This window comes from Cinclus cinclus, chromosome 11 (genome assembly GCF_963662255.1).
Source record: "Cinclus cinclus chromosome 11, bCinCin1.1, whole genome shotgun sequence".
Taxonomy (NCBI): domain Eukaryota; kingdom Metazoa; phylum Chordata; class Aves; order Passeriformes; family Cinclidae; genus Cinclus; species Cinclus cinclus.
In genome coordinates this window covers 8,635,098-8,864,904 of record NC_085056.1, presented here as the reverse complement: position 1 = coordinate 8,864,904, position 229,807 = coordinate 8,635,098, and the positions used below count along the sequence as shown (strand labels likewise).

Sequence of the window (229,807 nt, the reverse complement as noted above, 5' to 3'; positions counted from 1 at the left end):
TTCCTTAAAGAAGAGATGAGGCCAACAGGTTAACAATTTCATAAAATCTGGAAAGGTTTCTCTGAATTAAGATAATTTTCTAAATGAGCGATTTATTCCTTGAAGTTGAAAAGACGGACCACACAAATGTACCAATCCTGAATGTAAAGGAGGTAATAAAAATGCTCGCAGAAGCAAAATTAAGTCTTGTTTTTATTCTATAGAGCAATAAATAATAATTTAAATAGCCAAAAATTTTTACTCAACTCCAACCATAGTGCAAGGAAGACCAAATAATGGTTTTACCACCTGAACTATTCCTGAAACTATTTATTTTTATTTAAAATTGACTCAAGTAATAATATAAGCATTTTTAAAACTCCTGCAAACTGGTTACTTAGACAAAAATTGAAGCTAATCATCAGCTCCTATTTTGGATTTGCAAAATCTAATAAAATTGGAGATTTTTAAAAATTGAAACTGAAATTGCTTCAATTTTTATTGTTACAAACCATGTCATGACATGCTAAGCACCCTTCTTGCTGTGTCTGAGTTTCTACACCTTTGTATTGGAAGGTACCAAGATATTCTTTCAATAATTCTGCTCTTTTGAATGCTCTTTTCTCCCATGTCCTTTAAAAATCTCATTATCAGCCCCCAAAATCAATGTTCCAGAGGTGACCTATGCAAGGAAACAGTTTGCATTATATTTTAGTAAGACACTAAAAGTCTTGGATTACTTTGCCATCCTTGCCCAGCTGTGCAGGCAGAGGCATGAAGACTGCTATAAAGCCATTTATTTCAAGTTTCTAATTATAAGATAATTTTAAGAAATTAATTAATAGCGAAGATGTTTCCTTGCTATGAGAGAAACTGCATTAATATACAGATGTCTCAGGGAAAGAAACTGGAAATAAAAATCAACTTACCTCTGGAGACAGAAACATAAAACTGAGGAATGATGGAGTGAAACTGCTGTGATACCAAGTGTGAGTCGGCTTTGAACCGCATTCAAACGCAGCTGTAGATTTCCTGCCGGTCAGTGACTCAGCCTGGTTGTTGATCTCTTCTTTTATTGGCTGCCTGCAAACATTTAACATTTCCTGGCCAGATACACAAACTGTAACTCTTTACTGACCGCAGTTGGGAGGGATTGCAGAAGGAGAGCTTGGACAGCTGCTTCTTCCACATCAAGGAGTACCAAGAGCGAAAGCGTACATATAGGTGTATAAATACAACAGTGTCAAATACTGCACTGGATACAGCCCAGGTACAGAACTGTGTGGAGCTGTGCTCACACTGCACAGCTGATACTGACCTCTGCACTGGCTCAAGCTGACAGCACAAGTTAAAAACGGCAAAAAAAGTTTTAAGCCAAGCTGATCTTAAAACAGGAAATAAATGCCGGGTTTCTGGTAGGAGGGTGGGCAGGTGTAGGGTAAGGAGAAGTCAGGTTCAATGGCCTGTCAAACAGCCCTCCTGAAGAGGATGTGGGGGTTAGGGTGAAAGTCAAGCTGGTTGTGAGCCAGGAGTGTTCCCTCATCGAAAGAGGAGAAAATGACATGCTGGGCTCCTTAGAAATGCAGTCAGGAAAGTGAGATAAGTGATGGTGCTCAGCACCCAGAAATGGTGAGGCTGCTGCTGAAGTACTGGTATCAGCTTTAGGGCCCTCAGTTCAAAGAGAACATTGACAAACTGGAGAGGACACAGTACCCAGCTGCCAGGATGGGGCCCGGGGACACATACCTTACCACAGAGGCTCAGTGGCCAGTCTTGCTTCAGCAGCTGCAGCAGCTGAGGAGATACCAGCTGGAATCCTACAGCTGTCTGAAGTTAGTTATGAAGATAGAGACAAATTCTTCTCCACAGTGGCATAGGCAGGTGTCTCAACTTCAGAGGTTCAGACCAGATGCTAGAAAAGAAATTCGCCAGGTGAGTAATGCGGTTCTTTATGGGCCACTCAGGTTTCAGAGCCTCTATCCTTTAAAGGTCCTCTAGACTGCACTGCCAGCAGTTCTGCCTTTAGCAGGAGGCTGGGCCAGAAAATGACAGAAGTTCTGAATACCTTTAATTTTGTGAAAACCTTACAGGGCGTAATTGTGTTCCTGCTAGCACCTAGCATACACATTCCCACTGAAGGCTGATGGGACTGCTGGATGCAAGGTGGAAACTTAAAGAGAGAGCAGTTGTTTCAGTTGATCACATTTTATGCAAATTTCTCTATTTATAGAGTCTGACTTAAAACCAGTGACAGTCAATGAGATTCTGTCCACGGACTTCTGTGGGTTTTGGATCCAGTCCTAACCCCCCCCTCTCCCAGGGAGGGAAGGAGCAGTGAGCTAATCCTCCTGTGATCACAGGAAAGTCCCTTATATCATAAAATCATGTGGCCAGGGTGTGTGGCCTGAGAGGAAGCACAGTACAAGTGGGAAGTTCACAGTGTGCTTTTGCTGACAGCTGTAACTCTCTGACCAGCACCAGCTTTCTCTGCCAGCACACCCCTCCTAAAGGGAAATTTAGTCTAAAAGAGCAGAAGCAGCAAAGGTGAGAAAAGTGGGCTGAGCAATCCTAGAGAAGTCTGGGAGCATGTCAGGTTCTGTTGCTGGCACCACAGGATCCTCGTCCCCTTGGCTTTGATTTATCAACACTGCATTAATTTTTGTCCATACTCTATACTTCTGTAGAAAGTACATTAAAAATGTTTTCCTCTTTGTAAGATGTTGGTCTGTCTGGTTCAGTGCAGGAGAATCACAAACTCTGCAAAATCTATACTAAAAAGCTAATTAAAGAAAGTTCTTCAGAGGAACTTTGTAGATAAATTTGAGGGACTTAATTTTACAGAAATTCTTTGACACTTAAAGTAGTTGTAGATATTTCTGTATTTTTAGAATATCATGTGATGGGGAAACAGAGTACTAGAACAATCCCACATTTGTTTACTCCTTTTGGCTATTATTTTCAGCTTAAAAAACCCCTTAGTATAAAACAAGAAAGCTTAATTTTAATCCATATGTGAAGAAAGCAGAAATTTACAGGCCAATTTGCAGTGCAGGTCTGAGCTAATTAAACATCATTATTAACTGAACATGTTAATTAAAATAAAAAAATGGCATTTTGCCTGAATATAATTGATCCAGAGAAATTTAAAGCTTCTCACATAATATGAATGCTTACAAATAAAGAGCAAGGAAATCCTCTATAGGCTCCCAAAAGGCCTGTCTTGTGCAGAAATCAAACAATTAAGAAAACAAAAGTTTAGTTTGACTGCAAATTTTTGAGTTTGTTTGGATTTTTGTTTTGCTTGTAATAATGTAAAATACTTGGAACAAGGCCTTACAGAAAAGAATAATGGGTAGGACAGACATTGAATAATATTCATCTCCTGTGGATAACATTCATTCATTGCCATACAGGCAGCTAAAGACACAGATGCTGGAGAAGGATGGACACTCCTGCCAGAAACAGCAGCTGCTCGATGCCCAGAGGCTGCGTGCTGTTCTCTAGGACAGGGAGAGGCTGAGTTCCATCAGAAATACCACTGAGTGCACTTCCAGCCACATGGAAGGGAAAACAACAATGAACAGAAAGGTAATCTGAAGAGCAGCACTTAAAATGATCATTATGTGGGTGCCTTCAGGATTCCTTTTAGTGAGTGAATCCAGCCATCACAGAAAGTTTGGCAGAGAGCATCTGACTATAACTGCAGAAAGAATTCTGAGACAGTAAGTTATTTCTCATATGTAGATTCATACTAAATGACAGCACAAGTCTTTCATCAGAGTCATGGATCTAAAAAATCCCAGAGACCAATTTTTATTCCATTCAGAAGACAAAAAAATCTCTCCCTCATATTGTCAGAGAACAAGCAGTTAAAACCATCATAAGTATTTGTTTAATTTTAAAAGTATCCAAGTAAAGTCTTTTAAAGCCTAACCATATCAATGCAAGAAGAACTAGAATTTTTTGCTTTTTAAATCCAAACTTACTTTTGTGACTCACTCACAAGCTGAGACAATTCATAGGGAGCATAAATGTGTTCTTAACAACACCTTAGCATCCTGGAAGCAGGAATAATAATGATACCTAAAGAACAACAGTTTAACACACAAGTGGTTTATAAGTCTTCCCCTCGTAACAGTCACAAAGAGTGGACCCAGTTACAACCAAATTTAGAGAAAAATGAGGGTTTTACAAGTAGCAGCATCAAAGGGCCATGACATAAGACAGAGCATGAATAGAGCAAGTGTGTAGAGTGAAAGAATGACACCAGACCAGAAGATTGAAGCATTGAGATGACCCAAATACCAAAGCCTCTGATGCATATCCAGTAAACACTACACCTGGATATTTCAGAAGAGTTCCCAGCATCATTTCTCAATCTGACTATTCCAGTTGAGCATCTGGGCATAACTTTTGGCAAAGATGTAGGTTCTAATGTGCCATTTTCTTTGGCATATTGTCTGTTTCAGGAGGGCTTATGAGAAGATAATGTTAAAATGCTGTAGGTTTTAGATTTGCAGGATTCAAATGCTATGTAGTTCAGCTTTATAAAGCTGGGCTGTGGTGCATGAGTGCAGCCAGTGATTTCATCATCTTGCTCAGGAAGACAGGACTCCAAGCAGGCACAATACTCACTCACTGTAATGTGATATTTTATGATACAAAAAATTTTGGTATCCCTTTTCCATTTCATGGATTTGCAGTTGAACTAAACCTTCCTTTTCTCTTTTTGTTTGTTTGGTTTTTTTTTTTCTTTTTTTTTTTTTTTTTTTGTGAAAAAAATTTGTTTCTTCAAATGCCCATACCATGGTATTTTGTGAAATAATCACAACATGCATTTTGCCACTAATGAGATGACTAAACAAAGATTTTCACCGTTTCTGGCCTTAGGCAATTTCCATAAAGCGGGTAGTGTCAAGCACCTCTGCTAATTAAATTCTACCAAAGAAATTTATTGATTCTTTACCCAATTATTTATACAGTGAAATCTTAAATAGGCATGACACAATAATTCATGTAAATTGGAACAAGATTAAGACCTCTCATATTGCAGGGAGCTTAGGGGATCATACTTGTTACAAGTGCCCTAGTCCTCATCCCAAGCAGCTGTGATCTGTTTTGGAAAATAATGTCCTAAACAGCATTAAGACAGGGTGGAGGAACGTTAAACCTCCAGGTCTGTCAATTATGTACCTGCAGATAAGTAGTTCTAGTAAGCTAATGGTGAAATGTCAGAGGCCTGCGTTGTGTGACCTTGCTGTGAATGTGTGGCAGAGGTGAGACTTTATAAGCAGCTTTCAAAGCCTTCACACATAACAAGCAAAACCCAAGCTCTTCTAGGCAAAGACATAGTGAACACTCCCTGCTTGCTCCCCTAAGGATGCCTGTCCCAGGGTGAGGAATAGGGCAGCCATATTCACCAATCACCAAAAGAAGTCTTTTCTCTAGGACAGCATATATTTTCCAATGAATATATTTTCCAATGCCATGCCTGTCTCCTGGATTTTTCCACCAGGAAGTTTTAATTGGCTTGATTCTAAGTGTTGCCTTTTCTCTACCTGGCAATTCTGGAGTGTGAAAATATGCATCTGGGCACAAATTGTCAACAACGATTTTCTAAAAAGTCTAATCTTGACTGCTGTTTTTCACTTGCAGGGCTGATTTGGGTTCATTTGGAGATGTTTTTGTTTGGTTGGGTTTTTTTAAAGTTGCAACAAGAAGTAGACTAAAAGCATCTGAAACATACAGATTGCTACTGATTTCCCATAAGTGTTGGCAGAGTCAAGCCTGCTTGGAGGCCACTTGGATGAAGTGCCATGGAAGAAAGACTTCTGGATTGCTGCAGTAAATGTCAGTGGGCTTTCAGTCATCTAGCAAAGTACTCTGCTTATGGTGAAATATATTCTTTGAATTTGGTCATTAGCATACTGAACTGGAATTAAATCCAACACTGCCAGAGATGAGAACTTCCTTCTCTTCTATGGAAAGCAGTCAACTAACACAGAGGGAGAATTTAAAAAGTGGAGAATTACCTTGGTTTCCCAACACTTTTCCCATACCAGTCATATAACCCTTTGCAGACCAGAAGAGCCTTTTGCAACCTTATAAATTTTAGCTGGTCTGGGATCCAGCATGAGTGATGTGAAGAGACAGCACCTAGAAAAATGAAAGGTATTTTTATGAAAAAAAATAAATTCTGCTCATGGAACTTCAATCTAGTTAAAAAATTATTGATCAAGTAGTTTTAACAGATCTTGCAGTAGTCAAGGGACTAAGTTTCAGCTTTCATTTGGAGGTTGCCAAGTCAAAATCATCTGAAACTCTATTCATTACAGACCCAAAACCTTGGAAGACAATGAAAAGAACACAAGACATTGTTTATTACACATAGTCTCATCAAATGCATATTAGTTTGAATGGCTGAGTTTTTGAATGTTTGGGTTGGTAACATTGCAAACAAGCTCTTCAGAGGAGGGTGAACATTGCAGTTCTTTGACTTCTGCTTGGCACTTGCTTCCAGTAATTTTTTTCATTTTAAAGCTGAAAATAGCAGTGTGGCATGAGCGACAACAACCTCTACTGGGTGGACTTTGTTCTATTCTTTCCAGGAAGTGGCGACAAAAATAAATGACCCGTTGCAAATTCTCCGATTGTACTGCAAGAAACAAAAAAACCCCCGAGGCTTATCCATGTCCTCAAGTGACATATACTCCCCTTTCCTCTCAGCTTCAGTGGTACAGGAAAGCAGGTATCAAACCAGACAGCTTTATGGCAGACTTTGAAAAGGAAACATTTAGAATTTGTGCAAAAGCTGATAACCCCTAGCACTGGCAAGCCTGGGGAAAAGCCGTGGTTTTCCCAGTTTACGCAAATGCCAGCTCTAGGCTCAGGTCCATGATTGTGAGAAGCAGCTGGCATTAAGTGTATTTGCACATCTCCAGGACATGTTTTCCTCTTAAAGCAAAACATAGCAGCAGACATTTGACAGTGTGTACACCAAACTCAGAGACTCTGGATTAATGGTCAGTGGCTGTGCTGCCCCTCAGAAGCAGCTCAAGAGGACAAAGGGGGGCACAAACAGGAGTCACATGAAGGTCAGAGGGAAATGTCCAGTGCCACAGCCCAGAGGGTGTGGGAATAACCCCAGGCACCAGCACATGCTGGCAACAGCCAGGTGGAAGGCAGCTCTGCAGGAGAGATCTTTGGGGTCCTTAGTAGGAAAGCAGCTGAATGTGAGCAGCAAGGAGCCTTTGTGGCAGATGATGACAAGCATCCTGGGCTGTGTCTGGAAAAACGCTGCCAGTAAGTCAAGAGAGATCTGGTGAGAGCACATCTGGAGTGGCATCTCCTGCTCTGGCCTTGCCTGTGCATGACAGGCATAGAGTATGTCTTGCAAAGGGTCAGGAAATTCATCAGATAATTGGATTATCTATCATGGGAGGAGAGGCTGAGAGAATCAAGATTGCTTTATGATAAAGCTCAGAAGGGTCTTTTTGACATACATAAACACCTGGGAGGAAGCAAAGATGGAGCAAGACTAGATGTTGCCCAGTGAACGCATAAAAAACAGTGAGAAGAAATTGAAGTACAGGAAACTCTTTAAACATAGGAAAACACCATAAAGGTGACTGCACAGTTAAACTGGTTGTCCAGAGAGGTGGAATTCTCCATCTTTAGAGGTGTTTAAAACCCAGCTGGACATGATCCTACAAGCAGATTGATGGAATTCTTTGGATTTTTTAAAAAAAAAAAAATTCTGCAAAATAACTGTGAAATGTTGCTCTAAGAAATGATGTGACATCAAGGACTTTCAATTGTTCAACGTTGTTTTTAGCATTGAACAATTAGGAAAAACCTCCACTGGACCTGTTAACCCCATTTGACTTGAGTTCTTACGTATGGCTCAATTAGATAACCAAAATAAGCTTATCCAACAGTTTAAAAATATTGTTTCCCTGCCCCATGACATTATGAGGAAACTGGGGTCAGAGGCTCATGGGTTTCATCACAACTTTTTCTTGCTTGCCTGCAGAAAACAATTGCTTCATTTTCCTCCTATATCTCTAATAGGGTCAAAAATGGTTTGACTTGTGCAATACCTGGTCTCACTTAGCAATGGAGCTGGTGACTTTGCTATGATACTGTAACTGTAGAAACTCAGTTCCTGACATTTTCAACATGTGCAGTAGATTCTCTCTGCAATGAAATAAAAGGGAATAAAGCTATCAGAAGTGGTGACGATAAAAATATTAAGTCCTGACACACCAAAAAAGCAGCTTAGAGAAGAAACATAGCTGAGGCCTTGAGCTTAAATGCAGTTCCTGAGCCAGTGGGCAGAGCACATGGGTGAAGGTCCCAGATGAGGCTGATGAGGACAGTGGGGGCTTCTTGATGCTCTCAGGGCCCTGACAGAAGATAAATCCCAGTAGTCACAGCTTATCTTCCCTTAAAGGTAGGCTCTTTGAAAGTACTGTGTTTGTCTGTAAGGTATAATGTATATTAACTAGGCTGTAAAGAATTTTTAATCTGTAGTTGTTCAGTAGGCTTTGGTAGGATCTGTTTCTGAATGTCTAACACTAATCTTGAAAAGAATAATTTTAATAGCATTGTAAACCATAATGCTGCTTTCTTGCAATTCTCATTAGATGTCGGCCAATGCTACAGAATTGAATACTGTTATCTCTTCTGAAAAAGCCTCTGATTTTAGTGCCCTGTCTTCTCCCTTCTCTTTATGCCTAAAAATGCATATTTTGACACACCAATGAATAAGTTTTGTTCATTTTAGCACAGGGAGTGCTTCACAGACTTTGGAAGTTTCATGTCTCTGATTTCCTTCTAGACAAAACAGTTATGATTTATTTAGAGGAACTTCATCAGCTGGTAGAAAGCCATGAGGAAAGTCTCAGACAAAACAAGTTTCTCTGAATAGTTTCTAATAGGCTTTGTATGAACTAGCTTCTCCCCAGAGGGGGAGTTAAGTCTCCTGGAGATCAGGAGATGAAGTTTTTGTTCTTGTGCATGACAGTAGGTCTGGTCAGTGTATAAAATCACAAAAGCCACAACAAGAAGCAGGTTTGGCATGAGAATGGTGTCTAGAAAACTCTCCCTGAGACTGTTTACCAAAGGTGCCTTCAGACTTCAGTGCTGCTTGGCAGATGGAGAAGGATTGAAGGATTCCCCTGTTCAAGAGCCTTTCTGTGCAGGCTCACAGTGGATTCCCCTGTTCAAGAGCCTTTCTGTGCAGGCTCACAGTGGCCACTCACTAGAGCCTCCTGGCCACCACTGACCTGTGGTGCTAGAAGTTAAATACTCCCTGCACAGGATGAGTATAATGAAATGGAAATAAATACTATAAGGTGAATAAAGATCCTAAAAAATAAAGCAACCTTGTCATATGAATATATTATATTGAGGTTAAGACACATTCTATCCCATTTGCTGTTCTCTTTTGTCTTTGAGAAAATACTGTACATACTTTGAAAAAACAGTGTAGATGCTGGGTCTCAAAGACAACAGTGCTTTAGTCTCATGAGGTCACATGTGTCAGCATGAGAATTAAAAGACTTTGCTTATTCTTAAAGCCACTGAGTTCACAATGCTGTATTCCACAAGAATAAAAGGTGTTAAATGAAATTGATTTTACCTCCTTACAACTTGATATAATTTGTCCAGTTGCCACATTACTACTGCTTCTCTCTCATTCTTTGACTACTGGGGAAAATGTGATTGTGCTTCTTTTCTGCTATTTCATAAGTCGGGATTTTTGGGTGATTTTTTTGTAGCCTAACTTGCAAAACATCCACTTTCAAATCTGAGCATGAGGGAGCTAATTTTAGTTTCGCTTTCGAGGGAAAGCTCTCCCTTTCAGCACAGGGGAACACAATTGCTTTTCCTTTTTGCCAGTTTCACTTACAAGTTGAATCTCAAGATACTTGGCAGTGTTGCACATGTAAAGTGGAAAATAAGGACTCTTGCAGTTTAAAAGAACAGGTTGGAAAACTGTGGGTTTGTTTTAGGGCCTGGAGCAGTTCACGTGTTGGGAACAGTGTCTCCCTTTCTCGGCTGTATTGTATAGCTGCTGTTTTCTCTTGCTTTCCACAAATTTGCTTTCTCTTCCCTGGTTTTACCTCATTGCTTGGGAAGATTATGAACTGTAGCTGAAGCAAGGCTGATCTGCATTTACAGTGGTTAGCACAGAAAGGTTCTGATCAGAGATTGGAGAGTCACTGTAGCAGTGCTGAACAAGCAGGCTAAAAATGAAATGACAGAGATTCACAAAGTGGAAGGCACTACCAATAATGGTGACAACAGTGAGATTTGAGGGGAGTGGGAGTGACATGGTAAACAAGAATATGGTCTTTTATGACATTATCTAAGGAGATATTTAAGCAGGAAGGAACATGTGAACTGGATTTTGAGCTCACAGCAGAGTTGGTTGGTAAGGAAAGGACCAGAAATCATCACTTCTAAGGTCACTTTTTTAAAGGCTGTATGAGGCAGAAGGGTTAGAGGGTTCCAGCAGGCATCTGAGAGCGTGCTGGGTGTGGGCAAAGGACTGCACAACAGCAGGAGGCTTAAGGGACTGCAAACTGCAAGATCAGCAGAGGCACGAAGGATTGTGAAGAGAATGTGTCCCTCCCTCGTCTGGATGCTAGAGCAGGCTCCCAGTGTCTCTCCAGGTTTGTCAGACACAGCCCCTGCCCGTGTGCTACACACAGCTCACAAGTGAAGTGACTTCCCAGGGTAGGGATGGAAATTATCCCCTGTGCCCACAACAAGAGTCCAGCCCTGAGGACTCTGCTGTGCCTCGAACTGAAAGCACTGCCTTCAGTCCTGCCTTCAGTCCTGCCTTCAGTCCTGCCTTCAGTCCTGCCTTCAGGATGCTTAAAATCCTCTCCATGTGCTGGAGGGTTGGATGGGACTGCTGGAGGGGCAGCTTCAACCTCAGAGGATGAAAAGGGTGCATTATTTTGTGTGATCCAGTGTAAAACTAAAAAAATTATTAGGAGGAAAAGAGCAAGCCTGTCTCATTTTAGTCATGGCAATGGCTTGTGTGATAAAATTATTTGTAAATCAGAAATCAGTTCTAAAACGTCTGTACAAATGAAGTATTGTGTATTGATGGTAAAAGCAGGAATCTGATTGCCTGTATAAGCTGAGGATAAAAAACCACATTAATCCTGAAGTAACCATATAGAGACTATTAAACAGCATCAGCTGTCAGTAACATTTTTCATTTGACTATGAATCCTTAGCAACCAAAAGTTCTCAAAAATGCTGCTGAGGAGAACTTTAATCTCCAGATACTTCATTTTGCCAAATCTTAGAGTACTGATGATAATGCATTTGTTGACTAGGAAAGATTTAGTATTTTTTTTGTTGCTGCTTCAAAAAGTCAAGCAGCTATTTACTGAGTTCCCAGATGAAAGATATGAGCTGAAAAGCCACCAATTTACCTATTACTCCTGGAAGAGGGATGGTACCACAATTGCTGCTATGAACACTGACACCAGGCATGAAGGAGACAATTCCATGGATCTAGCAAGCTTAGCAGGAACATTTGAAACTCATTTAGAGGACAGCATTCAGTAATGGTAGGTGGATATACTTACTGGTACAGAGTATATGCTTGGTATTCTTAAAATAATATATTTATCCCAGATTTCTGGGTTATTTTTACACTTGGCCCCAGGGAATGTTACAAATGCAGTGCCAGTATGGCAGAAGTACAAAGCATTCTGAACGTATAAATCCAGATTATTATTTGGCTCAACTGTGAAATATATTGCAAGCATGAAATGTTTTGTAAAACTTCCAGAATTTTGTGAAATCAGAGTATTAGTGCCAAGATTTACAAAAGGTGAATCCTGACTGCCAGGATTCAAAGAGAAAATGTGATTACATAGGAGTTTGGTTGATGTAAGTTTTGAAAAAAATCATGGGAAGGTAAAGAAAGGATTCAGCTGAGAAACAATCAGAATATATATTCACAGAGTAGCTGCATAGATAAACATTGTTAAAACTTTTACTATGCTATGAGATTTCAAATAAAAGGTTTTACAAAAGTAAATTGGCCCTTTACAAACATTAAGCAGACATGGAGGTGTTGGGGAAAACTGCCATTTATTGGATTTGTCACTAGTAGGTTTTCATAGTGGTTTCTAGAAGACTTAATATCCCTCTCCTCTAATCTGAGAGTGAATGTGAAAACTGATAAAATTCTGTGACTGATGCAAAAAAGTGGTGAAATGTTAAAAAGGAATGCAGAAGTGAACTAGGTTATTTGCTTGCTGGGCTCATTCTGGCAAAAAGCATTTGTTGTAAATGTAGGGCTGAAGCTGCACCATCATGTAACCAAAAAACAAACAAACAAACAAACAAACAAAAAAATAGAGCTTGCCTCCAAAACTGAAATTAAGGCAAGGGAGGTAGAAACAGGGTGATGATGTTTGTGTAGAGAGCACCAGCAAGGTGGAAGTCCACACACAGCTCCAGCACATCTCTGAAAAGAATGTCAAAAATAACTGAGTAAAGCAAAGAATGGTTGACCAGAAATGTTAGGTTTGTTAGGTTCAGCAAAAACACTTCACAACAAGGCACTGGAAAAGGTTATGTTTCATTTATCAAAAAGAGAACAAGAAATAGCTTGTTAAGGGGGTTTAAACAAGAAAGGAAAATGGGACTTTTACAGAAAAAGTATGAACATAGTAATGAACAAATGCCGGAGACACAAACACATTGTGAAATAGAGACACCATTTTAACAGTGTGATTGATTATAGGAATCTGCTTCATTTTGCTCCTTGTGGCTGGAGGGTTTGAGTGAAAGTTGGCTGCTTGCTGCAGCCTGGTTTCACCACACAGGGTCAGTGTGAGATCACACAGCCTTGCTCTGTGCCAGCTCTGAGTTTTTGAACTGAGGACAGTAATGCTGGGCCAGTGCAGGGGCCAGACTCAAATTCCTCATCATGATATTTACGGTGTCTTGGAGGACTGAGTGGAAAGAGAAGATTTAGTCATGGGAGGGAAGGAGAAGGAGCATTTGCCGTGTTGTCTCTGCTGACTGAGCAGAATTTGTGGCTGCTCAGGACTTCATGAAGATGCTTTAGGACATTTGTATTCTTACATGATCAAGTAGAGACACCAGCTGAAAACAAGCATCCCAGTTTTCCAGTTTGTATTGCTTTTCCTTGCCACATGGATGGTGTGGAGCACAACGTACAGGCATTCTGCTTTATACAGTTGGTTGATATACTTCTGACATGACACAAGAAAAGGGAAAGTGTCATCCTGTGCTTAAAGAATGGGGCTTGAGATCATTATGTCCTCCAAAACTGATACCTCTGCCATAGACTCTGGGTGTAACAACCGAATGGTTTGTGCCTCAATCTCCTTCCCAGTAAAATTAACAGGAATGTTTTTATGAGGGTAGTTCAGGGTTCATTTAATGCTAATACTGACCTCGATAGCCAATGAAATAATTCAAAATAAGTTGTGGTATCTTCATGCTAGTAACGTCAAAAATATTCTTCTGGGGTTTGAAGCCCTCCTCTTTATTAGGAGAAAGAAGAATGTTCTTAACTTGAGGCAAATATGCTTGTTTTTGAAAAAAATACAGTTTTAACTTACCTGAAAGTACTTACAGCAGGTATAATTTAGCTATGAAATAGCACCAGCTGTGCAGCAGAGGTCACTGCTGCATTACTTGAGTAAATTCTACCATGTGCCTGATAGGCCTGATAAAAAGCATTTCTGGTTTGCAAGAAATATTTGGATTTCAATGAAATTAATATTTCCCTGAAATTTTTATTTGAGACAGAGAATAAGTGCCAGGTGAGCTATATACACAGAACTTGTACTCCCAGGATTCTGCAGCTATTTGAAAATCCCTGGAGAGTTCACAGACATATAAGGAATTCTCCCAGACAGATACAACACAGGCAGGTATTTTCACATCATGTCTTTCACTGTTAACACACAGAGAATTGACATGAATCAGCTTTAGAGAAGTCACACCAGGTTTGTGTCTGTGTCTGCTCTGGAGACTGTAAGTTGGAGCACATTTAGGAGTTACTGCAGAGGTGAGCAGCTGGGAAGGAGAAGAATGGAAAAGAGACAGATGAATGATATTCTTCTGAGCAATTAAAAAAAAAGCCAAGCCAAACAACCAGAAAACTATCTTCACAATATTTACCCTTTCAAATAAAAAAAAATTCTGATTGTGAGAAATGCTATGAATGTTATTATAAATAATGTGAAAGGAACCCATCCCTGGAAGTGTTCAAGGCTGGGTTGGATGGGGCTCTGAGCAACCTGGTCTAGTGGAAAAAGAGATTGGAACTAGAGGGTCTTTAAAGTTCCTTCCAACCCAAACCATTCTGTGATCTTTTTCTCATTGTGCACACTGTCAAATAGCATATTAATAAAAAACACCTCATGTGCCAAAAATTTGCAGTTCATTTACTCTTTACTTCATTTACACCTTAATAATAGTTATTTAGGTATACTTATTCACTGATCATATAGATCCCTGCAACACTTCAGCAGCATTCTGAATTGAGGTAGGATAGAACAGTCTTAAGTTGTGATGTCAGCTCTGATGTTAACTCAATAGTTACATTTTTTTCAGGATGCTTGCCTTGATGAGAATTAATTCCACTCAATATTTTACCCTGGACAGACTAAAGAAAGATAAGATAGAAGAAAGATAAGGAACGTGGTATTATGCCAGTACTTTAATTTTCCTCGTTTAAGCAGAAAGAATTATTTGTAACTTTAAATTCAAGTATGTAAATAAACATTTTTAGGCAATTGTAAAAACAGTGAGCCTGTTGCACTTTAATTATTTTTTTACTGTTATCAGGGCTTATTTATCAGTTTAATAATGGATTTAGAGGGTGTTTGGGAATGTGATGAACTTCCTCAACAGAGAAAATGAATGAATGACCTTTTTCCATTAAAAGGAACCATAATTAAGCACAGCACCAAATCTCTCTGTTCCCAAACATAATCCTATAAGAACACAGCACAGGTAGGAGGGAAAAGAATTTTGTTAACCTCCTTTGTTCCCAGAGAGCAATGCAAAAAATATTTACCTCCAGAATTTGGGTTGTGGCAAACCTAAGAGACAAAGCCTCACTGAATGGGGTTGTGTAGATTGAAGGGTTTCACCTCTGACCAAGAGCTGGCAGCACCAGTGCCCAAACCATTTCTGAGCAGTAATTGCACAGAGATCATTTCCAATCACTGCTGAACCAGGTTAGTATTAAAGTAAATCTCTGGGTTTCGTTACACAGGTCTGTACATTCTGGCTCCAATCTGAGAGGTTGTTTAGGTGTGTCAATCTCCCTGGGGAGGATTGTGGAATTCAGGAGGTGCATTGTGAGATCAAGACTTGAGCTCTCAAGAGAGGCAAGACCAAATCTACTGTCGGCCTTTCTGCATCCAATGCTCAGTTCTCCAAGCAAGACTTTCTTCATGTGACTGATTCTGTTTACCTACTGGTTAATAGAATCACATCTTTGAGATGTATTTTTCAGCAGAAAGTTCTGGATTATTGGATCCTTAGCTCTTCAATAGGAGTCACAACCTTTCTCTCTCTTTAACAGTTTACAGCTCTGTTTGGTACTGTGAATCCTCAGGCTCCTTGAAAAGCCAGTCCAAGCTATCAGCACAGAGAAAAGTATAAACATGAACCTCTAACAGATGTGGATCTGCCCTAACCACTGGTAGTTCTGCAATGGATACAGAGGAGAGACCTCCAGTTATTAAGGATCTTGCTGGATTCAGTTCTAGTTGAACATTGTTAAAGTAGGATTGAATATGGATTCCATCATCAGTTTATACATGGAGCTTGTACAATTCTTTCCTGGAACTTTACCAGATTTTAGACAGTAGATTTTTGCATACTATGATCACACTTAAGTGTTGGCGTGAGATAAAAATTCCTACAGTTAATAAATAAACTCAAAGTGTCCCAGGAAGTCATAACATAAGCATTGTTCCAGAATGATTTTGGCACTTGTCCCTAGCCTTAAAAGTCCTTTATACTGTTCCATTATCTTCTGTTCTGTTCCTAATTATTAAAGAAATGAAACACCTTGGATAAATTCCCACCTGTTGCTATTGGGCAAGGGCTAAAGGGCTATGGAGACCTTTACATAACTGTGCTTCAGCTGTGAAAGACAGCAAAGATTAGCAGCAGGGGCTGGAGAGCAGAGTAAGAGTTTTAATCAAGAATGGGAATAAGTACAAAAATGTGTTGGTGATTCAAGTGAGTTGCACTAGAGATGTGCTGCAATCATGTTCCAGTTAGCCAGGAATGTCTGGGGCAGATGAAGTGTTCAGCTGTCTGCAGCACTGACACTGCAACGCAACAGAGATGAGCTTTTCTAGAAGCATCCAAGGGACTCATGTGCTCGCTGAAACCTTCCCCAGAAACTTCTATGTATAGGGAACACTTGAGCTATAAAAGATGATTAGTGATATAAAAACAAACAAACCAAAACATTGCTTTAATATTTCAGTTAGCTCTTAAGTAAAGCAAAAAATGTGAGATATTTCCTGAGTCAACAGTTGCTCTTGCCAAAGGCTACAATCAGCACTCAGTCTGGAGTGGTACTTCATCCTCACGATCCCTGACCATGCTGAAAGTTTTGAAACCTCCTGCTCCCTTGCCTGTGGTGTTTTCCTGTTTGTTCACCTTCCTTCTGATCATTCCCCTTGGTGTATCTTTAGTAGTTCTTCTAAATCCTTTCTCCAGTTTTCTGTATGTGGGAGGCCCAAATGCTTTTCTACTTTATATTTTGCTATGTATACAAAATTATCCACTATCACCTGTTGAGGACTAAAGAAACTACCTTTTAATTCCTGTCTTCTATCCAGAAGACAGCCTTAGCTAAAAGTTATTCTTGTGAATAATTTAACCATGTGTGAAATTCAGCATGCCTGACCAGAATAGCTGAGGTTGAAAGTGCCCTCTGGAGACCATCTATTCCAACTCCCTGCTTAAAGCATGCTCAGCTACAACAGGTTACACAGGGCCATGAGCAGTTAGTCTTTAAATATAGGCTAGAAGAGTCTACAAAACCTGTTCCAGTGTTCAGCCACCTTTACCATAAAAGCAGGGCTCCACTTTCTCCCACCTTCTGCAAGTAATTTGATTCAGGTCCCTGTGGAGGTCATTGTCCTGCATGTCAAAGACTCACTTTGGGTTTAGACTTGTTCTCTAGGTTCTCACTCATTCTTGCTGCAGGCCAAATAGAATAGCTAAGTCTTCACCGAGACTCATTCTCCAACTGATATCTTAGGCAGATATTTCCATCCTTTTCCCTGACAAAAATAGGCAATCCAGAAAGGTTTATGGAAATGTATTTCTTTTATTAAAGTCTTCCCAGCCTGCTACACTGGCTTAGTCTTACTCTTTTCTGTCAGTTCCCAACCTATGTCTGCTTCAGTTAAAGTGCAAAGTGCAGAACAAAGAGCCTAATCAAGAAATTATGATTTTACAGCATTGTCTTATTTGGTCTCCACAGAGCTCTGCAACAGCCTTTAATGTTTTAACACTAACTATCCTGCCTCAGCCCCTTCCTCTCTGGAATGAGCAATCCTAATTTTTTCAGTCATTGCCAATGTTACACTATTCTCAGTTTCCCTCTCCATGGAATATGGAAAATGTACTTTATTTTCTATATAACTATTATGTATAAACAGCATCTGACTTGATTCTTGAAAGAATAAATCACTGATTTGCCTCATGTTTTCTGGGTAGACTGGACAGGATCTGAAGGCAACTTTAAGAAACTGTAAGAAATTATAGGATGGAAGTTCTTAGGGTGAAGTTTGGGATGTAATTTCATTATTCTTTGTTCTGCACTAAGACCACCAACTATTCCAGATTATCTAGATTATATCTAGAGCAGAGCTGACCTTTTCATTCCTGCTGGAAGTTTGTGGTGTTTTACTTTGAAACTGGCATATACTTAAGTCTTTGTGGTATCCCGTGTATATCATATTGGATGGAAAAAGCTTGCACTGGCATGTGAGTGAGATCATTTGTGTATTTAAATGCCAAATTGATGTCATGAGTTATAAGCACTATTAACAAAATACATCCATGGGCAGATTTCTTTAAGTTTCTCTGGACAGGTTTAATGTTGGTTTGCCTGTTGTCTACAAAGTGTTACATACTTTAAGTGACTAAAAGGACTTTTTAAACCCAAGTAGTGAATCTATGGCACCTAGAATACATATCCCTAATCTATTTCTGGGCCAAAGTCCCAAGCAGAAAGATGGAGAGAGCAGGGCAGGAGCAGTAAGGACTAGGCTGTGCACAGCTCAGGCAAGAGCTGACAGCAAGGTCTGGAGTTTAAATGCAGTTCCTGGGTCAGTGGACAGAGAGCAACTGGATGGACTCCCCAGATGATGTTGATGAGGGAAATTAGGACCTATTGGTGCTCTCAGGCTCCTGACCCATTCCAGCAGGTCGAAAAAAAATTGCACAAAAAAGAGATTTTACTTTTGTAAATGGAAGTTATGTGTTTAGCAATCAATGCCTGTGAGACTTCCCTGGATCTCCAGGCTATGGAAGTTGCTGTCCACAGAGAGATTCCCTTGGCACCTGGGCACTGCTGCTGCTGCTATCCCTAATTTTTGCCCTCTATGTATAACAGCTGGAAGAAAGGAAATTATTGGAGGTGCCAGTGAAGGAGTCTCAGGAATTCATAGTGCCAGAAGAGGTTTAGAGGGTCAGATAAGGTGATAGGGAACAGCTCATCCTCACATGAGGCTTGAGGCATTTTCTGTCTCTTGAAAATAATTGAGGTCTTCTCAGTGTTTGGTAGCTTTGTCATGTGCTGTCTGCTTTGCCCAGAGGACATGTCAGTGGAAAACCCGTGGGAACTGAACTCTACATGTTTTATTACAGGAAGCTATACAGCCAAATTCAGTCTCCTCTTGCCCAGAGAATGACAACATGTTCTGCTGTGCCAAGCAGGCCAGTTTTCTGTTTCTCTGTTGTCTGCTTTAGAAGAGTGATGTGATGAGGCAATGAATGCTAACCTGCTCCTGCAATACAGGGACCTGTCTTACCTGTCCCAGAATCTGGACTTCAGAACTTCAGTGTCAAGTTTATGTTTAAAGGTTTTTAAACCCAAAATTACAGTTATTACATAGTTCAGAGCACTGGCAGCACAGCAGAAAGTACTGACTAGAGATCTTATTTCACACAGAAGAAAATTGACTTTATGTTTAGAACTGTTCTGGAGACAGTTAAATCTATCTTAGCTGAAAGAAATATTAAAAATCCCAAGTTGTACCTGAATCCACCTCCAGCGTGCTCTAGTTTCTGCCACAATTATTCCTTTAACAGCTTCTGTTGCTCCTGAAAGCCATGTTGCCCATGCTGGTTTAAAGGGACAGCAATCAATATTCAATTCCACATAGCTAAACCTCAATTTTTATTTATTTATCTTGTGCTAAGAAATTTTTAGGGATTGTTACTCAAGAAAATCTAATACAACATATCTTCGCTTTCTTTTGTTCTTCCTTTTACCTTCATTTAGAGTTCTGAAGGATGATTCAGACTGAAGTGAATAAATGAATTTTTGCTGATTTTATTCATTTAGGGCCTGAGAGTTAGATGCCAGTCTTCCCAAAACACACACACACACACACACACACACACACACACACACACATATATATATAGGTGTGGGTGCATTTATAAAACCAAAAGTTTTAGGTGTACATTAATAACCATGGAGATGGAACTCATCTGTTTATCTATACAACGCACAGCAAAATGAGGAAAAGTTGGCCACATTCTCCTGAATGTCCTTATTTTTGGTATGGAAGAATGAGTTTTAGAGTATTAGGATGATCTTACTAAAGTGATTAATTTCTTTTCCTTCCTGGACAGACTGATAGGAGTCTTGATGGGGCTTACTTTTATAACTGTGAGAATCTGAGGGTAGGCTTTAACAGCCTGGGCAGCCTCACCTGGGATCTCCATGGGCCCAAGAGCCCATTTAAGCTCATTCCTGGCCCTCTGGTGGATGTGCTATTTTCTGTGCCTGCCACTGGTGCTTGCTGCTCCTGACCTGAGGTGTCAATGTTTTTCATCCTGACCTTGTCACCGTGGTCCTGTCTGTCAATGACTGCCCTGCACCTGACCTTGGTTATCCTCACTAGAGCCAAGCTGCACACTGAATTCAGGGTTTGACCTGACTCACCTCGTTACCATGAGCCTTTCTCATGATCTGGGCTCTCAGATGGCCCTGGCTGTCCTCCCTTGACCTGCTCAGAGGTGCCTTCAGGCAAATTTCAGGACCATTTTTACAACTAACTAGTGATTTTCATGAACACCCTTGATATTTTTCTGTTCTCACTCAGGCTGGAGTCAATGAAGTATTAATCATGAGATATAAAACTATGATGACTACTATTGTCACTGGAGCCACAGAACAAAGTTATTTCCTGTTCACTGCCTTAGAGAAGATGCAGACAAGGTTTTCTCTCTAAAAAGGTGTTTGCTTCTGATTCTGATTGACTATCACAAGAAACAGAGTGTTGATACAGCTGAAGGCAGACAGTGGGTTGGATGTGAAAACACCGACAGGAAAGGTGAACAAATAGAACATCTTAGCTTTTTCTTTTGGTCATGGTTTGCATTATTAAATCATGTTCTGACAATCCTTTCCTTAATTTCAGCATTTGGGAGTAACAGTGGAACACAGCTTATAGAAATTATTTCTGTGTTGAAGTTTTAGGGTTGTTCACAGTGGGTATGGATATGTACAATGAGATTAAATTCACTGCAGGAGCACAAGGAAGTTGTTGCTTCCTCTCAGTGCCAAGACTTCTTCATTTTAACTGCAATGTTGACTTGATTTTATATATAAACATTAATTAAAAGCAAATTGTTTTAATGGAGCTTTTTCTAGCATTATAATACAAGATCAAATATAATTCAAATAAATATGGGTCAAACAGCTCTTGAAACTTGTCTGGAATCGCATAGGAGTAACATAATCTGTGACAGCATAATTGGATCTGAATCTTCTGCTGAGTGATCTTCTCTATAAATAAGTTTTTATTCCAGGTCACAGGAGCTGCATTAGAGTTGCAGTAACATCCAGCTGTCAGTTGCACTAAGTGTAGTACTACTAACATAGGTGAGACAAACCCTTCTTTTCTATGTGAACACTCCAGTTAATCTTTAAAGCAATGTTAGGCAGCTGTTGTTAACAAAGTTTTGATTTCTAATTGTATCACTCTGCCAAAAACCTGGAAGTGTGAAGTGCTAGCAGCTTGAAACTCTTGCCTGCATTTTGACTGGGAATGCCTTATGACAGCACTCAAGTTTCCTTTCGGACTATTTTTAAAAATATTTTTTTCAGTGATTCTCAAAGTAATGATTATATTGGAATCCATAACATCTGTCAATGTGTAATCTCTCAAGCTAGCTGAGGATTTTCCCAATTAAAATCACATCTTTAGTAATGTCTTTAGGCACTTAGTAATGACAAAAAGCAAAGGATTTCTGATAGTTGAGAAGTGGAATGTGAGATAATACAAAGATGCTGTGGTGTCAAACATGCTGATCTTTCTAGTATTGCCTCATGTCTGAGGTAAACTAGTTAGTTATCTTTGGAGTAGTGTGTGTATATTTATGTTTGGGAATCATAACAACATTACTGCTGTGCATGAGCAACAGTGATATCACCTAGAAATGAACAACCTGATATTGGACTGGAATATTACAAAGTCCTATAGTACAGATATTCAGACGTGGTAAAATTTTTCTTTTGTGGAACATTACTGTTATCTCTGTATATTTTTAAAATCGTAAATTTAATTGGTTTTCTTGGTGTACTTATGCTGTATGGACTGGAGCTGAGTGTATTATTCATGCTGTAGTTATGGAGCCAGGTCCTGCAGTGGTGCTTTCTTGGGAATGCTGTGGTGTAGTGTGGGCACAGGATTTGTTCTGCCTGCTGTAGCTGGTGCATATTATTTATATTATTTCAAATGCAAATTCTCCTACGTAGTACCTGTCATCCAGAAAGTAACCCATAGCAGTCTAGAACTCTCTTGTCACACCATCTACTTTTTCCAGGGGGCAGGGGGGTGGTGTTAGCTCTTTTGGCTGCAGTGGAATGGTTTCTGATTCAGCTGGGCTCAGTAAACTATATTCACAATATTTATGTATCTGCAATGCAAACCACACTGTTGGGAGAGCCAACAGCTTGTTGAATGTTGCTGTATTTTGCTAATTCCTCAGGCTGTAATGATACATGAATTGGACCATGATATTATATCTGAGTTTCTCTTGTAACTGGATCTTTTGGTTGCCAATGTCTCCCAGTAGCTCAGACTGACCTTCCACAAGATGACCTTCCACTTCAAGTATCCTCATGGAATCCCTTCACTACTTAAAACCAGATGCATTATACAGCTCAATTTGTAATGTGCCGCCTTTGATATTTTGGTGTCTTAAAGTCTGTCATCAGGATGGACATCTGCATCCCCAGGTACCAACCCTCTGGGATGCAGTCACACTGTGTAATCTCATCCTGCTCAGCTTTTGTGCTTGTGATACTCTTTTTCTTGGAAATTGCATCTAGATAAGGCTTGGTCAGTCCTGTTGTGGAGCTGTATGAGATGAAAGCTTCAGGAGGTATGGCTGCAGGCCACTCAGCACACATGTCAGTCTTCTGAGTGTGTCAGCTGGAGTTCACAAGGACCATGCTGGGTTCAGAGGAATGACGATGAAATACCACTGGAACAGAGGCATTATTTTTATGGAGGGTAATGTATCTTATTGATGTAATACCAATGTAACTGTATATAACTTTAAAGCCCTCAATAAACCATGAATATATAATTCTGGAATATGCTCAGTTCCTTTTGTGGTGTTAATATGCCAAGTGCTGAGATCTTCAGATTGCTCATCCAGAGGCATGAGTAATTTTTGAAAAACGCCTCTAATTACGTGGTAAAAAAATCAGATGTTCTTCATTATATATCTGTAGAAATGATCTGTTTGAACTGTTTGTGCTAGCTCTTGAAGCTGTAAAAGTGATTGTGATCTCGTTTTTCTCAGTGCTGTACAAAAACACTTGGAAAAATATTCCCTCCCTATGCAATCAGAGGACAGGAAATTCAGAGAATTCAAGTGACTTATAAAATGTCATTCAAGTCTGGAAATAACCATCTAGGTAGTTTTTATCTATCAGGTAATGCTTTTCTTAACTAATAATGCAAACTCTTCCTTTCACATAGATTCAATAGTCTTCTGTTACTTCTCTGCATCTTTCCACTGGTAGAAAGAGATCAGGAAGTAACTCTTTTATAGAGTGATTTTGTCAAGGCATAGGACTTCTGAATCTTTCTGCCCATTCCTTTTAAAATCACATTCAGAGTTTAAATTAACATTTTTAATATCTAGGTATAGCTGAAAAGTGCTCTGGTGGGCGGGAAGACAGAAGCAAAGCTCCTTCTGCTTCTCTAAGGTGACTGTGGTAGTGTTTGAGTGCTGGACAATGAGTAGAAAATACTCAGGGAGTTATAACAAGCTGTTTAACTGAGCTAACCCCTGATAAAGACAAAACCCTTTTCATCCCTCTCATTACTTAGTGTTGATCTCACTGAGGATGCACAGGTCCTTAAGAGACCTGGGCAGAGCAGGTGCTCATGTTTCTGCTCCAACACTGTTCACTGTCTTGGAAAGCTGGATGCCTTTGCAAAATGACAGATCCGTTCCATTCTTGAATTCTTGGATAGGAGTTTTTCATGTTTGTTTATGTAGTGATAGTGAACTTGGAAATGGGGGGAATGTGACTGTAAAACTGTGGATACTGTTTGGATGCTGTTGTCTTTATTGAGTTCATCACTACTTGCAGCTCAGCTTCTTACCTGAGTTGCCTTACATAAGTTTTCTTCCAGATCTTTCTGTACCCCCTTTTTTTTTTTTTTTTTAGCTAATTCAACACCCTGTATGGGGCAATTAGAATGAGAGTAAAAGTAAATGGAGCTTGCTGGCAGACATTTAATGAGTCAGGGAGGAGGAAGCCAGACAGAACACAACTGTTCAGTATGGTCCTATCAGCATGGGTGAGGGCAGCATCCCAAGTTTATCAGCATGACTAGAACCCTGGAGCTGAAAGGTTAAAAATGTACCTGCCAGGCTCAAACTGGCATGTCAGAAGTTGTCTGCCCTTCTTTTGTAATGGACTAAAGATGTGCAGATGCTTGGGTGGAGAAATTAGAGTCCATCTGTGGGGCTCTCAGCAGCAGTTAGGGAATTTAAAGAGGAGCTGAAGATGTTTCGAAAGCAAGAACGGGATCTCTGAATGTGTGTTTGTACATAAATGGACACAGCATGTGGTGGACTGAAGCAGGCTGTTCAGATCAACTCTGAATTATTTGTGCAGGCGGCTGCTGTCAGCCAGAGGAAGAAAAGACTTGCAGCTATAACTCAAAGAAGTTGCTACCATAAATACAGCTACAAGCACATGAAGGTTTTTCTATAATCTATTCGATTTTATTTACTAACTCAATGTTTTGCACAAGCATTTAATACTCTTGCATCATGTGGGGCTGTGTGTTTACTGTGTGAGCAGTTGTGCACCTTGTTTTAGTTCTCTTGGTTTCTGAGAAGAGTCTGAAGAGATAATTTCAGGACAGGCTAGAAGTACATCCATAAGAAATGGAGAGAGACTGGCAGTCCACAGATGTGTAGGTTGTAGGTTTTTAACTGGTAAATGTTACTGTGTTTTACCTCTGTACATGGGGTTATAAAATTTCTGGGCATTCCTTTGATAGATGTAGGATGGAGAGAAGCTAGCCTAGCTTTAAGCTCTAGAAAAGGCTTATGCCCATTTTTAATTTTTTTTTTCATGCTTACAAACTCAATAGGTTATTAGGAAAATATAAAGTTCTACTATAAAAGCAGCAATCTGATCCTAGTTTGATTAATCTTCACTTTACCAGGTTTCTTCCTAAAACTATGATTACTGCCTTGGTGCATGGAAAAACATTGTACCTTTTCCTATGTTACAAAAACATAATGACATACCAATTCTACAGGAAGACTAATCCAAATGCCCTTGAAGCTAGTTGGAATGTTTACCTTTGCTTCGACAGGCCTTTCTGTTTAGTGTGGCGTGATTTGGCTCAGACCCCTTCTCAGAGCAAAAACCACAAGACGTTCCAAAAGTAAGGTTTTGGTGATGTTGACAGAGACCTTACCCACCAACTGCCTCCTTCATGTTAGTGTTTCAGATGAGGAGATTGAAGTGAGTAATTAACATGTATGAGCTGTTTTAAAAGCTGAAGAACTTCATTGTTTTATCCCTTAAAGGCGGACTGCCTTGCTCAACAGTGAATGAAACCTGTAAGAAAATGATCCTAGTTCTTGTGACAAATGTAAGGAGCTAACTGTGTATGGCTGTATGTAGTTCTGGCAACTATCTTATGGTAGCTCAGCTAACAAATTCCCTTTCATCCATCACTGATACTCAGCCAGAATGAGCTCCATTGCGAGACCTGATACTAGATTGTTATAATGAAACTCTGTAAAGTCGAAATTCAGGCTTGTTTTCATGTATTGCTCAGACACTTCTTGTATGTTTTGGAGTTCTTTCAAAACAGCCTCATGTTTGAAAGGTTACATAAAGGTTTTGTACAAGTTAGAGGGAGGTGGGACATGCTGGTCTCCCAGCAGGTGATTTCCTCAGTAGACAGGAAGGCATCTCTGAAGGTGTGGGGTGGTGTCATTCAAACACAAGACATCATGATCTGTATTTCCCAGTTTTAGAGAGACTCTGTGGTGGGCAGAGTCCTGTGGAACAGGATGTGCTGTGTGGCACCTCTGTCTGCTGGTGGAAGCTGGTTGCTGCTGAAACCAGCAAGTTTCCTCCAAGGAATTATTGCACCTATTCAGCTGGAGAGATGGGGTTTTTTTCCCCTCAGACTCTTTTTCTCCCTCTGCCAGTCCTGCCTAGTGAAACTGCCTTCCTGTGCAGGCACATTCTCGTGATGCACCAAACGCTCCTTCAGCAAATTGCTGAAATATCCACTCTGCACCAGTTAATATGCCAGTATTATTCCCAAAGAGGTATTGGGCAATTGATTTCTAAAGACTTTGGCAGAATCTATAGAAAACTGGAGCTGATATCAGGCAGGAAAGGTTTGACATGGGGTTTTGCCTGACTCAGTTGTTTCATTTCCCAGCAGAGTCCCAAATGCAAGCTCTCTGCTTCATGCCATGTTACTTTTGATGAGTTTATACCTGTACCATGGCATGAAGCCATCTTTTGCAAGTTTTAGAAAAGAATGTTGCCTCTTGGATGAAGAAATAAGGAACAAAAAAAAAAATTTGGCAAGTTTCAGTGAGGAATTTTTGTAGGGAAAAACCCTTGGAGGCAGCATTGTTGCCTTATATGAGTCATCTGAAACACATAACATGAATTGGGTAGTAAAGTAGTCATCCCCATCTCAGAAAATTAAGTTAATTATTATTTCTAGATGATTAGAAAGAGTAGGGGAGAATGGATAGATGTTTAACAAGTTGACCTTCCAAAGTTCATGGAAGTAATTTCTCAGTACAAGCTGAAGATAAGATCAGGAGCTGTGAGACAAGCATGCTTCCAGAATAAATGCATACCAAGAGTTTTAAACACTAAGTCCAACAAATATACTGAAACAAACTACTTGTTTTAGCTATTCACATATATACTAGGAAATAAATGCTTGTGTATTGGAAAATATGCACATTTTCTGTAGAAACTGCAATTCTGTGGGAAATTGCAACATCTTGGAGAGATGTGAAACTGAGAAACGATGTAGATGTAAAGATGCAGGAATATCTGTATCACAGGCTGTGCACAGGGGGTGTTGGGGGTTTTGGCAAGAACGACTGAGTGCTCTGAGGTGCACTCTAGCCTAGTGATGCTGGAGGGTTTAGCCAGTGCAGCAGAAGAGCTGCCCTTCTACAGAACATGCCTGGGCACAGCTTGGGTGTGTTCCAGGCTGCCGCATGGCTGAGGGGACTGACAGATGTCTCTGCCCAAAACGAACCCACTGAGAGCCTGCAAATGTGAATTAGTTCCTGGGGGATCATGTGCTATAACTAAAAATGAATCTGCATTGTAAATAATGACTACAAATCACTTAGTCTATTGACTTAGAAAGATTAGCTCCTTTTGAGGGGGTCAGTACTTGTGATCAGGTGACACAGGTTGGTTGCCTGTAGCACAGAAAGAAATCTGGATAATTTTTGCTGTGGTTGAAGCACAGGCCAGGAGATATGGGTTCATTTCTTGCCTCTATTATGGCAATGAATAAGCAGACATTTAATCTCTGAACTGTTTCTGTATCTTTAAATGATTAAAAGTATTTGTTGGATAACCAGTCACACCTAGATGTGAGTCAGATGGGACAGATTGACACTCTGTTAAGATTAGAGCTGTTCCTTATATTATTTAATTCTCTTATTGTTTTGTAAGAGGATTTCTGCTATTACACGTTCATTTGTGTGCCACTTGGTTATTTGATTGGATGTTTTTCTTTTTTGCTACACTTTTGTGTATTTGAAGTGAGTGGTGCAAGCTGAGTGCACTCTCAGGATGCAGCTCAGTAACGACACTCCAGCTTTTACTGTGTTCCAAGATTAACAGCAGTATGGTGACAGCTGGGCAAGTTTGTTTATGCTTTCCCAAATGTCAGAACAAGGAGAAAGCCATCAAGGCTTTGTACTGAATGCACGTCATTTGCAAAATATGAAAGCACTCAAAACTGAGTGGGACTCAAGGTCCTCTAGCAAGGCTTTATGGGAAGCAAAATAAAATTTTAAAAAAGGCATTTTCTAAAATTGTGTTCCATTGTAATAGTTTGTATTAATGACACATTCAAAGGTGTAAAATTTCAGAAAAAAATGGAGGTATGCATGACAAGCTTGCATAATTCTATAAATAAGTGCAACTAAAGTTATTTTGTATAGTTACTTTTTTCTCATTCTGTCTCAAGACCAATGACTAGCATAATAATTGACCTCATGGTTGATATTTTTATTCACAGGCTGAGCTGATGAGTTGAACGAAGTGTCAGATGTACTCAGGTACACAATGGTAGAGCATCAAGAGGGTTATTAGCACTGCTGTGTGGGTAGGTGACAGAGAAGCTTTGCTCTCCCAGGCCCAAGTCTTGTCTGTGTTTCCCAGGTACAATAAGCATGGGGAGTGTTCTAGAAGTCCTGGGCATCACCTTTGTGCTGCTTTATATCCATTGTGTCCATTCCAAGTGAGGGAAGGATTCATTACACACAGGCACTGTGTTCTCTCTTTCAGATGTGTGTGAATAACCTCCACTCCTGAGGCAAACCTCGGAGAGGCTTTGCATAAGCACCTCATGAATGCTTTATTCGGGTGAGAGAACAAGAGCAGATCAAGATCAGGCCAGGGGATGGAGGGCAATAAGACCTCTTTGAGCTTCTCTACTGTGTTTACCTAAGGCCACCTTCCTCCTGAGGTCCCAGGTAAGAACTTGCTTTTTCCCACATGCATGCCCTTCAGTTATTTTGTTGAGGTTTCTTTGTGAACAAGGAGTATCCAGAAAGTCTCCAAGGTTTGCCACTTTGCTTTTTATCAGGCATGTGGCTGACTGCATTGGTTTGAAGAAAAATGTGTGCAATGCTTCTGTACTGTCCTATTACTTCACACTTTTGCACAATTCCTATGTGTTTTCTCATGTTCTGGCACAGGTCCAGGCAAGGAAGCTCAGTCAGAGTAGGGACAAGCCTGAACTTGAATCTAAGGTCAAGAAAAACAGTCTTGTGGAACTGTCAGCTCTGTGCTAACTGGTGGTGAAGCATATTAAGTGCTAGGAAAGGATGGAGGCCAAACCAGATGGCTGATGCACAAACCTATGGTTCATCTGTGCTTAGATTGCTGGCTTATGTGCTGTTTTTCTCATCTCATTATATGAGGTGAAGGTAAAGAGAGAAGGTAAAACAGGTTGATATAGGGTGTGGAACAATTTATGTATTGGGAGTAAGTCAGAAGACGGAGAAATATAGAAATGCATAAATATGATGCTGTGGAGAGGCATTGGTTGTGTAATCTCCCTTTAGTACAAGTACTAGAGGCTGCATGTGAAATTACTGGGAACAAGATGAAAATAGATGGAAGGAACCAGCAAGAGAACAAACCTCATCAGACTTCAGCCAGTTGGCTCAGCTGCAAATACCTGGAGGCAGGGGAAACAAAAGACAAGCATCACATACTTGTCCTGCTCTCTCCTGCGGGTGAGTGCTCCTGGCCACTGCTGAGGGTGGGACACGAGGCTGGAGGGACCTTTTGGGTCCTTCTGGCCTGACCTGTGCATGTGCCAAGAGGCAGAGCAGGCACAGTGAGCTCTGGTTACCAGCCCAGGCAGGCGTTCAGTGATCTGCAGCAGCGGAGACGAGGTCACAAGTTTCTGTGACACGGCAGAGTAGCTCTGATCTTCAGTTGTTGCTGACAGCCCTGAGTGCTACCCTCCAAGGTGGCAGGAGTGAAAAGAAGGGCTTGAGATAATGCCCCGGTCAGAGCTCCCAGGGACAGATACCAAAGATAGCCCACGCTTCGGTCACCTTGGTGCCACATCATTATGCCCAGCTGAGCACATTTCAGTCTGGGCTGATAAGCAGAGCCAGTCAGGTACTTCTGTGTGCAGCACTGCTGCGTGGCTTCAGCCTTGAGGTAAGGGGTCACTTCATATTCCAATCCCCAGGCTCTTCGGCAGAGATGATTCAAACTTAACGTTTTCACAATCAAGATAAATATTGACCAGGCAATGAGAAACACCTCCTCCTTTTCATCTGTGCTTGGGATGACTCCTCTGTGGAAAAAATAAAAACTGCAGCTGGCCTGACAGCTGCCAAAAATGTGAGTGGATTAAAAAAAAATTCTCTTGATATTTGTTTTGATAAAATATTTCTTATAAAATATTCTTTCTCTTGATAGAATAATTATTGACAAGGATGTAAGACTAATCTTGAGTCTCTCATCTCTACTCTAGAAATAGCTGTTTGATAGACCAAATAAAAAGCACACTGAAAAAAACAACAAAAAGCCACCACAAAAAAAATCCAAACCAACCAGAAACCCAGCAAAACAGTAACAACAGAACATGAACTAAAGTAAGTCAAGCAAAAATACACCCGAAACAGAAATCGTAAGTTTTTTTAGAGTAACTAGGGATGAGAAAAAAGGAAGATATTTCTAGTGACATTTCTCCAAAAGCAGAAGTACAACTTGAACATGATCTTGGGGAAATTGGATTTTTAATCTGGTACAAGCTGAGTATGTATATTGACAGATAATTCAGTACTACACACTTGTTTCACTGACTTATGTTCAGCTTTAAGCTCTGACATGCAAAAATGAGTGTCTGTCAGTTAAATGTGGAATTACACAAATTGCAATGTATTTCTAAAGCAAATGCTTTGGGGAATTAGTTACTGAATGGCTTTATTCTTCTGCAGAAATCCTGCCTCTTTCTTATCTGTAAATCCACTGTGCAAAATCTTTTCAAACCTCACAATGAATATTTTTTATGTTCCTAAGACACAGAAATTACCCCAGAATATATGTATGTGTTTCAAAATAGGACGTGCTGTTTTGCAGGAAGTAGCAGTTCATTTCATTTTCCAGACACCTTAAGCTAACCTAGAAACACTGTCAATTACTGGTGAGAAACCTTGACCTTTGAAATAATTTTGTTACACTTCAATGCATTATTATATTGTTATTGTTATTGTTATTATTGCTGTTAATGTTATATTGTGACTAAGTGATAAGACTGACTTTGTAAGAGATACTGGTTCACCCAGTTTTATTCAGAATAGTCCCAGGGGACTTTAAATTTCACTCCTGGAAGTCAATGTTGGAGCTACTGTGAAGGGAAATTGGGGTCTAAGGAAATGTCACTTCAATTGACCTTTTAGCGTGCATGAAAGGACTTGCGTGCAAAAAGCATTTAGAACTTAGACTCTTAAAGTTATGGCAGAAGGGAAATGTTGCAAGTCGGGAATATCAGATTGGCTAACCTGGATCTAAGCAGCTGTTACCTCTGATACAATCAGGTGCTTAAGAGGAAGATGAAAATAAACCCCGATGGTAGGAAGCTGCAGGATAACTCTAGTCCAGTCCTTTTCTAAACCTTCACAGCTAAAAACTATTGTGCTGTGCTGCAGAAAATCTTATTTTCTTTGACAAAATTGGATATGCTGGCTGGGTAGCTCTGGGTGCCCTTAGCTGTACATGTTTCAAAGCCTTTCTGGAATGCTACAAAATCCTTTATCTTGATTAAGTGATTCCTGGTAGAGAAAACTGAAGTTGGGTTAAAGAGCAGCTGAATGGCTTAATCTGCAGCACAAAAATGAATCCAAGAAACTCCAAAGGCTTGCTGCAACCCTGCTTATGAAAGTTTGTGTTACTGAGTTAAACGAGCTCATAGCATCACATGCTCCTTTTCCAACTTTGAATTACTCACTTGTAAACTGCAGTTTTGCCCTTAGGGAAAGTATGTACAGAGAAGATGCTCAGAGCTCACAGTTCAGCTGTACCTACTACTCCCAGCTTTCTTCTCTGTTAGTTATTCCACTCAAGAAGCAATGAACATTAACTTTTGTTGGATATTTTGTTCTTTGGGACATATGCACACACCATAGTACTCTACAGCAGTTTATTAAATTAATCAGTTGCTAAATGCCCATGTAGACAAAAAGAACTTAACTAAAGAATGACTGTAAGAGTGTGGAAGCTAAAGGCTGTATTTTCAATTGATGCAGCTCTTCAGAAGTCATGTAAATATTTTGAATATATTGACATTTAGATAAAAGGAAAATTCCCAACCAGTTTCATGTGTAGTTTAATCTTTTACTAGGTCATGGCTGCTGTTTGTTTGACATGAAAGTGCATGTGTTTACTTTTTCCCCAAAACATCGATGTTGAGCTCATGGTGGAGGTCTGGGGGCAGAGCTCATGAGCTGAGCTTTCCTCTGCCTGTGACATTTGGGGAAGGAAGACTCTGCAAAGATCCAGTTCTGGGAAACATGCATGGCTGTAGTCCCTGGAGCCTAAGTACTGCACCTCTTTGCATCCTACTAGTTTTTGAAGGGAAGCATGTGTGCTGGGAAGTAGAAAGCACCCTAGATTTGGCTATCATCCAGCCATCTGAGGAGGGAAATGGTGATCCTGGCCCGTTTTCTTAGGAAATGCCTGCACAGCCACTTGGCACTCTACTACTTCTCTACACAGATACTTCACATGTAAACTATTCTTGCAAAATATTCATTGTTGCCTCCCTGTATTGTACTGGGAATGTTTATTTCAGGGTGTGCTTATAGGGACTCTCTTGACCACTGCCAACACACTCCACTATTGCTCCCTAAGCCTGGACAGACGGGAGGTGTGGAATGTTCCAGTAAGGCACTGGCACTGGGCACTGGAGCGCACACTGGGTGCTGTGCACAGGTCCTTGCTGCAGAGCAGCCAAGGGTGTGACTGTGAATGCACACACTAGAGCTTCATGGCCCTCCTGGGTAGTGTGACTGATTGTCACCTCCCCAAGTTTATTTTTTAACAGCTGTTTTTAAGACAAGGTTGTGGAATGGCTGATGCCCCTGGCCACTGAAGAGTGAAAATCTTTGGTTTCATCTCATTGCTGTAGGAAGACAGCCCTCTTCAAACAGACGGGGAATGATTTCAAGGTAACTAATTGAAAGCAGGGAAAAACAAAAATCACCATCTTAAAATAGTTCCAGCATATTGTAAGGTTTTGCTTTTTACTTTTCCCAAACAAATTTGCAAGTTACTAAGACAAAACCGTTTCAATCATTTATGTGGCTGGGAGGTCAGTGTTCCTGTGAATAACAAAAGGGTGCAGTGAACCTTTACTTCTCTTCCCTTGGATCCAGCTGCCTAAACAGTGCAAAAAGGGGTATGAACACTTAACAGATATGGCCTTGGCAGCGACATGGGAAAGTTAGGACATGTGGTCTGGTCCAAATCTTTCTTTAGAGGAAGCCATGTGAAAGCACAAACACATGTAGGAAGTCACAAGTTTAACTGAGAGCAGAACTGGGTCTCATACTTGCAGAGTTGCCTAAGCTGCTTTTTCTGTCAGACCTAGCAACAGTCTGGGATTTCCCAGACTCACCTCTGTCATTTTGCAGAGCAAGTCACATATCTCAGACATCCAACTGCTCTCAGAGGTGGTAAGGCCACAACTTGCTGCTTCTCATTGGGGGATGCCACAGCACTTAGAAGGAGCATCTTGCTGACACGGTCTGTGTTGTGGTGTTGGTGACAAATGTAGGTTTTCTTAGTCAAAGCAAAAAAGAAACCAGGTAAACTGTCACAGTATTGATGCCAAACCATTTATTATCACTACATATGGGGGGCCCTAGTTTTGGTGCATAAGCTAACATATAGCTCTAAGTGTAAGCTTTCCTGGGTGATAAAGGTGGAGATGCTGTAGGCAACAACAAAGTGAAGCTGTGTTTAAGGTTCTGCACAGAGACCATATGGAACCAAAATACTTGATCAGATTTTCCAACACTTGATTTTGTATTCTGTCTCAGATTAAATGATGTACATTCTGTGTGTGAGTGAGTGAATGGAACACTTAATATTCTCTTAGGCAGAAAACATGCAGAATTTTAGATTTCTTCTTTACCATAATTGAGAGAAACACCAAAGCATCAAAGCACTACTGTGGCCCATGGAGGATCACACTGGGAGTGTTCCTCTCATTATGAAAAACCAACAGAACATGAAGTTCTAATGAGTGAAACAATGTAGTTTGTCAGGATAATTTAGCACAGAGTCTGGTACACCTTAAGGCTGGCTAGAGGGAAGGGTGGACCCTTGAGAGGTGCTGTAGGAAAGCAATGAATTCTGACACCAGAGCTTAAGCTCCTCGAAATCAGGAGGCAGCAGAATCAGGGCAATCTGACAGGTTTCATGAATAGAAGATAGACAGGTAGAACTTACATAACCTAATAAGTAACAAGGAAATTTCTTTTTAAGGAAATAGGGGTTAGTTCAGGCTCAAAGTATTTCCCAGTACAGTGTTATGGCTTTGTCCATAAATGTGTGCATCAACAAAATGGCTTTGTCAGTTCAAGAAAAAAATAGAATTGAATTGCATAAGTTTGTAGGTCAAGGGCTGGCTTCAAGGCCAACTACAGATTGCTCAATTACTTCTTCTAGAAAGTTCATCCAAAGTCTTGGGCGGAATCATTTGTTTGCAGTCAAAGTACACAAGGAGAAAACAGTTACTTTGATATGTGACTATTCCGTGTGATGTGTTTCTTGGGATATCAATAAAAAAGGAAGTCCCCAAATTGCTATGTTCAGTGGTCTTATTGTACAAGCAAATAAAGGACAGTGGGTTATTTTACATGAACATTTTCCTGTAAAGAATTGTACTGTGCACAAAACTACGATAGAGCTTGTGGTTTTGAAAAGACATCCTGGTTTTATTTGCAAAGGTAATAGAGATTCTAGTTTTATAAGTTCTAGTAGGAAATGGAGAGGTTCTCCTATTTTTTACAGAGAGGGCAACTTTATTTCTGCAAATTTGCACACATAGGAAGTATTCCTTATTTGCCTTATTACAAAGCCAGCCAAATCATCATATATGGTTTTGTCTTGTATTTATGGTTCCAAGCAAGTATGGACTTGAACATCTTTGTTCTGCAATGTTTGACACACAACACTGCAATATATTGAAGACAGATTTGAAAAACCTAGTAACAGGGCAGTCTTAAATCACCTAAGCAAACAAATGCCTTATTTTCTCTGAAAGCTTATCTTTTCCATGGCTGACATGGACACATTGGTTACATGCCAATAAATATCTGAATAATGCATATAAAAGCCTTTGCTGTCAAAAAATAGGTATGAGTTATTTAAGAGCTCTGTGCAAATGGTTGGATAAAGGCCCAGGAAACTTGAGAGTCCTTACCCCTCTCTCCACCCCTCCTTTCAGTCTGACAGCATTTACTGAGTCAGATTTTTCAAAGGATTGACTGCTAACTAAACTTTGAGTGAAACAGTGGCTTCACATTCATTAAAACAACTTATTCTGGAGGAACTAAAATAGAGAATTATATTAAGTATTCTGCTCTGGTGGGGTCGTGAGAGTAGAGAAATCTTTCTCATGAACTGCTTTTATCTTTTAGATCACATGAATGAAAGTATGCATCTTAACTGTGTATCAGCAGTCCTGATTTCCTGGAAATTGTGGTTTCCAAACAGATGGCCTCAGAGATAAACATGTGCTGCATTTACTACTTGAACTGAACACTTTGGCATAAATCTATTTCATTTGTAAAGGGCACTTTAAATTTAGCAAGCCAGATCGATTATTCCCTGAATTGAGTAAGATACCTTGGATGAAACCCCCGATGGATTCTAAATTTTATGGAAGCAGTTAGACTCATTTTACTACAACTGTGCAAAAGGCTTATAACACTTTATCTCACTGAAGGAAAAGAAATACCAACTGAAATCAATATTTTCAGACCCACTATATATCTGTTATGTCCTGAGGGTTAAAAATGGAAATACTTGTTCAGTGCAGGACTTCTGACAGGCATGGGTCCTGTAAGCCTGCTTTTGCTGTAGTCCCATAGTCAGCTGAACATTACTAAGGAAGTTTCTCTACATCATTCATTCAGGAGCTGGGAAGGGAAATAATATTCCTGCTGACTCACACTTATTGGTATTTTCCTTGCTCCACCTCCAGTCATTTTGGCTCCTCCTCTCCTCTCTTGCTGCTGGCTGCCTACTATATTTAAACAGCTGTCTTAGAGCACAGAGAGGGTTCCAGGCTTGTAGTTTTGTTTGCTGTCTTGACTGTACAATCACTTCCATAAAGATCCCACCTCTCATCAGACCTGCTGCTAAAGGTAAGAGGCTCCAAATCAGTACAGAGAGCTCTGTCTGGTTTACCCCTAACATCAGTTTCTGAGTATCACAGGGGAGTTTGTAGAAAGGTGTTATTACGTACCACAGAGTTGAATTTTTTCCACATAGTTTAATTGTGTCTGGGGGGTAACTGGCCTGACATGTAAGAGTGATGATACAAGGAGAGAACAACTCCTGAAACTTGTAGGGAAGTACAAAATGTAAAAACTGTCAAGATCTCTGCTTTTTTTAAAAAAGTACTAATTAATTAAATATTAAACTGGTGAAATAAGTGAGTTGATGAGGAAATTAAGCTGAAGAGCTTAATTCTCTTAATTCTCTCATTCTGTGTGAGAATTGATCTTTAAAACTGAAAGAAAGTTGTGGTACTTCATTTAATCTTCCCCAGGGTTTATGCCCCAGCTGCATTGCTCTCTTGAACTCTCCCATGTGCTGTTCAGGGCACACTTGGTGATTCTTACTTCAGCAATATCTCATGGCTATCTGCATACAGCTGATGTAAGCTGTTTTTTTATTTCTCCAGGGATCACAGAGTGTCCATGTCTTACTAAGTGTATCTTTGCTTTTTCATTTGCTCATTTAAAACCTGTTTGAGGTTTGCAGCCTGGAACTAGTAAGAGCCACACTGAGTTTGTGAGTTATAGTCCCTCTAGACATGAGGCTGTGTCAGGAAGGTATGCAGAGCTTGGCCCAGAATGAGCTGGGTGCTTTTCAGCCAGAAATAATTATGTAACATCACGCAGACACTGGAATGCTTTGGAAGCAGCAAGAAGCCAAGTTGTGAAACTTGCTGTATTCTCCCACATGAAGTGAAGGAAAGGGACCTCCTTTTAAAGTAGGAAGCTCAAAGCAGGAGCCAAACTCAGTGTCACTTAAGCTGACTAAGTGTGAGTGCCCAGCAGCCTACACTACATAAAAGGAGGGTGAGAAGGACAGTCTTAAGTTTCTTGCTTTCGCTTTTCTCAGGATTTTCCCTGGAGCTAATTAGTTCAGTGTAGATTTGCAATGAACTTCAGTGTTCTGTTGCTTTCCAATAGCCTCTGCAAGAACAGGCTTTCCTCTGCTACACTGTATTAGCTGCCCAGGTTTTGAGGTATAGGAGTCTAAGCCTGCAAAAAAAAAAAAAAAATATAGATATATAAATTAAAATAATCCACCTTAACAACTAATGGCAGGAAGGTGAATGTTTGGCCTGAAACTAAAATGCCTGAGTTACTCTGACTCAGTTTTACCCCCAGAAGTCAAGCCTACAGGATGGGAAAAGGTTCTGCACTTGATTCATTTTCTTCTTAAAAAAAAAAATAACAATGAATTATAGAGATGGCAGCTATAGGATGTGAAAGGGGCTTCTTCCATCTGTAGAGAGATGCTAGGATGGTTAATCTTGTGTTGATAGAATTGTCAGTGTCAAATCTTCAGGAAACAAAGTGTGTAGCACTAAATTGTCATTAGGGGTTTTGTGAACCCAGGTACTGAATAAATCCATGGTTAAAAATGGTCACATATGTGCACAGATCCAGTTTCATCAGAATAACATTGTGCTCCTCTAGCTATTAAAGTTTGGTTTAATTCCAGAAATGCTCCTCTTTCATGTGTCAGAAGGCACAGAATGGAGGGTGGGTGAGAGGAGTTAGCAGTGAGCTCGCTGCTGCTGCCTCTGTGCTTTATCAGGGTGGAGAAGGGTGGCAGTGTGCAATGGCCAGGAGCCAAGGCACCCTCCCTCTCAAGTAAACAGGACTGCCAGGCTGTCTTCTCCCGGCTTGTGCCTTTTTTGTCCCCTTCAGGCTGCCCCCAAGAAGTGCTGGCGTACAGTGGCATGACTTGGTGCTCATGCCTGACAGATGCTTGCAGGCTCCTCATGTGTGTGCTGGCTCAGCTGCTGCCCTGGAACTGCTGCCATGTGCTCTCTTGGGTTGGCTCAGCACTCCTTGCTTCCAGCAAAAGTCCCACGGATGTGCATGCAGTTTTTGCATGCATGCTGCTGCAGGGAGCTATGGAGCAGAAACATGGAAGATTGCTTCCAGAGATCTTGCTTTCCTCTTGCAGGCTCCCAGTAGTTTCACAGAAATGTGTTTTCCTCTGTGTTAGGAAAAATTGATAAGAACTTCTCTTCTTGTGTAATACAGTCACAGAGAGGGGGTTATTTGTTATCATGGAGAAGAAACTTCTGCTAAGCTGCAGCTGGATACTGTAGTTTACTGGTTTGAGGGGAATACCTGACCAGTCACACCAGTGTCCTGCAACTTTGGCAGTCCCAGGTGCTAGTGCTGAATTCTACCAATTGCAGCCCTGGAGCTTTGTGGGAAGGAATTATTTGAGGGTAAACTTACACCACAGTCTGCTGAAGGTGGTGCAGGTTTTGGTTAATGTGGCAGAACCTACCCAAAAGGCTGGGGAGATCCTAGGGTGGTTGGCCTGTGCTCCCACAGCTGCCAGGGCTGTGGGGATGCCTTAAGGGGAGTTCATCTTCTGCAGTGAATGCAGCTACCTTTCAGTCTCAGTTAAGCTGGGAACATAAGCTTCATTTAGACCCAACTCTCTTCAAAGCTAAATGCTTCAAATTACTTACGTTAGAAAGCACAACTCTAATATATTTTAAGTGGTTCATGCCATGTCAGGCAAAATACATGAAAGTCTTAGACTAATGCTTAGTTAAGTGGTAACGGGCACCCAGAAAATGTTACTAAACTGTGATCCAAAAAATTTGGACAAGGCTGCTAGTTTTGAATTCTTCTTGTAAGCTTTATGTGATGAACCCAGTCCCTTGGAATAGATCTCTTGAGCCCAGCCATGGCTGTACATTGGTGTGTGTGAGAACTGTTACATCCTCGCAAGCAAATGCACTCAGAGCACTCCTGCTCAAGCCTGGAATTTGCAAACTGTAAACTCACTGTTGGTTTCCTGGCTGCCCATTCAGTCACCAGGGTCCTGTGCTTTGTTGGAGTTGCTGTGACGTGAATGTCAGGCTTAAAGAGGGGCATTACACTTGTAGGAAGACATCTGCTGCAATGCCTGTGTCACAGGCAGTGATGTGCCAGGCCTTATGGAAGTGTGTAGTGCACTTGCCAAAAACCTTTCTGCACTTGGAAAGGGTGTGGAGAGCATGCCCTACTGGACAAAGTTGTTCCGTTCAGTGGATTTTTGCTTAGCTTTCCAAAATGAGAATAAGGTTTTTATAAAAGAGTGTATTTTCTTTAGAATAACTTAAAAGCTTACGCTGAATTTCAGAAATCTCATGTTTATTGTAGGTTAGTGACAGTAGAGTTGAATTCCATGGAAAGCTAAAGAAGTTATTGTTTGACATGGTAGGATTCCTGCAGGAATGGCAAAAGCATTCACTGTTCTTTGGATGTCTAAGTAATAATTAGATTAGTTTTGTAGATCCCACTCTAATGACACCTTATCTCCAAGATAAATATGATGCATATTTTGTTCAAAGACTTGTTACTTGTTCAGACCTGGAACTCTCCATTTTTTGGAAAATTAAGAAGAAATGTTCCAGAACTAAACTAGCACTTCTCTAAAATCTATAGTGATAGAATGATACTTATTTGAAAATGCAGCCAGAAGATTTCCAGCCTTTGGGCAGAAGTCTTGAGTCAGGTTTACTTTACTTATCAGTAAATGTACAAGTTATTTTACAAAGTGTTTGTGATAATAAGTTTTTAACAGAGTATGGCCAGAAGTGAAGCTGTTATTAACAGGTTTCAACACTTCATTTAATGTAGTCAGAAGGTTACTGAAATTGCCAACTGTCCTGGAGTAACTGGAATTCATGTCTGAAAAAGAAAGATAACTGTTCTCTCCCCCTTTTGTGGTGTATAATCAGAGAATCATCCTTTGATTTTGGGGTCAGGAGGAAAAAAAGATAAGGAGGTCTGTCCTGAGTGTGGAAGTGTGATGCAATGGTCTGCAGTGCAAGTGTACTACTTTAGATTAGCCTGAGTTTGTGGTCTGGATAAAATATTGTGGGGTTTTTCTGGTTTGTTTGCTTATGGTGTTTTTTGGGTTTCTTTTTTTGTCGTTGTTGTTGTTTGTCTTTTGTTGGTTTTTTTGTTTGTTTTGGTTTGTTTTTTTGTTAAAAAATGCAAATAATTCAAACTTATTTGTTTCAGCAGGTGGATTCCAGAGCACCAATGCTTCCAGATGGGAAGATGTATCCATTAATGACCAGACCCTCAAATAAGAGTGGGCTCAAGACACTGCCTGTTGTGATCATAGGTAAGCCTTCTCCTGCCAGCATTGCTGTGTTCTCTCGTGCTGTTGTTGCTTTAGACTTGCTATCTTAAACTTCTGTTCCAGTTCCACATGTTCTCACTCAAACCAGAAATGCCTGACTACTGTTTCTGCATCCTTTCCCAGACAGCCAAACTTCCTGTAATACTGAGAGAGAGACCTCTAGTAGTTGTGAGCAGTAAGGAACAAGATACTTGACAAATTAAAACACATACCTATTTTTAATGGTAAAATTGGTAACCTTTTGAGCATCAATTCATCTGAGCCTGCTTTTCCTCTCTTGGATATTTAGAAATATTTGAAACCTTTTCAGTACCGATAGTTAATCAGCTTGCTGTGATCATCTGTAGTGCTTGAATTGAAGGTGGGTTTGTGTGAGTTTTCTCACCATTATATCTGTTTAGAAAGTACTCTGGATGCTGTTGAGATTTCTTGAATATTTTCACCAATTTCTTTTAAAACATGAGTGAGCTACACTGGGTTTGTACATATTTAGTGGACACATAAAATGCAGTTTTCTACCAGTTAAAGAAACCAGGTTATAGTAACTGTCTTGCCTCCCTTGCAAGGGGGAGCTTTGGAGTGGGAGGTGATTCTTGGAGCAAAGTAATGTCAGTGCCTTCCCCTCTGAGCAGCCCTGAGCTGTGCAGGTGTTGGACCTTGTTCACCTGAGCATGTTCATGCCTGGCAGAGCTGGGTTCCCTCCTTATCTGGCATTGAATTCAAATCACCTGAGGGAGCTGCTCCAAAGTTAGAGCACTGCATAAATCACCCCTAATCCTTGCTAACAGAAAGTTTGACAAGGATACTACTACCAGCAAGTTCTTGTCTGAGAAAGGCTTTGTGCTGCTCAGCTGTACAAGTCTCTAGGTGGGAAGGGGGATGTTTTGGTACCTCCCTAGTGCACCTGTGCAGGGACCCAGGGTGGAGATGGCACTAAAGCCTCAGCAGAAGCAGTGTGAAGACATGCACTCTGAGGAAGCTGTGGGACTGAAGCAGCCCAGTTGTTTTACTGCAGCTGGAACAACACTGCATGAAGGTTCCAGCTACTCCCCCAGGCCCTGCTCCAGGAAGGCTGTGTGCTCCCTCAGCTGTGCTGGCAGCCTCATGGAAGCAGTTGCATTGTGTAAAATAGCTTGAGCCCCAGATGTTCTTGTGGCCATCCATATCAAACTTAGACATGGTTCAGAATAAATCCTCCGTGTAGTTAGTGAGTGTTGGGCACTCAGGAGGTCAAGTTTGGCTTAGGTACCTCCTCGTACTTCCTAAAGCAAAGTAGTAACCTGGAATTTGTTATATTTTACTGTAGCTGCAGTTTAGTTTCTTTTAGTGTCTGTTGCTGTTGGTTTTGGCTAACTTTCCTGCAAGTGGAATATTCCAAACACTGACCTGCAGCTGCTCAGTACAGCAGCCTTTGTCCCCAGCTGTGACATGTACTGCCCTTCACATAACTCACTGTTGGCTTTACAGCACTGACCTCCCTCTTTCTGAGATCCTCAAGGATCACCCTTTGCTCCAGTCACCCTTGCAGCACTGGCACTGTGTCAACAGGCTGCTGTCACTTGGGTTCTCCTCCCCTCTTCGTCACTGCACTGTCATGGTTGTTGGCCACACAGCAGCAAAGCTTGGGCAGCCAGACAGGCTGACAATGATAAATATATACACTGTAAAATATTAAACGTTCTGGAGAACAGCTGTGTGCAAACTTTCCACGGGCTACTCTCACTGGGCTTTGGAGTCACATATATCTAGTTTTTCCACAGTCTTTTGGGTGGTCAGCAAAGGAGTTCAGCCTGCATCAACCTGTTCAAAGTGCTGAGTTCTGAGGGCTTGTCTTGGCGTGGCAGAGAGACCTTTTCCTTAACACCCTACAGTACCACAGAAGGGCTGGTTCCCATTTGAAAGTGTCCTCAAGACCCATTAGTCAAAGCTGCTATTCCCAAATATCCCTTAAAAGATGGAATTTCTTGTGGAGAAGAACTGGTTCCCTTTCACTTCAATAGTCACTCTCTTTTTCTGGATCTTGTATCCTGTGCACAGTGAACTGCTCTGCACTGGTGTGAAATCAGTACGTGATCAGCTTCTAAACCTCTAATTTTAGACAAATAACTCCATTCATCACCATGCTAGAGACCTCAAGCTTCAGGTGAGGGCATCCCCTGACTCAACCCTGTGTCTTTTCAGCAAGTTCTAAGAACCTTGCAATGCAAATAGGAGCAAGTGAGGTGAAGGGTAAAATGACTTCCCCAACTCCATCCAATAGTCCATGCTGGAAGAAGGAAATCCCCTGTATCCATAGCAGTGTCATATCTTTTGAATAGGTCTGCATATTAAAACCACTTTGCAAAGAACTGCTCTATCTCCAGAAGTATAAATTATTTTCCGTTGTTTTTTTTCAGGGAATGGACCTTCAGGAATCTCTCTCTCATATTTGCTCTCAGGTTACACCCCTTACTTCAAAAGACACTCTCTTCATCCTCATCCTATTCTTCAGAGAAAACTGGAAGAGGCACCAGGAGTCTCTGTTTTGGATCAGGTTTGTATAAACAGTATGATGTCCCAGTAAAGTATCCTAGGGGTGTATCAGAAGTGATTACCTTGTTTGGATTTTCAAAGTACACAGACAGAATGAGCCTTAAGCAAATTTTGCTTTGTAATCCAGATCTCCCTTGTATGAAATGCCAGCAGTACTGGTGAGATCCTCGAGGCAGCCCTTGGGCAAGAATAGGTCTGTGTGCTTGTAAATGAGCTTCCCAAGCACACCAAACCCACTGATCAGAGATGCTGGAGTTAACAAGCAGTCTGCTGCCAGGCAGTACATGCACTTTGAGCATCTGGTCTTTCTCTCTCTAGGATTTGGAGTATCTGTCTGAAGGCTTGGAGGGGCGATCCCACAGCCCTGTGGCTCTTCTGTTTGATACTCTGCAGCGTCCAGACACAGACTTTGGTGGGACAGAGGAATCTGTGCTCACTTGGTGGCATGAGCCTGACAGAGCCATCCCCCACCTGGTCCTTGGTAGAAACGCTCCTGGAGGTGCCTGGCATGTAAGTGAATTGGAGCCAGCTGGGGTCTGGGTGTTGTGCAATAACCAAATGTGTTGGCTGGAGAGAGAAAAGCTGCTCTAAAATGCCAGTCAGCCATGTCACATTTTATATGTATAGTCTAGTGAAAGTTTAAAAGGAAAGCAAGCACGAGAGGCCTTTATATCCCCCATCTTTTGTTCTTCTTGGAGAACATGAGTGGTTTCATCCGTGACAGCAGCTCAGAGGAAATTACCAATTTCATCATCTTTGCCATACTGAGACATGTAAAAGTTGTCTTTCACTTTTCACATTTAAAAAGTCATTTTTCTCTGCTTCTTGTTCCAGTCTATAGAGGGCTCTATGATTACCCTGAGCAGAGGGGAATGGATGGGACTCCCAGATCTCCCTTTCAAAGAATGGTTAAAGCAAAAGAGAAGGTGAGACATTCATGTGTGATCATTTGTAAGCATCTGGAGATTTTTAGAGAACCTGGAATGGACTTTTTGACTGTAGCTACCCATGCGTCATGGATTATTTTAGTGAGAGAAAGGACACCCTCCTACACCCCCAAACCAGTCCATTCTACATTGGGTGATTCAGATAAAGATGCAGTGCTACTTGGAATGTGTCATTCTCCACACCCACTGGGGAGATGAATCTGTGACCATGAATTCTGAGTAAAGCTTGAAAGTGTGGTCACCTGGCTTCTACTGCTGCTGCCCCTGATGACAAGGATAATCAGTTCAGAATGCTGCTGTGCATTCTCTGAGGTGCTGCTTCTCTTGACATGTGCCACAATTAATCCCAAGAAGTCCAGTAGTTAAAAATTGAATGGAAGCAAGATATTGGAGGAAGGCTTTAATAATCAACCATGTTCTTGGGGTTGGGATTAATGCTAGAGAAAGCTGCCTCTGTCCAACAGCTTCTGGACCTGACTGTTAGCTCTATATGTCAGGAATAATTTTGCTGAAGTTGGGGAAACTAGATCAGTCTTCTCTGGTAGTGCCAGGATAGATGTCTCTGGGATACATTCAGTGCAAGAGGGGACAAATTCCAGTCTCTTACTTAACTGCTGCTTGACCTTTGTTTGTGCTTTATTACAGAGGCCTCAGAAACAATAGAGCCACAGCAGAGGACATTGCTCAATATTACCAACACTATGTTGTGAAGAAAGGACTGCAGAAGAATTTCAAATGTGGCAGTGTTGTGACCTCTGTGAGGAAAGTGAGTGCAGAGAGCATCTCCAACCACACCCAGAAAGATCTACAGGGGGATAGTGGCTCACTCTGGAGCTCTAATGAAAAAAGTACTGAGGTCTTTCAGGTGGATGGATTTTTCAAAACTGTGGAAGGTAATAAGGAACCCTTCTCCATCTATGCAGAGAATGTGGTTTTGGCTACGGGAACGTATGACAATCCTACCTGGCTCGGGGTCAAGGGAGAAAATCTTTCCTATGTCCACCACCAGCTGTCTGCCCTAGAAGAAGCAGTGAAGAACAACAGTGTTGGCATCATGTCAGATCCAGTCTTGATTGTAGGTGCTGGTCTGACAGCTGCTGATGCAATTCTCTTTGCTCACCATTGCAATATTCCAGTAATCCACGTTTTTCGGAGACGAGTCACTGATCCGGGCCTCATTTTTAACCAGCTCCCCAAAATGCTGTACCCTGAATACCACAAAGTCCATCAGATGATGAAAGAACAGACAGCTGCCTGTGCTGGTCCCTACGAGCACTACGTCAGCCTGCCTGAACATCACGTGCTCTCCTTTGGCAAGGACAAGAAATGCATCTTTCAAGACAAGAATGGCTGTCAGAAAGCTTATAAAATTTCCATGGCTCTTGTTCTAACTGGCTCAAACCCCAACCTCTCCTTTCTGCCAAATGATGGCATTGACTTGGCAATGGACAGTGAGCAGCCAGTCAACCCAAAGAGGAATCCCATAGATGTTGATCCATTCACCTATGAATGCACTCAGGAGAAAGGGCTCTATGCTCTGGGACCTCTAGCAGGAGATAATTTTGTACGTTTTGTGCAGGGAGGGGCTCTGGCTGTTGCCAGCTCTCTGTTAAAGAAAGCCAACAAAAATCCCCCCTAACAAAAACCCCCATCCCTGTACTACCTGTACCTGGATGGATTAGTGATCTTTCCATGAAGCAGCAAATCATCTGATTTGTATATCCTCAAATCTAAAGGCCATTCCTGGTATTCCTCAAGGTTATATGGAGAGTTAGTAAGTTCTTGCTGAGTTATTTGAGAAGATTAATACAGGGTGAGTCCCACACACAGCAGTATCTTCAATTCCTGAGAATTCAGCTCCTTTTCTGCACAGCTGTGCACAGTTACTAGGAATGAAGCTTGTGTCTGGGAAAGCAAGGGGAGAGATAGGAATTGCTCTTCTATCTGAAACCCTTCAGGTGACCAAAAATTGGATTGAGGAATCAATTATTTTCACATAGCAGGCCCACAGCACTATGTCTGTCGGTGTCTTACAGTGTTTGGTCATGAAACAAAGTAAACTGACCTGGTTTTATTCACTCCTGTGGTTTGGCTGTATGTTCTTGTTAGGCCAGAAATCACTGCCAGGTGCTGCAGGTACCTCTTTGACATATGGAGGGGTACTCTGCAAGTAAAAACTGACATACAGATATTCAAAACTGCATTGTCTCACTGACACCAGCAACAAGTAATATATATTTAAAAAAAAAAAAAATCAAGAGATTCCTGTAATGGGTTCTTCTACTTCCCGAGAAGAATTGGTACTGATTTGCAAATACCTGGTTTGCTGTATCTTCCTGCTTTCTAAATCCTAAACCTGTGACAGCCAAACTCTTGGCAGCTGCTATAGAGTCAAGCAGAACTAAAGGGGAGCTGCAGGTCTGTCTTGGACCTGCATGGGGCTTCTGCTGCATAGAGTATTATGGAAAGGTGCAATATGTTATATACTGGGTGAACTACTAATGTATAATGTTTTTTTAAAAAAAATAATATTTGTACAAGAGAAAAAATGGCACAGTCACTTTTTGGTAGCTTTATGCTATGTCTATATACATCAAGTTTTTATACTGTTTTTCTAAAATATTTTTATTGGCAGAGTATTTTGTGAGTCTTTCAGTCTGTTCTGAATGAGCTGGGGTGGATGCCAATGATGCCTTACGTTGTAAGCAACATTCTCAACAGATCTACAGGGGCTTTCAAACCTCTCACAGGAAAATTGCAGTCATAGCTAATTTAATTTGGTGTAAAGACAGACTCTTCTCCCTGTGCTGCACTGAAACTCAGTGACATCACAAGTCTCTGAAAAACTGACTGGGATGAGACATCTGTAAATGACTTGGCCTCAAGTTGTGATGTGGGAGGGGCTTGTCTGTTATGTAACTGTATCACACTTGAATAATTTTTCTGACTGATTATTCTTGTATGAAACTTTCCAATAAAGTAATTTCTGACTTACCTTGTGTTTGTTTTAACTCTGAATCCCTGACTCAGAGCAGACCTAATGAACTGTTCATCATCATCATCATCTTCCTGGTGAGTACCAGGGCATGGTTTGTGCCTGCTAAATCCTTCACCCCTCTGTTCCTTAGGAGGACCCCACTGTGAATTTTCTCTCTATGTATCTTTGGCTCTCCAGTAGGATGAAGAACCTTGTAAAGTGCCATGCCTGTCTCTTGTGATGCTCAGACAAAGCCAAACCAGGCTCTTTGCCAAGCTTGTTCTTGCCTGGTGGATGTTACATCTCTTTCCCGTTCACCTGCTCTCTCCTCCTGTCAGCAATATAACCCCAGATTTCAGCCTAGACCAGAAAGTTAGTTAGGACAGTTTAGATCAGAATGGACATTTGAAGGTCTCTGGTCCAACCACACTAAAATTAGAAGTTGCTCAGTTGGACCTCATTGCTCAATGCCTTGCTGGGGAAAGCTTTGAATATTTCCAGGTTAGAGATTGCACTATTGACATTTGATTGCCCTGTTCAACACTTTCCCATCTTTGTTGTTGAGAATTGTAGGGTGTTTTCTGCAGAGTTGAATTGTCCCTATTGCAGTTTATCTACTGCCTCTAGGTTTGGTGGGTTTGGCTTTTTCCACTGCACAGCTCTGAGAGGAATGTGTCAAAATATCAGTACTCACTCTTCTCTGCAGGCTGAAACTGAGATGCCCTCAGTATTTTGTGAACACAGAAGAGTGCAGGGAATGAGTTTGCTTGTCTGTCGTTGCTCACTGGCCAGAGGGGTGGCAGTGCCCCAGGGCTCTCTTTGGCAGCATTAGTCTGTCTACATGAGCTGGTACTTTCCTCTGATTCTGTTATCCTGGCAATGTGGGCAATCCAAAGAAGGGATAATGGGATTCTGTGATCTTCTGCAGCTACCTTTGCTAGAAAAAAAATCAGTAATCAATGCTTACCTCTCTGAAAATGCTGGTTTTGGTTACATCTTCCTGTCTCAAAAGTAAACGAGGAGAAGAACAAAAGCCAAAAGTATTTAAAAAACAAGGGGCATTGGAATGTGCTGGGAATAAGGTCATAAAATTGGTGCCAAGAGAAATGCTGCCCTTCCCATCACCAAGATCAAAGTCACAGTGTTCATGCTGATCATTCCTGCATCCCATATTGCATTATGCTGAACTAATTGCCCTGCACAGGAGAGCTCCTAACTAGGTCAGCAGCCTGAGCCTCCGTGGGGGGAGCTCGTGTGTCTGTTTTAAATAACCTCCTTTCCTGCCCAAGAGGGATGAGCTAATTGCCTACCCTATGCAGGACCGGAAAGGGAAGTGTTTTCCCACAATTGATGCTTAGAAAATATCCTACATTCTGCCCCCAAGGGATGTCAAAGTAGAGGAGCTCAAAAGCAGAATTGGTGGTTTAGTCATCAACTACAGGTCCTCAGGGCAAGGCCATGCACTTCTAATCCAAGTTGTCATTCAGTTCTCTGTATCCAGGGAGGCAACTTGAATTATTGCTCCAAAACAATCAGCTGTGAGAGTCAACAGATACCGGCTTTGTTATGAGTGGAATTCACCCAAGCATTATAACCTCGACCTGCAGCATGTGACAGGACCAGGAATAAAACCAGTCTGCTCCTGGCCCAGGAATAAAACCAGTCTGCTCCTGGCCCAGGAATAAAACCAGTCTGCTCCTGGCCCTCTGCACAGCCAGAGCTGTTGCAGTGGTGACACAGCTCCATCAGGTGACACTTTAAATGCTTCACCCTATCTCCACTGCTGCTGCCCAGGCCAGCCCCGAGCTCACCCTGGTGAGCCAGCTGGGTATTTAACATCAGAGACCACTTTGCCTCTCTTCTGTCCCCTGCAAGTCGTTTGGTGCCTTCTCCATGCTGCCTGCAGGGAAACCTCCCCAGCCACAGTGACCAGAGCAAGTCCATCAGGGAAGCCTCAAGCAACTCCCTGCTCAGCTCGGTTTGGATAGAGGAGACTGGTTTTCTCGTGCGAGCTCTGGCTGCAGCTAAGAAGTGATGCTCATCCCACCCCAACAAGGGCTCCATATCAGGACTCATTTCCCCTTCTTCAGGGCTCCTCAGCCTCCTTTGGTACCCCGTTGTATCCCTTCAGAACAGGCTCCTGAGACCTGCTGGTACTTGCAAGGAACAATGGAAAATAATGTCTTAAGAACCCAAATGAAAATTTGAAGTTTATCAACAAGACAAAAATCAGAATTGTGGTTTTATGATTTTATTGTGTTTGTGAGTCCTTGAAGTCAGGGCTGACATATTTAAAACTTACCTGTGGCTGTGACAGAACTGAGTGTACAAGTCTGAACTCAGGTATGTTTTTTATGCAATTAATATAAAATACAAATAATTAAAAATAAAATACAAACCTACTGCTTCTGCTTTTTCCTTTGGTGAAGATCTTGTGAGATGTCAGAGCATGTTCATGGAGAGCTTTTGCTTACTAAATGAAGTGTGGCCTCTTTCTAAAAGGAGTCGTCTTTTATGTATCACCTGAATTTAAATAATTTCAGTAAAATAGTCTTGGGAGCTCCTTTGATTGTTCAGCCTTCACTTTTTTTGGCAGCACTTCTGACTTTGAGCACAGGACTAAATCCAGCCACATCTTGGCCAGACCACTCTATTTAAAAGGTCCACAGAGTATTAGGATACTTTGCAAGTCCAGTGATTGCCTAAGTCTTAGCTTTAGAAGGGCCCTTAGGGAGCTGTCAGACTGCTGCAGACGTAGTGGTTTAAATTAACCTGCTTTATTTGTGAAACACAGATATTTGTGGGCAGGCCAGCAGCCAGCACATCACTGCTGACTGACAGCTCTTGGGGTCAGGGTTGGCTGCTTGTAACTGGGGCACCTGGTGAGTGGATGGTGTGGGAGAGTCTTCTAGCAGAAGGGGTTTTAAGGTGGAACCAACCCTGGAGGCTCCAGGGAAAAAAATCTGACTTCCAGGCAACTTATGCAAGCCATGAAAGTGGAAGAAAGCTCCTGGCTAGAGAGCAGCTAAGTAGGGAGGAAGAAAAAAAGGAACACAAATTCTGTTGCTGTTGTTGGCAGGCTCCTACCTTCTGCCAGAGCCTGGAAAGCTGTAGGATCATCCGTCCAGGAAGAGTTTCCTTTGACATTCCTGGGGACAAGCCCTTAGGGCCAGGACAAAACCTGGGTTGTTTGATGTGCAGATCAGAGAGGTTCAGAGAGATTCTGCTCTGGCGTGAGAAGGAAAACATCTCACTGGTGTTCTGCCTCTGTATGAATGTGCTCTTCTACTCCATATGGGCACCCATGTTACCCAGCTTGGCTTAGGAAGAAGGACCTACAAATATGTAAATTTACAGGAGCAGAGCAGGCAGCTCTTGTGAACTTTTTGCAAAGGAAGCAGAATTGGTTTTGTTTTCCAGGCCAATTTTTTCTGGTTGCATTCATTTCTTGGAAGCACTGTCAACAGCTCTGCTTTGTTTTACGTCTGTGCCGCAGCAAGCTGGGAACAAGGGAAAGGAGAGGAATCCTGAGCCAGGCAGCAGCCACGCACAGGCAGCGTGGCCCTGCTCCACAGCCAGCATCACTGCCAGCATCACTGCCAGCTGGGAAACCTGCTCTGGAAGGTGACAAGGCTGTTTGCTTAAGACATTTACCCCGCAGGTGAATTCCCATATCTCAGTCTCACTGGAAGTGAAAGGGCTGGGACAATGACAGCAGGAAACACCTTTGGGGTCTGGGGTGCAGCTGCAGGGGGCTGCAGTGCCCTGGGCAGGCTGGGCTTGGAGCACAGCATTAGAGCAGGGGGCTCTGCCCCGTGAGAGGGCTGCTAATGCAAACTGGCAATGAAGCTCACCAGGGGTTGTGGGCGTGGGAAGTCACTGCTGATAATAAAGTGTGGATCTGGGAATTTTGTATTGGGTAAATTTCCAAATTTGAGTTGTGCTTTTGTAACCCGCTGAACCTTTTGCCAGAGAGGCAAACTTTAACCAGAGGACAAGCAAAGGGCAGGATAGAATCATTCCTATAATGGCAAATAAATAGAAAATCAGGAGAGCTCTGGGTTTGTTGGTTTTTCGCTTTTTTTTTTTTTATGAGACCACAGGCAGTTTTAGGCCTAAAACATTCATTCTTCTTGAGAGCCAGCCCAGTAGAGCAAACCTCTTTTGCAACATGGCATTAATACCCAAGTTATCCAGCATTACCGTAACTCAGAGTCAGCAGAGGTCTCGGAGGCATACAGAGCTTTCAAAGCTAATAAACCAACCAATAGATCTTTCTATTGAAAAAGCCATGGAATTTGTATGCCAGAAAAAAAAAAAACCCTTTTGTATTTTCCTGGGGTAATAAATGGACTTTTAATTTTAAACATTAAGGTCTAGCAAAACCAAGCAAATGACAAAGTGCTGGGATTCTGGGTGCAGATGCCGCAGTGGCTGCAGTGCCCTGAAAGCACTCTGGTCTATGCCAGGTTCATCCCATCACTCCTTCAGGGATCCTGCTTGGGGACCAACAGGACCTACCAGGACCTTGTCCAGCTGGGAGGAGCAGGAGTATGTGTGATGGACATTGTGACACAAAGAGGGATGAGATCTTTGTTTTACCAAGCTGCAATAGTGGCTGCAAAAAAGACGGATGAGTAAAGCTGCACAAGATAGCGTAGCAGTGTTGTTTCTAAGCAAATCTGAATTGGTGGAAAGTTTCTTCCATGTGAATCCCTCATGCTGTGCAGCTGAGCTTTCTTTTGCTTCTTTCCCCCCCCCCCCCCCCCCCCCCCCAATCTGGTTGCTGGGATGCCAGGGGCAGATTTACTGTTTTATCAAACCATAGCCTGGGAAAAGAAGCAGCGCTGGCAGATGCTGACGTGTCGTGGCTCAGGGCTGGAGGGATTTCACAGCTGGTGCTGCTGAGCATCTCTGGGGTGGGACATGATGTGGGCTCACTCCCACGAGGGGTGAGTGACTGCCCTTCCTGGAGTGCCGTGGAGATGGGGCAGGTTTGACTCCACAAGTAGAAAATCCAAGGAAAGGGAAACTGGATATATGGGGTACTCACTCCTCAGCAGTTTTCCCTTAACTGGTTTGGAAGGATGTTGTCAGCATGGCCAGGAAGGCAGAGCCAGTCCTGGGCACTGTGATGGGAGCACAATTCCAAGCTCAGATGCTGCAATTGAAGTTTTCCCTGAGCCCTTTCCAGCACCTGGTTGCCAAACTCCCTTTGAAGTCGCTGTAAATGCTGCTCTTGTCACAGAATCTCTGCCCAGGAAATCAGGGTGATAATAAACAGAAAGACACATGAGCAGTGAGAGGGAAGGGTGGCATTTCATGTGAATAAAAACATCCTACACGCCCCATATTACACCTTTATGAAGCTTGAGCAAGAGATTTCTCAGGAGGGAGAATAACTGGCATTGTTTTTGCTGGCTGGAGTGTAACTAGGATGGCTTGGGGCAGCACGTTAAAGCATGCCGGATGCAACCTCTGCAATATCTTGACCTGATAAAACATGTAATAGTAAGAAGGTTTTCTCCTGTGAAAAGAAAATCTTTAAAATCTTTCTTCTGTTTTACATGGGAGGGAAAGTAAGACTTTTGGAAAAGTTTCACTAAAAGCAGAAAGCAGCATTCAGCCAGGGACTTAGAGCACAGCCTCAGACATTGCAGGGAATGCTGTAATCTTTGGCATTTTATGGTGAATTTCTGGTCCCCTTTTAGGCTAGTGCTCCATCTCAAGGCTGGGAGAAATTTCAGAATTGTGTTACACCAGAACCTAATTCTTCCTCTGCATAATTCTAGGTAAGAATTAAGAAACAAAACAGGTTCCCAGACTATGATGTGGGATTCTGCAGCAGCCACTTGTACTGATTTATAGTGAAGACAACTGCCATCCTGAGGTTGATATAAGTTCTCATTCCTGAAAACATAAATATTAATCTAAATATTTTTCAGGGAGTTGGAGAAGCAAGAGTCTGAGAAAAAGATTGAGTTATACAAACAAATATTTTCTGTCTGATGTAACACTCCAAATACCTCTGAGTAATCTGTATATGACATAACAGGGGAGCTGGATGAGAGCGGGCCAAGTGAATTGTTCTCATCCTGAAACAAAGGAAAATTAATCAAAGGGAGGTAGAATTTCCCATTCCCAGCCTTCCCTGTGACTTTCCCTGTGCTCTGTTAGGTCCATTTCCACCAAAAATTTCCTCTTCCTTTAAACAATGCAGTGGATATCCCTCTGTCCCACTGGGGAAAGGCTCGTTGCAGAGGAATTGATGCAGCTCTGCTGGAGCAGATCCCCGTTTGCAACTGGAGCCTGTGACACTTCCCCAGTGTCAGGTAAGGAAAACTGCAGGAATTTAAAAGCAATCCCACAGCTAAAACAATGAAGTCTGGCTCTGGTCAAATATCATCACAGATGAACCACCTTTCTCCTTCCCTCATGTGTGTGGTTCCAATAGCCTTTGAATGTTGCACTGAGAAGGGAAGCAGAAATGCATGGGATAAAAATGTTTATTCTGTTAGGGGCTGTGTGACTGATCCCCACACTCTCAGTGAGGCTGGAAGGTCCCAATGGCCCCTGCTCGGTGAAAGAACTAATAGTAAGCATTTTCAATACAGAAATATAATTTTCATATTCCTCTGATTCCCTAATACTCAGATTTGTCAGGATGATATTTTACTAATTATCTCCTAGTTTGAAGTTTATATTATGTAGTAGGGAAGGCTCAGTCCATTTGTGTCATGACTTGAAACTCACCTGGATGTGTTGGGGCTTTTTTCTTTTCTGACAGCTCTTACAATAACAAATAACAATACTCTCAATAAACAGTCCATCCTAGGAAACCTGACTCACAGCCAAGATTGACTTAGAAATCCTTGCAGTGGCCAAGGTAGGCACCAACAACTCAATGTGCCCTAGGGATGGGCAGTGCCTGGTTTAGCAAAGAGGGTTGTCCAGAACAAGGAACTGAAGGAAAATCTATAACAGGGCAGTAAAGATTTAAGAGGCAAAAACATGACAAGGCTGAAGAAAATTAACTATTTGAGGAGACATCCTTGGATTTAGGCTGGAGGATCTGAGCAGCCCTGCAGCTGCTGAAGGCTCTTTGGAGGCTGCTTCCATGTACAGCCCTGCTGCTGCTGAGGCAGAAGCCTGCTGGACATGGACTGCATTTTTCTTGTTCTCCTTTGGATGAGAAATGAAGCATATACATGGAGGCAGAGAAGTGATATTACTACAGGGAGCTGGGAAATTACGTTGCTTTTACTTAAAGGTGGACTTGTTCTAGGGATGTTTACTGCCCTCCACCAATGCCCTTGGATGAAGCTGCTCCCTGCTGTCCTATTAGTCTGAGAAGGGCAAATATTTTGGGAAATACCTGCTGGAAGGGCACTGCTTAACTGGCATGTAAAGGTGGTGGGTTCAAAGAGGCCTTTGTGGAAGGCACAGGTGCCTTTATCTTCTCTCTGTTTTCAGCTATTGTAAACCTTAGTTACACCAGGAACCTCTGAGTGCAGGGCACAGCAGAGCATCCTTGTGCTGGGTTAGGAAGCACAGGATGGTAGTTATGGCAGCCTGCTTGCCTGGGGTGGGACTGCTGAGCCCCAGACCCTGGCCAGCTCCCCTCCTTACCTGACTGCAAATGTAAATATGCCCTGATGCAATCTGATGCTTCTACTTCAGTGAATATTAAAGGCAATCCCTGTTTATTTGTGTAAGGAACAGCCCCAAATCCAGCCTCCTGCCAGTACCTAATCCACTGCCAGAGTTGGGCTCAGCATTTTGTGGTTGATCCTGGGCAAAGCTGTCACCCAAGCAGATGATATTGTGAGGGCTGTTTATGATGTTGGCATGTGAAGCACCACAAGATTGGGCACTGGCAGCTGGCAGCTCAGGAGGAGGATGGAATGTGATGGCATTACATTGTCAAAAGCTCATCCCCAAAAGTCTTTGAGCAGACCTCCCTTGGCAGGCACACCCAGAAACATATGGGACTATTCTGTTAGCCAAAGCTTTGGTATTTTGCCTTAAAAATGGAACATCCAAAGCTTTTTTGCTGCCTACAAGGGGAGATGAGCATTGGTGTCTGCTTTGTGGGGTGTAGGAGGCAGCTCTGCTGCCAGGATGTCACGACTGCCAGCACAGCTCTTGCCAGCACAACAGAATATGTTCTAAAATAGGACTGAGGAAGGGGATGGGTCAAAAACCCAGCAACACCCATACAGCCATTTTACAAAACTACAGAATCACCACAAAATCCTTGAATGGCTTGGATTAGAGGGGATCTTAAAGATCATCTGGCATCAAAGCCCATCCTTGTGCAGCAGCACCTTCCATTGGACCAGTTTACTCAAAGTCCCATCAAACCTGGCCTCAAACACTTCCAGAGATGAGATATCCCCAGCTTCTCTGGGCAGCCAGTGCCAGGGCCTCCCCACCCTCACAGAGGAGAGTTTCTTTTGAGTGTCCAATCTAACCCTTCCCTCTGTCAGTATGAAGCCATTCCCCCTTGTCTTGTCACTCCAGCGCCTTGTCCAAAGTCCTTCTCCAACTCTCTTATCTTAGACCCTCTTTAGAAACTGGAAGGGGCTCTAAGGTCTCCCTGGAGCCTTCCCTTCTCCAGGCTCCAACCCCAGCTCAGTTGTCTCCATGGCAGAGCTGCTCCAGCCTCTGGTCATTGCTGTCTCTTCTGGACTGGCTCCAGCAGCTCCACATCCTTCTTAAGGACTGGGGGACCCAGCTGGCTGCCTGGAAGGCAACCAGCTTTGCAACCAAATGTCTCCAGCACCTATTGATAATTTATCTCCCCAAACCCTGAATTTCCTAGCAACGAGATTAGTCCCAGCAATACACAGGGAGAGCATTGTTGGCCAGCCCAGCTGGCCTGGCTCAGGGGCCCCACAGGTGCCTGGGTGCTTTTCACCAGTCTTTGTGACCTCTCCCAGTCCCATTCTACCTCTCCCCAAGTCAACAGCCCTCCAGCCTGCTGGTTCTTTGGGACCAAACCTGCCAGCTGCTCTCAGGAGTGGTTGTTGGGAGACTTGTCTCTCTGTTGCAATAAAATTCTTTATGTCCTTGAGGTTTACAATGTGCTATTAAAGTGTGTCCTGGAATGCTATAAAAAAAACAGCTCTCGATTGTTTTTTGTTTTTTTTTACAGGTTTGGTACTAACAGCTGGGAGTGCTCCACAGCCATAAGGGATATCTAGCAGGTCAGGAGCATTGAACTGTAGTCTGTCTGTTGGAATGGTCTTCAAATATAGAACAGGCTCCTGTAATCACTTGCCATAATTCTGGAGGCAAAAGTGAAGCAGTAAATCTGCTGTGACTCAGAGTGTGCACATGACAGAGAAACCTTCAGAAATATTACTGGAAGGTGACAGACTTATCCTGGATACAGCAGGTGAGGTGCCTGGTGGGAATACCTCTAAAATTTCTCTGTAAAAAAAGGGAAACCCAGATGAGAAGCCAAAACAACCCATGGATGCAACACATAAGCATTGTTTTCTCTGCCACAAAGAAAAACAGAGAGAGATTCCGATAGCCCGTCTCATGGCAATTTAAGTTTCTATATTTCTGAAGCCTTGGAAGCAAGCTGATATTGAATAGAGCCTCTCTTCACAACTCTGAAGTGACCCCTGAAGAAAAGTGCTGGCAGAGCTCTCAGCAGGGAGCCTCGTGTCCTGGTGCCAGGCATCCTGCCCAGTGCTCACACTGCTGGTGTCTGTCAGGAGAAATGGGCTTCTACCACACGAGAGCTGGTGCTGAGTGAGGAGCCCCATGAAGAAATCTCTCCTTTTGAAACTGAGTTTCTGCAATGATCTCGGGCAATCTGGGTGACCTAGGAGTCCTTTGTACTTACAAGTTTTGCATGGTTTCATTTAATATCTCTATTTCTGACATTTTCATGGAGAAAAGTTATAAAGAATTGGCTTCATAGTTCTGCTAAATGTCTCATACAGCATAATCTCCTACAAAAATATATGGTTTACCAGATACACCTAAATTGGTAAAAGACACGATAGTTCTCGATCACTTAAATTTGTGATTTGCTTTGGATCTTTTTCCTGTGGCAACAGGGACAGCCAGCCCAGGCTTTGCCAGCAATGCTCAGGGTATTTGCACAGAAATTATATGGAGATCATCTCCATCAGGATAACTTGGACATGGTGTTGTGTAATTAGCTGGCCATGGACTGTACAGACATGTTTTCAGGGAAGGAATTTAGTTGTCATGTTCAATCCCAGAACCCTGATCTGGGCTTGCACAGGGTGGTAAAGCTGCTGGGGACAGGTTTTGCTGGGAAAAAAGTTTCAGGCTTCTGAAGGTGTGTTCAAACCCCAAGTAAAAGGATAAAACCTGTGTGGGTGATTCAAGATGAAGCTGGAAGTGGGAAGGTCAGAGCTGGGATCTTTCATTTTGGTTAAAAGATGACAGGTGGGATGGGGAGGACCAATGGGTTCTCAGGGACATTGGGATGTCACACCGAGGCTTTGTGCAAGCAGGGCAGCACTGAGACAGGGGTAGCAAGCTAGTTAAAAGTATGATTTCCAGGAGGCCTGAAGTTATTCATAAACTTACACCAGTTTTGTGGATTGCAAACTTCCAAAGAGAGAAGGGGAGACAACTAAAAAACAAACAGAAAAAAAGGGTGATACATTAATTAAGATCTCTTTAAAGCAATATTTAAAGAACATTATGCTGCAAGGACTGGTTGGAAAGAGGCTTCCAACCCTCCCTGAGGTGACCCTGTGTCCATCCCACAGCAGCACAGCTCCCTCTCCTGACTGCAGAGCTCAGCATCCTGAAGATGAGGGCTTACTGTGCTCGCTGGGAGACAGGTTTATTTCTGCCAAATTAAATGTAATTTAAAGTACAAAAGGATCCATCCCTGCCTGTGGGGATGGGCTAGATTCAGACATCTTAAATCCGTAATTATTGCAGGTTCTCTGTTGAAGTGCATGGCCCAGTGAGACCTTCCCTATCTCCAACTGTCTTCTCCTTTAAATTCTCATTTAAAGAAATGTCTGATTTCCAGAGTGAGGTCTGCTGCCTAAGGAGGGGATAGTGGGTAGGAGCATCTGCTGGCAGCACCTCGGTGTGATGAGTTTCTGACCTTGCCACAGCATGTGGTAGGGCTCAGCTGGGTGCCCCAGGGCTCTGCAGGGACAATCAGCAGTGCAGGTTCCATGCAAACACACTCTGTGCCCAAAGTGCTGACACACCCCTGTGTCAGCCTGCAGTGCTCTGACTTTCTGTCCCCATGAGATGGTTTTGACATCTCGATTGTCCACCTTCCTCAACTGTCAGCACCTCAGATTATCCTGATATTTGGTATTCCTGCTTGAACAAGCCCTGTCTGTGTTGCCCAAGCAACTTTAATTCACCAGCTTGTCTATGGATAGCTTTGGACAGGAGTATGCCCTTTGGAAACAAGCTTGGCTTCTCACACTCAAACTGTGTGGTCAGCTCCATCCCCCGGTGCAGCAGTCAGGTAGGATGCTGGACCTGTGCCAGGCTTTGAGAAGGTCACAGAACTGACAGAGGAAGAGGAGGGTGGGCACTGTTAGTAGATGAAGACACGACTGTCCCAGGCTCATCAGCCACGATGATGAGTTCCTGCACAGTTCCCTGCACTCCCCTGGGAGCTGTGTGTGCCAAAGCCGGGCTGGGAAACACCCAAAGCTGCCCAGACTGGACAGGCCAGGGGAAGTGCCCCAGGCATGGGGGCAGTGCTGCTGGGGGATCCGGCTCAGAGACAAAGCCCCAGATGCTGCAGACAGCTGAGACTTATGTCAGAGCCTCACAGTGATCCTGCTGGGATCCCATTCTCCAGAATAATGCTGGTACTGGGGGCTTCTTGTTGCTGTAGGGGATGAGCCACCAGAAAAGCACACTCTGCTGTAGCCCAGAGCCTCCCTGCAGCCTCAGCATCAGGCACTAGATGTCCTTGCACGCCTTGCTGTGGATGCACAGCCCCTGGTGCTGCACAGGTTGCAGGAGGGACGTTTCCACGAGGGTGACAACCACTGGATGAAGGTGCCCCTTTTCCAGCTCTGGCTTTATGGGACAGAAAGGAAGTCATGGAGGAAAGACAAGGAAAGGTACTTGCTTCACTGCCCATCTTCGTGCTCCCCTGGGAGTGCTGGATCAGGGGCTGCCTTGCTTTTGGGCATCATTTTCCATAAGCATCCCAGCACCTGCAGCTCAAAGTCACTTCTTGGTGATCCCATTAAATTATTTCAAGAGCAGCCCTTTGTTGTGAGAAATCGATATCTGCCTTGAGGGCCTGTTTGTCTCAGTGAAACCCATTAAATTACATGAGTTTGATCCCAAAGTGGCAAAGACAGCAGCATTTTAAAATAGCTCCACAGTCAGGAAACCCAATAACATGCTCATGAAGTGATTTTGTGTGTGTGTGTATGTGTGTGTATGTGTCTAGCAGTGAGTCTCCCAAACTCTTGGTGAATAATTACAGGAGCAGTGTAAGATATAAATAATTTCCCTGGGTCTGTCACTTTGAGGACAGCAAATAAGGACAAATAAAATGCTGGAGGGAAATGAATGTGCCTGGTGCTTGAGCAGTAAGGAGCAGCATGGAGTGTGCAGCTAAACTGATGGTCTGTGCCTGAAAGACCAGCTCCCTGCTGGGGCTGCAGTGAGTGTCCTTTGGGGACACATCTCCCCCCCGGCTGTCACTGTGTTTGTCCTGAGTCTCATTCACCACTCGTGCTTCTGGCAGTGATCCCGTGCTCTGGGGATCCCATCCAGGAGTAAGGACACCAGCAAGCCCCGGAGCCACGTGAAACTTCTGGTACTGGGTGTCTCTGGAGAGCGGGTGACAGCCACTCCAGAATGTTCCCCAAGTGCCAGCAGAGCTTTTTCACACCCAAGCCTTCACACACATCCTCTGCTCACCTGCAGGGCAGGGGTCCCACTCTCGGCTCCAATGGATGCTGGGTTATGTGAAGCAAGCCTGGTTTATAAATTCAGTCCCTCTGGGCACAGGTTTTGGGCCAAAATCGCTCCTGTCCTGCCGTTCCAGCATCACTTTGAGGACAGAGAGCAGTGCCTCAGGCAAAGGAATCCTCTGGCAAGCTCTGTGTCCTTCTGAACAACCTCCAGAAGTTCACAGCTTTAGCCACAGGCTAAACATGTTAAGAATAAGAAATGTTTGTATTTTACCTCCCTGAAGTGTCCATCCCCTGAGACAGCTCTTGGCCATTGTCCTGCCCATGGCCTGGCTGCCTTTTCCTGTGCCTGGGCTTTGCCACCCTGCCTGTATTGGGAACCCCAGAGAGCCCTGCTTTCTTTGAAAGCTGTTGGATTTTACTTACTGAGCACTAATTAACTGTATTTATTGTCAGAAATAAAACGGGGAGATCTTATTTCCTCCCACAAATGCAGTCAGAGATGATATCTGCCTAGCAAAGGAGGAAATTACTTTAGAAATTAATTACAAAGGGTACTCTCAATGGGAGAAGCACCAGTCCCTCTCTCCCCTCTCGTTACAAAGCTTGATAGCTCTGATCTCAACACATTCTCAGGCACATTTTGACTATTAAGTCAGTGCAAATTATCAGTTTTATGTTGTAATTGGGGAGGTCAGTTATGAAGAGGTAATATTTTATTTTGGTGCAATACTTAATCTTTTTTTAATTTTTGGTCATGCTCAAACTCAGGCTTAGAGATCTGAAGGCTTGTAATTCTCCATTTCCATGTTTTTCATACTGTTATATATGATCTGAAATGATGTGTACTGGGCACAAGTTACAAAAGGTAATTTTGAAAGGTCATCAGGAGTGGATTAACTTGTTCCAGGGTCCTTAATAGTTCTGACCTCAGTTGCATATTGAAAGGAAAAATATTTTGGTCTTCTTTACCTGAACACTATTATAAGTAATAAACATGCAAGAAAAACGTTACTGTAGCTCTTCCCTACAAATCCACAATCACCTGAGCAGTGACCTTTAACTTTAATCAAGGGTGTGCTAGTTTGGGTGTTAAACTTTCATTTCCTCAATTACCAAAACAGAGCTAGATAATGCCCCTTAATAGCCAACACCAAAACAAAACCAACCACCACCATCTGAATTTGTTTAGAAGCCATCAGCAGAAGGATTTGACCCACTGTTTGCCTACAATCCTACACCTCAGAATAACTAAAAGGCAATATTATTCGGGTTTTGAGTTTTCCACTGAATGGTGGCAGGATCCCTGGGAACTGAAGGCCATATCTGGAGCTGATGTGTATGTTCGGGTGTCCTGCACTTTACAAGCTGCCCCCAGCTCAGGCAGGAGCTGTGCTGCTCCTAGAGGTTTGGAGAAGCCACACAGCTTCCAGGCCTCTCCAGGATAAGCCTGTGTATGTCTTAGAAGGTGAGTCTCTTAAGAATTAGAGCTTTGATATTTTATTAAAAAAAAATAATTAGTTAGGTTCTTTGTTGTTGTTGTTTTACAGTTAAAAATTCCCATCTTCCTCTAGAGAACTATCTCAGAGCTCTGGGGAAGTCTAGACCTCTGAGAGCTGTGACATCCTAATGCTGTATAAGTTTTATTTAATGGTGAGCGTAGTCTCTGTAATTCCCCTTTATCAGGTTTCCTGGATATCTTTATATCTTTTTGTCCTTTGCCTGTGCCTTTAGGATAATGACCAACAATAACCAGAACTCTCAAACTGCGCCTGGTCTCTGCTTGCAGCAATTGGGTGCATTGGGTGGGCTGAGTCATCCCTCAAGAAAGTTCAGGCTCTCTCACCTTGTGCTGCACCTGCCTGCTGCCCCCTGGCTGCAGTGCTGGTCCTGGAGCAGGAGGGATGTTTGCATGCAGGAGTACTTGAAAAGAGAAGTTTCTGTCTTGTTAGGGTAACTACAGTTGGAAGACACTCTGGAGGTATTCAAAGTGCAAGTCTACATCTTGTCTTAAACAAGAATTTACCTCTTTAAGCTCAACCCGATGTAAAACAGTGCATTTGAAGCTTTGACTATCCCTGATTGCAGGGTCTGGATCAGAAACCTGTGATCCCAGTGGCTTGGCACTTCATCAGTGGTGTGGGCAAGCTGTGAGACCAAACCATGAGCTCTGCTCCCTTCAGCTTGCAGAGGGGAGCGGGTTTGTCGTGTTTTTAGGAGTTAGCACACTGCACATGGATCCTGGATCCTCTTCAGTTCAGACTGGTGAGTTACCATGGTGCTGTTGGCAGTGTAGTATTTTCAAGCTGGGATATCAATTTTTTGATAGAATCACTTGGTGATTACATGCTGCATTATAATAAACATAAGTTAACGGAGGGACTAAGGTGTCATTTCTGCTTCCAGGCTGGGCAAGCAAGGTTGCTTTGCCAAATTCCCATCTCTGTGACAGGGTTGCAATTTCTTCTTCCTGCCATTAAATTGTTGCATTAACCTCAATCCCTCAGTCATTAGTAAATACTAGTAAGTCATATGTGACATTTTGCACCAAGCAAGGCTGCAGGTCCTGCCTGTTGGATGTTTTTAATTAAATAAAGCTGCCTGCTGTGTGCAGATGGAGGGGGGGAGAAGGCAGAACTCAAAGGGGAGATGAAAGCCACTGCTTCTGCCTGCCACGCTGGCGTGTGGGCAGGACTTCTCCTCTCGGACCTTTCCTTCACAGAAGTCCTTGCATTTTTCAGAAGGCCTCTCATCTGAAATTACAGCAGATGGTTTGTGCTCCTGCTCCAAGTATTTCTGGAAAATACTGGATGTAGCACCTGAATAAGCCCCATATGAAAGCTGGTAGAGAGAACATTGGTCAGTGGTAGAAGTAAATCTGTGCTTCATGCTGAGCTCCAAATGCACCAAGCAAAAAAACATTGTCAGGTCAAGATCAGACTTGAAACTGTACTGGTAGTACTCTTCTGAGATCTCAGAGTTCCTGAACTTGGAGATGGGAGTGAGAGTGAATAGGTCTGATCTCTAACAGACTTCAACAACCTTCCTGTCCAACTGATCCATGATTTATAATACTGTGGAGCTCTGGAACAATGCATGTGCCCGGCCAGCACAGCAGTAGGGAGGCTCAGTGTTAAATGTCAGGGTGGAGAAGGTGGAGCAGCAGCTGCTGCCTTTCCCTGCAGCTCTCCCTTCTTCTGCTGGGCAGGGCTGGAGCTCTCTGCCTGCAGCACAGCGTGGGAAGCAAAATGCCAGCAGGTCAGTGGCTGTGCTGCACGCCGGGCTCTGCTGCCCTTGGGCACTTCATGGCCTGGCCATGCTGAGCCTACCAGCACCTGTAATTAATGCTTGCTGCTTCCCCAGGGATGCACTTTGCCTGCATTTAACTGTGCTTTTTAGTTACATTCTCTCTCTGCTCTCCTACTTATTCCTGTGCCACTCAGCATCTGCATTATGGATAAAGCTTTCAGGGTAGCCAGTGGCTGCTGGTGGTCCTGCTCTCTCCACTTTTAATGAATTGCAGTAAGTGTGCTGGATGTCCAGGTGCTGCAGCTGAAGAGGCAAGCAAACCCTGCTGTCTCCACTTGTCCATCACTAGTTTGGTTTTTGGTTTCCTCTTCTGGCCCTGGTGGATGGTTGCTTGCTGGGGTCGGGGCCATGGCCAGCAGCACGGGGTGGTGGGAGAGGCTGACAGAGCCCTGACACCTTGGCTGAAGTTGTGTTTATTTGCTCAGGACAGGCAGTGTCCCATCTCCCTTGGCGGGAACCGGGGAAGAATTTGGTGCACAGAGCTCAACATGAAGTCCATGCCTCTGCCCTCAGCCTTGGCTGTGGTGTGACATGGGCTGGCACCAAAATATGCCTTGGGAGTTCCTTGTTTTCCTCACCTGGCTCAGATAAGTAGCAACAATCTTCCCATTTTTTCATCAAAGAGAGACTTCAGCCTCCCAGGAACTAGTGAATAGCCCAGAGTAACACAGCCCAGTACAAATGGTTTGCTTCTTCCTAATGTCTGAATGGCAGAATTTTTTTTTCTATCTAGATCTGTTTAGTAGGAAAAATGAGCATTTAAATGCCACAGAGCTGGTTTTGACACTAGCAAGAACTGTTTTTGACAAAAGCACAAAAATAACCCCAGACTTCAAATCCAAGTAATGAATCTTCATGGCAAATAGAAAGGAAAATTCAAAGAACCTTATTTCTAAATTTATTCGGTCAATAGTATTAATTAGCAAGCATGTATAGTAGTCCTAACCTGGGTGTGATCAATACAGTCTGAACCAGCCATTTAGTGGAGGATGTCTAAAGGAGAAAGAAGTATGTGAATAATCTGAGCATTGTACAAGTACAGAAGAACAGACTAACTCTGACCACGAGGGGCACAGGAGACTGGCACCTGCTCATGGCAAGAAGGACAAGATGTGTCTTGGCTTGGCTTTACTGTGAGATGATTGGGAATTGAGTGATGGTTGGGTTGTACACCAGCCTGCTCTGAGCATCCCTGTGAAGGAGCACAGAGCCATTGAAGTGCTCCACACAGCTCCCACAAGCCATATAAACCCCTGAAGTTCCTCTGTTTTCCCCCGTGGGTTTTGTATTGCTGGAGAAGGAAACCCTGAAAGGCAAGAGTTTGGTGAAAGAGGGGCTCAGCCCTTGGGTGTCCTGACCTACTGCTAGGCTTCTCTGTGCCTCATTTGTTTAAAATGCTTTTAAGAGCTTCCAGCTATTTTCCATGTGCTCCATCAGAAAGAACTGGGCTCCCACTCACTTTTCTTTGAGCAGAAGCTGAGAGGAAAATGCACATTCCCCACCTGTCACCTCAAATACAGAAAATTCACCCCACTTTACCTGAATAAAGATGGAAGATTATAAGAAGCAGCTAAATAATTCCTCCAGGTAGTCTTTTCCGAGGGTCCGGGTTCTGGTGAACTGCAATGTGTAAGCTCTGTTGAAAGAAATAATTTACTGCTGTTCGTTTCACTTAAAGCAGAGGTTGGTCAGGCCTTTGGAGTGATCACACTGTTGGTCAGGCACAGGACTCTGTGTGGGAAGTGTGCATTGCTTGCATGGGGTGCTGGGCGTGCTGGCTCCTGTGACAGAGATGCTCAACTCTGGGGACGTGGCCCTGGTGGGTCATGAGGTCTTCTGGAGCTGCCTCTGAGAGGGTCTGGGTGCTGCATGTGGGAAAGGACAATTGGAGCCTGAGGCTACTCCAGAACTCTGGGGAGACCTCTGAGTTTCAGGGGCTGAGCTCTCCTGCCTTGGTGCCTTTCTGGGTTTGAACTCAAACTGGAAGCACCTCCTGAGGTGTGGGGTGGGAAATGAAATTTTGTGCCATTTTGTCCAGAAGAATTACTGCCTCTACTGCAAGTCTAAATCTTGACCAGTGAAGCTGAGCACATGAGTATCTCAAAGAAATAGCCTCACAATACAGAATTACAGTATCGTGAATATTTTCCAGCTGAGCACCGTGGTTAGTGCTGTGGCCACAGATGCTGCAATACCCCACCTAGAATCTCTGACTAGTCATTGAACAGGGACTTTTTGCAGGAGCGATAGGGATTCACGGGCAAGTTTTATTTACTAGCAACAAATTGGTTTTCTTCTGCCCTCACGAAGAGCTGCTAAAATCTGCTGCTAGGCTGCGGAGGGGAGAGAACACGGATATAGTCTTCTTAGACATAGAATCCCTAAAAGGGCGGCTTGTGTTGGAGCCCGGGGGGCTGCCCTACCCCACCCCAAAACTCCCCCTTTGCTCCTAGGGCAGCGTCCCCCGCGGACCCGCCCGCCGAGCGGCTGTGGGAGGAGGAAGAGGAGGAGGAGGAGGAGGAGGAGAAGGAGGGGGAGTCCCGGCGGCGGGATGAGGCCGGGCTGAGCGATGTGCGAGCAGGCAGCGCGCTACTGCCGGGCCGGGGTGCAGAAGCTGCTGCGGAAGCCGGCGCCGGCGCTGCGCGGGCTGGACGGGCTGCTGCGCTGGGCGGCGGGCAGGATGGGCGACAAGGGCCTGGCCGACAGGGAGCTGCTCGCCCCGGGCGCCGCCGCCGCCCAGAGGAAGGGCACCTCCGTCATCCTCGATGTGAGTGCTCCCTGCGTCCCGCACCCCCGGCTCCCGCCTCCCTCCCCCGCCGTCTCGGAGCGGGGATGCTCCTCTCGTCCTGCGCTCCCTGGACCGGCCGGGCACGGGCTGGAGCCGGGTCTTGCAGTCCCCGGCCGGGTGGGCGTGCGTGTCCCGTATCCTTTTTGCCAGTGTCCAGCACCCACTCCAGCCCCTCGGGATCGTCGTTATTTCCCGGGTCCGGCATCCCCTGGCCCAGCTGGGCGAGAGGCTGCAGCCCGGCTCCTGAGCTCGCCTGGATCCTGCACGCACAGGCTGCACGGGCACGGGGAGCAGCCCGGACCCTGCACCCCGCGGGGGGCTTGGCATCAGGGACAGTCCTCGGATGCTGCATCCCCCGCCGGCTGGGGATGGGATGCAGCCCGGGTCCTGCATCGCCCGGGCTGGTTGGGTGTAGGGGTGCCCAGGTTTAACAGCCCCCTCCCAGACGCTGTGCCTCTGGGCTGCCTGAGGGATGGAGTTACAGCCCGGGTCTTGCCCTCACTGCACCTCCGAGATTGTCGGGGGGGGGCTGGGTCCTCCGTCCCCTTGCCCTGCACTCTCTGGGACAGCTGGGAAAAAGCTGCACTTGGTTCTGCATCTTCTGGGCTGGGCTGAGCGCGGGGTGCAGTCCGGATACTGCACCTCCTCTCCAGAGCCCTGCACCTTTTTGCTGCCGGATGGGCATGGAGATGTAGCTTGTATCCTTCTCCCTGCCGGGATTCCGAACTCCCTGGGCTGGCTGGGCATGGGGGTACCCTGTTCCTGCACCCTCTGGACGAGCTGAGCGTGTGTACCCCAGGTTCTGCAGCCTCTTTCCCACGTCCTGTATCCTCTCGATCAGCTGGGATGAGGATGCACTGTGGGTCCTTAATCCTGGTTTGGGGTCCTTAATCCTGGTAGGGATGTTCTCAGTGCCTCGATTGCTGTATTTATAGCTTTTCTGATTAGGGAGCTAACGAGGCTGTTTGCACTTAAATGAATTGGGAGAATGGGGTGGAATCAGCCCGACTGCAAATGGTGTAATTACAGTCTTTCTGCAGTATCCAGTAATTAAACACATAGATTCTCTGTTTTGCTAACTCCTAGTTAAAAAAAAAAAAAAAAAAAGGTAGTGAATGCAAACATTAACTACTGAGGTATTGGCCGTAGTAAAGGAAAACTCATGCTCTCTTTGGAGATAGGATAGGCAGTAGTAGCTCTTCAAGGCAAGCCCTTACATTTTGTAAATAATTTGCTGAACCCGAGGGCATTGGCGTGGGCTGGAGAGTCTGAAACTCATTCCATCTCTGAGCACCCTGAGCTGAAAAGTGTTTTGGTTCCCTGAGGAGCCACTGTCTCTAGTGGGTTGCCAAAACCAGCTCAGAGAGCAGAGCTGATGGGTGATGCTGCCAGGTGGAGAGCTGGGTGGGTGGGCAGCTGCAGGCTGGGGGAAACAGAAGGGGAAACAGAAAGGGAAACAGAAAGGACAGCTGCCACCCTTACATCTTTTAAGCTGACTTGTTCAGGAGGGAATTCCTGGTTTGTTTTTTGGGGGGTTTTTTGTTTTTTGGTTTTTTGTTTTTTTCTGTTTTAGAGGGATTGGTTTGGTTTCAGCTTGTTTTGTTTTTTAATCTGCCCTAAAATTGCCAAAATTTTACAATTATTTGGAATCTGAGTTTCAGAGCACAAATGCAATTAGGAAGCAACATTAAATTTATGTAAGAGGTTTCTTGAGTTAGGAGTGTTTTGCCACCAAAATGGTATCTTATCCATTCAATTTTACTATCTTTAAGTGATTTTTTTCCCCCACTTTGAGGTTTGAGCTTAGGAAAAGAGCCATGAACTTTCAGAATGAGTAGCACAGTAGAGCTTTGTATTATTTCAGTGGGAAGTACAATAGAGCTGGGTGTGCAGCTCCTGATCATTTTTCCCTTTCACAATGGTACTGGGAGCCCTTTCATACCTGCTGCAAGTAGAAATGGATTCTGGAAATGTAAGATTTGAGCGCTTAAGGTTTTTTTTCCCCCCTCCTTCCTTAGAACTTGATTTTCTCCTTTTTCTCCAGGCACAATAGCAAAGCCAATTGAAGCTGTGGCTTCGCTGTAATGGGCTCTTCAAGTGCACTGTGAGACCCCCCTTTCAAACAAAAGGTTTAAACACGGGAACACTTTTTTTTTAGCTTAATTTTTACACATTAGCATGAAAGTAACAAGCATCCCACTGAATGTTCAGGGATCATAACCTGTTTTCCATTTAACTCCTTCACATTTTTGCTGATGGTTGTGCTGGGAAGCAGTGAGTCCCAGCCATGCAGCACAGCTTCTCCATGGGGGAGGATGAAGTAAAAGACCTGTACTATTTTATGTTTAGCTAACATGTTTTCATGAGCTGGTGTGCTATGTAGGCAGTTTCTTGGGGGCTGGGAGAGCAAGGGAAAGCTTGGGCTTGGTTATGAATTAGATAAAATGGCTCTGATGCTGATAGTACCTTAGTCACTTCTTCCTCTTCTGGCTTTCTTTTAATTCATCCATCCCCAGTGTTCTTGTTCTGACTCCTCCGTGAGGGTGTCTGGTGCGTCAGAACAAACTTCCCTGTGCTCTTTCCACCAAAGAAACACAATTGTGCTGTTGTGGGACAAAGGTGGGGGCTGAAGAGGAATGAAACACAACAAGGGGCTAAGATGTCTTCTGCCATTAACCTGGTTACTGCCACTTGGAGAATGAATCTTAACCTTGGGCTGGCTTCAGTGTTTTTCTTTTATTTTGCCTCTTTTTTAATCCTTTAGGTAAAGGATTAAAAAAGGATGAACAAAGTTTACTAGTTCAGCTCAAATGAATGAATCAATGAGTGGTCAGCTCTTAAAACATTGGCCAAGTCATCACAAGGGGTTGAGGTTGAGCAAGGGGTCTGTACCCACCCTGTGCCTGCCCTCGGGTGCCATCCCTGGGTCTGCTCCAGCTGCAAGAGCCCAAGACTCAGGGCTGGCAGCATGTGCAATCTGCAGCAGGTGTCCATTCCCACTCACACCACAAACTGTGGATGGACACAGGATCACAGGATATCTAATTCTTTCTGCACCCACAAGGACAAACCCCCTTTATTAAAAACTGCCACAGTGCTGCTCCAAACCACAAGAGGAGATGGTGGAATTTCCAGTCAAGAACAAATCATCAATGTCACAATGCTTATGGAAAGGAGGATATATTACATGGGTGTACATTCTCTGTGGGTAAGCCAATGTGAGGTTGTGTTTGCTGATTTGAATGAGTTCATGTGCAGCACAGAGCTGAGCTGGATGGCTCTTGAGGCGTAGGAAATGTCTAGGCAGGTGCTGTTCTGTCTGGGAGTACTTCAGAGCTGGCTCATCTACTGTCCTTGCTCATCCCTTCCTGCCTTGCTGTCGCTGCCAAAAGCCTGTGTTGACAGCAGAGGTGTGAGCTCCAGAGCACGTGAGGGCTGGTCAGTCACAGCAGCTGCAGGTGAAGATGCATCTGGTTCATGGCTCATTTCCTGCTGGGCACCTAAAACAAGGATCAGCCTTGGTTATGAAGGAGCACGCCCATGGCAGGACTGTGAGTCCCAAGCAGCACTGGCCTCCCTGCCTCTTTTCTTGCCAATGGGGACTAAATGCATTGATTTTTGGCTTTATTTTAAACACTCCTGAGGAACACGGTTCCATTAATTTCAGGTCAGATTGAGCTTTCTGTTTTATCTGCCCTGTCTTTTGCTGAAAACTAATTTTGACCCTCATCTGATTTTTTTATTCTTTGACAGAAAGATAATTTCAAATCCATCTCTCATTCCTATGGCTCCTCTTGCAACCTTGCTTATGTGGCCCAATCTGGTCTGCGCTTCTGCAGCCCCGTGGGATTGAGTGAGGTGTCTGGATAGAAGATACAGAGAATTTGGTTAGTGACCATGGTGCATTTCCAAATGTAGATCCAGTACCTCCAGTTTTCCAACCATTCTGTCAGTGACATGATTTCCAGTGCAACCCTTAATTGCAAGGCTCTTGCAGCCACAAGAATTGCAGGAATCCCTTCTCAATCCTCTTCTGTTTTGACCTTTTCCCTTGTTTTCATTTTGTTTGTTGGGGGTTTTTTCAAGGTTGGTTCATTCCCCTTCCTTTGTCCTTGTTTACCTTCTCACTGCGAGTGAACTGGGAGGGCTATTTTCCTTCTCCTTAATCCTCCCTTTGTGAAATCCATGGTTTGATATCGTTCCCTTGAGCTGTACCTGCAGGCACAGCTGGAGGGAGGGCCAGGACAGGCCAGGGTCTCTTGGTTCAGGAACTGCTCCCTGCAAGGTACACAGTCACACAGGACAGTCCATCCGTTCTCCTCTGATCTTCAGGGCTTTGGAAGTGGGTGCTTGAAATGAAGCTGAACAGAAAAGTAACTTCTAGTTCTGAACGTCAGCAGGTCAGAACATCAGATGCAACTCTTACCTTTCTCATGCAACTTTAATTTAGAACAGCTAGGTAAAGTCTAAAGAGAAGGTAAGAATGAAAGCAGAGGCTGGGACATGGTGTCAGCTGCTCTTCTCTTGGGGAGGCAGGGAAAAGGGAAAAGGATCTGCTTTGAAGTGGGAAAATGCCCCAAGATCTGGAGCTCTGCAGCAGCCTTGTTTTGTGGGGAACCACTGCAGATGGGACAGTATTTCTACACCAATGGCATATTCCTTACTGAAACACCAAAATAAAACCTTTCTCCTTGCATGGGGAATGCTCATTAGCCTGAGGATGTCTAAAGAAATAGTCCAAAGTGTTAAAGCTTCAGGTCATTGTTCTCTCACATTTTCACCAGGAAGAGCAACAGAGAGAGGCTGTGGGAGAGGAGATTCCTACTGGTGCCTCAGGTTTCAGAACTAAAGGCCACCCTGATATAAAAACCTTGTCTCAACTCCAAAGGAAGGGTCAAGGCTTGTAGGGAGAGGAACAGAAAGCTAGAACAGGAATGCAGGAACATAGTATGAGGATTAATAATGTTTTTAGGTCTATGTGGGTCTCTGGATGCCTCCTCATCTGTAGGCTTTCCTCATGCATGGGACATGATTATGTTTGTCCTCAATTCTGCACCCAGATTATGATGGAAAACAAAGTTTCAGCTCAGCTGCATTCTATTTTAAATCAACATCATATTAACCTGGTGCAGGGATTATAAACTCCACAAACCTGTAATAATTCTTGGGCTTCTTAGAGGAGTACTACTGCGAATTTAATAAAATTCGTGAGAAAACCTTCATTAGGCAGCCTCCAGTGTGGCATGTTCTCATCCAGGAGCTTTGAAAAGGCAGAATTAAGTGTTTAAATTTGAAACAATCAATTTTTTTTCCCAAGTTTGTTATTACCACCAGGGTTTTGAATGGCTTGCTTCTGGCAGTCAAATATTTGTAGTAGCCATTTGAGAGTATAGCAAAAACATATATTTAGAGAAAACCTATTGGAAATCTTGACAAAAGTTCTTTGCTCTAGAGAAAATAGAGTTTATATTCATGTAAACCGCTGGTAAACGGGTTCAGTATGCCACAGACAGCAAACTGCATGCATTGCCTGTATAAATCCTATAAAATGTGTTAATGCCCATATTGTGAGCATCCTGCGGGCTCACTGTGTGACTTAGCCTGTGCTTCAGGAATTTTGCTTAATAGCTGCAAAGCCCAGCTGATGGGGGAGATGGTTGCCGTGGTACTTGAAGTGGATAATTTCTCATTTACCATCTGAGATCCGTGCACTGGCCCCATGCTGGAGAACAGGGGGTGATGGAGCGGAAAGAGCATCCGTGGTCAGGCTGTGCAGGGCTGCGGCTCCGGCTCCTGGAGGAGCCCGTGGGATGGTCCTCGGCTGGGAGCAGGCACAGGAAGCCAATTGCAGCTGAGGGCCTGGCAGGACAGGGCTCTTCTCCATCCATATTTCATTGCCTCCTCTCTCGCTGACCTCCAGGGCTGCCTTGACTAAGTGCCTCTGCTGCTGAGTGAGGATGGAGCTGCTGGGAGGGTCAGAGCGGCTGCGGGGTGGATGGGCTTTGCAGCCTGTGCCTTGGAGATGACACAGCATCCTCACTTGTATTCCCTTCTCCTGGAGCTGGTGGGAACTGCCATTGCCCCCAGCTCCCTGGGAGCCTGGCACCATTATGGGCTTGCTGTCTGGTCCATAGGGAAGCTCTGAGGGGCTGTGGTTTCCCTTCCATCCTCAAATCTCACACTTTTCCCTTCTGGAAAGCCTACCACCTTCTTCCCACAGTGGAACAACTAATCCAGGACCTGAGCAGAGAGCATCTTTGGGCTGTGTTGGGGAGAGCACTCTGTCGAGCTAGAACATAAATCCTGAGTCTTCACAGCAGCAGCATTTTTGGCAGCACTGCCAAGCTATCACAGACTGTATTACATCTTTATCAGCCTCTCGATGCTCATTCCAATGTTCATACCTTGATGTAGTGCCTGCCTGTGCTGACAGATGACTTTGTCTTAAATTGTGTTTTCCCTCCAGGTGTCCCAGTTTAATTTTTTTTTTTTCATGTGTGCAAATTTTAGGTGGTTCAATTAAGTTGAAAGAATAAATCCTGCTCATTAGCAATAAAAAAACCAAGCAGCTTGGTCCTGTAGAATAAACTTTGATAAGTAACATAGCTGATGTGATCTTTCATCAGCACGTTCATTTACAAATAGTCATACTTTAGGGAGTATCTGGGAGGGTTAAAGCCCTTAAATATTCACTTAGTGAAGCTGGATATAAATACTTCAATTTCTAAACATTTCTTCTATTTCTTAATTGTTTTTCCTGTTGCTCCAAGTGTTCCTTGCATGGTAAACAGCTTCATGGAGCAGACCATTGCAGGTTGAGCCTTTGTCCCATTTTAATACACATTTTGCCTATTGGTTTTGCCTTCTCCCTCTGCCAGCTGTGCTTAGTGGGATGGCGATCTCCCATGGGACAGGCATTGATCCTTCTGTGTTTGACTGGCTGTCTTGGTTTTAAAGCAGTGGGAAGAGCAACAGAAGGATGTATTGATGAAACAAAAAGCCCAGAAATAATTAGCATCCAAGAGGAGAAGCGCCTCATCAGGAGGTGCTCATGGGGAATGAGGATTTGGGGTGTCCAAGCCATGAAAAGAGGAATATTTCCTACAGTGGGCAGGGCACACTGAGCACAAGTGAGGGATGTGTGCTAAAGCCATGCAGCTTGCTGGGGTCCTGCTGGGATATATTTCTTCTTCCCATAGATAATCCATGACTGGCTGGGCTTTCAAAACCCATATTTAACTTCAATGAAATCTGTAAGTGTGGAGAGAGGTAGGATTTTCCCTCCCAAAGCTTCTAATTTCTCTAAGAAAATGGAGGTCAGCACAAGAGGAGTTCTGATGTGGCCACGAGCTGTAATCCTGGTAGGCAGTTCCTGTGACTCCCAACACTTTGGTTTGGCTCAGGCAGAGGGGTTTTGCCTCTGCTGAAGTGCACCACAAAGTCCTGCTTTAACTCTGCCCCAGGCTGCAGAGCCTCACAAGGACTTCGGACAAAAGAATAATTAATGTTCCTTAATTAAGCCATATTCAGTGAAATAGCATATTCTGCAATTCAATTTGTCTCTTGGGGTTCTTGTTTTGTGCAGCAGTTTCTCTTCTGATATTTTATTTTTTTTAATGGTTTTGTGACCCAGAAAATATGAGATTCTATTTTACAGCTGACTCTGATCTGTCTTGCTGGTGCTTTTATTCCCTCCTCAGGGAAATTTCTTTGTACAACTAAAATCTCTGCTCTTGCTCAAATTAATAGGGTCAGGACTGAAGAGATGATGAGAATATTTTACCTTTTCTGCCCATGTTAATTTTTTTGTAATTTGTGGCCAACCTGAGCTAGTGGCCATTTTTAGCAGGAACCTGTAAGTTTCCAGCCTTTGCACAACCCTTTTGCTATTAATTGCATTTTGTTGGCAAGGACAGTAGAGCAGAACAGCACAGCCCTGGAGAAGTAGATGAAGGATGTAACTTAGGGATGCAGAAGTCATGCAAAACACAAGCAGGATGCCAGCTCAACTCTGCAGGGGTGACAAAGTAGAAGTTATGGAAAACAAAGATATTTGGCTTACTCAAAAGTGGGGGTAGAGGAACAGCTGCCTAAAAAGGACACCAGATGTTGAAGATGGACCCCAAAGATCCATAAGAGGATTTCTGATATGTGGTGTGGCTATGTAAAATAAAGTAATACATATGCATCAAGTAAGTGGGGATAGCAAATGAATGTGTAATCTGTGTGCATGGTTAAAAAGTGAATTAGAGCAAGGGCCCTCCAAGTGACCAGCTGATTTTGGTATCAGTATTAGGGGACTATTCCTCAGATGAGACTGGTGAGAAAAATAGCAGTTTTTCCTGCTCTCTTTCTCCCTGGAAGTTCTACAGTACTACACATTATTGCAATTTTTTTTCCTTCCGGAACGGCTATTTGATTCCTCCCTGTGGCTTGTTCCTCTGCACTGTAGTTTTAAGTCTAAATATAATCTCCTTCCCACGCAAGAGACTTGATTTTAAAAAAAAAATGTTGTAAATAATTTTTTTTCAGAAGTGCAGAGCTGTGAAACTTGGTTAAAGAGATCTTATTGACTCCAGAGAAATTGTCTGGACTGGCTGCATGGCTGTTGTAATTTTTTTGTGTGTTGATTTTTCTGGTGTTGGATTCATGGTTTCAGATTTCTTAAGTGAGGGAGGTGCTGGAAGTTCCACCAGTTATTCCAGTTATGTTGCTCTGGGGGAGATGAGCTGAGTCTTGGGGTGGTGAGCTCAGTAAAGTGCCTGAACTGGGTCTTGAGGGGCTGGGGCACTTGAACCTGTCCCTGTGTGGGGGGTTGAACGTGGTCCTGGTGAAAAGGGCTTCACCCCCTCCCCATGTTGGACAACACAGTAAACACATTTCTCTCTTTTTCAATTCTAGATTTTCAGAAGAGCTGACAAAAATGGTAAGTCTGTGCATTCATATTTCACATTTTTTGATTGGACTATTGTCAGTATTACCATTTTTCCTGATAGTAACATCCAAGTGTTTAAATGTCATTCAGTTTACTGGGTCTGATACTGATACACTCAAAACATCAGAAAAGGTTTTGTTTGGTTGGGGGTTTTTTAAAAGATATTCTTAAAGCAGAAGTGATACAGGTATGCAAGTTGGCATGGCAGAATCCACCATATTAAGAGCAATTTCAAAAAACAATATAAAAATAAAGCAGAGGTAAGTCGTAAAGGAGGATCCACCCTTGCTAATCTTGAAGTAGCTTTGGAAAGCAGACCTAATTTGTGAATATTTGCAGTTTGGTTCCTGAGGAACTGGATCCATGTGTCAAAGAGCAGTGCACATTGATGTGTGTTGTTAATCTCTGCCTGTGGAAAGATGAACACCTATGCTAATTCCAGCCAAATCCTTTCATTTAGAATAATATGGATGAGTCTTCATTAAATGACTTGGAAAGAGAGAGCTGGTAAGATAACAAGCTTAAGGAAAGAAGAATCAGTGGGCCAAATCCCAGGATCTTTTAACACCCTGAAAAACACTTTTATTTTAGCTCCTAGATAAAATCTCAAGAGCAAGTATCTATTCTTTCCCTTTTGTACGAGAAGAAAATTAGAAGTGCATCAAAACTCTGTGTGTTTGCAGAGGGACACGTGGGAGGGTTGTGCAGAGGAGCACAGGGGGGAGTTTGATTGTTCCCTTCCAGCTTTAAAAGGGAGAGACCAGATTTCTGCTGGTGCTCATGGATGTGTATCCTCACTGTCCCTGGGTGAGGAGGGTGCTGTCAGCTGGCTCACAAATAAGCAGAAAATGCTATGTAACTGTGGGCACTTGGTTATGGCAACTGATAGAGTGGTGAGATACTGAAGTTTGTTGCTTAGAAAAGCCGAGCAGTTGTGTGATGAGAGGGGAGCAGAGAGATAAAATGAGTGATGCTCTTGGCACCAGACTGACTGACTTCAGAGATGGTGCTGGGCAGGTGTTTGAGCTGCCAGGGGTGAGAGCAGGGGCTGCCCCTGCAGGGGTGAGGAGCCCAACGCCACTGAGCACAGGCAGAGAGGGTGATTTGTCCTGCCTCTCCTAACCCTCAATGGGCACTGCAGGGAGAATAGCTGGCTCTCCTCAGGAAGGCCAGATGCTCTTTGGTGAAGGAGCTATCTCCACCTCTGCTCCCGCTCTCGCTGCTTGCAGTGCAAGGTTCCTACGGCTACAGAGTATGGGCAGCACAGTGGTGCTGTCCACAGGACTAATGCTGCCCTTCCCCTTTTATGGAACCTGGAGGACAGGCTGGCACAAGGCAGTCTGGAGTTAAGGGGCACCTCTCCCCCCAGGCTGGCTCCTGCAAGGTGACACCCTGGAGCACGTGTCAGTCTGGCATGCTGCTCTCCAGTCCCATGGAGCTGGGCTGTCTGTGGTCCTGGGGCTGTCCTCTGAAGGACTTGCTTATCCTTGAAGAATTGTTTATCCTCCAATGGTTCTCCTTACAGTTATTTAGATGCTGCTTTTTTCTTGACAAAACACTTGCTAGCCATGGTGACCAGTTTCACCAGCCATTCATATTTGATGAACTCTGGATAACAGTTTGCCACTCATAATTAGCTCAGTGTGTTTCTCTACAGCCTTTTGGGATCACAGCTCCCCACAGCCCCTCTCCAGCCTCCTGCAGCTCACAGCAGCTACTGCAGGATATGTGCAAGAATATTTCCATTGGTACAGCCTCTCTGAAAACTAGGGCTCAGAGATTTCCAGAGCCAGAGGTAATATCTTTGTATTTCATATCCCTGGAGATCTCTTTTTCACAATTTTATCTTTGACTTTCTGGACTTTATTTATTGATTTGTTGAAATTCAGCCTATTCATGGCTTTACCTGTTACAGCTCCAAGGAACAGTGGAAGCGTCAGCCTGCTGCTTTTATGTCTCACAGCAGGTGCTGTGCACAGCTCTCTGAGGAAAAATGAAAATCTTACACTTTTCATTTTTGTCAGAATCCCAGGATGGGGCCCAGAGCTTTGGACAGACTGTTAAAAACACAGTCCACAGATTACCAAAATATTTTACTCTGTTAACATATTCCTGTGGTCTCCACACCTGCAGAGATTCCTGTCTGGCAGGGACTTTGCTTCTAATTAACCAGCTGAGATGGATCATTATCCAGTGCTGTGTGATGGTGGCACACTGGGGAGAGAGCTCTCAGGGCAGGGAGTGCTGGCAGCTTTACCCAAAACTGGCAGCCCTTGCTTTCCTCTGCTGTGCTAAAGCCACTCTTACAGACCTGTGCAGGAACCCTGCAGAAATAGGGCAGGGGAAAATCTGAACAAAACTTCAACTCTTGACATCTGGTTTAACTACAACATCTCATGTGACTTTTTCCGTGCAGAGATCAGATGGTTAAAGGGTTATCTAAAAGGCAAAGGAAGGGATTGTAACATTAAAGTGTAGTCTCATTTAATTGGCAGTCAAGAGGTCATAACTTTGGAAATCTTTTCAGCATCTTGATTCCCCCTCCCCCCATAAAAATGGCACATACTGTGTTAAAGCAGAGTGGCTGGTTCAGACATAGTAACTATGGAGGCTGATATCTTGAATTTAAGAGCATCTCCCTCCTACCCCTCTCTTTCAAACCTTCTCACATGAATTGTTAATTCATGTAAGATTGGATGTTCTTGCAGCAAGATGCTAAACCATGTTATTGCCCCTGCCATGTTCAGGTACTTGTATTTAGGTGATTTGATTCAGTGCCTATATGTACTAAAAGGCTGCTAATGAAGCAGCTCCTGCTTGTTAAAAGACATCTTGGTCTCCTGCTCCAGAGAAGTGAGATTTTGTCTATAATGTGAGCTAAGCTTCCAACCTTTTCCCCAGTAATAATATAAAGTAGTTTTATAAACTATCTAGATGATAAACTCAGAAAATAGTCTGCATAAGACACCTGGAAATGATGAGCACATTGGAGATAACTGGATAAACTGACAAATGGTCTGAAAAAGGGAGAAAGTCTGGAGTGTAACCTGAGAGTGAATAACTCAGTTAGCTCTAGTCATGCTTTGCAGGGGCATGGCTGTTAGTCATTCAAAATAATCTTTTTCTTTTGTGTAGGAGTGTTTTTCCTTTCTCTGCTAATAAATCCACCTACTGTCTTGTAATGCCCCCAGTCCCAGTAAACAATACTTAATCATTTAATTGGCATGTGCTGGGGAAACGGAGGCATCTTGTTTTAGGCTGGTGCAGTAGAGCTGTCAATCATCTGAGTTATCTACTGTGTACTTAATCCTCTCATTAGAAAGCTGCTAATCAATTAAATAGCCCGGGATTCTCTTTGAAAGATTAAAAGAGTTTTATTTTGACAGAACAGCCTAACTGCTAACAATTCATTATAGATAGGCATCTTCCCAAAAACTGATGTTTTATCTGGAAATCTCTGACTCACTGCAACTACCCAACCCCCATGCCTTGAGTATAACTAAATGCAAAGTGCATCCAGCTTTAATCGATGGTTTAGTTTGGTAGGTTTTTTAGCAATTATTAGGTCCTGCTCATGGAAATGGCCATCACTCTGACCCATCCACAGGTCTGACTTCCCAGGCAGTGAGCTTTAGGTGGCTTCACTTGGACCTCTGCCCTGGAAGAGGAGAGATGCAAAAGGAAATATGCCAAGAACTTGGCATATGGTTATAAAACACCTACAGAAAATGGCAGGAGCTGGCAGTGGTGCAGTATTTCACCTGATAGTGACCAGTGATGAGTTAGTATTGTGGTTCAGTCAATGTGGCATCTTCCTACTGCTGCTGTCCTTGTGATTTATGATTGATGTACCAAGAATGAGCACAAACTTTTCTGGTTCTGCCTTCAGATTATATCTAGAGAAGGTGTGGATGGGAATGAAGCCGTTCAGTGCATGCTGTCCTGAATAATTTCTGTTACCAAAAACTGAAACTATGAAGTGTGAAGAAATCCAGAGTACAAATGCTGAGAGGAGGTTTCAGTTTTCAGTTGATCTGAATGATCAGTTGAAGGCCTGTAGAGGACGTAGCAGAGCTAATAAAGGAAAAAAAGGAAGCATGAATGAAGCAGGAATTGGTGTTTGGAAAGGGCTTTTTGGTCAAGAGCCATGAGGGCAATGGCATTGTGCCCATTCCTATCCCAGTAGGGCTTGTCCTTTAAATAGCTGCTCACAAATATCTGTTAGTCACTTAAGAGCTCATTGAATGAGATTTATGCTGCTATTCTGTGTAAGGAAAGGTCTGCACACCCCAGTGTTACAAGTCTCATAGCAAATTACACTACAAACCATGGGGGCACATGGAGAGCTCCTGACAAGCAGGAACATAAATAGCTTTGCACATCAGCATCACAACAAACTGGTCAAGAAGCCAGTGAGTGGGGCTGTGCCCCTGTGAGGAGGATGAGCCCTGCTGCTTGCCCATAAACTGGCAGGGCTGCTCTGCCTGGTGGCTTTGTGGCCATGATGCCACTGCTGACCCCCTGGTACAGGGACTTCACAGGCTCCAAACACTGGGAAAAGGCAGAAAAACAAAACCAAGCAAATTAAAAGCTTTAGGCACATCTCTCTGCCCCAGCCTGAGATGTTCAAGTACTCGAGTTCTTGATAATGTTCAAGAAAACATGTACTAAGTGTCACCTGAATAGAAATGAGTCTTGTTAAACATCAGTACACAAAGGAAGAGAGCGAGGTTTCTCCCACACATTGTGTTTCTTGATGAAAGGACGGTGCTGGGAAAGCAGGGAGAGTCCTGGGCCTTCAGCAAAGGGAGAAGGCTGAATGAATCCTGGTGTAGTGGCTCTCCAGAGGAACACGTGGGTGAAGCTACCAGCAATTTCCAGCCTTTCCCAAATGCTGGGTGCCTGTCCTCAGTGTTGTGTTTGTAGGCAGAGACAGTTCCTCTGAGGACTTTACAGATCTGGGGCGTTTGCAGGATGTTTAGTGGTAATAGTTTCAAAGTCTCACCCACCTTTTCCAGACCACGCTTGGAGAAATTATTTTTATCCCCTCTAGTGAGGCTAAAGTAAGAAGAAATGTGTTTTTTTCTGTGGATGTGCTTAGAGCTCAAATTCACAAATGCAACCAGACACAGGTTACTGTGTAAATGCTTCCTTTTCTTCCTTTCACTCTGAAAGTACCCCATGCTGATCTTGAGTTATAAGTACAGAAATTGAGGCAAAATTGAGTGGAAATGCCTCTTCAGTTCTGGTAGTGCAGGAGCACAGAGAAATCCACTGAGAGAGGGATGGAGAAAATTATCACTGGTGAGTAGATGATCCAAAGACCCCATTTTTAGCTTGGTAACTGTCCACAAGTTATCTTCCCCCAGTTCCCCATGAATCCGAGGCCCTTTTAGGAAATACACTTGCACAGGACTTGAATGGTGGCAAGCAACTTGGACTTCAATAACATGACTTTCAAGGTATCAAGGAAGAAAAAATAAGGCATTGTAACTTTGGGTGCTTTTATTGGATCTTAAAAAGATGCCAAGTTAGTGTGCTGATAACTCCAGATATATATAAATGGTATCAGAACAAAAAGACCCTGAACACCTAATAAGCTTCTTGTTGTACACATAACCCTTCCTTCCAGTCTCAAGTCTTCCCCTGTGGTGAATTGTGCTTTAACTGTGAGCTCTTGGGTGTTTTGCAGTCCCTGCCTTAATAGGTTATCACTCTTCAAAACCACTTCATTCTCAACCCAGGTAATTACCTTCTGCATGGCTACTGCTCCTCATGTGCTGGGAAAACCTTGAGCTATTCGTATCCTGCTGGTGCATCTAAATTAAGTCATTAGTTCTCAGTGAGAATATTTATAATTCTTGCATAACAAAACCAGTATTAGCAGCCACCCACATATAAGTAGAAAAAATCAGTAATGAATCAGGCTTTGTAACTATGGATAAATCTGATAGGTTCTTCCATGACCAGATGACCAGTCCAAATGTATTAATCTTTGTCTTTTAAGTAAATAAAAAAAGATTTGCATTTAGATAGTCTGAATTTCATGTGACAGTCAAAAAGCACCTTCTAAGACTGTGCAATGACCTTTATTTACAAGGAGAAAGTTTGAATCTGTTTTCAGTTATTTGGAAATAACTATCATTCCCAAGGTCTCTCAGTTATCCTTCCAAGTCCTTGCAAAGTTCACAGCACATGGTTTGGAAGGGATGACATCTGTTTAAACTGGGACATGCTGTTCCCCAAGCAATAAACAAACCTATCCACCAGTTGATGAATTTTGAGATAATGCAGGAATTGTGAAAGGTGGCTGCTGGCCATGCTCTACAGGCTGTCATTAGATGTGTCCAATACTTCTATCCAAAAGATTCTGTGATTTGATTTTCATTATTGACTGGCTTGACAGTTCTTCTTCAAGCTGCTCATGCCCTTACAGGGCTGCCTTTTTTCATTCTTCAAAGATGTGAGGGTATCTGGTGCACTCTGTGTGCAGCAGAAGTGAAGAGCTGGGAGTTTTAGGACCTGTTTTTCTTCTCATGTCACTTTTCGTAAGCAAATTCATGTTAGAATCAAGGGGTGGATTTTTTTTTTTCTTCTGGATTACCTTAATTCTGCAGAGCAGACCTTGAATTGGGTGCACTGGGTTAGGGCTTTGTTAACAACTGCACCCTCATGTGCTACAGGCTGAGTTATGCAGCAGCCTGGCTTTAATTGGAGCCCACACATGGTTTGCTTAGTGCCAGGCTTAAGCCAGAGAAGATCTGAGCTGGGCAAGGTTTGGATTCAGCCCAGAAACTCCCCCAAGAACTCAAGTCAATGATGTGGCAGCACATAAACTTTTATTTCCACAATAGAAAAGCCCACATTCCACCTATTTCTGCGCAGCATCAATTTATGGCCCATTACTGTCTGAAATTGTTATTTCTGTTGTCCTGTTCCTAAAGCCCTTTCCTGCTGAGAGAACAGGCAGCCAAAATAGAAAGTGCTGGGAGATCCTTCATGGGCAGTGGGCAGTGGAGGCACTACTGGTCTCAGTGTGACCACCATGAGCAGGGAGTGGGATTGGTGGGGTTATAAGGAGCTGGGAATATTCCTCTGTCTAAACAGAGTGCAGCTGGCTTGCTGACACTTCAGCAGATCAATGCTAGCCCAGGTGCCAGAATGATCTTGTGCAGAATGCCCTTTCCCCATTTCCACCTGCAGTGCAGGTGGCCATCTCCTGTGTCCTTGCCCTTTTCCTGTAAAACCTGCAGCTAGAACATTAAACCTGACTTAAAGAAAAACTTAGAAGTTCAGCTTTACCTAATATTTGGCCTCCTTCAGGTGTGCATGCTGCCTGTGGTGCTTGCTGCCTTATGTCTCTAAAATATATTCAACCACACACTGCTCCACTCCAGGTCTGTGCTGGCAGCTCCTGGCTGCCCTTTTTGCCCAGCACCATCCCTTCTCATGGCTGCTGAGCCTTTCTTTCCTCCTTCTCTCAAAAATCCAGCTGCTGTGTGAAACCCACAGTAAAAACCATTAACTGCTGTAACCTTCAAGGCTTCCTGACATTTCTGCATGGGCAATAAATGGATTTGAACCTCGGAGTCAGTCAGACACCCAAATATTCAGACTTTTACACTTTCATATTCAGCTACACCTCAGTCCATTAAAAACTCAGATGATGCTGCTGACATGAAGGTTCATTTTCCTGTGAGCACTGTTTGGGCAGAAATATCAGCCCTTGGCCCTGACCTGTGCTCTCTGCTGGACCACACTCACAGCGCTCAGGTGGAGGAGCAGACTAGATCAGAGCTTTTGCATGGGAAACCACCCAGCAGTCTGCCCCACACATGGATTTCCAGTCTGATCCATCAGCTGAGCCTTCTTGCTGTCTGTGTTTGTCCCTGTTAGAGGTTCAAACCAGCCTGGCCACGAGCCTCTTCCTGTGGTTCATCAAACTTCTTGCCCTCAGGAGCTGTTGCTCCCCGTGCTCAGTAAGTGCTGATCTGGCAGGGCAAAGGGATGCCCGTGTTTGGGCTCTACTCCATGGCCTGGGCAGTGGGGCAGGACATCTGTGTTCAGCCTCTGGTGTGGGTTCTGTGTGCGTGACAGAGGCTGAGCATTGTCACGTTCCCTTTCTCTGCTCTATCCATCCTCTCTCTCAGCCCCTCCTTTCAATTCCTTTGGTACAGAGGGCTGGAGACAAACAGCAGCTGTGAGTTCCCCCGAGAGATGCAGGGAGGGGATGTGGAGCAGGGGTCACTGCTTTAGCCTGGTAATTTGGGGCTGAGCATTTGATCCAAAGGGCAGCGTTTCCAAAGGCTCCTCTGGGCTTTGAAGCGCGTCGATCAAGGTCTGACACGAAATGCAACCCAGAGGAGATGGAGTTTATTTCCTTCTTCTCTTTGTGAATTGGGAGATGTGGGTTTTCTTCTGCAAGCCTCATTAGAAGCTTCAGCTGGACAGGAGTAAATGGGATATATTATTGTAAAAGATTTAATGACCATGTTGCAAGTTGTGGAGAGTGGGAATAAGGGATTGTGGTTTACCGAGGAGACTTTGAAAAGCTGCTCAATTAGCTGAGAGGATTTTTAGAGGTATTTCTTTCCAGAGACAAAGTTGAGAGATTTAATTGGGGACTGCACAGCAAATGTGTGTACATGGTACAATGACAGCCAGCAAAGGGCATGATTCAACACTTATGGAGTTACTACCTACTTGTAAACCCGACCCAAAAAATGTAAGCTTTATTGGTAGTGTCTTAAAAGTGGTGGTTCTTGCACTGGTTTTTCTGGAGCATGAGGATTGTTGACCTGGAGAGACATGGCTGTAGGTATCCTGACACCAATTTTAGTTGAAACATTATATTCATGTATTTTCCTTGTTGATGGGAATCTGCTCTTGCATCTCTTCTGAGTTCCTAACACAAGCTCTGAACTGATTCCAGCTTTTTGTCTGGGGCAGGTGCTGGGAATGTCCCTACGGTCTGGCTCAGGTTAGTGGGTAGCAAACATGAAAGGGGAGATAAAGGCCAAGCACCCTTGGGAGGTGACAGCCACGAGCACTACTGAGGTTTGGCTGTACCAGGAGCACCTGATACCTCCAGACAGGGACAAAACACTGCAGGTTTGGTGGGGAATGGAGCACTTCTCCTGCCACAGGGAAGCCAGGAGCTTGTGGAGATAAGATGTAGCTGTGAGTGTTGGCCCAGCCTTACCCCAGTTTTTCAGGAGAGGAGGGTATCTGCAGGAAGGTCTGTTCTGCATGGAAATGGCTGCACAAGGGAGAGGGAAGGTTCTGCCTATAGTGGCAAGTCAGGGCAGTGATGGACATTGAGGATTTAATGATTTTTGATCTATCTTATTGATATCTCGCTGTATCTGGGAAAATTTTCAAAGTAGATACAGCAAATCAATATTTCTCCTGCTGATTTTGTTGTTGTTGTTGTTGTTGGGTTTTTTGTGTTTTGGTGGGTTTTTTTTGTTTGATTTTTTTTTACAGATACGCAATTTTCAAGTGCTTGGAAATGACTTTTGCAGCTTGACTGGATATAGTATCCTGGCAGATTAAACATGTGCCATAACTGAGATTGAAAAAGGCCTGGTTTTGTCCTGCTCCCTTGGTGGGAGTGTTTCCCAAACTGCATTCAAAGGTATGGAGGGGCTGTTGGATGACTTTATGGAAAGAATCAGCCAGTGTTTAATGAATCTCCCTTAGGAGGGCTGGTGCACAATGCTGCCTTTGGTGGAGAGATGTTCCAGCCTGGATGTTTTACCCTATTTTGACCTGGAGCAGTGGTTTGCATGCTCTCAGTGTGTTACTAAGGAGGGACAGGGTGCAGAATGACAACACACACCCAGGTGGAGGTGACATATGGGGACTCCTTAAAATGCCTTTGCCACCACCACAGGCTTCTCTTGCTGCACCACCTAAATCTCTCTAAGAGCTTTTATAGCTACTTCTCTTTCTCAGAAGCATGGCTAGCCTATGTTTGCCTTTAAGTTTAATCCCTGAGAAGTTCCCTCAGAGGAAGTGGAGCAGATCCTTAGTGGAGGAAAAGCACTTCTGCCTCTTTGCATGCTTGCTCTCCTCTGCTCTTGTTGCTGTGGGAACAAGGGACAGCACTGGGCTCTGGCATCCTTTTTAATTAGGTATCTTCTGCAGATCAGCTGTATTTATTGAAGATTTTTTATTATAGCTATTAAAATTAAATAAGGCAAAAATTGAATCCAGAACAAATACACTGCTGCAAGTTATACTCATAATGTGCTAGCAATTTTTGCCAGACAATTGTGAGAAAATACGTTCTGGCAGCCTCTGTTCAGGCAATTGGCCAGGAACAGCTATAAATCATGTGTAATTTTTTCTTCCTTTTATCTTTCTCAGTCATTTAAAATAGCAGATAACATATGTGTGAGAGAAGGGTGTATCTTACTGACTTGCAGTGGGAAAGGCATATCTGAAAGCTGAAACAATGATACGTCCACATCTGTAACTCCCAGGAAGGATAATCTGAGGGGCAGGAACAGCTAATCTTTTTTCATGGGAGGATATGTTAGCAAAGAGTGAAATGGATGTTCATGGGCTGAGAAGCAGGAGCCTGAGTGTCTTTGGTTTCATGGCTGCTGTCTGCACCATGGGAAGGTGGTGTGCTGCTCTGGAAAAGGTCTACAATGCTTTCAGAAAGTTTTAGAGGTGGAAATAATTTTAAATTCCTTTTTGAGTGGAACTTTCTTTTCTGTGACTCTGCTGCAGCCTCAGTGCAGAGGTGAAACCTGTTCTGTGTGTGCCAGGTGCCACAGCAGAGCTGTGTGACAGCTGCCCAGGGAGATGCTCTGGCCACGCTCCTGCTGCCCCTCAGCAGAACGATGAAGGGCTGGCACAGCTGGGCTTGGGTTCAAGAGGTGACTCAGCCTGGGCTTGGGGTTGGATCCAAGACCAGTTCCAGCTGCCAAGTCTCTGCCTTAGCTGGGTGCTGGCTTTGAGGCCCCAGCCTGAGAAGGTGCAGATGTGAGTGGCTTTGGGCCCTGGTTGCCCATGGCTTTCTAACCTCAGTCTGTAAGAGCAGCAGGACTTCAAGGCTTTGCCAAGTGTGGCTTTTGGGTGCTTCTGGTGCTTTGCACATAGGCATGGGAGTTCTTTTCCCTAAGCCTCAGTGTTGACTCCAGGAGCCCACAGGACCTCTGCTTTAGGCACACAGTGATTGGGCTGTGTACTGACTGTTCTGCTGTGCCAGCACCAAAGCACAGGCTGGTGCCTGGTCTGCTAATAAAAATAAGTGCACTGAGGCTTATTTTCCTTTCCGAAGGATTTTTTGTTCATTGTGGAGATGTTGCTTTTCCAGCTGGCTGGTTTGCTGGCTTTTGAACATGCTACACTTTGTTAAGCAAGGCTGCTTTTCCCTCCTCACCTTTGTAGTACCATCAGTTGCTTTCTTTTTATCTTTACAGGTCCCTCCCCACCTTCTAAAAAAGGTTGAATTAATACTGGCAAAATGTTCAAGATTTATCAAAAATCTTTACCAGTGTATTCACATTAATAGGCTCTGCAGGATAGTACAATAATAATAATAATAATAATAATAATAATAATAATAATAATAATAGGGGCAGTCTGCACCCTGGCAGGCAGAGCAGCTGCAGAGCTGCTTCCTTGGCACCAGCACCATCTGCAGAGGGCAAATGTGCAACACTCATTAATCCCTGTGGCATCCCCATGGGGTGGGATAAGAGGAAAGGAAGGACAGAGGGCCAAGAAGGGATCATGAAATAATTTGAAATATTTCTGCCTGGAAAGCTGAGTGATAGGAACATACAGATTTCCTGTCTGGGTTTCAAACTGGAGACAAGAGGTGGGGGAATGGGAAAGCACAACTGTCCCTGGGCTTTCTGCAGACACAGCCACGTGCAGAATGGTCTTGCTGTCCTTTTGTAGCTGGAGTGATAGTGGTATCAATTAATACGCTCGGTATGTGTCAAACAGTGGGGAAAATGTGTGTGCTATAAATGGAAGTACTTGCATAAGACTGTAAAAACAAGATAAAATATTTATATTTTTCAAAGAAAGGAACTAAACTTGTTTCCTCTCTCCTACATTCTGTAATCTAGCTGTAGGAAAACAGCAGAGTTTAGATCTTGCAAAAGGTTTTCCTAAGCTGAAAAACAGATGGGGAAATGGTTTTCTAGCATTTAACTGGAAGAAGAATTAACTGAAAAGAAGTTGTAGAAGTGGGGGTGTCCATTGTCAGAAATATTAAATCCTCCTATAACAAGAGCAGCATGAGAGAGCGAGGTGCTGAATGCTGAAATCCTGGGGAGATGAAGGGGAAAGGAAAAACCAAGCAGTGGGAGATGCTTGCAGAGCACTGATTGCAAAATTGGCCAGAGCAGGACACAGAGCCTTAAAAACTTTTTAAACCCAATTGTTGCTTTCTAAATGAGGTGCCTGACATTTTAAAGGTCAGCAGCCAGGGAGAGGAGGACTGCTGTTCAGCAAATGCAATCCAACTGTGCTCCTGCCTTGCCGTGTCCTCCACATCAGGGCTGGGGCTGCCTCACTGACTGGCAAGACAAATTCTGTAGATGTTTCCTAAAAGGACAGATTTGCAGTACCCAAACGAGGAAGGAAATCTGATACATTTCCCATTTCCAATTCTCCTCCCTCTAAGGGGCTAATAAGGGGGCAAGCAGGCAAAGAAAGGCAGATGGGAGGTGGAGGGTGGATTTGGGTAGAGGAGGTGAAAGAAGAAAGTGTCCATTGGCAGACCAAGGCACCAGTTAAAAGCAGAGACACCTGCCCTGCTGACATCTGGGGCTGTGGGGTGTCACAAGTGACACCTCAGCATGTCCCTGCTCCCTCCCAACAGGGTGAGCCCTCTCCAGGCACAGCATTCCCTGGCTGAAGGCTCAGGCTGCTCACACCAGAGTCCTGCTGGGGGCTGCCTGCAGCTGAAGGAAAGATTTAACAGGGCAAACAGATCCACGTTTTTTTCACTAACAAGAGCCTTTAACTCTGGGGCCACTCTCTCCCTTGTGCATTTTCTGAGAGTCCCACACTGTCCTGAGCAAATGTATTCATACAGCAAGTGACTGGATGACCAAGGCACTGTAAAAGAGTGCAGTTTTCTCATATTCATAAATCAGTACAGAACAGGACTGGGCCATTGCAGTACAGCATGAGTAGGGGTATTTTTCTTTTTACTGTCTGTCTTCTAGAATTTTAGTATTCAAGTTTTAAGCCTGCAGTACATATTTCTATGCTGGACTGCTAAACCTTTGAATTGTCAGCATGCTGAGCATTTTGATCCTTTTATAAAACAAGAATGAGGATTAAATGTTTCTCACTGCACAGCTATTGGAGCAGCACTCAGTGCAGATTCACAGAGGCTGATCTTGCATCAGGAGTCACGTTGTTCTGTAGCACAGACATCCTGTGGGATTTGGGCAGGTAGGAAACCACCGAGCTGATTGTGAGCTTCCTTCTCCCTGCAAAGCACGTCAGTGTGCTCCATGAGAGAGACAGGCAAGGTTTGGAATTAGCTTCTCTTTAATTAGGGTAGACATAGAAGGAAACAGCAAATGTTGTGTCATCTCCACACCAAATATCACCCAGCCCTCACTCAGAAATATCCTCTGACCAGGCACCATGACATGGCCTGACCAGCACCTTGGCCCTCACCAACTCCACTGCCATTGCAAGGACTGTTTTGCTTCCTATCTCCTAGCTTATTATGTCCTTTTTTTTTTTTTTGTATGTAAATGAAACGCAAATGTTTCAGACTCACGTGTACAAAGAGGCAAAAAGGTGCCTCATGAGCGGGACACTAAGTCCTGCTGAATTCACACATGGTTTTGTGCATTGAACCAGTCTAGAAATCCAGCCTGTGCTAATAGTTTGGGCAGATAGGAAATTTTAGTGGGTTTCCTGCAGGCAGAGGACAGCCTGCAGAGACCTGTGCTCCTCCAAGGCTGTGATGATGCTTATCTGCTTTCTGGAAATCTTTTTCATGGCATGTTTGGCACTGACATGTGAGCTGGTAATGCTGGGAGACAGAAAACCTCTCTGTAAAGTGCTGCTTTGATGAAGCTCTCAGATGAGCCTTCTCCTGCACCAGGATGCTTCTTTCTTCAAATGAGTCCAATCTCTGCTAATAAATCACCTCCTCCACATGAGGAGGGTTTGATCAAACATCACAGGAGATATCAAGGGCTAAACCTACCATTTTCTATTCCATTCCCTAAAGCTCATAATGCTCAGTGTATCAAAGAAGTACAGAGTTCCCTCAAGTGTTTCTATTGCCAAGCAGGCAACCCTCTGTGAGTTGTCCATGTGCAGAATGGCTCCTGAATTTTCTTTCTTGGTTGCTGGGTTATCTTCATGCCTGCTGTAGTACCTCTGTACTCCTGAGCAGAATAGAGCAGGGCTGTGTTCCCAACTTAGAACTTTATGTTCCTCAGCTTTGGGGCGGGGGGGGGGGGGGGGGGGGGTGGGGGGGGTGGGGAAGAGGTGTTAGCAATTTGGATTTCCTATGAATACCTTGTATAGCATTTCCTGGCGTGGCACTCCTACGAAATCCAAATACTCTAGGGCTCTGCTGGGAGGTTTTTGATGTTGTTTCTTTTTTTAAAAAATATGAAAGATTTTCAGTGATTTTCTTGCTGGAGCCTGGGGAAGCAGAAGAGTGCTCATATAGGTGTGGTTTATCTTGGAAACTGTTAAGCAGCACCCTCAGTGCCACTGCTCTCCTGTGTAAATTTGGTTCTGCCAAAAGCAGAAGGGTCATGCTTCACCCTTATGTCAGACAGCTTGTGTGTCTTGACTTTCATGGACCACATTCCGCTTTTCCTTCTCCTTCTGCACAATGCATTGGTTTCCCAGCTGGTTTTTCACACCAGCATCCAGCGCTTCCCCACTCTGCTCTCCAGACCTCACCTTTGGGCTTCGTAAGACCTGAAAGAGAAAAGAAGAGATGAGAGCACAGTTCCCTGTGCAGAGGCTGCAGACTGTGCTGTTCTACTGGGTTTCAGCATGCCAGTGTGAGCAGTGTTGCTCTGTGCTCCCAGGAATGCACCACTTGAATCCAGCTTAAATCTGGGGGCGGCTTGGGGAAGTTCTGCATCACAAGGTTCTGCCGAAGGGGCTGGAAGCATCTCCCTGCGCTGCCCATGGGCATCTCCTTGGGATCTGTGTGATCCCAGGTTCTCAGTTATGCTGGGAAAGGCTGCATGCTGCTCCAGGTCGCATGGCTGCAGCAGATGCTGCTGAGATGGCGTGGAAAAATTGTGAATTCAGCAAACGCTAAGTAGCACACGGCATTAAAAATTCACAAAGACTTCTCTGAAACACAGTCTCCCAAAGAAACATTTTGATGAGCTGCAGCAGGGCTGGGTGAGGAAGTAAGGAAACCCTTCCCCAGCACTGTGTTAGGAAACAGACCCATGCACAGTGGTTTGTGCATTTGTGTTTCTCAATTTTTAATTAAAAACTGCAGCAGAGGGGTTTTTTATCTTCTTTTCCTATTTAGGAACTCAGTAAAACTTGTTCAGGTTTGGTGTGGAAAAGTAAACTAAAAATTGAGAGGCTGTTGTCAGTGTTCAGGGGAAGATATAAGGATTAAACTGAAACAAAACTTGAAATACTTGAGGTCTGGGATGTTCAAATATTCCTTTGAAAGCTTTCTTTAAGAAGAGAAGCCAGATGACCCCATTTTTCCCTGGGAGAAAAAAAAAAAAAACCATAAACTAACTTGTAGGCATTTTTCCAGTGACTTTGTCCTTCAGATACCCTTTTTCTCCTCATCTTAGCTTTAGCCAAATTAAAGTAGGCTGGGCTGAATCCCAGAACTCCTGTGTCAGGCTGGGATGCTAAGGATGGAAGGAACTGATGGGAGATGCTGAGATGGGTGGGGGGCCAGGGGATGCTTCCCAGCAGGAATTTTAGCACACAATTTCCCTCTGCCTTTGGTGCTGGTCCCAGTGGGGCTTGCCCCCTTTTGGAGAGGCGCTGTGGGGATGCTCTGCCTTTCTCCGTGTGAGCCGTGACCTGCTTGTGAAACCCGTGCCCCGGGGCTCTGGGTCGGGGGAGGTTCCTGCCGAGCAGCTCCCGCTGCAGTGGCTCTTGTTCTTATTGTTTTCATCGTTTGTTTAAATTTGTGTTTTTTCATTTGTACTTTATTGTCTACTACGTGGGTCATTGCAGAAACGACAGCAAAATACATTTTCTTTCTCCTCCCTTAACTGAAAAGCAGGATAAGAATTCTGGGGGGTTTTATAACCTACTTTTGAAAGGAACAAACTACAAAAAATAAACAGAGAAGATATTCATGCTGCAGCTCTGTTAAAAGTAGAAATCTGTGATTAAAGAGCTGCTGGTTTGATTTGTTGGAGCAGAAAAACATATTTAGGTTTTGGTTTTAGTTTGCAGTCTTTTCAGAGCAGATAGATGTGCCTTCCCTGCAGGATTGCTCTGTTCTGTGCTGCTCAGATGCTTTGCTGGAGCAAGAGGATGAAAGAGTGTAGAAAAGATCTGCATTGTTTGCCTTAGAGATGTTAAATATCTATGACAGGGCTGAGACACCCATCCTGCCCTGGACAAATAGCTGGAGACACTGAGCATAAGGCTTACATTTTCACTGTGAAAATAAATGGGAAATGCAGAAGCTTATTAAGTGTAAGCATTGAAAATAAGAGTAACTGTGGAGGATTGAGTGAGGTTTGTCTTGGCTGCTTTCCCCATGGGCAGCCAGGACAGACCATGCTGGAGACATGCAAGGACATCCCGTGGGGAGGGACCACTTTGTCTCTCATTTTACTGAAGCAGAGACTATCCCCAAAAAATTAGCTTTTGGCAAAGGGGTTTCTCAGAGAGGGACCATCAAACGTGAGCAGTTGTTTTGTTTAGAGCCTGAAACTTTTTTTTAATAGGGATTTTGAGACCACTGAGTTTCAAGAAATGAAACATTACGGTTGCAGATCAGTGTTGTAGGCTTACACCTGGACTTCATGGTTCAGGAGTTAACACGAGGAAGCAAGTAATTAATTATGCAGGTTCTGCATTCGATATTCAAGCACCTACTGAGCCCTGGCACAGGGAGCTGGATGTCCTGTGTGCTGCAGATGATAAAGCAGTAGGGAAACAACTTCTGCTTTCTGAGAATGCAAATGAGGAATCTGCTTCTCGTGTTAGTTTAATTTTCTGTCTTCATCTCTGCGCAGCTTGTTAGCTGAATGGAAAACTGTTGATGCTGCCAATGCAATCTGGATATTGTTTCATGGGACTGCAGAAAGCGATGAGTTTGTAGCTCTCTAATCTGCAGTAATTTGCTGCTAATTTGTCAACAGTCAACAGCTCCAGTGGCTACCACATGGAAACAGCCCCGCTGCTGCTGCCTTCCTCTGGTCCCTGCTACTGAAAGGTCACTTAGAGCACTGCTGCTCACCCACTACAAGGGTTTTACTAAGCACAGAAAAATGCTTATTTTACAAGGGGGAAACAAAATCTCAGGGGAACTGTTACAGTGACAGAGCCCAGGTGAGTTTTCAGATTTGCCCACGGATCATTCCTGACATGCCACCATCACACAGGGACCCAGCACAGTCATTGCACCCTGGGAGCTGGCAGCAGTGATCCCCACGAGCAGCAGGTCATGGAGAGCTGGCAGCAGTGATCCCCACGAGCAGCAGGTCATGGAGAGCTGGCAGCAGTGATCCCCACGAGCAGCAGGTCATGGAGAGCTGGCAGCAGTGATCCCCACGAGCAGCAGGTCATGGAGGGATGGCAGCAGTGATCCCCACGAGCAGCAGGTCATGGAGGGATGGCAGCAGTGATCCCCACGAGCAGCAGGTCATGGAGGGATGGCAGCAGTGATCCCCACGAGCAGCAGGTCATGGAGGGATGGCAGCAGTGATCCCCACGAGCAGCAGGTCATGGAGGGATGGCAGCAGTGATCCCATTTGAGCTGCTCACGGAGCAGCCTCTGGCAGCATCACCAGGCTGTGCCCAGATGCAGTGTGGTGCTGCAAGCCCAGTCAAGAGCAGCCTCAGCCCCAGGGAGGTTCTCTCCCTGCCATGCCCTGGCCACATCAGGACCACCACATCTTTGAGAGGCAACACCATGCATTTTCATAAGTTTTTCCTCTTTTGCTCCAACACTTGCCTCTTCCTCATTTTGAAGCTGTGTGCTGGGTATAATGAGCTGAAAATAGTGTAAACCCTGCCTCTGCCCTCTGAAATATTCATCTATCTGCACATTAAAAAAAGCAAGTGAAAAGGCTGGTTAATGAGGAACAGAGGGGAATTAGGGCTGTTTGGTGCCTGTTTCTGAGCTTTCCAAGAAATCTGGATTTAATGGGCTTTTGCAGAGCTGGGGTACACTGGAGATGGGAGTGTTGGCTTCTGCTTCGGCTTGATTGAAACTTCCTGATCAATCATCCCAGGTTTACTTTTTTTCTTTTGATGTTTCTGCCAAATTTTAATGATAAAGTTTGAAAACTTTGGAAGTGGCAGTCTTCCTGGAGCTGATAGTTCACAAATGTTCCAGCTAGCACATTCCCACTCAGGCATGGTGCAGAGCTACATACATTGCCTTTCTGAATCTGGGATCTGAGCTGTCCTCAGTCAGGAGGGACATTAATTTGGCAGGGGACAGCGTGAGGGCCCTGTATAGGCTCCAGTGTATTCTAAGAATGCATGAGGTTACTGTGAGTAAGTAATGGTGTTTAGCCACGTTTCTTAAGATGAAGCACCTGCTATCTAAAATTTTCTTCTTTCTCTCTTTCCTGTTTGCAATGGATATGCATCCACTGCTGTTCTTCAAGGAATCTGAGAGCTGTGTTTAGCCCCATGGTCTGGGTTTGCTGCTGTCAAAGCACTGAGCTTCTCCTTAAACTCAGTGAAGTACACAGAGCATCCGACCCCTGCTCCAGCACCAGAGGAGCTGTGCCCTTGCTGTGACAGTTCCAGCAATTTCCTGAGAACATCAGTTCTGCTCTCCTGGTCTGTCTGAGTGCAGGAGGGAGCTGTAGCTTCAGGGACTGATTTCCAGAAAAATGAAGTTTTGGCTGCCCACCTAGAGATGGAAATAAAGTAAATCATGGCATCATAGAATGGTTTGGGTTGGCAGGTACTTTAAAGCTCATCTGGTTCCAATCCCCTGGCATTGGACAGGGCAGGGACACCTTCCACTGGATCATGCTACTCAAAGCCCCATCCAGCCTTGCACTGAACACTTCCAGGGATGGAAGTGACCTGATAAGCTTCAGAAGTGATATTTTGACTTGTCCCTACATGGAAACCCAGGTTTCCCTCCTTGCTGCTGAATGCCAGGCACTGGTGTGTGTATGTGACCTGTCCTCAGCCAGCCTGGGCAGAAGGGGCTCTGGAAGACATTACCCAAGGCTGTTTCTCAGAGACTTTTTCTTCAGATATGGTGAAGGTCACTTGGAATTCAGAAAGGCATGAGCTCCCTCACATCCCATATTATTCTTGTAGGAGACCTGAAGGAGAGCACACCAAGTGCTGCAGTGGTTTTACATCTCTGCCCATCACCCCGAGACTTCTGCCTCTCAGCAGAAATCTCATCCAGTGGGATGCACCTGGAGGATCACCATGGCATGGCAGGAGTAAGAGCCTTGCAACAGCTTGAAACCATGTGTAGCTTTTGATGTGTGAGTGGGGAATTGCAAAAAAAGTCTCCCAAATAAACCTATTGCTCTGCTTTGATGTGGCAGGGCCCAGGAGGATTTAAATATCTCTCCGTGATTCCCAGGCCACCTCTGTTCTGCACACAAAGAAATGCTTAACCTTGCAGGGAATTTTGTATCACACTGCAGTTTGCTGATGTGTAAAAATTAGCTATTTTTTTGCATAGGAAAATAGCAGCTATGCTATTTAATAATTTAGTATAAATATCTAAATATCAGTTTTTTCCTCCTCCTATTTATTTTATTGTATTTTTCATTGTCTGTAGTAATTCCTGTCCAGAATAGTTGTTTTTAGGGCACTTCAGGAGACAGGTTCTGCTCTCTTTTAGCAAGGTCTCCTTGTAAGAATTTTGTTTTAAGTGCAAAGAGGAAGTTTTGGAGTCAGGATTTACCATTTTGGGATGGTTGAAGCACTAAGTGATCTTGTATTAATAACAAGCTGTCCTGTCTTTGTGTTTCATTTTCACTTTAGATCAAATATTTAGAGAGGCTGCTAGGAGCTCATGGGCTTTGACAGAGGTTTGGTAAAGTTTGCTGTTGTTTTTTTAAATCACAGTGAATAAGGTTGGAAAAGCTCTTTAAGATCTTAGAGTGCCCTTGGAGTCTACCACTGTGTCCCCAGGTGCCACTTCTACAAGTCTTTGGATACCTTCACAGATGGTGATCCCTGGCAGTCTATTCCAATGCATGACCACCCTTTCAGTAAAGAATTTTTTCCTAAAATCAAGTCTGTGCAACGTGTTTCAGGAAGGTGACTGAAGAAGGGGTCTGCAGCAAGGCTGCCTGGGCAATAAACAGAAATGTTGGGGATCAAGTGGTAGAGATCAGAGGTTGATGATGTTGCAACCTCTACTCTCTGCACAATCTCCTCTAAAACAGAAATTCTAATTTTGTATAGCTACAACTACACTGTCACATGTTCAAGAGTTCAAATAAAAGAATGTGGGACTGTGGGGAGGGGAGATACTGAAGGTGCTTTAATGAAGAAGGAAGTTCAGGATGTTCAGGATGACAGAGTGGGGATGAGACTGAGTAGCAATGGAGAGAGCAAGAGAGGTGTTTGGTTGTATGGAGAACCAAAGCCTTTGGGAGGGAGGGTGAGGCTGTTTGGGTCAGGAGGCTGCATGCTCTGCACAGGTAGGTACCTGCTGCTTTTCTGTGCTGGCCTGTGCTTGTGGAACTCACAGGGCAGAGACTTTAAATGAGTAAATAAATCAAAGGCGCTAAAAAGCTATGGTTGTTCCAAGTCAGTCATCCATTTAACAGCACCCAATATAAAAAGGCAGTCTCAGGCCAACTAAGATGAAAAATAACTGAGAGGCAGTGGCAGTTGTATGTCTGGAACTAAGCTGGGTCTGCTGATGGCTGCAGCAGCTTGGGAACAGAGATTTCCTGATAGGGAGAGTGAAGGGACAGAGGTGAAGGTATGGCCCCAATCTTTTCAGCAACCACTAGAACAGCAGTGTGTTTTCATCTTAATTCTCATACTACATCCAAAGCACAGCACTGTACCAGCCTCTGGGAAGAAAATTAACTCTACTTTAACCAAAACCAGAGCATTTATTTATTTATTTAATGCTATAAATGTGTGGTATTTAGCCCAGAGGTCTGCTTCGTGCTATGACACTGACCTTGGTGCACAGCCATCCAAGGTGTCTCCACTCCAGCCTGCCCAGGCTGGAGCCCAAGGAACCCATGGAGAATTCACATACTGCCTCTCAAAATTAATTCTTTGCCAGGTGGTGGCTTACTGCAAACTCTTGTTTCCTTTCCCAAGCGTTTTCCCACTGCTCTGCCCTAAGCCAGACCAAAATGTTCATGTACACAGGGTCCCAGGACTCAGCTCACCTGCAGTTTCCATAAATTACTACAGAGCTGAAGCACGTGGAGGGGCTGACTCAGTGTTTTCCTTGTGCTGCTACAGGTGTGAGGCAGATGTATTGAAATCTGCTATGGACATTCATTTTCTTTTTAAACTGGGAGCAAATAACTTGGATAGTGAGAGGAAAATTGAAACAGGTTACCTCCTGTTTCTGGAGGAAAATGGTGGCTGGAGAAATCTTTGTGGACTACAGGCATTTCTGTCTGAGTCCTCTTCTAACTGTTTGGGTGATTTTTGCTATATTCTGTATTAAGCAGCAGTTGCATTGAACCTAGCCAGGCTATTTACTCCCTGGGAAGTCTAATTCCAGCACTTAATTTATAAACAACTAGGAATTTCTTTGGAAGGCATTCCTAGATGCCTGTGATAAAAAGTCCAAATTTAATATAATGGGGTGAGCACAGAAACTAACCCCCCCCCCCCCCCCCCCCCACACACACACACTTAAATCAGGTCATTACAGCAGAGTGAGAATTATGTGGGAAAAAAGTAGAGTCTTCCCAAAAGATAGTGAGAGAAAATGTGTTATATCAATTCTGCCTGTCTCCCTACGTACCAGCTCACATTTGATAACTATCTATAGCTGCCATTAAAAATAATTTCAAAATTACTTCTAACTCTAGGATGACAAAAGGCTTGATTTCATGATAAAAGCTGAGCAGCTTGGGGAAAATTCTGGCATGCTAATGGACACTGCTTAATGCCCAGGCTATTTTTGATGGGAATGAGGTGCAGTTTTCTGACTACAATGGAAATCCCATTTTTCTCCAGTCCACGTCCTACAGGGAAGATTCCCAGCCATTGTCTGCTTGGTGCATGCAGCATTACCCATCACCCTAAATAAGAACCAGGCTTTAAGTCATTCCTCAATATCTTATACTGACTGATGTGGTAATATTGAAATGAATGTCACTTTCCCCCTATTTTAATGGAAATGAAAAGGCTAATCTAGGCACAAAAAGGATCCTCAGCCCTTCTATTATGTGCCATTCACAGATTTTGGGTATGTTCCAGTTTTGGTTGTACCACAGAACTTCATCTATGCTACAGAGAAGAAAGGAGAAGTGTAAAATTGGCTAAATATTGTGTTTGATGGAGTCTGTGTTTTGATGAAGACAAAAGTTAGCCAAATTCCCACAGAAGAGATGATCTTTATTCCGGGGATGAACGACTAGGGAGAGGAATTGACTGACTTCTTAAGGGATGTTCTTTATTTGCTTTGTGCATCCAATGTTCCTCTAAGGTCTCATCCAGGCACAGGAAGGAAAGATGTTCTGGGAAGATTAAAATCCCAAAGGTTTTCAGTACCACATGGCACAGAGAAGATGGTGATGCTGGAAGTAGAGCTACGTGTGGCATCTGCCAGTGAGCTTTGGTGTGTGTGCCCAGCCTGCCCAGAGCAAGGAGTGCTGTGGGTTGTGCCCACAGGAGCTGTTGTGGGGTCACTGGCAGAAGATGGAAGACACCACCTCAAAACTGCTCATGGCAAGAAGGCAAAGGAGGGGATCATGCCCAATACACAGAAGAGCGTTCATCAAGTGTTTTTCAATGAGTTGAGTAAGCAAAACCCCTGCTCCTGAAGTTCAGTCCCTCACTTTGTATGTGAAACTCTCTTCTGTGCCAGCCTTTACATTCCCATGCCAGCTTCACCCAGTTGGTCCCAGCAGCATTCCCAGGAGTGTTTCAAACAGAGATTATTCCCTCTGTTGGAAACATCAATCTCTCTCTCAGGTTATCTGCACAGATCGTTTGTGTGGTACTGACCCTTGTGAAAACAGCTGTGCTGGGCATTAGTTAAGTTTCAACATTTTGGAGTCATTCTGTAAATTTCTTTCAGTAGAAAATTACTGTAATTGTAGTAATTTCCTTGTAATGATGTGTGTTACATCTCATTAGCAGAGGCACTTTGCAGGGGCTGTGTTCCAGTGGCAATGGCACCATCCTTGTGCAGAGCCACCCAAACGTGGGCTGTGCTCTGCTCCTGTGGTTCTGCAGCTTCAGCCAGGTCTGCAGGTGAATCAGCAGCCCTGCTTCCAACTAAATGAAATTGCCCCCAACAGAGCACTGTGAGGCTGGAATTGAAGTGGGTGGATAATTTTTTGCTGGCAGTTACGTGCTTGAGTCACTGATGAGGAGCTGCAGATGATTTTCAGAGCGGGCTGGGTGATGCAGAGGACACACCCCTTCTTTCCCAGTGGAAAGGTTCATCACAAATCAGATCTGTGGGCCTGGACGTAATTTTTCCTAACAGCCCAGGATAGAAAGCTCAAGCCCATATTCCCTTTTGTTCACATTAATAAATAAATTCACTGCTTCTGGCTTCCGAGGGGCTGGATGAAGGGTTCAGGGTGGAAGCCAGTCCCTGTTCTTGCTGGCTTATGCTTATCCCCAAGAAAGAAGTAAAAAATAGAGTTATCATTTTTATTCACAGGCCCCAATGAAATCCAATTTACTTACCCATAGCTGTCGGGCACTCACAAGTAAGCAGAGCTTAGAGCATTTTAGAACTCGCAGAGTAATAAAAGTAAGTAATGAAGTATAGTCATAATAATAGCTAGAAAATATATTCATAATATATCTAGGAAATATATGAGCAGTCTCAGCTTCATGTAATTGAAAACAGATTTAGCAAACTCAGGCTCAGAACAGTGACCTTATTTTGTAGCTGCTTTAAGCCATTTGTGTCACTGAGTGAATTTTCAGAAACTCAGCCGTCAGATTTCCTATAGCTCGGACGATTTACGACCTTAGTTTGATTTTTCCCTGGGCTGTGTTAGTGGGTGAGAACAGCTTGATTGTGTGAGTTAGAAAGTGTAAAAGCCACTTCTGGACTCCTCACATTTTCATGATGGCAAATGAGATATAATAACATGCCAGTTGGGGCTTTCTGATGCTCTCTCTTATATCCTTCTCTCTTCAGTTAGTTTTAACTTTGATAACTCTGTTGGGCTGGTAATTTGCTTTAGTCTTTGCCTGTGATTGAATTATTTTGAAAAGCTAGGGTAAAATGAAGATTGCTCTCTCAGGAAGAAATGATGGCAGGATAGCTGTGGCCTGATTATCTCTTTTCTCAGCCGATCAGTGCAAGGGAGGCAATTTCTAGTTAGTGGCACTTGTCCTTGCTGGCAGCTAGGTATTCACTTCAAGTGCTGAGTTTAAAGGGGAGGGAGGGAGGGAGGGAGGGAGTCTGTGGAAATACGTTGTCTGCCTTTTGTATGGTTGCCCAGATAAAAAAGTCACAAATATTTGTGTAGATCTAGATCTCTAGATTATAAAAATGATGGGAACTTTATTTGGTTTAGTAAGATTTGGTAAAGAATCTCATTTTTTCCATTATGCTTCCCATCAAAAGTAGCTCCCAAGGTCTGAAAGACCCTAGAGCAGTTCTACAGGGCAGAGGGTGGGTGAGGCTGAGCCAATTGAGGCTCTGCCTGTCCCTTTGGACAATTTGTACCTCTTGAACTTAGCAGCTTTCTGCAAAAAGCTGTTTTCTGGAAGTCTTATCCATTCTCTACGGAGTGCAGACATTCCTGCTGTCAGAAAAAGCTGGGACTGTCCTGATAAGGCTCCTTCTGGACCACAGCATCCCATCAGCTCTTACTTATCACAGCAACTGCCAGCCAGGGGACCTGGTGTTGGTACCATCATGGTCAATTCTCCTCACCCGGGGTTTTTTAACAGTTTAATTTGAACTGGCAAATCCCAGCCCCGCCTGCTTCCTCTTATCACCCTGAAGTTCGCTGGAGGCATCTTTGCCTGCTGGGCTCCAGAAGCCCAGGCTCTCAGGCTGTTCCACAATTGTAGATATGCAGCTCAAGGATTATCTCATTACTCAGAAAGGCTTTTGCTCTGTGTGTTTGCAGAGTATTCCAGTTTATATTAAATAACGACCAGCTTTAAGCTGACTGGTACTTGGTGCTGGTGGTTGTGGGGGGGAGATGAAAGACTTGAGCACAGCTTGCAAATAAAATTAGTACTCTTATTCAAATTCTTTGGGGTCAAATGCTTTTATTCAAGCAGTTATGTGTGGTTTCCAGGAAACAAAAATAAAAATTAAATAAAACTCTCTGTCACCTCCTTCTTCATCTAGATCCTTAAATCATTCTGTTTTTTCATTACTTCGGGCTGTTAAATGCCAACAGAAATTCAGTGCCTGTTGGTTTCCAGTGAGCTGACCTGTCATGGTATTTGGTACCTGTCTACCTGTTCTCTCTGGAGACTCTGAGGTGGTAGTCAGAGCAGTGTTTTGGCACACATTTTAAGCACATATATTTCAGAGGCTGCAACAAAAATGTATCCTGGAGCACATTACTAAAAAAAAAAAAAAAAACTCAAAAAACCCAGAGCAAAACAAGCAAGAGTAAAATGAAGGAGACAAGTTGAAAGATATAAACTAGATAAAGGGTGTGGATTTTTTGCCTTAAACTTAGAAACACCTTTGCGTTTTTCAGAGTTAAGCAAACTGTAAATTCAGATCAAAGTACTCTTCTGAAACAAACAAACAAAAACAACAACAACAACAAAAAACAAAAACAACAAAAAAGAACCTTCACTTTACAGTTTCGCTTTCCCAGTAAGATGATTTATGTGACTTTCCTGGGAATTTATTTCTGCTGCCCTCTGTGTGGAAGGACAGTTTGAAGGTGAACAAGCACTGATTTATGGTTTACAGGTAAAGTGTTCTATATATAAAGAATTGTTTAGCCCTTCTGGGACAAAAATGCTGTCATCCTTTTGATCTTGGCGCTTGAAGATGAGCATTCATTGCCAGTCAGGATCAGAAGAAACCAAACCTTGATCTTGGCTAGGATACTGCATAAATAGGAGCACTGAGGGGGAAAAGCTCCTTGTTCAGTTGTGTAATATGGACAGATGGAGGTGAGGGGTGTGGATGGGGCTCCTCCTCTGGACAGTCTTTTTATCCCCTTCAGTGACAGAATGTCACCACTGGGTGAACCTTCAGGTGACACTGGTGGGATGCTTCAAGCAATAGGTTCTGGCTCAAGTACAGGTGCTTTAGTGTTCTGTAATCAGAAATAGAGAGCAGATTTGGGACCCATCCCCTGAGCTGTGCATTACTATTTTGCACCCTGGCTGATGCAGAAATGTCACGTTTTGGGGAAGGAATGCAGAAAAACAATAAAGGCAGCTGGACTCTCCCTGTAGCCATTGTGGTGCTCTGGAAATGGTGCCCTCTTCACCCAGTGTTGCTGTAGACTGTTCTGCTGCTGTGTTCCTTTCATAATTGCCAATTAAATGGGCATCTTAGGCTCAGTTTATCACTGTTCTAAATTTGTCTATGCTGGGCAAGGGAAACTGGGTTAGCATTTGGCAGTGCAGGTATGTTTTAGGAGCAGCAGACTTACTTTGGGGAAGAAATATTGACATGTGTGTGGAAAGTTGGCTAATTTTGTCCTCTAGCATCATTTCCTGAAAAAGAAACAACAGGGTTTATTATTGATTTGATTAAATAATAAATGATACATTCTTTCACCACAAAGTAGGCAACATTTCCAGTCTGTGACTCTTCTGTGGATATGAATGGAAAGATTTTATATAATGTGTGACCTGGGGTAGTTATTCCCCCCCAGGCACTGCTGCACACCAGAGTGTGGTGTCAAAAGCTTGGACAAGAAATGGTAAATTAAAGTTTCTTTAGAGTTTCTTTTGCCTCTCTCCTGTTGTTTTATTGCTGAACAGGAGCTTTCTCACAGACAGCTCTGTTCCTGTCCACAGAGCACAGAGAAAGGCTCCAGATCTATTAGGTAAATGTAAACCTTTGTCACATTATCAGTCAAACTTATGAGAATCCTTCTTTTAGCCCCTTGCATATGAATTTGAAAATTTCTTTTTTCTTCTTGGTCATTTAAGGAGGCCATAGTAGCACTGGTATTAAATGAACACTGGGACCAATATATAACAGAACATAGAAAGTATATGGCCAGATTCCACATCAGTGAAGTAGCTTCCATTTAACATTTCTGTCCAGAGCAGGGAGATGGACTCTGCTGGAGAGGATGCAGCTGGATGGAGATGGCAAAAGATACTCTGGGTCTGTTATAATTCCAGCCCAGGGTCATTTCCTATCTAGTAAATGTCCCTTAATGAGCACCCTGCATCATTTGAACATATGGTAGACAAAACACTACATCATTTCTTAAATGTAACTCAGTTTTAGGATGAAGCTCACCAGTTCTTCCTCTTTGTGTTTGAGCCATGCTCTGGGTTAATAGCCCAATTAGTTGCCAATGGCCAGTACATCCATATCCAGGAGCATCTTCCTCTGCTCCTAGGTCAGCCAGAACTTCAGGGTCCCACCCTGGGGCCTGTGACCTCTGTACTGGTTGAGGGCCAGTTTTGCAGAGGCACTTGCATATAATTTTGGTGTGAATCTTTAAATTTGTAAACAGCTCTTGATTTTCAGCATTGCCCCCCTCAGTTTGCTGTTCCCTAATGGCAGCTGTGTTGCTGTTTGCAGATGATGGGAAGCTGTCCCTGGAGGAGTTCCAGGCCTTCTTTTCTGATGGAACACTCAATGAAGAAGAACTTGAGAAGCTCTTTCACACCATTGACTCAGACAACACTAAGTAAGTTCCGTGTGCTGACACCCTTCCATTTGACAGAGCCTTTGGATCATGGCAGGTGTGTGCAGCAGCAGTGCTTCACCTCTGCACAGGCTGCAGGAGTGCAACTTGCTTAGCAAAACTCTGCAAAATCTCCACTTCTCATCCTGACAGCCATTATGACTTTTGTCCTGGTGGATTTTTCAGGCCATTTCAAGTAGTGCAACCCGGCCTTTCCAGCATCTGAAATGATGCTTTGTTTAATGTAGGCATTTAAATACCTCTTTAACTTTTTCACTTATTCAAAAAGCTTTGCTGTGCTATAAAAGACAGCAGTGTGAATACCTCTAAGCATAGACCTGTCCTGTCTCTTTGTGATGTCTCTGTATCCCCTGCACCTGGACTATGCCTACTTCACCTCCCATCCAAACAATCCCCTGGAAAGCAGTGATTGTTCTAGCACTTAGGGAAATGAGCCCCTTTATCTTCAAGGTGAGGTTCTTCCCAAGCCCTGCAGCCACTACTGTGGATTCTTTGTCTCTGCTCTGGTCCCCACAGCCCAGGGTTGCCATTCTGGCCACACAAAGCCTGGCCAAGGCAGCGAGGGCTGGACCCAGGAGCAGCCCTGCACTGTCAGCATCGTGGCTACCACAGCAGCAGGGGAAAATGATGGCAGAGGAGTGCTCTAGGCATGCCTTTAGTTTGACATAAGATCAAAGCTGAAGCTAAACACGGCACCTGACTGCTCTCTCTGAGCATCAAGCATCTGCAGGCTGTGCCAGGCTATCAAATTAAGTTGACAGACTCATTTGCAGCTGATGTTTCCTTCCCTCCTCTGTCTTTGCTGTCTCTCCCTCAGTGCTCCCTCTGCCTGCCTTTGCCTTTGGTGGGGTCTGAGGGGTTTGTGAGCCCCCTGACAGTGTCTGGTGCCAGCAGCATTTGGGATCAGCCCAAAGCCATGGTTTTCCAGTGGGAGGCCCCTGCCAGCAGGTAACAGCAGCACTGGGCACAAAGGACACAACCCACTGGTGGGTTTTCCTTTCCAAGAGGAATCTGTCTTCAAAAGCCTGAGTGGTTTTGTCTGTTTGAAAACACAAATGAAAACCAGCTTTGAGTCATATTCCAGTGTGACTCTTATTTCTCTGGAGAGAAAAAAATCTGTCCAAAAAGCCAAAGAGAAGAGAATCCAATTTCAAATGAGAAGTCTTAACACAAGTGATTGAAAAATAATAATCTGGTTAATTATAAATCCTTCTGGCAGCAAGGAGATGGAGTTTTGCCTGTGTGAGTGGTGCATTTGTTGCCACCCATCCAAAAGGTTCCCTGGAAAGCAGTGTTTGTGCTGGAGGGCACTGACACCAAAGCAGCAGCTGTAAAACTCATCAACACAGTACAGGGACTGCTGAAGAATTTCCAAGAGCAAAGTAAATGTGAGGTTTCTCCAAATCATGTCTTTCCAATGTGTGTACTTCCTGAAGTTTATTCAAAGGTTGAAAATACTTAAGACCAGTTTGATATTTACCTTTCTCTGAACCAAAGAAAGTTTAGTGATACTATTACTTAAACTATCTGGTGGTGATCCATCCTTTCTAAAGGCTTTTCTTCCATAGGCACTGACCTGGTGCTTTGTGGGTCTATTTATTGAGCTCCAGGTGATGCTCCCAGATGGGCTCTCAATAGACTCTGGCACTTGGGTGCTCACCTGCCTCTGTTCTGAAATAATTTTTAGCATTGCCTGAGCTTATCAGTGCCCACCTGGCCTTTGGAAGGATGCAGATGGTTCCTGTGCAGTCCAGGGCACATGGGGTGAGTGTGGGCATGTTTCTTCTGGTTCCCTTGAAACCAGAATTTGGATTGCAGCCCATTTTTGCTCGGGGATTGTAGGGAATTTGCAGCTTCTCCAAGCCTTAGTAAGGGAAGTCTTCTAAACTGGACAGAGAGAAAATGTGCCATTTGTAGATGCCATGCAACAGTGCTGCTGGCAAGGAGTCTTGCTGAGCAGTTCCCAAGAGTGACCAAGAGCTCCCACAATTCAGGAGGATTTGTCTTCAGCCAAGCTGGCTTGATACAGTCATCAATACCTGTTAGGGACTGGTACTTGCAGAGAGCAGCAGAGCATCTGCTCTTCTTGGCTGAAGGAAAAGCAACGAGCTGGTCATGCTTCCAAGTTAAATCCTTGCATGGGTTGGCACTTGTTTATTGATTTAGAAAGCATAGGCATCTACAACAAATTTATCAAGTTGGGGAAGGGAATCATTCCTTGTTTTTAATCTGCAAGAGCTGTCTCAGTCTCTAGAAAACCTATTCAGAGCAAAAGTGTTTTTCTCTATGAACTGAGTAGTTTGCTTGACTGCAGTCTTGAGTCCAGTACAGTCCTTCAAATCCAAGTCATGTGTGCTCTTCACCTTGCTGTGTCTTTTGTTACCCTCACAGTGAATTGGCAGTTCTGTGGGAGCCTGGGCAGGGGGGATGCTCCCTCCACTCCCTCCAGGCACTGGGGCTGCAATCTTGAGTGCTGCTGCCACTGAGGAAGAGGAGTGGAGTGGAGCTTTCATTTTACCATTTTACAGGGGAATGTAGGAACAATATTGACTTCATCTTTCCCAAAGGCTGTTTGAATAATGGGTCTTTCTGCTATTTGATAGAAAATTATTTATTTTTAATTTTTTTGAAACTCTTCTTTGTCTCCCCATTTTTTTCATATTGACCACTGTGTTTGTTTAGCGTGCAAGTTTGCTATTGAGATTACATTACAGCAAGAGTAGAAAATAAAGAAAGTTATGTTCCTGCTGATTATTAGTAATTACTGCTACCAGCAAATTACAAAATGTTGATTCAATTTCCTGGAGTATTTTTAGAATCAGAGAGCTGCCTTACTGGAGTAGATGAATGTCTGTACCAGTTTCTTGACTGGGATTAGCTGGGGAGACAGTGGAAAAGAGCAAAGCTGGGCAGATGAGGTGGGCTGTGCATGAAGGAGGAGCTCTGGAGAGTCAGTCCTGAGGTGCTGTGGCTGGAGGAGTCTGTGCTTTTATCCCAGAGCCCAGAGCGACCCCACTGATGGCAGGGTGCACTTAGGAGGATGCTGAACTGAAAAGGGAGATAAAAAAAAACAACACAGTGGTGTTTATGAGCTTTTTCCATTCTTCTTGACTGCCTGGGAAGTGTCTTTAGGGCATTAATGGTGTGGGGTGCCGGGCAAGGGCTTCAAACACCCACCCTGGGTTTTATCACCAGGTACCTCCATGCAAGAGCCATGCTGTAGGTCCCATCATCACCAAATGATTCATCTGGCAGCAGGAACATGCAAAATGTGTTATGTGTTTTCTTGGCATTTTTTCCGGCAAAATTATATTCATAAAGCTGCTGTTACTTAAAAACAACAAAAAGTAGCATTTTGCTCTCTGTTGCTCACACTGTCTGCCCTCCTTCTCTCCTCCCAGCTACAGCTGGGGGTCAAGAACAAGACATTGCTGGGTAGTTTTTCACCACTGGTTTTAGCTGTTATTTCAGGAGATTTCAGCAGTGCTCTTTAGGGAGCTGCCTGAAGATTACTGGAGAGATATTGATATGTTACTATTAATACCAAGACTACTGGGCCAGCACAAATAATGTGCAATATATGTGCATAGGATATATGGACACATAACTAAATATATGCTTTTTGTTTAGTGGTAGAAACGGGCTTTAGAAAACATTGGATTAACAGTTACCTGGAAAATCCAGTAATATTTGCAGAGTTGTCCACACACCTTCTTATTTTTTCCTAACAATATGTATCAATTTCAAAAGGAAAAAGTCATTGCAGATGTATTTTAGGGTCACAAATGAACAGATGAAACCTTTAAAGGTGTTACTGTGATACTGGACAAAGCTTGCTTTGTCTGACTCACAGCTCCCATCTTCTGCCAGCTCCCTGGGCTGGCACTAACTCCCACTCTGCATCCCCTTGGAAGGAAGAAGCACCTCTCAGTCCCTGGGAAAGCACAGGGATGTCAGACGTGGCTGTTGACTGAACAAGTCCTTGCAGAGGATTTAAAAAATTCCTTTTCTCTCTCGTACATTTTTCATAGCTGAAGAGGGACAATCCTTTGGGGAGAGATCTGCTCACTGGAGCAGTACTGCTCAGATGAGCTGTACAGGTCCATTCACAAGGAGACAAGGACATGGCATTAGCATTCTGCTGCTCTGTCATTTGTTATCTCTTCACTAGGCTTACAGCTATTCTTTTAATGGCTTTGTTCTCCCCCTCTCCCTGGTCTAAATGAGCTCTTCTCTCCAGTGGCAAACACTAGAAAAGGCTGGAGTGTGCATGTAGGATAATTAACAGGAACTTCTCAGAAGCCTTTGCAGCTTCCCCAGGCACTTCTGCCAGAGGATTGTGGCAAATGGAGAACTGAAGCCTCTTGAGTTCTCCAGCCTGTACTGGACCTGGCAGTGCCACCTCCCATCCTTGGAGGCACTGACCTAGGGCAGGGTGTGGTCCAGAGGGGTGACTTCAGGGGATGGAGGGGAAAACTGATCACCCACCTTTGGGATGCTGAACAATAACCTTCTTGAGAATAAGAAGCCACCTTCCTCCTCTGACCCCTCAGCTGCTCAGGTACCAAGGGACCTGTATTATAAACCACAGTGACCTGGGGTCACTTTAGGGGGCAGAGATGCAGAGTGTGGTCAGGGTAGCTCCCAGCCTGCTCAGTTCCAGAGCTGGGGGGACAGGTGCAGGGCCACCTCACAAGCAGGTAATGATCCTGATGAGCTTCTCTGCCTGCACTAATTAGTCCCACAGTGGAGCAGAGCATATCAGGACCGAGGGCACTCTGCTGACACAACTGTGCTGCTTCCAGCAATGCATTCAGCTCCAGCACTTTGAGGGACCCACAGTGCCAGTGAGGACAGGGTGGAAGCTCTGGACTGCCCCTGCTTTTACTGACATCATCAGTTGCAGGGCCAGAAGTTCTCAAAACGGATCTTATACTTTCCACAGATGATTTTGATTCTCTGCTACTTTGAATGCATCAATACCCAAAGGTGAAGACGAGTTTCTCAACACCCTCTTTCTGGAACACAGTTCTGCTCCAGACCCGGACACCTTCAGTACCTTCAGCACCTTTGGCCTGCAGTCCCTCTGCCCCAGTCTTTATTTTCCTCTGGTGGAAAAGGTCTGTGGTTACTGCTTTGTTTGGATGCCACAGTTCCTTCAGGCACTACTGTGAGGTGCTTTGCCTTCCCACTACCCACTCCAGGTCTGGGGTCCTTTGCTGTGAGACATCTCCATCTGAGAGAATCCTCTGTGTGTAGGGAGACTTCAGGAGCTCTGCTGTCTGTGCTTTTCCCTGGGTTTCTGCAGTCCAGTCCTCTCAAATTTGAACAGAAAGTTCTTCTACTTCTTAAGCAAGAACAATGATTATTATGATTGAGTACTTTTTTTCCTGTTTGTTTTTTTTTTCCTCCCCCTCCCTAATCTTGCTTATTTGCATTGCAAGCCTGATTCAGTGGAGTGCTGGGTTTGTCTGAAGCTTGCACTACAGAGATGGCTGTGCCCATTGAAACCAGCTTCATTTCTGAATATGGAATGTTCTCAATTAACTCCCTGGGAAATAAACTATGGATGGTTTAATCAGCCAAGATTTTGATTAACTGATTCAAGAGACAGTTCTTGTCTCTTCTGAAAGGGACAAAATGATTGCACAGAAATTACATGTCTTGCTCTAATTTCTGGCTCTCAAGAGCATGGGCATTTGGTGGATTTTGTTTATGTAGAAGATGTTTTTGAGTCCTAGCTTATCCTTCTCTAAACATGTCATTTCAACTATACTGTGCTCTATTTTTCATTTAAGTGAAGAAACACTTGGTGCCAAGGCTGGTCCTCAGCATCTGCATGCTGATAGAGACACAGAACCTCTCAGGCTCACCAAAGAAAAGGGGCTTTAAAAACAAATCACCCCATGGGAAGGTCACTGCAAGAAACACAAAGCTGATAAACTGCACAGAATCTTGTTTGAGCTAACATTTGAGAACATTTTTCTATTTCTAATCCTATTTCCCAGGTGTTTTCCCAGGCAGGCTCTCTGCTGGGTCCCTGGGGAGAGTCTGTTTTGTAGCAAGGCAGATTGGCTCTGGAAGCAGCAGGCTGGTGTTTACTGCAGAGTGCAAAGTTTGGGGAGGGTTTATCTGTGCAAATGGAGTGAAGAACTATCACACCAGAGACTTTTCTAGCTGGGAAAGGGTCTCAGCACCTTGTTTTTTGACTTGTGCAGGGCCATTCTGCATCACTGGTTTTCCATTCTAGGGAATGGAAAGATACCAAGATCTTGCACTGAAACCATAAAAGTAACTGAGATATTTAATTCTAACCCATAACTTGTGTTTGAATCATGTTTGAGGCATTCAAGGAGGTTGTAGACTTTGCTTGCAGCTCCAGTCATGCAAACTTAGGGGTTTTTTTTCTGGGTAAATGTGGTTAGGGCACCAGCATCAAGCAGCAGACATGTCCAGCTGCACTTTGGTGGGCAGAGCAAGCTCTCTGCCTTGGGACTGGGTTTGGGAGAAGGTTATCAGATCATTTTTCAGTGGCAGAAGAAAAGCATTCATGAGAAACAAAGATATTGGCAAAAATACAGCAACAGGGTCCAGATATTTCTTGCTTTACTATTCTTTCACTTGTTCCCTGCCAGTTTTGTGTTACAAATCTGCACATTTGCTGCTCTAATTTCTTCTTCTCCTACATACAACTTCGGTAATGAAAAAGATACCTGCAAGATCTAAAAGGAGGAGAAGACTGATTTAATTTTACCTCATGCTCTCAGTATCTTGTTATTTCCTTCTGGCAATTAGCAACCCATTCAGCTGAGCTCTGAACAAGCCCTCTCTCTTTTGCTGTTCAATATTACAGAGATTACTAATAGAAATTGGATTAGCCCAGGCTTCCACATCAAGTGGAAGTACATAAAATGTAAAATAATCAGTCATCAAAAAAAGGCTATTTCTGACTGTTTCATACTGTTCACAGTTTGTGCATAAAAACATAAGAGATCCTCTCCTCCCTCCAAACAACCTATTCATTTATTTTAGTGGTTTGCTTTCAAAACCGAGCTAAAACAAATAATGAGATCTTTAAAACATGGATAGGTGACTTCTTTTGATGTAAAGGAGAGGGCCAACAAGTGGAGGGAAGCGTGCGAAAAAACAGCTGAAGTACAGCTTTGCTGCAAGCCAGATGTGTTCATGCCATTGTTGTGCCCCCGTGAAGGTGAAAACTCGCAGTGAAGAAATCTCAGTGAAAAAATCTCAGTGAAAAAATCGCAGTGAAAAAATCGCAGCATCCCTTGGCTGTGGATTCCTGCCCAGGGAGGGGCAGGACAGCAGCGCCCCGGCCCTGCAGGGTGAGCCAGGCTGGTGGCTCTGGCTCTTTTCTGGGTAACTCAGCCCTGCAGGCTCCAGCACGGAACCTCTCTGAAACCCCAGCAGCGATTTCCAGTCCGTGCTGGGAACTCTTGCAGCCTTTCCGCCTTGGTGGCTGCTCCATCCCGGCATCCCCGGGCCCGCCCGGCTCTTGTCCCTGCCGCGGTGGGGCTGACACAGCGCGGCGGCTCTGCGGCTGTCCCCAGGGTCCCTGCAGTGACACTTGGCGGGGGTGGCTGTCCCCAGGGTCCCTGCAGTGACACTTGGCTGGGGCGGCTGTCCCCAGGGTCCCTGCAGTGACACTTGGCTGGGGTGGCCGAGCCCCCAGGGTCCCTGCAGTGACACTTGGCGGGGGTGGCTGTCCCCAGGGTCCCTGCAGTGACACTTGGCGGGGGTGGCCGAGCCCCCAGCCCTGCCCAGCACCCCAGGGGATGCGGCGATGCTGGGGCTCGGCCGTGGGTGCCCGGGCGGGATCGCTCCCGGAGCGCAGGGCTCAGCCCGGAGCCCTCCGAGCCCCTCGGCACGCCGCTGTCTTTCAGCTGCCCAGGCTGGGAAAAGCGCTCCGAGGGTCGCTGAGAAGGAGGTGGGGACCCTTCCGAACAACTTTCTGTTTCTTTGGTGGTGGGGAAGATGTTGGGGAGCAGGGAAACCTTGTGAATATGATTGCCTGGCAAAAGATTTTGAGAATATGGAAACTATAAGCGAGATTGGAATGAAAGCAATCTTTGAGATACCAAGCCTTAATTACTGAACGACTGGAAAACAATAGTATGGCCAGCTGAAGGTAATCCCCTCTTGACTGGACAATTCCTTCTGCTTGCAGACAGCTCCGAGGGTCAGAGCAGACCCTACTAGCTTGGCAGAAGGGGTCCAAAGAGGAGTTTTTAGGGTTTAAAATGTAACACAGTATGGTAATGTAATGATTCTTATAGGCTGTATGTAAATGCTGTAGGATTTGTATCTTGTAATAGATTGGTTAGTGAAAATTAGAATATTCAGCACAGAAGAAGATTTATTGTATTGTAACGGGAACTTTGCTCTCTTGTTCTTGCTCTTACACTTACTCTCTCTTGCTCTTACTCTTGCTCTTACTCTCTTGCTCCTTGGTGCCTGCTCCAAGCTGTGGCTGGCAGTTCCAAGCAGGGCCCTTGCTCCCACACCCTTTGCAATAAACCACAAGTTCCAAGACCTGCCTTCAGAGATCTCTTGTCTCTGTCCATCCCGACTGTCCTACCCACCATCGCTCCTACACTTTGGTTTTCAAAGCACTTCACTGAGTGCTCCACAACAGGAGCTCTGCATCATGATTTTGTGAATGGGCATCACAGGCTGAAACAGTTCTTACCCTTCCTGTTACTTATTTTATGTTTTTCTGCAAATAGGTAATCCATATCGCACAAAACCAAACTAATTATTGCAGCTATCCCTGCAGAAGAGTTTACATTCATTCATTCACGGCAGTCCAAGTGCACCACAAACAGCTGGCATTTAAAAGTCTGACTCGAGGCTGATCACTTTGAACGAGCCTGATGGCAAAATTGGTGTGCTGTTAACTCTGGTATTCACTGCTCCTGAAATGCAAGTGGGAGATGAAGAGCTGGGTTTACAAGCAGGCTGTGCTGCAGGATGTGTGTACTGCATGGGACCAGGATGACAGAATTGAATAATCAGCTATCTCAATGCAATGTGATGATAGTAACACAGAAAATCATGCTATGTTTCCAAAGTGGAGCTGTTGGGGACCCTGAGACCAAAGAATTTGCCTGTGCTGCCTCTGCACTGACCATGGTGTGTCCAGCCCATCCTCCCAAGGACTACAGTCCCAGTTTTGCCTGACACTGCCAGGCGATGAATATAATCAATACAGTAATCATCAATTTAATTATTTCAATAATTTTAATAAATTATGAAATTTAATTTAATCAATTAAATAAATTTAGTAAATTTGGAAGTGCCATCTCTCCTAGCTGCTGAATTATTTGTAGGCTGTAATTAAACCTGCCTTCTCTTTTCTTTGATGCACTTGTGGGCAGAGTGACATTTTTTCAAGAAAGAGTCATCCATCAAAAAAAAAAAGGAGGCTTTTGATGGAATTTATTAGGAATTTGGCACAAACAGAGATTTGAAAATGTTTCATACTGTACTATATGTGGTGACTGTGCTTAGAAACTGTTGGATTAAGCTTAGTAAATTAGTGTGCTACATGGATATATTTTTCAGGATATTAACTGTGCTGTTAGCAGGAGGGGTTTTTTTTGTGTGTGTTATCATCTTGATCAGAGTTTTTGTGAGCTTCTGTGAGTAAGTGGTTAGAGGTCCTGGCCAACTGTGACAATAAACCATGAAATGGTTTTACAAGGTACAAGGAATGATCCAAGAGGACACTGCCTTAATCACCCAAAATTTTCTTCCTTGAGCAGAAGCAGCTCCACCAATCTTTGCTCTTAACATACAGATCCTGGGAGGCTCTGACTGGATATGGAAGGGGGAAAACCCCTGTCCTTACCCACAGTGGAGTTGCAGGAGGCTGTGGTGCCCCAGCCATGGGCAGTGAGGTGCAGGGCTTTGTCAAGTGCAGCAGTGGGGCTGCTCTGCCTCGGGCTTCTGCACTCCCCGGAGTCTGGGGATTTGGGTTCATCATCAGCCCTTTGTGTAAAATTGCCCCTTTATGCTGCATTTTGGATGATATTCTCTAGAAGCCATAGGGCAGGAAGGGCAGAGCCTCACGGATGCTGAGCCTGGTCCACTGCAGTACCTGAACTCCAGTTCTGGAGCTGTGAGGCAAAGCAGGAGCATGTGGCACTGACTGGCAGTGACATGTTGCAGCTGCTGATGAATGAACCAACACGTGTCTGCTACTTCACACGTGCCAGTTTATTGCTCCTGCCTTTTTTTTAAAGTGACATTTATTTCTCTTTTAACTAGCGAGAGCTTTGAGCATGTTTTTCAACACCATCCAGACTGCTGTTTCATTTTTAGTCATATTCAGTCACTTTTCCTGCTGCCCTTGGTATTAGAGCTGGGTGTTTTGTTCTGTCAAAAACTTCACCATATAGAAAATGTTGTTTTGGTTGTCTTGAAGCAGCTGATGAAAGAAAGCATCTGGTCTGTGTCAGGGATTGTTTGAAGCTTGGGAGTTTCTGAGGATGGTCTAGAGGCAACTGTGGTCTTCACCTTGCTATTTCTGATACCTTCCTGTAGCTGTATGGAGGAAATTGTGTTACATGGAGGCTTGGCTTAGCTATGACCAGTTTTTCACAGGTGTCTTTGGCTGCAGAATGCAGCAGGATGCCAAGGGAATGAAGAGCTGAAGCAGCCTTGAAATACAGCAACAGTCTTTGAAAATGAGAAACTAGCAAATAATGTGTTATGTGGTGATGGTCTTCATCTTTATGGCAAATATGGAGTCTCTGAAAGGAAATGAAATTACTTGTGCTGCAAAAAGCAGTGTTTAATCCTCCCCCCTCCCCTGTCAAAGTGTCCATGCTGGTTGTATCAGCTGCACAAGCAAAGGCAGGAGTGTCCCTAATATCACACCACAGGCAAACCAAGCCCAGTGTGTGTGTATGGAGCTGGTGCTCATTGCTCCTCACCCTGCCCTCCCCATGGGGAGAGGAGCAGGGACATGGTCCATGTTCCCTGGGAGCCAGCAGGGTCACTGCTGGGAGCCTCTGAGAGAGTCTGAGATGTCACTGCAGGAGAGTTTCCCCATTTTTCAAAGCCAGGAAAACCCAAACCAAAACCCTTTCCTTGAAGACTGTGATGAGTGTAAAACTGTAGTGGAGGTAAGTGGCTCTGCCAGGAGAGGTGAGGATGAACCCAAAAGAAGAGCAGCACCTGAGATTTCACAGGATATTCTGCACTGGAAGGGTTCCACAAGGATTATTGAGTCCAGCTCCTATGTGAATGGTGCCTATGGGGATCAAACTCACAAGCTTGGTGTTTTCAGCACCATGCTCAGACCAGCTGAGTAATGAGGTCACAGAGGGCCCTTCAGCTGCTGCATCCATAGCTGCACTTGGATGGTATGGGACTTGAGGGCTTGTATTTAGCAGGTTCAGTAGCCTCCTCATGTCATTTTTATAATGCTTATTACTACTACAAGATGAAGGCAACTGTATTGCAGGTCACTGGCTAGAGAAGAGACATCTTCCCATCACATCCCTAATTACTGCTCGTGTGGAGTGCTATGGCAACTGCCTTTTTGCAGGGCATCTGCACTCCAGTATCACAGGCTTCTTGGAGCAAGACCAGGCATTTTTGGATGTGTGCCACCCATCTGGGGGTGTTCATCCTCATGACATATCAATTAGGAGTCAGCGTTCACTGGTAACCACCCTTTTTTTCCCTCTCTGCCTTTCTTTTGCAATCAGATCTGGAATGGGATTTGTAACACAGACACCTTCCTATGAGTGTATGAAAGCTGTTTTGAGCTAAGCTCAGGCTCTGGCACGGTGGGAAGGACTCCAGTGGGCAGCTCTGCCTCTAAACCCGGCAGGCTGGGCTGGACAGTGGCTGCAGGCTGCTGAGCTGCTTTGCTGAGGCTGTGACTGTCCCCAGGAGAGCCACCAGACACACTCAGGGATCTGCCAGGGGTTTCCACATCAAGGAGGAGGAAGAGAAGGTAGTAAAGATCTTCTGCTGATCTTCCCCATGGTAACAGGTCACCTAAAAGAACATCTTTGGTGATGCTGAAAGCACAGAGTTGGCTATCTGAGATGCTTTTTGTCTGGCTTGGGCAGGGTGAGCCCAGGGCAGGGAGCTGAGACCTCCTGGATTCTCTCTCTGCCTTCTGCAGGCAGAGCAAGTCCCTGTGTGACTCTGCAGCAGCTTCACAGGGTTATGTTGTGCAAGGAGGGAACGGCCTTGAAGCAGGATGAATAAAGGAGTGTATTTTATCCTGAGCCTACCAGATTTACTGTGCTTGTTTGTATAGAAGGTCGGTTCAGTTTACCTTGAAAAATCAGTGTTTTCCAGATTACTGGATTTTAATGAGGACTCTGCTGCCCTGGTGCTCCAGAAGAAAGCACACAGTGCAGAGCTCACAGCTTTGGGCTCCAGCATTTGCAGTGAACGTGGGTGGATGTGTTTGGAAACTGGACCTGGGCAGCACTTGAGCTAATGAGAACTCAGGTGGTTTAAAAAGGCAAGGAGCTGCAGAGAAAACCATGTGAAAATATTAGTAATAAAGTATATTAAATACTGAAACATGACTATCCAGTGGGCCTGAATGCAGGTGTACTGTGCTGCTCACCTTCCATCCTGCTGAGCAGAGAGCTACACCTGTCACATGGTGTGGAAAGAAGCAAAGCTGCCCCTGTCTTGGTCATCATCTGTCTAAATCCTAAGAAAAGATGTGCAAGGAGCAGGAAGAAGCCAAACCCCAGGTTCAGGTGAGCAGAACAGCCTTGGGGGGCACTAGACTTCAGCTTTCCAACTGATGAGTGAAAATCCTTTTGATAGCAAGGGCAATAAGGAGGAAAGAGACCATCTCTCAAAGTACATAGAATGTATTATAAACCCCAGTCCTACACCTCAGGTGATGAGACTGTAATCCAAAATTAATATGTGAGAACTTCATACAAAATCCTCCTTTTGCTTCTCTGTATTTCTGGGCAATTCGTTCTGGGCAATTCTATTTTTTTTTTTTTCTCTATGTTACCAGGGCTTTGGAGAAAAACATGTTTTGTTGCTGGGCTTTTAGAGGCCCCTACTGTGCTCACCAGGTGCTCAGTGATGGAGCACATGCCAAGGGAAGGAGAAAGTTATTAGTTTTGCTTTGGAGAAGGCAGCATTTTTCTCCTCTTCAGGAGCCCCCATAGGAGCTGTTCTCCATAGGTGTTTTAATCTAAATCACTGTGCTTCAGTGCTGGACTTGTCCCAGTTAGGTGGTGATCCACATGCCCCCTGCAAAACTTTTCCTCTTTCATATAATATGGATGTGGGGAGAAACCTCTAGACAGGGGGGAATGATGAACCCTGTGTCAGCTCATGCCTCATGGGCTTTCTGCCCCACTGGAAAAAGCAAATACCTGCTGGGTTATTTCAGACTCACTGCTCACTCTCTTTATTGTTGCACAGAATAGAGAGCAGGGCTATTGTGCTTGCACCGGTGTGTGCACCTTAGAATTACTCCTGTGAAGTACACCCCAAATTCATGTCATGCAAGAAACAGGGACGTTTGGCAGCAGATAAAGACCATCCTCAAAGTAAAGCCAGGTGGGCACCAAAGCCTTAATTGCCAGCTTGCCACAGCTAAAGAAATAAAAGCCAAAACTGATACATGTTCTGAATCCTTCTCTGCCTGTGTCATTCGAAGCTGCAGGTGGCTGCATGCCCTTCAGGTTGTGGACAGTTTTGGCATCTGGTTTCTGCTGCTTATTTGCATGTGGCACACCAGATTTTGGAAGTCTTTTTAAAGTAATACCATAAAAGTGGTTTGAGTTTTTTTCTTAAGCAAGCAGGTGAGTAAAGGGGAGATACTTGGATAAGTCTTGGGAAGGATTTACCAGGATTCGCCAGCAGATACAATGATGGGCTTGGAAAGTTGTGTAATTCTTTAGAATTATTCAGCTCCTGACTGGCATCCAGTATTTGGTATTTCTCTTGCTCTGTCTGGAATATTTTCTCTCACTCTGGGGTTTGTGTAAAAAATGTTTATTGAGTTCAGAAACTAATGATCAGAAGTGACCATCTGTGACCCCTTAATAGGCATCTGGATGCATATTTGCCACTTCTGAGGTGTTGAGATAACACAGCACTGTTGCTGATGGGACTAGAAGCCTTATCATCAGATATAATAATATTTTCCAGCTGCACTTGTTGTTTTTTAGTCTTTCCTAAATGAAAATGAGTTCTGCAGGTGGCTAATGCTAGAGGATAATTTGTTTCCGTGCTCGTTTGAAGCCTTGTAGCAAACCCAAAGCTGTGAATAAAAGATGGAAATAAAAGTAGAACGTGATTTCAGGGAAAAAAAACCCCTCCATTTTCGGTGCTGGTGAAGTGACTAAGCCGTGTGGCTGCTGATGCAAACCTTTCATCTGCCCAAGGAAAAGGGTTATTATCTTCAGCTGAAGCTGATCGGGCACTGAGCAGCATTTGAGCAGCATATCCAGGCAGATATTTGCATGAGAAATGTGAAGATGAGACTTTGATGTATTTGCAACTTCTGAATTCCCATTATGTTTTTGACTGTACTGCCCCTTGGGAGTGCCTGGGACACCTTTCCTTTGGCTAAGCTGAAACCCAGGAAGGGAATTTCATGCTCCACTCCTCCACATTATCTTTCTTGTTCTGAGATAACTTTTCCTCTCCTCTCTTCAGCTGAAGTCTGGAAAAATGTTAATGACAGCAAGACAGAGGCCACCAGCCTTGCCTTAGGGAGGCAGGGGGTTGCTGGGAAAGAGGGTGAGAGAGGCTGGATTGCAGACTCCTGGCTGTGTTTGTTGGAAGGAACCTCTGCAGGTCAGCAGCAGCCCAGGACCAGAACATCCCTCACTTTGCCATGCTGAGACCTCCTGGGATGTTCTCTGGGTAACCCCCTCCTGTGCTCTGCTCCACTGGGATTGATTATTGAGGGCTAATGTAAATCATCATCATCATCATCATCATTCTGGGGAATTTCCAGATGTTTTTTTCCCCAGTGGAAAACAATGATTTGCTTTAACAAAGTGTTAGTCTGATCTGGATCAATGAGCTGGAGGTTCTGACCCAAGACCTGGAGGTTGCATGGTGTTATCACCCCCCCAGAGGTCTGGCTGCTGGGGTGGGGTGCTCAGCTTGAGCCACAATCCCTGGGCTGTTGGACACCCTGGTGTAACATCTGCTGTCTGATGGTGCCTTCTTCCTGGGATAAAGTCTCAAAGATGGCAGCATGTTTAAAGAAAGGCACATACAGAAACAAACAAACAAACAAAAAGCTTATAAACTGATGGAAAAGCAGCAGAATCAGTAGAGGACAGTTCTGAGAAAAGCCTGTCCATGGACAATTCACAATCAGGGACACAGCAAGAGAGAGATGTGACTTCCCAGGGATCCTCATTAGCTCAGGGGCTCATCAAACCACAATTTAACACTGGGTGGGGCTTTGTGGGGAGAAATGTTTTTCTTTCTCAGATAGGCAGGAGCAGTAAGCAGCCTCTTGCTCCTAGGAGTCATGCATCAGTAATTATTCTCTGGACAAATTCACTTAATTAAGCCCACTGGGGGGATGCTTTCACAGCATGGTCATTGCTCTTTAAACTCCCACATACACAGGGGGACTATCATGCTTAGAGGTCTTTCCTTTTTCTTTGAAATAGTTGGATGTGAACCAGGAGAGAAAACTGTTTCCCTACTGTCAATATATTTATCTGGTCAAATGATCCCAGTGTCTTTAAATGGGGGGGAGTGGTGAGCAATAAACATTCTCTTTTTTTGGCCAAAGTAGTTCATGGCTGGGGCTCTGCCTTTTCAGGAGGTGATCTGGGTTGAAATCTTGTGTTTGCCTCTTATTTCTGTTGTAGCAATTAGGCCTCAAATGGCAAATGGAGGATCTCCAAAGTATGTCTTTGCCTTGGAAAGTAACCTCAGAGGGTGCACAGCCCCAGCAGGACTGGAGGTGCAGGGTTGTGCTGCTCCATGCTACAGCCTCATTGCTTGGAAAACAGAGAAAAGGCCTGGATTTTTAAAAATACTTGGATTTTCTTAATTTTTTTTTTCTCCTTTAAAAGAAAGGCTTTTGTTTTGGAACAAGATCAAATAGATGTGGTCTCTACTATGCAGAAAAAAATTGTATGACACAGAAATCTTTAATTATTCCTTCATTTCTACTTAAACTTCATTATATTCTGCTTAGCTAGTTAGGTTATGGCTTCAATAAGCTCTTGAATTAGTCATATTATTAATGTAATAAAAATCGAAAGCTAATTCACAGCCAAGGGTCCCAGTACTTGAAAGACTTTTTCAGTCTTTTTCTTGAAAACATGAGAATAACTTGTCGTGATTTTTTTTTTTTTTTAGCTTATTGCTGTGTGCAGGACTGTTAAATGTGTGGCATCTGAAAAAAAAAAAATTGGCAACTAATGCTCACCTAAATGTTTTTCTGCTGACGGGATGTGTGATACGTGATTGCTCCCAAAACATCCTCTGAAGGGAAGCTCTGGGATAAAGGGTTAGGGATGACAAGGGAGCTCGTCAGGACCTGCCACCTCCCATTTCACCAGGCCTGAACCCCAGATCCTCAATATTTGCATTATAAAAATCCCTACTGGCATAACCCATGGTGGGTCTTAGTTACTAAAGTATTAAACCACCAGATCAGCTTGTAAATTGTTTTGTAGCTGGGTATTGCACATGGCTTTTGCTGTGCAGCTCCCCTGTAAGAGTGGTGGGGACGTGGCTCTGTGTCAGCAATGTTCCCAGCAGGAAAACTCCTGGGGGATGGAAACAGCCTGCTCAAGTACCCACTGATTTCTCCTTACAGTTTTTCATCTGAACATTATCATTTTTTTTATTAAGCTTATGACTTTTTATCACCTTGTGACTTCACTAATTTCTTTCATTAGGCTTATTCTGAAGGCAAGATGGCTTAAAATTAAAATCAATTTCCCAGCCGAGTTAACATTCAAGCACAATTTAAATCACACAACGGCAAGATGTGAGGAAATAAAAGACCAACTTTGACATCAGCAGATCAATTATTACAATGCAGAAATCACATGGAATACAATAATAGATTTTTTTTCTCAGTAACATGCCCTAGCTGCAAACCCATAACCACATCAGTAGCTGTTTATAAACAATAACTGTCTTCTAAAAAATATTATTGAAGCACTTCATGGGTGATGCTGATGTCAAAAGTACTCTTATGCATGTGCCTGAAACCAGCATTTGACTTCCCAGGCTGTGTGCTGGGGAGAGCTTTGGTGAACAACCAGCCCTGGTCCTGGGGCTGGCACGGGCAGTGCCAATGTTGGAAATGCATCTGCTGGGGTCTCACCTGAATTTCTCTGCTGCTGCATTGCTGAAGTTCCGTGGTGGTAAACACTCTGCCAAAGTTCTGGGCATTGCCAGAGCTCCTGGGATCAGGACTGGCTCTGTTCACAGTGTTTGTACCTGTGGATTCAGTGATTTGGCATGAGAACATCTCATCAGGGAAGCTAAGCCCACGGCATCCCCAGGGGGGTTTGTAGGACTCAGGGATGTAACTCCAGGCTTTAAGGAAGACAAGTCTCCAAGAGAATGGAGATGAGTAGTGCAGGTCATGCTGCAGAGAGAGGCAAGTGCTGCCACAGGAGCCACCCCTGCAGCTGTGCCTTGCACCACGAGGGTCCCCAGACAGGAGGTGACTTCTTCACACCGTGGCAGGCACCACCTACCCAAAGAGGGTGTGATTCAGTACCAGGTGCTTTTTCAGCAGGAGACAGGGTGGGCAGCTCACTTCTGTCAGGCAGCATCTCCTGAGCTCAAGACATTTGTGTTTGCCTGGATCTGGGCATCAAGGCAGGGCTGCAGGAGGATGCTGTCAGTGAAATCCCTAATCCACTTATGCTGGCAGGTTAGACAGAGCAGGGGTGAGTTTAGTTAAAGAAATAACTTTCCAGGATACAAATGAATGGATAAAATAACATTCTGTTAAGGGATCGTTCCAGTCCTTGAATGGCACTAATGATTGTGTGGGAATAGGAGGCACAAAAATTAGCAGCAATCTTTATTTCCCAAGCAGGTTGTCTGTTGAGATGTTGTTACATAAACTAAATGTTCATGTGTTAAGAAGTAATTGTGCAGTTTTGTCTGGAGGGAGTCCCAGGCAAGAGCTGCTTCACAAGGGCAGAATTAGGAGAATTGGTCCATGGAGAAAAGTATATTTTGCAAATTTTTATTCTGAATAAATGGGAACAGACACATTCCTGTACCATATCAAGTGTCTCACCAGGATGTTGCCAGGCTGGATGTTTGTAGGGAAGTCAGAGGAGTTGATGTGCCAAGTGTGCTGGGTCCCCCTTGGGCAAAGGTCCCCCCTCAGGGGGGATGTACAAGTACCCATTTCCCTCTCAGGGAATATGCAAAATAACTTGTGAACCTGTTCCAGCTGCACAAATGCTGAAGATGCCCTGAGTGACACCAACCCTTCTCTTCTCCACAGGCTGTCCCCACTGATGGCTGGGGGATGCTGAGGAGGTGGGTGATGTTGCAGGAAGGCATCTGGAGTTAAGCCTGTGAGAATTTTAACTGTAACCTTCATCTGTCCTTTACATTAAAGTTGTCTTTCTTTCTTTCTTTCTTTTTCTTTCTTTCTTCCTGCTTCCTCCCTTGCCTCGTTCTCCCCATCTCCCAGCAATGTGGACACCAAGGAGCTGTGTGGTGAGTGCATCTCTCCTTTTGGGCAAAAGCAATCATTGTGTGCATGAGAGTCTTCAAAGGTTGCATGAAACCCAGTACAGATTGCAATGCTGTGGCAGCTGTGGAGCTGGGGATCTCAGCCCTGCTGCTCTGCTCCTTACTCCACAGGAAAATTGGCAGAACTTTTTTAATTTTCTTGCAACACAAATGGGGTTAGAGATAAGCAAAGCATGTGGATCCCATTCAATAACAAGCTGGAGTTTAATTTCTGGAGATGTCATGGCTTCCAGCTTCGCCCTGAAGTTCAATAAACCCTAATCCCTCTGCAATACCTGCAACAGGTTTCTCCCTAGGCCAGCCTTCATGTTTCCCAGCAGGCTGCCTGAGGGGTGCACTACCTCTGCTGTACCTCCCACAGCTTGCCAAAATTAAAGGTTGAACAGAAAATCTGTGATATTTTGTCCCACACTTTGACCAGAAAGGGAAAGTTTCCTGCTGGGATTTCTGAAGGGATTTGCTTCAATAGAAGGTGACTCAAACTGTTCACTCAGGTGTGTTTTTCTATGGATGCTTGATATTGGGAATTATTTTCTGCATCCCAGCTTTTTGGGAGGAGATGGGAAGAGAGGTGTGTGGCCTTGCAGAAAGCTCATCCGTCTCTTCTCCTCCCCTCCTGTGCCAGGATGCAGAAGAACATATGAAGCAACCTCAGCAGGTCTTCACCCTTTACCTTCATCACTTTGCCACTAATTGCAGCCTTTGGAAGTCTGGCTGGGAGTGGGTTGTGCAGACACAGATGGGGTTACTGTGCCAGCACCAGGCAGTTGCTCCTTATTCCTGATACCTTAAAGACTTCTCTGTCCATGGATGTGCCTGCACCAGGACATTGTCCAGAGTTTCTCCCCTCCTGATGTACTCAACCCCTGCCCACGCCATTCTGAGCATCCAAGCTAGCACCAAAAGCAGCAACATTTCCCCTTTCCAGTGGTTATTCCTGCTTCTCCTTGTTTTGGTATGCAAGAAACAAAGACTTACATAAAATCCTTTTGGTTAGAGGACATGATGGGCTTGTTCCCATCCCTCCATTCTTACTGCATTAGGTCTCCTTGCCAGCTGACCCAAGAAATCAAACCCCCACAGCTTGAACCATCAACTTTGCCAGGAAACCCAGGAGGAACAGTGGCATTGCTTGACCTGACACGGCTTTCTCCATCACTCTGATAAAATCAGGAAATTACATGGCTGTCACCCAGTGTGATCCCATCTCACTGCCTCTCCCAGGGGTGAAGCTGCCAGGAGAGAAGGGAGATAAACCCATCACCTCCTGGGGAAAGCTAGGAGGAAGCCAGAGAAAGGATCAATCAGCACAAGTTCCTGCCTAAGATCTGTTATCTGCTGAATACCTGCCCTTGCCTGTGATTTATTTGCTTGCTTCTCTTCTAAGCATTAAACATAAACCCTCAGTTTGTCTAAATGGGAGCTGTGGTGTCCCTCTTGAAATGGATTGTGTGTTATAAAATGTTGGGAGCATCTTAAACATTATTTCTTGAGCCCTGTAGCTTCACATGAATAAAAAACACTAAACCAGCAGAGCTGAATACTTTGTTGAAGTCAACTCTGTTCTCCTCTCATGTGCTCCTTGGTCAGTCTCAAGGGTTATGGTATGCCCACAACAGCTCCTTTCTCCTGAAATGGCTGGGCTTTTTATTTCAGGACTTAGAAAAAATCTATCAGATCTGCTCTGTTTTTCTTTCCCAAATAGGAAGGAAAAACCAAACAAGCACACTGCAATGAGAGTAAGCTGTTTACTTATCGTGGAACAGCTGCTGTCAGTCATGTTGTGACATTCCAGTTTCTGCCAAAATCTTCCCTTTGGATATGTTCTCAGACTGTAAATAGCTATAGGCACTTCTAATTAAGCCAAGAAAACCTAATTAGTGGGATTGTTTCCTGAAGTTTATGTCTTGCTGCACTCCACAGGGATGTCACCTCAGTGTGAAACTCCACGTCCTAGTGCTGAGGAACAGCACTGGTGGCTTTTAAGGAACAGCTTTTTGCTGTTCCCTGTGTCAGTCACCAGAAACAGGGAAAGGACAAGGATGGCACAGAGAAAATGTGGCTCCCTCTCTGTGGAGAACATGTGATTTTGGGCCCAGCTTGCAGCTCTGTTCTCTTCCTTTCAAGGCATATTTTACTCTCAAGAGCTTGTTCAACCTGTGATTGTGGGCTGAGGTGTAAATGTGATAGGAATGTAGGGAAAGAAGTAAGGCCAGTCTCAGCTCATATAAATTGGGGTGAATTGGGAGGTTTTTGGATGCTTTGCGTGGCAAAGAATGTCAAAGGAACAGGGAGGGGATTTCTTTTGAGGGCTCTTCCTCCATGCCATCAGTCGGAGGGAGAGGGAGCATATACAATCAAATGCAGAAATAGGACAGAAATAAAGAACCTGAGGAGTTGTTTTCAATGGGAGCTACTGGGTCTTACATCTGCTTTTTGCAATGGTCCCAGACTTCGGGGGAATCAAATTATTGCTTTGGCTGAGATACAGAGTATAAAAATAGCCCTGGCACCATCCTCTCAGGTGTCTGTCACCACCAACAGCAGATCCTGCTGTGCCAAGTAGCCTCAGGTTATATTAACATGTTCCCAGCATGCTTCTCTTGGTTTTCCCAGACTATTTTGCTGACCATATGGGAGACTATGAAGATGTTTTGGCCTCCCTGGAGATGCTGAACCTGTCCATCCTGAAGGCCATGGACTACACCAAACGGGTGAGTGCTCCTTCCTGCACCTCAGGTTCCACAGGCTCGGAGTGGCGTAAAAGTTGCATTAAGAGAGCACATAAATCAGAAAGGTCCCCGTCCTCTTCAGCAGTGCTGTGTCCTCCTGGTCTGCAGACAACACGGCCTCTGGGTCCCTCGGGTGGGATTTTGAATGCATGAGCTGTTGTTAGCATCACTGGGAGGATTTTGGAAACTTCATCATATAGAGCTGCCTTTAATCCAGCTTCCACCTTGGAAAGCATCCTGCTTTCCAAATACAGTTGCTCATGTGTGAAGCTGCTCTATTAGAAACTAGAAGGCTGTGTGTTTGAAGGACTGCAGAGGAATCATGCAAGCACCAAAACCAAGACATAACAACCTGGTTTATATGTGCAAAGTAGCCCTAAGTCCTTAAAAATCCATCATGAATGTTAATGATACTGGACTGTTACAGACAGTGACACTGATCAAAAAGTATACTGAAGTTCATTTATGGATTCTTATCAAATCTGAGCTGATGAACCATGTAAATATGTGCACCACTCATTTGTTGTCTTACCAGGCTGAGAAAAGTGGTTATAGAGCTTTAGTTCCTATGAAATTTTTTTCTGTCCTTCCACGCCAATTAATAGTGCAACTGGGCTGTATCAGTGATATTTATTGCCTCAGGATAATCAATCCCTTCTCCCACTTCCACCTTCAACCATATTTGAATTGTTCTTTTGTACCACAATGAATAAAAAGTAGTTTTCCTCTTCACTGCTGAGCACTAAGGTAGTGTGCTGAGGGCCAAGCCAGTGATGAAGGTTTTGCTTTTTCCAAGCAGCTGTAAGTACTTCCCAATCCAACTACAGCCCTCCTGCGAACAATCCAAATTGAAATCTCCCTTCCATCTATCTTTGAAGCTAAAAGAGAAACTCATATTACTCCACATTAAAGAAGTGACAATGTTAAGCAGTTTCAGGAGTTAGAATGGGAAATGGCAAATTTGTCTCTGCTCTTGCTGCTGAGTAAAGAGCTTGATTTCCCTGTTTGATCAAAATCCATCCATTTTGATGTTTGGCAGGAAGGCAGCATGGAAAGTGAAGGCACATATTTAACATGTTGATGTCTTGCCATAATAAATTAAAGGCAAAAGTCTTTGGCCAAGCACTGATCTGTCTGAAGCGTTAGTGATTTTTTTTTAATCAACATTATGAAAGAGTTAAAAAAATCAGGACAACACCAATAGTTCATTTTTTTACAATTAAGTTTGTTCATGTCTCATTTATATTCATTATTAGCAATTTTCATGACCATCAGGTTTGCCAACTATGTACTTTAAATAAATGTTAACATGCTAATAAAGCTCTTAGTAATTCATTCCAGCTTGCTGTTCGTGATGCCTTCCACCACTGCTTTTCCAATGTGATGTGAATATATATGACTAATTCTTCCTAATATTTTGCAAGAGGAAGATGGTCTATTCCCTGCTTATAAATTAGGCATCTAAGCATTTGGGTGTTACCTTGCATGAGACATCTGCAGCAGAAACAGGATGGTTATTCATAATCCAAACCCACTCATAAGAAGAACAACTTTCTCCCTCCTTGATTCAGCAAATTGTGGCAGGATTCACCTGCCTTAATTGCAACAGGTCAAGGTTCATTACCTAAATCTGAGCAGGTCACCTCAGTCATGGTTTTGTGGAGAGAAACAGGGAACTCAGGAGCACTGGAGGCACCTACCTCCTGTGACACTGAAGGATCACAACACTTCATCTCAAATGCAGACATTTCCCAAGCCAGGTGAGGGAGTGTTGCCCCAGCATCCTCCTGTCCCCTCATTTTATCAGCCCATGGGGTGTGCTGCTCTTCACTGCCTGGCAGAATTCTGGCAAGGGACCAAGCAGAGCAAAACTCCATCACACAGAGGAGCTGGTAAAGAAGTCTTTAATGAAAAACACTGCTCCCCACTGTGATTTTGTGAACAAAGTGGTACAAACCTCATCAATGAATTATTCAAAGGCAGGCACTTTGTTCAGGTAAAGAAGCAGGGAAAAAGAAAACCCAACAGAAAATAAGCTGTTGTGGATGGTAGAGAAACCTGTCTCAAACAGGATACATTGGGTTTGGAATGAATTTAAACCTCATCAAGTTTCCACCATGGGCAGGGACACCTTCCACTAGACCAGTGGAATACAAAGCCCCATCCAGCCTGGCCGTGGGCACTTTCAGGGATGGGGAGTTTCCTTCTGCTCCATCTTCTTTCTCCCCATGTGATGCTGTAACCAGGGGTCCCCTGCTGATGGGGTAGCAGGAAGTTTAAAAGGTTCATACATTTAATACATATTTTTAGAGACACTGGAAGAGGTGAAAGGTGTCCAAAGCAGCAGGTTTTGGTAGAGTTAAGTGTGGTTTTGTGCCCCCTGATGCTCAAGCCTGTTGCTGTCCCTACACCTTTTCCTGTGGCCAGATCCTGCAAAGGGCTGGGTGATGATGCTGAGCATTGTGACTTGTGAGCAAACAGCTTTGCTGGTGAGCTGCTCCTGCTTCTCCATAATAAAATACACATTTCCTAACCTGGGGAAACTATTGATCATTTAGGAGTGTTCTTATTCCCTCCTTTTCAAACGATGTATTTGGGGCAAACAATAAATGAAGTCTAACCTTTTTCTGTGTTGTCTTTCTGAGAGCTGCCAGCTGATGAGAGAGGGCATGGAGAACCATGGTATTTAATTGCTGTTTGTATTTCTCACCTTAAAAGACAACTGATTATTTCTTCCTCATAAAAAGAGAAAGCAGCAATTATCTCGTGCTGGAGGAGCTCATAAAGTATCAGCAGTAATTAGATTCAGTAGTGGAAGGTCTCACACAGCAAAACAAAATCTGTCATTGTAATTATTTTCCAATACAGTGATGTCCGTGCTGCATTGACATGACTGCTGCTGGCAATTGGAAATGCAAAGTTAAATTGGAGAGAAAGGAAATGAACTTTTGGGTTCTAAATAAAGCTGACAGCAGGAGATGTTCCTATATAATTCTCTTTTACTGTTGTACAGTTCAGTCAGCAAAAACCAAAACCAACGTGACTGGGAAGGCTGTGGTTTGTGTCCAGTGTCAGAGGCATGTGGGGTGTGGTGGGAGTGGGAGAGCAGAGCCAGGTTGGTGCTGTCCCTCCCCCTCAGTCACTGAGTCCCCTGCCTCAGGGGACAGTGCCCACCCAACGCTTCCACCATCCCTGCCAGCTTTGGGGGTGACAGGGCAAGTGCTTGGGGGTGGCAGAGGTGATGGTTACCACTGTACACCCTCACCCAGCCTGGGAAATGTGGCAGCCTGGTAAAAAAAGTGTGTTTTTTTGAACCTGAGAGGCTCAATCAGCCTTGTTCCTGTCACATCCAGTTTCTACTGCCAGCTGCACCGGGGTTGGTACTGCTTCCAGCTCCTGCCAATTAAGCATTTTGCAGGACTGACCGTGGAAGCAGCAGCAAAGTGACCTTAAGTGGTGAGGCAAACCTTAAAAGCAAGCTGCAAAGAAATCAAAAAATGCTGAGTGATGAACATTTTTAAGGATGAAGCAGCTCAGATTTAAAGTCAAATCATTCCTTCCTGGGGATGCTCCTGTTGGCAGCAGATGGCTCCAAGAAGCACTGACTGACCTTGGTGCATGCCCTGTCCCAGATGGAAGGAGAGTGCTTGGAAAGCAAAATTACCCAAAATTGGAGCTGAAATTACAACTGCCCATGCACATGCCAGAATGAGGCTGGCTGCAGGGAAGAGTAGGGTACAGCAGGAAGGATTTATGGAGCAGCCCTGAGGATCTGAGGGTGGACCTAGACCAGCTGCTGCTTGGTGTTCAGCATCACCTTTGGTCCTGGAGAGAGAGCAAAGAAATGTGAAAGACAGTGTTTTACTCACTGCTTGCTCACTGGCTGCTCTGCTGCCAGTCTCTCAGTTTATGGACCTGGAGAGAAAATATGACCAAGTGGTGACACAACACACACTCCCTGAGAGCCTTCTCTGTCAGAGTGCCAAACACCACATGTGTCTTATGGACTGGCAGTATACCCAAAGCAGCTGCAAATTCATTTTCCCCTTAAAATTCATTACTTAGATGTGAGAATATGCAAATCATAAAGGGAAAACTGAGTGCACTGACCTTCAATACCAGCTGCAGCTGCTCCAACAGCAGTAGGGATCCCAGAGGTGCCTACACACAGTTGAATAGGTTTCCATGTTATTTTTGAGTTCAGTTGTTCCTGCAGAAATCCATCCATCTTGTCTCTGCCTTATGAGATGTAATTGCAGTGAACAGGACATTCTGGGCTCCTGGGGCTCAGTGTGGAGGTGCTGCAGCAGATGTCCTCTCCCTGCTGCTGGTGCCAGGCTGACCATGGGCCTTCCCCAGTTTTCAGCCCCGAGCAGCAAACTGCACTTGTTTGAGCAGCTCAGTTACAGCCCCAGAGCAAGAACCATCTGCTAGCAGTCTTGGATGCTAAAAATGGTGGATGGTATTTTTCATTTTACAGCACAGCCCAGATCAGCAATATAGAGTGCTCTTATTTACATTCTTACCTGCCAAACTTACGCTTGCCAAAAGTGATATTGCTCTTTTTTGAATGGTGACACCTCGAGATAAAATAGTCCCTGGAAATAGTCCTCAAAATGAACCTTTTCCTCCCATCCTGCAGCTAATTCTTTATCTCAGCCTTTCATTTAATTTGAGCAGCTTTTCTCCTGCTCTGCTGAATGGACTTGGTGTTCACAGTGAGGGTATCAGGATCCTGGGGCAGGGCTGTGCTGTGCCAGGTGATGAACCCATGGCAGAGTGGAACAGCAGCACAGTGGTGGCAGTTTCTGGGTTGTGCCCAGCCCAGAAAATGTGAGCTGCTCAAGGCTTCTCACAGACCTCATGTTCTGGCCTTGCCTCACTGTGGTTAAATGAACAACAGCTGAAAGCTTCTGGTCTGGGTTTGAAGCCTGTGGGGCACCACTGCAGTGCAGCACGGCCAGGTCTGAAACACTCCTGTGATGCAGTTAAAAAAGCAATCATGGTGAATGGTTGTGGCTGAAAAAAGAAAAGCGTGGTGATGGGTCAGTGAATTGGTAAAGGATGAGTCAGCCCTCCATGTGTTTTGAATTACATATTTCTGAACAATTTCTGTATCAATTTCTATAGAAAAAAAAAAAACAGGTGCTGATCTCTGGGAAAGTTGTAGAACTTCATAGCTGAAGAACAAACTGAAAGGAAAGGTGGTGCTCTTGTTTACTTCTCCAAAAGTATTTCTGCAGCTCTTCTCTGAAACTAATTTAAGAAAATATTGCACCACAAATTAAAACAAAATGTGCTGCTTCAGTTCTGCAAGAACTGGATTTTCCCCAGCTTTTCTGGTCAGACTCCAGACCAGAAAGCTGCTTCTCCATGCACTGCCATCAGGAGCCACTTTCCTGCCAGCTCCACAGGGCTGTGCATGAGATCCAGCTGGGCTGCCAGACTGTGGGGAGCAGGGACTGGCAGGGAGATGAATCTCAAGGTCTGTCTTGGAACTTATTTTTAGATTAAGATCCTCATTCCCGGCTCTTCTGTTTGTCTGTTGCTACAAAGTTCATGTCCTTCCATTCTCTCTGAAAAGGCAGAGCATCTTCTCTGGAGGTCTTGCTTGTGCTGTCCCAGCTCCAGATCTCATGGGCCTTCTGTAGGACATGGTTTTCCTCCTCTCCCATTTTAGGTCTTTTGCTCCTGGAATTTAGGTGAATTCTATGGTGAAGGTGTCAATGCTGTTGCCTTGCCAAATAGTCTGAGAGAAGCTTTGAAGGAGTTACCAAAAGGAAAGGCACAGCCAGGCTGAGCCTTCAGCAGCTTGACCATCCCACACTGCTCCATCTGCAGGGTCCTTTGAGTAGGTCCTGTTTGGAAAACAAAATCTGAACTTTCCTTGGAAAACTGAAATAAAATATGTATCAAATTGCTGCCTTGTGGGAACTAAATACAGCTAATTAGGAACCTGTGTGAAGCAAGAGGCTGATTACAGCCAGGGTGTTGAGAAGGAGGCCACACTTCCAAGCCTGTTCTTTGGCTGCTGGGTGAATGGACAGGGTGCAAAGGGGCCAGAAGCCTCTGGATCCACAGGTGACCTAGGGAATATGCAGCACAGCAGATACCTGCCCTTCACATCCATGTAGCTGCACGAGAAATGATGGGATTCCAGTGCAGCAGGGAGGTTCTCTAACAGTGAGAATGGAGAAGCCCTGTGATAAATTGACCCTGGCAGGAGAGCACCAGGACCAGGTAAAGTAAGCATGAAATGAGTCCAACATTGAGATCTGCAAAAGGAGGACTTTATAGCAAAAAAACTTTTCAAATCTGTGTGATGCTGTTGACATTTTTTTAAATCTGAACAGGTGTCTCATTTCAGTTTTTAGAGCTGCTTTGGGAAGGCTGAGGGTCTTTCATATGGTAATGCTTTCATTTATCAACTATTTAAATGCCTGTTCTCTTCAGGTTTCTCCTACTGATTATGTGCCAGGCAATCAGTTTTGGGTCTCTGCTTTGGAAGGGATTTAAAAGTCGGGGGGAGGGAAAAGAGAAAGAGGCAGGTCTGAGTGTTATTTTAATTATAAGAAAATATCTCTTGGAAGCAAACAGGCAATTATGAGCAACGAATTTAAATCAGCCACTCAGAGATTACAGTGCAACACATGCCTGGTTTTTAAAGGGCTGGGTGGGTGGAAGATAACCCCTCCATCATCCTGGGATGAGGCTTGACGGGTGTTTTATGGCATGGCAATAAGTTGGTTTTGTTTTCTTAACTGGAGGAAAAGTGTGGGTGAAACAGAGTTGCCTTTGGTTTCCAACTGAAAAACCTTCTCAGTTCAGCAGCATCACTCTGTGGGTGTGCTTGGACTGTTGTTATTAACAGTTGGAGAAGTCACCACTGTCCCCAGGCATGGTAACTGTCAGCCAATTTGGGCAGTCCTGCTGAAAGGCAGCACTGGGAAGCCTCGTTGGTCAGGTTGTATCCCTGTGAGGCAAAGGGAAGATGTGGGGAGGTCACAGTGGGTCTCCAAGTTCCTGGGTGGTGCAAAATAATCTATATTTTACATCCTGTAGTCTTAATGAGCTGAAGAGTGACCTTTAAAAATGCCAGCAAAGAAGCTTGGAGATGTTCAACAGTATTAAAAGTCTCATTCCCCAGTATTTGATACCCACCAGGACATGGCCAAGAGAGCCCATCTTTACGCATCCATTTGCAGTGTCTGGTGAGGGAAACTTGGCACTTCTTGGGAAAATCCAAGCACTCAACAGCACCAAAATCCCAGTTATGCTTTGCACAAGTAGCCCATCCCAGGGGTGTTTTCATTAATCTGAGCCAGAATTTGGGCAATTTTGGGCGGGTGCATGTGGAAATGAAAAGCTGGAGGAGCTGTGGTGGGGCTTTGAGCAGACTGTGCCCCTGTGCTGGCTGCCTCTGTGTGTGGGAAGATGCCTTACAGACAGGTGAAGAGCCTGTGATGTGAAGGAGGAGGGTGGATGTGGGGCTTGGACTTCAGCCACCTGACCAGAGACCCAGCCCTGGGCAATCCCTCTCCAGTAATGCAAACTGTCCTTTTCCCACTCTTCTCTCATTTCTGAAAGTCTCTGTTTCATTTCCTGCTTTGTCATGATGCTCTCTGAGACTCTCCTGAGAGCCATCAACACAGAAATCTCAAGACCATCCTTTCAATGGTGTTTTTACACTTGCTGCTCGTTGCAAACACAACCACCTGTTTGCAGCAGCAGAGGTCAAGGCCAGGCAGCTCAGGAAAGAGCTTGTCTGGAAATGATGGATGGAAAAGAGCAGGCTTGGAGATGTGCAAATGTTTCTGGCACAGAGCAGCTTCATTGAGCAGCAATTATTATACGATCTCCATAAATATTTTAGCTTCTCAAGCTAAGCAAGGAGGAGATAACTCTTCAGGGTGGAATTAATAAGACCAAACCTCATTAAATCTCACTAGGATAGTCTGACAAATGTTTTAATAAGACGGTGGGAAAGATCCCTTTATAGCTGGTCTTTTTAATGGTTTGTTTTTGCAACCTGAAGAAGACATAAGGAAGAGGAGAGGAGAGAGGTAGAGGGGAGCATGAGGGGCTGCTGAAAAAACCTCTAAGCACATGCATTTCTGATTCAGCTCCTGAGAGCAAATGTCACAACTGGGCTGGCAAATGGCCCATTAGTTAAGTGGGAGAAAAACAATCACTGTTGCTTAGATTTCAGATCTGTTTGTCTTACTGGCCTGTCAAAAAGCATCAGATCTTCACAAACATCCCAATTCTCTCTGCACTGGTTGGAACAGCTTTGTACCTGACATCCATTCATCCATCCATCCATCCATTGAATCTGTATGTAGGGAGTTAAACTGACTTAAATGAATGTGGGAATCACTTGTTTGATTTTTCCTAAAGCTGAACCAAGATTATAGGCTGTGGTTAGGTAATAAAAAAGCCAACATTTAACTACGCATACTCTCACAGCTTCAGCATCACCATCACCACCATCTGCTGAGGATCCCCATGTTGGGCCTGTCCCCCAGAAACACTGTGGCTGCAACAGAGAGGAGCAAGTTTTCTTGTGTTAGACAGGAATCTAACAGAGTTCTGTCTGTTTTAACACAGACAGAAGTCATTAACTGCTGCTAATTGGGTGCTCAAGAAGCTGTCAAGAAACTAGTGCTTCCATACCAAACCAGGGGTGAGAAATCAGCTCTGTGATCAGTTTTCCCAAAGGGTTTTTTCTATCAGCTCATTCTTCTTTTATGATTTAATATGGAAGATAAAGGCTGAGATAAAGGCCCTCTGCAGAGCTGCTCTAGTTGCCATGGAAATAACCCTTGTTAATAGCTTCACCATAAAACAGGAATAATTTGCTTTGGGGAGCTTGGGGTGCTGATGTTGTGCTGCTGCATGCTCAGACAACCAGCAGTGCTGGGACCACTCCAGTGTCCTGAGTGTGGACATTGCTGATGGAATGCAGGGAGCCAGGAACATCCATCCCTGTCTCATGGCTCCAAAAATTTATGAATTCCTCCCAGAGGAATCCCATGCCAGGAGGTGTGAACACACAGGGACAGACTGTCCAGCAGGGTTTTGCCTGGGCGATGTGCTGTCCCAGCAGGCACTGATGGATGGGAAAGAGTCTGTGAAAAAGTGGTGCTGATGAGCTTGGGTTTAGGGAGCCCTTTTTTCACTGCAAATATTTTCAGCTCTGATACTGAGTGGTTGGCTTCAGCAGAGCTGGTGAGCCCAGCAGCCACTGGGCTGTCCTTGGGCTGGTTGGGCTGGTGTTGAACTGGTTGGAGTGGTGTTGAACCAATGTTGGATTGGTTGGGTCAGTGTTGCACAGTCTGTGCCAGTGTCCATCTGGTTGTGCCAGTGTCTGGTGACTGTCAGGAGGTGTAGGAGCAGGACTGTGCCATGGGCAGGGTTCAGCAAGGCTGTGCTGGGAAAGGGGCCCTGGCTGCTTCATGCAGATCAGTTGTTCTACTAAATGTTTTTAGATGTTCTTTGTCTTAAAAAAGTTTGTATTACCCTGGCAGCTTCTGTCAGCCAAACATCACACTGAACCCTGTAAACCATCCCAAACCCCTTTAATTTTAGTGCAGGGTTGGCCGTACTGCTGTGGACTAGGGCACCAAATAACATGCTGAGATCTCCACGTGGGGATCTCCAAAGCACGGGATGCGCTTTCCATACCTGCACCCACTGGGTGCAGGGCAATAACAAAGCAATTTAAGATCATGCTTAAGATGGCAACTACAGGCTCTGGGTAACACCTGTAGGTGTGGCAGGGACACGGAGGGGAGCAGCTTGTGGGTGGGATGCTGGGCAGGCTCTGCACTGGCCGGGGACCCTGGAGGTGCTGCGTGCCCGGGCCGGCGCTCACCGTGTGCCCCTGCAGGTGTACGAGAGTGGCAGCAACGTGGACCAGTTCGTGACCCGCTTCCTGCTGAAGGAGACGGCGAACCAGACCCAGTCCCTGCTGAGCTCCGTGGAGAGCGCTGTGGATGCCATCGACGAGCAAACCAACCCCGCCAGGTGAGCAGCACTCCTGCCCTCCTCTGGTGCAGGAGGGTGGAAGGGGAGGATGATGATGATGATGATGATGATGATGATGATGATGATGGTGATGCTGTTGCAGGGTGAGGGAAATGTAGCAGGCGTTGTGCAGGAGCAAAGGGGAGCCGGGCGAGCGGCTGCCTTTCTCTTTGCCTCCCTTTCTCTTTGCCTCCCTTTCTCTTTGCCTCCCTTCCCAGCTTCCTGAACTCTGGGGGCTTTTTCTCTTTCTTAACCCTGTCCCTTCCTCTCCTGCAGTCCCCGGGGTCCCCGTTAACAAGAGCGGTGTTTGGGGATGCAAACCAGGGGCAGCCCCTTGGCAGCAGGCTGGGCAGCGCTGGGTGCACGGAGCTGCCTCTCTGAGCAAAACCCACCACAGGCACCTGCAGAGGGGCGGCTGTGCCTGAGGTGAGCTGGGGACAGCCCACAGGGACAGCTTCCCGTGCCGGGGATGCTGCCCCTCCTGCCAGAGCCCTCAGCGAGAGTAATCATCCCGAGGAAAAAGGCGTTTGTGCACTGGGGACACTTGCCCCAGGACAGGGGACGCTGTCCCCAGTCTCAGGAGGAGCTGTCCCCATCCCAGCAGCCCAGCACGTGCCACTGGGCTTGGGCAATACAGAGGAGAGAAACCCTTTCAAGATTTCCCGAGTGCCGCCAGGGCTAAGCTACAAAGAGTTCCCAGCAGCAGAAGTAAAACCTCAGCACAGCCCCCTCGGTGCCACCATCACCAGCTGGAGCCAGGACAGGCTGCAATGGAAACCTGTGTGTTTGTGAGATGCTCACCGAGCGAGCCCTTCTCCTGCTGTTCCTTCAAGCCAGGAGCCCACGGGACACTTGCACATTTTGGTTTCCCCAAGCCATGCATGTGCAAGGGGCACATGGAGGGTGAAAATACCAGCTCCATCCTAAGACAGACTCTGTGGAGCACCGTGAGACCTGGGCAGCTCTGCCATCATTCCACCAACTTTTCTAGCAAGAATGCTGTGGGTTTCATCATCTCACATCTCTTTCTTCTCTTTGTTTTGTGGCAAACCTTGTACAAAAAAGAAGTAGGAGCTCCTGCAAAACAATGAAGAGGAAACAAACCAAGTATCAGGCAGAGTAATTAGAGCCCATGAAAGACTTCTCTGGCTTTTATTTGCTGGTGTGTGGGCCCAGATCATAAGGGAGAGTACTGTAGTTGTTTTCTCACAAAGATAACAGCTAAAAAGCAAAAATAAATCCCACAAAAAAAATTATATCCTGCATTCCCGTGAAGACAAAGAGGTGACCTAAAAAGCATGAAAATAAAGGGCTGTAGAACAAAGTGTGAAGGCAGAGGTCCAAGATGGAGACACCTCATTAAATTGTGATTAAAATAAATCTCTATGTGTTTTTGCCTGATTTCCTGTCTACTGACAGGGGATTGTCCAGGTCCAGCAGCAGTATAGTTGCACAGCCTGTAGCAAAGGGATGCTCTGGCTACCTTTATTGTTGTTCCTGTTTCCATATCTTGGAGATGTTCTTTGGGACCAGATCTGCACCTTGTGTTCCTGTGTATATGGTGGAGCCCACACTGGCTGATTTTTGGGGTAGATTGGGAAAAAGAACCCAGCAATTGTGCTTTGGAGGAGCCAGGTGCCAGGGGAGGGACGGGAGGGCAGGGAGGTGCTGGCTGGTGTGGTGCTCACTGGCTCCGGGGAACTTAGCATGCTGTCTCCAGCTGGGAGCTGCTTGACTAACAAAAGGTGCCAAGAGGAGCCAGGGCTCCCAGCACCTCTGTCAACAGCTGGCACAGAGCTGCTCTTTCTGGAAGGAAACACTGGAAATCCTTTGAATGGCTCAGCCTCTCCCTTTGTGGTGCAGGCTTCCTATTGGTGGAGGAGAAAGGAGAGGGTCATTCTTCCCCAAACCCATTCCCATCTCATGCACATGGATGGCAGCTGCAAGCCCTTGTGAGGATGGCAGATCTTAGTATTCTCTCTGGCTTGCAAATAGGGAGGACCACCAAGGATCTGGTGCTGGATGGTGATTATGGTCTGTGGAAGTGTTCCAGGACAGTATTTTGGATCTTTGAGCAACCTCCAGGCCTTACAGGCTTCTTAGACCCAGACGAAAGCAGGGTGGAGGAAATGCTAGAGTGGATGTGTTTCCATTCCCCAGGAAAACTGCAGCTGCAGTCTGTTAATGGGACACACAGCCTCTGCTCATGGGCAGCCATTCACCCGGGGTAGCCTGGGTGACAGCAGCTTTTCCTGTCTGAATATCACCAAAGCCATTGGACTGCAAGACCAGCCCCAGGAAGGTGCAGCTGGCTGGGCACAGCTTCAGGGGCCTGAATGCCCCACATTGCAGGTGTCTGTCTAGAACAGAAAAAGTCCCTGATGGCTGCTGGTGGTGCCAGGAGAGCTTCGCTGTTCCATAAGCAGGAAAGAAAAAGTGGTGGCTGCTGGGATCAGCCCACTGACATTCCTCTGTTTCTGACCTGCTCCCCACACTGGCTGATGCCAAAGGATGGTGCAGGAAGGAAGCCTGCACTGCCTGGGCACACTGTGGGCGCTGTTGCTCTCCAAGGGGTCTGGCATCATTGACAGAGCTGCCAGAAAGGATGCTCCAGTGCTAGCTACCCAGGGCTGGCTCATGCCACTCTGTGTGTGCCCAGCTCTGCTGTCCTGACACCCTGTGTGCTCTGTGGTTGTAGGCACTACCCCAGCAAGGATGGTCATGGCCTGAGTGACACCTGGTATGACAACCCTGTGCCCAGCTACCCTCCCACCACTTGGGTGGTCCCCAGGGAGCAAGGAAAGAGCTTCCAGACTGGTAAGTGCTGGCTGCCTGGGGTGGCTTGGAGCACTCAATCCCAGCAGCAGGACAGGGCTCTCAGGGGGTGCCTGCAGGTGCCCCTCACTCCATCACTGCCTCCTGGCTCTGCACAGGTTCCCCTGACACCAAAGCAGAGGGGCTGGAGGGGCAGATCAACAGGCTGGCCAAGCTGATCGGCAAGCTGGAGGACAAGGTAAGAGACAGCATTTCCCTGCCTGGGGCTGTCTTGCCAGTCCTGGAACAGTTTAGGGACCTTGCCCCGGCTGTTTTGGGGCAGGGATGAAGGCATGGTGTTGGGGATGTTGGCTGCAGTGGGAACACAAGGAACTTTTGCAAAGGGTCCTGGCTGGAGATGCAAGTGTCTCTTGGAGCCCATTCCCTGTAGAGAAGGGGGCATTGCAAATGCTGAGGACAGAAACCCACCAAGCAGAGAGGGACAGTCAGCCTCAGCCAGTCCACCACCCCCTCTGCTGCTTATTCCCCTTTTCCCAGACCCTGTGGTTTGACCTGCACCAGCGGCTGTCAGACAGCGAGAGCACAGCTTGCACGGTGAGTGTGCCCAACCACCACCTGTGGGTGCAGGGGTGCCCCTGAAGCACAGAGCCACACCTGGGGGTCACTGTGTTTCTGTGGGTCTCACATGCTGTGTTTGGGGCCCGGCAGTACCTGCTCCTGGTGAGGAACGAGATGACAGTGTCACACAAGCACCTGGGCGAGTTCTGCAGCTCCCTGAAGCAGTACCTGAAGAGCGTGGCCGGGGAGCGGGACTGCTTCCAGTGGGTACCATCAGCAGCTGCATGCCAGGGGGCTGGGGAGGTGGGGTCTTGGCATGGGCTGGAGTGAGGACCAAGTGAAGGACCGAGGCAAAACAGCCAGGATTTGGGAACTAGTCATGCTCAGCCACCAACACTGCTTTTGCATGGGCTGAGGAATGGGGGCTACCCTTACCTGGGCTGTTGGGGCCGGGTCCCCCCTCAGTAGCCCACCCTAGAATATACCTGTGGCTGCAGAGGCGGGAGGGATATCCCATGTTGGGGGCTCACCCGCTCTCCCCATTTCTGCCAGTGTCACTGCAGTGAAGCTGCCTGATGGGGTCACCTTCATCGTCTATGAGTTCTGGGAGACCGAGGAGGACTGGAAGAGGTAGGGGAGGGGATGAAAATCCCATTTTGGGACGCGCAGGTACAGAGGGTTGTTAGAATAGCTGTGCCCCTATCTGATGGCAGGACTGAGGAGCTGTCTGTCTGTCCTAGAGCTGTGCCTGTAAACAGGACAGGTGGGTTGGGGTGGATCTTTCTATACCTCCCACCTGGGAGTGCTGGGATGTGGTGATGAGAGGGGTCAGAGTCCTGAACTAAGGCGGGGTGCTCTGCACAAGGGGAAGTGAGCAGGATTGCTGGCACACGGCCCTGCCAGAGCTCATGGTGCTGTGGGGGTCTGGAATGGTGTTTTGGGGAGGGCTGGGTGTCACCAACTCTCTCCCACCCGGGCACAGGCACCTGCAGAGTGCCACCTGCAAGGGCTTCCAGCACGTCAAGGTGGACACGCTCAGCCAGCCTGAGGCCATCTCCAGCGTGGCCGTGCCAGGTAGGAGGGCAGCCACCCCAGAGAGTGGGGGACAGGGACTGCTGGGCAGCCAGCAACTCTCCAGTTTTTGGAGAACGAGGGTGCGCCGGTGGCACGGTGTGAAGGACAGCATGGGCTGAGCTGGCTGGGCTAGTGTGACCCTCCTGATGTTCCCCTGCAGCTGCCTGGTGCACCCTGAGCCGAGAGTGACCGTCGGTGTCCAGAGCCCGCCAGCACCTGTCCCCTCTGCGGGGTGGCCGTGACTGGGGGAGGTGTCAGTGTGACCTGGCTGCAGTGAAGGGAACCCCCATGTGTGTGTCCTCCAACCCTGAGTCCTCCCTCAGCTACCCCTTCACCTGCATCATCTCTCCCTGGCATGGGTGGGGGGGAAGGAGTGCCAGGGAGGGGCTGGCAGGGTTTGGGGAGGGGGATATCCCCCAGACATAGGGAGGGGGGGCAATGGCTGGAGGCAGGTACTAGGGAGCAGGAATGGGAGTGGAAGGTGGGAGGCTGGAGCCCCCCTGAAAGCAGGGAATAGTTTGGGGTCTGTGCAAGTCCCCAGGGGCCACCCAGGGAGGAGATGGGGGGGTTGAAGCTGTGCCTGGTGCAGTGTGTGTGTGTGTGTGTGTGTGCCTGGAAGGATGGGGACCCGTGCCCCAGGGCAGAGTCGGGGTGGTGGCAGAGAGGGGTTTCCCTGTTCCCAAGGCACCCCTTAGTCCTTTACAGCTGTGGGGGTCCCAAGGGGTTTCCTTTGCATGTGCACAGTTGCAGCTGGTGCCTTGCAGGCGTGAGGGTGGCTGCCTCCCCTCCTTCCTGGGGTCTGTACTTGTCTGTGTGTCTTTCTGTCTGTGCTAATCCCACACCCACCCCGCTGTGTGTGGGGGTCCCTCAGGGTGCGTGGCACAGGACTCTTGCCAATACCCTCTCCTGTCTTTATTAGCCACTGTAAACGGTGATGCCAAATAAAACCGCCATGGGATCCAGTGCTGCGGCTGTGTTCGGGGCATCTGTCCGGGGCAGGATGGCAGGGGGGTCACGCTGGGGTCACGATGGGGCTCTGTGGTCACTCAGTGCAGCAGCCCCAGCACGGCCAGGGCAGCGCTCTGCCCGCAGACAAAGGCACCGCTGAGAATGGAGAGAACCCCCCAGGCGATGAGAGCAGCCCTGCAGCGACACGAGCAGAGGCTGCCGGGGTAGAGCTGACCTCAGTAACAGGTCACCCCTGTACCCCAGCTCCTCTGGCTGTGGAGCTCTCTGCAGGGTCAGCCTCCTCTGCCTTGCTCCTCTGCATCGTTCCCAGTCGACGGCTGAAGAGCCCAGCAGCCCCTCTGGGCCAGCCCCAGGCTCCACTGCAACGACACATAAACCGTGGTCAAAAAGCCAGCAGATGCCACCACGAGTACCCTGCCAATTCTGCCTGTGCCCAGTGGCCCTGCTGAAGGAGCAGAGACCCACACCCACCCATCCACTCTGTGCTGGGGCACGGCCACTCCCACACACCCCTCGCTCCATCCCATCCCCACATGCTTCCAGCGCCATCCCCTCCCCGGTTCCAGCCCCAGTCCCCGGACCCCTTGGTCAGTACCTCCCTGTTCCCTCCTCCCCGGGGCACACAGCCCCCCTCGGCCCCATACTAAGCCCCTGGGATGCAGCACTCACCCCAAACCCGGCTGCTGTTCTGTCGCAGGGTTCTCAGCAAGCACCGTGCTTCTTCCCAGACTGTTCTGGGCAGGCTGGGACTGTCCCACTGCAGTCTCCATCACCCCAGCTCATGTTGTCCCCTCTCCTCATGATGGGCTCATGCTCTGGCAGGTCTCCCCAAGGGACCTCCCCAAGCCTTTGTCACCCATCTGGGTGCCCCTGCTGACCCTCTGCCCAGCCCTCTCCAGCACTTTGGCACCTTTTGGGGCACACTCACCCCTCCCCAGATGTTCATGGTTTCCCAGAGTACCCTCTTGACCAAGACCCAGATGTCCTCAGGTGCTGCCTCCACCCACCACATAACCTCCATCCTCCCTCAGACTCTGCTGCTCCCCCAGGGGCACCACAGGCACACTTAAGCACACACTTATTCCAAAACTCACCAGCACCATGTCAGGTCCCCCTGACATGTGCTGCTCCTGTGCCCCAGCCCCTCCAGAAAGCAGCGGTGATGGGGACACACTGCCCTGGCACAACAGACACCAAACACCTGATGGTCTCATGTCTTGGGGCACCCTGCCCCTCTGACCCCAGACCTGACCCCATCCCAGCTCCCACTGGATACCCTAGTGCCACCAAACCCCACATTCCTGGACACAGCCCTGGCATCCAGGGACATTTCCAGGCACAGCCCCAGTAGAGCACTTCACAACCAAATCCTCCCTCCTTGCAGGGTTCCCACCTTGACCAGGGTGACCCCCAGGGATCTGCCTGAGCCATGGCCCATGGGATACCATACCCTGCCCCTGTCCCTTCCCTTGCCCCCCCACTGAACACACAGACACTCACCTTCTGCGTGGCCCAAGGCTGTGGGTCCCAGTCATGCACACGAGGCACAGCCCTGCTGTCAGTGCAGAAGCTCAGCCCTAACCCAGCACACCCCCACCCAGCCCCACTGCATTGTCCCCCACAAGCACAGCCCTGCAGCCCCAAAATGGGGCCAGGACAGGCTCCTTTCCACTGCAGCGATGCACCAGTGACCCCCCACCGCTTTCCTCCCTCCCTGTGCCTACTCTTGCCTGGGAAGATGAAGATGAAGAAGGCGCTGATACCCCCGATGAGTTCGATGACTTTGCCGATGTCGGGGACGAACAGGGCAATGCCCAGCGTGGCAGCCATCCAGGTGACCGTCAGTGCCACCCGGCTCCGCCGCTCGTGTGCCTCAGACACTGCCACGGCCCCACACTTCGGGGTTCCCCACAAGTCCTTCACTACGGATCTGGGAGGGAGGATTGCAGGGGCTGATAGCACCCAGGGGAGCTGCACCAGCTGGGGGCACACCCAGCTTGTCACCACTGCCCTCACCTGCCCAGCAGCACCACAATGGGGTAAATGGTGACAATGGAGACACCAAAGAGCAGGCGGGCAACGATGACAAGCGGGTCATTCCCTGGGTAGGACATCAGGACATCGGACGCCACAGCCTCGCCGAAGGTCAGGTAGCCATAGAGCCCTGCTGACAGGGAGGTGGGGGGGTGGGCGGCCGTGCAGTGAGCAGGACAGAGGAATTCTGAGGAGGATAGATGAGCCAAGGGTAGAGGGGACCCCGGGGACAAGGAGGAGTGAAGGGTTTGGTGCTGGGGTTACCAGTGAGGGAGTAGATGAGCAGACAAATTAGCATGGAGAGCACAGAGACGGTGACCCAGTGGGAGATGCTCTGATTGCGCATGCTGCTGTAGATGGCCACACATGCCTCATGGCACTGCAAGGCAAGGGGGGACAGTGCTCAGTGCTGGGGCCCCATGCAGGGATAGTCCCCACTCCTAGCATCCTCCTTCCCACCTATGGGTGCCCTATCCCGCTCTGCCCCATTCCCAGGCATTTGTGTCCTGCCCCACAGCCACCGCTGGTGACAGCTACCGGTCCCCTTCCCTGCAACCTGCCCTTTAAGACATGGCATTCCCATGGTCTGGGATGCCATGAGGGGCTGACAGAACTGCCCTGGTAGCTGGGGCCAGAGGGGCCAGGGTGACCTACCTGGAAGCCAAAGCAGATGGTGGGAATGACACTGAAGATGGAGGTCCAGGATGAGGACCTGTGGCATGTGGAGAGGAAGCACAGAGCAAAGGGCATGAGGCTCACATGGAGAAGAAACCTTCATGTCATAAACAGTGCAGCCTGGATGCCACCTTGGGAATCTCTTGCCCAGTGATTCTGGGAGAAAGGGTTATTGCTGGGGTGAAAGCTGGAGCTGGGAGCTGCTATCCACAGTGAGTTGTCCCCAGCTCACCCCCACCGCACACAGCACCTCACAGCACCCCTGCCCTGCCTCCAGCCCTGCCCCATGTCACTGCTCATGCCATAGACCTCAGGGCAGGAGGGACATGGGGCTGACCCTCCTACCTGGAGGGCTGGGGGGGCTCAGTCAAACGCAGGCTCTGTGCCTGCAGGTAGTATTTCAGGATGATGACCAGAGTGAGGTAGCAGGCAGCCAGCGTGCCCAGGATGCTGTGAGGGCATGGGAGAGCATCAGCACACAGCCAGGAAGAAGGGGGCTCCCATGGCCCCACAGGGTCCTGGGAGGAGGTAACCTGGCGTACAGGGTACCTCGGGGTGGGCCACCACAGGGATAGCCCCGGTGGTACCTGGAGTACTTCTGGAAGCCGATCTCCCTGGGGACGGAAAGCGGGAAGATGACAAGGACACAGAGAGCTGAGAGGGTGAAGCGCTGGTCCACGTACCAGGGGGGCAGCTGGGGGGCCCCACTCAGTGTCCCATTGGGGTACAGGGAGTCACACACTGTGGGGGGCAGCAAGGGGTCAGCTGCACCCTGAAAGATGGCCCAAGGAGGTCGGGAGCATCACACCATGGCAGAAACAGGGAGCCGCATGTCCTCAGAATTTCCAGGAAAACCCTGGGGGTGACCCCAGCCCACCTGGGACCACCTTGCTCTCACTCCTGAGAGGTGCCAGCCCCAAGCAAGCCGCAAACACAGTGAGGGGAAACAACTCACGTTTCTCCAGCTGGTCGCCCACCACCCTGAGGAGGGCCACGGAGATCATGAAGAGGTTGAGGAGGAAGCAGACCTCACAGAGCTTCCCCACGGCCGCCCCGCACACGGCCCGGACCACGCCCTGGTAGGTGGGCTGGGCGCTGAGGGCCGCAGCATAGCCCAGCACCGCCAGCCCGCTCACCAGGAACACCAGCGAGCCCTGCGGGACAGAGCCAGCAAGAAGCACCACGGCCACCCTCCATCACCCCCAGAGCAGAACGGGACCCAGCAGACCCACGGCCAGGGACCAGGTGACCGGCCAGATCACCTTGTGGCCTGGGTAACAAAGGTCAGCAAAAGGATGGAGACACAGCCTTATGTGATACTTTGGGTTTAAGTTCGGGGTTTTGAGGGCTGCACGGGAGCAGACACCCATTTACTTAGAGTCGAGCTACAAACCATCTACAGGTGCGGCGTCAGCAGCAAAGAGCATCCCGAAGGTGGCCCCGCAACAACAAACCAAAGGATTGCGGGGGTCGGGCGGGGGGTGCCATGCCGGGGGGGGGGTCCCCGCCAGCTCCCCAAGCCCCAGAGCAGGTGCGTCCCGTCCCTCCGCGCCCTCCCCGCACCGGCGCCCCTCGGCTCTCTCTGCCGCCGTCCCTGGCCCCGAGTCCTCCCTTACCAGCTCCACCAGGAGAGCGGGGACGGCCCCGCCGGCCCTGCCGAAGGCCCAGGGGAAGCTCAGCAGCCCCGCGCCCAGCGCAGACTTGAGCAGAATGAAGACGGCGCCGGCGGAGGAGAGCCCGGGCGAGGAGAGCCCGGCGGAGCCCCCCGCCGCCGGCAGCAGGGGCAGGGCCTCGCCCGCCGCCCGCTCCATCGCGGCAGGACGGGAGAGGAGAGGACAGGACGGGACAGGACAGGGCTGGGCTGTAGCCGGGCGGGCGGCAGAGCGCGGCCCCTCCGCAGGGCCCCGGGGGCGGGCGCGGGGCAGCGCGGACCCCCCGCCCCCGGCCCGTGGGGAGGGGGCTCCGGGGGACGGGCGGGAGGCGCCGTGGGAACCCCCGGCAGGAGCTCACCCAGGGACAGCCCCGTCCGGCATCCCCGTCCGGCATCCCCGGCGCTCAGAGCGCTCCTACGGAACACAGCAGCTCCTTCAGCTCCCAGCGCGGGGCCGGACACGCGGGCTGGGGGCTCCTGCTCTCACTATCCCCAAAATTATCACCACACGACTGGGCAGACTGAGGCCTTCCTCATCCTGCTCTGTTCACCCATGCATGAAATTGCCACCAAGGGGCATTAATGGAGTGATGGAAAGCAGCTACAACTCACATCTCCTAACTCACTGGGTGCAGGATGAGGCCAGCAGCCCTTTGCGTCTCTGCAACACCTAAAAGCCTACTGGTGCTCTCCTGCACTGGGAGACTTTGGAGAGGGCAGTTCACCATCCCCATCCCATCCCCATCCCCATCCCCATCCCACTCCTCGTGAGAGAAGGGGATGCCAGGATAACAGGATGGGGTGACTGATGCTGCAGAGGATGTGCAAGAAACTGCACCCCACAGGAATGAGGGACCCATTCCTGACATGGGGGACACACAGCTCTGTGCCACTCTTCGCACATGCCACTGCCCCAGGGCTCAGCACACAGGCCCTGGCGTTGGCTGACAGCCTCTAATGCATTTTTGATTTCCCAAATATGTGCCCTTCTGATCTTGGTAAGACGGATAAAGAGACTTTAATCAGCTGCTAGGAGGAATTATGGATGGCTAATTGTGCCTGCCACCTCCATTACATCTCTGCCTCCTACAGGGCTTATAAACACTTAGAAGGGCCCTTCCAAGCCTTCATTAGCTGCACACCAAAGGCTTCAGAAATAATTGACCTCTACAACTTAGAAATTGGCCACTGGGCTGTAAAATACCAGCCACTGGGAAAGGCTCTTAATTCGGACTGGTGCTTTGATACAGCTTGATTCTGGTTTCAAGGCAGCAGGGGAGCTCTAATCTCTCATTAGTGCTGCAATGAGGAGCAAGTCTCCTCATTAGCACCAACCTGAGAAGTGGCACCAAAGCTTTCCAGTCTCCCGCTGATGGAAGAACCTCAAACCAGAGGTGCAGCTCATCTCCCACACCAACACAGCAGCCCCAAAGAGCTTCTCTGCTCAGTGGTGCTGGGCTACATGCCTTATTTTCCTCCCTTTCTCCCACTAATCTGGGTGCTCCAGCCCCTGGGCTGCAAGCCATAACCTGAGGGTCCCTGTGGGTTGGCAGTTTTACCTGCTGCTGTATCCCCATGGCAGGTGGAAAAGGGGCTGTTAATGTTTTCCACATTACTATCTCTGAAGACTATAGAAGGTAGAAAAAATGCAAATAGTCCTTGTTTCATACAAATAAAAACACTGAACACAATTATGCTTTTTGCTTAACATCCTGGCAACAGGATCTTGCCTCTTCCAGTGCATCCTCCAGAAGAGAAATGTTAGAAAAAGGCAACCACTCTTCAAATTAGGGAAAATTGGTTTGCCCAATCTTTTTTGCAGGACACTCATGCACTGTCAAACTCTATCCATGGCTATCCTGGACAGGCTTGTCCCACACTACATGGAGCAAAGTTCTCTCCTGCAGTGCACTTACACAGTCTATCCCCAACCCTGCTGGTAAGCCCCAAGAGGATGGGTGCAGCAGACTGCCCAGCAGGGCTGTCCCTGCCTCCTCTTTCTCCAGCCATGCCCAGAGCTGACCACAAACTTTACCCAGGACCATTCACCAGTACACACTGCTTACCTGTCCAGGCTGCCATTCCATTCACAAATACAGGCAGCCACCAGCTCCTGGCTCCTCCCAGGAAAAGGTGCTCATTTGGAACAATGATGAAAGCAGTTGGCAGGGAAAAGCTCACAGCTTCACTAAAAAAGAGAGAAGCTATTTCAGTTGTGGCAACATTAACTGGCACATGGACAGGGAAAACTTGTGCCTGCATCCTTATTTAAGCCAGTGACAATTCATGGGCTTTCAAGCAGGACAAACTAAATGACACTGGGTTTTCATCTGTGTGACACCATATAGTGCTGTTAGGTGCCATTCCCATGTCAGTTTTCTATACAGCTCTTTGAGACCTCTCTTCTTATCATGTGCTGCTGAGTTTTGAAGGTTTCCAGAACTTTGTGTTCACTCAGAGCAAGCACTGTTTGTATGACTACCCAGTTAGTGCTCCAAAGGAAAGTCTGCAACTTGGGATACTGCTGTTAAGGACAAAGATATGGTGAGAAGAGAGTTGACATGAAAATTTTCTCTACTCAACAGTTTTCTCTCTTTGACTGCAAGTGGAAAGAAAAGCCACTTAGCACATTGTCTTTGCTTCATATAGATAACATATTTATTGAAAAATCTGCTTCACCAACAACGGTGAAATCATGACCAAAAATTACAAAACATCATGGTAGTTGGCTTTATAAAAATAAACTGCAGGAGTATGCCTCACTGATTTGTACTGGTCTCTCTCAGTCCCTTCCTCCTTTAATGGTGCACATTATACTCTTCAGCATAATACCATTCTAGAAAATTGCATTCCATCCAAAAAAATGCACTTGTTTTTCTTAGCAGAGGTCCTTAAAGTGACTTTTCCCCCGCCCTCCCCAACAATAAATATAGAAAATAGCCTCTAAACAAATAAATTTTAGTTTGGTCAGCTTAAAAAAAAAGGTCCATTTTCCCCCTGTTGGGATATGTAGTGACTAAGCAGCCATTTAAACAGTATTCAAGTCTTTGGTGGCTTCAGCTGCTTAAAGCTGCAATTCTATGTACAGATGATCAACTGAGGTTCTTTTTTTCTCTCCACAAACCAAAGACTGTGAGATGATGTCAGGTGCACATTTGCTGCACCTCCACTGGGAGCGATGCATCACCCTGGACAGCAAGCAGTCCAAGGAGGTCATCTTTGGCAAGGCAGAGCTCTCACACAGAAGGTGTCTTTGGTGGGTGAACCTGCTGCATCAGCTGCGGTCGTTTCACACGCGGTTTTCGTCTCTTTGGCCTGCTCTTGGCTTTGTTGATCTGCACCACAAAGAATGCCAGGACCACCATGGCACCGAGAAAGGCAAAGACAGGAATGGTCTGTCCCACATCCTGGTTGTACCGGCCCGGCATTATACCTAGAAAGGCAAAGAGATTTGGAAGCCAGCAGTTACCACGTGAGCCACGATGGCTTTGTGATGCTAATGCCACGGCCAAAACGATCTGCTGCTAACTCTTGTTCAAAGCCCAGGCAGCCATTAATCAGATTACATTTCAGACGGGAAGATTAACAGCTGCAGACTGATTAGTGAAAATCAGGTGGGATGCTAACGCTACAGAAAAGCACCAGCATTTCCACCTTGACCTATCTGGGCACATGAAAGCATAGCCCAGATTTTCCCTGTAACAACAGTCTTCTGTTTTGCATCAGAAGAGAGATGCAGACACTTGACCATTATCTTACTACTAAGTAATTGCCGCAATTCAAACCCTGACTGAAAGAGGAAACTGATTTCACGCTTGCTTGCTCCAGGGACTGTGCATACAGTGAGGATGAGCTAGAGAAACAAACCCTTCATTTTTACAGGTATCTGGCCTAGCAGCCCAGACTGGGAAAAGAGCACATATGAGGCTTTCCAACTGCTTCCAACTCAGCCTGCAGTGCCCAGCTTGTACAGGAGAGCTGCCCACCTGAAAGCTGTACTGAGTGCTAGACATCATTTGTTAGTGTAACAGGTTACACAGCCCAAGGCACCATTCTGACAAACTCTTCTGGACTCTGCTTTCGTGCACTCACAGAAGGAATTTTAAATAGCAGTGGGTATGTGGTCGCAGGTCCCAAGGACAGGAACTTCTGCTGACCCATCAGTCTGAACAGCATCCAAGCAAACCTCAACTATCAAAATGCACCCACCAAGATCTTCCTCCCAGTATGTCATGCACAGTTTCTGTTGAACAGACTGTTCATATGCAAAAAAAATCATCATCACACAGCCTTTTTTAACACAGCCATACTACTTGTGTGCATGTTTTTCACAACTGAACATAAACAGTGGCCTCTCATATGGCTGCACTGTGCGCTGGGTTTTTTTCAATGTTTATGCAAAAAGCAAAACTGAATCAGCAAATTTCAAACTTTTAAATATTTACCTCCAGGAATGTCCCATGCTCCACTTTCTCCAGGGGACAGTGGTCTCACCTGAGGTCGGTTCTGTCGAAAACTGGGCAGTGCCACTTTATCAAGGTCAATTGACAGTAATTTCTGATGTTTCCAAAGGTTGCTAGAAGAAATTTAAACACACAAGTGTCTGCCCACTTACTTCATTAATGTAAGGAATTTTGTAGGAACATACAGAAGAAGTGACAGTACATATACAAGCTACGCATAACTCACTAGCTTGGACCCAAATGATGACCCAACCCATTCTTTAGGTTCTGCAGTTTGCAGGCCTCCAAATTTAAATTCAGACACCACAGGGACAGAACCCAGATTAGCAACTATTTACCAATAACTCTCTTGCTTGCACACAGACTTCCACAATTAACCACCAGCATACAAGCAAGGGCTGTGTGCTGAGCCCTTTCCTTCAAGGGACTGACAAATGGCACAAGAGAAGGCAGCACTAACAGAGCTGTCCAAGAAGATGCTTCAGGAAACTCTTTCCAAGACACACAGTGACGACGGGTTTCATCAAGACTGTTCACTCAAAGTTGGAATCACTCAATCACAACAGTGACTTGTGAAGTTATTTTTAAAATCCCTGAGTTTCATAGCATAGCTATTAGGTGAGTCAGAGTTTTTCACTGAAGAGGCATTAATCATTATTTCCTCTTTGAAATCTGGTATTTTTCTAGGGAAAGGCATTACAGCTGTCCCTTTCAAAAGCAAATAGAACAAGTAATTTTTCAGCTCAACTCAAAAGTGAGACTTCTTGTATAAGAAAGACTTATACTAACCTGGGGGCAGTTTCATTCAAAGGCTGTGGTTTGGCCCAGGACAGGTGAGGACAAGCAGGAAGGGACCGGGGTTTAGGGTCTCCCAAATGAGCCTCAAGCACCTTTGAGTATCTATGCAAATGGTTACCTGCAACTCACAGCAGAAAGACTGGCTTACCCAAAGACAGGCAAGATAAAAGTTACCAACACTGACCCTGGGCTAAACAGTGCTGCTGTAAACCCAGGAGCTATTTACACTAATGAGGACACACAGCTAAATATCAGAATTAATCTAAGGGTACCTTACAAAAGTAAGAATCTGCACCTACCAGAGCAGTTAATCCAAGTTTTTCTTGGCAGCATATGAGATAAGACTGAATGCTTTATAATGTTCTGTAGCTAATAACTAGAATGCCCCCCTGCAGAACCAGGCATCTGAGCATTCCTACTCTATGAAAAGAGCATTTTCTTCAGTATAATCACAACTACATTATCCCAAAAAAACCCCGCAAAATGTGCTCTCTTCCAGTAAAACAGCAGAACCTTGCAAAGCTGACAGCAAACCAACCGTACTGGCACGTAACTCAAGGGGTCTGCCCCAGCCTCCCTGCCCTGGCAGTCGCTCAGCTGCAGGCTGTGCTTGGCTCTGAGGCTGTCTCTCACCTTCCATGCGCTCGGGGAGGGAGGAGCCAGCTCCCGACGGCGGCCGCTGCCTGTTCTCAGAATGGCTGAGGCTCGGCGGCATCACCCCGTAGGATGTGTACTGCAGCAGGGAATCCAGGAGCCAAAAGCAATCTGTGGATTTCACAGCCCCAAGCCCCAAAACAGGATATTCGTCATGCCACACGTAAAATGGTTTATCTTTCTGCTAAGAAGGCTTTAATGACATTTAGAATTACAATCCATTTTGCCGGTTTTTGCTTTTCTCCTGAAGTTCTAGACTCACTTTCAGAAAGATGCAACTGTCAACACAAACCCCACATTCCCCTGCAACACAAACACATTAAACTGTTCAGTCTCAAAATATTGTCCCTTGTGTACCAAACCTGGCTCTTTTGGGGAGCAGAACACAAAAAAATAGGTTTTGAATACAGGAATTCCAAGTTGTTCAAGGCCATCCAAGTACTGACAAAAATCATGAGGTTCTTCAGTGGAAGCAAAGTTAGTTTTGAGTTTCTGGTATATTTCTTAACAGGGAAATGGAGAACCAACTGTTTTTTTGAAAGGACAAAATAAATACCTTGCAAAGAAAAGTAAGAACAAGGTAGTGCTTACAGTGCAAGGATATGACTCATTTGCTTTCTCAAGCTTAAAAAAATAAACAAACAAACAAAGGAGAAACATTCTGGCTACAAGAGGTACAAGAATAACCTACAGTAGCTGTGGTACAGACCAGGCTGGGAATCAACACCACAATACACACAATCACGATTTTCCTTTGCACTTCAAAAATCACGATCCCTCACTTTGATTCTCTCCTCAATGATTACCACTTTAATCCAGAACTACTCCTAATGAACAAGCCAGCTCACATCACAACTCTAAAGTTTCCCTTTGCAGGAGTACAACAATGCCTTATCAGCTGCTTCCACCACACAACAAAGTCTTTTTCTCAGAACTTCTACCCCTAGGAAGTTGGCTGGGAATGAGAGTTAATCTTCATAATCCCAGTGTCCCTTAAACCCTCACCTTTGATTTTTCAAAGAGGTCAAACAGATTTTAAGGATTTATATTCACAAATGTTAGGAATTTTACTCAGTTAAAGCCACCGATGTCTCTGCACGAGATATAGCTCCTGGTTCACATTTTAAAAGCTAATTTTAAAGGATTTCTTTAGAGCATTCCACTCCTGTTTCAGATGTCACAATGAATTTAACAGTATTAGGGAGGTCACAGAGTATTATTTTCTATTACTTAATTTAAAGCTACATATCTTCTCTTTTGTTATATGCTTTCAATAACCTGCAGAAAGCACTAAGGCACCAATGTGCAGGTGTTAGGGCAACTCATAGGAAGCAACCCAAAGGCAGATAAGGAAAAAATCAGAGAACTCTTAAAAATCCCAAAATGTGTGGTAGAGAAAGAAATGAGCTACAGATGGAGAGCTCCCTTATGCAGCAAGCTCCTTTAAACTTAGATAAATTAGGCAAGGGATGGATTACATAATGTAGTATTTTAAAATGTCAGTGAAAAAACTATAAATGTACTTTTCGTCACAAAAGGAAAATTCAGTTCTCTTCAGTGGAAATGCAGAAAAATACTTTACATATTGGATTATCTTCCTCCCCTCAAGCCACAGATCTACAAGTTTGTGCTTTACATGTCATGAGAAACCTAAGCAACCTCTGAAAAAATATGCAAAGTCAGATAAGACAAACTGCTAGAAAAAAGATTTTACAAGAATCAGCCATAGCGTGTAAGCAGAGAGCATGGCTTCTCTGTGAGCCACAGAAAACATGCACACACACAACTCACACAACTGCTACCTAGAGATGCAAACAAATGCTTTGACAACAAATGGAAGTTCCTACTTTTCTGACATGTTTACACCAGCTGGTCAAAATAGGTTAACCTGAAAATAGTAATGCTATTATTATAATAGTAACTGAAACACTAAGCGTTACCATAAATCCTCACAGGAAACACTGAAAAGAGAACAGGGGAGGCTGAGGTGCAAACTCAAAAGATATACAGATGTTCTATATAAAGGTTCTGAAGATGTAACTAGGGAAAAAGTGGAAGGATCTCCTAATGGCCTCTTCACAACTTTGGATCAAGAATGTGCAACGATTCACAAATGTGCTTTGTTTGCCTTCTGTAAACAAAATCACCCCCAAAAAACAACAACAATAACAAAAAAATACCCCTTGTAGAACAGCCCACCCCAAAAATCAGCCCCCAAAGCTTGCAGGACATTAAAAAAAGGTGTGTGTGGTAAACAGCCCCATTTATCAGAGAGCAATTTAATGTGGGGTGCTCTTTTGCTGTCAATGCACTTTCACAGCATTTCAGCAGAGCTCTGCAGAACTGAGATTAATCCTCAGGGAGGAACACTTAGAGCCTCTACCAGCCATCTGTAAAAGCCCCAGAGGACAGCTGCCAGTGCAGGACAGTGACTCTCCCTGCGTGCCAGGCTCACCTTTCTGCCGGTGGCTGTCATCCAGGCAGTTGGAGTCACCATACAGAACTATTCTGCCACCACCTTCTGAAGGAACTTGGTAAAGCCCCAAAATAGGGACATTTTCAATTACAGCTGTCTCCTGTTTTAAAACTTCAAGACCTAAAGCAAAGCACAAATAAATTTCATAGCCTGCAGAGCATCAATATCAAGCTACCCATGAAACAACACAGCTGTTTCCAGCTGACAAATGCAACAATGCCCCACATCATGTCACACATTTTTGCAGTAAGTTTTTAAAACCCCCACGATGTTATGATAAAAATGAAACTGCTCCAGGACCCTGACTGTAAAGTTTCCTGCTGATAATATTTTTTTTTCCTTCTTTGGTGGAGAAGAAGAAAAGACCTCACAACATGTATTATCTTCAACAATCTTGAATAAAAAATTCTAATATCTTCAGCAAAAGGTTTAAAATCAAAATGTTCTGCTCTCTATGTTGCTTCCATCCTTCTGCAGAATTCTACAGAAAGTTGGTTTTAGGTTAAAGGTTTCCTACCTTTCCTTCCTAAAATCATACCCATTAGAAAAAAATGACAAATTTCATATTTGTATTTGAAATGTACCCCCTTTACTTGAGACACTGCTTAAGACAGCAGATGCAAACCAGAGAGCTCTTCTGCCTCAGGAATTGCAATGAAGAGGATTCAACAGAATGAGCAGGTCTAGCAGGCTACTTGTCAAACTGACACAGTCTTTCTCACATAAGGAGATACCTAAGTCATCAGCATACAGGGATTTTTTTTTTCCTCCAAAAGGCTCACACAGATGAGCTCTGATGAGCTCTACTGTTCCAGAAAATTTCTCCACTAGGTAATCACCTCTGCTGCACAGCCTAAGTCAAAAATACAATGAACTCACTGATCTTCTCTGGCAGTTGCTGAGTTGTATTGGAAGCACTGTATATGCTTCTGCTCTCACACTCAAACAATCTACACCCATCTGCACAAACCTGACCTACAACACCCTAAGGGTGCTGGTCATTTGCTCCTGCACAGCGCTTCCAAAAAGCTCATCAAATACAAGGTTTATTTTTAAAACTTCCTCCTGCCATTATAGTTCTGAATTACCCCCTCACAAATGAAAAGCTATTATGATAGAAGAGAATGGAAATGCACAGAGAACAGGGCACTCAAGTCTGAGACCACAGGCATCCTGTATGCATAAAATTTTCCCTTACGAGAGTTTTGCTGGTGACATTTTGTCTACTAAAATTTTCCTTATTTATATCCTTATATCACCACTGCTACCACAACACTCATGCTAAATATGGCAATGATCAGAGGATATACTTCAGTAGCAGTTGAAATTTCTGAGAAACGTGAACAAGTAACACAATTGCAACACAATTCCTCCCCTTCCAGAGACACACATTCATGCAGATGTGTTTCCATACTGCAATCACAATACAGGGCTGCATCTAACACTTGGATATTGTATTACTTAATAATTGTACACAGAGTCACACTGCAGCTGCCTATTAGGCATCTGCTACATGTTCTAGGCAAAATGAGAAAATGTAAAAATACCTACCCTATCAACGTGGTTTTGCATCTATTGTTTTTAGACCTTTACACTTTGCAACTTCGCTTGAGCACTGACCCCAAAGTTCCACTCAAAACACAGAAGAAAGGACCTGGAAGCTCATACCTTGATCCTTGAAAGTCTGTGCAATGACGATGCCATCTTCTGGGAACTTTGCTATACTGCACCCCGATGCATAATTCACTGGAAGACAAATCACAAAACTGCTGTTTAGACCAAAAACAACACTCAACACTCCCTCTCTTCCCTACCCAACAAGCCCAGGAGAAAACTTTCCCAGGAACACTGCACTGAATTTGCACATTTTAACCAATGTGTGTATTTGCATAAAAAGCGTTGCTAAGCACAGCTTTCACAGGTGCACTTTAACACACTTTCCAAATCTTTGAATTTAGGAGTTCTTTTAAACTGAAAAGCTAAATCAAATACCATGAAAAAGTCTACAAAGGAAGAAATAATTTAAGAAATCATTTACGAGACTCTTTTCACTGAATCTGAGTGGTTCCCTTGACTCTTGCTCAACCTCAAACTTGCAGAAAACCACTTTCCAAACACCCCACTGCAGCCTGTGTAGGCAATGGACTCCAGTACTCACTTTCATGACTTGCCATGGTAAAATCTCCTTCATACAGCCCATCACTAAAGGCCATATTCCAGACAGAAAGCAGATCATTGAGAGCTGGTATATTAGCACCTCCCGTATCAGGCATCCACCACTGCCTGTAAAAATTACAGTGTAACACTGTTTATTAGCATACAGAATGTACTCCCAGAGTTTGGATAACAGAAAGTCACATGCCTTCCTGCATACAGACTTTTCCAAAGCAAATTAAATAACACCTTAAACCCTTCTTTAACTCCACGGGCATCTAAGCAGCTGTCTCTGACAACACTGCTTTTGAGTTATATAATACTACTGTAAAGTTCTCAGTGCATTTCAGCTGCATTAAAAACTTCAATTTACTAGACAGAGATTCAGTCTTATGCTCTTTGTTTGGCTAAGCTGAGGAAAAAATGACAGTCATATACCTTGCTTCTAATTTTTAAAATGAAGCAAATGTCATGAATTTTTTCTTTATATGCAACATAAACATGCAGTAATTTCAGTAATGGGTACACGACCTGGTGATACTCTAGCAAAGCACATTTTCTTTCTATTCTGCTCGCCTAAATGTCCATTTTCATTTGTTGGTCTCGTCTCCAATTTCTTATTTCTTTTCATTGTAAATGTTTTTTCTTGGCATTAAAAGTAGAAAGTGGTACCAAAGAGGCCTCCACAATCATGATAAAATGGGTAGTTATGATCCTTAAGCTGTATTCTAAGGTCAGTTCTGCTACTTAAGGTAGCACCTGCTTACAGGTAACACCCAAGTGCTGAAGTACAGTGCATCACATTTGGGATTTTTAGGGTAATATGTACGATTCTATGGCATTTTATTTCCCAAAGCACTTGGAGATAAGTCAGTACCTTGTGTTTTCGTCATAAAACTTGACTTTTCTCATCACAGATGTGTTGTACCAGTCACTAAAGACTATCAGTGAGAGTCCATTATCAACATCCCTCCTCAGCTTGGTGATCTCTTCAGGGAAATACTCTTCCTCACTGTCCACCATCAGTAAAGTCCCTGTGTGTAAAAGCACAAACAGGAGTTCTCCAGGATGGTGACTGTGATTTCACTACTATTCACAAAACCCACACAGAAGCCAACACAAGGGTACATTTTCCCATTATCTGGTCCATGTGCCCTGCTCTGGCAGCTCACCTAATGAAGTCATATTTAAGGATGGTAAATAAAAGATAAATGTATCCCAGAACTGGTTTGGCAGCACAGGGAAGTTTTTAGGGTGTTACTTATGTTTCCTGCTTGTGTGGTCTCAAGAACTGAATGCCCGTATGTGTCAGGTGTGTGTTTTGCAGTCTGGTGTTGCCCAAATCCTCCATAAATTGAACCAAGCTGTGGCACAGCTGGACAATGAGGGGATTCACCACTTATTCAAACCAGAGTGCTAATGCAGATCCATCCTGGTCAAGAGGTTTTCCAATGCTCCAGCTCTAACAGTACTCCCCTCACTACTGCAGACTAGCAACCAGATAGACAGAAATTACTCTGAAACATGTTTTGATTCACCCCTTGAAAACTACAGCTGCATTCTGGTAGGCTTGACTAAAGTGCCACTTTCACATAACCCTCTCCCACTCCTCTTAACAAGCAAGCACAACCTTCTCTGCATCACCAAAAAAAAACACAACCAGAAAAATACACTTCTATTCCCTGAAAATATGCTTAAGCTTTTAGACTGCTTCTAAATACCAAGTCCTTTTGCTTCTTTCCTTTCTGATTGTCCAGAAGGTGGTGAAATTTCCATCCTCAGAGACAACACAATCTTGACAGGATGTTACCCTGAGCAACCTGATAAACCACTCTGAGCCCTATGTCTGACAGCTCCTTGCGACCACGCCAATTCCACAAGTCCGGGCAGTCTGCATTTGGAAAGCCTTCTGATAAAGATCCTGTAGAAATGGGACAGAGTGCACCCTCACCAAGTGTGAAAACAGTACCAGCTAGGGACAAATGGCAGATGGACCACAGATCATTGAGTTTTATTTCCCTCACTTCTTCAGGAAACTCTGGAAGCCCAACAAACTACAATCAAATAAGGCACAACACAATGGTGAATCAGAGGAGAGAGAAGTCTCCTTATGCTGCTCTCTATCAATCATAAAACTAGTGATCTCAGAAGAAACACTATTTTCCTGTTTTCTAAGGGCTAATATTTACATATCCATGTGTACATCCACTGAACTCCAAAAGAAGTGGTGAGATATTCAATAAAGAATCAAGATAAACAAAGACTACTACTGGCAACAGTTCCAGAAACAGATCCATTCTCCTGGCAAACTCAGGAGAATGCACCCTCACCTTACAGTGCACTGAAAAACATCCCAGCCCAAATCAGAAGAAGGTTTTTGGAGCATGCCATGGTTAAACAAGGGGCGTATGGGAGCAGAAAAGAGCACAAACAACTCGCTCCGTCCCCTCCCTGGCCAACCTATCCAATTTCCTTCCTGATGAACACAGAAACAAACCACATACTGCTTTGCTACTGCATATGGCTGGATGAACACTTTACCCACTCTTATCTAATCAAAGATCACTAAACATAAAAAGAACCAGGATGGACACCTTTGATTTTAGTCTGTTAAACAGGTCACGCTTTATTTTGACTGTGCCAAAATCTCTTGGCAAATAGAGTTCTGCCTTAGTGGGACTGAATACTGAGGGGTTTTTAACCCACTCAGAGGCTGGCTTTCCTTCTCTTTTTTTTCATGGTAATGTCAGAGAACTGCACTAGTTCTACTAAACTCCCAAGCAAGCTTCTCCAGCAATACTCCACACAACTAAATATCAGCTTATAACTAATAAATACTCACAAAGTCAAAATATTTTTCTACTGCCACTAGAATTTTTATCTGTACCCTCAAAACATTTTTGGTCTGCCAAGAAAAGGTCATTTCAGGAAAAAGTTAACAGTATGGAGAACAAGGCAATTAACTCATGCTTACCATACTGACTTGCATCAAAACATGTAAACGGGGAACCAAGAACCTCAACAAAGTACCCCATGCTCCTGAGGTGCTGGTACATATCCCTGAAGTTTGTGTGGATATGGTCACCATTCCTTAGAAAGAGAAGAGTGTTGAAGACGTTTAGATCTGACACGTAGAAATCTGATTTCCACCTGATTTTCTGAAATCCTGTCCACCTGCCACCTCTGCATACTCCAAGAAGCTTTCAGAAAGCTTGTGTCCTGGTCACTGACCCAATTAATCCTCACTGAGATACTGTTGCAAGATTCTTCCTATGGATGTTTCCCTGCTCCATCTATGAAAAGTCAGCAAAGTCCTTCCCTGCTTTGAAGAGTCTCCCTTGAGAGACTAGGGGTCTCTTCTTGTCCTTTAAATTGTCAAGTTTGCTTGATAAATGAATGCTGAAGCAGTTAATGAAGTGTCCCCTTTAACTTCCTGTGAGAAATTAGGTTAGAATAGAAAAGCCAAACAAAAATCTCAGTATCTTAAATGAGCATTTAAAAGCTTTTCATTTCACGTGAATAAAACCATATAGCACAAAAAACAATCCTGCACCAGAACCATAGAGTCCAAGTGCTTTTCATGGATTTCTTACAAAAGATAATCCCATGCACCTCCAAAAAAAGGCCAGAACTGTTCAGTAAAGTTATATCATTAACACAAGCAAGAAATACTGATTTAATAGAACCTGAGATAAATACCAATCTAATGGATCATTCTTCATCCTCAAATTATCCCTGGGGAAGTATCCTGGTGGGTAACGGAGGTTATGATACTGGTCCCAAAGGACTCGCTTACTACGAGGTGGAGTAGGAATAATCTTCACTTTTACTGGAAGCTTCACCGTTGAAGTCTGCTCTGCACCATTCTTAGACTGAAGGACAGAACAAACTACAGTGAAATCCTTTCTCCCCACAGAAATCAGTTAACCATGTACTGTAAAAGACCAAAAACCAAATCTACTTTTTGTCATGAGTACCAGCTCCAAAGACCAAGAGATTACTTTTGCCCTAAATTGCTGCAGCATTTTTTTCTGTACTCAACAGTTTATAATTATACTCAGAATAGGAACTACTTAACATATGCTACAACTGTGATCTGGTTCAATTGTTCAGAATCTTAAAAGTTTCTCTGAAACAATTAAGCATGGTCCTAGAAGAAACATTTAGGCATATTTATACTTAAAATCCACAATAAATGAAATTATGATGTTGGTTCCAAAGAGAGGTTTCCTGGTTCTAAATTACATGCAATTTGCTCTCAATTATACTGAACATTATTTGTACTCTTTAATTTCTTGACCCAAATTTAACTTATGCCTCAAATGACAGGGCTAGAGTAAACCCTTTAAACCAAGGTACTTGTATATCAGAAAGCAGTTTTGATAACTCTTCACCCAGAAAATCCAAAATGCACAGAACTTACTTCATTTTCTGCAGGGGATGATACTGTGATCATAACATGACCCTGAGCAATGCCTTCCCAAGATGCTGCTTTCTTTGCTACAGAGATGGAAATTGCCAAGTATCCAGACCAAGGCCACAAGACTGGGGAATAGGAGAAAGCCACTTCAATGTTATCCCCATTTTGGGGGAGATAGGGTTGCCAGTCTGGCTGTGAAATGAAGAATACATTAATACATGAAGAAATGAAGAATGAAGTATTTGCAATCACTACTTTCTGCACACACAGCCCTTTTCCTTTGAATGAAGTAATAAATATTAGCTCTTCTGAAGATTATATCAAATTTAAAAATTCCTTCCAAGCCCAAAAGTTTGGTGCTCTGTCAATGATTGATCCCAATCATGACAGCCTCAATGACCCACACTAGAGACTTTTCAGAGGCAGGATTGTGAGAAGCTGCCCAAGCCTGCTCTAACATTTTGAGATCATATGGAAAAATTCATTGGTGAGAAGACAAGATTTCCCTTTGGTAACAAGGTGAGCTAACAGTGGAACAGACACAGGCCAATTACATCAGCTGTGTGTATTACCATTAGCTAATAACCTTGGATAAGAGCTTCAATGCCCTTTAATGTAAGCTTGAAACTAAGACAGACCTCAGGAGTCACACTAAAATGTTGAAATTAGGCTCATTTATACTGGCTGGAGTTACAGGACAGGTGTCTTTTTAAATTTGTATAAATTCTCAAATCTATTCTACATTTAAACTTAATTAAAAGCCTCCCTAGCCAACCAACACACTCAACATCACTGGTGTGAAAGAACAGGTTTGGCAGCACAGCCTGGTTAAATTGATACATTCAGGTTGCTCTGACCCATGGAAAAGGCTTAATTTAGCCTCAGGATTCTTTACTGAGGTCATTTATGTTCCAGGATGAAAACACAAATACATTAAGAAGGTCTGTCCAGAAGATTTTAAATGCTGTTAGAGAATACAAAGAAATCTCTAAGTACATCTTAATTCCAACTGGTTTTGCAAAGATAAAATATTACACACCCTAAAATGAACACATTGCCTGAAAATTTGTAGACAGCTCCTGTTGTCAAACCCTCCAGTGTGGGTGCACCCTTTAATCAAACATTTTGTATCTCTTGCTCCCAGCAGTGAGGTTTGTTCTACACTGAAGTAATTATTAATTTTCTGGGAAGGTTTTAACAACACTACCAGTCAGAATTTGGAACAATGTTAATACCTACCTTGTCAACAATTCTCCCAGTGACTCCCATGCCATTAAGTATAGTAACATTAACAATAGTTGGCATCCCTCCATAATATATGGGCTGAGAACAATAGGGCCACATGTAGGGACATTCAGTCAAGTCAATATAGCTTGGACTCAAACTACAGCAGGACAGAGGAGGGAAAATTCAAAGAGAAAAAAATTAACAAGAAACAGAAGAACACTCCACTACACATAACTACAAAAAAGTTTCAGAAAAAACACACTAGTCACAGTTGAAGCTCTCACCTCATTTCCCAAATATGCCCCAAAATCTTCTTCCCTTCTTTTTTTTTTTTAAGTTTTTGTGAAAAAAATTTCACACACCAAAATGGAAATATCTCAGTACAGGGAGAAGGTTCTTATTCTTAAAAGTTAAAATTTACTTTTCCACTGTGTTTTTATGTTATTCATAACATCTAAGGATGCAAGAGAAAAGAATCATCCCCTACAATGCTGTGTGACTTTTCATCCATTCTCTGGTTAAAATTCATGCTCGAGATTACGCAAGATCTGTGCAAGATCTCACTGTTGCACAAGCACAGATTGCTCAACTGAGCTACACATGCACCACCTGCTCTCCTAAACAAAAGAGCAAATTCTATTGTACCATTGATTAATTAAGGATTAAAATTAACCTGGCCTGTGGTTTATAGCTGTTGAGGATCTGATAAGCTCTTAAAAGATCCAATTTGCCATGTCCTTGTTCAAACATGTTGACTCCAGGAAGTCTCCGTGCTGATGCAATAAGGGCCTGCTTCATGCTTGCTGGATTCACCATTTCACGCTTCTGAACTGTGCTGAAAAAGGAAAAACAGACCACAAAATCAGCTTGATGTAACATCTGTTCCTATTTGTCTGCTATTGCTTGATTTCTCATGATAAACGTAGAAGAGGGACAAGTTTCTGATACGTTTCTCTTAAAAACTAATAACACATGAATTTATCTCCTGACAACTGTGTTCCAGGATCAGCAGTCATTACAATCAGGGCAGTAATTTTATATGCTAAATAAAATACCTCTCTTCCAAGGGGGAAAAATACCTCTGTTGTTCAAACTAAAATGCACCATTTTTTAAGAAAATATTATTATGATTTTGAATTTTTTGCATGGTTCTCAAATAAAAGTTTGTCTCATGGAGTAGCTGTGACAAACACAGGGTATGGACTTGCAGTTCCCACTTTCAAATTATTCAGTGTGCAACAACTTAGTTATGCAACAGGATAATGGCCATAAAATCCTGCATCCTATAACATTTACAAGCACATACATAATTACCTACTAAAGATGCCTACTTTGGAACAGCTGCTCTTTTACAACAGTTGACAGAAGCACAGCAATTCCAAATTATTTAAAAATGTGACAGAATTTTCTCACACTACTCTTCTCCCTAACTACATTCTCAAAGACCTATTACTCAAAACAGTTCTCAAGTTTTTACATGAAACATAAGAGAGAGTCAGATAAGGTAATGTCTCGAGCTGAACAACAGTGATTTTATTCTCCAAGTTTGTTTTCCTACATCTAAACACAATTTAGTTTTATTTGATGGATTCCTTTATAGAGAATTTTAAGATCCTGATTGATATCTTTCTAGAGATTCTTACTGAAGACTTACCTCACTAAGAGAGTGACAGCACCTGCCACCACAGGAGATGCCACACTTGTCCCAGAGAGGGAGCGGCATCCACCTTTCATACCAGACCCTCTCACTCCAGAGCCGTAAGTAACAATATCAGGCTTCACTCTGCCATAACCTCCAGGCAGCTCCTGTGGAAGAAAACAAATGCATTATTGCCCTAATGTAAAATGAACACTGATGGCTTCCTTTGAGCATTTAAATTAACTGTAGGTCATTCAGAAGTAAAATTAGAGACCAAATTACCTGAGGTTCAGCATCACAGAAGAGCAACTAAGCCAAAGGACTCAAGCTGCTTAGGACAAGTTCCCAACTTTTCAAGGTTACTGCTGATCAGCATTTCTGCTAAGCAGGAAACCACTAACAAAATGAGAACCACACTGCTACTGGCTACACAAACAGAAACATGTGATAATCCTCTTGATCAAGATTGATGTGCAAGCTCATCTGACATCATGTGCACCAAGCACCACCTCAGCTCCATAGGCAAGTAAGTGCAATTTCACAGGTAGCACCTGGAAATTCTAGGATTTTTCAACCAAAAGACAAGAGCAGGCCTTCACATTTGCAGATTTAACCACATAGACAAATCTTCACCATCAATCAAAAGGAAGTGGATGTTCATAAATTCATCAAAAATGCCAGTAATAGTCAGGACTAAAAATGAGAAACCCTGAAAAGAACATTAAGTTTCTTGCTTAAAGACTTAGAATTTCTAACTATTCTGATCTATATATTTTGATCTCTGATCAGAAATAGTTTCTCCAACATACATCTGCATAGCATTGCCCATTCAGAAAAGGTTGCCCTTCCAAGGCCCTTATTTTGGCTGCAAATCTGAGTGGCCACTGTGAAAATATCTTACCCAAGTGGTCATTCCCCTAGATGAAAAGCGAGCTATGTTATCTTCAAAGTCAATGCCACCTACTCCAATCACATCCATCTGGTCAGCAGGATTATTGAGAGTCCTAGAATAAATTGGGAGACAGGAATAAAACAATTAAAACAATACCCAAAAAAAACCCAAGATACACTCATAAGTTTATGCCGGTAACAGAAGTGCTGCCATCAGATTTTTGTCACATACTTCTGACAGCAACTTATCAGGCAGTTACAAATTCAGTAACTATTAAACCATGTGCCTTGAAGACAAAACAAAATCTATTTTTAGGTATCTATTTGAGAAATACACCACACATTGTTCTGGGTTGATCCCTTCTATATTCCTTAAGTCCAAGATCAGTACTCAAAGCTGTCTGCTCACACTAACAGGGAAATGTCAGCTGGAAGCACTGCCATTCTTCTTTTGCTGACTTTCCACTGTTTCAAAGAAAAACATTTAGTTAAGTACTTCACAAAAAGCAAATAATAAGGACAGGGAAAAGAGTTTAACGTGAATCACTTCCTAAGATTAGAGAAAAATAGGAGAGAAAACTTCCTGAGCAAGCACAACTACTTCCAAACCCACATAACAACACAGCTGGTTTTCTTTGAAGCTTTGAAGTTGACACTCACCCATATAAAGGGCCGTCATTGCCAATAGCAGAGACCATGATGACATTGTTGGCAGTCAGCTCCCAAACCTACAAAAAAAACATGTTTACAGTAAGGCTTGCCACCAAAAAAAGAGACTTTTCTAACAGACATAACTTCTTTCTGAACCTTACAAGATACATATATCCAGTATTAAGCTCTGAACTTTCTTAAGATTTGAGCAATAACCCAGCCTTGACAGCAACACTGCTGACAGAATCTTACACCAAAGGGGAAACTCTTGTATGTAACAAAACACTGCAGATGACAAAGTCAGGTAATTATTATGAATCCCCTCAGTGCTCTGGGGAGTACAGTGGAGTCACTGTCAAACTAAGTTTCAGTGCAGGTTATCATAAAAAAATAAGGAAGAATTTACATGCTTCAAACCCCTTAACTGGCCTATACAAAGAATGACTATATCCTTTAGTTGAAAAGTAAATTAACTCACTTAATGCTTTTGAAGGCCAGGCCAACAATTCATGGAACTATGACACTGACAAAGACAAAAACCTAATTCCATCTTAACTTGAACCAAATCTCTTGATACACAGCTGAATCAACTACCTGGACTTTTCACCTATTTGCTCTTAAATTCACTAAAATCATATCATACACATTTTTTTTCCATTAAACAAATTAACCATGCAGAGATTTAAAAAAAAAAAAAAAACGAGTGGATTTCAGTTAAGTGTCTCCTATTAAAGATCATTTTAGTTGTCTGCTTGGGAGTAATTTTCTAGCAGATCATCAAGCATTTTGTTAAAGGGCATTTTCCATAACTCTGTGAACATCTGGGTTGTGCCTGGGGTTTTTTAACTCATTCCTTACATATGTTCCTAAAAGCCTGTACACTGTACAAAATTTCTGCCACATAAAAGAAACAGAGAAACTGTCAGCAGGAGCAGACACAAACAAGTAGCTCTGCAAGTCCAGCATGTGTGTGAGAGATACAAACATGATGCACACTTCATTTCCTCATACTAACTTTGTCAACAAACGGATGATCCATGAAGTCTGGCCCACCAATACTTAGATTCAGTACATCTATCTTCTTTAAAATTGCATAATTAAAAGCATCCAGAAACCAAGATGTATATGAGACCTATGTAAGAAAGAGGGGAGAAAGTTACCATTAAAAAACCCCAGTGACTTCATGACATTACAGACTTTGGACAGAGAGTAAAAACAACACCAAAAGACCAAGTGACAATGGTCTTAAATTTCTAGCACTCAGTACATGAGTGACTGCTCCATTATACACTTAACATTTCCATATACTAGTTTTGAAAAATATGCCAGATCTGGAAACTGACAGAAGTCTGTATTAAGTCTTTTATAAATAGAAAGCTGTATCCTTTCCACTTATCAATGTCTACATTTATGAGTGCATGCAAGAATCTCAAAGGAAAGGATTATTACAGCATTAATCTGGAAAGGCAGGAATTGAAATATATGTAAAACAGCTACCTGATTATTGGTGAACACTCTGAAAATGTGCAGTTCAGCATTTGGAGCAAATCCCTGGCATTCCCTCATGCTGGCTATCACACCTGCTACAAAAGTCCCATGGCCTAAACCTATCAGCACGAGAAGGAAACAAAATATGACATCAGAAGACAAACAACTTCATTGCCAAGGATTTTTACAGCTGAATATCACCTAGAGCAAAAATCCCATAAATTTAAGAGACTTTACAATAAACTACAAGTGCTGGGTTCAGTCCAGTCTTTTTGAACCATATTTTGCTACCAGGCTCAGCAGGGACAGAATTTGCAGCATGCTGTAGCCAGACAACCAGCTGACGAAACTTGGATGATTCACTCTCCAGTCTATTCACTCCTGATTGCTACCAGTGAAATCATGACAAAAACCAGTATTTTGGGAAGTGCAGCTCATTTCAAAGTTAATGTACTTTAATGCAGATTTCTTAAAGGATTTTTATCCTAAGTCTGCAATAACCGAATTTTTTTTTTAAGCATGAACAATGAGACAAGAAAACACTTTTTTCTCCTCTCCTCAAAAAATACTTTAGCTTTTGCTTTATTGGACTGCTCACATTTTATTTTTGTACTCCAAATCTGTCCAGCAACCCTCTGGGCACAGAACTTACAAAAGGAGCTACCCAAAAGCAGGTGCTGGAATGTAATTACTATGTAAACAAAACTACAGAGTTGCACAGAAGACCGAGCAATACAAGCACCTACCTTGAACTCTAGGGAGATTCAGTGGCCAACTGACTTACTAACCCAAACTGTATGAAATTAATAATCTGTAAAAGTACATGGTCAGGCCAAATCAGGGTCAACTTACAAAAAAGGAACACAAACATAGTGTAGAAAATAAAAGGTTTAGTTGTACAGAATAGAAAAACTTTACAGGAAGGTGCCAAACTCTTATCAGTTTAGGACTGCACAGTAAGGAAGGAAAATGCTGTCCCTCATCAGTATGGAAATATGTACCAGTGTGAAACAGCAACACGAAAAGGAGCAGGAAAGAAAACACCTTTGTTGGGCTTGCTCTAACTGCCACCTTCTCTGGCAACATATTCACAGGTGCACAGTAACTTTTTGCCCTAACATTTTTCAACAGCTATGATGAAGTGTCACATATGACTCCAAGGAAACTTATGCACCACACTCCTGGAACCTTAATACTCCCTGCTAAATTTGGTATGAGCACAAAGTGCTTGGGACACTGCAAAATTAAGCTTTAAATATCAGATACACAGTTTTAACAGAGGTCAGCAGCACAGCAGAAAGCACAAAACACATCTGTGCTAGGAATAGCTGGAAAATGCACAGTAACTCACCGTCATCCAAGGTTCTCTCATTAGTCCAGTTTGTTCTCTCCTTTACGTTTTTGAAATGTGGATGTTTCTCACTCAGACCAGTGTCAAACACTGCTACTCTCACACCAGCACCTATTAAGAGAAACCCATTGCTTTTTCTGATTCAGCTCCATACCAAAACTATCCTATCAAGTTAGAAGAGAACTTTTGTTTAATATAGTAAGCAATTTACAATCCAAGTCAGTTACAGATAATAAATAAACTCCTATTTCAACTCAGAAATTCAGTCAAAGATCATAAACATGACCAACTTCCCTTAAGTAAAATACACATATACAAAAAAACACTCCATAAATATACAAAGCATTCCAAAGCAAATTATTTCTCAATCTTTGCAACTGGGCAGCCAATGAGAAGTTAACACAGACGAGTCAATCAGCTTCTCCTTACACTTCACTTGTTTTTCCAAGAAGGTTATTGTTTTCAGGCAACAAGCAAAAGCATACCTGTGTAACCCATCTGCCAGAGGACATCTGCCTGCAAGGTCTGGGCAACCTGGCGAGGGATGGCTCTCAGCAGGCGCCTGCTCGAGTGTCGGCCTGTGGCGTGCCAGAAGCCAGAACCCAAAGAAAGACTTGCTCTTCTCAAGGGGCGAGATGACTGCCACTTCTGAGTCCACCTGGTTTCATTGCAGTGCAGCACTGGATCAGCTATGTAGAATTAGGATGAAGAAAATTAAAAACAGCGTGAGGAAAATCGTAATAGAATTGATTCTTACGCAAACTCAAGATGTCATACTGTTACAACAAAAGTTTTAGATTACTGAGTATCGATTTTCTCTAATCAAAATCAGTAAAAGCTGCTGGTTTATCTACTGCAGGTACAGAGATCCCTATTCTCAGGTAACCAAGTGCTGCTAAGGAAATGCATCTATGTTGTGAATGGAAATACAGCATGCTTCAGCATACGTATGAGGAGACCCTTATAATTTTATAACCAAAGGAAGAGATTTCTGTTAATTAAAGAAGAACTGCAGGACACTTCTCATTTGTGTAATGCAAAGCTGATGATCTGAAATAACGCTAAGAACACTTTTCCAAAACAGATCCCATGCAGCCACACAGAAAATAACTTACACTCCGAATACTTGAGTGACCGAAAGACCTTTCTCTGAGGTGTCACACGCTTGATGTTTGGATGATCTTCCAGTGTGAGAACTCCATCCTTCTGCTTCTCGTTGATCTGAATAACTTCAAAATCGCTGGGATAGTCACTGGCCGGGTTGTTGCGAGGTACAATCCTCCAGTTCTCAATATCACTATTTTTTAGTGCACTTGAAATAAATTTACTTCGAGCTTTAGCTGTGAAGTACCCATTAAAAGCCACAATGTATTCTGGAACAAGAGGACAACTTTATGAGAACTGGTGTTTAAGCAGCTTATGCATGAATTCACATTGCAAAGTCTGAATGATTTTTTTCTTTCTCAGAACAAAAAAATCACAATTTGAAGCCCTTTTCTGTTACTTGTATAAGTTTGTAATTTATTTCTGCACTATGTAAAGGGGTGGGGGAGTGTTGCATCAGGAAACAAGAAATATGAAAAAAGCCTTTGAAAGGAACGTAGAATTGCAAATATCAGGGAAAGGCAAAATGACATGAGAGGAGCAGGGGTGAGGGAACAGATTTGTTACAAACTGATATGCCAGTTCAGTGTTTCTTGACAGGTATGGTTTAAAGATCCCACATTTGCTACTGAGCTTTAGTGCAAATTACTGACACCAACTAAGACAAGCTCAGAAAACAAAGTCACGCTCCACAGTCCAATCCTTGATCTGCACCAGTGATTTGCCAGCAGGCTCAGCCCCAGCTCACACCACCACATTCACTGTTAATGCTGTGGCCTGCTCTGAACAGGAATATCACTTCTGCCACCCTCCTGCAAGCACCCAGGCACAGCAGAGCATCACTGTGGGAATACTGCAGCTTCCTGAGGCAACACATGGATGCAAGGTCAAGGTGTCCTACTGCTACCTTCTGCCATCCCAGCAGCAGCATCTGCCTCACTCTGCCTTTCATCTGCTCCCTTCGCTATTATCTGACATTTCTTCCATGCAAACTTTTCCTTTCTTTTTTTATCCAAACTTTTTCTTTAACAAATCCACAGAGACTTCTTGCTCTTCCCTCCCCTTCAAGCCCCATCTGTGTGGTTACATTTCATAAAAGACCCTCAGGCATACCACTGGCAAGGTCAAAACAAAGGGATACTAAACACACCACATTTGACCTGAGCCTTCACACTCCATTTTCAATTTTAGAATCTTCTCGATTTCCCTCTCCCTTCTCCTGTCGGAACATTATCTCCAGCTAAACAAAGAACCTTTGATTTGAAAAAGTGCTCCTCTTTTCAAATATAGAGAATTTAGCAGATTATGTGCTTCTACAGAAACCCTGAGCTTCAATTGCACAAACGCCACAAGTCAGTAACATACACATGAAAATGACAAGGATTTTTTTTCTTTACTGCTTAACTCTTTCTTACCATGCTCCACGACCGTCGAAGTGAACTCCACTTTCAAAGTAAGACGAGAACATCCAGGACATATGTGACCCTCATGAGAGGAATTCCCTACCCTGGTACCAAAGTGTTTTTCACCATAGAGTAAAATGACAAACAGAACAAGCCAGATGTTTGCAAACTTCATGATCATAGAAGAAAATGGTTTCATTCCAAAAATTCCATATATTCAAATCACAATTTTCTTCTTTATAAACTAGTTCATTTTTGTTTCAGTAAACGTTGCTTTCACTGTGCTGATCAACGGGATATTCTGAAAGCTGGATCCAAAATAAGTAGAGATTTCATGGTCTTTTCAGGTGAAGCCTAGTGATCAGGCTCATTTCTTTCTCCGCTTCTTCTCCATTTTGCATTAAATGATTCAGTCACTCAGGATGCGGCAGCCGAGTCCTGTACTCCATTTCTGATGGCAAAGTTAACTTCCCAGATGAATTAGCAAAGCTGATTGCAAGCCAACCTGTAATGCAGGGCAAAACAGAAAATAATTAGATGCATTAGTAATAATAATTTGTGCAACTGTATAGTCTGACAATCACCAAAAAAAGACACTTTTTGTGTTTTGTTTGAGAAATAACAGTGAAAAAAGTGCCTCATATTTAATTTACAATTTTTCATCATCACTCAAGTTTTTCCCTTGTTCAGACTGGAGCACATGTGAAACACTTGAGTATTTTATGTGACAAGAGAACAAGCAACAATGACCACCAAACTTGACCACACTTTATGTAAGAGGAGCAAAGAGCTAAAAGTCGCACCTAAGTCCCCTGGCAGGGAAAAAGTGAAAAATAAAATTCTAACATGATAAAAGCATCCATGGACACTTAAAAAAGCGTGTTTTTTTTTTTTTAAATCAGAAACATAGCAAATAGAAACTATGCACAGAACTTCATTTTAAACAAGACTAACCAGGTTCAAACTCTATGCCAAAGCCAGGCAAGGACAAGAGACACCAGAAGAGGCAAAGCTGCAGTAATTGTGCTTCAAAATACACATGAAAAAAAGATTCAAAAACTTTAAAAGTTTTTTGAGCTGGGGTACGTGTTACTAAAAACATGGGCACCCGAGAAAATAAGAGTTGATTACATCGTGTGAAGTTAAAGGAACATGTTGGAAGTATTTTCCACATGGAGGGACAGCCTCTTCCCCTTATGTTCTGAAGTGCATAACACACTAAACAAAAATTGCAATGCTAGTATTCTTCTGAATTCCAAACACCCAACCAGCAACTGAAACATAAAAGGCCATTAAAATATAAGAAAAGAGAAACATTTATGTCTGGTTTGTCACAGCACCTGAAGAAGCAGAACAGAACTGTATCTTGCAGCTCTGACCAGGACTGAAGAGTAGGAGCCTTATTAGGGGATTCACATGATTTAGGGGAATGATGGGCTGACCTCACAGCACAAGTTAATCAAGTCTGAATGCGACAGCTGTTACTTCATTTCTATTTAACTTTATTTAGCATTATCAAGTGTTTCCCTGTAATAGGGACAGAAATTACTTCTATTTTTATTTGACTGACAACACCATAGACTGGGCACTGCTCGTAATTGTAGTTTCCCCTTCATTCCTAAGTCAACATAGTTACAGTGCACTGACTTCTGGCCTTGACTGAGCCTTATCACTTCATCGGTTAATAACCCCTATAACAATAAAATAGAACAACCACACAAATGCGCAGCATAAACACCCTTATGGCTGAGAACAGGTTGTAGGTAAGCACGATAACGAAGTACAATGGACACTAAGAGCAAAGGAGCAGCACGCTCACAGATTTATTCTGTTTAACACCCACACCGCGAGGGGCTGGACGGGACTCACACTCGCCAACTTGCCCCTGCCCTAAAAAAGCTACGCTTGGAGTCACCCCTTGCTTCTGCCGAAGCGAGAGCACCCCATCCCGAGGACTGGGCATGCCGCAAGGATCGCCGGCTGCAGTGCAGCAGCACCGTCCCGTCCGGGGAGCTCTGCCAGCATCACGAGCGAGCCCAGCGATCTCGGGCCCGGTACCGGCCTGGCCGGACTAAAGCCGCAGTGCGCGCGGCCGGGCACCTCCCGGCCCGGACAGGTGGGAGAAAGTGACAGCCGGCGGGGAGCGCCCCACGCCGCGGCGGTGGGCGAGGCAGCCCCGGAGACGAGGGGCAGCGAGCACCGCCCCGCCCGCGCCCCAGACCCTGAGGGAGCCGGGGCGCTCCCGGCCCGTCCCGCCCGCCCCGCGCTCACCGCGCCGCCGCCGGCGCCGCCCGGCCCTCCGCCATCTTGTGCGCTGTTTACCGCCGCGCTCTCGCGAGAGCCGCGCTGCGCATGCGCGGGCGGGGCCGGGCCCCGGGAAGGGGCGCGCGGGGATCCCGCTCCGTACAGGGAACGGCGCCGGCGGGGGCGGGCAGGACACGGAGCTGCACCGCGACCAAACTGCATTTAAGCCCTTGCTCAAAATAAATGTATGTGTTTAAAGCCTCTTGGCGAGCGAGCGGGCGGAAGGCGCTGTGGGCAACACAAGTTTTATCCCGTACGACTGAAGCAAGCGGCTTTGAGGGCCAGCGGAGGACGGCGTCAGGTGTGGACAGACCTGTCAGGGGTCCCTGACCCTGATACCCCGCAGCCGCTCTCCATCTTCTCCACACCGCCATAGCTGTCGTTTTGAATGGCTTGATTTTTCTAGGGTCCCGTTTCAGATGGAGTTGGAGGAGTCTCAAATTCTCTCAACTTTAAAAATAGACATCGTGTAACACTATGTGAGGGACTGTCACTTACTGTTAGAAATAACATTGTACCTGCTCCTGCCCAATTATCTCAATAAGAAAGTGAATAGAGAATAATATAAAAAACCATCAGCAGTCTACCATAAAGGAAAGCAGCAGAGTAGCTATTTAATACAAGGATACAGAGACGATCCAGACTTCTGTTGTCTAGGTTAGCAGCTTGCTTAACAAGGTATGAATAAGTTACAGTAAGTCCTCCGAGGTTCATTAAACATTTTTGCAACACTGAGATCAGAATTGTCTCATGGGACATGGACTCCTATTTTGCTTTGGCTGCCAAACCTTCCTTGCGTAGAATTCTGTTCAAATACAGTGCAAACCATGCCCACATCCATTCAGGCAGGCACTCGCCCAGCGTCAACTGTGGAGAGACACAGGGAGACAAGAAAATAGAAAAAAAATGAAAGGGAGGGACAAATTAACACACATTCCATTAAACAGTTTCTCAAATCACTACTATAGCAAGGCAAAAAGTGCTTGAATATCATCAAGTAAGCCTTAAAATTCAACCCCTTGGAAGCACACATACGTAGCTGTTTCAGATATAGCGCCCACAGCTGAGCAGTTAAGTTCTGCAAATAAATCCTGAATCCTGATTTGATCAAGCTCACAAAAGCAATTCTGTCCACTTCCTTTAACTGCCACACTTGGCCAGAATACATCCTGGCTCTTTTATTCCTTTCAGACTAATCCCCACTTCTTCATTTCCATCTGCTCAACCCAATCCTAGAGGAAGCCACTAGGTAGGATACATGAAATGTGAACAACGTACATGAAACAATCTGCCCCAGAAATGAAAAACCTAACAAATAGAACACCTGCTTCCTGGTAGCTTAGACCAAAAATATGGCTTTTTTCCTGCTACTATTCCATCCTCCCTACTCACTCTTCCCCAAAGTACAATTAGGTTCAATATATTAAGACTGAAAAACGGTATTTCTGTTTAAAGATGGTAAAACACTTGCCCCAGTAAGCAGCACCCCAAGAGAAATGAGATATTCTGCTTTTCAGTAAAAAGTTGCCTGTTTCCCATTTTTGGTGCACATTTCAAGGGAGAATTGGATTCACTCTCTGATCTTAAAAATAAGTATGCCCAAACATCAGTTTCTAAAGCAGAACTAGTGAGAAAAATATGGAACAATGACAAAGTCTACAATACACTATTACACTTTTTCAGAATGAGCAGTTTTCATTCAGACTCCTAAGAAAGTAAACAGCTGATTTACTTCTACCGACAAACATGAAATAGTTTAATGAATTCCATTACCTGTAATGCATGCTTCCAGTAACCAGTGGTCCTTATGGATAACCCAAGAGTAGAAACAGCATGACTTGCATATTCTTCAGCAGTAGGAAGAAGGACAGATTTCTTTGACATAGTACTGCTGAATGCTACCATATTCGTAGAAGTTACAAATGGCATTAGACTCTGAATAAAAATTCCTTTAGAGGCATACTCATAATGTAGTGACCTACTGAAATAGTCCAAGTAGCTCTAGAAAGACAAAAGCAGAAATATATATTTTTTTAAAAAGTTTTTTTTACAATTAAATCTCAGGGCAAAGTTTTATTAAAATTAGAATTTTGCATTCAACTGTTTTCTTCAGAACCCAGGTTAGTTATTTCCTGGGACCCTCTTATGCACAAAGGTAATGTGTATCTGCATTACATCCTTTAGCTCATTTTAGTTTTACAGAACAAGAAAAGCACAAGGCTGATAACTGGGACTGCTGGAATCAGACAGAAAAATGAGCCTGGCTCAGTCTTATCAGGGCAGCAACACTGATGCCTTCCTTGCTGAAGCTACTGCCATGCCACACAGCCAGTTCTCCTTGAGAAAGAGCATCTTAGACTCAGCTTGTGAGAAAACATCTTTCTGCTCCCAACCAGCCTTTCAAAAGGTTTTCACAATAGATTGTTGGAAAAGCATCTTGTACAAATGCTGGTACAAATGCTTTAGGAAAACTATGACAATCACTTCAAGCATTATTCACTGTTACTGTACAAAGGGGCTTAGGATGTTACACAACTTGTTCTCACTTCTGTCTTCTGAGGCCAGGCTTGAAGCTGGATTGCTGATCTAGGATTTGTATTTTTAATTATCTCAGCTAAATGAAGAAACTTTGGTACATTTGTGTTTCTTCTTTTTCATTCAAGCCCTTTAATTGTTGTAATTCAAAGTGCAGTTCTACATACACTTAGCATAATAAAAGGGGCAGATACCCTGCACAGAAACAGTAATCATAGGCCAGTTTCCACACTGAAGGAAGTCTGCAAGGAGTTTTACACCTTGGAGTAGTAAGAGCTGGTTTTGCTCCAGGCGAAAGGAAATAAAAGAGCTATGTCAGGAGCAAGGCTACAACAGAGGGCAGCCACCAACAGCTGGGAGCAATAACTATTTGTGTTTAGACACTGCATCTAGGTGAGATCCTTTCACAATCCCAGCTGCTTTTGTGGATTCAGCAACATGTCATCCAGTGTAAATCCACCATCACCGTGAGCATTCATTCTCCCAGCATCACCCAGCTGCCCAGTTCTATTCATTACTGGCTGGATCTCTTCAGGAAGGACAATTATGGGGGAGTTCTTCTCACTTGTCCCCAGATATGCCACAACACTCCATGGGATTACATGAAGTGCCTTGATAAGGCCACACTCTGTCACAGTGGTGGCTTGAGCATGAGTATAGCCCTTCTTGCTACCAAATACTGGTATGCAAGAGGCTTGAGGTATGTGCACAGTTCAGCTGCAGAAGAGAGAGATTAAATTCTTGACCCTTTCAATGGGACCCACAGAATTGTCTCGCTCCTTTGAGCATCTGAGAAAAGCAACATTTCTCCCAGCATGACTGTTATGCCACACTTCACACAAAATCCAAGAGCACTGACTTTGGTTCAAAGCCCAGCAGTGGTGAGGATGAAGAGTTTACTGCATAATAATACATGTATCACTCACCTCCAACATTTAAACAAATCCCAAGAAAACATTCAAGTATTTTGACATCTTTGCTGAATGAGTTCAAAAAACCCCTCATAACAACCAACCTATAATGTATTTTCCAATGCATGTCTTTTAACAGTACACCCCAACTTACTTTAGAGGCTCCATAGACTGTCAACATTGGTGTTGGCTGACAACAGATTGCTGAAGAAAGGTTCACAATTGCCCCCTTCTTCTTCTTTACCATGCCTGGCAGCACGATATGTGTCATCATGGTAGCAGAAGCAATATTTACATGGATCAAGTCCCATAGCGTATCCTCAGACAGATTAGTAAAATAGTCTGTGTGGGCATAAAATATTCCTACATTATTCACCAAAATCCCAATTTCTCTGTCTTTCAGAGCCTCCTTAATGGCTGGGTAAAGCTCACGCCCCTTGCTGAAATCAGCTACTATGAAATCTGTTTCCACTTTATAGGTTTCAGATATGCTCCTGGATACAGCCTCCAGCTTCTCTTTGTTTCGGCTGACTAAGATGATGTTGACACCATGCTTCGCCAGTTGTTCAGCATAAGCCTTCCCAATACCATCTGTGCTACCTGCAAGAAAAAACATCAGTAGAACACACAAGTGAAAAACAGAGCAGTATCAGCCTTCTACTTCGACAGTTCTTTCAATTATAGCTTTATTCTTTTTTCTGTTTCTATTTCTTATTTCTAAATATATTGAATTCAAAGACACAACAGTAAAGACAACACTGTCAACCATCTTCTGTAATTCCCCTCATAAAAGTTTCGTATTTTCTATGACAACAAGAGAGATCTCAAAGGAGAACCTTAATGAAAGGCAGGGATGTCAGAGGTACATGACTCAAATGTTGCTGAAGAACTAGGGCACATATGAACACCCCATAGCAAAAAAAGGACCTTGTCTACATCTTTGTCTACACTTGCAGGCAATCAAGATGTACCTTGCAAATTTGGGTAACAATTGCTATGATTCTTTCTCAGCAGTCAGCCAACTCACTCAGCTTGCCCATCTCTTGAGGAATTAATTTATAAAGGCAATGAACAACAGCCACTGCTCAGGCAGATTAAGCTGCAACCAGAGATAATAAAGGCCCCAGCCTGAGACACAAAGCTCACCCAGCACCACAAGCCACGCAGTTTCACAGTACTGGCACAGTATGTTGCATAAACACAAGCAAATACACCACTTCATCTCTTACCCGTGACCACAGCCCATTTCCCGTACTTCTTGACGAGATCAATCTCCCCACTCAGCTTCGGAATAACATGCAGCCTGAGCGCGCTGTAAGTGTCCAACGCCAGAGACACACACTTTCTTACTGTGTACCAAGCCCCAACAATAGCCAGGGCTTCTACATAGAAACTGCAGGAGCGACTGATTTCTCTGTACAAGAGGGAGAATCGATCCACTGCAGCCATGGTGATCATAAGCCTGAAAAAAATAAAAAAGACACAGGCAATTACAGTTGCCTCTTCAGCCACGTAAAATTTTCACACTGTATGGATAACTTTTGAGATTCAGCATTTTACAGTCTGAGCACCGTTTAGATGCAGAAAAAACACAAGTCAGTCTGCTAAAATTTGGGTGTCACCTACCATCATCCCCACTGGTTTAGGTACTGTTTAGCCCTTTTCCTAGGGTTGAGCTATTTAATCAGTTATATTGCAACAACAGTGATCAACGATTCGGTAAATGAAACAATTCAAGCAGAAGCTGAACAGGTGAAAATCAATACTGGAAGGTTAAAAACTACCTACATGAGAGGCAAGGATAACCGGCACGGGAGCTGAGATACAAAGAAACAACGGGCTCCTTCAAGGACAAAAAGCTACATGAGAAACAAAGCAGGCTCAGAGGCAGAACATCAGTCCCCAGCGCTGCCAAAAGCACCGCATCTTCCACTGTCCTTGAACCACAGCACCGTGCAGCGCATCAGGCACACCGCGCTCGCTGTGCCTCACACGGCTTCTACCAATAAATACATTTTTTTGAAACAAGCACAAATCCGTCCCCTCCTCGGCAGGACCCGATGTGCCGCCCGGCACCGCCACACCCCGCCCGCCCCTCGCCCAGGGCGGGACAGCGAGCTCCGGGCGAGCCCTCTCCGCGCTGGCCCAGCGAGCCGCCCCGGCCCTGAAACACCCGGCCCGGCACCCTCTCTGTCCCGGGCTGCCCCGGACAGATCCCACCCCCGCCGCGGCCCTGACCCGCCGGCGCCTCACCCGCGAGGCCGGGCCGGGCCCTCCGCCCGCCGCGCCGCCCGCACCGCGCGGGGCCGCCGGGAGCGGCCGCGGGGCCTTGTGGGGCTGCGCGCGGTGTCGCCATGGCCACGGCTGAGGCGGCGGCCGGGGCTCGGGCTGCGCTCCGGGCCTCGCCTGCCGCCGACTAAAGCCTGTGGGCATTTTGTCCGAAAAAGGCCGAGTGTGAATCCTGTACCGGCTCGGGGGGTTTAGAATGCAGGAGGCGCCCGCTGGAGACCCGGGCAGCGGCCGCAGAGGGGAGGCCCCGGCGCCTGAGGCGTCGAAGGCGCCGCTGGGCGACGCCGGGAGCGGAGGTGCCCGCACGGAGCGTGAGGGCAGCGCTGGGAGCGCAGGTGAGCCCCTCCGGCTCGCTCGCCAGCACACAAAGCCTGCACACCACGGCTGTTCGTACTTCTATGGATGCAAATACGAGTGTGTGCTTTCTGCCAGCAAAGTCGCTGGAAACCCTGACATGATTGAGGCGTACTCGATTGCTACCTTCCTGTGGTCTTATTTCTCGACATGTCTTTACTTTCCTATTGCCGGGTAATCACAGTCACAGGATGGGTCAGGTTTGAAGGGAGCACAGCAGGTCATTGGTCCGACCTCCCTGCTCGGGCAGAGCCATCCCAGAGCCCAGGGCACAGGACTGCTCAGATGCTTCTGGAATATTTCCTGTGAGGGACACTCCATACCGTCTCTGGGTGAACAGTTCTAGTGCATGGTCACCTGCACAGTAAAGAAATTCTTCCTTATGTTCAGGTGGAAGTTCTGCACATCAGTTTCAGCCCACTGCTTCTTGTGTTACTAAATACGTCTGATTATTATGTTCTAATTACAGAAATTTTTAAGTAAGCTGGTACAATCGTTTGCACTTTCAGTGAATGAACTACAAGTGCAAGTAGAAGTTTCAGGGCAAGTATCTGAACAGACAAATACTGAAATTGCAATTAATCAAAGGCAGTGTAAAAACACCTTCCAATGAATGCAAAAGGGTAAATTTTTATAAGAGCTAGACTAACAGTGCTTGGGGTTACTCTGATACACCCTTGCTGCAGTCTTTTTACAGTAAACTCAAATTGGTATTAAATGTAATACATATTAAATGTCTTACACCCAATGAACATTAGTGTCAATACTTTCGTGTCACTGTACATTATAACAATATTAAGAATAATTCATAATATCTGACTTCCAGATCTAAAAAAAAGAAAAAAAGCAGATTTTGACAATTCAGTTGCTACTATTTATTTTATGATGCTGTGTAAAAAAAAAAACAAAAACTGAGTTTCATTAAAAATGTCAGCAGAAATCTTGGTTAAAATGCTCTCTTCTTGAAATTCATATTCAAGTGCTCTTCAATATTTCTCTAAAGTAATTTTAAACATGACACATTTTCCCCACCCTTGCTGTTAAATTGCAACTATTTGCTTATTTATAAAGCTTTTGAAACTCAAGAGAAAGAAGTCAACTGTACGTCCAGAGCAGATCAACAAAATGAACAAAAATCAGGTATTGATCAGAAGTCTGGAAGTAGCTCATCCAGGCAAAGGACAGAAGAAAAGAGAGGCTCTGTAAGGTAATACACTGTTTGTGAATATGTTGGCATCATCAGTAGTTTTGCTCTTCTGTGTATTCATCTCAGTTCTGGAGAACAGTTTTGAAGATGAACTTCAGAATAATGGGTAAATCAGGTATTAGTGATATTTCCAGTATCCATGCAGGTGTTTGGGGTTTGTGGCCACAGTAGGAAACTACATTCTGATCACATGATGAAGTCATTTAATGGATCTGGAGAAAATTATGCAAACTCCTGTGGAAGTCATGTGCCAGTAGATTTAACCATTTCTCTGTATCAGTTCAGACAAAGCATTCTGTTAATTCCTAGTGGCATTCCCAGCCAACCAACAGCTGTATATCAAAACTTTTTTTGAGTGCTATTTTGGAGTCAGCATTTTAGTAAAATGTTGGGTTGATTACTATTGATTTTTCTAGTCTGAGAAAAAGTTCTACATTTTGGCTCTGCCACCAAAAGTCCTGTACCAAAGCAATAAGAAATGGAGAAAGTAATTGTACAGGAAGCTAACATGGGAACCAGAAACTAATATAAAATCATAATGCCCTTTTCCAAGAAGATGGACTCTCTAATTCCCCTGCCCATTTTCCTATGAACCCTCTGCTTTTTAGCAGAAGGGCCTGGTAACTCACTTCAAAGGTAGAATTTAAAGCCACACTAAAAAATCCAGAACTTTTTTATTTTTTATTTTAATATAATATATATTATAGTATAATTTTGAAAGCTGTAGCTATTTCTCTTGCATGAAAGAAATGTTAATTGTATTGCAATGGATTCTGCAAGGAAACCAAAGATGTCAGACTGTGCACTGAAATACATTTTTTATTTTGCTTCTGCTTCCTTGTACTATTTTAGAATGACAAAAAAGATTCTGCTAGACATCTGTAAACAGCAGAAATTATACTGGACTCCATACTTAAATGATACACTGTACTTGCATTATAAAGGTAAGATGGGGACATGACTGCCTAGCTTGATCAATCTAAGTAGCATTTTAGCAGAGAATGGACTTCATGGCTCACTGAAGTAAGGTATCTAGTCATTCTTCTAAATTAGAAACACAATTTTATGTAATACTGGATTTGGGAAACAAAATGAGTCAATATGAAGGTAGAAAAGTAAACTGTACATCTGACTCACTTTGTGGAGCCATCCAAATGATCAATAGGAATCAAGGGACATATTTTTGGTTTCTTTTACTGAAACAGGAGCCTCTGAGAAATGTCTTAAAATACCTGGGTTGCACTCAGAGGTAAATATACATATTTTTCCTTAAATTGTTTGTATAAAGAGCTTTTTCCAGCTTTTGAAACTTTTTTACTGCCAAATAAGAATGGTCAAGAGGAAAATAAGCAGCAAAGACTTGCTGCGTGTTTGCAAACACTACTGAAAGAAAAAGAAATTGTTAGAATGAACATTTCTCATCCTCTGGTGATCTCTGAGCAGGTTTTTGCATGATGCAGTTACTTGGTCCAAGTTAGCCTAAGAAATCTTCCAAATAAATAGGATATGCTAGCTTCTGCATTCAGCCTTGGGTTTGCTATGTATGATTTAGCATCTAAAGGGCTGCTGAGATACAGACCAGAATAGGTACCAACCTGGTTTTGCCTTTATGGGCCAGAAACACTATCATGAATTCAGTGGAAATAATGCTGTAACTTCAGTACCAGTGTTCTCTCAGGCTGTTTCAGCAGCTCTGGTTTAATGGATTTTTTTTTGTCCAAAGAGTTGTGTTCAGCCAATGCCTTTTCATTTTAAGACATCTTTTTTTCTCTGCAGGATTTGACCGACTGGAGAATCTTGAAGAATATAGTGGACTGAAGTGTTTGTGGCTGCAATGCAATGGCTTAAGAAAAATTGAGAATTTGGAGGCTCAGACAGAATTGCGTTGCCTCTACTTACAACTCAATTTAATTGAGAAAATTGAAAACCTTGAACCCTTACAAAAGCTGGATTCCCTCAATATCAGTAACAACTACATAAGGACCATTGAGAATCTCTGTAAGAACTGTTGATGCAACAGGTTTTAGCCTCTGACAAGCCCCTATTTCCCAAGCTCTTACTAAACTTTTGTTAGTGGCACTAGTTTCAAGGGATTTTTTTATTTATATTAGAATTTTGCACAATATCCATACCAAGCCCACAGGGCTTCTGTGGAGAAATAAAACCTATGTTGAGAAACAGAAAATACATAGAAACTACTTTCACATGGATACCTAGGATAATTAAGTAGTTTTTCCTCACTTCTTAATACCATCTCAGTACTTATCTGTGTTGCAGACAGGCTGACAATCCAGTTTTCACCATTTGCTTTACAGTTAAGAGATGCTTTGGCAGTTGCAGACACAATTGCCAAATCTTTTATATCTGCCAAAAGATTGATTCTGTCTTCAGCAGAAAATAAAAAACTATTGCTGTATGTTACTATTTGCATATTGGAGAATTTTGAAACACAAGCTGTTGTTTTTATGTAACTGAATATTTTTAAATGTGAATTAAAACCAGCCACCATCCTAAAGCCAAGCACCTATTTTTCACTGGGGTGAAGAAAGCAGCTTTGGAGGCCTAGCCAGAAAATATATATAGGAGAATAACAAATAAGGAAAACAGCTCCAAATTCAATATAAGCTATTAGTTTGACAATGCAGTTTTTTACTTGCTAAAAAAACATCTGTGAAGTGATAACTCTTACCTTTCCTTTCATTGTACTGTTCTTGTCTGGCAGCTTGTCTGAAAGTCCTGCAGACTCTGCAGATTGCTCACAATAAGTTACGAACAGTGGAAGACATCCAGCACTTGCAGGAATGCCCAAGTATTTCTGTTCTTGATCTCTCCCACAACAACCTAAGTGATCCGAGTATTGTAGCTATTCTGGAGACCATGCCCAATCTGGTAAGCCCAAAATAGCTGAGGTTTTGTGTCATGTGTGGGTGAACCCCATCAAGTGGCTTTGTTGGGTAGCTGAGTGCACAGTAGGTATCAGTCTAAAAGAAACATTATTAAACATTATTTTGTTTCTGGTGGATCACCTGTAACACCTTGGATGTTTTATTCATGTCTTGCTTTTGAAATGACAGGGGAATTGCATGTCCAGACTGGGGTTTCTGCTGCTCAAGCTTAAAAATCGTTTCCCTTGTTTCTCTAGCATGTGCTGAATTTGATGGGAAATGAGGTGATAAAGAAAATTGCCAGTTATAGAAAAACACTCACTGTTCGACTAAAACAGCTGACATATCTGGATGACAGACCAATTTTCCCAAAGGATAGGTAAGAAGTACAGCCATCTTCTTTGCACAGCAATAAGAATCAAGTCCTAACAATCACCCATCCATTTTTTGTCAATACTGTCATGGAAGGAAGATTGACCAGTATAATTTATTGAAGGTGAATGACTTTGAGGAAAAGAGTATTGTACTACAGTGTTCTATATCTAACATACCTAGAAAAAAGCAATGTATTTTTTCACAAACTAATTCTTGAACAGAATTGTCTCATGCCAGGTCTGTAGACCAGAGGCAAATCCTGATTTCAACAGAAACTGAGCAAGTGTCTGAACAGCTGAGCCAAGATCAGACGAATCTATGGTGGTTTAATCACCAGTCAGCATTTGGATAACTCTATTTCTTTTGTGAGATAAATGAACATCCCTGTTACATAAAGGATTGTCACTGCTATCTGCTTTTTCCTCTTGCAGCTATTTTATGCTGTTGCAAGCTATTTTAAATTTCTCATTGCAAAGGTGGGCTTTTATAGCTGTATTACAGTAAGCTTTTGTGTTTTCATTAGAGCCTGTGCAGAAGCCTGGGCTGTTGGAGGGCTTGAAGCTGAGAAAGCAGAAAGGGAAAAATGGGAAACCAGAGAGAGAAAAAAAATCCAAGATAGCGTTGATTCATTAGCAGCAATTAGGCAAAGAACAGAGGAAAAAAGGAGACAAAAGTGCATGGAAGGAACTGCAACAGATACCCAAGAAGGTTTGTGTTTACTGTTTTGGAAGATATGTGTGACTCCTTCAGTTTGAATGTGCAGAGGAGTCTTTATCTGATACATTTTTGGGTTGACTAACAAGTGAAACTTTTCCTTTAAGCAAGTGCATTGCACAAAGGAGAGGGTAACCAGCCCTTGTTGCTGATCATCAAAATCCTCAAGGATGTATTTAAATATGTAGTCACTTGTGAGCCTTTTCAAAGTATTGGAAATACCAGACGTTTATTACATAAGCATTTTCTCTTGATGATTTTTTTTTCTGGGGAAACTTCTGTTTGCTGGGGAGTTGAGACGGGAAAACATTGCTGCAGTCTTGGGAGGACTACTCATCCCTGAATAGCTGTTCAAAGTAGGAGCTTTTTATGCATATTCTAGCCCATTGTAGTAGTGTTTGGATATTTAAAATGAACAGTAGTAGATTAGCTCAGCAATTTTCATGAAATTATTTCTTCTGTAGGCATACCTGCAAATTCAGAAGATGCTGATGGAAATTCTAATACATCAGAAACTTCAAATAGATCAGAAGAAGCTCAAGAAAAGACTGAGAAGTTTAAAAATGAGGGTTTTGATGTTTGTAATGAAGTGATAACACTTCTACCAAATGGAGGAGATAGCAGAAATTTCACATCTGGATATATGCCTGATGAAGTTCAAGAGGATGCACAGGAACCAGACTTTTACAGATGTGCACATTTCAACAAGGAGACAGATGGTAACGTACACAGTGAAGAGCCAAACCAAACTGAGCATGCAGAGATGATGAACCAGCCTCTGTCTTAGTGGAGCACTGCCTCTGCTGTGGCTCAAGCCAACTAATTCATACATAAAAACATTCCATTAGATTTCCACAATGACTAGGTGAAATCAAGCAATACTGGGTAAAATATTCTTTAAATACAACAAATAGTCAATTTCTGAAGGCTTAACGTGCGACTTCTGCAACTGAAAGGTGGAACTCCACTTCTCAAACATGCCAGGTTTAGTGAAAGGCAAGGAGAGTTTACAGACTTTCCTTGCTCCCACATAAACCGGGCAGTCTGTCTGCCCACAGAAGCTGGTCATCACTCTAGAGATGCTTTTGTACCTTCACACATGGAGAAATGCTTTTATAGATTTGTGGAAAACACTATTGCAAAATGCAAATATGAATTTATACAGTAGAAGAGAGACCCAGAATATAACAGAAAAACAAAGCATTGGACTGAGCTGTGAATTCTGCAGTGGTAGTCAGTCCCCAGCAGTCTGGTTCTGCAGTGCTTGCTGTTGCAATGTAGACGTTTTTTATTCAGTTAATTCTCTGCAACTGACTATTGATTATTCTGATCTGCCAGGACAGGAGACAGCTACTGACAAGGCTGTGCTTCCTGAGATGGAGGAATATGCTGAAACTGAGCAATTCAAACTGGAGACACTGGAGACGCTTTCTCTTGAAGTATGTATTGGATCCAGACTTTGAGACGTTCACAAGTGTGTATTATCTTCTCCAAGTTAATTTTTGTAACATTCTGACTAATAAAACTATATGGGTATATTTCAAGAAAGGTCTACTGTTAAGAAAAATAAAAGAAAGAAAGAAAAAAGAAAGAAAAAGAAAAAAGCCCTCAGAAAGTAAAGTTGCAGGGGTATTCTCTGCAGTGGAGCATTTATGAAAAATATTTCCAAAGTTTATTTTGTCCTTAAATTTTTTTGTCCTATAAATCTTTTTTGTGCTGTAAATCATCTGAAGTTTGCCTTCTGTCTTTGTGATTTCTCTGGAGAAGCTAATGACGGGTCTCATTTAAAAACAAAATTACTGTGAAAAGAATCTTGTAGACACATTTTTCCCCTTAATCAAAACTCAAATGAACACAGTTGAAAATGTGAACTATTGCAGAAAAACCATAGGGAGGAAATAGCACCCCATTATTGTAAATGTTACCCAGCAGTGTTAGATACTATAAATTAATTCTCAAAATACAACTCTGATGTCTGTTTCCAAGAAGAGCAGAATATACATTATTCAGATATATAAGTGATTGACATTTGTAGTATGGTCTTCTATTATCTAAAATGTCTATCTGATGCAACACTTAAACATGTTTACTACACTTAACCATGAGGAGGACATAGATACCACTAAAAAATGTACCCTCACTTCAAAGGAGAATTGTTCAATATGTCCTAATTAGGACACTGCTGATAAACTGACAGTGTCAGACTATGATATAATCAGCAATAAAAACTTCTGAGCTTATGATTTCCCAGAGCACTTAATACACTCTGTGATACCCTATACTGCCATTGTTAACTGCTGGCAGAAAAGCCTCATATCTTTACCATGCTCTTAATCTCCCAGGCAAAAAAATCCATGATGTTATTGAAGGGCTCATCCCACTGCTTCAGTAGAGGGTTTACTGCTGCCTCCTCCTGTTTAGCTGTTTTTAATCATAGGTTTGAAAAAGGTAACTGAGAGAATGGGCAGCAATTGAAGTATGCACAATATTATTCTTAAAAGTAGATCTTGCAGTGTCTGAAGTAAAGGTTTGAAATATGTAGTGACACTGTAGGTACCCACAATGTGAAGATCTCCTTGATTCAGTGTTTTCCCTTGATGCTCTATGGCACCATAGGAAGATCCTGTGCTCAAACTTCAAGGCAATATAAAAGTAACTCTTAAGCACACATCTGTGGGGTTTTAAAGACATAAAAAGTGGGACTATTTTAATTCTACAGAAGGAAAACCAAACCCAAATCACACACTAATGCACATTTCAGTATTCTATGCTACTTGTTCTCCAGTGACATTTATTCACAGAAAGAGCCTCTCCCAACACCCTCCAGTACTTACCCTATTGCAGATACTCCAAAGAATCTTAGTGCTGACATAGCAGGGAATGGCTGGGAAAATGCTGATGGTAAGAGGCTCTGGAGCATAGTCTTTATTCATATCCTGAGTCTCCAGATAGTCTCAGGAGGAATATAAGGGAGAAGAGTGGAGAAGGATTTGCAGTGGGTGGTTATGACATCCCTGTGTCAAGCAGAAACAAGCTCCTGTTGCTGCACATGCCTTGTCAGTGTGAGAACCACATTCCCATGTACCTAAACTGGGTTTACTCATAACTGATCTGAAAATGCACCATGATGGCTGAAGCAAGACTAACAGCTATTTCATCTCCCTATTGACATCAAACTCCCCGTTAGTCTCAGATCTTAATTTGTACCCTTTTAATGCATTTTTTATAAAACTCTGTGACTTCAGGACATGCTGCACTTGCTGCAACTGTATCAGGAAGGAGACATTCCCTTTCTTGAGTTTAATTGTGTAATAATCTTCACCACACAAGACAATACAGATGTTCCTGATGCTACCATGTCAAGCAGTCTGCTAAAAGTCATTAGGTGCTAAAAATATCTGAAAACAAAAGGAAATGCTTATCCCAGTATTGACCTACAGTAAAAAAATGGCAAAAGGTATTACTTTCTACCTGTGATTTTTGCATTCCTACCTTCTGTGTTCCCTTTCATGTCAGCAAATGATAGTTGTCTGAGATATTTTCTAGTGGAAAGCTGAAATTACCAGACCTGTCTGTAGAAAAACAGTTCTCAGCAAGTTTGCAGTTCTGTGTCTTAATTATGAAGCATTCACAGTAAAATACTGGTTTATTAGGTATATTTACATTAAAAGAGTTTACTTGATATGCAGTTTCAGGCAGCAAACTGTGCCTGTGAGAGGATGGCAGTGGGGTTCTGCTGGCTGTGACCTCACACCCTGATGAGCAGTGCTTTGAAGAAGCTGTCCAATGAGCCAGAGATGTCATTTTTCATGGATTACAGTAGCTCTTCCCCCTGATTATTTATCTGTGATTGTTTTCAGGAACTGCCTGATTTAGAAGATGTAGTTGTAAGTGAGTTTCCCCCAGAAGAGGAAATCTTCTTTCAAAAGGTAACATTTTCATTCATTCATTCCAGTAATTTCATTAATTTCCAGTAATTAAACTTCCCTAAACACATTTACAAAGGTTTTGCAAAACGGGGATAATCTAAGTTATGAAATGTTTGGGATGAAATCAATTGTGCATTTACAAACTAAAATAGATGGTTTCAGCAGTTTATACCTACATGTAAATCTTCCTTTGTTTTAATCTGATTTTTTTATATTCTTGTGTAGCAAGAATAGAATGAAAACTTACAATCAGTAATGCAACAGTTAAATATAAGTTTAATTACTTAATAGGATGTAGAGTTATACTGAAGATCAGTCTTAAAATATACTGTACCAGTATTAATATGGTGCAAATTGCCTGCTGCTGAATAAAATCTGACTTTCCAACTGATACCACAGAGAAATTGAGACTCCTCCTCTGTACTGCGAGGCAGTCCCTTGTCCCCCTTAGAGTTTTGTTTTGCTTAAACTAATCTTCTAGGCACAAGCCTAGAAGAAGTAGAAGAGAAAAAAGACAACAAAATTTAAAAGCACAGTTTTGATTTTCATGCAGATCATAGAATCATACTGGCCTTGCTGGAGACAGAGGCTGTACATGCTCTTACAAGTTTTTCCAAGATAATGCCAACTGTTCCTACAGTCAGCATAGGGCATGGAATTGATTTGCCCTTTTGATCACAGACTCATAACAGGGTTGCAAAATGTCTTGGCCAACAAAGTCTCCAATTAAACAAAGGCAAGGAAAGAGGATTAGGGAAGGAGGATGTGTTAGCAGCTGTCCTGCTCCAAAGGCTGCTCAGTTCTCAGCTGAAGACAGATGAAGATGTTTGTCAGGTTCCTCTTCTGTTTGGAGTAAAATATTAGAACAGAGCCCACACACTGCTCTTTTTGTGAACTGTGAAGTGGTTTATGGTCAGTTCATTGGTGATGTCGGAGAAACTGCTAATCTAAGAGTCACTCAAAAAGCAGCACAGCTAAGGGTGAAGCATATACTCCATATATTTTATGAGAACAGCACATTAAAGCTGACAACTGTTACATGGATCCAAGAGATATTTCCCCACCCTCTGGCTTTTATATCCAAGAATAATTTTTAAATTACATTTCTACCTTTACAGCAGGACTATCACCCAAAGATTGAAATAATTTCTGAAGTGACAAATGGCAGCAATTCTGCATTAGAGGAAAAGAATAAAAGCATGCTTGAGAGTTCAGTAGAAGAAGTTCCAACAGCAATTTTTTCAAATGTATGTCAGAAGCATAAAGAGCATGACAAGGAGCGCTTAGGACCCCTTCTCAAAAGCTTCTTTACAGAGCCTGATAATTCAGAAAGATACCTGGAGGTCAAAGATAAAGAGGTAGCCCCTTTGAAACCCTTGATACAAGAGGTAATCACTGAGCCTAAGGATCATCTGCTGTTGTCACCTGTCTGTCATCAACCAGATGACCCAAGCTCGTGGGAAGAGGATGGTAAGATTACAGTGGCATTATTAATCACAGACACACTAAGGATCTGTTCAGCTCCTGTTGAAGTTTGTTAGTTACAATCACCTTCTCTTTTTATTTATGTGGGAATCCTAATAAATTAGTAATTAAAATGTTTTCTTTTTCTACAGAGGCTTTCTTATTGAGTTTAATTTAAATGTTTTTTAAAAAATTGGCTCTATATTTCTTTTTTTCAGTATTGAAGACCACAAGTGAGTTTCATTTGCCCTTTGCCTTTGTGCTTTTAACAGGGAATAGCAGTGATGGAGAAGCACAGGGCCTGGCTGAGGGGGAAGGATGTCCTCATAAAGCACAAGGTGACAAGGATGGTGAGAGTGGATGGGATTAATCACTTTGAAAAAAAACAGACCAGATCTGGAACACAGTGTCTGACTGATTGCATGGAAATATTCCCAAAATATGGAGGCCAGCAATGGGACTATTTGTAAAAACTCACATAACACTGTGATACCAAAACTCACTGCCCTTGGCTCCAAGCTCCTCAGGGCAGCTGCCTGTTCACTACTTTGAAAACTGCTGTTTGGATGTTAAATTCCAGTCTTGTGTTATTTGTGCCTTTGCAACCTTCTCAAAATGCCTTAGTTACATGTTTATATATGAGGGTTTCATTACAGATGTAGTTTCAAGTATAATTCAGTGTGTCTGTCATTTGACTAAATAAAAATTCTATTTGTAACCCCATATATTTTCACTTGGTGTTTTATATTTTAAGTCTATACCAGTGTACATCATAGCAGATGGACTCCAATGGAAAATGGAGATTGCTTCTTGGTGGGATATTTTACTGATCTAATATTCCTTGTCATCATGATTGTTTATGCCTAAAAGATGCAGAAATGGAATCCATGCACAGAAAATCTGGTTTTACTTTTAAGGGCATCTGTAATGAAACATACACTTATATCTGCTGCTTTTATTGTTTTTCACTGAGATGTGTCTCAGAATCTGGATTTTGAATACAGCCAAGTTAGGTGAATGTATTTTTTCATATTTCTATACATCTCTAATAATTTGTAATAAATAGAATTGAACAGTTCTTGTAGGTGTGCAAATTTAAAGAAATAAAGTATTACTGTGGTCTTGTTGAAAAGACGCGTTTCCTATCACCTGGGCTTAGGTGCCATCTGGTGGCAAGAGAACCAGATCTCACAGTAACACAAAATAATTTTGAAAGCCCTCAGAGAGGACAATGTAGTTGTGTTAAATTTCATCCATTTTCCACCTTGCACGAGTGCAGAAGCCTTGGCCTCCAAGACAGGGTGGGGGTAAGCCAAGGGCCCGTGGAGAACAGGGTTATCCGAAAGCACCGACGCAGGAATCTGCTCTTCAGAAAGCTGCAAATGCTTCAGAAAGCACCAACCTGTATGAGCTCCCTCCTAAAAAGGTAGCTGCTTCCTTTTCCAACAGCAAGATGGATAAAGGACTATTTTGAGGATTTTGGGTTTTGTATTTTCCGTGCTGTGTTTTGGTGCCTGTCCTGATACCCACTTCCTACACTAAAAACAAGGAAGCATAAAGGATCACATTGTATTTGCAAACAAAAGGTTTTAAAAAATAATTCCAAGAGTGAAGTTTGAGTTCTGTTATCACTGAAAGCAAGAAAAATAGGACAAATGGGGGGAAAAAACAGCAAAGAGTTTCAAGAACTGTAGATTCTTTTACAGTGATCCTGATTTTACCAGCTATATCCACCCTGAGTGGCATTTTAGTTTGAAGAACCCAGCAGCTTTCCAAGCTGTGTTTACCTGGCCACATTCTACATGGGAGGTCTCCCCAGAGCCTATGGGTTCACACAGTGACCACAACCCACCCCTGGGCCCTCACAAGGCAATCTCTCAATGCTTAGAAGGGATTTGCACTTGTCATTGAGGATTTGGGAAGGAGAAAAGGAGTAAGGGATAGACAAAGGGAGTGAGAGAAACGCCAAAGCAGGACTAAATGAGAAAAAGGAAACATGTTTAATTAGTGTCTTCTGTAAAACTTTACAAATGTACAGCATAGTGCAAAAACGCAGTCTCAGCACATCACCTTCAAGTAAAATTAACAATGTAAAAAGCTGAGGAACACAAGCTTCCTTCTTCACAGGAATGGCTCCCGAGTGCTCTTCCTGGAGGTTCCTCTCTCACCAATCTCATGTTTATAGTAGAGCAAAAAAGCCTAAAGAAAACCCCACAAACCCTCCTGAGAGGCTGCTCCCCACGAGCACAGGCTGGAGCTTGCCCTGTAGGACACAGCCTGAGACGGAGCCAGGGCCGAGCTGCACCTGGCTGTGCCCACAGGCAGCTCTCCCCAGGGATTCATTCTCAACCCCAACCAGACAATCCAGTCAGACACAAACGTATGCCCAGCCTCAAGCATGTGACAGGCTCCATAAAAATACACCAAAACTACTCAGGAGCTTGAAGTTAAGCATGTGCTTAAATACCTTGTTGCATCAGTACATTCAGTGTTAACATGACAGCAGCCTAGAGTGTGGAAGTTCAGAGAAGGGTGCAAATCTTGAACGTACACTGCTGGTGTCAGGAGACACCAGGCAGTTTTCAATTACCTATGAGAAAAGAAGTAAACAAGAGTGCAACTCAATGACTTTCCATTGCTGGAAAGGGCAAAATAGGGTGGAAATGGGCTGATCTAGGTAAATTTCTAAGCACAAATCTGTCAAAAAGAAAAACCTTGTCCAGGATACACTCAAGCACATCATCTAAATACCAGGCCAGTGGGGGCTGCTGGAATTTTCCATTAGTCCTGAACACAAAAACAGTGGCCGGGATTAATTCAGGAACTCTCACAACTTCGGTCCTGCACAGACCACACCACCAAGGCAGTGACAGCTCCCAGCACAGGAGTCAGCTGGGCAAAATTATGTGCTCAAAAGTGAATGTTTCTGAACTAACACAGTTGTTCACATAGTGATAAATGGATGGAGGAAAGGGCTGTGACAGGAAGGTCCATTTTAAAAATGCTCGTCTAATTGAGGAGATTTTGAGCCTGCACTCATCTGACTGATTGGCTGCACTTTGGGGTGGATGCTGCTTGACCACAATGCTCAGAAATGTGGTTCATGACCAAGAACTGTCATAGCAATAAAGGCAGGTGGAGCATTTCTTCAAATGATACTGGCACAGCTTAAACCTCCCTGTCTAAGCCCTTAGGAGGCCTGAGTTAGTTGAATTTCCTGGCTCTGTCCTACTGCATTTGGGTAACCTTCCTAAGGAAAAGTAACTCAGGTAGAAGATACTGAGATAAATAATACGTTCTCATTAGAACTACAGCATAAAAAAACAAAGCTCTGCTTTGTTGAGAAACTCAGTTGTCAGAAACCACATGGATGGGGAAGGTTAGTTCAGCCTTTGAGGCTGGTCTCAGATGCACAAAGGACAGAAGAAAACTTTGTGGGACATGGTGGACTAACAATTCTGCCTCTCTCCTACACTGAGCAGCTGAAAGTTCTTCCAGAAAGGGGATCCAATAAATTAAATTGTTTAATCAGAGTCTATACATGAATAAACCAACAGGCACATCTTCAGGGGAAATAGAAAAGGTCAAAGCCAAGGAAAAAAAAAAACCATAGGACTAGACATGGAATACTTAGCCAGCACCAAAACCCAGTGTGCACTCCCTCAGCCTTCTCTGCACATGTAAAATTGTGTGTGCAGAAAAGTCTATCCCTTTTCTGTTTTTAAAGTATGGAGTGCCCTGCCTTTATGTAAGAGAAAATAAATTTGGGGCAAAACACATCCCAAATAAAAAAAGCTTTCAACTCAGCATGGGATGTTCTGCAGCCTGTGATGTCTATAGCTCCCCTAAGAGCCATAGGCACATTCTTGGTGGGGACACTCAGAAAACAAGCTTCTACACACCCCAAGAGATCTTCTTCCTACTCACCCTAGGAGGAACAGGTGCATCCCATCAAACACAGAAAATGGATTAAAAAATATTTTCAGAGCATTGACTGTCATGTAGAACTACTTTCCTATTAAAAAAACAGAATCAACAACAGGCATCTTAGCTTATCTGTGCTGCCCCAATAATATCAAACAGTTTGCCAATGCAGGCACTAGTCAGGATCACTATTTTATGAAGTCTCAGATGGACTTTCAAGCTACTCCTCACTTAAATTTTATTAAATGATTTGAAATTTCTAAAGCATTTTCAAGGGAAAAAATACCCTGGCAAGTTCTCACTCTCCCTCAGAGCAAGCACCAGAAGTAGCACTTTGTTTTAAAAAGCACTAAAATCCAGGTGCAGGGAGGGTAATGCAACAGCTACTGACAATTTCTATCTACTAAAAAAAAATAAATAAATAAAATCTCTCTTGCAGGTTTCTGAGTCAGTTTTGTTTCTTTACATTCAAAGCTGTGGATGCTTGGATGGGTGGGAGGGAGTTGTTGTCTCTTGAAAGCTAAATCACTGGCTGTTGTCCATTGAAGAACTCAGGTTTAGGGGGATATCCCCTTGGACACCCACAGAGGACATGTAGGAAGCTATATTTTCAGAAGGAACATAAAGTGATGAATTTTCAGGCAAGCTGATGAGGTCATTCCCAAAGATGGACTGACGGTCGAGGAGGAACTGCTGGGCACTTTCAGGAATGACATCTTTCCCTAGGAATAGACAGCAGAAAATTCAGCTTCTGGAAGGCAGGTTGTCAGGTTTTACATGTGTGGAACTGAAAAGTGACAAATCCCAACTGCAGCAGTGACTGAGGAACCTTACCTACAGCAAAATCGCTTGGAAACACCTGAGTAGAACTTGGACTCACTCAAAATCCCATTAAAATCAAGGGGAGTCTTTACAGGCCACCAGGTGAGTTCTGCCTGAAAGCTGAGATGCCTCACAAGTGAAAAAGGCATGACTGAATGCTAGAGACACTGAGAAGAGGATGTGAGCAGCTGCTCTCCTTCACTCAAGATGTGTCTTTGTCCTTCTTTGTAGGACCAGAAAGGCTTTGCAAACAGGGATGCTCAAGGACTCTCTTCAGTGTACCTGAGCTTTCAATGCCTTTGAGGTGCTCATGAAAGAGGCTGAGTCTGGAAGTCCTTGAATGACACACAATGAGTCAAAACTGGGGCAGGGTCAGGTGGTTACAGCTCCAATCTGGAGCTCACAAGAGCTTCTCTTTCAGGTCTGTCCCAGCTGAATGCCCATGAACATACATCATGATTCCACAACCAGGGCAACACTCCTGGATTCATATCCAAGGTCAGTGACACACTTTATCAGAGTCAGCAAGTGCCTCAGCTGGACTGTTCCCTTGAGGTCTGCTAAAAGGTCCGGAGAAAGAGACACACAACCTGTGCCTCTGGCTGCCAGCAGCTACTGGGGCACCTCCTCTGCAGCTGGAACCAGAGGAAACCCAGGAGTGTACAGCTCTTACCACCCCTACCCACTGAGATCACCACATTGCTCTGAGATGGCAATGAACAGGCAGAGAAAATAATGGAAACGTTGACAGTCGTGATGGAGTCCCATTGCAAAACCAGTTCAATTCCATTCACACCTCGGTTTATCCTCCACCCTTTTCCCACAGCTCAGGAACTGGCTTAGCAGCTGCTGTGAAAACACTGCTGACTGACAATCATGAAAGCAAAATGACAGATGTGGTTTTCTCCCCCACATGGCAAGCTGTCAATGCTGGACATCACATCTGGCTGCCTGAACAGCATCCCACTGCCAAGTCCACAGAGCTGCTGGTGCTCCTACCTGGGCAGGTGTTGTTGAATGGTGGGTTGAACACTTTTGGGGGCAGCTCAGTTGCACTCTTCTCCAGATCCACTGTGAGTCGCTGCATCTTGATGCAAAAATATAAACTACAATGTACAATTATACAAAGACAGGGGAGCTTGTTAGAACTAGGCCATGTCTGAGCACCCACTGCTCACCCCACTGCACAGCCCCCATCAGAAACACCAGCCATCCTCCCTGCCCAGCCCCTCCTCCCAGCCTCACTGCACTTCACTAAAACAGCCACACCATGGACTCAAGGGCAGATCTGCCTGAAGGATAGGGTGTGGGAGGTGCAATCCCCTATTCAGCACTGGCTAATATGGTGTGAAGCTCACAGTCACATGAGGGCCCAGGCTGGTGTCACTGTGGCTGCCCTGCAAAGCAAACCCCCAGCCCTCTGCAGCCAGTAACAAAAAGATATTTTCTTTCCATTTTCCTATGACTGTCTTGAAAGTGAAAGTAGTTTTTGCTTACACAGTGCTCTAGGCACAGAGCTCCTGCACATATTGCTTCCAGGCTTCTCCATGCTCATGGCTTTCTGTAGGACAAGCAAGAGCTCCTGGAAAATTTAGTGGGCTCAAAACTGAACTATTGAACATTGTGGCCTCCTTTCCTGGCTTTTTCTCTCCTGCAATTATTTTTAAAAGGCTACAGCCCTTGCTTCCAAGACTTGCTAATTAATATTAACTATTTCTTAGACACTCTCCTTCCTAACACTCAGAAAGTGGAATTACCTAGTAAATTCAAAATTATTAAAATCTAAAAAGGATGTTGATACCATGAAGAAAGCTCAGACACCTTTTGCATCTCATTAGAGTAGATAACACTCTACTTGTGCATCTGTAGAGATACCTGGCAGAACCATCCAAGCCTCCACCCAACTCGGTTGTTAGCGAGGGCTCTGAAAATTCACTCTCCATAATGTAGGAAAAAGAACCCAGCCATGCAATACACTTCCAACCTTAAAGCTTCTGTGAGTCTATGGTTTCCTTCACTGTTCATTAAACCTGCTCTTTCTGCACAGCAGAAATGTCTGTGTAAGCATCAATTCCAAATACTGCCATACAATTTCTCCTGTTTCTTCATGTACAGGCATGCAGGAACCACTGTTCTAATTGCATGATATTTCACTTCTCCTGAAACATACAGGGATGGCTGCACTTTGTAAAGGCATATTTTATAAAGACCTTTGGCACAAAGACACTTTATAAATCTATGGTATTAGTAGGATGTGACACTCTCTCTGAAAATGTTTAAAGCAGCCAGTTGCAATTAAAGACTCCAGGACACCAACAGTCAGTCAGAGCTTTTATCCAGACAAAGCCTGGCTGAGTGGGAAAAACAGGTCAAGAGTATAACACAACACTCTCATGCTGCCCCCAGGAGATGCCTACGTGCTGTGCTTTAGCCCACTCTCCCTTCTAGTTATGAAATAACTTCCTCAGTTATGCACAAGCTCTGCTTCATAGTTCCATTATTATTTAGGCAAGGAGATCTAGGGGAGGTGTCCCCGCAGTGAGCAGGGGGTTTGGAACAGGATGAACATTAAGGTCACTTCCACCTCAGCCATTCTGGGGTTCTATGATTGTTATTATCATATCTCAGAAACACACAGCTCTTACCGGGGACAGACTGGCTTCCATTTCAGTCAAATTCCACTCACTCAGAGATAAATTGGGATTAAAGACCTGTTGGGACAAAAATACAGGTAGGGCTCTGACAGGTGTTGTGGTTTGAGATCCTTATGCCCTCCACTCCCTGCTGGAGGGTGCAGCCATGCACTAACTGAAGCTGCAGACAAAAGCTCCTGTGCTGATTTGTGGCACAGCTGGGCTGGGCTGTGGGCACTTGTGCTAATCCATAAACCCTGCTGCCTGCCAGGGGAGGGACAGCACAGATGCCACTGTCCTGTCACAAACCCACAAACCCAGCTGCACATACAAATCACAGCCCTTTTCTGCTGCTCTTGAGTCCTAGGACACTCCCAGATGCACATGACTTTTAAAAGCATTCCAGAACTCAGTAGCAGAGACAAGTTACTGTTGGATTAGGGCTTTGGTGGCAATTTCTTGAGAAGCCTGAGCAATCTGGGAAGAGGAGCTGTTGATTTGGGGCCAATTTCATGATTCATTCTCACACTTGTGACATTAGTTCCACAGAGGGAAGTGTGTTGGTAACAGGAAAACACTTTCTAATGAGAAACAAGACACAGAAACCAACAGTCAGTGATAGAGCAGGCCATTAGAAAAGCTCTCTGTAAAGTCAGAATCAACCACAGACACTTCGGAACTGACTTAAGGAGAATAAGATTGATTATTTTTTTTTAATGATTTTTCATTCTGTTTATCTGTGCACACTTACAACGTGCCTTTATCTGAAGCACCTCCTCAGGGTGGCATATATTTGACGTATAGATTTTTTTCTTACATAGAGTTATTTGATTACTGGCAAAAATCTTTTATATACCAATTATATGTACAACAGAGAAATAAAAAACCTTTCTATTTCTGCATGTCTGCTTCAGAAAAAGCCACCATCCATTTCTAAAGAAAGGTGATCTAAGAACTGAGACTAATAAATACCTCATCAGAGAGAGGATTTTACATTGGCTACACTTCCCAGAATATGAGGAAGAGGGAAAGGTAGTAAAAGCTAAACACAATCTAGGAATATCTAAGATGTAGAATATGCAGAAAATAAATTAACCCCTACAAAGCAATTGCCAAACTAGCTAGTCATATTAAACCTATTTTACATAAATGTGTCAGGTCTCATGTTGAATTCTTTAACAGATGCAGTGTTTTGTGCTCCTAGAAGTTCAAATATGCATATTTAAAAAAAAAAGAAAGGCACAATTTAAAGCTGAAATCTTATGAGCAGCTCAAAACACAGCTGTGACTCCACAGGCTACATGTGGCAGATAAAATGCCACAGGAGAACAAGCAGCATGACCTGATCCTTCCCAGCAACACTCACATCCAAGAGGCTGGCAGGCTCCAGGCTGTACTGCTGGCTCCTCAGCAGCAGCTGCAGCCCCTCCAAACTCCAGTCGGTGCCCTCCAATGGGTCTGAAATATCTGTTCTGAGAAAACACAAGGGGAAATATTGCCACAAAGAAAACTTGCACGGATACCTACAGAAAGCAGGACTGAGGAACCTTCCAAAAGGATGTTTATGTTTAAATTTCATTCTGAAAACCAAGAGCCCACCATCAGCCTGGGTTTATGCCATAAAACTTGGTTTAAGCCCAGAGTACAACTCCGCAGAGCACACAGGGGACTGGGCAGATGGTAAAACAAATGAGACAATCCCTCTCCTGGGTGACACGTGGTTTGGGGATGGGTACTCTGCTCACTTCGCCTTGACACTGGGAAAATTTAAGCTTTCCTTAGAAAAAGTCCTTTTAGAGATGCACTTGGAACCAGATCAGGCTGTACTGCTATTCTCCTTGGTCCAAGATGCCTGAATTACTGTTAACTAATGCTATTTAAAGGAGTGACTTTTAGCTGCAGGCATTTACCCTGCAGGCTGCATTTACTAGAGACATTCAGCTAAATGAGCAACAGTGAGGCACTGCTGTGATTAAACCCCCCAAAAGCTATAAAAAAAATTTCTCTTAAGACCAGGTCTTTAAAAGGACATTTTTCTTCTATTAATATGTTTTTAAGCACCCGGTGGATTGAGAAGGAGGAATTTGATTCTTTGTAAGGACTTGAAAATGGAAGCTTTTCTGATAACTCTATTGAGTGTTTTTGGTTCCTCTCCCTCAAGGTCCTCCTTACATTGCTGCAGTTGCTATCAAGAATGAACTGCAGTTAAGTTCCACATCATCCACCCAGCTGCACCATGCTTTCCTTCTGCTGGTGAGGCTCCCTGGACACTCCCCCATGACATGGGTGCCGTTGGGATTTCAGTCTCAGTGCACAGCCCCAGAAGGGGCTCACTGGGATCACCCTGGGGCTGAGCTTAATGTCACAGTGCCAATCCCCTGGGCAGGGGTGTAGCACAGTCCAGTGCAGGCCTGCAGACACAGATGCTGGTCTGGGCTCCAGCTTTCACCTGGACCTTGGGCAAATCCCTCTCAATGCAAAAAGCCTCTTGCTTCTCCCACAGCTCTGATGCACATCCTCTGACAGCTCTTCTGCTGGGTCCTTCAATCAAGTGATCCATATCTCTTCCCCCTACCTCTGTGAACTGTCCCCTGGGATTCAGGGGTCCTCTAGCAGGTAGCACAGGTACAGGATGGAGCTCACCAGGCTGCACTTGGCTACCTGAAATCCCCCTCCCTCCCCACCCTGGAAATGGGAGGAAAGGCCATGAGCAGGCAGGGCCACAGCTCTCCCTGGCTCGCCTCACCTGTCCAGCAGTGCCCTCCTGCCTCTCCTCTCGGGTGGTTGGGAGGTCCCTGGTGGGACTGCACCACAGCTGCCCTTGCCCTCCAGCACAGACTGAACCATGGCCACCGGCAGCACCGGGGGCTCGGAGCAGGCCCGGCAGCCGGGCAGGGGCACCTCGGGCTCCACGCTGGCTTTCACTCCAGGGCTCGCTGGCTCTTCCTTGATCAGCATGAGGCACTTCTCCCTGCATCAGAGACAAGGCTGAGCACCACACAGCTGCTCTGCAAAGGCCTTGTGCTACTGGGAAGGGCAGGAGCACAAGGCATTGTTTCCGTTTCCCATCAAACTGCCCCAGAAGGTCTTTCCATTTCCTCAGATGGGCAGAAAAAGCCAGCAGCTTCTTCTTCTTTTCAGCAAGCTTCAGAAACATGCTCAGCTGGAATATCTGCAGTCACTTAATCAGTCACAGCTATAATGAATTTGCCCCGTTCAATTGTTTTGCAAATATGGAAAATAAATTCCTATTAATTGATCATTTCTTGGATGAGTATTAGGGACAGATTAAAGGGACACTGGGCTAGAGAGATTTCCCTGAAAAAGTCCCCACCCTAGAGATAGGAATGGGATCAGTAAGACCATCTCATGAAGGAGTTAGGATTGGATCAGCAAGCACTCTAGAGATCCCAATGACACAGGCCAGGATCTTGTGGCCCTGCAGGACTTGAACAGAAGTCTGATGATCTGACAGTCATAGTCAGATGTTTTACTTGGTTGGAGGCAGAGGTTCTCTTTTTCCAATGGGAAAGGCACTTCACATTATTTCCAGATGGACAAATGACAATCAAGTTTTGTTTAGAAGCATTTTGTGTGTAAAAACCTACTCTGTGTTACTTGTAGTAGACTTTACTTGTAGGAACCTGAACAGAGCCAGCCTGGAGCTGAAGTGACAAAGGCATGGAGATTACAGGGATGGTGACACTACAGAGCTCTCCTCAACATTCCTTTCAGATCATCTTCTACCTCATGGGGTCCTAAATTCCCACCAAAAGCGCAGCTGATTTAGGAGGCACCACACCTGAACTGATGGGGGTCATGGCTGGCTCAGATTCTGAAGTCTTGCAGACACAGCACAGATCAGAAGCCACCAGATGGCACTCAGTAATTAGTAGAAATAAGCAACTTAACTTGAAGGTTATACTAAAGATTTTCTGCTTTAGAAGTGGCTTCCAAGTTTGGTTTGGTTTTTTTTGTTTGTTTGTTTGGGTTTTTTTTGTTGTTGTTTGGGGTTTTTTTGTTTTTTGGGTGTTTTTTTGTTTTTGGTTTTGTTTGTTTGTTTTAATCTGAAGCTCTTTACAAGATTCTAGTTAATTTTATGGCTATGGTTTCAATGATGCAACAGATTTACAGGCAATTTCTAGAGTATAACTGCCTTGCCTCTAAGCTTGAGAAACTGTTTCCATGATTCATCTGTCTACTTACTTTCCACTGACATAGCTTTAGCTGCTCTGCTACTAGCCCTAAATACACTGCATGTCTGTGACAGGAAGAGATAAGCATTAAAATACCTCTGCATTCAATTCTTGAGTTACTGGGGCCTTTTCACAGAAAAGTTGTCAAACATCGGAAGTTGTTGTGATGCAACCTTTCTGTTCTCATTAGCTGTTAGATGTACAATTTGATTGTTTCTTCTTTGCCAAAGCCAAAAGGAAACCCTCCTTTCTCTCTCTCAACAAACCCAGCAAGTGTTAGTATCTCATTGTTTGATTAAGTCTGAGACAGTCCCTGTCTTGAGGACAAAATGTAAAGAAACATGGCATATTTCTCAAAGAGGAGAGTGGAAGTTCTCAGCATGAAACTCAGGACTTTCTCTTGAAAGTTATGCTGTTATTACCCACCCAACCCCCCCCCCCCCCCCCCTTCTAATTCTGAAAATCTGACTCACTTTGCAAGCTGGAAAAAAGTATTTGGGAAAAAGTATTCCAAAACTGGAAAAATAGATATATCACATATCTCTATAGAGATTTGTGAATAATTCAGAAACTTTGGTAGAATTACAGCCACAAAAAACTCTTGAGATGGGCTGCATAAACATGTTTATACCCAACTCTCCCTATTTTTAATCACAAGCGTGTTTACCTGTCATTTTCAGGAGGGGATTGCATATTCATGATGTTGGATGGTGATGCTTCAGTAACATCAGATATGATGGGTCCTCCAGTGATTGCAGGGCTGTTTAAGCAAGAGGCAGGCTCTGTCGATGGCTAAGAAGAAAGCAAAAGTCATAGAGATTTATCCTTCTGACCCCAAAACAAGTCCAAGGCCCTATCTGAGATGGTTAGGGTTTATTCACTATGACTTTGAGTCCCCCCTGTATGGAAACCAAGAAAGCTTTTACCTACTGTGCAACATTATAATTTCCTCTCACTTTTCCTCCAACCGCACAGAGGTACAGGTGTGAAATAAACCCTGTGAAGTGACAGCAACCAAGAGATTTTACCATGTCTGACATTTTGCCTAGACTGCTCGGCTTCCTCTGGAGGGAAGGATCCAACACAGCCCAACATGGCCGTATGAGCCTCTCACACCAGCTCACATATTTTAACTACATGACAGAAGTGTCTGATGTTTGCTCTGATGATGGCAGGGATTCCTCAGAGGATACAAAAATCCCACTTTTAGAACTCACTTCTTCCTCTCTTCCCTCGAGGTGAACCAGGCTGGAGTAACAACACAAAGAGTTCAGTGTGCAGGGTCTGCCTTTCCCCACCAAAGCCCATGGCCTCCCTCATGAAGGCATCCATGAAACTGGGGAGCTGAAGGAGTTTTAAATGTCACCCAGTTTAGCAAACCTCATTTCTTCTTCACTGCCAAATTCTTGCCAGATTACTTACACCATAATCTCTATTATTGCTTCAAACATTTCCCCCCTGGCCAAAGCCATCCCACAGAGCTCAGAGGCTGGGCTGAACCCACCGACTGTATGAAATAGGGGTCGTGGAGGGGGTCTGCAGACAAATGCCGGCTGAACTTGGACACAGGTGGAGCTGAGATCCCATTGTCAAGCATCAGAGGTCTGTGAAGAGAAACAGTTTTGTCTTCCAGCATGTACAGACTGGCTCCTGGCTGCTCATACACAAAACATCCCTCAGCCAAGAGCTCTTCTCCTCTGTGTACTCTCTTTTCCTCAGCTGTAAGAGTCATTCTTGCTCGGTGTTATGGGCAAGGAAGGCCAAAAACAGTTTTGGAGGAGGTCACCATTAAAAAAGAGCATTATCCAAAGTGAGAAGGGAAGGATGCACACCTGCCCAAACCTACTCAGAGCCCCCAGGCAGCACTCTGCTCTGCACCAAGAAGCTCCCGGCTGCACACTGTCCTTTCCTGCAGCCATTTAGAAGAGAGGCAGGACAACCGTGAGAAATAAAACACTAAGGATGTAGGTATACACACAAGAGCTGAGGTTTCTGGAAGACAGACCTTTGTGTTTCCAAGGAAGCAAGAACTCAAATTACCTTGCAAATTGCAGTTGGTTGTATGAAGTGTGATCCCTCATCAAAGGGGGTCAATACAGTTGCTGTGCAGATAGTTCTGTGCTCTTCTGCCCTTTTCTCACTAATTATTTGTCTTTTTACAAAAAAAAGCGGTGGTATAAGGCATTTCTTGGGCTGCAAAGCTTTTACAGGGAGGACACAGCCCTGACCATGAAAATTAGAGGTCAGATCTGGCATCTCATTTCTCCATTTGCCCACTCTGCTGGAGGAAAAATTTCCCCAGTTGTGAACCTCAGCACCTCAGCAGCTGCTATTCTCCCCTTGAGCCCTTTTCTTTGCTATCTGCAGTGTTCAGCTCTTCCAACAGGCTCAGCATAGGGGGAAGGCAGAGATGAATTTACCCTTGTACAGATTATGGGCTCATTCATTCAATCCTATGTTGCTTTTACAGCCCTCACAAGAGGAGTCAGTCAAGAACAAGGACACTGACTTAATGAAAATTGATTCCTTTGAGCCACTTGTCAGAGGTCTGGCTCCTTTCTCTGCAGCATGGGGAAGTTTGTAAATTGTCAAAGTCCACACAGTAATAAAGGTGGGAACTGGAGGCAGGTCCCTGTCATCAGCAAGTTCCACTCAATAGTCTCTTCCCCTTCTTTAAATCACAAGCACCACAGGGCAAGAAAGGCATAGCTGCTCTCCTGAAAGGCACTAAGCTGCCCAATTCAAGTTGATCTATTCACTTGCCTTGAAGAGCCTATCTAAAGTTACCCCTCAGCTAAAATTTTTCCCCACCTTTCTCTTTGTAAGGCCTGCAGGTTAACACCACTAAATCAGTGTTAGATACACACCACATTCAGTGACTGTGGGTCAAACCGAAGGCGTCTGTGGACTGACTGGGCCCAGCCCTGCTCCTGCTGATGACAAGTGGCAAAACTGGAACCTGTAGGACCAGCAGTGGGGTCCTGCCCATTAGCCTCCCCCTAGTTAGCACTCCCATGTATCACTGCGTGCTGTGTTCCCCAAATAAAGGTCACAAGCTGACATGGTGCTTCTCTAAAGAGCAGTGAATGGGGCCTGTCAGCAGGTCTGACTCTGCACTTCAGCCCATTCATTTCCCATCACCATGGAGCACTGGTCTGGTGACCGCCTGCCTGGGCAAGCTGAGCTTGTGCTTTTAGTGAGGGGGCAGCATTATGCACCCGTGAGCGTGTGCACCATACACGGGTACTTACAGCTTCCTCTTTATCCCAGTGCTGCTGGGGCTTGATTGGAGCTGGCCAAACAGAAACTGAATCAGCTGTCAGGAGAGATCAAAATCCGGTGTTAATCAGCAGAGTGATTCAGCACTCCCTGCTCTTGCAGCCATTCTTATCTCACACATTCCTCCCTCCCAGCAGCACCCCAAAGCTGGGAGCAGCCATAGAATATAGGAGCCAAATTGCATGAAACATTGGGACTTCAAACAGAAATGAGCTGTTCAAGAACTCAAACAGCCTGCCTGGCTTTCAAGGGACACAGCCAGGTGCCTGCTTTGTGCAAAGGCTCCTGGATGCATGTGCTCAGCACTTTCCACTTTGTGCATGAAGAACTTCAGCTTGTCCTAACAGATCTGTGAAGTGCTCATGCAAACATTCCTAGGCCTGGAGTTAGACATGGATCCATTCAAGTTTTCAGAGACATTTAGAAGAGGTGCTGTAAAGTCAGACAAAGACTTCGCAAGTGAAAGAAGCAACTCCCTACAGAGAGCCTGTACGGAGGTCTGAGCTCTTTCAGTTGAGTTTTTCAGCTCTGTGAATGTCAGTGTTGATATAACAGGACACTAAAAAGGAGCAGAGTAGCTTTGGAGAGGAATCACTTAGCAACATATTCCCAGGTCAGCTTGAACTTAATGCTCTATTTTGACCTCCAAACAAAGAAAGCATTATTATTATATATCACAGCTGGCTCTTACTCATTGCTCAATATAACAAAATAGAGTTGCATAAAAGCCTCTACAATGAGGCATGTGGCTGGTCCAACCTCACAGCTGGAGGAAGGCTTGATAGCCTCGTGCATTTCTGTCCAGTCCTATGACTCCGTGGTGCCACATGAGGGTCAGAACATGGGGACTGGGATATGTGACGTGCTCAGTCATGTCAGCATCATCCAGGAATCACTGGAGAGGCCTTTTCTATACTGGTCATGCTAGATTTTAAGGGAGATGGTTCTGCAGTCTAAAAGGTTGTACAGTAATTCCCTAACTACACCAGTAATACCAGAAAATGTAATAGTTGCTGATCCATTCCCCCAGTGGGGCGATGGGTGGCCAATTCTGACACCTGCAGCTTCCCACTGGTGTTGGCATGAGTGGGGTTCCTCTCATGAACAAATGGAAGAGGAAGATTTGGGAAGCCCAAAGGCATTGGTACAACCAGAACACAGCCAACACAGGGCAATTAGTGAGAGTCATGCTCTCTTGCTCAGGATTTCAACAGAAAAGTGGTTTCTAACATCACAGAAAGCACTGACAGGGAAATTACAATCTGCTGCTTAAGGGCACAGTCTGTGCTTTGTTAATGACCTGTTTCCATAGGACACATAAAAGCATCACACAAAAGAAAGGGAAAATAATTACAGCACAATATCACAGTGTGAAGATTATGGGACAAGAAAAAAAATCAGAGGACACAGAACAGGCAGCACATGCAAGTCTGGAGTTTGTATGACCACTACCTTGTTGATGACTTTCTGTTGCTGTGAGTGGTTCTGCCGGAGAGAAACAACTTCCCGCCAAAGAACTTCATTTTGCCTGAAAGTGAAACAGAAATTTTCCATGAGAACAGAAACATCAACGGCCCATGGTGCTGCCATGATGCACAATAGATTCAACTGTGCAAAGTCTGTCTCACTTCCGGGCTCTTGCAGTCTTTGGCTCTTTTCAGGTGTCCCAAACAAGGTCACACAATTGGCTTCGTTTTTCTTCCTTGACCTCAAAAGAATTATAGACCAAAGCATGGAGAAAAAAACAAACAAAGAGAAGCTAACACTTATAGAGGAAGGTAACAAGAGGACATATGTTTTTGTAGAACATTTGGGCCAAACTCAGAATTTCAGCAAGGTCTGATTTGTGACTGTGAGTTATTTCCATGCTGCAAAAGATTTTGCAAGCCAATTTATCTCTAGAGTATATGGATGTACCTATATGTACTGTCAGGCCAGCAAAACCTATCATACAGGTGAAACTGATAGATCCTTTTGTTTTTTAGTCTTTCTAGTGTGGATGCTAGAACTGGGAAGGTAAGGTGCAGAGATCTGAAAACCACAGTAGACCAGCTTGTACAGCAAGAATCTCTGCAGTGAACTTTCTGTACTCGTACTGACAGCATTTTCAGCAAAGCAGCATTCCTTAGTCTGATATCTTGTACTGGAGTTATGTCCTTATTGTTCTTCACCAGTGTAAATTTCTTAACATGGATTCAGCTTGGGATTTCTCCTCTGTCTTAGTTTATATAGATCATATTCTTTTCATCAGTTGAATGCAATTTTGCTAGGTGGAGGGAGGGAGCAAGCAAATCAAAAGGCAGAATAAATTAAAACCAAGGCCAAATTATTAATACTGGAACTCCTTAAAAATTGAATCAAATACAAGTCCAGAAACTCATTGCTGCTGTATCTGGATTTCACAGTGCAAACTCATACATGTGCTAAGTGTGGGAGTCATTAAAAATTGATGCAGGATAAAAATATGTATCCATTGCACGTAAGGTGTTGGTCTGGAATGAAGTTTCCCAGTATGCAGTGTTCTTTCAAGGCCCAGAATGACAGTGTCATCTGTTGGTTTATGGATATCAGCTCTCATTATAAAATAAAGGCTTTGGGTCCATTTGATTATTCAAGTGCTTTTTAAACAAGCTGTCTGTAAAGATTAAAATTCTGGATGCAAATAAAAACCTCTCCAAGTCCATGATTTATAAAACCATATCCACTTCCTAAATCTTTTAGTAACAATGTCTGAGTCAGAAAATTCCAGAGTCTCAGACAACTGGAGGTCAGGCAGCCACATGCAGGAAGCATTGCATCAGCTTGGCTTGCTCTTACCCAACAATTCAGGCCATGTCAGATGACACAGCCTCAGGGAGATGAGTCCATGGACTAAATGATACACAATTTCTTATGTTATATATTATAACATACTATATTTTTTTAGGCCAGTCATAAATTTTGGAGGTGAATTATGGCAGAAAGCTAATTTCTTAATAGCTGGAGTGGACTCCACCACATTTCTGCCAAGGACTCTTGTGTGTGTGAGAGAGTTACACCATTTATCACCATTTCCACCATCTGGAGGAAATAGTTATCTGAGACCCCAGGTTATGCACACATTTCTTGTCTGACCATCTCTCTGCTTTCCTCATCTGTGAAGGGAAAACAAATGAGACGGAGAGGCTGAGAATTAATTCACATTTTGATAGATCAGGTGTGCATAGAAATCCTACATGTTGCTGTCTCAACAGTCCTCTGATCAGTCCCGGGCTCCACTTCCCTGGGAAGGGAAGTGTGCAAGGCTTCTCCTTTCAACCATTCCCCATGAGCCACCAATCCAGAGAAGTAAATGCCCATAAGAAGCAGCCTGAGTAGGATTCAACTCACTGCTTCATGTCCTGCACTTGACACTCCATGTTCTCCTGCTGACTTCTCAGTATTTGTACCTCGTATAGCAACCTGCTGAGGTCCTCCTGGCGCATCTTGGTCTCCTCACTTTTCACTACTGACACCTGAGGAGAAAAAATCAAAGGTAGATTTTACCTGTGCAAGAAGGGCTGTGGACAGAGAGAGTCATTGTAGTGGCTCAGGTGCAGGACTGTCACCAGCTGAAATATCAGGACAGGCCTCATGCCAAAGAGTCTGAACTATCCTAGGGGTACTATTGCAAGAGCCAAATAGAGCAAAGTGCAGGACAAATCTATTCATACAGAGGGTCTGTTGGCAGAATTACAATCCCTGTCAGAGTGGGGTTCTATTTCAAATCAGCTTGGGGGCAAAACAAAAGTATTTTGAGTATCAGTGAAGAATTGATCTAGATTGATTTAATCTTTCTACTTTAACTACAGAAATACCCAATCAAACCTCATGTTTTACAGGGATGAGTCTGATGTAATGCTTTCAAATTGACATACCACATTTGGATTTTCAAAAGGCTTTTGCTCAAGTCCTTTTTTAGAAGTTGCTATGCTAATTCAGTAAGAGAACAGAATTGTGGGGGTATTAATAACAGGTTAAAAGACAGAAAACAGGGCAGGAGTAGGTTGTCCCTTGTATAAGAAAAAGAGAAGGCTGCTGAGAACCCTGCAGGACTTACAGGGTATTCCTCCAGGAAAGCAGTAACAATTCAAAGGCAGAGAAGTGGGCCTGGCCCTGAAACACTACACAGACATCTTGTGATACAGAGCAACAGAGCAGAAAAACAGACAAAACTCTGATGCAAGTCAAGCCCTGCAAACCAAGAACCCAAGCCCAGGTGCATGTGGGGAGGACAGGAACAAGACCAGTGTGACGCTGGAGTTCTGCTGAGCAGGACCTGGCAGGTGCCTGTTCCCCCCACCCACACAGTGCCCCTCACCTTCCTCTTGATGTGCTCCAGGAGGTGCTCGTGGCCCTGCAGGAAGCAGAGGTGCTGGAACTCAGTGTCGTCCCGCTCAGGCTTGACAAGCCCTCCCTGCTCGATGTTCACCACCTTCCTGAAGCCATCTGCACAGAGAGAACATGGCTGATGGGCCAACAGGACCCAGCACTCCCTCCACCTCCCACCCTCATCACACTTGAGGGCATTTCTGACCACCATCCACACTTTTTAAGCTGCTAGTGCTCACACCTGGACATGCTTTTGGGCCATATCCACCAGAAACCCAGGGCAAGGGAGAGCCCTGTGCACCCCACTGGCCACCTCTGCTGCAGCCTATACCATGAAAGCCTTTCCACCATGAGCACATTGGTCTGCCAGGAGCTGAAATACCAGCTTCTAGGAAATTCCTGTCTCAATTTGCAAGTGGCAGAGATTCAGGGAAAGGTTTTTCAAAGGCACAGACCATCAACAAGTGCCACTTTTGGATAAAAAGGGTCAAGTGCACATTTGAAAATCGGCTTTGAGTACTTCTCAGAAGTCCCCAAATGTTTCTAAGCTGTATTCAAGGACTGGCCTAAAGTTTACAAAAATGCTACTATCGAGTGAAATAGCAAAGTTAAAACTTGACTAAGAAACTTAATTACTCGTTGAAAAAAAAAATCCAAGAATTATCAGAACAGTCATGTTGTTGAAGTGGCTGAAAATTACACCTAAACCTCCTTTAAGGGGTAAAAATGTCTGATCAGCAAGGCAAGATTTGCAGGGAGAAGAACTGTCTGTTACTAGTTCAGTGATATGGCTGGTGAAAACGATAAGCTCAGGGCACACAACCCACAAAAGCAGCAAATCAGGGGGAGGTCACAGTTGGCAGCTGGATAAAGCTCCATAAAGAATAAAATGGAAAATGAATAATAACAGGTCATTAAATCAATGCAAGAGGAGCAGAACACCTGGTGGGTGAAAGTTCTTAGCTCACATTCTGAAATACAATCTAATAGAAATTCCATGCTGGAATTAAGGTAAACACAAGGAGATCACAGCTCTGGGATCCTAGAGGCAGATCCTCTTTGACAAAATCAGTAATGCCACAAGTCATATACATGAGACCCCAAACTTTTCTCTGCACAATTCTCTCCCACGCCTCCTGCCACCCCCCATATCTGTGGGGCCCATATGTCCTGGGCCCTGGGAGCTGCACTTACACATGTTCAGCTGCCGGACGAAGCTGGCCATATTGTTGTGCTTGAAATACTTGGGCAGCACCTCTTTGGCAAAGCGGCCTTGGTCAAACACATGGAAGCTGGTGCCATTCTGCAAAGGAGATAAAAGGACAAGGGCGAAGTCAGGGGAGCATCCTTGACCACGAGAGGGGCCCAGGAGAAGTCCTACAGCAAAAGAAGTCTTGTTCTCTGAATTGTCACCTTGAAGCTAAGAACAGTGACAACATCTAGATGACAGATGTGGTCCTTTCAGTTCCGGTATAGTCAGGCCTCTGCAGGCCTGGCTGCAGGTTTGATCCTTTTCTACTTTTTGCTACTGCTTAATTGAGAACCTTGGACATGAGAAAGAAACCACTGACTTTTGTGCCCAAATAGCTGGTATGTAGTCTGTGACCATCTCCTCTTGCATGGCCTTCATAGAAAGACTTAAGTCTTAAGAAGGCCCTGAAAGTGGGAATTGCCATTAGAGCCTACTTGTTCAGATCTAACCCCAATCCATTTGCTCCAGAGCAGAGCAGTCCCGGAGGGACTGCCTGAAGACATGGCACAAGAAACACAACAAGGCAAGAAGCAAATCATCTCTGGAGATACCACATTTGCCCAGAAGCTTTTATTATTTTTAATAGTAAACAGCCACAAGGGCAACCCACAAAATGTTGACAGTAACGCTTTGCAGTCCAAGACAGCAACACACATGTTAATCAGATAAATCTTCAATTTCTGGGGTTGCATTGCAAAGATCCATGACTGCCAAACAAGGCAAACTGCCTGGGATTGTTGGCAGAGAAGATGTACTCCAGGCCATGTGCTTTCCCTGCCTGGCCTTCTACTTGCTGACAGCTACATCAGTGCAATGACATCAGCAGATAGGGACATGCCTCTGCTGCAGCTGAGTTTCAAGGGATAAGAGCTAAAGACACCAGAGCCTGTACCATGTTGGCAGGGAGGGGTCTGAGACCAGCACACCCCAGTCATCCTCCTGCTGTGTTCAGTGCTATTACCAGCAGTCAGATGTGTGTCAGCCTGGGTGGGTATTCCACAGGGGCTGGTTTGTGACACAGGACAGTGTTTGTGAGAGCCCTCAGGCTCTGTGTGCAGCAGGAGGGTACCAGTGGTGTGAGTCCCACCTCACACCTGTCAGGGGGTCTTCCCCCTGCAAGGGTGCACTCGGGAAGTCTGGAAGTTTCTAAAACAGGGAGCACAATCAGGGCTGTGAGATAGACTAAAGAGGGGCTGGTGTGTGCCTGCAGCCTGCCCATGGCCACCAGAAACCAGCCAGCTGGCAAACCCTGCTGTCATACACTACATTTCAATCACCATATGGTGCCTCTGTGCTGCCTCTGTGCTCAGGCTCATTTAGCAGCTCTAACAATTAACACCCACAAACACGGGACCTTGGATCAGCTGCACTTCTTGCTTACTACTTGCTGCTCCTTGCTTACTACTGCAAACACTGAACATGACTGTGCCTCAACAGTGCTCTTTGAACATTTCTGGGGTCTTTCTTATCATTCCTTACCCCATGCAGCAGAAGCAAAGGCTGATCAAGCACTTAAGAGATTCACTGACAACCTGCATGCCAGAATTATCCTTACAGACAGAGTTTGCAGACAGGACAGCAGGGACCAGGGTTTCCCGACACTGCCCTGGGGACAGAGCTGGTTTATTCTGCTTCCCTTGTGCTTCTGCCCCCTTACTCTGAGATACAGCTGTGTGTTCCAGGCTGGACCCACTGATGGAAAATGAGAAGCACGAGAGTTTTGTATACCTCAACAACTCCTTATGGCCTCTCATGAGAGGCCATTCCTTTGAATTCAGGGCCACAATGTACTCAGAAGCAGGCACATTCAGAAAGGTTCCTACAGACACAAGAGACTTTGGAGTTACTGTGTGTTCACTGAAGAACTGTGCATGTGTCAGTTTGTTCCCACACTGCAGCCATGCCTTGGCTGTTTTACATCACGGAAGCACAAGCTCAGAGAAACTCTGGAAGTCTTCTCTGCCCAAAGCAAAACTGACTCTGCAGCATGACAATCACAGCAGATGCTTATCTTAACTGCTTTTGACAGAACCACCAGGACAGACATGTGCTCTGACAAGACAAGTGTTAGTCCAGGACTTTGCCAGTTGTCCCTTACTGCATCTTCCATTTAAAAAATTAATTTAATTACTTCTTGCCCAGTCTACCATGAATACAGAGAGCAGACTTTTCCTTTCACAGGCCTTTATGGGTCCTATTTTCTAGAAGTACTGATTACACCCAGAAAACTTAAGTATGCACACAATCTCTCAGCTCCAACATCACCAATGTATAGAAGCTGAGGAATATGAGAAACATGGATACCTGCAACAATGGGAAAATTAGACACCTAAAAGCCTTACCAAAACCTCCAAGGATGTAGTTGCAGCCTATGTTAGTTTGCAGGAAACCAAAGCATGGTGTTGATCAGTCAAAAATAACAATGTTCTAAGTGTAACAGAGAGGTGACTATTTACAAGTTAGAAAATAATTACTAGCCTTAAAATATTTAAAACACATGATACCAAAACTTGGTGGTTCTCAGAGGTATGGCCATGTAATACCAGTGTCAAACAACCATGGTCACAGACATCAGTGCAGCTCAAATTCTGTCTCAGGTTTTGAATGAAAACTTTACTGGACACCAAGTATATGTAAGAAAGGCTGTTTTAGACTTTTTTTACCACCCCCCTTTAAATTTGCTTGTGTTACAGATTATTGATTGTGGAGAACAAGTTCATGCACACAGCTAATCTATTGACTACCTGCTGAAAACAAATCATGTTATTTGCAGCAAGTCTTACGTCGAAAGCACAATGTGGTATCAAAGTTGTATAAAGGGGACAAATAATTTTATTTCTGTGATTGTACTTTGTATATTAATGCCTCTGTGACAAATAAGAAGCCAAAACAAAGCAATCTATCCCTATGAAGCTGTACAGACAATATATACTCATACTACCATGATCATCACACAGACTCATTGAAAGATCAAGTAAAGCTCTTCCAAAATTATTTAGGGCGTCAGTCTGAGATCTGTTTAAATTATAGGTCTGAGTCTAAGTTCTCAGTGTTGCTCATCTGATGCCTTCTATCTAGACGTTTGTGAGAGGCTGCTAAGAAACATGCGAGATAATACCAAACAGTAGTGAAACTTTTTAAGGGCTTTTTACATTTCCTAGAAAATATTAAGGAGCTGCAGACTCAAACAAGGTGAAAAACATTTCTCTCAAAACATGTGGAATTATTAGAATTAGAACATTAGACACTTTTTAGGATGTTTCAAGTGAAATGTGCAAATATAACTAAAACACCCACAAAACAGTTGCCCCTCTGAAAGAGAAAAGCCACGATATTTCAGATAAATAATACCAAGTATATCCAAAAGTGCCAGTACTCAAATCCTGGTTTTTGCACTCTGCCAGTAACTGGGCAGCACCTGCCAAGCAAGGGCAGCTCCTGTGCCATGCAGTTCTCAGGCCTCACACTTGGGTTTTCCCTGTTGTTGCAGGCATTAGTGACACCCAATATCTGCTGTACTTACAGAACTCCAGCAGATGAGATGGTTTGTTTCAGGGTCTTCCACCAGCGTCCAGAGTTTTGTTAGGAAGGCTGGGACATTGCTGGAGTATCCATCCATCACCAGAGAGCTGGGTGAATCCTGCATAGCTTTGCAGTGCCCCAGCTAAACTGACCCCATTGCCCTGGGAGCGCCTGCTTCCCTGCACGCGCCTGCGTCCCACAGAGAATGAACACCCAATTTTATCCCAGGCCAGTGGAAAGTAGGCGTCCAGGGAGTCACATCAGCAGTGCTGCTCGCACTCTTAAAAACTCAGCACAATGGGATGGCATCACCAGCCCCAGAGAACAATACACAGAATGAAAATGCACTGCAGCCGATCTCGCAGAGCTGTGAATAAATACGCAGTGTCATGCAAAGGGAACACGTGCTGCCCACCTTATGCTGGGAGGTGAGCAAGTCACTAGAGCAAACCCACCTGCCCAGAGTCTGTGGGACACCCATGTACAGAAATCCCAGGTTTGTGAAGGCACCTGGGTTGTTATTTTGGAATTTTCTTGTCCTAAACTTTGGCTGGCACAGATGAACGAGAGCTGGCCAGACTCGGGGCTGTACATCTTCAGAAGATTTTGAAAAGTCAAAATTGTATGCAGGTTTAGCTATTATGTTATTTGTCAATAGAAATTATTTAGCTCTTGCATGGGAAAAGAGGATGCTAAAAACAGCTACACATAGAATCTATTAGACAATATGGTTTTATCATTAATATAAAAGTTTTAGATAGCTCTAAATACATATGTGGCTTAATGCCAGCGTCTACTGGCAGAAACTACTTTTTAAATAACATAATAAAATATAAAATCAACATTAAATTTTCCTGAGGTCCTCACCAAAAACTTGCAAAGCTCAATATTCCTGCTAATAAATGAAAAAGAGCTCTCGCCTGATGCCTATAGAGTCCTTTAAGGCCAATCACTGAAAGAGTCAAGAGGTGAGAAGAGACAAGGTAAGTAAGTATCATGATAAGGATAACAATGTATTAAGTTTTTCTTGCCATTTTCAAAGGGCAACTTAGAACAGCTCACCCAAGAATGTGGTATTTCCCCTGAAACCCAAATCACATTAACAACTGTCAAAACCCAGCAAGTAACACAAATTTTACATAAGCAGGTGCTGGTCATGCCAGAAAACATCATCACACACAGAAGTCACAAGGTCAAAGTGCTCCAGCAGAGTGGAGTAGATGTTTGACACTCCCTGAAAACAATGATCGGGTTATTCCTGCAAAGGTGATTGGACAGAGGACTCCATTCCTCTTACCTGACCCCTGTGAAATGCCAAAGAGAGCTGGAAGGAACAGCTGCAGCTCCTTGTCTGCATACCTGGAAGACTCAGCATACATCTCAAAGAGAAAGATAATACAATATCCAGACAAGGATTTCTTCTGGGATGTAATGCCACAGTTCTGATGCTGGAGCAGACATTTTGACAATTCAGTCAGATTTAAACATGGGAAAACTTCCAAAACTGCAATTAATTCTCAAGAGTACTTGCTGAGGAGAATAAAACAACAACAAGAAAAAAGGGACAGAGACACACATTAGGATTTAACTAACAAATCAAACTAGTCTACAGAGGAGGTTAAAAAAATCAAACTTGCAATTTCACCATATTTTTTTAATTTGAACTTAAAAAATTATGAAAATCTCTTGGTCAGTTGTTTCACAGTTTTTTTTTCAATCAAATCTAAGAAGCCGAGTGATACTTTTCAAAAGCTAAAAGTGTCAGATCAAAGCTTTTTTGGGAAAAAAAGGTCTTTTTTCCTACAGTGAGGTTTTGCTACTCTGAGTAATAAAAATGCAAGGGAATTTTCTGGTACTGCTGCACTGGTATTCAAAAAGCTGAGACAGATTTCTCAAACTGTGGGGGAAAAACCTCTTTGCAAGCAGCTCTGCACAGAAAACAGCCTCACATATCCATTTTTTACTGATAGTGCAACAGAAGGCCTAGAGTAGAAACCAGCAGCTTAATGACAGTGGTCCTTGCCTATGATGAGATGTTGCAGTTTGGAAAAAAAAGATGTTTTTTGACTTTGACTCCAGTTTGCAGAAAGCGCACTTACAATGTCTGACATAATAAGGGAAAAGTATTTAAATCAACCTTTCCTGTGAATTACAATGCAGAAGAATAAGTGCCTGGGAAGAAGGTTTAGAGTGTTAGATCATTACCTAACTTTTCCATTTGCCTTCTTCCAAAATGTATTGCACCTGTCTTCTAGATTTCTGCATAAACAGAACTACCATGACATGTTTTTCCAGCCCTCTCATAACCAAGCAGAGATTTTTAAAAGCAAACATTCCCCTTCCCAGGACAGCACTGGTACGTGGGCCAAGTCTCAAAATCTCACTCTGAATTTCATGGCATGCCCTCTTGCTGTGGAAGCCCCAGGTCCCAGAGTCACAGCATTACCTCAGCAGTGCAGGTTTCATTTAAATGAAAACCTGAGCACCAAGAGAGCCCCAAAGAAGGGTCAGAGGTGAAACCCATGAAGCAAGTATGGAACAGACATGCAAAAAGTGTAATGCAGGGGGGAATACAACTGCACATTTTTCTAGAATATGCTGCTTTGAAGCATGACTCCTTAGTTTGAGTGTGAGCTGGCAGCAGCTCAGCAGCTGTGCTATCTTATCTACCATCATATCAGCAACAACCCCCTTCCCACCCAGCCTGGCTACAGCGGCCAAGTGACACGAGTGACACCACCCTGCTTCCTCCCTGGGGACTCAGCAGCTTTTGCCATTTTCTCTGACGACCACTTTGACAGCTCGGACACTGCTCTTCTACTTCTAGCTGCTTTTAATACTGTCTCTAACACAGATCTGTCAAAGTGTTAAGGCAAAATGAGAACTCGTGTTCAGCTTCTTTTCTTGTATGATTTCCTTGAAGCCTTTGGAGCCATTAAGGATTGTGAATCTCATAGACAATAAGAGTCTGCTTTTTTCAGCCTTCCAACTGCTGCCAGCTCAGGGCAGCCTGTCCTATCCCTGCCCCAGCCCCCCAGGCAGACTTGCCACTGAACCCCAACACCCCAGTTTTGTGCCAGCTGAGCCCCACTGAGCCCCAGCCTCTCCGTTCACTGCCATCTTTACTTCTCAAGTGGGAAACAACAAGATGAAACTCCAAGTGCTCGTCAAGCCCTTTGATTTCGCCCTATGGGATGCTCCCAGAAGGCACACACTCACCAAGAGTCAGCAGAGGAGAAACTTGGGGCTCAGCTACCTATTCCTTTTTTACCCCCACAATGTACAGCAGGCAGATTAGCTTCAAGGAGAAAACATTTCCTAGACATGGGTGGGTGATGCTCCCCTCAGTAATCATGCTGTGGTTCCTATCTGATTCTGGGAGCCCACAGTCCTTCAGGTCTGGCTTTTGTAGTGAAATATTGAGATGTCCAGGTTCATTTAGGCCCATCAGACCTTAAACATATGAACTTACTTGCTTAAACAGTTAGCAAGTAAATGCTTTTTTTCCAGAAGTGTTGGTACCATCAGGCCTGCTGACCCTGAAGGGGTCTGTGGGCACTGCCAACCCCCCTAGATCTGACCCTGTGACCCAGAGCTCCAAGGAGATCCAGCCCAGAATAACCCCTTGACAGATCTATTTGAATCACATCTTCCCTTTAGCAAACAAGTCTATATTGTTAAAATACTGCTGTTGTAAAATAGCATCAGATATATAGGTATTTTCAGTGTTTTTATATGGTTTCTGCTTTGGATTTTTTTGTTTGTTTGGTTGGTTTTTTGTGTGTGTGTTTTTTTTTTTTTTTTTTTTTTTTTTTTTTGCAGTTCAGTCCCCAGTTTGCATAAACCACTGCCAAGGCAGATAGACTGCAGCTTGCACGTGAGCCCAAAATCTGGCCCCAGGCCCATGCCAGCTTTTCACCAGCTGGGGACAAACAAGGGAGCTGCTGTTATCCTCCAGCTCAGCTCCCAGGGCACCTATGCAAGGCAGATGCAGCCTGGGCAGAGGTTGAGCAGTGGAGACCTAATCATACTTTGATTGGCACAGAACCTCTCGAGGCCTCGGGAAATGTTGCTTCATTCTCTCTACCTATCCAAACTCTCATTAGCAGCACCACGGGGAAAAGCTGAAAAGCACCGGCCGGGCCCAGAGCCACAAGCCATGCAGGGGCTTCAAGCTACAGCACTCGGCTCCGTCCCTAGGGTGCAGAGATACACATCCCAGCGCCCGGGCAGCCCTGGAGCCACCTGAACAGACTATGTCTGACAGGTGTCATATCCTCAGCCACACACACGAGGCACCAAGCGACCGAGCCGGGTGGGCGGCCTTGCGGCGGGGACACCGGAGGCGTGAGGCCCGACAAATTCCGGGCGGGGCTGCCCCGCAGCAGCCCCTGCCCCGCGCAGGCCTCGGGGCCGGCACCGGCTGGGGCAGGCCTGGACAAACAGAAGGGATTAAAGGGAACTGCGATGCCGCCGGCCATTCCAAGGGGCTGTTGGGATTATTTTCGCCTTCCCGTTTCCCCGCCCGCAGCGCGGTGCCGAGCGGCGCGGCGCCGGGGCGGAAGTGTCGGGGCCGAGGCCGGCGCTGAGGAGGTAAAGCCGCCCGGGGCCGCCGGAGGGGGCCGGGGCTGCCGCGGGAGGGAGCCGGGGGCGCGGGGCCGGGGCCGGGCGGTCCCGCCGGGACAGCGCAGGGCCGGGCCGGGCCGGGCCGGGCTGGGCTGGAGGGGCCGCGCTCCGGGCCCCGCGGTGCCGGGCACCGAGCGGACACCGGGCAGCCGGGTCACCCCCGGCCCCGCATGACGGGGCTGGCGCCTGCTTCAGCGCTTTTCCCTTAGGGACAGCCCCCTCCCAGCAAGGCTGTGACGGGAATTGAGCAGCAGCGGCCTGACGCCTGCAGAAGTCAGCGAAAAGGCAATAACTATGATCACAAATGTGACTTTACCGTCCGGGGCTGGTTTTTAAAAGCACCCCACAGCGGTTTGGCCGCGGAGCGGGGGCTGGGATGGGGCAGCGCTCGCTGGACGGGAAGGTTCGCCCGCTGGGTTAACAATGCAGAGGCACAAGAACAAGGGGCATAAACAAAGCAGAGGGGTCCCTGAGTCATAGAATCTCCGAATGGTTTGGGTTGGAAGGGACCTTTCCAAGGCTGTCTGGTTCCACTCCTCTGTGGTGACCAGGGACATCTTCAACTAATCAGGTCTCTCAGTGCCCAGGGTCCAACCTGGCCTTGAATATTTTCAGAGATGGGGCATCCACCACTTCTCTGTGCCAGTGCCTTGCCACCCTCACTGTAAGAAAATTATTCCTGATATCTAATATAAATCTGCCCTCTTTTAGTTTAAAACGACTGCCCTTGTCCGGTCTGTGTAGAGTGTCCTGTCACAGGAGGTCAGGGCCCTGTGAGCAACCAGGGGACCAGGACCTTAAAGGAGAACATCTCTGGTTGCAGTAGGGCTTCAGTCCATGGGAAGATGCCCGAGACACGACTGTGGGTGGTCCCTGGAGCACTTGAATCATTTCACGTTTTGCCAGCTTGGCTAGTCAGTCAGAGGCACAGGGACTGAAACTCTGCTTCACAGTATCTTTGGACTATAAAATGAATGGACTCCAGTGTAAAATGAAAGCAAAGCTTTGTGAGCTGCTGTCTTAGGGATATGGTGTCCCACTGTGGTGTGCTTTACAGAGTAATAGTAACCCCTCAAAGGTTATGCTTGCTTTAGCAACATCCACACTCCTCTAAGAAATGATAGTAGATCCCCATAAGTCTGTCATGCTTGTGCTGTAGCACTCCCCTGGCTTCAGGCCATTTCCCTTATGGTCTCTGAGCTTGCCTGTGTGGTTCTGTAGGGTGCTGAAGATGGCAGGCAGCTCTGCTCCTTGGATTGGCAGCGCTTATCTCTTCCTTCAGTCGACCTGCAAGACCATCACTCTGCCAGCCCTCTACGAGAGCTCCCAGAAGAAGCCTTGTGTGTTCAAGGCCCTGAAGCTGGCATTAGCAGGTACCCATCCTCTGGTATCTTGGTGTACAGTGCCATGCCTTTCTTTATCTCACCCTCATACGTAAGGAAAGCTCATGCTCACTCTGTTTAGGAAAGGCAGTAAAGTGGAGCAAGCTCAGCAGAGGTTCACCAGGATCGTGAGGGGCTAGAGTACTTTTCCTGTGAGGAGAGGCTGAGGGAGATGTTGAGCCTGGGGAAGAGAAGGTTTCAGAGGACCTACCAACAGCCTTCTGATACCTGTGGGGGGGAGAGATGGAGCCACACTGTTCATAGTGGTGCATAGGGAATGAGAGGCAACAGGCACAAATTGAAATGAGAGGTAGACATCAGATAGAAGGACAAATGTTTTCCCCATTAAGACAGTCAAGCAGAGTGACTGTGTATTGTCCATCCTCGAGGGCTTTCAAAAGGGGACTGGACAGAGCCCTGAGCAACTGGTTCTGACCTCAGGGCTGACCCTGCTTTGCATGGGAGGTTGGGCTACACACTGCCTGGGCTCCCTTCCAACTTGAACCATCCTATGAATTATCCAACTTTATGAATGTTTGTTTAAACCCATTTATGTAAGAGGGAAAAAGATTGCAATTGCTATGAAAGAAGATTTAATTGCTGTCTTTATACCACCACAGAAACATGATTTCTGCTTTGAGAAGCTGTTTTTTAAATCAAGTGATAGCCAGTAAAAATTAATTTCTATTAAAATTCTGATATAATTCAAATTCTGATATAAACAAACACAGATTAGCTTGAGGTGTATGTAACCCTATTTACAAAAAAAAATTACTTGAGATGCAAAAAGCCATAGAGCCATATTTTCCCTCTCCACCCTTGCTCCAAGCACACTGCAGGGTAATAGGAATTTGAGGAGTTTATAATACTTACCTAGAAAGACTCATGGTGTTCTTTACCTGTCACACAGCTGAGACTCTATTGTTCAATTGGGCTTGTGTAACTATTCTGCAGTTTATTCTGGAAATCATGCCAAGTGAATTTATCCAATACAGGCCTGCCCGTCTTGAAGCTCATTCCAAATATGGGAAACAGGAAGCAGGCAGCCTAGCACCATTGTCCACTTAGGCTTGATTTATGGCTGCTTTGTGGCACTGGAATGTGAATCTGCTCACACATTTAAAGGACAGCTCACAAAAGTGAAATGCTACCATGCTTTTTCAGACTTGAAAAGGACATGAAATCTTAAGCTGTCTGAGGTTTCATGCAGAAATGCCTGCAAAGTCCCATCTTTTGAGGTAGCTTTACAGCTGTCTTGTACACTTTTCATAAAGGTTTCCATGTCTGTGCAGTTCTCCCTCCCCTGCCCTTTTTCCCTATTATGAAAATTTTGTTTAATAAGCACTCATAAAAAGTAAAGGATGAAGGAAGTGATAAAAAATCATACACAGTGAATTAAAATGTATTTTCTAGATGCCTAAACCCATGTGTCAGTTACACATATGGTTTAAACTATGCAAACAGCACTTAGGAAACATGTAAAGCCACTGTTAGATACTATACTTTTAAATCCAAGGTCACTTGTCCTGCTTAATGTGGAGCACACAAGTCTGCCTTGCCTTAAGATTGTCCTCCATGCCATGACATGTAGTTTAGAAATAGCTGATATAGTGCCAGTGTGAGGTGGTGCCTCCATACAGCCCTATGCAGTGACAGTCCACAAGGTTCAGCCAGGTCTGGAAGCACTACAGAAACCTCACATAGGCCTCTGCTTCAAAAAAGAGAAAAGCACATACTTAGAACTCCTCATCAGCATGTAAAATCCTGTGGAAATAAGGATAATGAGCACAGCTAATAAAGATTAAATTATGCTGGGAGAAAGAAGAATGAATTGGCATTTTCTGTTTCTACATCAGTTGTGCTCCTGCTACACTAATGTTAGAGGGTACATCCCTTGCTTCTCCTTGTTTAGATTTTACCATGAATTAATTCTCTATGCAAAATAACAAGTCAAGGCCCAATCTCAAGCAGAGAGATTGGAGAGAGAGGCTGGATCTGTCATTTGCTCTTTGTGAGATGTTTTAAAGGCTCAGAGAGACTAAAGTTACCTCTAGGCACAGGTTGGAGAGGAAGCACTGGGTTTCTTTCCAGGACCTTTGTCACTGCATGAAACTCAAGTCACAAGGACCAAAGGCTGACTGAGCACTGAGCTGAACTTTCATCTATAAAACTTTGCTGTGCTACTAGTTTATCATAACCATCTCTGCCCTGGAAATGGAACCTCAAATTTAAAACCTGCCCTAATAAGCAGTGTTGATATAATTACCTGAGATATAGTTCATCTTCAGTTGGACTCCATACATACTTCATGGAGATCAGTGGTGGCAGGGCAGCGTGAACTTAATCCTTCCCTCTTGGTTTAGCACACGTTTCCATCCCAGAGGACTTTATCACAAAGTGAATTCAAAAGCTCCTCCATTGTTGTGGATAGGCATGGGTCTGGGTGGGCTGGCTCATGCCTGGATTGTGACTGTGCTCCCTTCTCCCTGCCAGACTCCACTGGCAGCGTGAATGGTGTGGACATGCTCAAAGTGCACTGCAGCCACCCACACCTGATAGTCCAGCTCAAGTTCTGCAAGCGGGAGAACTGCCGCCGGTTCCTGCGCAGTTACCGGGAAGGAGCGCTCCAGAAGTCCCTCCAGAGTCACCTCCAGCTCTCCTTGGCCACTACCACGGTGCCTCTCCAAGTGGAGCTGAAGGCTGGCAGTGAGCACCTTGACAAGATGCTGAAGGATGAGGATCGTTGCCTAGAGTGCATCTACAGAGAAAAGGTGAGAGCGGGAGAGGGAGGGAGGCTGGGCAGCAATGAGGAGGGGTGGCACAGGGCTTGCAAAGGTGGGTGCAAATCTTATTCTGATGCAGCATGTTGAGTTAACAAACTTCTCTGTCCTTCAGCTCCTAACTCTAATGTGGAGAAATAGCTCCGCCCTTCCTCAGAAAAGAGCTGTGTCCTTCTTTGGAAGGGCAATAGAGTTACCTAAAGCAGCCTACAAAGTCACTGTGGCTTCTCTGTGTAACAGCTAGCATGGATGTTATCCCCACTAAGACAAGAAGTTCTAGACAGTGCAGCTGACAGCACAAGTGTGCCTCAGTACAGCTGTGAGGCAGGCAGAGAGGAGCAGTCGTGGATGGAACCATCAGTGCTGTGCACCTCCCTCACCTGCCTCACACACCACCTCCTCCCAGAGTGGCAAAGGTAACTGCACCTGGAAATGTGCAACAGAAGTGAATGCAAACACTGCACATCACATCAAAAACTTGTGTCAGAGTGGGGACACACAGCATCTGCTGCCAGCAGGAGTAGGCTGCCCTTCTGAAAGCAAAGTCTCTCTCATCTGACATCTGGCACATTGCACACTTTGGCACTTGCACTCTAATCCTGTTTGCAAGAACAGTGAGATCTTGTCATCTCACTGCAAGGCACTTGACATGATTAAACTCAGTGATTTTTTCCCTTCCTCTTTTTTTTCCATCTGGAACTTTAGCTCTAGTTCCTCTAAATGGTCCTGAGAAACAGGCACTCACTATCTACTCAGGAATATTGGGCACAAGAGCATGTTTTGCCAGGTTGCTTTACTGTAAGCACAGAAAAAGACTCAAACCTTTCATCCCTGAACCAAACAACATGTGGTATCCCTGCCCTGTGAACTGTGGCTTGCTGCTCCCTCCCTGTGCTGAACTAGCTGACTGGACAAAAGAAATGGGCTAATTCTCAGTTCCCCAAAAGTGACTCAGTCTGACCCCAGCCTAACAGTGCAACATGCAGAAAGATGGCACCGGGGCACAGCCAGCCTTCAGCAGCTGAGAGCAGTGTTGGATACCTGCTGTAAGTGAGCTAAACCATTGTTTACCTCTGACTGAGGCACAGCACTGCCAGATTTGACTCTTCCCATGTGCTTTGCCTTCTTTACTCCATTCTCATTACCTGCTTTTTGGAGGTCAGACTAATTTTCTCTTGGCTAGTGAAAAAAACTGACTTGGTGAGGACTCAGGAACAACAAACTTTAGGGAGCAGAGAGGCAGCGAGAGAGAGAGAGCAGGAGCTGCCTGCTTGGGAGGCCATGAGCTGTTGGATCAGGTCACCCTGTTCTGTGGGTATGACCTTCATATGGAGTTGGGAGCAGCCTTGCTGCCTGCAGTGCACCCTAATTCCTGCTGAGGGCTGCTGGAAATGAACGTGGGCTAGTAGCAGTTTTATGCAACTTGTAAGCACTCACTGCTGCTGGTGAGAAACCCAGGGAGAAGAGATTATCTATTTTACACCACATTACAGATTCACATCCACACATTTACAGCCAGAGCTTCATTAGACCACCTCATTTGCCTGGTTGACAGCTCATGCTATATCTCATTGCTCCTTTCTTGACACCAGCAACTGCAGCTTTGCAGGGTGGTGTCCCTGGCAGGAGTCACTGATGCTGTTTGTGTTTCAGCCTGACCGCCTGCCGGATGAGGAGATCACAGAGCTGGAGGAATGCCTCAAGAGCCTGGTGCTTCAACAGAGCACCAACAACAATGTGGCTGGAAAAGACTGCTCACCTCTGAAGTCACTGTCTCAGCCTTATCCTCCTCAAGGCAACTCCCTTCCCACACAACTCACCTTCATCTTTCAGGGACAACAGTTTGGTGAGTAGCTAGAGCTGAACAACAGAGCCCTTGGTCTGTGTCACAGCCCAGGAGGGAGAATTATCATGACTGCATATTGGGGTCTACCTCAGATAAACCAAGGATTTCACAGCATCCCATAAGAAAGGAATTACAGTAGTCCTAAGATATTGCCATGGGGCTTCAGATGAGGCCTCAACCTGTTTTCTTTTCTGGGGTGGCACAGAACCAGATATGTTAGAGTCTGTGTCCCTTCCAGGTTCCTCACATTTTAAAATTAATAGTGAAAGGAAAAACACAGAGTATTTTTCTCTTTTTCCATGTCACTTGGTTGAGGCGAGTTAATAGTACAGGTTGGATCAGACTGGGGAAGTTGCCACGGACACCCTCAGCCCTGCTTTCAGACAGGACTGATTTGTCCAGGCTACCTCAGTTCACCAGCTGGCTTTGGGGTCTGTCCCTAGAGAGAGTTTTCAGAGACTCTCACATAGCATTATAAGCTTGAGATAAACTAGATAATTTCTGAGCTTGCTTAAGCTGTGTACAGTCTCCAGTGCTAAACAGCTGAAGAGAGAGCTCCTGTCAGCATTTCAGTGTTTTAAGGATGTTTAGGTAAGGAACAGGGGACTTTTTCAGAAAGGCCTTACCAAGTTGCCTTTGAAAGGCTGAAAGACATGAAGAGCTTGTCCATCTGAAAAAAAAAAAAAGAAGAAAAAAAAGACTCTCTGGCAAACCACAGGACAGTTCTGAGAGATAAAAAAAGAAAATAGGCCTTGTCAAGCTTGCAGGGTAGGGGCAAGCCCAGATGCTTTGTTGTTGTGGGAGGGTTTCTGTAAGGGAAAAGCTGGGCAAGGCAGGGAGCACAGACTCCCTGAATAGACCAGAATATTGACCAAACCTTGAACTGACCCAGGCTGCATCACATCAGCCGTGAAACTTCTGTGTCTTACCTGGCCTCTGCCCCTTTTAGACAACAGAACAATCACACCAGACGACCATCAGAAGTTTGCCAAGTCCGTGTCCAAGAAGTGGAAGCAGGTGGCTCGATCTCTGCAGAAATCCTGCCGGGCCCTGCGTGACCCTGTCATTGACAACCTGGCACTGGAGTACGACCGAGAGGGACTCTATGAACAAGCCTATCAGATGCTCCTCAGGTTCATCCAGTCCGAGGGCAAGAAGGCCACGATAGCACGGCTGATTGCAGCCCTGGAAGAAAACGGTCTCGTCAGCTTGGCAGAGGAGCTCTTGGGCCTCCATGCCAGTGAAGACTGCTCCTAGAGCCCAAAGGAGAGTGCCATTGCTAAGGGCTTTCCTGCTTTAGCTACTGTATGAAACTGCTGCCAGTGTCTGGGAATGTAAAGCCCTGAAGTCACCACAGGTTTCCATCTAGGTGGAAATGCTCAGGAGAGAGGTTCTATGTTTGCAAAAGCCAGCATGGACCTCTGACTTTCCTTATTTCATTGTGTTTCCAGAAATAGAGCACTACCTTCCTGTGAACTGATGAGAGGCTTTCATCCTGACTTCCTTCAGGACTGAGGGAAGGGAAGGTAACTTCCTTCAGGACTGTGACAGAGAGCCCTAGGGGAGAATGAAGGAGAACAGAAAAGCAAGCAAGGCTTCTCATAGAATTTCTCTGGGAAGCAGACAAGGCCACTGCTTCTCAGGCTGTGTCCAGGGCCATCACCTGGAGAGCTGCAATATATTTTTATATTGAAAACATTTTGCCCTTCGTGACATCAAGTAAAGACAAAGGGGAAAGTAAGGAAAAGTCAATTTTACGTTATTTTCCTTCTTTGTTTGAAGAACGAAAAACATCCATGGCAAGAGCATCTGTTCCACCCTGCTCTATTGTAGCTCCTTCCCACCTCTCACCACCTGAAGGCTTTTCTTCTAGCTGGGGCAGCCATAATCTTCTTCAGGGCAAAAGATTACTGCTGTACAACAAATGGCAGGCACTGAACAAACAGTATGGTCAAACTCAAATTCAGACAACGATTGTCAACATTTTCTCATCTGTGGTAGACAGTAATGTGTTGATTAGCTCTTGCCTCCCAGCCTGAAGGAGCCTGCAGCCATGGAAAAGCAAAACACAGTGCTGGAAGGAAAAGAGTCTCCTCATCAGCAAGCTACCTGTGGAGCATGGATTGGAACTGCTGCTCACAGGTGCACTGCAGCGTCAAATGCTGTCCTCAGACCACAGAGCTGAGCAATCACCAGACCCAGCTGGCTGCTCGTGCCTTCACTCACTTCCTAACCACCCACCTTCAGCCTGCTGGGCCCCTGGAGGGGACAGCTCGCCCTGCTGTGTCCCACAGGTGTCAGGATCTACAGAGAGCCTTTCCCTGGCACTGCTGTCATTGTGTGACTATCAAGCATCAGCTGCCACTGTGCCTGGATTTACCTGCACCGATTTTTAGGGTAAAAATGGTTTAAGAGACAAATCTCCTAAACCCCAGGGCTGACGCCTGCTTTCAGTTCCTGTGGGAGAAGCTGAGTGTCTCCTGGTATGGCTGATGCAGACTGCAACAAAGCAGCTGCACTTTTGCCGTAACAAAGCACAGAGCAACAAATGTCTGGCATGACATGGGTCCCGTGAAGTACAACAGCAGCTCAATTACCTTTAACATATTCCCAGTGCTTTCCTGATAGGTTTTTACTAATACTTTTCCATTAATTCTATCCTTTTTTTGCCCTTCCCATCTGTGGGAATAGCCAGTGGGCCGTGAAAATGTTTTGAAATGCAGAGGGGGACTCTGGCCACACACAAAAAATCTGTGTGCATGTGAATATCGGGCTGCAAGCAGTCATGGTAGGAGCAACTTTCAAGTCATGGCCTTTTAAACCACAACTCACATCCTACTCCTTCCCTGGAGTCAAAGCTGTAATTCAGTAAGGAGGAACATAACCTCAGATTCAGATGTGGGCTCAGATCCAAGCTGGAGATGTTCCTGTACCTTCTGCTGGAACAACTGAGCATCAGTCCCTGAACATCTGGATGGGCAGGATTTAGATGGCCTGCTTTGAGCCAGCTGGGATCCACATACCTCAGATGAGCTGAGTAAAATATTCTTAGAGTAAGCCAGAGAAACGTGACTTGTTTTCTGTAGATTTTGAACCCCCGAGGGAAAGGAGCCAGGAAAGGAAAGGAAGGGGGTTAAGTATGGGGAGAAGGTTTTCAGGATGTGAGGGAATCTGCTTCCATCTTGCCCTTAGCTTCCAAAGAAACAGGACTTCATGCAGGCACCATCTCTGCAAAGACTGGCTCCATCACCTTTTATTAAGCCATTTGGTATCAGTGCCATTGCAGTTTCATCTCCTCCATTCCTGCTCTACTCCAGTAGTACCAGTGTCCTTCCCAAAATGAAGCAATTACCTTTCTGACAGTTTTGCTTTTGGGACCAACACAGTGGTGCAGATCTTAGCTAATTTAGGCTGCTGTGGAACCATACCTCAAAGCATTTAGCTTTCCTGCCAAATCCCAGCTGGGCAACTCTGTTTGGCAGAAACCCACCTGACAAATCGTATTTTAAAAAATTTAAAAATCAGAAACTTGAAAATTACTTTAAGAGCGAGAGAGTTTGCTCTTGATTTTGCAAAAATTACTTTTTTAAGAGAACAAGGTCATATGCATAGCCTGCTGTCTCATTTGCAATGAATATTTCTAAGCTCTCAGACCAGCTATTCATGTGCAGAACTTGCACATGAAGTTGTAAGGCAGCCACTGAGTAATGAGAATTACTAGTTTTTGTAGCAGCTGTTAATGCTCAAAATGAGAAAGTCTTAATTATTCAGCATTTACTTCAAGTCCAGAAAACTTCTTTGCTGCTGTTACTTTTTTTACAGAGGACTAACCATGAATGCTTTCTTCTGAATGCAAACGTTGTGCATTTTCTTTCTGCCAGTAACTGGCATGTATATTTCCTCTTACTCACATATTCCCTGTCAGAAATGCCATTAAGTGCCCTGGCAACCTTTATGGAATATCATAATCTCTAACAGCATTCACAGGTGCCTTCAGTGCAGAGAGACTGGAAGGAAAGGGCGTTTTCAGTGACATTCCATGGTGAAACTGTCTCGAGCACATGGCATGGTTTAGGACACAGCAGTGGCTGTTTCATACCTACCTTTCCATGACCAGTCATGATCATGGTGGGAGATAAGCCATGGGCAGTGCTGCTGCTGGAAAAATTTGCCTTATCACAGTAACTGCTTTTCTCTGTATACTGAGGTATATCTGTGATAAAGAAAAATTCAGGGGTGGTGGTAATGTTTCAGAATGAAACACAATATTAAAAGCAAATAAAGGTGCTAATCAGTCACGTATAAAATCTAAAACAGAAAAAAAAAAAACATAAAACAAGCAGCAGAAATCAGGCCAAAATGTGCTTACAGGAAGAGATCCAAGAGGACTTATTTTACTGGTACAGATTGTTTTTCTAGTTTTAACCATGTTTCAGATTTGAAGGAATCTCCATTCAGTCTGCCAGAAGGAATAAAAGATCCATCCAAAGGAGAATTTGAATTATTTGTTTTGGCATAGCTGACCTACAGTGTTCAAAGAGATGATAACAAAGAGGAGAGTGAAGTTAAAATGCTCACCAGATACACTTTGACCGGAAGCATCTGATAGAAGCAAACCTGACAGGATACCCTGATACAAAGGTGTCTCAAAGGAACAGATGTTTATTTTGCCATTCACTTGAAAGCCAGGTTCAGCATTGAGGAGCTGTCCTACTGTCTGGGTCACTATCTCCCCTCTGCTGTTCCCAAGGGAACCACATCCTGGCAGCTGCCCAGGTAGCTGCAGAAGTGAGCATGGGCAGAAGGAGGAGCCTCAAATTCACTTAAATTGCTGATTTAGTTTAACTGAAATTCCTGGTGAACCTCTGGTATTTTATCTGATATCCTTGAACCAAAGAGGTATAAGAAGAGGAATCGAGGGTTTCTTGAGTCTAACCCACATACTGGAGTGTGTGCATGACACTGGTGCTTTAAACTGGACAGGGGTCTGGCCAATGTCTTTTGTATGGAGATGGACTCAAACAGTGAAGCAATTTAAGGTCTAGAGTAAAAAAATATGTATTTTTTTTCTTCTTTGGATTGAATTTTAAACCCACTGAAAGGAGCTAGCTGTACATCTCTAATAGAAACCTGTATGAGATGTGTGGTTAATGTCTCCTAGTTTTCAATGGAAAAATCCCTTGCTGACCTTCTAATTCCAAATTCCCATGATATTCAGTATCAGATTTGGATCAGCCATCTACATCTATGGGCTGCAATGCCAGGCATACTTGGGTCTAGAACATTCAGCCTCGAAGGAATTACTTTTTACAGAAAAAGCTCTTTGGTATATATTTTTTTCCCCATTCTTTTTTATAAATAAATATATACTTTTGATGAAAACTGCCTCAGAGACTTTGATTGAACACTTAACTGCAGTGGTAAGAACAGGGATCACTGAAGTTCTGGCTACCTTTGGTGATCGCCAGCTCCAGAGGAGCATCCATGTGAGGGTGGATACACAGCAGGGTTCTGCCCAAAGTCACACGTTTCTCCTGACATGGCAAGGCTGGTGTCCCACCTGCAAGAGAATGGTTCTGATTACAAAACCAAGCCAAGCCTCTGTGTTTGTTCCATTTCTAGTTACTGCTTTGATGAGCCTTTTTCAGTCAGCATGGCCAGAAGGGGAGGTTTGTCCCACTCCTGGCACCTGGAGGAGCTTAACTGTGTTTCTTTCAGTGCTGTTGGATATCTGGAACAACTCTGAAGCCACAGCACCACTGCAATCCCAAGTGCCTCACTACCAGTGATCTCTGTCACAAAGCTGCCCCACAGGTGGGGAGCCAAGGAGCTGGGATATAAAATCTCCAGCAGCTTTGCATAGAAGCCACTGATTGACCTGAGAGCTGAATTCAGGGAAATTCTTTTTGCCATGAACTTGAGCAGAGATGTATTTTACCCTGAATCTCTTAAATCTCACTGTTTGAAAATCATAAGATCAGCCCTTCTTTACCTACCACAAAGCTGTATTCCCAAATGCATGGCTTGATGCCTGCAAGAGCACAGTGAGGGGAGCAGGGCTCTGCCCTACAGCAGCTGGAAGGACAAACCAACCTGGGGTCAACAGGGCTGGCCTACTGAGGAGGGTCAGTGAGATCACTGACCCAGTCTTCTAAGATAGTGACGTAACACAGGATGGACCAAGGGCACCTTTGCTGGCAGTGGGAAGAACAAACCAGCCACGGATCAGTGCCCAGGGAACAAGGTCCACATGAGACAACCACCAAGTGGAAGCATCCATGGAGAAACTCCTCCACCTCCAAGCCCCCTGTGTGATTCTCCAGGCCATGGCGGCCACAAAGGCACCACACATCAATGAAAGCCTCTGTGTTCACTCTCACTCCATGGGAGCAAGCAAGAGGGAGGCAGGGTGGCAGGTCCCCAAACCTGGGTGAGGCATCATAGTGGAAATAACTGCTGTGAGTGCCTGGTGGTTTCAGGGAGCAGGTCCCCTCCCTCTAGCAAAGGCAGACAGGAGCTGGCCTTTGCCTCTGACCATCAGCTGCCTCCCTACAGAGCAGGGATGATAAGTTACCTGGGGCTGCTGCTGCAGAAGAAAAGAGCAGAGGTGCCTTGGGCTGGCACAGGGAAAGCTGGAACTAAGGAACATTTATGGCTGAGGTTTCTGATCAGCTGTGCTGTTCAGCAGGGACCTGCTGTGGCTCAGGCAGCTGTGAGCATGAGGAAAGGACCTTCCCAGCAGCACCTGAGTGCAGGGCCTCAGGGTGGCCCATCAAGAACCCACTCTTCATGAAACCGTGTTCAGCAAAGCACAACATTTCAGCTGAAATCAAGAATACACCAAAAAAAGCACAAATGCTTACAAAAAGGGATTTTTATATTATGTTTTTTAAAAAGAGGTGTTTGTGAAAACAACAGAGTAGATCAAAACCTGGTTTTATGACAAGTAAATGAAAAACTTTGCTTCCCAAAGTGGCCGTGGTCTAGGCAGTCTCCAGACACTTGGCCTCTGTTAGAGGAATAGTGGTCATTGTTTACAATGCAGAGACAAAGAAACAGCCACAGGGATGGGAGGTGCTATGGCTGCACTCAGCTGGCAGATCAGTAGTGATAGCATGTTAGATTTGGCTCCAAATAAAAATATTTTTGAAGTATTTAAAATTAAATTTAATAAAAAAGTGGGGCTTGGGGGGTTTTTTGTTCCAAGTTTTGGAAGGGCCCCTTTTCAGCCTCTGCGCTGCTCGGCTCATACATCCTCCCATCATTTCCTTACTTGGAAAAAAAAAAAAGAAGGAAAGAAAAAAGAATGAAAGAAAGAAAGAAACAAAAAAAACAGCCCCCAAGTGGATTTAACTTCTGAGCTGAACCCAGCCTCTATTTTTCAATGTGACTCCTTGCAGAGGTAAATACTTACAAGGGAATTAAAAGAGCCTAAGTACAGAAGGAAAAGAAAAAGAAAGAAAAATTAACACGTTTCCTATTGAAAAAACTTGGGGGGGGGGAGGGTG

The 229,807-nt window shown here is 44.5% G+C and overlaps 8 protein-coding genes across 12 annotated transcripts; 4 read left to right on the top strand and 4 right to left on the bottom strand.

The window, feature by feature from the left end:
- Positions 1-35,376: 35,376 nt before the first annotated feature.
- On the top strand, positions 35,377-46,671 carry OSGIN1 (oxidative stress induced growth inhibitor 1). Of its 4 annotated transcripts, none has more exons than XM_062500371.1 (7): positions 35,377-35,940; positions 39,688-39,835; positions 40,078-40,180; positions 42,595-42,731; positions 43,049-43,240; positions 43,565-43,656; positions 44,323-46,671. In XM_062500371.1, the coding sequence occupies exons 3-7, from the start codon at positions 40,096-40,098 to the stop codon at positions 45,314-45,316; spliced, it is 1,500 nt and encodes a 499-aa protein (XP_062356355.1). In that variant the 5' UTR covers positions 35,377-35,940; positions 39,688-39,835; positions 40,078-40,095; the 3' UTR covers positions 45,317-46,671. The 4 variants fall into 4 exon arrangements, with proteins under 4 accessions (XP_062356355.1, XP_062356353.1, XP_062356352.1 ...); XM_062500369.1 differs by having other exon boundaries at positions 40,075-40,180; XM_062500368.1 differs by lacking the exon at positions 39,688-39,835.
- An 18,769-nt stretch (positions 46,672-65,440) lies between these two features.
- NECAB2 (N-terminal EF-hand calcium binding protein 2) lies at positions 65,441-138,861 on the top strand. Its single transcript, XM_062500194.1, has 13 exons — positions 65,441-65,638; positions 74,561-74,585; positions 102,640-102,748; positions 121,446-121,471; positions 124,124-124,221; positions 134,129-134,265; positions 136,964-137,082; positions 137,199-137,278; positions 137,578-137,634; positions 137,749-137,861; positions 138,151-138,228; positions 138,581-138,672; positions 138,833-138,861. The coding sequence occupies exons 1-13, from the start codon at positions 65,441-65,443 to the stop codon at positions 138,859-138,861; spliced, it is 1,161 nt and encodes a 386-aa protein (XP_062356178.1).
- Positions 138,862-139,579: 718 nt separating this feature from the next.
- Positions 139,580-144,748, bottom strand: SLC38A8 (solute carrier family 38 member 8). Its single transcript, XM_062500235.1, has 10 exons — positions 143,967-144,748; positions 143,306-143,504; positions 142,938-143,091; positions 142,696-142,800; positions 142,330-142,387; positions 141,940-142,054; positions 141,658-141,805; positions 141,372-141,571; positions 141,142-141,193; positions 139,580-139,815 (listed from the first exon to the last, which is right to left on the bottom strand). Exons 1-10 carry the CDS (start codon positions 144,159-144,161, stop codon positions 139,719-139,721), a joined length of 1,323 nt encoding a protein of 440 aa, XP_062356219.1. The 5' UTR covers positions 144,162-144,748; the 3' UTR covers positions 139,580-139,718.
- A 1,894-nt stretch (positions 144,749-146,642) lies between these two features.
- Positions 146,643-168,940, bottom strand: MBTPS1 (membrane bound transcription factor peptidase, site 1). The gene is made up of 22 exons (XM_062500233.1): positions 168,733-168,940; positions 167,329-167,586; positions 166,699-166,902; positions 166,214-166,324; positions 164,872-164,981; positions 164,390-164,506; positions 163,384-163,451; positions 162,734-162,836; positions 161,848-161,999; positions 160,867-161,028; positions 160,206-160,350; positions 158,970-159,158; positions 158,246-158,418; positions 157,521-157,636; positions 155,424-155,580; positions 154,551-154,675; positions 154,061-154,138; positions 152,372-152,512; positions 149,896-150,027; positions 149,254-149,380; positions 148,447-148,577; positions 146,643-147,434 (listed from the first exon to the last, which is right to left on the bottom strand). The coding sequence occupies exons 1-22, from the start codon at positions 168,917-168,919 to the stop codon at positions 147,238-147,240; spliced, it is 3,183 nt and encodes a 1,060-aa protein (XP_062356217.1). The 5' UTR covers positions 168,920-168,940; the 3' UTR covers positions 146,643-147,237.
- A 193-nt stretch (positions 168,941-169,133) lies between these two features.
- On the bottom strand, positions 169,134-176,759 carry HSDL1 (hydroxysteroid dehydrogenase like 1). Of its 2 annotated transcripts, none has more exons than XM_062500236.1 (5): positions 175,700-175,932; positions 174,625-175,070; positions 172,798-173,025; positions 171,882-171,891; positions 169,134-169,225 (listed from the first exon to the last, which is right to left on the bottom strand). In XM_062500236.1, the coding sequence occupies exons 1-5, from the start codon at positions 175,926-175,928 to the stop codon at positions 169,134-169,136; spliced, it is 1,005 nt and encodes a 334-aa protein (XP_062356220.1). In that variant the 5' UTR covers positions 175,929-175,932. The 2 variants fall into 2 exon arrangements, with proteins under 2 accessions (XP_062356220.1, XP_062356221.1); XM_062500237.1 differs by lacking the exon at positions 169,134-169,225 and adding an exon at positions 176,724-176,759 and having other exon boundaries at positions 171,620-171,891.
- Positions 176,760-176,955: 196 nt separating this feature from the next.
- DNAAF1 (dynein axonemal assembly factor 1) lies at positions 176,956-188,057 on the top strand. The gene is made up of 12 exons (XM_062500234.1): positions 176,956-177,094; positions 178,185-178,320; positions 179,173-179,264; positions 180,097-180,318; positions 181,043-181,209; positions 181,463-181,584; positions 182,104-182,288; positions 182,759-183,043; positions 183,633-183,733; positions 186,155-186,223; positions 187,342-187,693; positions 187,960-188,057. Exons 1-12 carry the CDS (start codon positions 176,956-176,958, stop codon positions 188,055-188,057), a joined length of 1,968 nt encoding a protein of 655 aa, XP_062356218.1.
- Positions 188,058-192,136: 4,079 nt separating this feature from the next.
- On the bottom strand, positions 192,137-211,789 carry HSF4 (heat shock transcription factor 4). The gene is made up of 13 exons (XM_062500196.1): positions 211,667-211,789; positions 208,086-208,194; positions 206,881-207,008; positions 205,911-206,035; positions 203,994-204,069; positions 202,514-202,578; positions 200,767-200,866; positions 199,930-200,054; positions 197,813-198,037; positions 196,433-196,538; positions 195,079-195,144; positions 193,433-193,520; positions 192,137-192,333 (listed from the first exon to the last, which is right to left on the bottom strand). Exons 1-13 carry the CDS (start codon positions 211,787-211,789, stop codon positions 192,137-192,139), a joined length of 1,533 nt encoding a protein of 510 aa, XP_062356180.1.
- A 5,723-nt stretch (positions 211,790-217,512) lies between these two features.
- On the top strand, positions 217,513-223,556 carry TRADD (TNFRSF1A associated via death domain). The gene is made up of 4 exons (XM_062500197.1): positions 217,513-217,664; positions 220,167-220,444; positions 222,107-222,299; positions 223,249-223,556. The coding sequence occupies exons 1-4, from the start codon at positions 217,523-217,525 to the stop codon at positions 223,554-223,556; spliced, it is 921 nt and encodes a 306-aa protein (XP_062356181.1). The 5' UTR covers positions 217,513-217,522.
- The last annotated feature ends 6,251 nt before the right edge of the window (positions 223,557-229,807 follow it).

What these genes read in the sequence shown, in the direction of transcription:
- OSGIN1 (XM_062500368.1), top strand. Translation starts at nt 40,096, where the DNA reads ATGCTTCCAGATGGGAAGATGTATCCATTAATGACCAGACCCTCAAAT. An exon ending in GAGTCTCTGTTTTGGATCAG is followed by an intron (nt 42,732 to 43,048) that starts GTTTGTATAAAC and finishes TTCTCTCTCTAG; the next exon opens with GATTTGGAGTATCTGTCTGA. An exon ending in TGGTTAAAGCAAAAGAGAAG is followed by an intron (nt 43,657 to 44,322) that starts GTGAGACATTCA and finishes GCTTTATTACAG; the next exon opens with AGGCCTCAGAAACAATAGAG.
- NECAB2 (XM_062500194.1), top strand. Translation starts at nt 65,441, where the DNA reads ATGTGCGAGCAGGCAGCGCGCTACTGCCGGGCCGGGGTGCAGAAGCTG. An exon ending in AGGAAAGAGCTTCCAGACTG is followed by an intron (nt 137,083 to 137,198) that starts GTAAGTGCTGGC and finishes GGCTCTGCACAG; the next exon opens with GTTCCCCTGACACCAAAGCA. An exon ending in TCGGCAAGCTGGAGGACAAG is followed by an intron (nt 137,279 to 137,577) that starts GTAAGAGACAGC and finishes CCCTTTTCCCAG; the next exon opens with ACCCTGTGGTTTGACCTGCA.
- SLC38A8 (XM_062500235.1), bottom strand. Translation starts at nt 144,161, where the DNA reads ATGGAGCGGGCGGCGGGCGAGGCCCTGCCCCTGCTGCCGGCGGCGGGG. An exon ending in CCGCTCTCCTGGTGGAGCTG is followed by an intron (nt 143,505 to 143,966) that starts GTAAGGGAGGAC and finishes TCTGTCCCGCAG; the next exon opens with GGCTCGCTGGTGTTCCTGGT. An exon ending in ATTGTGGTGCTGCTGGGCAG is followed by an intron (nt 141,572 to 141,657) that starts GTGAGGGCAGTG and finishes CCTCCCTCCCAG; the next exon opens with ATCCGTAGTGAAGGACTTGT.
- MBTPS1 (XM_062500233.1), bottom strand. Translation starts at nt 168,919, where the DNA reads ATGAAACCATTTTCTTCTATGATCATGAAGTTTGCAAACATCTGGCTT. An exon ending in TTCGACGGTCGTGGAGCATG is followed by an intron (nt 167,587 to 168,732) that starts GTAAGAAAGAGT and finishes CTCTTGTTCCAG; the next exon opens with AATACATTGTGGCTTTTAAT. An exon ending in ACAGACTTTCAAGGATCAAG is followed by an intron (nt 152,513 to 154,060) that starts GTATGAGCTTCC and finishes GCTTTGCTTTAG; the next exon opens with GTCTTGAAGTTTTAAAACAG.
- HSDL1 (XM_062500237.1), bottom strand. Translation starts at nt 175,928, where the DNA reads ATGATCACCATGGCTGCAGTGGATCGATTCTCCCTCTTGTACAGAGAA. An exon ending in GAAATGGGCTGTGGTCACGG is followed by an intron (nt 175,071 to 175,699) that starts GTAAGAGATGAA and finishes TTTTTCTTGCAG; the next exon opens with GTAGCACAGATGGTATTGGG. An exon ending in ACTGGAAGCATGCATTACAG is followed by an intron (nt 171,892 to 172,797) that starts GTAATGGAATTC and finishes GTCTCTCCACAG; the next exon opens with TTGACGCTGGGCGAGTGCCT.
- DNAAF1 (XM_062500234.1), top strand. Translation starts at nt 176,956, where the DNA reads ATGCAGGAGGCGCCCGCTGGAGACCCGGGCAGCGGCCGCAGAGGGGAG. An exon ending in AAGGACCATTGAGAATCTCT is followed by an intron (nt 180,319 to 181,042) that starts GTAAGAACTGTT and finishes CTTGTCTGGCAG; the next exon opens with CTTGTCTGAAAGTCCTGCAG. An exon ending in AAGCTCGTGGGAAGAGGATG is followed by an intron (nt 187,694 to 187,959) that starts GTAAGATTACAG and finishes TGCTTTTAACAG; the next exon opens with GGAATAGCAGTGATGGAGAA.
- HSF4 (XM_062500196.1), bottom strand. Translation starts at nt 211,789, where the DNA reads ATGCAGGATTCACCCAGCTCTCTGGTGATGGATGGATACTCCAGCAAT. An exon ending in CGTCCGGCAGCTGAACATGT is followed by an intron (nt 207,009 to 208,085) that starts GTAAGTGCAGCT and finishes CTCTCTGTGCAG; the next exon opens with ATGGCTTCAGGAAGGTGGTG. An exon ending in ACCCCTATTTCATACAGTCG is followed by an intron (nt 200,055 to 200,766) that starts GTGGGTTCAGCC and finishes CTTTCTTCTTAG; the next exon opens with CCATCGACAGAGCCTGCCTC.
- TRADD (XM_062500197.1), top strand. Translation starts at nt 217,523, where the DNA reads ATGGCAGGCAGCTCTGCTCCTTGGATTGGCAGCGCTTATCTCTTCCTT. An exon ending in CCTGAAGCTGGCATTAGCAG is followed by an intron (nt 217,665 to 220,166) that starts GTACCCATCCTC and finishes TCTCCCTGCCAG; the next exon opens with ACTCCACTGGCAGCGTGAAT. An exon ending in AGTGCATCTACAGAGAAAAG is followed by an intron (nt 220,445 to 222,106) that starts GTGAGAGCGGGA and finishes TTTGTGTTTCAG; the next exon opens with CCTGACCGCCTGCCGGATGA.